Below are 288,358 nucleotides of genomic sequence, written 5' to 3'. Positions count from 1 at the left end.
TTTTTGGGTATAGAAATCGGAGTCTAGGAGCATTTTTTTTTCTTTTTTTTCAATTCTAATTGTTCTTTGAACGAGCACTTTTGTGTTATGTTACATGAACAGTTCAGAAAGTAGATTTTTTACTTGTTTGCCTTTGGAACCATAAGAAACATTAAGAACATTTCAACAACTTCAATATTCTATCGAGAAACATCAAAAATCATCATTTTCGTCTTTGTTTACATAATTTTAATGATCACCAGAACCGATCAGGACCGAAACACCAGCACAGAACGTTCTCTAGCAGGACTACCTTACCCGCCGTTTGATGTGTTGTTTTATACATTAGAAGAAGAAAACTGTTGATTAACACATGTATGAATGCAAGAGGTGTACATGTACCCGATTCAATATAAGATTATTTTCAATCTTTAATATTCTCTTTCAATCTGAACTTGTTTATCTGTTGATTTTTGAAGATATTTACAAACTAAGGGGACGACCATTTGATATTCTGGGGGGGGGAGGAGGATTTGTTTTTGATCGGTTATTTATTTTTGCAAACTAAGAGGACAGATTATTCATTTTCTGCACTATTGAAGCAAGATTTTTTATTTTCATTAAAGAAAGGGACTGATTATTCATTTCACAACTATATTTTTGATATTCGAAAACATACAATTTTTTAAATATTTTGTTTATAAATAATACATATAGTATAGTCAAGTCATTATGTACCATTTAATTAGATTAATCATCCTCCTCTGCAGAAATGAATCTTTTAAATTCCCAATTGCATATACATATAGTGTTTAAGTTTAGTTATAACTAGGCACTTTTAAATGTATTGGCAAAGCTAAAAAAATTTTTTGAAGGGTTTTGGAGCCACTGAAGGCTCAAGAAGCTATAGAACAAATGATGCAAAATCATGCTTTCTGGGTGTTCGGAAGACCCTTTCATAATCTGAAAATGAAGTTTTGTTTTAATAATTTTTTGACAATATTTTGGTCTCAAAGCAAAATGTATAAATTCAGTGTAAGACTGAAGTTTCTAGGGAAAACATCAATGTGCATGATAAAGCAAAAATGGAATTCACATAGTTAAGCCTGTGGCTGCTGTTTATGTTTTTAAATTCATGATCAAGTTCATAACAAAATTACTAGATTACAAAAGGAATGCAACACTAACAGAATACAGAAGGGCAATCAATGAACAAAAGACAAATAAATAAGAAACATTGATCACAAAAAATCAGGGCTATAAGTCTGAGGGAAAACAGAACTTTCTTCTTGCAAGGCCGTGAACACAATTTGATATGGAGACAAGCATTTGGTTTTGAAATTTCCTACATGGACTTACGGCCCTGTTAAAATAAAGGTGAGGTAAGGTTTCCTGAGACAATATACTTCAAGTTAAATGAAACCAATTTTCAGACATTTCAAGTATATTTAAATAATATTTATACTTTTGTTATTAAAAAATTTGGAAAGTGTTTCCCGATTTTTTTGGGGAAAAAAGATGAATTTATGAAGAATCTGGTGCCATCTCATACTTTCGATTAGACCTGCTGAGTTATTTATTTTCTATACATTGCAAGTCAGGTAATTTATTTTCAAACTACCACAGAACAAACAATTTATTTTTGTGATTATCAAGGCTGAATTATCTATTTTCAAAATCCTCCTGATCCCCCCCCCCCCTCTAGAATATCAAATGGTCGTCCCTTAATGCTTCAATTAAACATTTTGTACATGAAATTAGAAACTTACCTTGGAAAGTATATTAAATGTTTTTTTTCATTCCCTATCGTTAATTATCCGTTTTTAGATGGTGACGTTCCCTTGTCACCATCTTACGGTGTTTATATATCTCAACTTGTACGATTCGCTCGTGTATGTAACAATGTTTTAGATTTTAACGAGAGAAATTTATGTATTACTGAAAAATTATTACACCAGGGTTTTCGATATCACAAACTAGTCAAAACATTTACTAAATTTTATCATCGGTATAAAGACATCATTCGTAAATATAGCTCAACATGCAGACTTCTAATACGTTCAGGTATTTCACATCCAATTTTTTATGGTAATATTCTTTATAAAGCACAAAGGTGTCAGTATTCACCTCAGAAACTTACAAAACCTTTGAATAGACTTATTAAGAAGGGATATAATTACGATACTGTTGTCAAGTCATTAAAGTTTGCATATTTTGGCGTTAATATTGAGTCACTGATAAGGTCTTTGCATCGGAACTAAACACATTTATTCTAAAAACAGTTGTTGGCATGACACGGGTTATGTTCTTCTCATATATGTTATGATGGTATGATACTAAACCCCTAACGGGAAGGATTGTGCCTGATGTTCATATGATGAAATCATAATCTTTCAGTCAGTTTAGTTGAAGTCTGGAGCTGGCATGTCAGTTAACTGCTAGTAGTCTGTTGTTATTTATGTATTATTGTCATTTTGTTTATTTTCTTTGGTTACATCTTCTGACATCAGACTCGGATTTCTCTTGAACTGAATTTTAATGTGCGTATTGTTATGCGTTTACTTTACTACATTGGTTAGAGGTATAGGGGGAGGGTTGAGATCTCACAAACATGTTTAACCCCGCCGCATTTTTGCGCCTGTCCCAAGTCAGGAGCCTCTGGCCTTTGTTAGTCTTGTATTATTTTAATTCTAGTTTCTTGTGTACAATTTGGAAATTAGTATGGCGTTCATTATCACTGGACTAGTATATATTTGTTTAGGGGCCAGCTGAAGGACGCCTCCTGGTGCGGGAATTTCTCGCTACATTGAAGACCTGTTGGTGACCCTCTGCTGTTGTTTTTTATTTGGGCGGGTTGTTGTCTCTTTGACACATTCCCCATTTCCATTCTCAATTTTATTGATACCCACTGGTAAACTTAACATTCTACAACGTAAAAATGTTCAGACGATAAGACGATTGTATTGACCATTTTATTCAGACAACCAATCGTTGAGAGTTTGTGATTAAAATAGACTAGACTGATATCTCATACAAATCACGCAACACTTATACTAATAAAAATCTTATGCAAATAAAAACATATCAAGGAAGGTGTATTTTGATAACCAAATAATCATTACACAAGTATATGTTTTAATATCTTATTTCAATGTCACAATCCTACACTAATTACCGATGACAATTAATATTTCAACAAAAGGCAAAGAACTGGATCTTCCGTCATTGGATTGGATACCTAACCTAAATAAGTATCATTACAAATAACGGTATATGTCTTGGTGTTCCAAGTGAACAACTAAACCTCTTTCGGAATATAAACATAACTTTTATCTGCGATCAACGCTGCGCTTCAATATTTTTGTAAAACTGCCTATTCTTGAGGTGGCGTGAATCATATGTCGATACTAAAAATTCCAAAGATCTTTTAAATTTATTACAATCTAAGACTTTTTATCTTGCAATGGTATTGAAACATTTGACTTTTCTTTACTTTACACAAGTATTCCCCATTCCAAATATAAAGACAAATTGAAAGAGTAGGTATTAATTTGTTTCATTTAAAAGAACGTAGATACAATTATCTTGTCTAAAGGAGGGATAAATCCTACGTTGTTAACAATCACTCTGATTCAAACAAAACAATTCTCTGTAACTGACATTATTAAGATTCTTGATTTCATGATTCACAATATATCTGTTACGTTTGGAGAACGTGTTTTTCTACAAACTATCAACATTCCCATAGAAACCAATGGTGCTATTCTTCTTGCAAACTTAATCCTTCATTCTTTTGAAACTGAATTCATACAAAAAGTTATAATGAAATAAAGATAAAAAGTTAGCAATATCTTTCAACTTTCCTTTCCGCTATAAATATGATGTTCTCGCACTAAATAATTCAAAATTTGGTGACCATGATGAACGCATCTAACCCATCAAACTATAGATAAAGGATACAACAGATACAGTAAAGTCTGTCTTGTATCCTGACCTACATCTAGAAATTCACGACAAAAGAAATGATTTCAGTTCCCCAATTGTTAACATTCAATTTCTATGTATCAACAGTCCAGCAGTGCTATCAGTTTATTTTCGATCTACTGTGGATTCATTATTATTCGTTGGATACCAATGTTTGTGGTTTTCGTGGGTATATGTGAACCACGAATTCAAATATTCAACGAGGTACATAAAGGCAACAGTAGTATACCTCTGTTCAAAACTCGTAAATCTATGGACAAAAAACAAAATCGGGGTAACAAACTAAAACTGAGGGAAACGCATTAAATATTAGAGGAGAACAACGACACAACATTAAAATGTAACACACACAGCAACGGACTAAGTATTAGACAAAATCCGACATGAATAACCAATATAACATACAAATATATGAATTTGGGATAGAAAAGTACCGTGACACGTCTTATAGTAATGTGAATTCACACTCAAATATAGGAGAAAACAAACGACACAAAGGAAACACAGCGTAAAAATGTTACACATACAGAAACGAACTATGATATAACAATGGCCATTTTCCTGACTTGGTACAGGAATTTTTTAAAGAAAAAAATGGTGGGTTGAACCTTGTTTTGTGGCATGCCAAACCTTGCACTTTGATGGCATTGTTAAATATAACATTAAAATGACAACATAATACTACAGGACTACAATACAAATAAATAGGAGAACGTATTAGGCAAAGAAAAACATGAATAATAGATAACAAAAGGCATCAGGTTTAAATTTCATTACGTCAAAAACGCGCCTCGTCCAAACAAGACTTACCAGTGACGCCCAGATATAAAAGTTCGAAAGTCAAAAACAGGGGACAAAGTTGTGCAGCTCTGAGGATCAAAAGTTGAAAAAGGTTGTGCCAAATACGGCTAGGGTTTTCTGCTTGTGATAAGAGCATCCTTATTATATAGAACAATTTATGTTATTACAAACAGTAAATCTTAGCAAATTAATATAAAAGATTTACATGATAAAACTGACGTCTTAACTAATTACAGAAAACAAAACCCGAATACATAATACATTGAAGACCAACACAGAAAATAGACACACCCATATTATAATCAACATACAACCTACAGTATTTTCATTAAGATAGTAAACCATTTTGCTGTTTATTGAGATCAACCTATCTTACACTTAGCTTATATACTTTGTGTCATCCGTGCAGTAACAGGTACATCAACAAATATGAATTGATATATTGATTTATATTGCAAATAAGTAAACAAATGGGTCAATTTATATTGGCTTCTTAATAGTAACGACTGCTTTGCCGTACAAAATCTATCCGGAGAGAATGGAAATGAACTTCAGTAAATAAAGGTTAGATCCTGTAAAGGCCGATCATGTGAAGGATTTGAACTGATTTAGTCACTAAAGACGCTCAAATTCAAACTGAAATCTGAAAAATCTATAGAATTAGCTATATCATAGTTCGTTTCTGTATGTGTAACATTTTTACGTTGTGTTTCCGTTCTGTCGTTTGTTTTCTCCTATATTTGAGTGTGAATTCACATTACTATAAGATGTGTCACGGTACTTTTCTATCCCAAATTCGTGTATTTGGTTTTGATGTTATATTGGTTATTCTCATCGGATTTTGTCTTATGCTTAGTCCGTTGCTATGTGTGTTACATTTGAATGTTGTGTCGTTGTTCTCCTCCTATATTTAATGCGTTTCCCTCAGTTTTAGTTTGTTTTCCCCGATTTTGTTTTTTGTCCATAGATTTACAATTTTTGAACAGCGGTATACTACTGTTGCCTTTATTTATATATATGAGCAACTGTGGATTCATTAATATTCGTTGGATACCAATTTTCGTGGATTTCGTGGGTACAGGTTAACCACGAAATTAATGTTCAATAAATTGTGAATTTACCATTAGCTTGTATGCAGAATTTGGCAAAAACACGAAATTAAATATCTACGAAAGTGTCAGTTTTCCTCAATCCACGAAAATTGGCACCCACGAAAATAAATGAATTCACAGTATATAATGAAAAGGGTGGTCTTAATAGTCAGCAAGAACATTTTTCTTAGAATTTTTACAAAAAGTGATGTAGAGAATTAATTATTATTGAGTTTTCTTGAGTATATTTGAGTTAACCTGTTTTTACTATTCGATAGTATTATTAAGCAGATAATTGAATTTAAATAATGAATTTGAAATTGATAATGATGATCATGATAAAACTTATTTTTGGAAAATGATATTGACCTTTGAGACAAACACCATGCCACGTTCAAAAGAATTATACTTGAAGGTTAAACTAAATATAATTTGCTAATTTAGCAAATAGTTAGAATATACAAAACCCCTTTGTGTATGTAGATTTGAAGTGACCACCAAGTTCTCAGAGGAAATCGTTATGGTCAATTTTTTTTTAAAGCGCAAGAACTATTTTTTTATTTGCTTACATTTGCACACTGACAACGAATTCGAACCCATATCAATTTGTGAAACCAGACGGATACGAAACCACACCACAGTTGGCATATATAGCAAGTGAGATATGTTTACATGTTTATGTTATTTTTTATTAGTTTAAATTTAATATGCTGTTGTTTGTTTCAGAATATTGGACTTCATACTTTTCAAGTTTTGAAATGAAGAATACAAGTTTGGGTGCGTCATTTGTAGTGCTTGTTTTCGTGATTTTTCAGTTCAAATGTTGTTTTTTCTTTATGTCTAGTGTAAAATAGATGTTTAAATTTGTACGTTGTAATTTTGTTTACACAATTCAGCATCATATAATATCAATTATAACTTATAATCATTAACAACAGTTTGGATAATCCGGATATTGGTGATTTTGCCCCCCTTTTTATGAACATGTATGATTAGTGTAAGTGAAACTGTTGCTACTCTAGTAGTAGTCGGATATGTTTGTGGCATTTCTCTTTCAGCTAGTATTGTATTTTCTCGCTATTCTTAACTATCTGCAGATACTCAGGTTGATTATAACAAATAATTTCAATTGTAAATTCTATCTACGTCAAAAATAAAGATCCATATACCGAAATCCCTACCAAATTAATTCACACATTCATTTTATTTTTACCCTATTCGAATGAAAATAACATCAAACAAAAACAAATGTCAGCTCGTCTAAACTTAACAAGGTATATTTCGTAAGATCAACATTTAATGTCAATAAAATAGGCTAAACTTGAATCGCCCTCCTAACATAAAAATAATATCACTTTTGTGTAATGGATGCAACTTTCACAAAAGCGAAGACATGGCTTACCAGATAATTTATATTATATTAATTTACTCTAGCTAGGACGTGATTGTTTTAATAAAAAGACAAAGAATTACAGTTGGAACACTTAAATGAAATACTTATTGTAACTTGTTCAATGAAGCATCCGTCACACCTTAATGGATAGCTCGTACGGATGCTTAACGGATTATTTTTTTGCAATCCGTTCATGTCCGTAAGACGTCCGTTCTTATCCGTTAGACGTCTGTCCATATCCGTTTTATGTCCGTTTAGCGTCTGTTTTATCCGTCCACGTCCGTTCTGTCCGGTGGAAAATTTTGAGCATGTTCAAAACTTTGAACGGACGTCCAACAGATAAGGTGTCCGTTCAACTTCCAGTAGGCGTCCGTTTTGTCCGGTAGTCGTCTGTTTCGTTTCTGTTTTATATCAGTTACTTATCCGTTATACATCTATTGGAGGTCTGGCAGACAAATTCACCAAAGGACTTCTACCGGACGATTAACGGATAAAGCGGACGTTGAACGAATGTAAAACGGACTCCTATCGGACGTATAACGGATAAAACGGATGATGAACGGATCTGAAACGGATAAATGCCAATTGAAAATTTCGCGTCAGGAATGCCAATAATTGGTATTTCAGATTTCTTGAGGTTCAGGAATTCTTATTATTCGTAATCGATCTTAGAGTAAGGGCACGTCTTTACAATCAAACAGCTCTTATTTAGGCCAGACACTGCCCTTTGGCGGCATTTTGAAGAACAAACCAAAACCAGTTTCACAGAAACATTTTCAATATTTATGCGATTTACATGTATTAATATTGTCGCCTTTAATTTTTCCGTATAGCTTTTCCATCCGTTGTATCTGGTACACTTCCGTTAGATGTCCGTGTTACTCGGTACTCGTCCGTTGGATATACGTTGGACATCCGTTCTGTCCGGTATGTTTCCGTTTCTCGTACATTGCATATCGTTGCGCGTCCGTTTTATTTGGTCAGTACACCAACGGCCTCCCAACGGATAACAATTTTGTCAACGGACAACTTTTTTTTCATCCGTAAGGCGTCTGTTCGTGCTTTTTCGCGTCAGTAAGGTGTGACCGAGGCTTGAAAATCTTTTGTGTTTCACAGAGATCTAAGAAAAACAAAGGTCCTTCATAAAAATATAGATAATATGACTGTGACTGATGTAGTTTCCATTTTTAAGTTAGTAAACATTCTTTAACTTTCTGTGTGTTGTTTGAATATAAAAAAAAAAGATGTGGTATGATTGCCAATGAGACAACTGTCCACAAGATACCAAAATGACACAGACATTAACATCTAAACGGAGAGTCCTGAAGAAAATAAAAAAATCAAAAGTTCAAACACATTAAACGAATGAATAACAGCTGTAATATTCTTGACTTGATACAGGTATTGTCTGGTTAAATTTGGTTTTATAGCTAGATAAACCTCTCACTAGTATGACAGTCGCATGAATTCCCTTTTATTAACAATGAACAAAACCAACATACATAACAGGTAAAAATGTCAAATAGGGGTACAGCAGTAATCATTGTATTATAATCTTAATCACTATAAAACAAACAACTATGTCAACAAAGAAAAACAAAAAAGGCATAAAGACAAAGCACAAGAGAAAAAACGAAAAACAATAATACAAAGTTTGCCATTTAAGAAATGACTGTAATATTTTTTTTCTGTCTATGAAGCAATAACATAAAAAATGTGGTGCACACTAAATAACCCCCGTAGTGGGTTATTTAAAGTGTGAACAACATTTTTTATGTTATTTCGAAAAGACAGATAAAATATTACAGTTTTTTCTTATAAACTAATTCTAAATTCAAATTTAATTCGGAGAAAACCATGAACAAACGTTGATGACGTCACGGTCACATGACTTAACTATGTCTATGGGCTGATAATTTAAACAACGTCAGCCAACCAGAAGACAAGTTACAACTAAAATCAAATTATTGCACAATAACACAATAGGTACCGAGCCACGTCAAATGGATATTACCACAAATAAACGTAATAATTTACAAATGATACCATTGTCTTTTGTAGAACAAGATGACGTGTTCGACTAGTTATGTCTTCTGTAGTATCTGGTATTGTGGGATTTTGCCATTGAGTTTAGAAGGTATAATTTAATTCAGAGAGGTCAATGAGATCTCCATGATAATAGTTTGTGACAACTTCCTGGTACAAATGTCATTTACTCAGCAAAATATTATAAGTCTATGTTGATTGATTGACGACTCGTTCGTGGTGGTTGTTTACTTGGGACACTACCTTCAGTAGTTCATATTTAAGCAATTTCAATAATAGCTTTTTTCTATTCATTTTAACATGTATAATGACAAGTCCTTCTCTATTGTTTAGGATAAAACACCTTCTTAATTATGTTCTTACGCTGTACATTGTCTTCCTTATAGGTTGCATTTCTGTAAATATTGACAATGCAATTTCCCATAGGAACTCCTTTTACGGCTAAAACTGTACCACTTTTACTATGAAGTTTTGAAAAATCTTATCCTAGAATTGAAAGTTCATATGCGTTACAATTTTTTTCGAGGTCAAAATATAGGGCTGTGCGGCATGTTTTCAACGTTTATGTGCCCTGAACTTTTCAGAGTTTAAACTAACACTAATTTTCTTAACTACCCCTACCTCAAAAGAAGGGTTTCAACAGATTTCAATGTAAACAATATGCACATGTATATTTATTGGTAACATTCCCAAGTTATGTCTCTATGAGATGGAACACAGAGAGCATAACTGGGAACAAAATTAATTTTCTATGAATATTCTAAATCTCCCCAAAAGGGGCGTGGTTTGAGAAACAGCTGTATTTACAAAGTGCAACCTATAACGGAGCCGTAATTAAAGTTTATTTACTGAACATGCATTGTGATAATCCTTAGATGTTCGTAAAGCAGTTGGAAAATCGCGACTAAATATTAGAGGCGTCTGGTAACTAATTAAAGGAAATTCTGTTATTACATGTCTAAATGGGTACTCTTTTGTAAACTTAAATTGTCACAATTTTAAAGGAAATGATATGCATATTGACTTAATTTTGTTTTCCAATTAAGCAAATGAATGCATGCACAATATGGAGGGCCTAGATTATACTGGAACTGTGAATACAACACGCACTGGACTTAAATGAAAAGATTGGTCCAAAATATATGGTTATGAAAGTCGAACAGATCAACATAACTATTGTAGAAATCCTGATGGTGACTTACAGGGACCGTGGTGTTTTACATCATATTTGGATTTCGGATATTGCACTATTCTTTTTTTTGGTATGTTGCATATATACATTTTCATTTTGATTTTTGTTTGTTGCTTTCTCTCTCTGTGTTGTTGACTGTTGTCTGAATATGTTTGCACAATAATGAATAATAATTTACTACTTCTAGAATTACTTGAATTAATAATTACTAAACCGGTTTTCTTTACCTAGAAAAAATGAAAACAACACGATCAATGTCATGCGTCCGAATTCCTTTACTGGATCTACTTTCATCTGGATCGCTCAAATCAGATTTGTATTTTAGGAAAATAACAAAACAGTATATTGGAAATATATCGTAATCTATGAAAAAAGGCACTACTTTAGTTAATATAAAATTATAACCTGTCTATAAAAAAGCTTTTTAACCAGTTTAAAGTGGTGACATTCATCTCATCCCCTAATGACAACGGATGCCATCACGAATTGGTTTACTGGTATTGAATATCTGATTTATTAATGACGATGAATGTTTACCAAATTGACCCATCAGACTTAAAACCGAGTTCGGACAAACATGAGCAACACGACGAGTGCCAATTTTGGAGCAGGATCTGCTTAATATTCGAAGCAGCTAAGTAACATGTGACATATAATGACATGACTTAAAGGAAATCGCATCGGATAGTTCCGGAACTTATTAATTAGTCTGATTTATTGATGACAACGAATGTGTTCCAATTTTGACCCATTAGACTTAAAACCGAGTTCGGATAAACATAAGAAACACGACGAGTGCCAATTTTTGAGCAGGATCTGCTTACTATTTGGAGCAGATACGTCACATGTGTGACATATAATGCCATGAATAAAAGGAAATCGCATCGGATAGATAACTTATTAATTTGTCTTATTGCTTATTTTTTGAAACAGTTATCGATGTAAAGTGGTAAAATTTTCAGTATAACCTATCAAGTATATATACCCTTATATAAGTTTGACTTGTAGCTTTCTTCGGTTATACGATTATTAGGTGAACACAAAACGTCATTTAGATTTTTGACATTGACCTAATATTAATTTTATACTGCAACTTATTAAAAATGAATAAATTCATAGCTATTTAATTTGTCACAGAAGTTTATTTTCATCCCTTAATGAACCCCTAAAAAATTAATTGTGACATGAAAAAAATTCAATTTAATCGTGCCTGTCTTTAACTCCAACACAATGTTTCTCGTTGTAAATTGGGAAAGAGTATAAAAAAAAACAATTGCAAGTTTTACACTGTTGACACTTTATTCCGAACACCAAAGAACGACAACTGTGTGCTTGGAGCAAATACCTGCTTGCGCCAAAGAAAGTTACTTTGAAACAGTTGGTGCTAAATGAAAAATAGTCTAGATATATTCAATACAATTTTTTACCTTTGAGTACGGTTTGAAAAAATACAATTGAATCAAGGGAAATTAAGGGAATCTTAAAATTTAACGAACGTATCAATTCTTTTATTACTTTTTTAATGCCCGCGTCACACTGTCCCGATTTTTATATACGATGGACACCCGAATGCGAAAATTGAAAAAAAGTTCGTACGAAGTTGGTCCCGATCTCGTTAAAATACCCAAAAGTGACCGAAGCAAGTACGATGAATAACGAAGTCTATACGAGGGTGCCGAAAGTATATACGATAGCAAAAGATGGACATACGAAGGTTAACCGAAGACGATATTTAAGCTTCATATCTCAGCCGAAGCCTACAAGATGGATCACGAAGGCAACACGATGGATTACGATGATGGCGCGATGGCAATACGATGTCTAAAAGACGTCGTGTACAGCTTACGATGCATTTAAATTATATGCCGAAGGCATCACGCGTTTTAAATTGTTTGATCAATATTGAATATACATTATATTGTACATTTAATTTTTGATTTAATCATAAGACGGAAGACCGTGGGTATTTCCAGTTACTGAATAATTTGGTTGATTCCTAAAAAAAATAGTTTATGTATCATGTATCATTATGTAGTGTCCATATTTGTCCCCAATATGTTACATACGAGGGGATGCCACGCTCGGCATTGCCTTGTTTGAACTGTAAAATGTGTGCATTAGTCTGAATAATCACTCATAATTATGCCATGTTTACTGATCTATCTTAAAGGTAAGGTAATGGGTTCGTTGATCCCTTTTATCCAAAAAGAGCTCTTTCCAGGAGAATATCATAATAATATAGACTAAAGGAAGGATGTGGGGAAAGCAAAAAATGCGGCAAAATATGACATATAGAAAACAAAATGTTTATGGAGTAAACATTCGTGTAACAACAACTCAGACGATACATAAAAAATCAGAATAATGAAGAAAAAGTTGGTTTCCCTATATACGTGTACCTGCAGTGTTGGTATACGAGGCGCGTTTATGATTTTTATTATGTTATTTGATATGAAAAATTGACAAAAAATAATATTTCATTTGTAAAAGTAAATCCTGAGCCTGTAATACCTGCTCTTCTTGTTCCATTTGAATAAATAGAAACAACGCTGTCGCCTTTCTTGTTCTCATAGAATCATATGATATGAGGTCCATGTTTTGTGAACGTCTTTCTTAACTGTCGTATTAGACTGACCAGTGCATATCGTGCATGGCACTTTAAATGTATTTAAGCGCGAAAATTAACTTACATTTAGCTGGATTTATTGCCGTCGTAGTTCCATCTTGTCACCTTCGTACTTTTATTCGATGGCATCACGACGGGATTACGAGGTCTTCACGAAGTCGTCTTGCCATCGTAAGACCTTCGGTTAGCTTCGTGATTCATTCGTGTAGACATCGTAATGTCAAAACTGCCCTATGGAAACGATGGAAACACGAATGCAATACGATGTTCAAAGATGCATTCCCGGTGACATTGCGATGGTGAGGATGGTGATACGAACTCAATACGAACCCTAAACATCGGACGCACCTTCGGGGATTTTTTAACATGTTAAAAAATTTAGAACCCTTCCCGAAGTTGTCCCCGAAGGCTAGAAAAAGTGGCATATGGTTCTACGATGGTTAAAGATGGCACTACGAATAGCCCGATCTGGATACGATCAGTCCCGATTTTGAAAATTTCCATAATCGTGTTGCCATCGGCGTAAAAATCGGGACAGTGTGACGCGGGCATAACGCTTTACATCCGTAATTTATATGTATTCATGGACTATTTTAAAAGCTTGTAGATAAGTGTTGCCGATGCTTCTGATATTTCATTATTCTTAGAGCATATTTAAACACTTACAATAACCAATTGTCCAACTAAACATTTAAAACATTTATATATGATATAAGAAGTTGTGAATAATGATTACATGTATGACCTATAAAGCAATAGAATGTATACAGAATCAGCTGGGTATCGATTATACTAGAAATATGAGTACAACAGACACTGGCCGAATCTGTCAAGATTGGTCAGATTCGTATCCACATTCGCATCATTTAACAGAAAAGTTAGCAGATGATCATAACTATTGTCGAAATCCAGATAATCCACCATTCGGACCTTGGTGTTATACAACTGACCCTGATACCAGATGGGAATATTACACTGTTCCTTTTTGTGGTATGTTCCATACTTATACTTTGTTAGTTTAGTAGTTCATTATCTTGGTAATGTCTTTTACTCTCCAAACAGTTTTGCACAAATCATTTATAAAATACTACAATCGTTCTTGTTCAATGACATGCAAATACCATGTTGTTTACAAACCCCAATATGTGAAAGTATGTCAACTGACACAAATAGTCAATACTTTGCTTGCTGGTATCATTCAACAATGTATGAGAAATTTGTAGTAAATTTATACTTGCAAAAAGGTTTTTGAAAATAAACTAATACCATAACAAAAAAGACCAAAAGACTAACACCAGTACACTAAACAATAATAACATTCAGTCGGGATTCTACTTAATCAAAATCATCATTAATATCCATCCAACTTTTACTGAAAATGGAAGCCATTTCAGGGATAACGCATAACCAATTTAATTCTTGAAAACCGATAAATGTATCCAAATAGCACCATAACGAACTTTACATGCCGCTAACTAAATATTAAGTTTATATTTACTTAACTATAATTTAGAGAATATATTTACAAAATGTATTGACATGTTATAGCAGTGCAGATAAAAAAAAAACATGGTCGACATTTTTTTTTTCTTCTTGTAGATCTTTCATTAGTATGAAATAGTCAGGTAAAATAGCAAATTTACCGATTTTGTCATACCAAATAGATTGTTTTAATACATTTCAATATCTGTATTTAACAGACATAACCTATTTTTTATTTTGTCTTTTTTTTTCTAGATGGCTTTGAGATCTCATCAAAACCAGGTAGGACTTTCAAATGTGATTTGATAGATATGTTTATAATATTATTGGTATTAGTCTTCGTGTAACTCTTATGATAGTCCATGACAATATCTTATAATTAGTATCAAATATCAAAATACAGAGATGTTGTATAAGTATATAGATATATTTAGTGTATGGCAAGGGTTGATATTTAATATGATTTTGCAATTCTATAAGATGTAAATTACAATTGATTGAATTTTATAGATATATGTAATATTTTTATATTTCTAAATAGAAAAAAAAAATATTATTTATTTAGGACTTTAACTGTTTGTTTTTGTTTTTTTTTTTTTTTTTGTTTTTTTTTTTTTGTTGTTTGTTTGCTTGCTCTGTGTCGTGTTGTTGTCTATCTCAAACCTGACCCGATTCCATTTTGCATTCTAGAGACAACATGAATTGTGAGATGAAAAAAGCTTAATATTACAACATACCATATCAAATAAATAAAATTCTTAAAACAATGAAATCATTCAATGAAAAAAATATTTATAATCTCGTTTATTAAGAGAAAAAAAATGTGTTAAAGGGGCACTAGCTACGAGATATATAAAAAATCTAAAGTTTGATTTTTTTTGTTCAATCAATAATGAAAGTGAAATAGTGAAATAACAATTCGCTTTTTGCAGCCAAAAAGGTTCAATTTTGTCAAATTACGCTGAGAAACATTGATAATATAGGTTTTCACTTGCAAGTGAATGAGTCGAACTCTTTAAATCCGTATTCATGTGAACTTCAATTTAACCCCCAGCTAGAGATTGCCAACGCATGCATTGTACGTGTACTGGTTATTTAAAGAAAAATAATGTCAACAATGAAAGTGAAACTACGGTAAAGCATTTGATTACTAATTCGATGCACATAAAATCATTCTTATGTATACGGTTAAAAGCAATGAGAAACATCTATTTTTAATCTATAAAATAAAATCAAATAGACCTATAAAAATCCAATTGCACGTGTTGGTTTAATCTATTCATATCTTTATTTATGTTTACATCGCTTATATGATCATCTGAGGTCAAATCGATAGTTAATTAGATGGCGTCTGGACTAAAATACACACGAAACGAACCTATATATTATCTTACCCCATGCTCTGTAAACTGTTTATTTTAGACTTTTGATAGTTTGGATAAATGTTTTACATTGTTATAAATCAAATATGAGAATTTGAGTCATATCGGTGACCATGAATTTGACAGCTAGTGCCCTTTAACTAATTTATCTTCGGAAATAAGGTGAGAAATCACATTGGCCTCAGACTAGCAGTAGTTCGATTTTCATGAGGACAAACATTGTTAAACATGACGAAAGTCAAGAGTATGTATCCAATACAATTTTAAAATGGTTATTTTAGACCAAGATTGTCGAATGGATCAGCAGGGAATGAATTATACTGGAACAATCAGCAAAACAATATTGGGACAAAAATGTCAAGCATAGTCGTCATTAGTTCCAAACCAGCATCGTTACTCGATAAAAATAGCCTACCAGGAAAACTACTTCCGAAATCCAGACAATGAGGAGTATGGTCCATGGTGTTATACAGCTGATCCAGACAATGAGGAGTATGGTCCATGGTGTTATACAACTGATCCAGATACGAAATGGGAATTGTGTGATATACCTTATTGTAGTGTGTTATTTAATTGACTTTTTTACTATGCATTCATTTCAAATGTCTTGTATGTAGTGTTAGTTCCACAAAAAAAAACAGCTTCTTATAAAATTTATAATATTTTGTTATACTTATAACATACAGGAAGTTTTCAAACATTAATATAAATAAAAATACAAATTGAATCGTTTTTCCTACATGTGTTGTAGTATTTTATACATCCATTACTCTGTGTCATTAATCTCTTAAGTGACTTAAAATATTATAATTGATTGCACGTATGAGGTTTAAAAAAAGGCAATAAACCAATTGTAAGGACTATACTTTGTAATGACATAACTAAATCTCCAGATATACCAGACGATGATATAAAAAAAACGTAAAGAAAAAAGTCGTGATAAATTATATACGAGTGGTTATTTGTATTTCTCTTATTGTATCAATATCTTTACTTCATTGCATTAAGTTTATTTAGGGAAGGACCATTGGAAACATGGATGGCAATAATTTGAAGATTCGTGTTATTCAATCCAGTACACAGAAAACACTTGGGATGATGCTAAAGTATGTATTTGCTATAGTCTGTCTTAATTATTATAGAGTTATGTCTCCATTGTTTACCAAAGTGTGTCATTATCTCTTTCTGTTCATCCAGTTTTTTAGATTCTATTTAATTACCCTTATTGAATTTTTAGTTAAATACCGATACGATCATCTATCTATGCATAGTTTCTTAGGATTAATTCGGAACATATGTACATTGTTTTTCTACATTTTCAAATGAATATATATGGCGAAAAGAACCTGCTGATCAGTAGAAATTAAGGGTGTAAATAAAAAAATAAATAGTGTACCTTCAAAGTATTCCTGTGAAACTGGAACTATAAATACAGTCATGTATGTGCACGTGTTAGAAGTAATACAGGGGTCATTGTCTTAGGTACTTGAAATGATTCATTGATACACAGACATTGACAGTTTAAACAAATGTCCACCAAAAGAGCCTCTAATTTAAAATAAAAATAAAAAAGGCCCTCTAAAAGTGATTTTATTTTAAAGGTATTCTGTCAAGACAACCTAAATTCGTATTTGGCAGAAATTACAACAGCTGGAGAAAACGATTTCTTAATGAGTCTCTTTCCAAAAACTACAGTAAAAGGCGGTAAGTAATTTGATTGATATTAAATGATCATGATTAAGCAAAAATAAATTACTTTTCAAAACATAGACTGAAAATAAAATAAAATCTATATTTTACTGATACTGTCGGCACAATAATACAATTTGGAATCGACAATAGACGTTCTGAACAAACAATTTTCGCCTCTCAAAACTGTGACCGCTTTATCGCTTGTTTAAAGGGTTTATTGTTCATAGTAACGTAGCATTAAATCACATATATTTGATATCGACCGATTTGAAGAAATAAACCGTTTCGGCTCATCGAAGCTGCCCTCGCACAGGGTATCGCCTCCATGAAAGGATACTGCTGATGTCGTGTTTGTAAGTATATTTTCATTTCTGTTTTTGGTAATCATGTTAACACACCAGGTCTTATGATCTCGTGATTACATGAAGTTAATGTAATTTTCTCCACAATAATTAACCATATTTATTAAAACCTATTTACTTCAGAGGATATAGAGATTTTGATTGGTGCAAATAATTTTAAAGTCGAGGGACGTTTTATCTGAAACAATAGCTCCACCGAATTTGATTTTACCGATTGGGGACCTGGAGAACCAAACAGTAATTATGAGCGCTGTCTATCCACTCACCTGTATGGAGATTGTAAACTTTATTGGAACTCTAAGCCATTTTACATATGGAACTTCTTTGTCTGTAAGAAAAGATAATCCAATAATGTATCACTGTGAAGTTGGAATGAAAGAAAAGAAAATATTGACTTATTATTGACATAGTATGCTAATGTTCTAATTCATTTCTCAACTCTAAATAAAGGAACAGTATTATACCGTTATTCGAAATTCATATATCGATTGAGAAAAACATGTTTTAATAGTTTCTCTTGTGTTTGACGGTAATATTTATCATTGTCATAGAACAGGGAAGGAGAAGGTGCTCTTAATCATGATACACGCTGACATATTATGAATGTGTCTGTTGAAATACTTATCAAATGTACCAGAATTGTAATTGTGTACGCCAGGCGCGCGTTTCGTCTACATAAGACTCATCAGTGACGCTCATATCAAATATTTATAAAGCCAAACAAGTAAAAAGTTGAAGAGCATTGAGGATCCAAGATTCCAGAAAGATGTGCCAAATATCGCTAAGGTAATCTATGCCTTAGATAAGAAAGTAAGAAGCCTGTTATACAGTGATTGTCGTAGGTTATTGTCAGTCATATATGCTGTTCGTGTTTTAAAATAAATCAGGACGGTGGTTGTTATACGGAAATTAACAATGTGTCATGAACAGACCTTTTTTATCACTTCATTTGATAGATACAATATTGTGGCATGTGTTTTACCACCCTCCCCTAAACCAAACCGAACCTCTCCTGAATCTCACACCACCTGGTCTATCAGTTCGTCGGGGCCATGATTTTTTTTAAGAGAATTGATGGAAATTATAGCATTATCATGAGGAAAGTAAAACATAATGTACGAACGCGATCTCAATTCTAAATATTGTCTTCACACGATAGGTTGGTTGTACCATAATAACTTATTAAAGGCAAATATATTAAAAATGTGTGTTTTTTCATGTATTCTGCACTCGAGAACAGGGAAACTCTTAATGCCATAAACGTTGGAGTATTAGTAAGCTATGAAACCAGATTGCACCCACAATATTCTTTGAATATGTCTGTTCAAAATCAGAAATATGACACAAGTAAATGATTCAGACTCCAATTCGATAACTGGAGTGAAGGTGACGCTTTTTTAGTAAACCAAAAAGATAACATATTTATTCATTCTACAAAACATGAAAAGCCTTTTAACTGCAAGAAAATACGTAGTTGCTACGAAGTGATAGTCCCAATATTTGAGGACAATACCATAATTCGAAATGAATAAAGATAACAAACGGCTATGGAGGAGAGCACTACAGATAAGCCATTTTGAAATAATTTGGTTAAAACAAAAACAATAGCTAGAAAGACAATCATACTTACTTATGAACTTACCAATGATGACACATATCCATTCTAGGGGAGAAATCCGATATTACAGTAATGCAAACTAAACTATTAGAAACAATAGTTCATGCAACATAAAATTATAAGAGAAAATTTGTAGCGACTTTGAGTTACCATATACATAGCATTATGACAAATAAATCGGTAAAAAGCTGATCTTTATTAACATGTGAACGTTTACACTAGTGACACGTACAAAGGGTGACAATTCAACAAACATGAAAAATTTATTTTTCTAATTTCCTTAGGAAACAATAAACATCAGTCAAACAAAACACAATAAAAGAAAAATAGATTTGTTACAAAAAGTGGCGAAAGTAGCCATATGTTCCAAGTTAGGGAAGGGTTGGGCCGTCCACTTGGGAATCATACCACATCTTCTTTTTTTATATAGTTAACTGATGTTTAAATTTCGTAAATCAACAAGTAAATACCTACCTAACTAGTATTTGTTATGCCCAGCGGCACATGATACAAGGACTAGATCTTAACACTGATATCTGTGCTTTCTTTTCTACTTTGCCCCAGCTGATTCAGCTTGAACTGTTCTCCTAGATGTTCTATGGCGTCCTTTCTTTCTTCTCTACTTTGCCCCAGCTGATTCAGTTTAAACTGTTCTCCTAGATGTTCTGTGGCGTCCTTTCTTTCTTCTCTACTTTGCCCCAGCTGATTCAGCTTGAACTGTTCTCCTAGATTTTCTGTGGCGTCCTTTCTTTCTTCGCTACTTTGCCCCAGCTGATTCAGTTTAAACTGTTCTCCTAGATGTTCTGTGGCGTCCTTTCTTCTCTACTTTTCCCCAGCTGATTCAGCTTGAACTGTTCTCCTAGATGTTCTGTGTCGTCCTTTCTTTCTTCGCTACTTTGCCCCAGCTGATTCAGCTTGAACTGTTCTCCTAGATGTTCTGTGGTGTCCTTTCTTTCTTCTCTACTTTGCCCCAGCTGATTCAGCTTGAACTGTTCTCCTAGATGCTCTGTGGCGTCCTTTCTGAAGAATTCTGTTGTTTCATGGAGGTCTTTGTTTGTGATCTTACGTTGCAATAATATCCTTAAGATCTTTGTAAATGCCTATCAAGATTTTAAAAATCAATATATGAGGTATCAAATACACCTTCAATGAAAGTTACCGGTGTATCTACAGGATAAGCATCACTGAAATTCATGCATCACCCGTCAAGTTTAACCTCTCAAACAGTTACAAGAGAGAATATGACAAAATTGCTAAATGTTAAACACAGTTGAGTTGTCTCCTATTGTAAGATAAACATGTGTCCTCTGAGTTGAAACACAGACCCAGTGTATCATTCTCGTGCTTCTGATTGTAAAACATAGAAAAGGTAGATCTCTCTCAAAATTCATGCTAGAACTGATCGTGGATAAAAAAAAATATATGTAAACATGCAAACGAACTGACGTATTAATTGAGACATGAAAGCACCAATCGACTGATCCGAGAAATTGGAAGTAGACATTAATACAACAGAGATCGCTACATTTTTTTTTTAATCTTTAATCTATGTCAATATCAAGAAAATTATCAAATAAATCTGGAAGTGAAAGTAAAGTAAAAATAACGAAAAAAAGGTATGTTTACCAAATTGTAATAAAATTATATATATTGTGCAAACATACCTCGACAATTATTTTTATAAATCAAGTTGTATATTTGATTCGCCGAATGCCGTTTTTCATTTGTAAATCACTATTTCATGATAACCCTAATGTCTGAGATCACCCCCAGTTTTTGGTGGGGTTCGTGTTGCTTATTCTGTAGTTGTATATGTTGTGTCATTTCCGTTTGTCTTTTTCAGTTTTAGCCATGGTGGTGTCAGTTTATTTTCGATTTATGAGTTTGACTGTCCCTCTGGTATATTTCGTACCTCTTTTGTATTAGTTTTATGAAAAATTAGACTTAGGGAAAAAATCTCTTACTATTATTTAGATACAATAAGGATTAAAGAATGTATAAAAATAAAATTGAGAATGGAAATGGGGAATGTGTCAAAGAGACAACAACCCGACCAAATAAAAAACAACAGCAGAAGGTCACCAACAGGTCTTCAATGTAGCGAGAAATTCCCGCAACCGGAGGCGTCCTTCAGCTGGCCCCTAAACAAATATATACTAGTTCAGTGATAATGAACGCCATACTAATTTCCAAATTGTACACAAGAAACTAAAATTAAAATAATACAAGACTAACAAAGGTCAGAGGCTCCTGACTTGGGACAGGCGCAAAAATGCGGCGGGGTTAAACATGTTTGTGAGATCTCAACCCTCCCCCTATACCTCTAACCAATGTAGAAAAGTAAACGCATAACAATACGCACATTAAAATTCAGTTCAAGAGAAGTCCGAGTCTGATGTCAGAAGATGTAACCAAAGAAAATAAACAAAATGACAATAATACATAAATAACAACAGACTACTAGCAGTTAACTGACATGCCAGCTCCAGACTTCAATTAAACTGACTGAAAGATTATGATTTCATGTCTTGGTAGAGACATGATTACATAAGTACATTATTTGTTGACATTGGGTGAAAGCAAAAAAATTGGGCCTTTATGTTACAAAAACCAAACGGTTATATAAATTTGTTTCACCATGTTATGTTTTTTATATTTTTCTATCAATTGAAATGTGTTAAATTTATTTAATGATATATATTGACACTAATTATTTCAGCATGTACTGCACCAATGTAAAATTGATAACATGTTCTTATAAAATTGAGAATGGAAATGGGGAATATGTCAAAGAGACAACAACCCGACCATAGAACAGACAACAGGTCTTCAATGCAGCGAGAAACTTCATGTACTTTTTAGGCCCAGATAATACAAAACCATATATATTTTTAACATAGATTAAGATGTTCAAACAGCATATGGTAAGGTAGACTTTCCATATAAAATTTAAGTAAATCAATCTTATATCAAGTTTAATATTTATTTAAATAAAACAGCAATTTCATATAGAATGTATTCTGAATACTACATAATGCAAAAATAAAACAGGCTTTATGTAAAAAAGAGATGAAAAAAAATCTCAATTTCTAAAATAAAAAGGACAACGCTTACATGATCTGCATTTCGTGTGAATTGTCTTTGAAATCTAAACATACTGGTATATGTAAGGGCGCATCAATTATGAGATAAGATGTTATCTTAACTTATTACAATCATATGTTAAGTTTTAGGACAAGGTTTATAATCCTTGTGCTTTCGTTTAACTATCTCATTTCGGAATTTGCACTTTTTACGTAAGGTAAAAAAGATTTTTTCATCATTTATTTCGAATCATATGCTTAACAGAACATATTATTGTAGAGAGATTGATAGGTATTCGAGTAAATTGTCATACTGTAACAACATACTAATACAAATGCACATGTCTAGTTTTATACTAAGTTCCGTATCATGCTGTTTTTTTTTTTTGTCATAATAAACAGACAAAACAGTAAAGCATTGATTTCAACAAAATGTGAACAAGTACATGGAACCAACAAGCTTTTCTTTATTGCAACAACGTTAGTATATGTCCATATTACTATCATGTAATTTCAAAATAAAGTTCCAAGTGAATGAATTCTTCAAATATTTAATTTTGTTATTAAACTACATTTTGGGTACGGAATGACAGAATTTTAGTGTTATTGATAGAGACTCTATCAAGTATGTTTTGAAGGTGATGCCATTTTAAGCACCATTTTAATTTGTGCACATTTGAAACATGTTAAAGTGATCTCTGACTAAAATTGTCATAAATGTAAATCGGTAAATGTAAGCACGAGACAAATTTATAAAAAGATACGTGTAAGCACACGACAAATTTATTAAAAGATACCTGTAAGCACACGACAATTTTATTAAAAGATACCTGTAAGCACACGACAATTTTATTAAAAGATACCTGTAAGCACACGACAAATTTATCAAAAGATACGTGTAAGCACACGACAAATTTATCAAAAGATACGTGTAAGCACACGACAATTTTATCAAAAGATACGTGTAAGCACACGACAATTTTATTTAAAGATACGTGTAAGCACACGACAGTTTTATTAAAAGATACCTGTAAGCACACGACAAATTTATCAAAAGATACGTGTAAGCACACGACAATTTTATCAAGAGGAACAATAGTTCGGGTTTGTTTTCAATGAATGCATATACCCCTTGTTTCGGACACTATAATGTTTTTTTACTTTCGTTTAAGTACTTTGCAGTACCTATACTGTAGAGTGAAATACAATATGAACTTATTTTTGTTTTAAGTTTTTTGTAAGCTTTTCCCTAAACCGTCTGTTATTCCATTGAACATGGCAAAACAGGGTTTTTCTTTTTTTTTTCTCCTTCTTCAGAAAGTCCACCCTATTTAAAGGGCTTCTTCTTCTTCTTCTTCTTCTTCTTCTTCTTCTTCTTCTTCTTCTTCTTCTTCTTCTTCTTCTTCTTCTTCTTCAAGAAGTCCACCATATTTGGAGGGTCACTGCATTTAACAATTTGTCTTTTTTAAAAAATGCGTTATTAAAAATTTTATGTTCTAGTTAAAATTTTAATACTAATAGTAGAGTAAATATAGAGCAAAATTGAAAATTAGTAAACAAAACAGGAGCTTTGTATTTACACTATACATTTTAAAATGGATAAAAATACTAACTTAATAGTTGCAATTCTGTTAGCAAAAAGAAATCATTTTCCAACTTCGCTAATCTCAAGAAAGATATAAAAAAAAAAAGGAAAATCACAAAAAATACTGAACTCCGAGGAAAATTCAAAACGGAAATACCCTAATAAAACTACTATTCCGTATTAGAAATAGGTAAATTTGTGTAAACTTGTGTGGTTTCATATTTAGTTTAAATTTACTTTAAATCTAAAATGGTAAAAAAAACTCTGTAAAGATTAGTTTTAAAAACAGTCGTCAGCACAATTTAATATCTACAAGGTTATTTTCAAGGACCATTACTTTCATATTCTTTATTTATAGTTTTATCTTAGAAGTACGTTTCTATATTACTTAGTATTTAATTTAGTATATACACATAAGTAGTATAATACTTGTTACATGTTACATTCCCACGACTATCAGCCAGCTGCAAGTTAAGCACCGATAACTTTTACTGATTGTTCATTTGTTTTCCAGAAGTTGAGATCTTTACTTGAAAAAAACTACTTTAAAGCCTCCACAAGACAATGAACAGGTATCAAGAAATATCCAAAGGCTTTTTAGACTTTATTACTGACATAATTCATATGAGCAGAATTGTACCCTAATTGATATTTTGCACATCTTGACAGGTTCGTAAACTGCATTTCGTAGACAGATATCTTTTTTGGGAGTTAATGCTCATTTCTAAGAAGTTATGATAAGCCCACTTTCGGAGAATTTTGAATTAAAAAATCAAAATATTATGAATCCACCAAAGGTGACATATGACATAATTTTTAACATAATAGCTAACTAGACATTAAGGCATAGCAGGCACCTAGAAAAGAAGCATTTTGCACTGATTACAAAACTGACAGTACTTAAAGGAGGCATATTTGATTTTGAGTACCACTGACGAGTCGAAACGTATTAGAAGTATATATATAATGCTTTGAAATACAATTTGATATCGTGTAATTCAGTAATAGTTGTTTTTTTTTTTTTTTATTTTATTTTCAATGCTCTGTTCCCTCAAATTTGATTTGGGCCATCCAAAATTTTATTAACTACTGATGATTCTTTCGTAGACAAAATTGGAGTCTTGCAAACCGACTTTTATGCCTTGTATGTTTGATGAGATTGTAAATAGCAAATACAATATTAAAAAGCAGTATAGTCCATCAAATACATTTGTGAATCATATATTTTGACCGCTGAGTCGTAGAATGTCTGGTGGACCACAATTCCAAAATTTTACATTTGTACTGATATGCCTTTACTTTGAAGTTGATAGTTTTTAAACTGATAAAAATGAAACATTCGTTTTTCAAAGATAATATCCTAATTCACAAGTATCTATTGTCTGGCTTTGGTATCATCTGTAAGTTTTGATAATTTATTGATTTTTTTATATTAAAATAGATCATCATATTTTGCTTAGAACATAAGACGTGAATAGGATGATGAATGACATAATAATTATCCTCACTATTGCCGGTGTAATATCTGCCCACAGCACATATCGAGACAGGATACCAAACGGTCACTCCGTACCCAACTCGTGTGGAACATCGCAATATTGGAATGCAGTAGGACATCTCAATCCATTTCAACACACACAGTTAAAAAATATCTTTGGCAATGTAATTATCATTTACAATACCTTATGAATGTGTTCTTGTATTCCTAAAAGAAGTGATGTAAGTGTCTTCTTCAAATCATACAATACTTTCGTCATGAAACAATTTGTTGAATCTATAAGTACTAGACATTTTAAAGCTTAAAATTATTAATTATAAAAGTGATAACCATTCACAACTAAACAAGCATTACATACATCTCTACTCTTTTTCGGTAAAAAGATAAAAACACGTATAAAAGTACCCCAAAAACACTACTTGGTGATAAAAAAACGATCATGTTGGTCATATGAAAAACTATAGTTAAAACTGCTCATTTGTTCAATGCATCGAATTCAACCCTTATTCTTTTTAGTTATTGTAATGCTTTAACGTCATTTTTATTCCTGTATTTTAATTTTATGGTTTGTGTACAAATATATATTGCAAGCTATAAACACAGAACTGTGCTCAATATTTATGTTTGCGTTCTCTGTGCTAAGTGTTCTTTTGCTTATTTGAACCCTGTCGCGTAACGTTGTCGTTTTAACGAGATTTTTAACACTGCCATATAAGCCAGAGGTTAAGCTACCCACAAAACTAAGTTCAAGCCAATATTTTTTTTTTAAATGTACTGTACCAAGTCAGGAATATGGCAGTTAATATAAAAAATTATAGTATATTTAATTTTTATGTATATTTGCGTTTGCTTTTATTGAATTTCATGATCTCTGTTTCTGTTATTCCATTGTTTTCTCTTATAGTTGACGTTACACTCGTTTTTAATGTGTAACCCGGATTTTATTTTAAACGATTTAAAATTATAACTTTTGAAAAGGTTATACTTCTGTTATAATCAGGTATCGATGAATTATAAAAGAGGGACGAAGGATACCAAAGGGACAATCAAACTCATAAATCGAAAAAAAAACTGACTACGCCATGGATAAAGACAAACAGACTAACAATAGTACACATGACATACCATAGAAAACTAAAGAATAAACAACATGTTAACACGAACCCTACCAAAAACTAGGGGTAATCTCAGGTGCTCCGGAAGGGTAAGCAGATCCTGCTCCACATTTGGCACCCGTCGTGTTGCTTATGTGATAACAAATCCGGTAAATAGTCTTCTTCGGTAGGTCACATTCATGAAAGGGAAGGAGATTGTAGTTTGGACGTAAGAAACATATCCAATATCATTTGTGAAACATTTTGCATTTTACATTTTGACAGGCATTACACAAAAGAATTTCAATAAAACGCAGAAACTGATGATCATTAGTTCACCCTTAGGTGTAATTACTTGGTTTCTTGTGTCATATTTGTGGACCTGTGCTTGTCTTTGGTGTTATATCTCCCTCTCCAACTTTATAGCTGTACTGATTTACAATTTGCTAAGCAATAAAAATCAAAATCACAAAAATAATAAACCTATTCTGTTGTCGCTATTTTCTTCGTTGTATGTTTGACATCTTCAAGAAATATTTTCTTGTATGCCTTTTTGTAACACAAAGATGTATGACTGTTGCGATGAATATCACCAAAATAATTACACTTATCGATGTCACATATGCCAAAATTGTACCAAGCGTTATATCTGAAAACAAAAGTATTGAGAAGCATTACAGTGAAATATGGTTACGCCGTGTAATTTTTGCAAATATCGTAAGTCTTAGAAAACAAAATGTATTCCAGTTTTTTTTACCTAACCTCGTAGACAAGTAAGGAAAAAAACATATTGATATCAACACGTGGTAGTGTGATGTGGTATGGTCGCCAATGAAACGACTATCAACACACGGACTAACTATTATATGCCAGCGTATGTAACAATGAGTAAAAAGTAAAATCACAAAAATACTGAACTTAGAGGAAAATCAATTCGGAAAGTCCATAATCACATGGCAAAATCAAATAACAAAACGCATCAAAAACGAATAGACAAGAACTGTCATATTTCTAACTTGGTACAGGCATTTTAAACTGTACTGTAAGAAAATATATTTAATTCAGACACTTTACTAAATGTACAGTCAATCAATGACCATAAAGTGTCAAATATTGTGTTACGATTTTGATTACTTTTGGTTAGTTTTAACCTTCCAGAAATGAATTGTCAATTTGAGATTCTTCTGTAAAGTAAAATCAAATTTTCCACTTTACAAGTAACTTATTATCATGTGATCTAATCAAAATAATCATAAAAGCTTCGACCCGATGATATAAAGTTCCACCAAATAAGTGTCCGTAAAATATGAGGCGCTACATAAAAGTGTTTAAGAACAGCTTTTATTGAAGAAATAGGCAGGATCCTACATCATAAACGTATTTTACCGTAGGGGTTTAGAGCGAATGGACATGTATGGAATGAAGCGCTTTGCAAAATGGATTCTGATAAAGATGGAAAGTCAAATGGTGAAGAACTCGGGGATCCTAATTGTACTTGGCAACCTGGACAAACACCAGCAGGCCATGACATTGGTCATCCAGGTATTGTTTTCTTCTTTTATACATATTTCAGACACACACAAAAATCAGATTTAAACATGACAAATGTAATTACAAAAATAAACATGGCGTAATGCACATCATTTTAAAGGTCTATTAAAATACCAATATGTAAATTTGTTTGTTTGAATGTGGTCTTACATACATGTGTATCTTACTCAAATATCTTTTATCACACGGAAATTATGTCTTGTTGCATGGCAAAATTGATCTTATTATCAACATGCTGTCTCTTTCCAAATGGTTATTCAAATTTCCCGCGTTTCATCCCGGTTGTCATCCTTCTTTACAATACCTATCTACTGGTATTTTAATAGTTCATTATATTCTAAAACTAATGTATGGCACAGATGTGTTGTATGTTTTTGCAGCTATGGTTGATTAATTTATTTTATTAGTTTCATAGCTAGTCACTGCTGACAAAATTGTTTTGTATACCTCTGTTGTATGCAAAATAAAAATAAAATAATACGAAATCTACTTGCCGCAATGATTTACTGCTTAATCGGAGGTATATTGTATAAGGATACATCTGCAAAATGATAGTTATGAAAGGTATCAGGATTATAATTTAATACGCCAGACGCGCGTTTCGTATACATAAGACTCATCAGTGACGCTCAGATCAAAAAGTCGAAAAGCCAAACCTGTAAAAAATTGAAAAGCATTGAGGTCCCAAAATTCAAAAAAGTTAAGCCAAATACGGCTAAGGTAATCTATTCCTGGGATAAGAAAATCCTTAGTTTTTCGAAAAATTCAAAGTTTTGTAACAGGAAGTTTATAAAAATGACCATATAATTGATATGTATGTCAACACCTAAGTGCTGACTACTAAGCTTATGATACCCTCGGGGACGAAACGTCCACCAACAGTGGCATTGACCCAGTGGTGTAAATAGGTACCAAATGAACATTTCATTATTCACATGTGTATCATTGTTGTTTTCAATATGTGAACCTGTAGGTGATTCCAGATGTGTGTGGCAAAAGTTTGCATGCGACTGTTTGGAACATTGTAGTGGAGTAAACGGTTATCCATAAGACGGACAATAAAGAGTTAATACAAATATAACATATGGAGCTTACGATGAAATGACAATACTGTTTTCATTATAAATATTTATATGACTAACATGTGTGCTACAGAAGAAATCGTGCCTTGATTGGCTGACAACAATCGCTAGGTATTTCAATTTTTGTGCCCCACCTACGATAGTAGAGAGGCATAATGTTTGTTTGTTCTGTGCACCCGTTCGTCCGTCTGTTCGTCCGTCCGTTCGTTCGTCTGCCGTCTGCTTCTCATTACAACTTACAGTAATGCATAGTAAAACATACGTTACCAAACAAATGATTTTACTCGCAACTCTATGTTTATAGAAGATACATGTAAGAACGTATATTTGTCTCAGTCAATTTGAAATGGAAAAAATTGGATTACATTTTATAAATGTATATACACGTAAGATAACACTATCATTTATTAGTCAAAACTGACAAAAGAGAAACAAATTTATTTTGCTGAATACAAGCTATTCAAATTCACACGAATTTGTCGTTCTCTTAAATGAACAATACCTTGAAAGAATAACAGATATCGTCAAAAATAGACTCCAACTAACATATTGTTAGATAAAACATATCATATCTATCTGTAATACTAGGTAAACTCTGACGAGGAAACTGACCTTTTGCTTACCTGCATGATTTTAATAGTTATATAAGTTAAAATTTGTAAAAAGGATAAAAACCGTATAGTTAAATATATATAAAAAAAAACGAAAAATAAACAAATTAACAGCAAATTAAAAAGTTATCAAGATAATAAGAATGAATTTTTAAAAAGCCATTTTACCAGTAAAGCGCAAATTTTAGCAACTGAAGACACATGCTTATTTTTGTGTTCATTAACTAGACAATTTGTCCATTAAATGCTGATAAAATAATACAATTTAATCGAGATCATCAATAAAAGATTACATTTTTTAAATCACTATCAAAGATGCCATATCCTTTTAAAATGCATATGGTTGAAGATGATCTAATATAAACATACTTTATTTGGTATATTTTATTGATTTATACGAACCCACATCTTGCTAGTTAATAACACAGATCTCTTAAGCAATGTCTTGAGGACCCTTGAGCGTTTATTAATTACAATATGTTTATGTAAAGTATTGGATTTGATATCGCAACAAAATTTTCACATTTACAATATTCTTAAAGCGGGAATTAAGTTGGTTCCAGGAAACAAGATACCTGAGATTTATTACCTAAATAAAACGGACATAATCATAAACTCAACTATCAAAAGATGAAATATAATAAGCATGTGTGTATATGTATTTCGGGATAAATTGAATTCACGTTAAAGAAATAAAACACAGCCAACAATAGCAAATAAATGCGGAATGTTAACATGGGACACAGATGATAACTCTGTATACATATAATGTATAAAGGGTTATAACTAAAGGACGGTAAATGCTATGCTACCCATATTTGTATTTGGTCTGATTTTAGTTTTGTGATACAAACATTGTGCATAAGTTTTATTACATTTGGTTGAGAAAAACTCTATTACCAGAACAGTTTCGGGACGTACGAACTGACAAGGGATAAAATGTAATGCCGCCACCGCTACTTGAGGGGAGGGGGCATAATACTGATAAGAATATAAATCTAGCATATATTTTCAACGTCTATGCTGAATCTGCTTGAGATGAGGGCTGTCGAAAACCAGCTGACAGTAATAATTATAAAATCTGACTAGTTCATTTAAAAACACTCAAAATAAATATTAATATATAACATTATATAAACCTTCAAGAAAAAAACGTTTGTTCAGCTAAACTCAATTACATTAACATATCAATTTCTTATGATTATGTAAATAATGTATAATTAAATGCTACATGTTTTGAAATTTTACAATAAATCCAAATTCAAAACCTAAAAACATATTCCTTATTTTCTAATTATTTCCTAATTATTATAAAAAAATTGGAAATTTTGTTCATTAAAATATCGCTTGAATTCCAGTATAATACCAAATTACAAAGTCTGGTATTTTCAGACAAATAAAAACATATAAAAAACAATAAAATTCAGATATAATTAGTTCCTCAAAAATGTTTGGAATTTTTAATTGAAAATGAAACTAATATTCCCTGAACTATTCAAAGATACTAAAACCTTTCATAACCTACATTTTTTATTTGTATTTTTTATGTCATTAATGTGAAAATAACTTGCTATATTACAAAAAAGGAGACAATTGATTGATTGATTAAGTTGATTGATTGATTGATTGGTCAAATAAATAAATAATAGATCAATAACAAAATGCCTTTAAAATGCATTCAAAAAATCAAATATATAAAAATGTATGCCCAGCATTTCATTATAAACAAGAAGATGTAGTATGAGGACCAATACGACAACTCTCCATCAATGTTACAATGTATGAAAAGTCAACAATTATAGGTCCAGCATAAATCATACCCCAAATTTTGATTTTATCTCGTCCATTTAAAAGTCAATTATTCATGAAGCAGTACGAAAGTAGACGTACGAACATTAAAATAGTCTTATAATATTATAGTTTTGTATAGCTCAATAGCATAACGAAATCAGTGAAATACCAAAGTTATATATTAGGCACAGTAAAGTCTACTTAATGTGATTATTTACATATACAAAGGTTCAATATAACGTTGGAAGCACATGTATGTCCCAGAAATCATCCTGTGCATGTGTCTAGGATTTTACTTGAACACTTTGTGGTCTTCTTACAAACTGGCCAAGGCGATCAAATTAGTCGATGCTACGTTTCTGTTACCATTGGTTCATGTACAGCTACATCTTCAGTGAGTGGATCTTGAGAAAGAAAATAATAAAAAAAAAAAATTGAAATTATCATGAATGATAACACAAAAAATAAAAATAACTACTATTTATAGCCACTGTGCAACGTCTTTTTTTAATCATTCTATAACAACGATATTTACTGAGCAAGTTACATGTATGTAAAATAAAATATACGATTTACCAAGATTTACGTTCTCTATATAACGTAATGGGTCTGCATTCTTCAGTTTGGACACCCAAGATCAATATCAATAGAGGCACTACAAATTTTCAGTGTTATTTTAAAATGTGTTTGTTGATTATGAATTTCAAATAACTGTCAAACATAAATATAAACTCAGTAAAATGCAATTGGTAGGAATATGTTCAATTACCATCTATCTTGCTCTTTCGTCTACTTCTTTCGTGCCTTTTTCTTTTACAGATTTTCACGATTACAAGCAATACCAAAACTGAGCATAAAACTGTTCCAGTAGTTGCTATGATACCAGCAATCATTGTAACTTTGAATGGTCTACTCCTTTCAGCAGACTGGTCTGGAAAGTAAATAGTATATACTTGTCATAAATTGTTGTATATACGTTATAAAAAATCAACATCCTTACTAACTGATCAATTAAAACTGTTTATTCATGTTTACTGAACTAAAATAATTACTATACTAATATTACTAGTTTAACCATTTTCCTAGTATATAAACATGAAATGTAATATGAATATATTCATACCCTTTTAATGTTTCCATACAATGATATTTGATACAATGTGTTTATCTTTTGAATAGTGTGGACATCTATCTGATAAACCTATTTAAGTTAGCAATTTAATTTACCATTTTTCATAGGTACATGAACAAAAGTAAGATTCACTTCACAAGCATCAATTCCATACGACAATTTGTACGTCTTATTTACATCTGTATGTGTCAGATTGTGTATGGTGAGAGTGAAGGTATGTGATCCTATCAGCTCTGTGAATTTATGTTTAAACTCGCTCTTAAAAGGTAACCCATAGAACATCAAATTTTGATCTTCATTGTGACGTTCAGTGTTAAAGTCCCTTCTAGACCAACGAATTCCAATATTATGAGTGACTTCTGATACATATGCTGTTATATTCACATCTTCTCCAAATAACGGACTCGGAGTAATTTCTAGCCTGCAGGATAACGCATCTACAATGGAAAGAAATGTATCCTTATTCTGGCCTTTTATTTAATATATATAAAAAAAAGAAGATGTGGTATGATTGCCAAAGAGACAACTGTCCACAAGAGAGCAAAATGACACAGACATTAAAAACTATAGGTCACCGTATGGCCTTCAACACTGAGCAAAGCCCATACCGCATAGTCAGCCATAAAAGGCCCCGATATGATGTAAAACAATTCAAAACGAGAAAACTAACGGCCTTATTTATATAAAAAAAAATGAACGAAAAACAAATATGTCACACATAAACAAACGACAACCGCTGCTATCAAAATTTAATAGTTTGACGGAGGTAGTAGGGAGCATTTTTAATTAAAAAAGGGAAAGAAATAGCAATAGACCGCTCAGGAAAATTATAATCCATCTGCATTTGGGTGACACTGATATTATACGCAAGTTAGAATTATCACGTCTTGCGTAAAACAGGCGCATATGTAACATGTGTAACTCCTTTTTCTAAATATTTCAATTTTTACTCAGAATTTTTTTTTATTTCAACCTTTTTTCACGCATTTGATATTTTCTTGCTCTTATCCAAAAGATATTAGTTTATAAAGTAAAGTAAAGTGACTTGTCCCATTTGATTTAACTTTGATGAGATTATTTACAAGTTTTAGTATATTTTTGTATATATTTTGGTTATCAGTGTCTCATAAGTCATTTTTCGGCTGGATATTGATTGTTGTTTGTGTGTATATGAATATTGTGTGAATGCCTTGTTTCAATCAATATGTGACACTATAATAAACAATTTTATTCTTTATTCTTTATTCTTATACATGTACGTAGAAAATGAGAATAGATCGAGGGGCATTCTATATAAATACATAAACATAGGTTGGAATATTAAAGAGAATTAATTTAATAAAAATTAACAAACAAACAAACAGATTCAGAGTCAGAAATAGGGGTTACATTCCCCAAGCGTCTATGGTCCGTAATGAAATAATTCATGTACTCTGTATCAATGAGGAGATTTGCCTTTGAACTCTCATAAAGTACAAAACCGTGACCGTAATAGTCAAATGAGGGGGTGTATCAGAGTAAGTAAATTCACTCAAAACTAGGTTAGACATGCGCAGTAATGATGGATAGATGGTATAAAAATAGAAAATTTAATATTTTAACAGCAATTTTTGTTTCAAAATCCGTATCATACTAAAACGTCTGTGGAAAATACAACAACACTTACAACAGCCGATCTTCTGGATTGAAATCTGCCACCACAGCAAAATACTGTAAATCTCAAAGACAGCATGATACCTGTGAAACAGAAAAAGAAGCGTAATATTTAAATTTGATAAAATAAACGGTGCTTATTTTACTGCACTAGCTGAGCAGGTCGATAATTAATGTCTCTTCGGCGGTGTTTAAGACCTTATACAAACGTTGATCTGATGATCAAGCCAAAACTTAAATGTAGCCAAATTTGTATAAATATTAATAAAAATAACTTACTTAGCATTCGGTAATCAAGTACTTTGTTGAAATTTTAGCTCCTTTTCATGTCAACAACATGCATGTTAGCTAGGCCACCAACTACAGGAACAAGACAAGTGACTCATCTCGAGTAAGGTTGCTACGTCTAAAAGCAATTTCGAATTTAGGGTGCAAACATAACATAAAAATTTACTTTCATTTATGATAAACAATATTCTCTTGTGATATTATTTAACTTCCTTATTAGAGTCACGTGACAGTGACACGCTCACTTGACTATTGGAAAAAATAATTCCAGAAGTGCAATGTTAACATTTAAATAAAACTTAACATCGGTATTGTAAATGTTACAACATAAAATAGGATGAATTTGTTTTATAATTTGATTGTATCAACTTAAATCTGCAAATCAAACGTGGTTTTTATTTATTATATATAATATATCATGTTTCCAGAATGAGATTTTGTTTCGCGTTAATGCAATTATAAAATTGTCCCTACCTCAACGGAAGCAACCAATCGGTCTTAACCATCATGTTGATATTGAAGCACTTTAATGATTTCAAATAACATTCCCAGTGTATAGCAGCAATCAAACTATTATATGTAAATATTGTTATTGTGATTGGTTTACAAAAATACATGACGATCACGCCAGAGAGAAAATTCCCAGTCGGTTTGGTTTTTTTCGGACTTTATGTACTGGAAATTTTTCAAATCTAACAAAAAAAGTCGGTGCATAGTTACTAAATTCATTCAAGTAGCTTTACACAATATTAAAAAATTTCCATTGAAGTAACGAAATAAATAAATTAAAGACTTAAAATTGAGAAAGAAAATGGGGAATGTGTCAAAGCGCAACAACCCGACCAAAGAGCGGACAACAGCCGAAGTCCACCAATTGTGTACTGTCCCCATCATTTTTACGCATGTTAAATAATCTTTAATACTAAATTTTTGGAACAAATTCTTAAATGTGCATAGAAGTAATACAAGAAATTGACTTGATAACCTCATTGGTTTAACCATGGAGAGTATAGTGCATATCATTTGGGATGACGTGCAGTAAAACCTGTTTCATTGTAAACATTGGGAATTTCTAGCAAATTACAGATTATTTACATAATATTTGAAATTCCATTGATTTAAAAATGAGCAAATATATAATGGAATTTTAAGTTTAATTTATATTGAATCCTTCATTGAACCAATTTCAACAGACTTAGCCGTATGGCACAACTTTTTGGAATATTGGATACTCAATACTCTTCAACTTTGTAATTGTTTGGCTTTATAAATATTTTGATATGAGCGTCACCGATGAGTCTTATGTAGAAGAAACGTGCGTCTGGCGCAAATTATAATCCTGGTACCTTTGATATCTATTGACCAATATAATCGTCATTTGTTGCTACTATGTAATATGCTGATTAAACATTAAGAGTTCTTCCGTAAAAGTAGGTGGATTTTAATAGTTTACTTTTAATTTAAAAACCTAGCTGAGAAGATGTTGGGAGAAGACCCACGCTCCTTGCCTTGTTTGCTGCTGGTCTTATTTTCAGATGCCCTTGTCTTTATACATCTATCCATTATGGTGATATCTTGAGAAAGAAAAAAACACTTTAAAAAGACTTTGAGGTCCGAGCGAAAATTATATGGTAGTATGAAGGCCATGGATAAATCAGCTGCTACTCGTGAAATATTGCTGACTGGACCACCAGCTTTGTGTTGCCCAGTTATGAAATAGATGTGTTCAATTGCCACTAATAGATATAAAAAGATGTGGTACGAGTGCCAATGAGACAACTCTCCATCCAAGTCACAATTTTAAAAATAAACCATTATCGGTTAAAGTACGGCCTTCAACAGGGAGCCTTGGCTTACACTGATCATCAAACTATAAAGGGCCCGTAAACTGACCAGTGTAAAATCATTCAAACAGGAAAACCAACTGTCTAATCTATTTTTAAACAAGAAACCAGAAACGCTTATGAACAACATCCACAAACGACAACCACTGAAGGTATCAACAACAAAAAATAAACCATTTAAAATCAACTTTGTATTACAATTACATGATTTTATCCACTGGGAATGAAATTCACTGACATTGTATGAAGTATGCAAGATTAATACCAGAGCTTTAATGGTACCATGGATGATTTATAGTTCACCAGGAGCGTTACCAACCAAATTATAATATAACTACATGCTCTAAAGAAACTTGCGTGTGTTGCTCACCTTGGTATATTTGCATCTTCAACAGTGGACAAAATCCAACATCATAGACTGAAGTAGAATTCGTTAAAAATTTATTCGAGATTTTTAACTGCTCGTTGTAAAGTTTCTTTCTATCTTTAGTTTTTTGTCCAATAGAGTAAACAAGATCCTCATTTTAGGGCAATCATTCTCGAGGCATAAAGTTTTTCGAACGATTTGGAAAGATTCAACTTGGTTTTAGATAATTTTGCAATTCGAAAGAGTCTATCTATCCTGTATAGTTTTCAAGATAATATGCAAAAATACTCAAACTTAGAACTTGAAAAATCGCCATTAAAGGTCAATAACTATAAATCAAATCAAATAATTTTATATGTGTAAATTCCTATACAGAAATGATACCAGCCGACATTTACAAAATACAAATACAAATAAACAAACAAACAAACAAACAAAAAAAACATATTTTCTCAATGATAAGAGATACATATTTTATATTTACATTGCGTGGAGGTGCTATTCATACAATATTATTGATTTAAGCTATTAAAATCAGTTTTAATACTATAAAAGCTCTTAACAACATTATGTTTGCTTTAAATGAATGTTCAAATCATACATATCGCTTATTCCAGCTACACTTACAGTACTAATGTCCGTATCATTACTTTTGAAAATGAAACTAAACTTATCTTGTTCACACATATTTAACAAAAGATGGAACTATATCACTTACGTTACAAAAGAGTACATTTCTATTAAGCTCTAACGCTTTTTAATGATAAGGAGTTGCTGACTATTACGGTTAATTAACTCATTTGTAGATCTTGATTTGATGATGTTTTTTAAGGTAATAAGTTTCTATCTGCCTATTATAATATTTAGATATTTGTCAAAAATAACACCACATTGTTTTATTTTTTTCCCAATAAGTCCCCTTGCAACGCGTTTTTTTTTTTTTTTTTTTTGGGGGGGGGGGGGGTTAAAGAAACGCCGTCATTCCGTCTGTGCGTCCGTTTGTCCTGTTTTGTTAGCACTCTCACGTGTACAATTCTTGCAAGATTTTCATAAAACTTATAATATAGGTTTAAATCAACAATGTTTTGGACAAGTTCGAAAATCAGTGCTGATCAATTATCTTTAAAACAGTTATGTCCCTTCGAAATATTCAATATGTGGTAAATTGCATTGTTAGTGCTCTCATATGTTCAATTCTTGCCACAATTATATGAAACTTAAATTATGTTTTTTTTTAAGAAAGTCTTTAACAAGTTCGAAAATTTGTGACGATCAGTAATTTCTAAAATATTTATAAAAAAGAAGATGTGGCATGATTGCCAATGAGACAACTGTCCACAAGAGACCAAAATGACACAGACATTAACAACTATAGGTAACCGTACGGCCTTCAACAATGAGCAAAGCCCATACCGCATATTCAGCTATAAAAGGCCCCGATATGACAATGTAAAACAATTCAAACGAGAAAACTAACGGCCTTATTTATATATAAAAAAATGAACGAAAAACAAATATGTAACATACATAAATAATTTGGCGGGGTTAAACATGTTAGCGGGATTCCAACCGTCCCCCTAACCTGGGACAGTGGTATAACAGTACAACATAAGAACGAACTATAAAAATCAGTTGAAAAAGGCTTTACTCATCAGATGGACAAAAATATGTCTCTTGGAAATATTACGTATAAAGACATTTGCCTTATAAGCGATCTTATATTATTATATTATACTAATATTGGCAGGTTTTTTTTAATGAAATTTATATTATACATAGTAGGTTTATGTCCCTAATGTCTTAGACGAGTTCAAAAATTAGTCCGATCAATTATTTTTAAAGCGTAAGGCTCCTTGTAAATATTCATTTTATGGAAGATTTCATTATCAACGTTCTCATGTATACAAGTATTGCTAGAACAAACTATATCATAGGTTGATATCCTCAATGTCTTTGACGAGTTCAAAAATCAGTGCGATAACAAAATTTAAAAGACTAAGGCCACTTAGAAATATTTGATTATATGGAAAATTGCAATGTCTGCCTTCTCATGTAAACAATTATTGGAAGAATTTAATGCAAATAATATCAAAGGTTTAAAGAAATCACATTGAATTTTTTTTCTAAGATATTAATAAAAAAAGTTTTTAAAAAACAAAACGAAAGTGTTTTTTAGTAGTTATTGCCCTTGTACCTTGAATAGATCAAATATAAGAGGCTCGATATTACCACCTTATAAGAAGTCAACAAAGTCCCGTTCTGAAAGGAATAACCACAGACTGAAGGTATTTTTGGCCAAAGGGTCCGAGTCATTTGCAGAGATTGGAACTCCAGCTCTAAACTTAAAGTTAAACAACGACTCTTCAAAACCAGATGAGCTATAGGCATTACCGCTCAATCTAATTAAAGAGCCAGATTCAGCAACGGGTCACCGTCTGAGCAAGTTTCTAAGAAAAATTAATTGCCCCCACCACAAACAGTCACATCATCGTAACTAGGTCAGGCTTTCTCTAGGTGCCGAGGGTCAGAGGATGTCAGAGAAGCCGCGACCAGTGGTTAGATGTCAGAGATTAGAAGAACTTTCTCTTCTCAGAGCAATGAGTGAAAGATATAGAAAAGTTTTACATTTGTTTTGTTAAGGGGGCGACAAAAGTGTGCCCTACAAAAAAAGGACCTATAGATATTTGTTAAACGTAGACATTCCAGGAAGACACTGTTATCTGAACTCTAAATATACTTGAACTTTGTTTAGATTTCTGGATTTGTCTTTTATAGAAAATTGAGAATGGCAATGGAGAATGTGTCAAAGAGACAACAACCCGACCATATATGTTTATTTATTTAAAGCATCACAAGTGTTTCTGTTTTTATATGTGTCACTATTTGCTACAATAATGTGATGTACTTGATGCAATATTAAATATTTCCTTGACACGATTTTTATATTATTTATAGGAATATTTAGTAAAATTGGTACATACAATGTTATATTGTTCATTTTTATGGAAATGTACAAACTAGCTAATTTAACTGTATTGTTGTTTATGACATTATCTTCTCCAGGTAAGTAGTATACATGGCATATAAGGCTAGTATTTATAAATTTGATCATACCAGTTACACGTTAAAATCAAATACTTCCTTGAATTTATTTTGAACAAACTTTTTGGGAGATCGGTGAATTATTATTTTTTTGTTTTTTATTTTGTTTTTGGTTTTTTTAGAGGAGGGAGAGAGAGTCAAAATGTTTGAAATTATTTAATAAAATTCAAATAACACCATGCAGAACGCCATCAAGTTAGTGATATTTTTACTTTTCGAAAAAAAGAGTTCAAATTCTGTCAGTTTAATATAATAGATAAGCTTATTTGAAATGAATGTTCACTTTTGCTTCTTTTATTTACTTTATTAAATTCGACAAAGAAATTTATTTCGATTTTGATAACCATTCATACTTTTCAGCAATTCTTTGAACAGTCTCTTTCACGAAAAGTAAACGATCAGTAGGAAAATATAACAAAAGACGATTTGTTTTTAGCATTAAAGTTTAAAACTATTTCGTTTTAGTAAACTACAAAATAAGTTTAGAAGATCATATAATAATCAAAAAAGCTTTCATATTAGTTATGCAGTTATTTCCAAAGTCCGTATAAGTGATCGCAATTTAGAATAAGAATTAGGCAGATATTAAAAAAAATATTCAGAGGTCTAAAGAACGCGATGTAAACGTGGGAAATCTGAGAAAAAAGGTCACTTGATTCTTAATTACGTTTCGAAAATAGTTTAGAAATGAAAAAAAAAACAGTAATTAGTAGAACGCCCATCTCTGTAGAATTAAAAATGAAAGTACTTGCAAGTTAATCGTTTTGTGTTTATATCGGCCGACAAAACACTCACCATTGTGGTGGTGGTATGACATAAATACTTCTCGTAAGTCCTTAAGGATAAAATTACACTACAGGGCTGAAGTATGTGCACTATTCACTTTTCATTGTTGTAGTCTGTAGTCACGTTTTGGATTTCAATGAGCGTAATTTATCATAAGTTATCGCTGGTAAATTATTGAGTCAGGGATTTCGTTTCCAAACTTTTAACCTTTACAAATTCTTCCATAGATACAAAGATTAGGTTTGCAAGTTGTACATGTAAAAAAAATAATTTCAAATATAATAGCACTTTTTTAGTTTTACGTTGATGTTGTTTACGAGCCCGGAAATTTATAAACTATCTGGGTAAACTTATCTATCCTTTGAATACATTTATTCGAAAAGGTTACCAATTCGAATTAGATCTTTGAATATTGTCTTTAATGGTATAAGTATTGATTTTGTTATCAGTGAATAAAACCATATTAAATATAATTAGTATACACTTATACACTGCGACTCTTCACTCTGTCTATACCTTTATTTTTGCAGTGCACAAGGTGATATTTTTCTCTGACGGCAAATGACGTCTTTATGCTAAATCCATCGGATGTTGCGTTTCCTGATTAATATTTTAGTCCTAAATACATTATTTTCTGTATTATAAGGTATTGTCTTTGAACTAGCGGTAACTGCGAGTCATCTAATATATGTTCTTTATGTCTTATTGTTGTTGTTAGGGATGTAGATAAACCCTGCATCTATCGATCTGTGAATTTGTTTATTTTTTTTTTTTATGTTTTGCACCGATCTGATGAATTACGTCCTTTTCAACTGATTAATATCTTATACTGTGCTGTAAACTATTGTCTAAGGTTGGGGGAGGATTGAGCACTCACAAACATGTTTAACCCGGCAACCTTCTTTATGTGTCTGTCCCTAGTGAGTAGAATGTAGTTGCCTTTGGTTAATGTGGTTGTTTCATATCTGTTCTCTTTTTTTTTCCTGAACTGATTATTTTGTTATAAACTAGCTAGGCCGTATGCTTTCTCAATTGAGCTAATTCTCAATTTTATTATTCATATTTTTCATGTCGGAGCTTTATTTAGACAACTACACTAAATAGGTATTTCTAATTGTTGAAGGCCGTGCGAATGCTTATAATTGCTAACGTCCACTTCATTTGAACTTTGATGGATAATTGTCTCATTGGCAAGCATACTACATATCTTTATTTTCATATTGTTTAGTAACGTATTATAGATAATGAAATGCAAAAAGTCTCCCATTGATGGGTTAGGTCACTAACTCCTAAAGCTAAATACATTGATATGTAATAAGAATCAACCCCTTCAGAATTGTGGTTTATTTGTTAGAAAAAAAAAGGGAAGGAAATATCTGCGAAATTTGGTTTGAAATGTCATTTATAATATCAGAAACATACGGAAATTGTTATATATGACAAAAACGGCCTTTTTGCTTATTGTTTGGTATTCTTAGATATGAGTCAAGGTTTTACCCAATTGATAGTTTACTCCTATTGTCAACTCTTCCGCAGAATGCTTATGATATTAAAATCTCATTTATCTAAACTTTTGATATTAAAGACCAATACCTTATTTTTGTGGGTGCCAAATCGGCATATTCTGGTCGTGTATGACACGAGTTGTATATTTCAGTTTGCGACTGTCAAACAAGTGAGAGGCTTAGTGCTTTAAAACCAGGTTTAATCCACCATTTTCTACATAAGAAAATACCTGTACAAAGTTGGAAATATGACAGTTGTTGTCCATTCGTTTGATGTATTTGAGCTTTTGATTTTGCTATTTGATTTGGGACTTTCAGTCTTGAATATTCATCGGAGTTCAGTATTTTTGTGCTTTTACTTTTTTTCACACATTTTTGAAATTTTTCATTTTTCTTATTACTAGTGCATGCATTAACAGAAATCATAGGACGAATGGGAGAAACAGTTATCTTACAATGTCAAACGTCCGAGAACCGAAGTCAATGGATACGGGAGAATACAGTTTACGGTGATCGAGGGATTGTTAATATCAATTTACCTCACAAAGACAAGTTAAAGATAGTGGGGAACATACAAAGAGGAGAATACAATTTGCAGATAGAGAATGTTTCAAGGGCAGACGCAGGAGTATACAAGTGTATAAAAACTATAGATGGAAAAGTTAATACTACCGAAGTACTTTTGAACATCGTAGGTTTGTATATGCATACTCTGATTTGTTTTGATTGAAAATACTAATTCATTGTTTTATGTGAAACATATATACATATATGTGCATATGCATTGAACACAATTTCGTTGAACTTGAATTCACGTCAGTCTATTTCAGTGTATATGATAAATGAATGTCATAATTATTGATATGTTTTATTTGAAATGCAAAAAAAAAAACTGTTATCGACATAAGATATAAATAAACCAGTTATATATTACTGTTAAAATACTAAATTTCTTACCTTCAAAAAAATTGTCAACACCATACTATAAAAGATACATGTCTACTGATACAAATAAGTATAATTCCGCTAGTATTTCGGCTTTGTGCGATAATTACCATCTTGAATGTGAGCCTTAGTTTTGAAGAAAAAAATATTGCATGAGTTATTTCTCCATTTGGTTTAGTATTTGATGCTTCACTTTCTATTGCTGACCTTATTATTATAAAAACAACTCTGTCAACCTTTGAAGACTTTAGTTCGGGGTTCATTTTTCTTAAAGAAAATGGTAATTTTCAGACAAATTTGGGACATCAAGTTGCAACTTTAGTTCGTGTTCTATTTTTCTCTCAGAAACTGTTTAGTCTTCGGTATATTATGATGATAATTTAACGGGTCTTTTGGAATTATTGCATGACTGTCGATGGTTACGAATGATCATCGACCTTTATCATAATTTTTTATTCTGTATACTTAGAAACTGAGGCGTGACAGAAACAATAAAACAAAAGAAAAATCAAAAATGTTTCTGGCTCAAAGGTGTTACTCTAATTCTTAAATGGAGTGTCGTATTCACTTCATGGGAGAAATGACCTCGGTTATGTTGCTGCATTTGAAATGGTTTAAAAGTAAAACATTACAATAAAAAAATGAAATCAGATGTTTTCTCCTAGGTAGAGAGTGAAATGTAAAAAAAAGAGGGGATACAATTCGAACATTCCAAACACATTAGTCGAGAGAAACTGACAACGTTATGGCCAACATATAAGTTCGACTAAAAGATGTATATATATCGTCATTAGACTGTACATAGAACTAAAGAATTAGCAACACATCCACCAACAAAAACTTTGAGTTATATCATATGCTTTAGAATATTAAAATTATACTAATTTTATAATGATTATATTACCATTGTTTTAATAGATGGCATGGGTGGTGGGACAGACAAAACCACATTTAATACTGTCACAGAAACAACATCAACAGAAACCCATATTGATGCAGGTAATAATATTATTTAGGTTTTATACATAGGACGTGTTTTTCAAAACTAAATTATCTTTGATTGATTATGAATTCGAATCTGTCTCTAGAGACATAGCTGGGCAATTTTAAAAACATATCCATCAAATGTACAAGATTGTGATGAAATATTAAAAATTGAGTAAATCAGACTTAATCCATTAAAGCCTTTTATAGCTTCTTACTATACGGTTTTACTCATTGTTACGTACGCTGGCCTATAATAGTTAGTCCGTTTTGTTGATAGTCGTTTCATTGGCGACCTTGCCACATCACACTATCTCGTGTTGATATCAATATTTGTTATTCCTTACTTGTCTACGAAGTTAGGAAAAAAAATGGAATAATCTTTTTTTTTCTAAGACTTACAATATTTGCAAAAACTATACGGTGTAACCATATTTCACTCAATACTTTTGTTTTCAGATATAATGCTTGGTACAATTTTGGCATATGTGACATCGATAAGTCTAATTATTTTGGTGATATTTATCGCAACCGTCATACATCTTTGTGTTACAAAAAGGCATACAAGAAAATATTTCTTGAAGATGTCAAATAATTACAACGAAGAAAATAGCGACAACAGAATAGGTGCTTATGAGCTTATTGAAAGAAATGTTTCAAACTATACAAACCAAGACGTGGACAACAGAGTTGAAAAGACAATAAATGACACCACTGTTGACACTACAATGATTGCTGACAATACCAAGGTTAAAGAATATTTAGAAATGACACCAGACAATGTAATGTTACCAGTGAGAAGTGTAAATATAAATCAGGACGGTACCGGGAATTCTTACCTACTTTTACAAGACAACCGACTGGCGGAACCAAATCATTATAGTATGTGTACATAATCTACATACACTTTTAAACTGTTTGTACTCAAAAATGTTTTCATTGTTGTTTGGTATATTTATTTCTTCCTTTTAGTTGATTAAAAATATTAAAGGTACATGTTTTTCAAGTACTTGTTACAATTGTTAGTGTTTATTGTTTTATTCATGACCTCTCAATATCAAGGATCAAGGACGAATAACGTTCAACAATGTCATCTTCTTTTTTTTAAGATATTGAATTGAATGTTTATACTTGAATTTATTGTATCCCGACTTCGAATCCCCTTGTCCGTCAAACAAGTAGTGTCTTCACACTTTTCCAATCTGATTAGTTTAGACAGATCTTTAGTAACTTGTATTTCTACTAGTATATGACGGCATGATTTCATATCATAACTGTGATCATCCTGTATATATGGTAATCTATTAAACGGATTTTTATAAAACCAGGTTTAATCCATCATTTTCCACATAAGAAAATGTCTGAACCAATTCAGAAATATGACAGTTGTTGGCAATTCGTTTGATGTGATTGTGCTTTTGATTTTGCCATTTGATTAGGGACTTTCCGTTATGGATTTTCCTCGGTGTTCGTTTTTTTTTTTGTGATTTTACTTTTTTTACTGTTTGACTAACAGGTCGAACAACTGATGTTCTTTAACCCTGCTGACTACCAGTGGCGATTGCCAAATAAAATTGATCACAAGATGTAACAAAATGGATCTTTATAAATCTAATACTAAACCAGAAAACAATAAACTTGTGGCCAAGATGTTATGCCACAAACATAAGGTGTCAATATTTTTTTGTACACCAGATCGAGATTTCGACAATAAATGTCTCTTCAGTGATGTTAGGGATCGAAACGGTATTTGAAGGCCATATAATTTACCCTCAATTTAAGATAGACTCATGAATTTTAAGAGTCAATATAGGATGAACGGTTCATATAAACCGGAAGTAAAATATGATACAAGCCCAAACGAAAAAATATAAACAAGTCTAAATTGAAAACTACGTTCAAACCTATGATTGCGTTGGATAAAAACCGCAATTTTTATTCGTGTGCATGTAAAACAAATTTTGTTGTAGAAGGGTCTAAATACAGCACAAACAACATTTTCCCGAACATTTTATTGTATATTCTTTTGTGTGAACCGTTTTTTAGTGCACAGATAAAGTTAAAGGCGAAAGTTTGAGATCTAAATTAAGTTAAACACCGTCACATGAAAATTGGCTTGTACCAAGTCAGGAATATCGTCAGAGGTTGTCTTTCGACATTTCTGTTTAATTATTGCTATTTTGGGTATTTGGTATTGATAATAAATATTTTACAATTTGTGTAAATTTGTTCACTTCTAATTTCTTGGCAATTTAGAGTTTGCTGTATAATATAGTCACATGTTTTTTGTGGAAAACTGAATGTTGACCTGTTAAGATGTGCGTGTTGGTGTGTTTCTGTCATATTGACCCAACTATGATTTTATTCATATAACTAAATTTACCATTGTTAAATGTTCGGATTTCATTCATTATTCAGGATAAACGCATAGGTCGCATGAAATTTAATTAACGGTGTTGTTATCATTTATGTTTTTAGATCCGCTTAATTATAAGCAAAAAAAACTATGTCCATTTCGAACAGTTTGTTTTATTCAAATGCATCATACAAAAACGTGTTATTTAAGAACGACAGACAATTTGTTCAAAGGAATAGGATAAATTTCTTCTTGTAAGTCAACAGAAGTGTTATACAATTATTGGTTATTCTTATCTATCGTGACCTATATCTATTGAACTTCATTTAGACAAAATGTTGAAGTTTTTCTTCATTCTAACGTCTTGTTGTATAATTCTTGGACTATTTGTGAATGCTAAACCACAAACTGACGGATGTTATAAGGATGGAAAATATTACCAAGAAGGATCCAATTTTCAACCCAGACCATGTGAACACTGTAGCTGTAACCAAGGAAACGTTAGTTGTACCATAGCTGAGTGTTTGGTGACACTTTGTGTTGATCCAATTAATGACCCGAACATGTGCTGTCCTGTATGTCCGAACGGTAAGTGTATTCCAACGTATATATGGTTAAAAAGTGCCTTGGTAGTTACAAAATTATTATTAAAATTTAGTACATGGTACATGTTTTTTTTTAATTACGGAAGAAGGAAAGATATATGAATACATGTAGCACCCGAAGGTATACAAGACATTGTCTCGTTGATTATAGAGTATAAAGCGAACCTACATGGACTGTTTTCTTCCTTCAAGAATTTTCCAACAAGTCCAACAAACTGACAACGTCATTGCAAAAGTCAACACTATACAACCATAAGACAAACTTCATTCTGTAAAACACAACCTAGAAAACCAAACACTGAGCCAGAAGAAACCCGGCAAAACCGGGGATAATGTCATGTGCTTCGGAAGTGTTGGAAGAACCTATAAGTACACACTTGGTAATAGGTTAAAATAACGTACTACAACGCGGTTCAATACAGTAACATTTAGGGATTGAAGTTGGTACCTACATTTTTGAATATATAGTAAGATTCTGTAAAAATATCAGAAAAAATATTTCATATGAGCAGTTTTATCAACAAACTCGTAAGGATTCTATAAACTATTAAGTTGTTTACTGATGTGTATATTTTATTTCAGGACGTAATTGTTTGGCACGAGATAGAATCATACCAGCTGGTAGGAAGGTTTACCTGGATGAGCATACAATATGTCAGTGTCCAGACAGAATATCTCTCGACATGACAGTTTTGGTGGCAACCTGTTATCAAACAGTTGACAGTCTTCCTATTCACAAGATTGTGGGGAAATAAAAATAAAAACTTATTTATATGTCTTCGTAAATTCGTTTAATCAGTCATTATCACGACAGTTTTTCTTTAAATTGGTTGCATATTTTATATTTTGGTCATATTTTAATGTCAGGGTCGTGTTGCCGCTCATCGGCTTTTTTTTTTTAATTATAGCAATACATATCCATCATTGTCTCGAATCTATTGTAAAAATTCTAGCCTTTCTGTTTTTAACATGATCAGAGGAAAAGCAAAGTGTTCTTAAAAGTACGTTCGTTAAAAATTAGTCTAGATAAGCACTGTACTCTTTTATTATATGACTATAAATTTTATGTTTTCTCATTGGCTAAAAGCATAGGAAATCCTCTTTGATAAAACATTATATTCACCGCGTCAAAAATCACGAGAGGTTAATATAAGATTTGGAACAGCGTCCGTGTACCTAAATATAGAAACAGGGAATTCTTGTTAGCTATTTAAGGGATGTATAAATAAAATGGTTTTTAATTGGACGACCGAATAAATATCAACCAATCAGCGCTCTCGACATAAAATCGTTTCGATCTAACAGACGACAGTTACATGTTTCCGGCAACAAAGTATGGCTGTAGCAGCAGAAGTAGCTACTGAAAAACGCTTTCCATCGTTAAATAATGAGGAAATTAAGAAGATTTTGATAGAAAAGGATTCTAAAAATACTCGCCGATCAACAGATTCTAGCGTACAAGCATAAAATAAAAACAGTCTAGGCAAAATACCATCTAACCAAGGATATATTTCACAATCTAAAAATATGAAAATGACACTGAGAACTAAAGAGTCATATAATAAAGCAATTGTTGACTTTTGATATCAGTTGATACAATGATTTATCAACCCCAGATGTGATATTCACCTCGGCCGTTGGCCTTGGTGAATATCACATCTCTGGGGTTGATAAATCATTGTATCAACCTCATCAAAAGTCAATAATTGTATAATATCGGTATGAAGGACGACAAACCGAGAGTACAGCTAAAACAATGATATATGTAACCGTATTACACAAACGTAGATCAAAGAGATAGAACCAGCTTCTCCAAAATTTAAATCACGTTTGAGCAAAATCAAATCGAAAGTACCCAAAACATACTTGAATTTGAATATAAACGACTATACATAATTAATATTGGTCCTACCTCTTTTGCTGTTTCATGATATAAAGGTTTATTGGTATTTTATTTGTCATTTTATTTATTCATAATTTTTTTCTCAAACGCTCAAAATGCTGTAATAAGTTATAGAGTATATACAATTATCATGATCATAGTATTTAGACAAGATTATATTTATATCATAGTGTTGACAAAGCACGACATCTAGCAAAGAATTCAACTCCAATTGATGCTAGAAATCGTCTTAAACAAGCTTTGATCACTGTGAATTTTAGATGGAGGACAGCAATAACAGCGTGTTTGTATTTGTTTCGTCAAGTAGTTATAAGGTTTTTGTATATTGAATGACCATATATCTTCTATCAAATGCACATTCTGATTGAAATACCACTAGTCACTATAAAAATAAAAACAACACTTTACAAATTGTATGCGTCCGAGGCGCTTTTCTGAATGAATGCCCAAAGCCGAATGTTAGAAATCCGAAGGTTTTTTTACGAACCGAAACAGTTGAAAAGCTATATGAGATCTAAAAATAACAATCAACAAAGTAACTTTTCCCGAGGGAGTTGGCACAGTTTATGAACGATTTCATGTAAATAATTTCAAAATCGAAGCGCTGACTTCTGAGCTGATGAAACTATATGGGTTAAAATTCTAACAGCAACGGTATCGACCTAGTGCTTTAAAACAAAATACACACTTAGCATCCAAATCTCTTTTCTTTAGTTACCTTCATCAGGAACGCTCAAACTTAACTTACTATAATATTGAAAAATAAACTCTTTTCATCAATTTGACATTAGGCAAAACAAAAGATAGTTATGATTAAAATGCTGACATACGGAAAGCGGGTATGTCAAAGAAATAAAATGATATACCACTGTCTAAATTTCTGACATTTTACACCATGGTAATCGTATTGGTAAACAAAAGTTTCTTCTAGCGAACAAAGAGGTGATAGCATATATACACTGAAGTATATTTCGTGTATAAACAGTTTGAAACATGAAACTTTAAAAAAAAAAAAAAGTGAAAACTTCCTACTTGGTTGACGTTTAATATTGGCATTGCTGTTACGATCATGGCACTCTATAGTGAAGACTATACTTGGTAAACATAAATTCACACTTTGGGTGCATGTTTGTGCATATAGCATCTGACAGTGCTGTTTGAATCATGATATTATATAGCAAAGATCCTATACATGATTGGGGTAAATGATATTAGTTATTATTTGTAATTTGTATGTCTCATTTTTATAATTTAAAAAATTCAACGAAAAATAATCATTTTACAATTAAGATAATGTATCCTTTCTACCTGGTGAATCACGTGTTCGATGCAGTTCTGGTTTGGAGGGAGATAATTGACATTTTCCGCTATATATAGATTTCTGTAATTTAAAAAATCCCTCGGAAATTTGCGATACCTGATCCGATCATTTGCGACAACGTGGTCATACGATAATCACTTTTCTTTTGTGGTATCAGACATTTTCTGTTGTGACATCAGTATTTACGGGAACGGCTGTAAAGTAAAGTAGTTGCGGATAAATAGTTAAGGTCTAAGCATTGTTCTTACACTTTTCTGTATTTCAAAACCCGCGTTTGTAGCATTAGCGAAATTATTTCAAATTTCTTATAAACTTATCGCACTTTATCCCGCGATGGACTCTTAAAAATTAGCCATTTCAGCCAATTTATAGTTTAAAATAAATATCTAAATCTGATGTAACTGTGATAGATAATATAAAATATTTACTGTGGATCACGTTTAACTGATAAGACTATACGTACTCCACGAATACATAGACGAACATCTATCGGAAACATGATGAACTTTCTATTAATCAGTGTTTTTATTCTTCCACTTGTTTATTGTGTCGATCCTTTACCGTCTATATCCGTAGTGTCTGGTTGTAGTAAGGATGGTAAATTATACAAAGAAGGCGAATCTTTCAAGCCAACCCCGTGCGAGCATTGTTTTTGTAATGGAGGCAGAGTATTATGTGCAATACAAGACTGTGCTATGCCATCGTGTGTAGATGCTGTTCGTGATCCTACAAAGTGTTGTTCCGTTTGTCCAAATGGTAAGTTACAAACATTATATTACATCTAGTACATATTATCATTTTGTTCTTTCGTTATAACCCTAAGCTTGTACACAAATAATCGTTCTACAGTATAACCCTAAGTTTGTATACAAATAATCGTTCTACAGTATAACCTTAAGCTTGTATACAAATAATCTTTCTACAGTATAACCCTAAGCTTGTATACAAACAATTCAAACATTCGAAATAAATATTATAAAGGAGACTGGAGATATCAAGGCGACATTCAAAACTCACAAATAAAAAAAAACAACGCAATGGCAAAAATAAAAAAACGCCAAAAAGAAAGACAAATCTAAAAACCACGACATAGAGTGGGGGCAACATGAACACCATTAAACACCGGGTTGAACTCGAGCTCATTGTTATTGAATGATGAGCAGTTCATGTGTCACATGTGGAAACCGTTGTGTTACTCGTGCAAGAAAAAATCTGGGAAATCGGTTTAAAAAATATAAAAAGATTGAAATTTTTGTTCCAGCTTTCCTTTGATGCAAAAGACAAGATAATTCTTCTAAACACTTAAATGCCTTTTCAATGTTAACAATGTTAATATCTTAATCAATTAACAATTTGAATGCTGAATTCAAGTACACAACAGTTTTTAGAAGTGGTATACTACATTTTTAAAGTAATTTGTACATTTTATGAAAATAATTATATTGATTTGATGACTTTGAGGCTGAATTTGAGTAAAGTCAGATATTTCGTATATATAGAATGAGTATGAGGGGTTGGCATTTATGCGACAGTAGCATGACGATGATACTATATAGATGTCCACCGGTTAAGTTATAAGGTCTCAGTCTCATTAGGGTACGGTTTACGCTTCTTTTTATTAATTTCTCTCATTTGATTCTTTTCAAATCACGTTAAAGACTGCTTTTTCATGGTATGCATGCTTTTTGCAAAATAAAACCTAACAGTTGCTTTTGTGTATCCCTTAGTGCGTTCCTCGGCGCACTCTTCTATTTACAGCTGTATCGTTTCTTGTGTGCAAGGTGCTCTGTAAACCTGTTTGTGTATGTTATGTTTTCTTCGATGGCTGTATCATTGAGGTTAATGCAATGTCTTTCCTCAAGCTTCATTCTTGTGATTACAGGTAGAAACTGCTACGCAGGAAACACAATTATCCAGGCAGGAAAATCTGTAAAAATAGATGACCACACTACATGCCACTGCCCAACCAGATTTGGATTTGGAATGACCGCACAGAGAGCCGTGTGTGCAATCAGGGTCGATAGTGTAACTGTTAAAAGTGTAAACTGATTAAAATAGTTGTGATTTATCAATAGTTATTATGTTTCATTTATTTGCCTAGTAATTAAACAACACAGCTGTATCTAACTATAGAGTGCATCAAGAAACGTTCGTCGACTATCCAATCTTTTCCGAAATTGTGCGTTACAGCCCTTGCTACCAGCTGCACTCACAATGCAATTAAAAAGAGCAACAGTACTATACCGCAGTTCAAAATTCATAAGCGATGTAGAGAAAACAAATCCGGGTTACAAACTAAAACCGAAAAACTAATCAACTATAATAGGAAGACAACGGAACAACAGAAACACTGAAGTGCAACAAAAAAATCGCTATTATATATAGAAATGGTATATTTGATATTCTAATATGACGTGCTTCTTTCGCTTTGTAAACAACACCGTGATAAAATTCTCGATATATCTATACTTAGCGCAGACTCCAAGATGTACACAAATGGCTGTTTAAATATGCCTCCCACATAAATCCACATGTATCGTAACCTATATGTAAACGGTTGTGGATTTCGCTGTGTTAACAATTACAATTGAATAAAACCCTACAGAACATTTATTCTGATTCTGATGCACAACAAAAATAATTTACACATTAGAGAACGGAAAAATGGACAAAAACAAAACAAATTAAAATTCCGCGAAATTCCAGTAATGATTTTTGCGCATTAACGTCATTTCAAAACATGACGTCATACGAATGAAAACGTCAAAGCTGAAGGTTTTTCTATTGCGTTTACCTTCTACACTCGGATACAATTGCATTAAAATAAAGTATTGAGGTAGGTGTTGCTTGTTTTCTGTTCTATTGCAATATTCGCACATTTACTGATTTCAGCAAGTCAACATGGCGGCTCCTTGGTTACAATATGTCAACAGTGAATTTGACGGTAGCTTACGATAAAAAATGCAAATCTAAAATTGCAAATGTTGGGTTTACTGGAGTAAAAAAAGTAATCACATTTTTTTCTAGCGGTTAGTTAAGAAATCATTCATGCAGGTTTATTAGATTTGTTTTACATTTATCGAACAGTGGGTAAACTGATAGAACAGCCACACACACGGTCTACCGGCCCATCATCGCTTCAGTTCTTAAATGATCGTATTTGTCCTATTAGAATCGAAATAATTCATGGAAGCCATAGATTTGTTGTAAATTTACACATGGCCTGGGCCGTGATATTCGTTAATTTTATCCCTCGCTAACGCTCAGGATAAAATTCGAATATCACGGCCCAGGCCATGTGTAAATTTCCAACAAATCTATGGCTTCCATGAATTATTTCTTAAACCACTGCCATATTCCTGACAAATCTCCCGCATATATAGCAAAGTTAAAAAATACCGATAAAATAGCAATACTACATGACAGGATTACAGTATTAAACACAAACTCATGAAAACTCAGCACAAAAACACGCATGAATAAATAATATATTAGTACATTACAACATGTAAACGGCAAAATAACAACTAACGTCCTTCATTAACGACAGCACTGGGCATCACAAACATTGACGTATGTTGTGAAGTATATGTAATCTTGAAATTTATATGAAACGAGATTCAGAAATTCACAATTATTTTCATTATACTAGTCTAATTGATTATCATAAATATGAAGGTATTGAAAGGTTATATTAATTTTATGATGTGGCCACGATATACTTATTTGGACTAGCACGATACTTTATCCTGGGAAAATGTAAATTAGCTCGACCATACTAACAATAATGACATATGTGAAATGAACCACACATACAGAATTCAAACCACAAACAATAATACTTACAACACGTTATTTAGCCGAACCTTGAAAAAAAAAAACATCATAACTAAATACATGTTAAAGAGGGGCGAAAGATACCAAAGGGACAGTCAAACTCAAATCGAAAATAAACTGACAACGCCATGGCTAAAAATGAAAAAGACAAACATACAAATAATAGTACACATGACACAACATAGAAAACTAAAGACTAAGCAACACGAACCCCACCAAAAACTGGGGGTTATATCAGATGCTCCGGAAGGGTAAGCAAATCCTGCTTCACATGTGGCACCCGTCGTGTTGCTCATGTTATTACAAACCCGGTAAATAGTCTTATTCGGTAGGTCACATTCATGAGAGGGAAGAGGATTGTAGTTAAAACGTTAGGAACATATTCGATATCATATATGAAACGGTTGTTCGATAACGGTCAACCAACTCGTGATGGAGTCCGTAAAAAATACGAAAGGATGATTTCAACTTCAAAATAAATGTTACTTAGTCAACCGTTACGACCCCATACATTGTGATGCTTTGAGGTTGGAAGACTCATTGATTGTACCAATAACACGTCAGTTAAATAGATATGGGATACACGTTAATCGGACATTCACAGGCACAATAACACAATTCCGTCATGGTGTTATTGTGGCAATAGATATAAGAATGAGATATGAGTGCCAATGTGACAACTCTCATTCCAAGTCAAAATTAATAAAAGTTAATCATTAAAGGTCAAAGTACGGTCTTCAACACGAAGCCTTAGCTCATACCGAACAGCAAGCTATAAAGGGCCAAAACAATTAGTAGTGTCATACCATCCAAACGGGAAAACCAACGGTCTTATCTATATGAATAACGAAAAACGAGAAACACTTATGAAACACATCAACAAACAACAACTTCTGAACATCAAATTCCTGACTTAGGACAGGTGCAAAAAATTACAGCGGGTTTAAACGTGTTAATGGTACGAATATGCGAAACATGATCCGATAATTTGCAACACTTGATCTCTTGTTTTCATACAACGCTAGCTTTTCTTTTGTGTTGTCTTCCATATGTTTGTTGTGATTCATATTATCGTGTAATGGACATGATTTGAGGGAGTTAATGGAAAGAAAGAAATGAAAAACAGCGTCGGGTGTATGTTGGGAAGATGGTGAGGGGGGCATTTTGACCCGGATACTTACAGGGGTAGATTCATAAAACAGCAAAAACATAAAGATATGACGAAAAGTAACCCCCTTATAGATATTGACAGTAAAAATATATAAAATATTTATATAAGGTGGAGTAGTTAATAGGCATATAATTTTCATATCACAATTGCAACATATATCAATTATTACAATATAAATGTTATAACATTTGATAAAAATGATTTCCGAATTCTGAATGCCGAATTCTCAATTCTGAATTTTGAATTATAGGTGAGACTTCTCGGCTTTCGTTGATATCAGTATTCAAAGGAAAGGCTGTGGTGACCAGTTACTTCAGACAACTAATAGGGGAAAGGTCTATCTACCAGTTGTCGTCGTAACTACACTTTTCTGCATATCAAAAAGCCCCTCCAATTATTTCTCTTAAATTTTTCAAATTTCTAACAAAAAATAATCGAACTTTAAACAGCACGAACTCTTTGTTTTAAAAATAAGCTATTAAGCAAATTTGTAGATTACAATTAATATTTATATCCGATAAAACAAATAAATCACTGAGATATTATCAGGAGAACTCACGTTACTGTGGATCACGTTCAACTGATAAAACTTTTCGTACTTCACAAGCGCATTACATTGAAACCTTTCGGGTACATGGCGAACTTCCTGTTAATCAGTGTCCTTATTCTTCAACTTGTTTATTGTGTCGATCCTTTACCGTCTATATCCGTAGTGTCTGGGTGCAGAAAGTATTGTTAATTATATAAAGAAGGCGAATCTTTCCAGCCAACCCCGTGCGAGCATTGCTTTTGTAATGAAGGCAAAGTGATATGCGCGATTGCAGACTGTTTCATGCCAACGTGTGTGGACGCTGTGCATGATCCTACTAAATTTTGCTTCGTTTGTTCAAATGTTAAGTTACAAGCATTATATTACATCTGACATACAACAGTTTAAGTAATCAGTGCAGAACATACATGCTCATTTATTATTTGATTATAAATTTCGATGGTTCGAGAGTATAAAATACAGTACCATTCAAGGCTATATTCAAACCGTAATTGTATATTATTCTAGAAGGGTAATTGGTTCTAGCTTTCCATCAAAGCAAAAGCTTTTAGGGATAAATAAAATTTTAGATATATTTAGAAATGTAAAGGAAAAAAAGAAGCATACCGTTGAATACTGAAACTTAATTTCAAACATTTGGTTTTTACGACTTCGTGATATAGACTTTGTTTTTTCGGATCTTAAACATATCAGTAAGATTTTGATTATTGACGTCAAACAACAGTTTTACGACAATGATAATGTTTAAAGTGATGCGCACTTGAAAATGATTTATATACTCTGTTCTAAGGTTTCCAATTACATTGTACTGGGGATTACCAACAAATTATCATATGAGATAGTTAAGCTTCAATGTAGTGAAAGTTATTTAATATGAATTCATTAGAATGTTTAAAAAGAACTGATACCTACCTTTAAAAAATGTTTTTCATTACTAGCCTAGATTGTGTGCGATTTTACTTCTGATTTGGTGTCAAGACGTGTATCACTGATGAGTTTCACAAAAATAATCTTGCGACGAAATGTTTGCATAATTCAGTATACTTATTTGTGATTTTTGTGAATCTCATTTCTGTGTTTTTGTGTGATAACGTATTGGTTCAAATGTGCGCAATCTAAATAAAATATCACGGAATCGTAACTTACAACGAGGCTCATACAAGTATAACGAAAGATCTATGATATATTGAGTCATCAGAATGATACACAACAAAATGTTAGCTTCCGCTTTGTTTTCACCTTACCTAGGGTGCTGTCTTAATTCCTGACAATTTTCGTTGAACTCTTTTCATTTGACTATATTTTATTTTAATTTTAAATACTGTAGGACTTTTGATAAATTTACATAATGTTATTACAGTAACGTAATTAATGTGTCGCATTAATGTATATATGACATATTGTGTTCAAATATAAGAGATTTTGTTATAATACCAATGGATTAGCACCTTACTAAATGCATTTGACTGTGCTTTTTATAAAGGTTCAGTTACTCGTGGTGAGCTCTTTTAACGTTACATGTTTTGTTGCGTGAGCTGATTACATTTGTAGGGACTTCACAAATTAATTGTCGCTTGAGAATATAGAAATTCACACTTTATGTGTATTCTATTCCTTGTTCAATTGATTTTACATTTACGTTTATTCACTGTCTTTACTCAAGCTTGATTCTTGTTATTGCAGTTAGAAATTGTTACGCAGGAAACACAATTATCCAGGCAGGAAAGTCTGTACAAATTGATGACCACACTACATGCCACTGTCCGACCTGATTTGGATTTGGAATGACCGCACTGAGAGCTGTGTGTGAAATCAGGGTCAATACAGTTACAGCTGAAGTTGTCAATGTAAACTGATCAACAATTATTATGTTTTAATCATGTTTGATAGAAATTAAACCACGCTGCTGTATATAGCCACCGAGTGCATAAAAAACGAACAACATTTATGAGCAGAAGACTCCCAACTGTCTGAGCAAGTTTTTTAGGCCTTCTTATTTTCTCTTGCGTTTATGACTTTTTGGTCCTTGCTTAGAATTTGAAACATTCTGTGATTGAACAACGTACACGTCATTATATGTTACATGTGAATACAAGTATATGGGAATCACTTCAATCAGGCAGACACCACACAACATATTCTTGTCAATTAGGCAGGTTTTCTGCAATTTGATTGCCAAGAGACAATTTAAGTGTCAATTATTTGATTTGGGACTTTCCTTTTTTAATTTTCCTCGGAGTTTAGTATTTTTATGATTTTACTTTTTAAAGGTTAACGTAGTGTTGGCAAAATCGTTACTTTAATTTACTGACTATTTGTTATTGGCATCTCCTTATTTCCTCGTTGCTTTACTTGCATTACTCTTCTTTTTTGTTTACATATGAAATCTACTTTTAGTTGATTATGATTATGATACTCAGTATGCATCAATCCCTGTCTTGTGTTACGTCATACATGTCCTATTGTTTCGTGTTACGTCATACATTTCCTATTGTTTCATGTTACGTCATACATTTTCTATTGTTTCGTGTTACGTCATACATTTTCTATTGTTTCGTGTTACGTCATACATTTTCTATTGTTTCATGAATAGGACTACTGTGATGTCCTATAATAAGGACAAATAGCGATCAGATTTATATACCAGATATTGTTCATAATTACATTTTAACTTATCCGATGGTGTGTATTACAGTGCAAAATGCGATCACTGACTTTCATCAACTGGACTACCCCACTACTAAAAGCACACATTCACACAAAAACACCAAATGCATCAATATTACAAAAAAATTGAAAGATATTTGAAAAGTAATATTGCCACCTTAGTAGCAATATACCAACCTCATCTGCATATGCGATATACATTTCCCCAACTCGTTCGGTATTCAAGACCTGCAGCTGTTATTCAGACTTTGTAAAACGTCACCAGAATCTGACATGATATTTGATGAACTCAAAAGTCCATCGGACGATATTAAGACCTTATTGATAAATATTCCATATCAACTTCAACTTAATACACGATGACCTTTGGGTATAGATTCTATGTATGTACGTCGTTTATCATCTTAATCGGGTGTTATAGTGTTAATGTTTTAGGGTCTTTGTAAACTATTACTTTAACTGTTTAGTCTATTTTTGATAATTCCATTTGACTTGGCTCGGTACGTATACATCTCGTCGTTGTGTTATTGTGCTATCGTAATTCTGTTTGTATTCTTGTCCTTCGTTATTCTTTTTGGCTTTGACTTTATGCCCTTTTTGTTTGTTTGGGATTTTTTTGCTGACAGAGTTCAGTGTTTTATTATTTTGCGTTTTGCATAATTGATTGCTTGAAGTTTTCCTAACGTTTACTTGATAATATTTCATTCAAACATTTCAAATGGGGATCGAACACAAACTCAAAAATTCTCATTATGTTTTTACAAAGTGATGGCAGTTTCAACTAAGTTTTTGGAGAAAAAAACTATTCATTAAAACAACTGTTTAAGCCATTTCATGAGAAAATGCAAGCAACAAAATAACCTGTTCTTTTTTTTACCTTTAAATGTTTAGATGATGCGGTGCAGGTGTTTATAATTTCAAAATTGAAAAAAAAAAATCTATAATATTTCGTTAAACAAAGGCAACAATCGTTTACCGCTGTTCAAAAGTCATAAAATAATTCAGAGAAAACAAATCCAGATTACAAACTAAAATCGAGGGAAACACATCAACTATAAAGGGAAAACAATCAAACAACAAAACACTGAAGTGCAACAAAAAAACCTCTTGTGTTTCTTTGATATATATGACGTGGCTCTGTACTTTAAACATCCCGCCTTTATGTTATTGTTCTATTATGATTTTTACATACTTTGAACGACAATATTATTTTATATCTACCTGTGACGTTTACATTCTGACGTCAAACGCGTGATTCTACACCAGAGTTGATGTTAGTCTATCCATTCGGTAACAGGACTTAAAATATTTCAATCTTTTATATGTTGATATTAACATACTGAAATGAAATATAAAAATAAGTAAGCAGTAAACGTGGATATTTAATTTGATAAATGCTTCGTTGTGCTTCTTTGTTACATATTTGTTTGTGTTTGTTCTGATTGAGATTCTGGCAAGATGATGACTGATGTACCCCTGTTGTGACAACTTTATCTTTTATGTCTGTTTTGTTCACGCATCGTTTTCAATATAGTGAAATTTGATGCGACTGTCGTGCAAGTAAAAGATTTTATCTCTATGAAACCAGGTCTAATCCACCATTTTCTACATAAGAAAATGCCTGTACCAAGTCAGGAATATGACAGATGTTGTCCATTCATTTCAAAATGTGTTTTATCTTTTGATTTTCCCATAAGATTAGGGACTTTCCGTTCTGAATTTTCAGCGGAGTTCAGTATTTTTGTGATTTCATTTTTTTACCTGACTTGGTATGCTTGCTGTAACTAAAATTATTGAAAATTAAGCCTGCTACACACTTCAATATTGAATGATTCACTTCGGATGAGATTTCATACAGCAAGGTATATATTGAATAGGACAAGGCGACACGATGGTGTACACTGTAAATTTCAAAAGATGCTAATACAAAAACAAAAACGTGTTATATAGTTTTAATAAAAAAAACTACTATTTGTATAAATACAAGGAATTCTCACTATTTATAGTTGTTTACTTATTGAAAATGATAAAAATACGAATTTTTCATAAGTCCTTTACATCGCTTTCAGATTCATTTTCTACCAAAATTGTAGTCATGGTATATATCTTTGATCTATTTTAACCTGGAAGTACATGTATGCCGCTGTAATACTGTACAAATTCAAAAAAAGTTTAAAGAACGATTTTAAAATGAATTTAGCACTAGTTTTCTTTACTTTTACAGATACATGTATTTGTATATAAAATCCGTTTAGTTTACACACACAAGGATCATACACTAGTACGATCATTTCTGTAACACCTGACCTGACGACGTGCTGATAAGAACTCTATAAGTTTTCTTTTTCACAATATTGTTCTATAATGTATACACGGGCATTAGTTCGGAGTGTAATCATAATCGTATTAGTTACGGTAGTTAACTCTTTCACCTTTCCTCATCCACCGACTCCACCATCCGGGTGTTTCAGGGATGGACAAATGCATCCAGAAGGTAGCCACTGGAAGGTATCTCCTTGTGAATGGTGTGATTGTGTGAATGGACAACCACAGTGTCTTATCGCAGACTGCTTTATAGTGGAATGTGTAGATTCTGTACAACACCCTGACAGGTGTTGTCCAGTCTGTCCAAATGGTAAGATAAAATTGAGAAAGGAAATGGTGAATATGTCAAAGCGACAACCACCCGACCATAGAGCAAACAACAGCCGAAAGCAACCAATGGGTCTTCAATGTAGCGAGAATTCCCGCACCCGTAGGTGTCCTTCGGCTGGCCCCTAAAATATGCATAATAGTACAGTGATAATGGACGTCATACTAAACTACTTATATACGACAGCATGTATTATATTATGACGGGACGGGTGACTTGTCTATGACAAGAAGTTAAATGATGTCGAAGTGGCAAATTCGTTTTAATTATATGATACTGGTCCAATGTTTGTAGACTAGGATTGTCACTTGTCCTAACGAAGCCTGGTTGTTTTGACAGTACAAAGTCATCACTACTCCGCCTTCTTTCAGATGCAAGTGCTTGCGACTTACACCAGAGCTAAAAGAGGCGTTAAACATCAAGCATTCAATCAGTATCTGATGGTTAAGTAAATGGCAAACATTTTAAGACACACACACACACACACACACACACACTACATGCATGTCTTTAATTGCGTCCTTTGTACCTTTCCAACTTCTTTATGCTCAGTTGTAGTTTCTAGTTGATTAGTCATTCTATTTGTGTAGCCTTGAGACGTATATATTCGACATTTTGATTTTGATTCCTTTCACGGATTTGGCTATACTTTTTGGACCTTTTGGATTATAGCTCTTCATCTTTTATATAAGCTTTGGATTTCAAATATTTTGGTCACGAGCATCACTGAAGAGACATGTATTGTCGAAATGCGCATCTGGTGCAAGAAAATTGGTACCGTTAATTTTATTTGCTTATTCCTAATATCGAATGAACTTCGCCGTTTGCGCTGTTAGTGTAATGCACAGTAATGAAACTATGGAGTTATTAGAACCATACTTCTCGTGTGCACGATATCAGTTTTGTACGTCAGACGAGCGTCAAAAGTTTATTGATCAGTAACGCTCATAACAAAACACTTAAAAGGCAAAACATATTTCGACGTTTAAGATATGGACGAAGGAAATCAATAAAATATATCGATTACCCCTTCCTGAAATATTCATATCTGCTGACTGGTGTGAAACATTCTTGCAGATATCCAAGTTTGCATCATATACAGAGATTGTTTTAAATAAAATCATCATAGATACCAGGATTCAAATTTTATATATACGCCAGACGTGCGTTTCGTCTACAAAAGACTCAACAGAGACGCTTGAATCAAAAAATGTTAAACGGCCAAATAGAGTACGAGGTTGAAGAGAATTGAGGACCAAAAATTCCTAAAAGTTTTGCCAAATACAGCTAAGGTTATCTATTCCTGAGGTAGAAAAGCCTTAGTATTTTGAAAATTCAGTTAATTTAAAAGTGTTTATATACATTAACGGGGACCACTTGTGGTTGAGTGGTAAATTATGGATTACATTTATGCAAACTTTTGATGGACAATATATCAAGTTTATTCTGCGAAAAATGAATTGCTCATCTAGCTGCTAAATATGTGCAACCCATACTCACAGGCACATAATAAATATACATCTTTACAGAAAACAAGATAACAATATCATATTTATTTTAGAAATAACTCGATCGGGATCTTTCACTATATTACGATTTTTCGATCGTTTATCCCTCTTAAACGTGTTATTTGTAAGTCTGCATTATATTATTGACAAAATGATGCATGGTGAATAAATTCTTCGACATGGCAATGTTCAGGCGTCAGTGTTCCCAAACAAAATGACATAGTAAAGCTTTGTGTAATTGAAAGGTACAATGTATAATATTTTATAAGACGGTTGCGTGTGTCATAATTGTAATAAATTTGCCCAATAGGATAGTTATTAACTCATATTTAAAAGTAAAATGCAAACATTTAATGAAAGAAAGAAGATAAATATTCAAATGTTTGATGTGCAAGTCTTCATGCTTCGAAATGCACTTAGGAAGATTTGTTATGGTCTTTTTATATTATGGTGATGAAAGATGAACATAGAAATAAGGCTTCTTATTTGATTTGTATTGCAGGTAAAAACTGTTACTTTGGCAACCAAATTATTGCCGCCGGTAAAGATGTTCAGGTAGATAGCCATACTACGTGTAGATGTCCAGAACAAGTTGGATTCGGGATGACAGCACATAAAGCAGTGTGCAATTATACCTTGTCAACTGTAAAACCATAAATTATGGAAATGGACTGACAGTTTTTAATAAATGTTTTAACGAATATGTTTTACATGAATTATATTTACCGTCTTTAGAAACTAATGGATCTTAATATATCTAACATGTCTAAGAATATCACAATGGTGTGCTTATCATAATATAACATATGAGTTGTCCTTCTCAGAAAAGGCGTAAAACAAATTTTCAAAATTGTATCTTTTTTTGTGAATACACCAAAAAAAATAACACAACTGATAACATCTTGCCGCAAAAATCGGCTTGAAAGAAAGTATAAAAAAAATCCCCAAAAATTGTTAAATAATAGAATAGGGTAAACAAATCATTATGATCTTGTCATTACAATGGCTGTTTGATGATGTGTTCAACTTGCTAATTTTGCTGTATTAATTGGTTGTCAGTGTACCTCTTTTTCATTTTTATTTTATTACAATCAGGGGTTCCCAAACTTAAAATAAATATAGCACAAATGTTCCCTCTATAAGAGATATTTGTATACTATACCACTGTTCGAAAGTCATAAATCGATTAAGAAAAAAACAAATCCGGTCTACAAACCAAAATCGAAAGGAAACACATCAACCACAAGAGGAAAACAACAAAACAACAGACATACTGAACTGCACAAAAAAAACAAACGACAATGCAACACTAACAGAAACGAACTAAAAGATAACAACTGCCATTTTTCTGATAGGAATAGGACATTTTAAGAAAAAATGGTGGGTTGATCCTGGTAGTGTGGCAAGCCAAACCTCGAACGTTTGTTGCATTGTTAAATATAACAATAAATTGACACTATTACATGATAGAAATACAGCTCAATTAAAATCTAGAATATTCAGGACAGAGAAATATAAAAATAAGCAATACAATAGAACATATCGAAATGCTAACCACAGAATAAAAACGGACACGTAAAACAGAATAGGACAGCACACAAAACAGCACAATAATCTGTCTTTCACACGACTGGAACAACACCAAAAAAAATCGATAAAGTTTACAAATACAAGGGTCATACACTAGTTAGATCATTTCTGTAACACCTGACCTAACAACGTGCTGATAAGAACTCTATAAGTTTATTTTTTTCACAATATTGTTCTATAATGTATACACGGAAAATATTTAGGAGTGTAATCATAATCATATTAGTTACGGTAGTTAACTCTTTCACTTTTCCTCATTTTCCTACTCGACCATCCGGGTGTTCCATATATGGAAAGCTGCATCCAGAAGGTAGTCACTGGAAGGAGTCTCCTTGTGAATGGTGTGATTGTGTGAATGGTCAATCACAGTGTCTTATCGCTGACTGCTTTAAAATGGAATGTGTAGATTATGTACCACACCCTGATAAATGTTGTCCTGTTTGTCCAAATTGTAATATACTTATGTACAACACCCTGACAAATGTTGTCCCGTTTGTCCAAATGGTAAGATACTTATGTGCAACACCCTAAAAAATGTTGTCCAGTCTGTCCAAATGGTAAGATACTTACGTACAACACCCTTACAAATGTTGTCCTGTCTGTACAAATGGTAAGATACTTTTGTACAACACCCTGACAAATGTTTTCCTGTCTGTCCAAATGGTAAGATACTTTTAAAAATATTCATGTACTATATAATGACGGGTGACTTGTCTGTTCACATGACGAAAAGTTAACTGTCATATATTATATTATAATGTGTCACTTGTCTGTTCGCATGCAGACAATTAAATGGTGGAAAAATGGCATTTTGTTTTATTATGAAATACTTTTCTGTTCGATGGTTTAGTATAGGACAAAAAATGTGAAAAAAAATATAACAAAAATACAGAATGCCTAGATAAATTCAAAAAGAGGAGTCCAATAAAAAATAACAAAATCAAATGTTGTTTTTTACAAACCAATGGAGAGATCGGAAAACAGCTGTCACACTCTTGTCTTATAAGACACACACATGCACTACAGACAGGTCTGTACAAGTGGTTAGCTACAGGAGGTTGCACTTTGTAAATACATCTATGATCTTTATATTTCGTCTCATAGAGAAATAGCTTAGTAATGTTACCAGCATCAATACTCATAATGAATTCTGTGGAAGACCCACACCGAATTGAGGGGTAGTACAGAATTTTAGTATAAGTTTAAACTCTTAGAAGTTCGGTGCATATAAATGTTAAAATATTCCGCATAGTCCTATGTTTCGAACTTTAAATATCTAATTTTCGAAAATTCAAAGTAGAAGTTTTAGCCGTTAAGGGAATTCCTGTGGGAAATTGCATTACCTATATTTATAGAAGTACCACTTAAATGTTATGTATGATACACAAAAAACGCACTTAAGATACTTTGAATTTGTAAAATTAGTCCCACTAACTTAGTAATTTTATATTCATTATCTGGGCAAAAATCTCAATATCAATCATGTTGGGGTTTTGTTTGTATTAGAAAACACATTATTTGAATATTTATCTTCCATGAAATCTTATTTTCTTAAGTTTCAAACTCTTGTGTATTTAGTCCAGTCAATCTAGCATAAATTTGACCCTAACCCATAAGTAATTGCAACAGAAGATTTTAACGTTTTAATCTTTAGCATTATACCCCAAATATACACAGAAAAAGTCCCATAAAATCTAACTTTAGGAAGACTAAAAAAATCACCATTTAAGATTCCTATGGAGATTTGCATTGAAAAGGGAGATAACTCTTGCAAAAAAGGCAGAAATATCAATAAAAATTGATGCACATTTATAACTTTACCGCTTCTATTCATCAGAATGTATTGATTCTTGATTTTTAACGCGGTCTTCTAAAAAAAGTATTCGTTTTTGTAGACAATTATTGGTGTGCGTATCAGTCTCTTAATAATTTCAAATACACGTAAGAAGATATGCTATGGTCTATCTATGGTATGTGCAATGGTCTATCATGAATTTTAAAGAGATAAAATTTAAACACGGAAAATCATAGGTTGATAATTTGTTTTGCAGGTAAAAATTGTTACTTTGGCAACACAGTTATTGCAGCCGGCAAGGATGTCCAAGTAGATAGCCATACGATGTGTAGATGTCCAGAACAATTTGGATTCGGGATGACAGCACAGAAAGCAGTGTGTAAATATATCATGCCAACAGTTAAATCGTAGATTATGGAAATGGACTGCAATTTCTCGAATAAATGAATTTTACTTATCACTTTGTTTAGCATTCGGTTATACTTCATTCATTTTAAAAGGTACACACATTGATAGTTCCTCTCGGTTTTAGTTTGTTATCCCGATTTTGTTTTTTGTCCATGGATTTATGAGTTTTGAACAGCGGTATACTACTGTTGCCTTTATTTATTCATCTTTCATAAAGCTTTGGATATTGTGATCGGTAGAAAAATAAATATCACAATTTGAATGTGATCGGTAGAAAAATAAATATCACAATTTGAATGATATATATTTTGATTATCTTATTTCTATGACATTTAAACGACAATCTAAATAATTTTATTTCTTGAGTCTCACATTCACGTTATACAGTTTCTCTTTTGAAAGACACTTTATTCGAGTCTCTTTGAGGGAGTTCATAATGACATAAACTCGGGATAATGGTGATGTCCTAAACAGTATCTACATACTATAATACGTTCCATTGATAATGAAACCAATGTCTGCATGTAGAGAGCCAATCAGACAACGCTACAATGAAGTCACAAAGTATAAAAAGTTAAAAAAAAATTATAAATCAAAGTTTGGCCGTCAACATGAAGCATTGACTCACAACGAACAGCAAGTCATTAAGGGCCCAAACAAAACTGTCTACAACAACTCAAACAGGAAACCAACGGTCTTATCTACATAAAAAAAGATAAAAGAAACATATTTGAACCACATCAACAATGAGAACCACTGAACAACACTCTTTTGACTAGGGACATGTGCTTAAAAATGCAGCAGTTTTATACGTTTATACATGCACCATCCTTCGCCCTTGTGTTTTTTACAAGATATGAAAAAATCATTAAAATACACATTGCTTGTTTACAAAATAGGGGAAAATCATTTAAGACCCATTTAACCTTCTTATAGACATAGATATGAATTTCGAAATTGTTATTCAACAAGTGCGATGGGTTTGGGTTTTTTTTTTTGCCCATTCACAAATCATGCCGTCCTTGGACTTAACTCGTCTGGTGCCTTTAAAACAAAATATATTTGTATACTAGTGTTCCGAAAGCATTCTAAAAAATTTACGGAGGGAATCAACCCATGACATCATACACTGTTCTATTGCCGAATATAGACAATAGTAGAACTTAGCAGTTAAACACGAAGTTGTGAAATTGAACCGAATATATAACGATAGAGTAAATATATTAAATGGAATATTCAAAAGTAATTAAATTAGTACTAGTTATACATCAAAAGTCATTTAATTAGTACTAGTTATACATTAAAAGAATAAAAATCACTATGAATAATTAATGAATGGTCTTTGTTTTGATATTAAAAACAAAAAGTGGTTTAGTTAATAGAATTATATTCAATGAATAAACATATCATAAATACCAGGATTGAAATTTTGTAGTTGCGCTAGACGCGCGTTTCGTCTCGAAATACTCATCCGTTTCACTTAAATGAAAAACGTTAATAAGGCCAAATAAATTATGGTGACCAACAATTCCAAAAATTCTTACCAAATACAGCTAGGGGGACAAAAGCCTTAGTATTTCAAAAATTCTCAGTGTTTTAAACAGTTTGATTTATGACCATATCAATGATAAGGCATGTCAATATAAAAATGCTGAATACTTGGCTGGTGATATCCTCGGGATGTAAAAACTCCACCCATAGACCCAGTGGGTGTGAATACACTCATCATAGAGACCAGAGTTGAAATTTTGTATTAAAGTTAGTTCAGTATTTTTTTTTATATCTTATGAAATTAGACACCTGTGGAATTTAGAACTTTATCAAAGTACATATAAGGTTTTACATTGAGGTTTTGAAAAAAGAAATCACCAATTCACCAACATTCCAACTGACTCCATTTTCAGAAAACAACATAACACTGTAACAAACATAAAAATTTTAGCTACCGCTTTACAAGCAGAACCAAATACAATGAAAGTCCCAACTATGTACTGGCTTCCGAAGCTACACAAAACACCTTACAAATATAGATTTATTTCGTCTTAAAGCCATTGTTCCACTACTAAATTGTATATTCTTCTTACCAGCACACTTGGTACAATTAAAAACCTAATAATAAATTGTTCAAATAAGGGCTTCGAAAATAGTGGAATAAATTACTTTTGGAGTGTCAAGAACTCGTTGGAAGTACTTGATAAATTGCATGCTTATATTGGTGATTTTGAATCTGTTCAAAGTTTTGATTTTTCTACCCTGTATACCACATTGCCTCACATTCTCATTAAGAAAAAAATCACACACCTAATTAAATGGGCATTTAAAAAGTCAGAATGTGAATATATATGTTCAAACTCTTGTAGGTCATTTTTTAGTAGCAATAAACAAAAAAACTATGTCAATGCTTTGGACATGCTTTGATACTATATATGCCCTTGAATTTTTACTAGATTACATTTTTGTTCACTTTGGGGATTCCGTATATCGTCAGATTATCGGAATTCCAATGGGGACTAACTGTGCACCACTTATTGCGGACCTGTTTTTGTATTGCTATGAGTTACAATTTATGACAAAAATAAGCAAAGACCCATCGAAACAACATCTGATAAACAAATTGAATAATACTTTTAGATATTTGGATGATATTTTGGCTCTCAATAATGACGACTTCAGTATGTATATTAAAGAAATTTATCCTGTTGAACTTACTTTAAATAAAGCTTATACTAACAATGACCACTGCCCTTTCCTCGATCTTGATATCTATATCACTAACGGAAAGCTGAATACTAAATTTTATGATAAAAGAGATGATTTTTTTAGATGGTGACGTTCCCTTGTCACATCTTACGGTGTTTATATATCTCAACTTGTACGATTCGCTCGTGTATGTAACAATGTTTAAGATTTTAACGAGAGAAATTTATGTATTACTGAAAAATTATTACACCAGGGTTTTCGATATCACAAAATAGTCAAAACATTTACTAAATTGTATCATCGGTATAAGGACATCATTCGTAAATATAGCTCAACATGCAGACTTCTTATACGTTCAGGTATTTCACATCCAATTTTTTATGGAAATATTCTTTATAAAGCACAAAGGTGTCAGTATTCACCTGAAAAACTAATCAAACCTTTGAATAGACTTATTAAGAAGGGATATAGTTACGATACTGTTGTCAGGTCATTAAAGATTGCATATTTTGCGTTAATATTGATTCATTTATAGGATCTTTGCATCGGAACTAAACACATTTATTCAAAAACCAGTTGTTGGCATGACACGGGTTATGTTCTTCTCATATATGTTATGATGGTATGATACTGAACCCCTAACGGAAAGGATTGTGCCTGATGTTCATATGATGAAATCATAATCTTTCAGTCAGTTTAATTGAAGTCTGGAGCTGGCATGTCAGTTAACTGCTAGTAGTCTGTTGTTATTTATGTATTATTGTCATTTTGTTTATTTTCTTTGGTTACATCTTCTGACATCAGACTCGGACTTCTCTTGAACTGAATTTTAATGTGCGTATTGTTATGCGTTTACTTTACTACATTGGCTAGAGGTATAGGGGGAGGGTTGAGATCTCACAAACATGTTTACCCCGCCGCCTGTCCCAAGTCAGGAGCCTCTGGCCTTTGTTAGTCTTGTGTTATTTTAGTTTTAGTGTCTTGTGTACAATTTGGAAATTAGTATGGCGTTCATTATCACTGAACTAGTATATATTTGTTTAGGGGCCAGCTGAAGGACGCCTCCGGGTGCGGGAATTTCTCGCTACATTGAAGACCTGTTGGTGACCTTCTGCTGTTGTTTTTTTCTTTTCTTCTATGGTCGGGTTGTTGTCTCTTTGGCACATTCCCCATTTCCATTCTCAATTTTATGGTATTCTAAAATATTCATATTGATCACAAACGTTCTTGTAACCTTTCTCGACACTTGATCTTTACGACAAGCCTTCTGATAAGGACTCTTCCTGTTTTCATTTTCTCATAAATCTAGTACAATGTATACACGTAGTATTCTTCCATTTGGAATACTAATGGTTGTTGTTGGGACTGTTAATTCTTTTATACTTCCATTTCCCACGCCTCCTACAGGATCTCCACCAAGAACAGGATGTCTCGTGGTGAAAATTTACATCCAAATGGTTGTAGCTGGGCTACGTCTCCATGTGAACGTTGTTATTGTTGGAATGGATTGTTGGATTGTGTGACTGCTGACTGTTTCCTTACTCCACTGTCACGATTATGTGTAGATTTTGTGACACGTCCTGGAGAATGTTGTCCTGTCTGTATAAATTATGTGGTAAGACACATAAAATGTAAACGTAGGTGGAAAAAAAATCAATTAAAATACATGTAGGTTCATTTTGGGTAACATTATGTTACCTCTGTCTTTTATGAAATATAATGTTTGCAGTCTTGATACTTATCTATATTTGCCTTATGGCAACGTTTGACGAATGCCTGTCGGGCTGTATTACAACGTTCAGTAATATGCCATGATATTTGATAAGTTGCTTATTTAAAATATTGAGTGAAAGTCACTTAATATGTTTGTATAGTGTAGATAACCAAAGCATAATGATATTAGATATATGGAGATACTAAAAGTTTACAAAGAACAAAAATTTCTTAGCATTCTCTAGAAACGTTAACTCTGTGAAAATGGCATTTCTTGGTTTGTTTGATAGTGAGGAATTTGATCTCATGTTGAACCCTTCCAAAACTTACTGTTAAATTCACACTGCTGCATACCAAATATACTTACGCTATGTGAGTCCAGAGTGAAACTTTTTTCTATGAATGCAATAATATGTTGACTAATGTGTAAAACTATGCAAATATAAAAGTTTTGGTATATATAACTATCGAGGGGGACAAGTTTCGTCAGGTTGAGATTGAACTCTGAAAGCCGTAAGCACATGCTTTCGTCGCTAGAACAATACACATGTATCTTTAATTTTGTAAAACACAATTTACCTACTTCGTATTTTTAAGAAACGACAAATTGTCAAAAATTCGAAATGGATATTTGAAATAAAGATAAGTGCCAATTTTCGTAGTTAAATTTCTAGTTAAATAAAACTACAATGACAATTTATCAACTCACATTCATAAATAATGGTAACCATTCAATTAGAAATAATAAATTAATTCGTTTTTGTAGAAAATTATTGGTTTGCTTTCAAATGCACGTAAGAAGATATGCTACGGTGTATCCTGGATTTTAAAAGCGATAAAATTTTAACACGGAAAATCTCATGTTGATAATTTGTAGTGCAGGTAAAATCTGTTACTTTGGCTACCAAATTATTGTAGCCGGCAATAATGTCCAAGTAGAAAGCCATACTACGTGCAGATGTCCAGAACAAGTTGGATTCGGGATGACATCAGATTTAGCAGTGTGTAATTATGCCATGGCAACAGTAAAATCTTAGATTATGGAAATGGACTGGCATTTTTCAATTAAATGTTTTATCAAAAATGTTATACTTGTTTCAATCATGCATCAAAGTAATTTGATATTATTAGTTACATAGTGTGCTAGTGACCTAGTACGGTATATATGGGGTCAGTAAATTCCATATATTACGTATTACGGCACTAGCACACTGTAACGAATTTATCTTACCGACTATCTTAACGTGTTAAATTTATAGACTAGTGACCTATCAAAATGAACAAGTATTCAATACAGTAAGCAATAACATGATCAAGAAACTACTTCCAGTGATCCTACAAAAACAGATGCCAACAATGACAACTTGTTGGATTTAAATGCGTATTGTGAATTTATTTCAATCTTAATCATCAATTTCTTTGTCTGTTGAAACCTTAGATTTTTTCTCAGTACTGTTTTGTTTTTCTAAAAGGACGAAACACCACTACTAACCGTGTATGAAATAAGCCCCGCCTCCCTACTTCCTTATATGGAATATAAATGGACGTAACTCCACTGCTAACCGTGTATTGAATAAGCCTCTCCTCCCTACTAACCTAATATTAAATATACACGGTTTCCATGAGGACGGTTTTAACCAATCACATTCCTAGAAATGTATAGGATGTAAATCAATACTGAATGAATGAAAATCAACTGTTTCACACTGGAATAAACAAATATAGCGATAGTTCACCATTTTGCTATTTGATTAGGGACTTTTCGAGTTCAGTATTTCAGCAGGTTGAAATCATACCCGACCAGTAAGCACACATTATTAAGTGAAGATTATTCAAATTCATAGAGGCTCCCTTATTCGCCAAATGTTTTTTTTGGATTATAGTCCTGGTATATACAGAGATCTTCCAGTCATTTATTGTTGGATTTCTGCCGAATTTATTTCGGAGTTTGTGGCCAGCCATGGTTTGTTTAATGATAAATATGTGCACCTGGACAAATTTGAAGTACATAATTGCTTTACCTAGATAGATATATTTAGTTGAAAGATGATTTTTTTAATTTACCATTCACACTTCTTCAAAAATCTTTTGTTGGGCTGATATCTATTGTTACAATACTATTTCAGTCAATACCATACAATTACAATTATTATATGAGGCAGCATATTAATGATGTTTGGGCCTTGTGTAGCAATAAAAACAAAGCACATCATATATTGAAAGGAATTGCTTATTACAACTGTTAACACAGAGATATATCTCACCTATTTGTTATTTTGAAAATGCAAATGTTGAAATTAAAGTAGCAATGCTTTAACATGTATTAGTTATGAAAATTAATTTGTAAATTATGTAAAAGTAAATGAACCATAATGAGGGTTTGGGGTAATATAATCTCCATGGAATGAAACTTGCAAATACCAATACATTTGCATACTAAATACCAATGACTTAACATTAGTGGTTCATCTTGAACCCACCTAATCACAAACTAATACATGAAAACTTAAGCAAGAGTTTCAAAGTCAACAGACCATGACTGAGGGGGCTGGGCTAAATAATATCCATGGAAATAAGATGTGCTAATGCTTACACAACTGTATCATTGACCTACCACCATTGGTTCACCTTAAACTGGCCTAATCACAAACTAATTAAAAAAGAAAAGTTTCAAAGTCAATAGACCATGATTGAGGGGGTGGGCCAAATAATCTCCCTAGTAATGAGATGTACCAATGCTTATATAACTGCATACCAAATATCCTTGATCTACTACTAGTGGTTCATTATGAACTATATCTAATCACAAACAAATACATTGGTGATGCTGCGGCAGGAAAGCATACATCTCTTGCTTTTTTACTCCATCAAGGCAAGACAAAAATAACAACATATAAAATAAAGTATGAAAAATTTTATGTAACAATTTATGACATGTATGTATAAACAAATGGACATGATAAAAATATATCAAATATACAAACAGTTTAGAACATGTCACATTCATTCTGCTCTACTGTACTTTAGAAAGGAACAGGAATAGAAAAAACATACCTAGGAAAGGCGGAGTGTTGTCATTACCAGCCCACCTAAAAATCATGAAAAATACAATTTATCAGTGGAAAGCCTAAACATTTTATATTTTCAACATTTTGTCTTCCCAGAATTTCTACTTTTACCCATGGTCATGGCAGATATAAATTATATGAAATGTAATATGGTATGTCTGAATGAATAGCTATAGAAATCTACAGTTAATAATGTAGTGTGTTTCATGTAAATTTTCTCTCATGATCAGACAGTATGGCATTTTTCCTCTTATTTTCAAAATTTCATAGCATTTTACCTTCATACTTTTCTTTTAATTTCAAAGCATTTTCCATTGTATTTTTAAACATTAACAATTGCAGATCAATAATTGTTTCTCATGATCATGTTTTTAATCCACTAAAACAAACCAGGATATTGGTTTTTCTATACTACACTCCAAGAAATGGCAGTAAAACTGATGCCAAGGAATGGAATGGACTTAAAAAGTAAACAAACAATAGAAAAGTGTTTTATACATCAATGACATAACAGTACATAACAAAGGTAATATTCTACATGATACACCCTCTTAAAAGTTGAAAGAAAAGATTATCATTGTAATGTAAATGGCATTATTATATTGTTCAATGTATGACAAAATGATTCTTACATTCATTCATAATTCACACTGTTGTCTGGACAATTATTCATCTCTTATCAAACATTCTTTCAATCTGATAATCCAACTTACATTCAAATGAATGGTTTAATTATATATTGTCTTTCCCGGCAATTCTTTTAATTTTTACTTTCTATACTAACATTACAAATCCTTGTACACTTGTCTATATCAAGTGTAATTTATGCACACATAAGAAACAAATAGTTATGTAAGTCTTAACAAAGCATTTTTAACCTGCTGGTAACAGAACAAAGTTGAAATATACCATTGCTTTTAATCCTATTAACTTCAAATGGACTCTTGTTACGATAAAAAAAAAAGGGGGGAGGCTGAATGAAATTATTCATATAACCACCACTTTACCAGTATATGTCACAGCAACAATATTACAAGGGAAAAACCAGTAAGAAAAGGAAAATAAAAATTGAGGCTATATTCATTTCCAATACATCCAAGCATATTTTCATGACATCAAAAAGAGCAACTTGTCTGATTGCAACATTAATTTCTTAACAAATGAAACTGCACAAATTTTAAGCTTTATGAGAGTTTCCATATCACACAATAGAAAGTTACAAGTTTATCTTAAAAAATCTCAGCTGTACTTATATATAGAAATATCTGAATCGTGGTTCGTTTGATGTCAGTTCTTCATTGTTCAAAATTCGATTATGACGTCCAATTTTCTTGCTTTCCTCTGAATTTCCTATTGTGACGGCATGAAAAAAAGGCGACCATGCCTGATGACGTCACAAAGAAAGAACACATGTTTTTGCAGATCATTTGAAAAGAAGGAATAAGTTTCCCTGCATATTGTTTAAAAATCATTAGAGAAACAGATTCCACCACCAAATCTCGTGTAATACGATATTTATCCACTCTCGACAGTTAAAGTTTAAATATTTAAAACGCTCTGCGAGCCTCACGTTTTAAATTTGAAAATTTAACTGTCTCGAGTGGATAAATATGTATTACACTTGATACAGTGGCAGAACCTATATATATACGCCACTGCCATTTATATCCAGTAAATAAACAAATAGACAAAAAAGTGGGACTTAAACATAATAAATCTAAATTCACTCTCAAATTTACATTTTCATTTGAAATATTACAATTTCTTTCACAAAACCTGTTCAAGGTTATATGTTTGAATTCTTCTTGCCCTTGATTAATATTCATAAGAGATCAAAGGTACAGTTGATAGTTTTATGCAATATTAAACTCCTCGTAATTTTTTTTCTTTACAATTTCAAGTAGTAATCTACATATTCATATGTATGCAAAAATAAACTCCTCAAAAAATGTCTCACTGTCTGGTAGTAATCTACATGTTTGTATATAACAGTAGTAGATCGACTGCAGTGTTTCTTAAATCTCTGTAAAAACTACATCTGTGGTATTGTATGTATTTCCATATAACTTTGTTTCTTTGTTTACATGGCTCCATCTTTACATCATTGGAAATAACACATAACAACTAAATACAGCAAAAAACAAGACTTTCCATGCTGCAATGTTTAAACAAGTTTCTTCACTTTTTGTTTGCACCACTTAACAAAAACAACTAAATACGACAGACTCAGACATATTCTTCAGAAATATCTCTTAATATGTTCATAAATCTGCAGCACTAATATGCTTTCTGTAACTTCTGTCGTAAAATCTATATTTAAACTGACAAAACTTTTGTTCAATCACTGTCATCTTCTACTGGTAAAGCCTTCTTTCTTTTCTTCGGTTTTGGTTTTATTTCTTCCTCCTGTAAAAAAATGTTATAAAAATCAAACTACTCCTTCTTGGATGAAAATTGTAAGAGAACTTAAACAAGCTCACACTAGGATTCTACAGTATTTTGCTTTTAAACATTTCTTCTAATAAATATTTGCAACTTTACTTCTAGAATTTGTAAATAATTAGTTTTATTCATGCAAACTCTACTTTCAACTAAAATATACACAGCTAGCCCATATTTTGTAATGATGTAACAACTTACTGAACTACTCTCAGTTTCACTCCCACTGCTTTCCTGGACTTTCTTTGACTTTGACCTTGGGGGTCGAATGTCTAGTCCCATAGCAGCACTAGCACTAGCTGCCTTTCTGACAGGAAGACCCCTAAGCACTCGAGTGCTCTTTATATCATCAATGTCTTCAGCTAAAGCCAGAAGATCACTAAATCTGTAATGGAAAACATACATGGATTTGTTAATTCAACCCAAGATTCAGAATTCTTTCCTGCTTTTCTAAATTATATACATGTAAGACAAATAGTTGACTTAGAAGAAAAGGAATGTTTGTTTGTATAATTTACAAAACACAATCCCTGAAAATACTAGAAAACCTGATATATTTAAGAAATTGTGCTGTTATTGCTGTTCCTCAGCTTATCTGTTACTAGATGGTCCTCATTGATAAACTTGCAACTCAAAACAAGCCATCACAAAGTGTTCATTTGAAGGGTACTTTATATGTATATTCATCATCAACTGTCATGTATGTCTTTGGTAGAACATTCTCATTAAGTATTTTTGTCAACTAATCAATTGCTATATTGATTGATTGATAGACTGATTTGTGTTTAACACCACATTTAGCACTATTGTGCTATTTCATGGTAGTCAGGGTTTTTTTTTGGTGGAGGAGGTCGGACTGCTCAGAGAACAAAAGACCTTTGGTAGAACAACTAATATTCACAGACCTTCAGAAGTAAAACTCACATTTCTATTCAATCTACTTTAAACTACTTACTTAGTTTTAAGAGATTCACTTGCTGTTTGCTGCACCTGCTGTAGGGCATGCTGTATATTTTCATTGTTTAAAACTAAAATGGAGAAATAAAAATATAATGCTATAGGCCAAACAAACACAAGTTTTGTATGGGTATATGTCTCAATCTTTTAAGTATCTGTCAATTCAAAGTGAAAAGGCATCAAATAAGCATAGTAAAATTAATCAGTAAAGGAACAGATTTGATAATAGATGTTTTGTTATGTATCAATTATTATCTATTATTCCATGATTTTAGTCGTATATAAATCAGACCGACGCTTAAACATACATGCACAGCAATTTTCCACATAATTTAAATAGCCAAGAGACATATCTCATTTTAAAATAAGCGTTTGGTACTGATTTTCAAAATTATCCGAGAAATTGCTGTCAGATATAAATCTTTGATTATGAATTTCACAAAAATCTGGCAATGTGAGACCTCTTACAAAACATGGCAGATAGAAGGAGGCCCAGTATTTCTATGTCACCAACACCTTGTTGTGCAGTGGCAAAACGGAGTCATTTACCAACATGAGGGTTATAATACAAGGAAGAATACATTATACAGTCATACTACAGTAGACTCCGGCCAATCGGATACCCAAAATGTCAGCTAAAAATATCTGATTGTCCGATATATTCAATTAGCCGATGAACGTATATTCCTCCAAGTTTTTTTTTCAAAATTGACAGACACACCCTAAGATACCAATAGCTATTATAGCTGCTTTATTAATGGAAATTTGTAACTAATCTCATTGTAGTTTTTTCAGGTACAAGTTCGGATAATTCAGTTGATTGAGTAACAGATCGATCAGTTGATAATAATGTATTTAAATTAGGAAAATGGTGTACGTGTGTACAAGTTACATAATGCTATTTCACCTGGGACATGCTATTTTTTACACGGGACTTCTATATATATTTTAATAAATTGTTGAGAAAGAGATACATTTCATTCATATTTAATAAACATTGATGAACATCACGCACAGTTTATCATTTCTGTCGTGTCATTGTTTGTAAAGTAAATGATAACGATCACATTTGGATAAACACATAACAAACACATCTTGGGCAGAATATAATATCAAATTCAAAAAATAAACAAGACAATAAGAAAAAATATGTTTTATTTGACTATGAAAGATCGTTTTTATTAATAAAATGAAACATTTCTGTACTGAAGTTTTCTTAAACTTCGTAATGGTGTAACTTCCGGCTTCATTTCGTGTAAAAAAAAATATGAAATTATTTCAAAATATTCGATTGTACATGGTTTTCACACATTTTCCATGAATATTCGTATCCAATTAGCCGATATATATTCTAATAACCGATATTCGATTATCCGATGTATTTTGACTGAAATGTATAGGGAATGGTTCGGTGTTTTGAAATAATATTACAATAGCTGATATATTCGATTAACCGATATCCGATTAGTGGAGTCTACTGTATTTATACTCACATGATATATTTTTACAGACTTGTCGAACATGGTCTAGGTGTAACAAAACCTGTTCAATGCTAGGACTGTCTTTCTTAGAAGACGACCCGGACCTGAAAAATGGAATATTTTTTTTTTATATAGATCATTTTCTCCCTTTTCTGCTGCTTAAACATAAACTAGCCAACTATAAAATGTTTAAATTCAATTTATTTTGAAGTAACCAAATGGTCAGCTATTGTCTCCCTTTCCCTATAAGCCTCCATTAAAATACTGTGAATTCGTGTGCCTCTATTATTCGTAATATTTTTGAATGTACAGTATCAGACTTAATTCAAATGTTATGATACATTGGTTAATATCGAAATAGGAAAAAATTCAGTCCTCTCTTCTCATACTGTACTTGGCTGACTACAATATTTATAAAATAGAAATGGAGGAATCAAACATACAAACCTTTGTCTTTTCTTTGGCGTACCATTAAACTTTGACACTTGTTGATTTATATGCTCTGCTAACTTATCTTCAAATTCCTGAGCCCAGTATTTTAGAATTGACACAACAAAATAGTCTGTTTTCTTACAGTCTCTACACATAATAATTCTTAACAGATCTGATGAGGGACTGAAAAATAAAACATTTATAAAAATCTTTTTGATATGCATAAAATTATAATAAAATGTGTTATTTAGCTGAATAAGATTAAATAAATGTTCATGAGTGTATAGTATCGTTGTTATAAAGTCAAATTCCCAAATTATCAACTTCTTGAAAAACAAAGTTGAAAATTTAGAATAGTATTACCAAAAATTGTCTTCAGATGCATTTACTTGTTTTACATAAACATGGTCTTGTTGCTCATATCAAAATACAGTCAATAAATCGGGCCTAAAGCTCAATATCATGTCATTATTCTGCCCTTTTAAGAAACAATTTGTCTTAAATACAATGTAATCAATCTAATTTTATAAATATATATATCTATGAAAGAAAATAAATATTCTTTGTGAAATGTTTTATATACATGATAGAACTGTCAGTCAAGTTGATAATTATTTTAAAGAACTAAAAGTAAAGTTTGATATACTCACCATTCTTGTTTCAATAAGACAAGTATACTGGACAAAGCTTCTGCGTGTTCTGAAAAATAAAACAGATGGTTCATTACATAAGTATTACTCTTTTTTTTTTTTATTTCTAAGAGACTTCTTTGCACTAATATGGTTTTTCCCCAAGAACCATACAAACAAGCTTGAACCAATTTCCTTACAAGTATTGATTTCTTTAATAATTATATTTGAAGGCTTTTAAAATAAATAAAATTGGTTATTGGATTGAAATTTGTTTATTTGGATCTAAGGTAAATAGAAGGTTAAGTTATTTGAAGAAAAACACGAGTTATTATATCTAGATTTTAAACAATGTCTGGCTTGCTCTAATAAAGGCCTTTTTTAACTCTCAAACTCAGGTTTAACTGGCTGATTCAATGAAATATGTAAGGTGTATATGTTTACCTACATGTAATCTAAAATTAAACACAAAAAATTCTTACATTCAAAAATGTATTGTTTTCTAAGCTACACACTTAATCCACAACCTTAAATGACCTCTTGAAAAGGCCTTAAGACATATGTGTTGACCGACATATACTTCCACTACTTTCGTCACAGGCAAGACATCAAACATGCAAGATTGCATGACATTTTTTTTGTTTCCAGTGTTCTTTTCCATATAAATAATATTGATTGTACATGTATAAATAATATGTGAACGTTATCTAACAGAACTTACGTGTGAAATCTAGTTTTGGTAAAATGGGCATAACATGTTCTACCGGTATATTGTGTGCAGATATTAACTGCCATAAGAAATACTGTTCTAAAGTTTCCCAATCTAAACTGGCATCTGAAATAGTGAAAATATGTTATTATTTATTAAAAGTATCTGAAAATAAAACCTTTTGTTCATGATAAAAAGTTTGTGAGATACATTATTGCCAGCATGTTTGTTAATACCGGTATTCACTTTTTGCTTATTGGTGATAGATTATATTTTATTAGACTTTAAATAGTAATTGGCTGATTTTTTTATTCTTGGTTTGCTTTTAAAAATACTTAGTCTACCATCATAATGAAAATTCAATTAAAATGAACTGAAACAATTATTTGACTGTATGAATAACTAGTAAATGGAATGTGAAGTAACCATAAATAAAACAACAAGGAAATAGAAAAAATATGAAAGTCAGCTCAAAGGTATATGTTATAGCCTATATATATATATATAAAACAATGTGCTTGTGAGCACTTGCAACGATTGCATTCATTTTGCTTTGGAAATTAAAAATTAAACATTGCATTGTATTAAGCATAGATATGCAAAAAAATTGAAGTCTATCATTGTAGTTGGTTCAATTTAAATTATGGACAAAGGAAGATAACTCAAATTTTGAATATTTCTTAGAAATGGACATCATAGATTTTCTTTGTAGAAATTTTTAGGGAAAGGATAAATAATAGTATTTTATGAGTTAGGATTGTTTCAAGATAAAAGGTATGGGAGGATTGGACACCATATGATAAACTTTTTCTTGTGGGTAAACAGGGTTGAAGCAAATACAAATGGTAGTAAAAATAATGAATGGTAGGATAGACAAAAAAAGTTTTCTCCAAACCCCCTCATACTTTTCAATATTTACTACTTACTTAAGACAGATAGAAATGAATCTTTTCTGAACATAATCAGGTGGCCTTGCAGTATCTGACATATAAGCTCTTGAAGCTGAAACATTTAACTTAAATTAACAATATGATATAGTTCTTAAATAAATAATGTAATAAAAAGAAATTAGAAAATCTAATCTTGTTACAATACTTTAAAACATTACATATATATGGTATTAATAAAGATTATATTCATTATCACCCAAAATTTTATGCCTTAATAACTTCATCTAGCAAATATAGATTTTAACATAGTAAAATACATTTTTGTCCTCTGTGTAATTGGACCACCATCAAAACAATACTTGAATTTTGTTTTTGATATTGAATTATCATCAAGAATTTCGAGCGTACCTGTAAGGGTGGGCTGATATTCAAGCTGATGGAGTCAATATCAAAAAGTAAAATGCTATTATTCTTTTAATCACCAATTTGTCTTAAAAATATTTTCTAGTCTAGAATGTGAAATAAAATATAAGTTAAACTATTTTCATGCATATAAATGTGATAATTGATAATAACATGGATGAAGTCCTGTGCATTTTATTGATGACTAGACAAGCTGCTGTTGCTGCACCGACAACATTGCCAAATAAGTTTGAGTTTCAGATCCTGTCTATAGTCTAAATAAAATATGCAGTTGAATTTCAATTGCTGTTTTTCAAATGTTCAGTTCATCTGAAAACTTAATAAAAAGTTTATTTGAACATAAATACATTGAACTTTTTTATGAAAAAAATATTTACCTGTGCACCATCAATGGCTGACACTATCATGTGTAACAACTCTGAATTACCTAGAGATTGGCTCTGGAACTGTTTAAAAAGAACAATAAATATAAAACCCACATTCAATATATGGTTTCCTTTTAAATTTCAGTAGACAAACAAAAATAATCAACATGAATTGTCTATATTTTATTTTTTATATCATAGTCAGAATTTCTCTTGCTACAACATTGTGTGCATGTGTCAATTAACTATTAACCAATCAATCATCCATTTTGTATGACTTCTATCTACTAAAATTCATGACAGTGATGCAGAATACACTTTCTAGACTAGCAAATTCATCATTGGGATTCAATTTTTGCTTCAAACAAGTTAAACTGTGAGCTACTGCTCACTGATGATACCCCCACCACAAATGGATGATATTAAATAGTGTAAAAATATGCAAGTGTTTGGTAAACAGGAAGTTGTTGAGTGATGAATCTGTAAATGCATCACACAGTATAGCTGACTTATATAAACCCTGAAACCAGATTTCAGAAATCCTTGTATTGTAGTTCCTAAGAAAAATGTGACGAAAATTTACAACTTGGCTATCATGTGCAAAATCATACAAGTTTTTAATAAACAGGAAGTTGTCGAGTGATGGATCTGAAAACGCATCACAAGGTATAGCTGACTTATATAAACCCTGAAACCAAATTTCAGAAATCCTTGTATTGTAGTTCCTGAGAAAAATGTGACGAAAATTTTCAACTTAGCTATCATGTTTACAATTATACAAGTGTTTGATAAACAGTAAGTTGTCAAATGATGAATCTGAAAACGCATCACACGGTAAAGCAGACTTATATAAACCCTGAAACCAAATTTCAGAAATCCTTGTATGGTAGTTCCTGAGAAAAATGTGACGAAAATTTACAACTTAGCTATCATGTGCTAAATCATACAAGTGGTTAATAAACAGGAAGTTGTTGAGTGATGAATCGGAAAACGCATCACACAGTATTGCTGACATATATAAACTCTGAAACCAAATTCAAGAAATCCTTGTATTGTAGTTCCTAAGAAAAATGTGACAATAAATATTCATGGGATGGACGGACTGACAGACTGATGGAATCTTGCAGTTATGACTATAAAGAGTGAACAATATTTTCAGTGTGGTTTACAGTTTAACTTTAAAAATATTTACATCATGTTGACTATCTGTTTTACCTGAACTTACATTATTATAAATATCTGGCATCAAAAAAGTAAAAAGTCTAACATCATCTTCTTGACATAACTGGAAAATAAAATTGTATAAATCAATCAACTGTCGTGGATGAAGTATGAAACATTTAAAGCAAAATATGGAAAACTTGTGTTAAATCCCAAGACAAGTCACAATAAAGACATGAATAATGAATAATATAGAAAGACTTCCATCTGAAAACTCTTACTTTATGAACAAGCATAGTAAAAACTTAACTGTAGAATCTAATTACGTTTAATGGTGGCTACCCTAGAGAGTATTTGGTCAATATAAAAGAAGCTAGTGCAAAGATACAACATTATCAGATTATAACCTGTCAGAATATTCATTATGTCTAGACGATCAGTCAATCAAACATTTTGGAATCTTACTGGGGCCTTGTAAAGCATGCCATATGTTTCTATGTAATAAGGGCAGTGATGTTAGAGTTTTTTCTGCTCATTGTTGAAGATCTGGTTGTGACTAAGATAAAGAGCAGCAATAAAAGTGCTTTGGTTATTGTGTGTTTATACTGTACTGATTATGTGTCATGGGTTGATGTTCCATAACTTTTGTTTTTCTATGATTTTGGTCATTGTTGAGGGCTGTTCAATGATATTTAGTTGCTTCAATCAATTTCATTTGGATTCTGTGTTCCCATTAGCAATCATAACAACTCTCCTTGTTTTATATATATCCTATTCAACCCATTTTTCTTAAGATTTGGAAATAAATTTGGAAATTTCCAGTCCAAAGTAATGGCTTTTATAAAAAAAACAAAAAAAAAACAACATTTACCTTGAGATCAGACATCAAACAAGATTTTAAATCTTTATTATCCATACTTTTACAAAAATCTTTATACGTCAACATTTTTTCATCATTTGCTTTGCTGAAATTAACAAAATTTCAATGAACATAAAAAAAAACAAGAATTTAAGTACAAATAAAACTGTTATATACAGATATATTGAGATTTTAAAGCTCTGACCTTAAGGAGGCTCGAGGGTATAAAAATTTCAGAAAAAAATTAAACATTTGTTTTTCATTACAAATTTTATTTATTACCTTATGTAGTTGATACTTTATCATATGGTACAAAAATCATTCAAAACAATCAATTCGTGTTGGCCCTAGATGACTTTTAAAACGTAAACATCATTGAAAAAGTTCCAAATTATCTCCCTTTGGTGGAAAAATGCCATTTTTTGGCTTTAAAATTGAAATATCTCTTTTAACTCATCGGTGACCTATATTTTTTAATATAATTTCGATATATGCTGTACTTAAACTAAATTATTGTAAAATTTGAGCGATTTCTGTAATGAATTTCTTTTTTTTTATTTTGATATTACCTTTATTTCTCCTATTAGTTCAACAGAAAAAAAAACACTTTTACAAAGATGTATGCTTCTTTCGAAGGCAGATTGTGAGTGCAAATGAACGGTGACCCCATTTTTTTATTTTATTTTTCTATTAACTATAATATAAAGTTCATTTATAGAAAAAAATAGAGAAATCCTATATAAATAATTTGACCCGCGAACCCCCTTAAGTAACATTTATATCATTTTTAAATTAAAAACGTTAACAGAAACTTTCAATTTGAGAAATGTAAATAATCTAATAACTAATCTAATATCTTTGGCGCCAAATGATGGCATAAGCTCACATGGGGCCAAAGGGCCCCAATGAGCTAAAAATTATGAGCATGAACACTCATTGATTAAATACTTCTATATTCACAACCACATCTATTTTTTAAGATTGAAGTTATTAATCAGACTTACCCAACTTTAAGAAAATATAACATATGGTATCCGATACGAGGTTGTTTTGCATACATCTCTGTTAACAATTGTAATATAGGCTGCCGATTTGGGTCTTCTTCTGCCATAGACGCTAAGAATCTGTAAAATGTATTAAAGTTTTGATTAAATTTCTGACAATTTATGTTAATTTTGAAAAAAAGATTTAGAGATTTCATGCATGTGAACCTTAATATAATTTTGCTGTATTTAATAACGATAACATCTCAAACATATCTTACTTTTTCATAGTTAAATTGCTCAAATGTGCATTTAGCTAAAGTTCAAACGTAAAACTCTATAAAGAATCAGTGCTCTTTATGTGTAAATGAAGCCGTGAGATATGGGACTATGTATTTTCATGTCAAACAATTGAGTGTATAACAGTCTGTTCATTTATAAATGGAATTAACACACTACTACAAAGAGTCTTCAAAAATAAGTTGATTTCATTAATACTGAAAATTATGCTAAACTTACCTAAAAATTACAAATAATGGGGATCCTATAGAATCTTCTATAGACCTATAAAAGAAAAATAACAATACAGTTAGTAACATTAAAATTCAACTATACACTAAGAGAAAAATAATAATATTTTGGAGAAACATTACCATTCAAACTTAATAAAAAAAAAACCTTATCTACATATATATAAGTAATATCTTCAGTTAAACTAAAACAAAAACAAAAACTGTCAAACTCCACAATTAACCACAAGACCACAAGCCCATGCTTGAAAATTGCTTTTGAGCTTGTAATTAGCTTCTCTACAAGCCAACAGAAACTTGTGGATTCAAAAGTGTATTGTGAAGTCTGAACTGTATACATGGGCCAATATTGCTAATTTTAGAAGAGGAATAACATTCATTATTTTTCAATTAATGAGATATGAAGTTAATGTCAATGTGACAACAAATTACAAGATAAAATCACTTATAACATGCAGATATCTTGTCTAAAATAAACATTGTATGGCAGGCTAGTTTAACTATATATGTACACTTTATTCTTGGAATGAAATGAAAATTGAATTAAATTAAGTCTTTGCTGTTACAGAATTACATACTCATCATCAAGTTCCATAGGAAATAAATTACTACTAAAATGGTTGACTAATATCTGACATAAACAGTGTGACAATGAGTAAGCCATCTCATCAAACTCTTCCTGAAATTAGAAAAAAACATGTTGTTAAATAAAATATGTCTCAGTGTTCCAGTGGAAGTCTAAAACTAGACCAGCAATTTTATAAATTGTTAACTATTCTTCTGTCTACTGCATAAATTTTATAAAAAAACAAAAAGTGAAAAATTGTGATTGATATGATTTTCATTGTCACATGTAGAAATTATAAGAAAGGGTTCTCTTGAAGCTGCTCCAGACATCAAATTAAGCTACACTTATTCAATGTTAAAGATGAAATATGTTATTTAGGTGTGTGTTATGTTGCATTTTCTTGTTGTTAAGTGATAATTAAGTTTTCTTCAATAATAAAACCACAATGTTAATGTGAAACTAAATTCTATGAAAAGAATTCTTCCAAATAAATATAATTGAACAATCAAAATTAAATCTATTCTCCAGAAAAAGCAATATATAATTATCCAGAATGAATGCTTACATAAAATTGGTTATTTAAAGTGTTAGTGGAGGTACACTAAACACTGGTGAATCATTTACTGGGACATTTTAAACAGCATACATCATAAATGAACATGCAATTCTGAGCATCAATTTTCACATTTCATTGTATTTTACTGTTTCAATGATATATGAACAAACACTACAGGTTTTTTTTTTCTCTTCTTCAAATTAATATTGAAATACATCCTCTTCCTCAAAAAAAATCACTGAAAATATTGATGAAACTCTTCATCTTTTGACCAGGGAATTGTTAAATCTGAATATCTTCAGTGAAGTTATTAATATAATCAAACAAGAGATAAAATAAATGTGTGGGTCCTCTGGTAAAATAATGAAATGCTTTTCTTCAACTATCTACTTATTAGAAGCTTACATCTTTTACAACCATCTGCATCAGTCTGTCCATACTCTCACACTGTATTTCTTGATCTCTGAAATATAAATAATTTGTATAAGAGTTAAACTTAAAATTGCTGGTAAAGAAGGTTCCTTTAAATTTAAATTCAGGCAAGTATGATGTCCCTGCTTGTAAATAAAATTCAATGAGCTAATGTGGAAATGAAACATTTGGTAAGACAAAACTATTTCTTCAAGTTCTAAAGAGGCTACACTCAAGAACATAAAAGTGGTAAAGAGTGCAAAACTGCAAAATTGACAATTACTATTTAAGAAAGGGCATAACACAAAAATATTCAAATTGACGCAATCCAAATTCTAACTTGAGCATTTTGTTGTGGCCAAGTAAAGTAAAAGTGTGGAAACAACAAATTTAAAAAGTTTCCAATTTATACTCTGATTTTGAAAGTGACTACTAGCCACCAACATTCAAACTTGATCTATGAATGGTGGTAAAAAGCATTGTGTACACGTTTCATTTACTTCATTAAGGCAAACTAGATAGAGAATGGAAACCAATTTTGGGGAAGTACCTTTGTACAGACAGACAAATCTATACCTTTATGCCCATCATCCCAGGGACATAAAAAATAAGAAATTCCTTGTATGAGTTAGTTTTTTGTATGTTAACATATGTTCATATTTTTTTAGAAAATACAAGTAAATACATGAACTGTTGACTTTGTGAATCGACGCTTTTAATAAACAAAAAAATGTTTATCTTATCCACTATCCTCATTCAAAAGTGAGAATGATTTTAGCATGACCTTCTGAGCAGGTGTAATGGGAAGAATAATAAGTAAACTATTGTTGGATATTTTAGCTACCTACTTTTCATTCATCAATTGTTCGACATATTCCACCAATTCACCATTAAGTTGAGGTAGAAAATCGTTAATGTCAACAGGTTGATATCTTGTGTCCTGAATTGGCTGGAACTTGGTTTCTTCTTTTATCTTTCCTACAAGTAACATCATTTCATGTGTTTTTAAAATAACATTTCATGATCAGCTTTCAATCATAAACAAATTGTTAGAAAACACAAAACGAAAGATGACATATAGCATTAACAACTGCTGTTATATGTATTACTGGGTTGCTGTCTGGATGAAGTATACCATGGGTAATTTTTAAACATAATTATTCATAATTTCAGATTCAGTTTGTTTAAGCGAACATTACTGTTAAAATCAATTCCTTTTTTCACAAAGTAATGTTGATTACATAGAATATATGATAGGTTTCTGTCTTTTTCAATATTTTAATTTAGGTTTTTATTATAAACTAACTCTCTACAGTTTATTTGTCTTATATGAGATTGATCGGCTATTTGTATAAAAACAATAAACACGGGAATAAACATTACAGGAGTATCTCCTTCAACACTAAAGGTAGGCTTACATGTATGTTATGTTCTCCATATAAATGTACTATTGATTGTTTGAGAACATGATCTTTAAAGGTAAAAATGACAAAACATAAGAAATCTGTGTCAAATCTCATGGCAATGAAATAGGGGGAGGGGGATGAAAGAAATAAACAAACCTAATGGAATATCATCTTCTTCGTCACTAAAGGCAGCCCCATCTGACATGTTGTTATCTATATGATTATCTGTGTCCATCATTGAGTCCAGCATTGAGGCCATAGAAACCATTGGCTCTTTGTTATTTGAAGGTTCATCTTTAGCTACTGCTAATAGACATTTAATAAAAATATCATAATTAATTTTCAAACTATGTATTAAAATAAGTTTATTTTATAATAGCATCTTTTTTAGGTTAATCAAAAAAAGATTATGTTCTAATAGAAAGAAAATAGAATGGATTCTACTTCTTTCCTTGATAAAGCAATAGATGATGTTTGAAGATGATTGTATTCAAGACGAGAACTCTAGAAGCCTTTATGCTTTAACCTAAGAACTCTATATAGTTAATTGATTTTTGGAAACAGGACTAGGTCAGTAGTGCCCATAAAAGTGTAAAAACTGACGGACAGACACATTTTTTATAACATCCCTATGTAAACATCTTTCAGTTACAGTGCAGTCTGGTGTATCCGCGCACCTAAGACTTATGACTTCATTTAATTCAACTGATAAAACCAATAATTGGATAACATTGTGTTTACACATTCTTACATACTTTTACTTCATAAAATCTTCTGTTTGAAATATTTTGATTAAAGGAAAGATTTTCTGCTACAGAATCTATCTGAATTTGAACCAAGCACACTGCCAAGGATGCAGAGCAAAAATTATTTCAATCTGATATAAATTTAACTTAAATAAAACAAATTTTATCTGATGATGTAATTTTTTAATGGAAATTGGCCAAATATTGTAAATCACACGATTGCGGTTATTATTAAACTCTTGGACTTATCAATTTTATTCTTTTTTATCCCTTCGGAAGGCTATAACAATCACAACAACGATTTTATTTGTGTTACTTTGTTGAGAAAACCAGCTTATGTGCGGTATCACCAGCCGCGAGGACACCGGGGACTGTACAGAAAGAAGACTTCAAATTTTTTTTCATCCTTGATTGTTCAGTTTCTTTCTCCACTCTAACCATGTACTAAATCAGGTTGTGTAATGTTAAAGAGGAAAAGAGGTAACAATAATTAGAAAAAACAACTTAACTTGGTTTTTATGTTTTTTTTTATATCATTGTAATCTTGAATAGATTTTTGAAATTTTTCTTTTTTTTCAAACGAAATTTCTAGTTATATTAATTACTATATAAACTTTAACTTATTATGTTATACCTTCTTGTGAACAGAACTCTGTAAAATTTTCACGAATCAATATCCGCAAATCCCTGTCTAGCTTACTGTTTTCTAATAAAGGTTCAAGAGCTCTGCAAAAATAAAAACATTAATCCCTCAAAAAATTTAATCATATCTCTATTATCAGATTTTAGGGAAAAGAAACAACATCTAAAAAGATGGGTATATATTAATAAACAAAATAAATGGAAAAGACTTGAAGGTATAAAGCTTTAAACAAAAAAATTTAGGAGATCCAGCTCTACCAGTTATAATGTATAATATTTTTTTTCATTAAAAATATAGCAAAACATGGAAGTGTCATCTAAATCTATGTTATGCATTTCAACTCTTATGATTAGGATACACAAGATAATACATTTATATAAAGCAAAATAAGTACATATATCTATTTAGTTTAGTTAGTTTAAACATATTTATTTATAGTGGATTCAGAAACATGTTTTTGCAACTTATATTAATCCGTTTCCACGTAGTAGAGAGTGCTGCCTTTTTTACCTCTATTTACAAATACAATACTTACGGTAAAACTCTTTTATCCAGAATAACTCTGAAAGCTGTGTAGATTCCTAATTTAACTTGAGCACTTAATGGGAGACTAAAATTGGTTAAAATCTGAAGAAAAAAAACAACAAATATTATTCATTACTAGATATAAAAAAGTATAAATTAGATGTATTTTGACTGTTTGATTTGTTGGTGTGCTGTTTCATTGACCTAAATCATATCTTTGCATTATGATTATCCAAAATGCATTGCTGTCTATTCAGTATTACTGAAAGGAAGTCATTCCACAATGTCAAAACTTTTCTTCAAAATAAGCAAAACTTGTGAAATTAAAATTGGAAATGCTACATTAATCATGTTAATTCAGCACAAGAAACATATAATTATTCAAATATAATTTTTCATAGACTATTTATCAGTATCTGGATATTCATATGATGGTTTTAACGAGTGGAAACCTTCTTTCAAATGTCAACAGGACTTAGTTGTGTGGTGTATTTTATTAATATGTCTCTTACCCTACACAGAAAATCTAATAATGTTGCTGTAATTGCAGGATGGGGTCGAATGGAATGGTACATCACTAAAATGGCAGGTTCTAAGAACATAAAATAAAATCATGTATGATGCATTAAAGAAAACAAAACAAAAAACATTACTGCTTAGAAAAACAAATATCCACTCATATTTGTACTTAAACTGCTGCACAAAACGTATGTATCAATTTCTACTGCTAACTTTTTTTAGAATATAGAACTTTAACCAAAAACAAAGTTTTATACTTTTTATAATGTTTCTGTTCTACTGATTTAACAATTTAATTTTTCCATGTATTCTATAAAACACATAACTTTTATGACTACTGTTCAAAACTATAATTCAAATCACTGTGTTTTCTAAAGGAATATCTTTCTATTTTTTTCATTAATAGAAAGATATTTTAAGAGATGGTGTTATATTACTTACCAATATTCATAATACTGTCCCTTTCAGGATCAAAGAATAACCAATCATAAAAAAGAGCCAGTTTAGCATTAGTGGCAGCTACATTGGACTGAAAAATAAAAATGTAAAAAACATTTTTAAAATCATGGATTTTCAGTTCTGCAACTATGAAAGTTTGCTGAAATAAACATATGTATCTGTGTATTAATCTGCCCATGTAAAAATTAAATTCAGGATCAAAGAACACCAATCATAAAACAAAGCCAGTTTAACATTAGTGGCAGCTATATTAGACTGTCAAAATAAAAATATAAAAATCATTTATCAATTTTCAGTTCTGTAACTATGATAGCTTGCTGAAATAAACATATTTTATGTAAATTAATCTGTAAATATATAAATTAAAATTTGAATGCAGTTCTTTGGGAAAAATGATATCCTATAAAGTATAAATCTACTACATCTACTAGATACATACCGTGCAGGTTGTTAGTAACCAGCCAATCACAGCCCATCGTGGGATAATATCTGAACACAGTAATTCATTTGGTGGGTGAAATACAGCACAGATATAGCGTATTAAATCACAGCGTAGTGACTGGCTCTCTGGTGTCGACAGGTACTGTTCAATTATAAAGAATAAATCAATTAAATCTTAAAGATTTGTTGTAATCTCACACATTATAAAAACATTTACTGTAATTACATGAAACATTAATGTACATTTCTAATTTGGGATTTCATAGTAAAAACGGAAGGTGACCACTAACTGTATTGGAGAGGAAAATGTTTAAAAGAGTCAAAATAGTTAAAGAAAATATTTTAACAGGTAATTTTCAACTTTATTAAGAATTGTTGTAATATTCCAGTAGAAACACAAATAGTATAGCATACAGAGTTCAATCAATAGTTTACTAATTATTTATATTTCTAAATATCTATCATGAAGAACACAGACAGAAAAATCACAAACATTGGAGTTTGTGTTTAAGTTAACTTTCTAATGTTTATAAAACTTAATCAAACATCTGAATAACCTAGAATAACATGAATTGCATCCAATACACCATACAAGTTTGTCTTAATAATTGGGTTTTTTTTTAAATAGAAAACAAATTACCTGTCTCTGAAACCAGTCTTGATATCTTTTCTGTTGGCCAAATTTGACCTACAAATAAAGATGGTGTTTACTATTAATATGTACTATATATACCCAAAGACCAAAGACAATGCAAATACAAGAGGCTGTCACAACGACAGCAAACCGGATTTATTAACATTTATTTGTGTCCTGGCAATATCACAAGAACCATTACTGATGAATGGTGAAAGTGAAAATCGTCAATATCAAATTTGACCTCCATTTTGTCATCAGTATCAACATATTAAAATTTGAAAAGCTTAGATTGAATGGTTCATGAGTAAATGCAACAACCTGAATGGAAACGCCATTTTACGATCTTTCAAGAACCATAACTCCTGAACGGTAAAAGTCAAAATCGTCATTATTGAACTTGACCTCTATTTTGTCATCAGTAACAACATATTAAAATTTCAAAAGCTTTGGTTGAATGGTTCATGAGAAAATGCACGGACACGACGGGAAAAACCATTTTTCAATCTTTCAAGAACCACAACTCCTGAACGGTAAAAGTCAAAATCGTCATTATTGAACTTGACCTCCATTTTGTCATCAGTAACAGCATATTAAAATTTCAGAAGCTTTGGTAGAACAGTTCATGCATAAATGCACGGACACGACTGGAAACTCCATTTTTCAATCTTTCAAGAACCATAACTCCTGAACGGTAAAAGTCAAATTCGTCATTATTGAACTTGACCTCCATTCTTTCATTAGTAACAACATATTAAAATTTGGGAAGCTTTGGTAGAACAGTTCATGCGTAAATGCACGGACAACTCCATTTTTCAATCTTTCAAGAACCATAACTCCTGAACGGTAAAAGTCAAAATCGCCATTATTGAACTTGACCTTCGTATAGTTGTCAGGAATAACATATTAAAATTTTAAAAGCTTTGGTTGAACGGTTCATGAGTTAATGCACGGACAACATTTGATTGCCGCCCGCCCGCCCGCCCGACCGCCCGGCCGCCCGACCGCCCGGCCGCCCGCCGTACATCCCCAAATCAATAACCGACATTTTTGTCACAAAAATCCGGTTAATAAAACAGATATCAACACATAACATAAAATGACCTTGAACTTTCTAATGTGAATGTCATGATACTTGTTTTAGTAATGGACACTGGTTGTTAAGAATTCTAAAAAGTAGTGCAAAGATGTAGCCATGAAAAGTTTTCAATGAATTTACTGACAGAACTTAAAATATATTCAGTCAAGATAATCACATGCCCTTCGGAAATGACCAAAATAACATACTTGGCTTGGAAGAATGATATAGTTAGAATTGTTTACATGTATACTGGTACCTTCTGCTTACATCTGTTCAATGTCCTGACACACCTTAAAGTCCAGGTATTTGAATGACGTAAAATGTGTGAGACATCAAATCTATACTAAACTAACATTGTGTACCAGGGTTTGAAAATATATATATCATCTTTTACCTTTTGGTAATTGTGTTATTTTTCTTACTGTAACAAGTAGAAAATGTCGATAAAATGATGAACAAACCTTGGTTATGAGAAAGACTAGTTTGTTTTCCATGTCAGGGGTCAGACGACTTATTAAAAACTTCTTTGAAGTTCGCATCATCATCAACTGTGTTAATCCTGTAAAAAAAATAGATACTATTATGATGACATATATCTTTTTAAGAAATTTTATTAAACCTGCTTTGTTTTTATGAAAAGGATAACATTGAGGTGTTGTACATCAATGTCATATTTTTCTGCCATTAAAATACTATGTTTTCTCAGAAAATATCAGGGTTATAAGAATGGCATTTGATATTCTAGGTGATAACTATTGTCATCATTTCCTACGATGTCCTAAATAAGCATGAATATCTTGCTTGCAACACACATTTATAAGTCCCATGACAACATTCAGTAATTTAGAAAAAAAATCTATCAAATGAAAAAAGTCAACTTGTGTATAATAAGTGTATGAAGAAACCAACAATCGGAGCAGAAAACAAAGTGCATGAATCATCTTATTTGTAGTGTATTTGTATATGTAAGATGGATAGTTGTCTTATTGGCAATCATACAATACTTCATTTTATATTTATATTGTAGGTAACTTTACATATTTGCATGGCATTATAAACGTCTTCCAATCAAGAGTTAATATTTGATTTGAATTTTGAACCCCAAAGTAACGCTAGCTGTTCCTACTTCCTAATTTAGCTGATATTTATTCTTTAATAAACTGACCTGTAAAATGTGGACTTATTGATGTTGGATTACTTAACATATCCTTCCACAGGCTCTCAACCTCTGGTATCCTAGCAACATACTGTAGTAATCTCACTAAATCTCGACCAATCACAGCACAGTCTGTCCACTATACAATAGAAACATTCATTTAAAATTCATAAAGATTATTTAACTATTGGACAGAGAAGACATTTCTAACTTGTCAAATGTGTTTCAATCCAATTGCCAATTCATTGAATATCTTTACAATAACATTAAAACACATACGAGCATAAAACCCTTAAATGTGTTATCTTATTCTCTTTGTTTAAACATTCTATTTTTTCATTCATTGTAATCACTGAAGTATGTGAATTAATAGAAAGAAAACATTTCACATAGAAAAGTTATTTCCCCCTGAAAATCATAAGGCTGTAATAAAATTATAAACCCTTTATGTTGTAACAATTTACTATTATTTACTTATTTCTACAAGTGTGCATACAGGTTAGTATGGATAGTATGTTTGGCTGTTTGAGTGTTTTCTGACAAAAAGAGTTCTCTGGTTTTCCCCCCAAAGGATTCTTTGTTTTAAACTGTGTGTACAGTGACAGTCAACCGGTACCAAACACTGAAAAAAGTTTACACATTTGTATTACCTTTTCCCTGAGTAATGATACACACAGATCCACTTCTCTCTTCCTTAGATTGACCAACATGTGTGCTGTATGATCCATCGTCAGTCTCAGATAGGTATAGACCACCATGGAACACAACTGGGGAAATTTATCTAACCACGTTCTATAAATAGATGTACACACATAAAGGTAAATATCAGTCTTATCTACACTTTATTGATTACTTTGTTTCTTGAAATGTGCTCAGGTTATTGCTTTAAAAGATGTGCATGCTTTAATAATTTAAATATCAGTCTTATATACACTTATTAATAACTTCATCATAAGTCTGTTCAAATGTTCTGCGGTTATTGCTAAAAGGTCTTGCTAGGGGATGTACAGATCTTACTATAAGGTAATAGTACAATAGATCAATTGGTGCCTGCTTTACATTGAGAAGCAATTATGTCATCCATACAGAAGAAGAGAAAATATTAAATACAATACTATTTGTAGGTTCTGCAAGGTGGGACAACAGCGATGAAGGTTGGAAACCTCAATGGACAGAACTTTAGGAGATAATGATATGTTGAATAGGAACAGAAAGTTTGCCTTGCAACAGGCCTTTACTGTTTAATGGTTATTCTGACAAGAGGTTAAACATTTTGCTCCAGCAGTGTTAAGTCAATATTGTAATACAACTAACCTGTGTTCTGAGAGGATATCCAACACTGCTTCTATCAACCAGATATTCTTCGGAGACACATCACCTCCTAGAATGTATTAACATGTATCAAATGATTTATTTTCAAACGATATATTCTTTCAGAAACTTTACTTTAAAAAAAACTACTGATAAAGATATGGCTTTAAACAGTACTAGTCTATTCAAATTCTTGTTGAATTACTAATAAAAGCTTCTCCTATTGCTTGAATACTGTACTGTATTCCAAACAAGCAATCAGTACACAAAAGCATATAACATTGTGAGGCTATGTCTGGAAAATGATTATAGATTATTGTTGGTTATCTAAACGTGGTTGATTTCCTCGTTTAATCAGCTATGGCGAAAGTGAGAAAGGAATCGAGTTGAGACGACCTATGATAATCTGTTTATCAATATTTTATATATGATGACGATGTTAATTTCATTGACAACGGCATGTGCACCTTTAGTTTCTAGCAATCAATTTTCATATCACTCTTCTGCGCTTAGAAAGAAAGTTATCAGTCAGAAATATCAAAGGATGTCGTAAAATAGCGATAAAATGGAATATCTACTGTTATTGGTTAATTGTCTGATTGACATGTATCTCATATCTCTTATTATTAATACAACTGTAGTGTTAATTGATGCTTTCTGTAGTATACTCAACCATTATTTTCTGATAGTTCATTTCCAACTTAATTTGTCTATGATTTCATGAACCATTTATTAGAGAAGATAAAACATACATTCTTATGGGCAAAGTCAAAAAAAATGGTCCAAATTTATTTTTTTTGGTCAAATTTCAACATTATTTTAGTCCATTTTCTTTTATAGTAGCTCGATACATATACATTTAAGTTAATAAATCCAAAAGGATATAAAAAAGTATAAAGAAACAAAAAAGTTCTGAAACTTTATTGACATAAACCAACTGAAAAAAAATAAATCAAGTATACCTTTTGGGAATATGATTTCAAACAAATACTATCAAATATTAATATTTTTTTTCACCCCATTTGATTGCAGAAATCCAAACATTACTTTTAATGCAAAAATTAATAATCTCATCTTTGATTATAATTTTTTTTAATGTTTTTTGCTATTTTTTGTATCAATTCATTTAAAGTTGATAGAAAAAGTTTTAATTAAAAAATAATTCATCAATAAGTTGATAAAAAACCTTCTCCTTATCAAAATCAACCCTTTTTTAAATTCACTGAAGAAAACAAATGATAGATAAATCTTTTAATAAAAAAGATATATCAAATAGAAAATACATCCAATTTCCCCTGTTTTTGTTGCACTCCTGACATATTATACACCAGACTAAAATACAGAAACTAGAACAAAATGCTAATGATTTTTTAATTTTTTTTAATCATTGCTGGTTTATAAAGACCTAAATCTGTCATTTGAATGTAATTTCTGTTTTACCTTATGCACTTCAGACCATATTTAAATTGATTTTTTTGACATATTCTTATACAATTGAGGGTAAGATACCAAACTATGAACTAAATTCCATTAAATGTCCATCAGAATTGTTGTTTAACAGCTTAAAAAGAGATCTGCGATCTTCAAAATTTTTCTGAACTCTTATTTATTTAAAAATTATTACCTATATAAGGTACTTTATTTCCTGTATCTTGTTGCACTCCTGACATTCAATATATATCATAACAAAATAGTTTATACATCATCAAAACATACCATGATTTCTAGATTAAGTGTTTATATACATTTATGCCTTTCAGATTTGACATTTTATTCTCATTTAAACAATATTTTTTTGAGCTATATCATACATATCACTTTTTGTATACATAAATTCGCATCTCATCACATTTCGCTACTATTTTTTTTTAAATGGCAGTGATTGCAATGTTAAAATGGGCTGAATGTTGTGGCTTAATGTGTAGAATAATCCTGCTAAATATCTTTGGAAAATTTCAAGCATTAGAAAAATTACATTAAAAAAGATGCCAAAATTGTCAGGAGTGCAGTGCAACACTTTTTCTTGACATTTTGAAAAAAAAAAGTTTTATTTGAAAGACACAGCAACTTGTAATATGATGACATGTGCCATAGATTCTTATGTATATTACAACTAGTATGTCTTAGGGATGATTTCAACTCAGAATAAAGCTTATCCATTGAACCGTTTTGATACAGATGTGTTTTGAAAAAAAGTTGTGCCATGTCAGGAGTGCAACACAAAAAATAATATTACTGAGGAATAGAATGATTTTTGCTTAAATGGCTCACACCTAAATATAAACAAAAGTCAATCCTGTATAACAAACATATTCTTTTAGAATTTCAAAGCATAGGACTTATAAATTTATTTATTCAAATATATTTGTCCCAATCAAAAAATTCTTGAATGATAAATTTTTATATAATTTTAGAATTTAGGAAGCTGATTCTCATAAACTGTGAATTTTTATGAGAAATAACCATATTTCAGTTTCAAAAGTTTTACAATGGTTTCATGAAATACTAATTAAATTATTATAACTGTAATACTAAACGGTTAATTTGGTTGAGCTCCTGACATGAATTTACCACAACAAAAAGTTTTGCACATACGGTATTCAATATTTTTTATCTTAGAAAGTTTCGCAAACTTTGAGTTCATCTTGCTTACCCAACCTTAAAATATAAATAAAAGATGGGAAAGATATTTGATGAAACTAAACTTACTAAACTTACTTGAGAATAAAATCAGACAGACTAATAAGGGACCAAAACACACCATCAAAGTCAACATCGACTATAACTTTGATGAGCAGAAAATTGAGAAAAATCCTGAAAGAAGATCTACCTCAAGGACACACTAGACATTATATAACTAAAGAAAGAACAAGAAATGCAAAGACTTAAACATGAAAAACAAAAACATAGATATAAAAAATGGGGAAAAAAACAGAGCGATTGGCAACAGAAGAGAAAAATAAATTTACACAAGCCAAAAAAAAAAATCCAAACCCACAGAAGAATATCCAGTCGTTAGGAAAGTACAGGTACAGATACACCATATAGAGAAATCAGAAAGAGAAGACTAATTCATCCTTACAAACCCAAATATTACCCTAAAACAATTGAATACATCATACCCACAGCTAAACCAAGGTAGTTGTAAGAACTAATCAGTACTGGTGGAAGTGTGCTAGCAATTGATGAGTGCTGAAGTGGAAACAAAGTTGAGAGACCCTTAATAGATCTGGAAACTTGAAAAGAAACTGGCATTTTCAAAAAGAATAGAGGCTACCTAAAATACTTAGACTTAGAACTAAGGAACTCTTTGAAAATGTCATTTTCTTTTCAACAGTTTTTAGATCTTTATGGGGTTCCTCATCTTTGTTTATACTTCAACATATTTAAGACTCATCTATTTCTGGTACACAGCTGCCATCAGTTCTCATTCACTCTGACAACCACCTTGGTGTAGCTGTGGATATGATGTGCTCAATTGTTTTACCACAAGATTTGGAATGGTCAGGCAGATAATGTCTTTTTCTTTGACTTCTCTTTCTGATTTCTCTAGGTATTGTTAGTGCATCTGTACGTTTGCTACATGACTGGACAATTTTCTGCTGGTTTGCAACTTTTTCAGCTTGTGTCAATTTTCTTCTTCTCTTTTGTTGACACTTTCTCTGTTTTGTTTTCCTTTTCTCATATGTGTTTTAATTCTGGTCAAAGTCTTTTGAATTAAGTGTTACATTGTTTTGTTTTCTTTATTCTTTCTTTGTTTATATTTGTCTAGATTGTCCTTCAGATTAGGATCTTATTTCATTGTTTTTCTCAATTTTCTACTCCTCAAAGTTGAAGTTGTTGTTGACTTTGTATGCACTTAGACTGTCTGATATTACTCTAAAGCTTAAATTTCACAACCATCTTTCCCATCTTTCATTCATTGAAAGGTTGGGTCTTAAAATTGAACTCAAAATGTGATAAATGGTTTGTTATGGTAAATCCATGTCAGGAGTGCAACACAATTAATAGTTTGTTATGACAATTATAATAATTTAATAAGTGTTACATGAAATCATTCTAAAACTTGTAAAATGAAATATGGTTATTTCCTAATCAAATGACAAAGTTTAAGACAATTACCTTCCATAATTTGAAAATTATATGAATATTTAGCATTAAAATATGTTTGCCTGTAACAAAAAACAATTGTTGGGTCTAAGTCCTGCTTTGAAACCTACCTTTAAGAATTTATTATACCTCATACATGTAACCTAAATAGTTAGAAAACATGTTTAGATGCAAATAAGTCACTAGGAGGTGAGATTATCTTAAAATGTAAGTCCAAGAAAACGTCATTTTAAAAGTGTTGCACTCCTGACATCAAAGAAATGGTTCTAAAAGAAAAGTTCCTTGTCTATCAGACTACTCTTTGAATGCAATCTTGTATCTAGTATAGTATCTTTTGAAAAATAAAACAGAACCATATATTTGCTTTTGTATTTTTTAATTGTGAGACTTTAAACTTCAAAGTTGCACTCCTGACACTCATAGGGAGGCCTTATTTACTTGACTCTCGCACATTATTTATATCAATAATCAGGTAAATAAACTATTTATTCTAGAAAGGACATATTTGTTTAACAGTATTGACTTTTGTTTATGTTTAGGTATGAGTCATTTGAGCAAAATTCATTCTATTCCTCAGTAATACTAATTTTTGTGTTGAACTCCTGACATGGCACAACTTTTTTTTAAAACACATCTGTATCAAAACGGTTCAATGAAAAAGCTTCATTTTGAGAAAAAATCATCACTAAGATATAACAATTTTCAAAGAAATAAGAATTTATGGCATATCACTCCATAAAACAATTTGCTGTGTCTTGAAAAAAAAGTATTTTTTCAAAATGTCACAAAAAAGTGTTGCACTCCTGACAATTTTGGCATCTTTTTTTAACATAATTTTTTTAATACTTGAGATTTTCCAAAGAAATTTTGCAGGAATATTCTACACATGAAGGCACATCATTTGAAATTGAACAAGTGAAACTGCGAGCTACTGCTCACTGATGATACCCCCGCCGCAAGTGGATAATATTAATAGTGTAAAAATATGCAAGTGTTTCGGTAAACAGGAAGTTGTTGAGTGATGAATCTGAAAACGCATCACACGGTATAGCTGACTTATATAAATCCTGAAACCAAATTTCAGAAATCCTTGTATTGTAGTTCCTGAGAAAAATGTGACGAAAATTTTCAACTTGGCTATCATGTGTAAAATCAGACAAGTGTTCGGTAAACAGGAAGTTGTCAAGTGATGAATCTGAAAACACATCACACGGTATGGCTGACATATATAAATGTTGATACCAAATTACAGAAAGGGTGGATGTGTAGTTCCTGAGAAAAATGTGACGAAAGTTTCATGGGACGGACTGACTGACGGACGGACTGACGGACGGACTGACGGACTGATGGACGGACTGATGGACGGACTGACGGACGGACGGACAGACAGAGGTAAAACAGTATACCCCCCTTTTTTAAAGCGGGGGTATAATTATCCAATCACATTATCAGCATGGTTGATAAATATTGCTATATATGCAAGGAACCATTTATTTTGACTTTGCCCTTATGCTAATTTTAAAAGATATGACTTGATCACACTGTCATAGTTTATAAGCCATCAATATGATACAACATGAACAACCAATGATACTATCCAGTTACATTTCTGATAGATTTGAACACACAATGATAAGTTTCAACTATCATCTGCCTGATAAAACTTTAATATATAAGAGATTTTCTCCTGGCGTTCTATCCACAAAGAGTTAAATATATATGCTATACCTGCCATCTGTCTTATGAGACTTGTACACACACTGTCTGCTCCGGTGACTGTATTCTTCACCAATTCTTTGCAAAACCATACAATCTGTTCAATCAAAAACTATGTCAATTGTTTGTGATGTTTATATACTACTAGTATTTAACAAGTAAAGATAATCAGGTTTATAATATGGTAAATATCAGCCGTGAGCCAAAATGTGAACTTTTATGCGAGTGAGCACAGCAAACGAGCCAAAAAGTTTCACATTGTGTCAAGCTGTTGATATTTTACGATATCTATATAAAGAAAATAGGATTATGTGTTTATCATTCTTAAAGAAATCTTAATCGTCTTCTTAAGACAGTTTTAAGCTTGACTAAAGCAAGCTTGATAATGTCTCCTCATACATTATGACATTGCTGATAACTTCTCCTCAGACATTGTGATGTCGTTGAAAATGCCTGCTCTTGTCTCAAAAACTGTGAATTGAGAATTATGATGCAGCTGAGCAGGGTGTTATAAGTGTAGGGAATATGATATGATAATGTATAGACTTTTATACAGATATCACTCCTAACATAGGCACATGTTCCTTTTGTAATGGAGGCAATTGAGCCATTCAAATTTGACCTTTCCTGATCACCAACAGAAAACACAAACCAGGTTTTTACTCCTTATTCAAATATTAACCTTTGAATGGTGTTAAATAAAGGGTATACCTGTTGCCTTGTCGAGTCTAGTAACTTTAACCATCTTTCAAAGATGAGCTGATTTGTTTTTGTTAAAGCTATGGTCATACCATCTCTGCTAAGTAAGGTTAAATCTCTGTAGCTCTACAAAATCAATTGTACCATTGTAAAAGAATGATATATTTGTGTGAAGATGATTAATAAAGTTTGTTAAGACTTTGTATTAGTTAATTTTTATGAAAGTTTGTATAGCAATGCTGATGTGCTGTGTATCAAAACAATATGCTTTAACAAAATAGCCCTTTTTCATAACAAAAAAAAATCCAGGAAAAACATTAACTCTATTTCCAATCCATTTTCATATATGAAACATTACATTTGTAAGGTATGGAAATACAGTTCTATAATAAATATTTACAAAGAGACAGTTAAAATTTTATCTCCTTGGTCATTTAGTCATACTCGAAAACGATGAGCTCTTTAAATATCTTGTCATGACAATGATGTATTGTAGTAGTAATGTCTCTTATAGTTTTCTCTTTGTGACTTTTATTTCTCTTTATAACTTTAATAAAGCATAACATGAAAATGATCTTAATTGAAATAGATGAAATTTAATTTTTGAATACATACATGACTGTAGTGTCATATTGTATCTTTTTTAACAAATGGAACAAAAATGCAGTTATTTCTATCAATAAATAAACGTACCCTTGCTGCAGATTTAGGGTCTACTAATATGGAACACCATAATCCAACTTGGACTTCTTCATACTGGAATGATCCTTTGCTGACCTAATAAAATATCATTTACATGTAGCATTGTAATTCCCATGGAAAAAAATAAAAATCTCATCAACATGATTTATAAAAACACTTGAAATATCTTCCGTTATCATGGTAATAAAACAATGTCATATATTCCATTTTCAACTGTTCTAGAAAATAAACAAATAAAAATAAACACTTGTTTACTGGCTGTCATCAATGTGGATTATTGGTTTTTAAGGTGTTGTACGGACCAATATTTAAGGTATTGCTTGCTATTTATTAATTTTATACATTGATATAATCATGCTGACATCAGGATCAATTTTGAAAAGAATATCATATATCCATTTTTGTTGAAATTAAGCCCAACAGGATGTTTCTCAAAATTTACAACAAAATACTTAAGTTTTTTTACCACAATTTTGGTGGGCCTTAATAACAATCTCACTGTGTACAATGTATTAACTCCAATAGAATAATTGTCATTGATTTAGCTGACAATCACTTTTGACAATGTAAAATCACTATGACACAGACGAGGGAAATTGCTGGTATTGTAAAGTGACAAAACTAATTACAACCTGCCATAGTATACCTATGACTTTCAACAAGAGAATAGTTTCTGTATACCCCTCCCCTCCATATTAACAAAAAATCAACACTTACAAAAAGTTGAGCTGATTTTTTACTAAAGCATGCAGTGTGTACTGTACAAACTTACATAAGTATTCAGGGCATCATTTGCTTCTCTTTCAGATAATCCATTAGTTAGATTAAATATTGTGTTGTAATTTCTTTCAATTTTCTACAAAAAAAAACAACGGAATAATCATTAGCATTGTATAGAGTTGAGAATTGTTTTGCTGTTTTATTTAATTTACTTACAGAAATAAGATGTGCCAATACTTTAATATACAACTGCATACCAAATACCAAATATCATTTATGTAGGTTTGAATTTACCCTTAAACTTACCTAATCAAATACTAATACTAATACATTGTATCCACTGCTAGATCAGTACACCAAAGTCTGTTTTTTAAACTTTGTCAAAATCACAGAGATTTTATAACAATTGGTTTGTTGTGAGGCCTAAATAAAATTAAATCTTATTTGTAAGAATTTCTGCTCCAAATTTTCTTATTTAATTTTGACTGGTAATATTTTTTGCATGTCAGATTTCCTAATATGTTTTTGATACCAGAACATTTCTATTGTGTATTGTTTTGAAATTTGTAGATAAAAGCACACAAGCTTGACTCTTACAAATGTTGAAGTATAAACTTTATCAACATTATCACTTTTGGTTTGCAAAATAATTCAGAAGTACTGAAATAAAACACCACATTTTATATAGCTAGATATATTTGGTGAAATTGTTGTACTAATTCAGAGGGCAATCAGAAACATTGTTAATTGTAGCATACATTGTACATGTACATGGATTCCACTGTTAAACTTCTAGATACAAACATAAAATACACCCAGATTCAATGAATAAGTTTTTTTTTAATTCTTGCTGCCCCTTAATTTGCAACCATAGGTCACCTGGAAAATCTAAAGAAATTTTTCTTGGTATGCCTTTATCAGGTTGTGATGGTAGGATGGGATGTATATCACAAATTTTGTTTGTAAGAAAATAGCAAAAATACATTCATGACATTGTAAGCTATATAAAAACTTTCTCCATTTCTGGAAGGAAAATAGAAATAAAGTATTACTAAGACATGTAAGAGATCAAGGTAAATTTAAAACCTATGTTTCCTTTAAAACTTTATATCTTCACAAAATTTGTCAGACGACTTTATAAAATTGAGAATGGAAATGGGGAATGTGTCAAAGAGACAACAACCGGACCATAGAGAAGGCTATTTGTGATTCTGTGACATCTGCACTATTGACATCATACAACAATCACTTTCCTATGTGGAACCAGACAATTTTAATTGTGATGTTAAAATTTTACAGGAACTTTTTGAATGTCCACTATTGTTGGAGAAAGAGCGATAAGGTGAGAAAGCGCGATAAGGTGTATCATTGTATGGATAAATCTGCAACAGATCAATTTATAACAGTTCTTTGAAATGAATCAGTTCCGCCGGTTGACCTGAACAATCAACTCTTTCTATGAAATTATAACATAAAAATTCTGACATTGGAATTGCTGGAAAGTAAATGAATGTGAAAGTAGTCTATTCTAATTGGTGAAATTCTCCCAAACATACCTCAGACAACTCATCTTTTGGTTCTATCACTGAAGACTGAACAATTCTTGGAGGTTGTTGCTTATTTAGTGATTCCATTTGCTATAATGTGTCTTATATGACAAAAAGAAAATAACATCTTATTCACAAGTTCATGTGTAAAGGCTCCTATGAAAATAATTGACAGGGGAGATAACTCAAATAGTTTCTTTCAATCACACCGCCATTTTTCGTGCTTCAATTCTTAAATGGTAAATTTACAGCTATGCAGCAAGAGAGGCTGTATTCGTTTAAATTGTAATTTAAAAAGCAATAAACCAATTTATAAAGCATAAAATGACACCATATTATGCTCTTGAACACCGAAAACAAAGCAAAATTGTTCTGCAAGTTTTCCCTGTGTGATAACCGGAAGTAATCAAGCACTTCATTTCTTACAAGAAAAATAGGTACGTCAATCCCGAAAATAAACGGTGTTGTTTCGTCACTCTGAATTTCTTTATTTATTTTAACTGTATATCGGATCCTTGTAGTGCTTTGGACAGTTTTCGCGACTTTTAGTTTACTCTTGATTATAATTTAGGCACCCATCATTCATATTTGGGGAAGATGGAGCAGTATATCCCAAAAAAATAGTATATGTTCTATTTATGTCTCTGATATATATCTAAGATCTAAGAACATATATGTTTCAGTGACTGAGACAAAAATAATCTGTCTGTTTGTCTTTAAATTTTCTTTCTAGCTATGGTTAAACTGTTGCTAATAATCCAACTTATGTGGTATAAGTTATCTGGTTATTTCGAGTTTAGCTTTGTTGGTCGGATTGTTGTCACTTTGACATATTCCCTATTTTCATTCTCAATTTTGTCTATCAAAATTACAACTCAGATATATCAATTAATAAAGGTGTGAAATTTACTGTGACGAGACAAAAAAAAATAACAACACCAGGGTGTCCCTCCCTTGAATCCTTCCCTTTTCAAATAATTCAGTGATTCATTCAATTCACCTGGTCATGTTCTTTGCGAGTAAATAAACCATATCTGCTATGGTCTAAGAAAATAACGGCTTGAGAATCACAAGGTACAAATCATTGAGTAACTGTTATTTTTAAAACACCCAGTGGCAAATATTTCATGCATGTAACAGTGAACATGGGGACTTATTTGACAAAAAGAAAGGTTCTCTACGTTGTCACTGTGGATGAACAATTTAGACACACGTCAGAAAGAGTTATATTTGCTTTTGGCAAATTTTGGTTAATAAAGAATTGAATTGAAATAGGCGCCACATAATTGACATTCAAAACGTTCATTTTACTTCAAAGAAAATGACCCTCTCTCATCCTAAGGTTTCACAAATGAATAAAATTCATGGCAGAATAGTTTCGAACTTGCATGTATACAGACTTATCATTCGTATATGGGTTTAAAATTTTTTTGTGTCTACTCGAATAGTTCAAAAGTTTAAAGACTTAGGAATTCTTACTTTTCGCATTATGATTTTCTTGATCACTCATTCGATCAAATTTATTCGACATTTGTCAAGACGACATGTGGTCTTAATAAAACAGGTTATATATTTGTGCTACCGGTATAAGTAATTAATTACGGTTAAGCAGTTATTATGAAAGACACCAACAACAATATAATTGATTGATTAATTGATTAATGGAGTTTTAACACCACTTTCAGCTCTATTGTGTTATGTCGTGGCGGTCAGGGTTTTTTTTTTTTAGAGTGGAGGAAGACGTTTCCCGAAGAGAACCAACGACCTTCGGTAGGAGAACCAACAATCCTAAGATTGGAGCCTAGCGCAAGTGCCACATACTGGATTCAAACTTAAAACCTCGGTGTTGAAAAAACTTAAAACTTTCACTTGGACATTGTTACAAATAAACATTATTTCGAAAATATATCAGTGATTTCATATAAGAATAAAAATATATGAACACAAAAATTTTTGATTTGAAAAATTGTTTGTCTATCAAGATACCATGGGAACTTTTCCCAACTTTCTATGATTATGTTTTGTCACTGGACGTTAAGTAACCAACAATCAATCAATCTATACATGCATATGTGTATTCAGTGTGTCAACCTAGTAATAATATCAATAACAGTGGTTTAGTTTACACACTAAACACTGCATTTCATAGAAATATATAGATATTACGGAAGGAAATAATAGATAAAAAAAATAATATTATTAACTTAAAGTTATATTCTAACTTATGTGTACTATTTTATATTCTTTAATCAATAAAATATTTGTAATGTTCAGAGCACATTGATAACATTATTTGTTCACATACAACTGTTCTAACAACGTGAAATCCCTTCCGCGCGGTTGCCATTCGGTATTCGAGAATGAAAACTTGAAAGAATATCTAAACAGGCGGAAACCCATTTAAGATTAAACAAAAGGTAAAAAAGAAAAAGTTGTATATTTGAATTGTTAACATCTGTTTTTATGGGCTTGAACAGTTTAATAAAGATGCATTATTTAGGATTTTATGCATCTCATATAAGTGTATATACTTGAATTATAGTATGAAGCTTCGAGACTTTTTCAAAATTTTAAATTTAAGACAAATTTTCATAATACAGTCGATTGTGGCTGGTTTAAATCAAAGTGGATCTTTTTTGTTCATAGCTGAGACTACTATAACATGTGTTATAGTAGTCTCAGTTCATAGGCATAAATTTCGTCGAAAAAAAAAGGATTACATAGATATAAGAAGATGTGGTATGAGTGCCAATGAGACAACTATACATCTAAGTCACAATTTGTAAAAGTTAACCATTATAGGTCAAAGTGCGATCTACAACAATGTATACATGTCAACTTTTATATATATAGGTAAAAACGCAAATGTCTTGTCTTGTCAAATTTGTTCAGATGTATCAAAAGTATAGCACAAATGTCAGGATTATCTTTAACTGAGTTTTACTGTGCGTATTGTTGTGCGTTTTTTTTTTCTACATTGGCAAGCAGTATAAGGGGAGGGTTTGGATCTTAAATCATGTTGACATTTTTTACGTCTATCTCAAGTCAGGAGCCTCTGGCCTCTGTTAGTCTTGTATGATTTTCAATTTAAGTTTTTTTTTTGTGTATAATTCGGAGTTTAGTATGACGTCCATTATCATTTTATGTTGGAATGTGTTCATTTTAGGTACAAAATATGTTCTTTTTTGATAAATCCCATAGACTTGTGTTGCGACTTTTGTGTTTTCTCATAAATTACTGCATATTGTACCGGTATGTATATGTTATTACAAAACAAGACAAGACAATATTTTATTTGAGTCTCACCTCTTATAAAACATTTACATAATATTATAATTTCACATATATATTGAATTGAATTGAATAATAAACAAGAGCCACTCTAAAAAGAGTTATTAGAGACTTTAAAATGGCATATACAGTTGTTACAGTGAATTTGTATAATCAGGGATTATGTAGAATCCCTGAAATAATTAGTAATTAAATATAATCCCTGAAAATGACCAGTGATTTTACATAATTCTAACTATTCTAAAAATCTTTTTTCGTCTCTCTCATTGAGTCCATCAGGTTCAAGAGTTCGTAATTGGTGCATCCAAAATCTCTCTCTTTTTTTTTTTTTTTTTTTTTTTTTTTCTTTTTGGATGCACCAGTTACGAACTCTTGAACCTGATGGACTCAATGAGAGAGACGAAAAAAGATTTAAAAGCAAATCAAAACCATAATTATTTTAAAATCATACAAATTAATTTATAGAAATTCATACAATTAATCGAACATCTATAAATGTGTTAAACTTTTATTCCAACTTCATGTAGTTGTAGCTACAAACATATTTTTGCAACATCAATCAATATGTTACACTTTTCCTCAAATCTTGTATAGACTAAGCTACAAAAATATTTTTTTGTCATGCATTAGATTTCACCTTGAGAGATGCACACGCCTGATGAAGCTAATTTGTTTAGCGAAATATTGCGTATTTCTATTTAAAATCTAATAGAACTTTTAATGTATAAATTAGCGTGTTTAAGTTATATTCTTAGACATTTATATAATTTTAATTCAGTAACTGTATCGGTTTATTTTCACAAACTGATCCACGCTTAAATAGATTGAATGTTGATTGTTGCTATTTTTAGACATTATATATATATATATATATATGTACACACATAAAAATTACAGTGTTATTGAAATACTTAAATCACTTGGACGGACATAATTCTTTTTCGAATTTGTTCCATGTTTTGAAATTACAACAGATTGTTCACAGATTTTGAAGTAGACTTACAATTAATTACATTCACGATCCGATATCTGACCTTTCACGATCCGATCGCAATGTATGACCAATAACAACCTTTTAAAGGCATACGATACAGTTTTTATCCCATATTGACAGTTTGCTGACAATTTGCATGTAGGCTATTTTTTGCCAGATTAAATCAAATGTGTAATAAAAAATATACCTTCAAGTGCTACTTTTTGAGTAAAAAGAAGTTGAAATTTTATATATTTGCTCAAAATTCGGATTTGTGGACGTTTTTTTTTTCCTTTCGACAGAAATACATAACTTGTTTGTTTTAAAAGATAAACACAAGCTGTATTTTTGTTAAATTATTTGTTTATTTGCAAATTCTATTTTATATAAATGTAGTTTAAATTTGTGCAATTTGTTTTTTTTAAATAACTCATATTTATGAAATGTTCACGAATGTAGAACAAAAACATTATTTTTTGCTGTATATTTAATTATTTTTTTTAATTTAAAAAAATTGCACTATTTACGATTTCTTGAAAATTTGAACACAATATCGTCTTATCGGCCATGAACTCGTTTTAAATTAAATAAGTTTGAATGATAAAAATCAGTTGAAAACTGAATCTTTTCCTGATAAGTCATAGTTTGACGTCGCGAAAATAACAATTTACGTTAGTAACGTCAATACCTCCCCTGTAACTAACGTATGCCGTTAATATACTATTCTTCAATAATAAACTGTACACCCTTGGCAATGGTGATTCGGGCGACCCTCCTTTTTTTTTTTTAACCCGGAATATAAATGACTATTAAAGACTTCTCAAGTTGATATTCAAATGAAGTCACGGTTGAATATTAAAGTCAGAGCGATCTGATCCTTCCAGAGGTATCCATGCTGGCTTTGGACCTGTCTCTCTTGTGTCTGAAAAAAGTTGTTATTTTGTTTTAAAAATCTGCAATCAACACAATTCTTTAAAAAGTAAAACCAAGAACGTTATTTTTTTTGCATGAGACACCCGCTGAAGATGGTCCTGACTTTAAGCAGGCACACGAATTTGTGTCATTGTTAAAATATTTTGGCTCGCCTGGCATAAAACGTGTGATGTGATTGCCAATGACCGACTCTCCACCATAGACTGAATGACACAGAAGTTTACAACTATAGGTTCCCGTCACGGACTTCAACAATGTCCACCATAGACGGAATGACACAGACGTTTACAACTATAGGTTCCCGTCACGGACTTCAACAATGTCCACCATAGACTGAATGACACAGAAGTTTACAACTATAGGTTCCCGTCACGGACTTCAACAATGTCCACCATAGACTGAATGACACAGAAGTTTACAACTATAGGTTCCCGTCACGGACTTCAACAATGTCCACCATAGACTGAATGACACAGAAGTTTACAACTATAGGTTCCCGTCACGGACTTCAACAATGTCCACCATAGACTGAATGACACAGAAGTTTACAACTATAGGTTCCCGTCACGGACTTCAACAATGTCCACCATAGACTGAATGACACAGAAGTTTACAACTATAGGTTCCCGTCACGGACTTCAACAATGCGCAAATGAAGCTATAAATGGCACAAAATAACAAATGAACAAAAAAATAAAATGAGAAAACTGATGACATGATTTATGTACTAAACAATAAACAAAATCAAATATGATATACAGCAACACACTGAATAATGACAAAAAATAATGACACTCAAAAATAAGAGACAAGAGCATTTTGATACCATCTGGGACTTGTCCCGGATACAATGTGGAATGCATTCAGTAAAGAATTATTTTTATAATTCAATTTGTCATTTATTTTTTACAGATCCTTATGGCAAAACTAACATAATACATTGTTGTATCTAATAGCACAATTCATTATGTACTGAAAATCTTACCGGATATTTTCAACCTCTTCCTTTTTCCAGGGACGTTCTATACTAAAGTTAGTATACAAAGTCTGCTTTTTCACTAAATACTTAACAATTATCATGTGCCACACAGTGGTACATAAACATTCAACTCAAATTATAATCTTTTCTTCCGTATTTTTGTTCTCTTTTCATGTAAATATAAAAAATGAATTTTCAACAATGTCTTTTGTCATAAATAAATATAAATTCAAATGTATTGCTAATACACTTGTATGTAGGTTTCAAAATTGATGTGTTGTATTTCAACGATTGTAATTCTTGAAAACTAAAAAAAATAAAAATAAAAAATAATGTTGGTTTGAATGATCCTTATGGTGTCTTGCATAAAATGAGTGTTTTTTTTTTGTTTTTGTTTAATTCCTTTACAGTTAACACAATGGGTAAATCACCACACAAACATTTGTTGCGTTATATGATGAAAACTACTATGACTACTATACTGTAGTAGCTTGAGAAATCATGACAGTCAGGTAAAAGTTCACAAAATGCCTCGCTTCATATTTTCATCGAACTATCACCAACTGACCATTACGGGCTATCGCGCTTAAATATGTAAATGACGATTATTTCACTCAAGTTATTCTATAATATCTCAAAAAACTTATATAAAAAAATGTTGAGTGGTATAAGGGAAGTAATCTCTTTTTTGTTCAGACCGGAAGTGATTTGCATGTGGTTTCATCATCATACGGGACCGGTTAAAAAGGTAGTCACTGTCATACGTGCTCTACAGTAATAACAAACGTCAAGGAAAGCGATCATGGCTTCAACAGGCGGTAAGTGATAAAAGCAATAGTTTAAGACAACAAATTATTTGTTTATTTATATGAAGTTAAGAATAAAAATCACTCGTATCACTTATAAACAAGTCCATATTTTCGGCCCAAAATAATAAGTCCAAATAATTATGACGTCTTCGAAGGCTATTATAATTGTTTTCTTTGACGCCTTACTTCGACGTAAGCCGTCAAAGAAAAAAAAACATAATAGCCTTTCAAGACGTCATAATTATTTGGACTACAAAATAATATAATTCAGATATGTCAGATATCTATGTCAGTTGAATATTAATGAATTGAAATTTAAATATTCACTATAAAAAAAAAAATAATGCATAAATTTAATCACTAGATTTACAGGTTGGTAACATATGAGTAACTATTCCTCAAAAATGAGTCAAACATAATGTTATCATAATAAAAAGAAGATGTGGTATAATCTGATAATTGCTAATGACTGAATGAGACAACTCTCCACAAAAGATTAAATAACTAGGAAATTTGAAGAAACTCAAAGAATTATCAACTTTTTTTTTACTGGAAACAATATGATGATCCTAACAATGTTTTACAAGTCATGTGAAAACGGACAGAAAAGAAAAAAAATAATTTTGTGCAAATGCAGGAAAATATAAAAAAAAGTTAGAAAATAAAGAGTTAACGATTTTGAGTTCATTAGTACAAAATGTAGTAGTTTGATTGATTTATTGTCTGTAGTTTTTATTTTCTTGTTTTTTCTACTGTAATATTACCTTTTCAAAAGAAGGGTCCAATTAAAAGATGTCCCCAATGGACATATTTTTAATAATTGGACCCTTCTTTTAGAAAAGTTGTTTCAAATATAATGAATTTTTTAACATTTCCATCAAACCACATAACATTACAGCAAAAAGGTGAAAATTATGCTCTAGACAAAAAAAAACACCTCTGTCCATAAACATGATAAACGATGTATAAATTTGTTGACCCAGAACATGATTATTTTATATTTTTAAATTTTAGAGGCAATTTATACATCTGAGACATTAGGTAATGATGAATCTGGTGATGGAACAGAGAGTAAGCCATACAAGACAGTTATACAGGTAATAATCTGGTGATGGAACAGAGAGTAAGCCATACAAGACAGTAATACAGGTAATAATCTGGTGATGGAACAGAGAGTAAGCCATACAAGACAGTAATACAGGTAATAATCTGGTGATGGAACAGAGAGTAAGCCATACAAGACAGTAATACAGGTAATAATCTGGTGATGGAACAGAAAGTAAGCCATACAAGACAGTAATACAGGTAATAATCTGGTGATGGAACAGAGAGTAGGGCCAAAATTAAAAATATGTTTGTTTCCCCTCCCCCCACCCGGGTCAAAAATAAGCCCCCGGCTCAAAAAATTATTTTCCACAAAAAAATCGAAATTATTTTTTTCCTGAAAATAATTTGTTTCCATTTTTGGAAAGTGCTTGAAAGCAGAAGGATTGATAATCTAAATAAATACACTCAAATTGAGCACAAACAACTGATAAGTGGCCTGGACTGGACAAGTCAAACCATTCATGCGACCATGCTATGACAATCACATCCAGTTAAAAAAAAAAAAAAAAAAAAAAAAAGAACCTGCCTTCCTAGTCTGTTTACAAAGGGTAGACCCGGGGAAGGGGAAACACATTCTTTTAAATGTGGCCTAAGCCATACAAGATAGTAATACAGGTAATAATCTGGTGATGGAACAGAGAGTAAGCCATACAAGACAGTAATACAGGTAATAATCTGGTGATGGAACAGAGAGTAAGCCATACAAGACAGTAATACAGGTAATAATCTGGTGATGGAACAGAGAGTAATCAATACAAGACCGTAATACAGGTAATAATCTGGTGATGGAACAGAGAGTAAGCCATACAAGACAGTAATACAGGTAATAATCTGGTGATGGAACAGAGAGTAAGCCATACAAGACAGTAATACAGGTAATAATGATTAATAATTTAAAAAATGGAAATGAAAGAAAGTCTTTGTTTTAAATTGTGTGTTTATATCTATGTTCTGGAGGTCTAAGGGATATTAGTATTTTTCACAAACTATAAGTTTAGTCATTCCTTCACCAACATCTACAAGAGCTTATTACTTTATTCAATGATAGTCTAAAAATTGTTTGTTTATTTTCAGGCAATGAGACATGCTGGAAAGGAACCATTTCCAACAATTATGGCAGATTGTGTGAAAGCAGAGGGAAAGGCAAGTTCATTGTCAGTTACAATATTATATTTCAATTAAATTCTTACTTACTGTGGATAAACAAAAAAGTTTTCATTTTTAGCTGAAGCAAAATAGATGTATATATTTATTAAAACCAAATACATGTAGTCATTCATTTTGAGTCTTATCTTTACTATTAAACTTCAAAATAAAATTAACTCGTCTATATCAAACATTATGAAGTATGATAGACCTGAATTTAAGACATGTCCAGGTATGATGCACATAACTCCAGTATGTTTTTCTTAATCAGTCTTGTTTTACATACATGTACATTACATTTTGTCCATTTTGTACAGGCAAAAAAATATCATTTCAGTTGGACAATATTTGTCAGTTTGTTGAAATTATTGTCAGATAACACAGTAGTATTTTGAAATGTTTGTTTACTAATAGTAATAAATGAGTACACAGAGGTATTATGTAAATGTTTACAAGACAGCAAGCCTGTAACAAATAAATTAATCATCACTGTTATAAAAGTTTTCTCAACAAAAGGTTGTGTGCTTACATGTAAGCTGCAAACTTTGCTTGGTTTAAAGTTAGGTCAAACATAATAATTTCTTTGGTGCTTTAAGTCAATGAGGCACATGGATATACCACTGATTTCAAGTATACTATAGGATAAATTTCTTCATGTTCTTTTCATTATTCTAACAGCAATTTGAGCCAGTATCAAAATCCCAGTTGAAGAAAGTAACGAAGATATGGCAAAGAGAACAAAACAAGTCTTCAGACAAAGAAAAAAGAGAGGTTTGTAAGAATGGTTTATTATCTAGTTGTAATTTATCACAGTTCATGCTGTCCATAAATGGAATTAAGCTAACATTATATGTAAACTTTATGACAATTATAAACAGCAATGGTCTTAACAGGTAACTAGTATAATCTTTTACATTATTAGATATTATTAAATAATACGATTAAAACAGCCCTATACTACCACAACGGCATGTGTCATACTGGTGACATCGTCCTGGTTATATAAATAACGTAAACTATATTGTTTTTTGGCCTTGTCCAATTTTTCCAATACAGACTGGCAATGAATCCTGAATTACATGTAAACATATATTGTGCATGTAATTCAGGATTCATTTCTAGTCTGTATTGGAAATATTGGCCCGATATTCACATCATTGCAAGTCCGTATTGGAAAAATTGGCCCTATATTCACATTTGATGTATGTAATACAGCATTTAGAACAAGTCTGTATTGAAAAAGTTGGATTATTTCATAAAAGTGTTATGAACTGGCTGTTTCTGTGTTGGCACTGGTATAGATTCTCTGTCAGCTTTATTGACCCTCGACCCTATCAACATAATCAATAAACAACTCAAGACGGAAAAAAGAGGTAGCAATTAAGACAAACAACATCAGACATCTCATGGTACTAATAGATGGAGAGTTGTCTCATTGGCACTCAAACAACATCAGACAACTCATGGTACTCATGGATGGCAAGTTGTCTCATTGGCACTCAAACAACATCAGACAACTCATGGTACTCATGGATGGCGAGTTGTCTCATTGGCACTCAAACAACATCAGACAACTCATGGTACTCATGGATGGCGAGTTGTCTCATTGGCACTCAAACAACATCAGACAACTCATGGTACTCATGGATGGCGAGTTGTCTCATTGGCACTCAATCAACATCAGACAACTCATGGTACTCATGGATGGCGAGTTGTCTCATTGTCACTCAAACAACATCAGACAACTCATGGTACTCATGGATGGAGAGTCGTCTCATTGGCACTCAAACAACATCAGACAACTCATGGTACTCATGGATGGAGAGTCGTCTCATTGGCTCTCAAACAACATCAAACAACTCATGGTACTCGTAGATGGAGAGTCGTCTCATTGGCACTCAAACAACATCAGACAACTCATGGTACTCATGGATGGCGAGTTGTCTCATTGGCACTCAAACAACATCAGACAACTCATGGTACTCATGGATGGCGAGTTGTCTCATTGGCACTCAAACAACATCAGACAACTCATGGTACTCGTGGATGGAGAGTCGTCTCATTGGCACTCAAACAACATCAGACAACTCATGGTACTCGTGGATGGAGAGTCGTCTCATTGGCTCTCAAACAACATCAGACAACTCATGGTACTCGTGGATGGAGAGTCGTCTCATTGGCACTCAAACAACATCAGACAACTCATGGTACTCGTGGATGGAGAATCGTCTCATTGGCTCTCAAACAACATCAGACAACTCATGGTACTCATGGATGGAAAGTTGTCTCATGGGCTCTCAAACAACATCAGACAACTCATGGTACTCGTGGATGGAGAGTCGTCTCATTGGCTCTCAAACAACATCAGACAACTCATGGTACTCGTGGATGGAGAGTCGTCTCATTGGCACTCAAACAACATGGTACTCATGGATGGAGAGTCGTCTCATTGGCACTCAAACAACATCAGACAACTCATGGTACTCATGGATGGAGAGTCGTCTCATTGGCTCTCAAACAACATCAGACAACTCATGGTACTCATGGATGGAGAGTCGTCTCATTGGCACTCAAATAACATCAGACAACTCATGGTTCTCATGGATGGAGTGTCGTCTCATTGGCACTCAAATAACATCAGACAACTCATGGTACTCATGCATGGAGAGTCGTCTCATTGGCACTCAAATAACATCAGACAACTCATGGTACTCATGGATGGAGAGTCGTCTCATTGGCACTCAAACCACATCTTCCTAAAGCTTGGTTCAGACACGAAATGTAGTAGACATTCCTTAGTTTTACCTTTACCCAAGCCTCTCTTTCCTTATCTAAGACTGTCACACATGTTTGTAACTTGACTTTTTCTATTATAAGTGAAAAAGATATATGTTATGTATTTAATGGTTGCTTCTTTATAGTATGAAATCAACACTGTTGCTTCTTTTTGTCAGATTGACTTATTTTATTTGTCCAAAATTGTCATACTGCATGTATATATACATATTTTTTTAGAAAGAAGATATGGAAAAAAGAATGAAGAATTTAGAGGAAGCTAAAGACATTAAAATTGCTCAAGATGCAAGTTTGCCAGCCCCCAAAAAGGTACTTTTTATTTCAGTTTTTAAGCTATTGTAGTCATGTCTGTTTTTATGTTTTTGTTGGTAATTTTTTAACACAAATTTGTAAATGAGATTTTTTCATTTGATCAGAAATAGATTAATTTAGAAGTATTTCATTAAAAATAGAATTTTTGGGAGTTCTTTGATATGCCAATTCTAACAATGCATTTAGATTTTAGATATTAGACAATAAAAGGTAAATGTCAAATTTCAAATCTTTCAGATAAAGATTAGAGATACAGTTACAAACAGAAATACAAGAGTAAAAATTAGTGGCTGGGTACATCGATGTAGAAGACAAGGTAAAAAAAGTTTGTGGTGGTGATCTTTAATTTCAGTAAATCACATCTTGTTGTCTGAGCACAGTCATATTATATATTTTGATAAGACTTCTTTTTAGCTTGAAATATATAGGTCAGATGTCATCATAAATGAGTAGTCATATAAATACCTCTTTTTTATTTTTATTTATAATAAATAAAAAATTAGTTGGGTTTGTGTCTAATTAATTTTCTGTCTCAAGGTATTAAATGATGCTCATCCTTTATTTTGGCTGATCATAGTCCATTATTTCTTCAATTTGGCTGAGAAATTCTTATACTAAATGGTCTTTCTGGCGCAAATAGGATACTATGAATTCTTATGACATAACCAGAAAAAAGTAAACTGTAGTTATGATCCGTGAATTCAATGCTTTTTATTGGACTTTTGATGTTTACTTTAAAAAGAGAATATATTAGATTTTATGTTGATTTATTTGTTTATAGAATTGTTTTAAAAATTATTGTAAAACATAGAAGGAACAGCAAGTTTGTGGTAAATGATAATCACCTGTGGATATTACCAATGTTATTTCAACTGATCGGGCAGAGTTTACGTTTTAATTTGCATACGGACAATCTATTTGAAGATGTGTGTGATAAGCATGATTGCCATTATAACTATTACTGATTTCTAATCACCTATCAGTGTCATCAAAGGAATTTATAAAAGAATGACTGGACACTTCATTAATTAGTTTATCCTAAAACACCTATCTATAGATGGACTGGTTTATTATGAGCGAACTGGTTAAACTCCGCCCAGTCAAGTGAAATAAATCGAGTAATGATATACCTTAATATAAGTTCTATAACTCTGTAGAGAATAGGATAAATGTTTATCTGATATTTACTGTTTTGTTATTTTAAGGAAAAAATCTGATGTTTATAGTTTTAAGAGATGGAACAGGGTTTCTACAGTGTGTTTTATCTGATACATTGGTAAGAATAATTGTACATATACTTTATAAAATTGTTTCAACTGCTTTTCCTATTGCCTTTTAAAAATTGTTAGGCTTAAATTGAAATATTGTTTGTTTGCAGTTTACCGACCGACCCTTGAAAATCCTCCCGACTGTGAAAATTTTATTGTTTTAAATTTGAAGAAATTTTTTTTAATACTTCTATTGACGCGATCCGGAACTTTGGGTCCTTTCGGAAATGATTTAAAGTCTGGGTCAATTACGCATTTCAAGTTCAGTTTTTCTTAGCTTCCCGTCAAGCGTTCATGTGACCATTTAATGATAAAGCACATGGAAATTGTTTACAGGTATCCATGAAGTCACGGAGGAGTACTTTACGCTGTCGTCTCGTGTCAATTTTAAGACAAATAACAAACAAAAAAGTTTATTGGTAAACTGTTTATACAGATTCAGGCACATGTAATGATGTGTGATGATATCATTGACGATGATGCAGCGGATATTCATAACTGACACGATAACCATTCTGTCTCAAACAAATCGGGTACAGAATCTGTGGAGCCTGACTTTATTGGACAAATTTCAGTGGTTAAATAATTCGACAGCAGCTTGAAGTATGGCATATTTTCTACAAATCGTTGTGAAGACGACAAAGATGAAACCACTCCTCCGTGACTTAAATCTTCATGGATATCTGTAAACACGCCTGTACGGAGGAAGGGCTCATTTGAAATGTTAATGGATATAGATCATGCCAAATCAATAAGAAGCAACCGAGTGGGTCTTTTCACCACCGAACACCGCCGAACACCTGAAAAACCACCAACCACTAAGAAAAACTTTGATATTATACAATAAAATGATAAAATAAATTAAATTACATATAATTTAATCAATTTTTCGATTTTTATGGGCATCATTTTTATGTTAAAATCGAAAATCAATACAAGAAAAAACGTCTCCGGATTCATCACTTTCCGGATTACATTGTGTGTGTTATAAAATTCAAATATATTCATAATCAGTAATCAGTTCAAGTATCCTGGATCTCTATTCATTGGTTAGATTTTTATATTTTTCTCTTTTATTATTATTGGTACAACTATTTTATAGAAGAGTTAGAAGAAGAAAAAATGGAAAAAGTATATTTGAGGTGTCCATGAGGGTCAGCGGAGTTCAAAAAGTGGGGTGTTATAAGACTCTTCCTTTCTGTTTTCTGTAGATATTCGGACTTTAAATCTTCTTATTTGTTGAATTAATAACTTGAATATCATATTTAATTCACATTGATAACGATAAAAGACAAAATAATAAACTTTTGGGGTGTTCGGTGGTGTTCGGTGGTGAAAAGACCTACCGAGAAGCAACCCTAACTACACAAAGCTGTAGAGAAAATGAATGGTTAGCTTGAAAAATAAATATACTCTCTCTATATTAAATCTATCTTCGATTGCAATGAGTATGCTCCTTTAGGATAAGGGGGGCTGCCCCACTCATTGCAATTATTCTTTTTCTTACAATATTAAATGTACCCAAACTGTGTGGCCTGTGTGAATTCAATTAAAACATGTCCTTGGGAGCTATGCTGCCATTTTTTTTTTTATGCATTAAAAACATTTCAGTACAGACCATTTACTTTTAATGGGGTGCTATGGATTTCACCCCAAACTTTAGATTTCTTTGGTTTTCATTAAAGCCTGGCAAAAATATAACCTTATCACATATAATTAAATATTGTTAGAAATATGAAAACAGTCGAATGTCTTAATACTTTTTTTTCAAGTTGCCTTTTTTTCAATTGAGGAAGATTCAATGGTTATTTTTTTTTTTTATTAAAAATACACTCTTTAATACATTGTCTTATAAATCTTTAATATCTACATTTTTCTGATGAAAATACTCTACTCATGAAAACATTCTAGTCAAGAAGCATACATGTCTGAATATATTTCTTTAAAACAGTTCTAGTCATAATGACATTCCTTGTTTATAAGTGTTCCAGTATTTAATAATTATACCATATTTTATGTCATAAATTGGATAATGACACTATGTTAAAGTTTCAGTTTTGGTTAAAAAGTTTTTTATCTGAAAATGCCTGTTCATTTGATGTTGGTTTTCAGCATGTCCAGTGTTTGTTGTTTTAAAATGTTTTTTTTTTCTTCACAAGAAACTTGGTTTAGTGTAACTGCTTGTTTAAACTGTATTTTGGCTGATAAAATAAAATATTTTTCCTACCTACTGACCCTTCAGTCTGAAGGTACAGTCGGAAAACTGCAAACAAACATATTTTTAAGGTTGGCCTTAGTAGCAATGTTATTTATGATAATTTTTTAAAAAGAAAAAAAATTTCAGAAACACCAAATAGACGAAGCAGACACATGACAAAAGGCTTAAAAGATATTACATAATGATCAAGGAAAACCTTTAATTATTTGTGTTCAGGCCTAAAATAAAATTTCATTTGTTTGGCATTGCCGCCCGACCCACTGAAAAACTTGACGCCCAAATAATTTTATTTGCGTTTCAGAAATTTATTTTTTTTTATTTAAAAAAAATCGAAATTGTGCCGGAAATTGATCGTATCCGCCGAGTTTGTTCCTGGCTTTACTTATTTCAAATCATGATCTTAAAAGCGCTTGCCTTACACTGTATTGGGAGCAAACATTTAAATGACATGGAATGAAAAAGTCTGCCAAAAGTAATGTCAAAGAGGCCGGCAGGGGAAGGCATCTCCCTATGCTGCAATGCATTGGTTAAGGGAGATGTATTTTATCAAAAATCAAATTTCAGCTATTCTTTGAAAGAAACGTTCTGAGAGACCTTGTAGAGGACTCAATTTTATCTTATGTAAAGCAGAAACAGATGATTTCTGCTTGACTTTGTCGCTTCATGAGATAGAAGTTTTTCACTGGGACATCACAGAACAAATATGCGTGGCTCTTACATTTGTTGAACTTATCAAATATTTGAAATTTATCATTGACAAATTTTCCCTTGAACCAGAGAACAAAGTATCTACTATAGTCAGAACCACAATGATGCATTCAAGATAATTATGGCTGTAAGCACCAAAGCTTAAAGACCATAATGATTTACAGGTTTATAGTAGTTTTGTACCAGTAGATGCTAGCCTGGAACAAAACATGCATATTTTAAAGACTAGCATCTTGTGTCAATTGAAGTACTTTCCCCTTTTCTTGCCTTTCTTCTTAACATGAATAAGATAATTCTTAAAACACTAAAGATACTGACAGAAACATATTTATAAATGTATCCAGTGTACTAGTGATGAATAAAATCCCCTCCTTTTCCACAATTCTAAGGGCTCATTAATTTATCTGTATTCATGTAATGCATGTCCAGATTTCTGTTAATCAAACAAGCATTACAACCCATAATTTATTTATCTGCAAAAATTGTCTGTCCTGCTGCATATTTCCATTTTGAATTTATCATACGTTTTCAACCTGAAAAACCTTGCACTTGGATAATATTAGTATAAACACCATGTCTATTTGTGCCAACCTTCCAAATTTTTAATATTTTGCTATCCTAATTTGCAACAGATCCTTTATCCTCAAAACTTATCAGGGGAAGTAGGCGTGTTTGTATGGTAGTTCGTCACACCTTACATGTATGATTACTAACCTCCAGGTATTGGTTTGAGCCCTAGTTGGGCAGTTGCAAAATTAAGGGTTGATTTTCATGTCAGATGTGATAAGGTTAGTCAGTTTCCTCCCACAGGTTGGCACTTTCCTTCAAGTACTACATTTTAGTACGGCACTAAAACTGACTGCCATGAAATTACCCATATGGTGTAGAAAGTGATGTTTATAAAACCAAAGCAAACAATCAAAGTTTTAAATCTTTGTCCATTTGTACAAGGAGACGTAGTGGTTGAGCCATTTAACTTGTGGTAATTTTACCAAACTGTGACCACAACTTCAAGATGTGACATCAGGCCTCTGTTCAATGGGCAGTCCCACAATAAAAGTTTCAATTTTCACGTCATACATTTTATATGGTTAATTTGTCAGTTTCCTGCCTCAGTTCTGTGTTTTTTTCTGGGTACTTTGGTTAACTTTGCCAATAAAACTGACTGTCTTACGTGAAATTATCCATATGATGTAGAATGTGACATTGATGGTTGACCCCTTTCAAAGAAACCACCAGCATGTACACACAACAATGCTGCAATGCTTTAGACAACATTGATCTAGAGACTTCATGATTTACATGTATAAGGCTTTTAAATGTAAAAAAAAAAAAAAAAATCCCTACCTACCTACCCACCTGCTAATAGTGTGGGTCGGCAATGCCAAACAAACAATTTTTTAAGGGTGGCCTCAGATTGTTTAAAGCAAACTGATTTGTTTACAAAATGCTTCAACACTTCTACGACATAAAATAATGTCAAACGTTTTTTACTAAGAATCAACAACAATTTTTGGTGAGAAAATATAAATGTGATTATTGTGTCATTGTTTGTAAGCTAATATCTTTTTTCTTTTTCTTAGATAAATACCATGTACATAACACTGTGGTGTAGACTGACAAGTAGAGAGTTTTAATCTGAACTCAAAAGACTTCTCATTAAGCATCAAAGATTACTTTGTTAAAGATAGTCTGTTAAATATAATAAATGTTATACTTGTATTACAGTGTCAGACATATGATGCTTTACTCCTTGCCACAGAGGCAGCTATTACTGTTAAATATAATAAATGTTATACTTTTATTACAGTGTCAGACATATGATGCTTTACTCCTTGCCACAGAGGCAGCTATTACTGTTAAATATAATAAATGTTATACTTTTATTACAGTGTCAGACATATGATGCTTTACTCCTTGCCACAGAGGCAGCTATTACTGTTAAATATAATAAATGTTATACTTTTATTACAGTGTCAGACATATGATGCTTTACTCCTTGCCACAGAGGCAGCTATTACTGTTAAATATAATAAATGTTATACTTGTATTACAGTGTCAGACATATGATGCTTTACTCCTTGCCACAGAGGCACCTATTACTGTTAAATATAATAAATGTTATACTTGTATTACAGTGTCAGACATATGATGCTTTACTCCTTGCCACAGAGGCAGCTATTACTGTTAAATATAATAAATGTTATACTTTTATTACAGTGTCAGACATATGATGCTTTACTCCTTGCCACAGAGGCAGCTATTACTGTTAAATATAATAAATCTTATACTTGTATTACAGTGTCAGACATATGATGCTTTACTCCTTGCCAGAGAGGCAGCTATTACTGTTAAATATAATAAATCTTATACTTGTATTACAGTGTCAGACATATGATGCTTTACTCCTTGCCACAGAGGCAGCTATTACTGTTAAATATAATAAATGTTATACTTGTATTACAGTGTCAGACATATGATGCTTTACTCCTTGCCACAGAGGCACCTATTACTGTTAAATATAATAAATCTTATACTTGTATTACAGTGTCAGACATATGATGCTTTACTCCTTGCCACAGAGGCACCTATTACTGTTAAATATGATAAATCTTATACTTGTATTACAGTGTCAGACATATGATGCTTTACTCCTTGCCACAGAGGCAGCTATTACTGTTATATATAATAAATGTTATACTTGTATTACAGTGTCAGACATATGATGCTTTACTCCTTGCCACAGAGGCAGCTATTACTGTTAAATATAATAAATGTTATACTTGTATTACAGTGTCAGACATATGATGCTTTACTCCTTGCCACAGAGGCAGCTATTACTGTTAAATATAATAAATGTTATACTTGTATTACAGTGTCAGACATATGATGCTTTACTCCTTGCCAGAGAGGCAGCTATTACTGTTAAATATAATAAATGTTATACTTGTATTACAGTGTCAGACATATGATGCTTTACTCCTTGCCACAGAGGCAGCTATTACTGTTAAATATAATAAATGTTATACTTGTATTACAGTGTCAGACATATGATGCTTTACTCCTTGCCACAGAGGCAGCTATTACTGTTAAATATTATAAATGTTATACTTGTATTACAGTGTCAGACATATGATGCTTTACTCCTTGCCACAGAGGCAGCTATTACTGTTAAATATAATAAATGTTATACTTGTATTACAGTGTCAGACATATGATGCTTTACTCCTTGCCAGAGAGGCAGCTATTACTGTTAAATATAATAAATGTTATACTTGTATTACAGTGTCAGACATATGATGCTTTACTCCTTGCCACAGAGGCAGCTATTACTGTTTGGGGTGTTATTCAAGAAGTTCCAGAAGGAAAGAATGTGAGTTTGCATCATAATGGAAATGTAATAAAGGTTCAATTTCAATAGATAAATGACAAAATTTGTTTTAAGTGTTTTGTCTTGATGTGATATAGCCTTTTCGTCTAACTGCAATGTAAAACAAATACTTATCAAGTTGTGCAAAGTATATATTCATTATCACATGCGTTTGAGTTAATATATTAAGTTAGAATAAGCAAACTTATTTTTAGATTGCCTTTGCTATAATGAAATGTGTTTCTATTCATCAAATCATTTTTGAATGGTGATAATACATATTTGTCCAAAATATTTTGGTGTTCATTCTGAAATAAGACACTATTTATTTTAGGCTCCAGATGGACATGAATTGACAGCAGACTATTGGGAATTAGTTGGACCTTCTCCACCAGGTGGCGCTGATAACATACTCAATGAGGTAGCCATCTTTCTCTGTTCTCATTAAAGTAAAACCACAATAATCAGTAGTATAAGTATGTAAGAAGGATTGTATCAGTAAAAGTATGGCTGAAAATCTTAAATTGAAATAGTTAAAGTGCATTAAGTGAATAAGACTCAAGAAATGATACAAAATTTGATATATTTGTGCTACTGGATGTAATTTATTTCCATGGGAAAAAAAATTTCAGTAAAGGGTTCAAAGTTGACTTAATAAGGTTTTGAATACAGCAGAGATGCAACTAATCGTCAGACCTAAGGTACAGAATTTATGCAGGTCCGGCAAACTTCTTGTTGTGCAGGACCTGATGACCGGCAATATTTTAGTCTGCTTGGATCAGCAAAAACTTGATTCCCCGTCAGTCCCTGCAGAGTATTTTGTTCATAAAATTGTGATTTTACAACCATGTTGCATGATTAGATAGAACAACATTCAAGGCTTCGATTACATAATAGAAATCAGGAGTTCTAACTGTTTTAATGATAAATATTATAGCCTGACACAACTTCCAAATATCCTTCCTTAAAAAATCAAAAGTAAACCCTTGGCAGTATAAATTTCAGTTTTGAAATCGTGTATGTTTGACATTGTTAATTTATTGAAATTTTTATATCAAACACAGTTGATTAATTGTAACAGATAATACACACCATTGGTTTGAAAAATGATGTAACTTTGACCTCTGTAGCAGAGTTAAAAAATATATGGAGCACTGAATATTCACATTTCAGATCGTCTGTTGTTTTGATGTCAATTAAAGATTGTTTTATTTTTTAAACTTTTCTTTCAAATTTATTATTAGTTTTAATCAAGAAAAAAGTAAAAACATTGCTTGACTGTACCTTAAGTTGAATATCTATATCCAAATTAAATTAATTAAGGCTGTAATCCATGATCACAAATTGAATGCTTTGTTTTCAATTGTTGAAAGCCATATGCTTTTTGGCGGGAAAATTCAGGAAACCCCTTAACAGGAAACAGTTACATTTCATTGTTATTTATAGACAGTAAGAATTTCATTTTGATGAACTGCTAAGAATTATTCATGAAAAATTAACAATTTCTTAGGGTGAAACTGATAAAACATTAATACTCTACATCTAGGGATGTGTAAAATTGAAAAACAGATTATTTTGAGTAAAAATATAGGTCTGGCAGAAATGTGATGTGTCTGGCAAAACTTTGTACCCTGTAGGCCCCACTGTCTGAGAGAAAAAAAATGTTTGCATCTCTGATACAGTTTGATGAACTAGTATCTTTAATTATAGGAAGCCCATGTAGATGTACAGTTAGACAACAGGCATATGATGATTAGGGGAGAAAACGTAAGTATTTCATATTCTCTGCGCCATATAAATGTATATTACAGTTTTGATTTTCAAGTTAGTGTTCATTTAAAGATATTAAATTGTCATCAATTGAAATGAATGTGTATAGATACTAATATGAAACATGAAATTGCAAACGAGACCCTACTAACAGAGTTCTTTCTGCCATATAATTTTAGTTAATAAGACAAGCACATGTTTTTCTTTGCAATTGATGTATTTTATAAGCAGCTATATAAAGATATAACCATAGTTTGTCTCATAAGGAAAATAGATCATGTTTATAATAATGAAATAGGTCATGTATATTAAAATCATTCTAACAAAGGCCATTTTAATTATGTTTACAGACATCAAGAGTGCTAAGAATGAGATCTGTGATAATGCATTGTTTTAGAGAATTTTATTTTGAGAAAGGATTTGTTGAGGTAAGTCATGGTACCCTGATAACATTTTGGTACATGCATTTTCGTATGAAGAAAATGATGGATTAAACCTGGTTTTAAAGCTAGCTAAACCTCTCACTTGTATGAAAGTCACATCAAATTCCATTTTGTTGACAACGATGTGTGAACAAAACAAATAGAAGTAATACTGTGTATTCATTTATTTTCGTGGATTCAGTAAACTTTGCAATTTCGTGGATATTTAATTTCATGGTTCAAAGTCTGCATAAAAGCCTTATAGAACATTTGTATTTCGTTGTTCATTTTAATCAATAAATCGACAAATGTTGATATCCCACGATCGTTGTTCATTTTAACCTCTAAATCAACAAATGTTGATATCCCATGATTGTTGTTCATTTTAACCTCTAAATCAACAAATGTTGATATCCCACGATCGTTAATCATTTTAACCACTAAATCAACAAATGTTGATATCCCACGATTGTTGTTCATTTTAACCACTAAATCAACAAATGTTGATATCCCACGATCGTTGTTCATTTTAACCACTAAATCGACAAATGTTGATATCCCACGAATAATAATGAATCCACAGTAGGTAAAAATGTCAAAAAATATTGTGTACAGCAGCAAACACTGCATTATAATCTATAATGTTGAAGCACAAAATGGCATATAGACCAAGCATACTAACAACATTTATGTAAAAAAATTTGTAAGAAAACAAGAAATAATGCTGTGAAAACTATTTCATCTAAAACAAAACACAAACTTGATATAAAGTAACTCACCATTATGCACTTTGAAAAAATATCAGCTAAATACCTACAGATACATGTATAAAAAAAATAGTCCCACAGTGTCATAAAATGCTATGAAATCTCATTTCCAAACAAGTACAAAATCAAATTTATATATATCACTTTTGCAATATGTGCTAGTAGTCACATAAAAGGGGATATGTATTCTTGATGAGTTCACACACAGTTGTAGCTATATAAAGAGTTCACTATTATATATTTTTAGGTAACACCTCCATCCCTTGTACAGACACAAGTAGAAGGAGGATCCACATTGTTTAAACTGGATTATTTTGGTGAAGAGGTAATTTAGATAACGGAGAAATCATTTTTGTTTACATCACTGAATTCTGGCCATGCGATGATAAGAATATATATTGAGCATGGTTATCATACTTCAGACTCAGATATCAACAAAATATCAGATTTAGTTTTTTGAGGCACAAATTTTGTACTCCAAGTAATGAGGAACATTTTATGACGGAGAGCATATGTCATGATAATTTGAGAACTGTGTATGATAGATATAAGACGATGCGGTATGAGTACCAATTTGTAAATAAAACCTTTATAGTTCAAAGTAAGGATGAACATGATAGCATGGGTAGATCTGATTAAGCTTGTTGGAATTGTCTGTTAGTTCCTATATGTAGCTTCTAAAGATGTTACCAGATTAATACCTATATAACTGAGGAGTTCAAATTTTAGTTCTAATAAATTTTGTCCATTTGTGAAACTTTTTTTTATCTGAAAAGGTATCATATAGTAATTGAAGGATAGCTATAGACAGTGTTTTTACTTTTAGGCGTATCTGACACAGTCATCACAGTTATATTTAGAAACAGCTATACCAGCACTGGGTGATTGTTTCTGTATCATGTGTGTTTTTACTTTTAGGCGTATCTGACACAGTCATCACAGTTATATTTAGAAACAGCTATACCAGCACTGGGTGATTGTTTCTGTATCATGTGTGTTTTTACTTTTAGGCGTATCTGACACAGTCATCACAGTTATATTTAGAAACAGCTATACCAGCACTGGGTGATTGTTTCTGTATCATGTGTGTTTTTACTTTTAGGCGTATCTGACACAGTCATCACAGTTATATTTAGAAACAGCTATACCAGCACTGGGTGATTGTTTCTGTATCATGTGTGTTTTTACTTTTAGGCGTATCTGACACAGTCATCACAGTTATATTTAGAAACAGCTATACCAACACTGGGTGATTGTTTCTGTTTTATGTGTGTTTTTACTTTTAGGCGTATCTGACACAGTCATCACAGTTATATTTAGAAACAGCTATACCAGCACTGGGTGATTGTTTCTGTTTCATGTGTGTTTTTACTTTTAGGCGTATCTGACACAGTCATCACAGTTATATTTAGAAACAGCTATACCAGCACTGGGTGATTGTTTCTGTATCATGTGTGTTTTTACTTTTAGGTGTATCTGACACAGTCATCACAGTTATATTTAGAAACAGCTATACCAGCACTGGGTGATTGTTTCTGTATCATGTGTGTTTATACTTTTAGGCGTATATGACACAGTCATCACAGTTATATTTAGAAACAGCTATACCAGCACTGGGTGATTGTTTCTGTATCATGTGTGTTTTTACTTTTAGGCGTATCTGACACAGTCATCACAGTTATATTTAGAAACAGCTATACCAGCATTGGGTGATTGTTTCTGTATCATTTGTGTTTTTACTTTTAGGCGTATCTGACACAGTCATCACAGTTATATTTAGAAACAGCTATACCAGCATTGGGTGATTGTTTCTGTTTCATGTGTGTTTTTACTTTTAGGCGTATCTGACACAGTCATCACAGTTATATTTAGAAACAGCTATACCAGCATTGGGTGATTGTTTCTGTTTCATGTGTGTTTTTACTTTTAGGCGTATCTGACACAGTCATCACAGTTATATTTAGAAACAGCTATACCAGCACTGGGTGATTGTTTCTGTATCATGTGTGTTTTTACTTTTAGGCGTATCTGACACAGTCATCACAGTTATATTTAGAAACAGCTATACCAGCACTGGGTGATTGTTTCTGTATCATGTGTGTTTTTACTTTTAGGCGTATCTGACACAGTCATCACAGTTATATTTAGAAACAGCTATACCAGCACTGGGTGATTGTTTCTGTATCATGTGTGTTTTTACTTTTAGGCGTATCTGACACAGTCATCACAGTTATATTTAGAAACAGCTATACCAGCACTGGGTGATTGTTTCTGTATCATGTGTGTTTTTACTTTTAGGCGTATCTGACACAGTCATCACAGTTATATTTAGAAACAGCTATACCAGCACTGGGTGATTGTTTCTGTATCATGTGTGTTTTTACTTTTAGGCGTATCTGACACAGTCATCACAGTTATATTTAGAAACAGCTATACCAGCACTGGGTGATTGTTTCTGTATCATGTGTGTTTTTACTTTTAGGCGTATCTGACACAGTCATCACAGTTATATTTAGAAACAGCTATACCAACACTGGGTGATTGTTTCTGTTTTATGTGTGTTTTTACTTTTAGGCGTATCTGACACAGTCATCACAGTTATATTTAGAAACAGCTATACCAGCACTGGGTGATTGTTTCTGTTTCATGTGTGTTTTTACTTTTAGGCGTATCTGACACAGTCATCACAGTTATATTTAGAAACAGCTATACCAGCACTGGGTGATTGTTTCTGTATCATGTGTGTTTTTACTTTTAGGTGTATCTGACACAGTCATCACAGTTATATTTAGAAACAGCTATACCAGCACTGGGTGATTGTTTCTGTATCATGTGTGTTTTTACTTTTAGGCGTATCTGACACAGTCATCACAGTTATATTTAGAAACAGCTATACCAGCACTGGGTGATTGTTTCTGTATCATGTGTGTTTTTACTTTTAGGCGTATCTGACACAGTCATCACAGTTATATTTAGAAACAGCTATACCAGCACTGGGTGATTGTTTCTGTATCATGTGTGTTTTTACTTTTAGGCGTATCTGACACAGTCATCACAGTTATATTTAGAAACAGCTATACCAGCACTGGGTGATTGTTTCTGTATCATGTGTGTTTTTACTTTTAGGCGTATCTGACACAGTCATCACAGTTATATTTAGAAACAGCTATACCAGCACTGGGTGATTGTTTCTGTATCATGTGTGTTTTTACTTTTAGGCGTATCTGACACAGTCATCACAGTTATATTTAGAAACAGCTATACCAGCACTGGGTGATTGTTTCTGTATCATGTGTGTTTATACTTTTAGGCGTATATGACACAGTCATCACAGTTATATTTAGAAACAGCTATACCAGCACTGGGTGATTGTTTCTGTATCATGTGTGTTTTTACTTTTAGGCGTATCTGACACAGTCATCACAGTTATATTTAGAAACAGCTATACCAGCATTGGGTGATTGTTTCTGTATCATTTGTGTTTTTACTTTTAGGCGTATCTGACACAGTCATCACAGTTATATTTAGAAACAGCTATACCAGCATTGGGTGATTGTTTCTGTTTCATGTGTGTTTTTACTTTTAGGCGTATCTGACACAGTCATCACAGTTATATTTAGAAACAGCTATACCAGCATTGGGTGATTGTTTCTGTTTCATGTGTGTTTTTACTTTTAGGCATATCTGACACAGTCATCACAGTTATATTTAGAAACAGCTATACCAGCACTGGGTGATTGTTTCTGTATCATGTGTGTTTTTACTTTTAGGCGTATCTGACACAGTCATCACAGTTATATTTAGAAACAGCTATACCAGCACTGGGTGATTGTTTCTGTATCATGTGTGTTTTTACTTTTAGGCGTATCTGACACAGTCATCACAGTTATATTTAGAAACAGCTATACCAGCACTGGGTGATTGTTTCTGTTTCATGTGTGTTTTTACTTTTAGGCGTATCTGACACAGTCATCACAGTTATATTTAGAAACAGCTATACCAGCACTGGGTGATTGTTTCTGTATCATGTGTGTTTTTACTTTTAGGCGTATCTGACACAGTCATCACAGTTATATTTAGAAACAGCTATACCAGCACTGGGTGATTGTTTCTGTATCATGTGTGTTTTTACTTTTAGGCGTATCTGACACAGTCATCACAGTTATATTTAGAAACAGCTATACCAGCACTGGGTGATTGTTTCTGTATCATGTGTGTTTTTACTTTTAGGCATATCTGACACAGTCATCACAGTTATATTTAGAAACAGCTATACCAGCACTGGGTGATTGTTTCTGTATCATGTGTGTTTTTACTTTTAGGCGTATCTGACACAGTCATCACAGTTATATTTAGAAACAGCTATACCAGCACTGGGTGATTGTTTCTGTATCATGTGTGTTTTTACTTTTAGGCGTATCTGACACAGTCATCACAGTTATATTTAGAAACAGCTATACCAGCACTGGGTGATTGTTTCTGTATCATGTGTGTTTTTACTTTTAGGCGTATCTGACACAGTCATCACAGTTATATTTAGAAACAGCTATACCAGCACTGGGTGATTGTTTCTGTATCATGTGTGTTTTTACTTTTAGGCGTATCTGACACAGTCATCACAGTTATATTTAGAAACAGCTATACCAGCACTGGGTGATTGTTTCTGTATCATGTGTGTTTTTACTTTTAGGCGTATCTGACACAGTCATCACAGTTATATTTAGAAACAGCTATACCAGCACTGGGTGATTGTTTCTGTATCATGTGTGTTTTTACTTTTAGGCGTATCTGACACAGTCATCACAGTTATATTTAGAAACAGCTATACCAGCACTGGGTGATTGTTTCTGTATCATGTGTGTTTTTACTTTTAGGCGTATCTGACACAGTCATCACAGTTATATTTAGAAACAGCTATACCAGCATTGGGTGATTGTTTCTGTATCATTTGTGTTTTTACTTTTAGGCGTATCTGACACAGTCATCACAGTTATATTTAGAAACAGCTATACCAGCACTGGGTGATTGTTTCTGTATTATGTCATCATTTAGAGCGGAACATTCTAGAACCAGAAGACATTTATCAGAGTAAGTGATTAAATTCTTTGTTAATTGATGTATGGAAAGGCTCATTTTTATACAACTGCAAAAATTGAAAATTTTTTGGTCGTATATTGGTATGACGTTGGAGTCATCGTCGTCCGAAGACATTTGGTTTTCGCACTATAACTTAAGTGAAAGTAAATAGAAATCTATGAAATTTAAACAGAAGATTTATGACCATTAAAGGAAGGTTGGGATTGATTTTGGGAGTTTTGGTCCCAACAGTTTAGGAATTGGGGGCCAAAAAAAGGTCTCAAATAAGCATTTTTCTTGGATTTTGCACAGTAACTTTAGTATAAGTAAATAAAAATCTATGAAAAATTGAATATATGGGGTTCTTCAAATATGCTGAATTTAACCATGTATTTAGATTTTTAATATTTGGGCCCCGGTCATCAAATTGGTCCACATTGAGGTCTAAAGGGTCTAAAATTGAACATTATTTGATTTCATCCAGAATTGAATTCTTGGGGTTCTATGATATGCTGAATCTAACCATGTATTTAGATTTTGGGTATTGGACCATAATAGGTAAATGTCCAATTTAAAATATTTAAGTTTTTTAAGTTTAAGTTCTTAGACCACATTTATTCTGTGTCAGAAACCCATGTTTTGTCAACTATTTAATCACAATCTAAATTCAGAGCTGTATCAAGCTTAAATGTTGTGTCCATTCTTGCCCAACTGTTCAGGGTTCGACCTCTGTGGTTGTATAAAGCTGTGCCCTGCGGAGCATCTGGTTGTCCGTGAGAATTGACCGAAATAAATCTTTTATATCAGATCTTGCAGGCACCCAAGGAGACCAGATTTTAGGCTAGGTGATTATATTATGTCCTCCTCATTGCCCAGCTGGCAACTATCAAAAATTTTGCAGTTATTCCCATTTCCATCCTTTCCTTTCATCTTCAATAAAAAAAAATAAAACTCAAAATCTCATAGATAATAATCAAAATATCTAGTGTGTTGTCTTATTTTCAAATAAAAAGTAAGTGAAGAATATCTTGATCAACACTATTAGATTGGCTAGATTGATGTAAAATTTTCAAAGTGCTTAAATGTTCAAAAAAGATATGATGGTAATATGAGACTCCATGGGTATAACTTATTTTTAAATAACCCTTTAGAATGCTTTCTTGGAAAATAAAGTTTTTCATGTGAAATGTTTTGTTACAGGTACACTCATATAGAAGGTGAATTACCTTTTATAGATTTTGAGGATTTATTACAACATGTAGAAGACTTGATCTGTGGTGTGGTTGACAGAGTTATGGCGTCACCATATGGGAAGATAGTGAGAGAACTTAACCCTGTAAGTCGCATTTCATAAGATAGTGAGAGAACTTAACTCTGTAAGTCGCATTGCATAAGATAGTGAGAGAACTTAACCCTGTAAGTCGCATTTTATAAGATAGTGAGAGAACTTAATCCTGTAAGTCACATTTCATAAGATAGCGAGAGAACTTAACCCTGTAAGTCGCATTTCATAAGATAGCGAGATAACTTAACCCTGTAAGTCACATTATATATTTGTTGATGATGTATAGATATAAGAAGATGTGTTGTGAGTGCCAATGAGACACCTCTCTATCCAAGTCACAATTTGTAAAAAGTAAACCATTATAGCACAAAGTATGGTCTTCAACAAAGAGCCTTGGCTTACACTGAACAGCAAGCGAGTAAAACCATTCAAACAGGAAAACAAATGGTCTAATCTAAATCTAAACAAGAAATACTTATGAGGCACATCAACAAATGACAACTATTGAATATCAGATTCCTGACTTAGGAAAGATGCAATCAAATGCAGTAGGTTTAAACGTTTTAATAGGTACCTACTTTCTTGTATGTTCTGTCATTATAATTGTGTGGTGAAATTGATGTATACACAAAGATATTAGTGAAATGAACAAATTTAAACTTGATGCAAAGAATCTCAAGTGTAGTCAAAGTGATCATATTGTTATAGACATGTACTGTAACGTAGGATAAAATATAATTGTTATAATAGATTTTATATAAATGGACCTAAAACTTAATTATATTTTCCTAGCATGAAATGTAGGGCAAAATGACTCAAACAGAGATTATGAGATGATTCTTAGACAGAATAATAAAGAATTTCTATGGTCATGGGTGTCTGATCATTTTACAAACAAGAACTTAATGTGGTACCAAACACTTTCATTGAAGTTCATTTGGCTTGTTTAATTTTCATAAAATTTTGACAAAACATTTACTTTGTTCCTTCGACAAAAATATAAGTATTTCAAAAAACTTGAACCACACGCTTCATGGGAATATTTTCATTGTGTATATAGCAGTTTACTAATACCAACTTTGATCATTGAAAAGCTTGATATTTGCTTACTAATTTAATGTGATTAAAACATTCAGCTGATTTTTAGTGCTTTCTCCTGTAGTGTTATGAACCACCTTAAACAAATCCAAATGATGAAACACAAATGTATTTACATGCAAAAATAAGTGTGATATCCTAGCTACCTTTGTTGCAGGTCATAGATGTTTTTATGTGAAGTAAATCTATAGTATCGAACAATATATTTTTCAGGACTTTCAACCACCCAAGAGACCATTTCTGAGAATGAAATATGTTGATGCTATAGAATACTTGAGGAACAACAACATCAAGAAGGAGGATGACACATTTTATGAATTTGGAGATGTAAGAATTTAATCTTTAAAACTTTTGTTTTAGTAATGACAGACTTTAGATTCAAGAAAAGATTAGAATTACAGAAAAAATACAGCTTACCATCAGCATGATTTAATTAGGGTCCCGCCAAAGGCGGTCCCCTATAGTGATCAGTCTGTCCGTCCGTCCGTCCGTCCGTCAGTCCGTAACACTTTGTGTCAGCTCCATATCTAGAGAACCATTATGATTTCATACTTTATACTTTACATGTTTATTAACCACCACCAGAGGGCGTGTCATGATGTATGTACAACTTCCTAGGTCAAAGGTCAAGGTCAAAAAACTTTGGTTTCAGTTGACAACCCTGTGTCCTGTGGTGAAGATCGTGTCCGCTCTATATCTTGAGAACCGTTATGATTTCAAAGTTTATACTTGACATGTATATGAACCAACACCAGAGGGTGTGTCATAATTTATGAACGACTGCCTAGGGCAAAGTTCAAGGTCAAAAACTTTGGTTTCAGTTGACAACCCCATGTCCTATGGTAAAGATTGTGTCCGCTCTATATCTTGAGAACCGTTATCATTTCAAAGTTTATATTGAGTTAAGTCTGCCAATTGATATTTTATCGTATGTTTTTCTTTGTTGTGATGTTATGCTATTGTTTCAGAAAAAGGGAGAAGGTTTGGATCCATTAAAACGTTTAATCCCGCTGCAAATGTTTGCACCTGTCCTAAGTCAGGAATCTGATGTACAGTAGTTGTCGTTTGTTTATGTAATATATACGTGTTTCTCGTTTCTCGTTTTGTTTATATAGATTAGACCGTTGGTTTTCCTGTTTGAATGGTTTTACACTAGTAATTTTGGGGCCCTTTATAGCTTGTTGTTCGGTGTGAGCCAAGGCTCTGTGTTGAAGGCCGTACTTTAACCTATAATGGTTTACTTTTTAAATTGTTATTTGTATGGAGAGTTGTCTCATTGGCACTCACACCACATCTTCCTATATCTATGTATATAAACCAACACCAAAGGGTGTGTCATAATTTATGTGCAACTTCCTAGGTCAAAGGTCAAGGTCAAAAAACTTTGGTTTCAGTTGACAACCCCATGTCCTATGGTAAAGATCGTGACCGCTCTATATCTTGAGAACCTTTATCATTTCAAAGTTTATACTTGACATGTTTATAAACCAACACCAAAGGGTGTGTCATAATTTATTTACAACTTCATAGGTCAAAGGTCAAGGTCAAAAACTTTGATTTCAGTTGACAAACCCATGTCCTATGGTAAAGATACAAGTTTTTAATGCACATTATTCACAGCGGGGCCCACAGAGATGGCTCCCATCTCAATGATATCTAGTTGATTTTGAGACACAACAAAACTTAATAGAAATAGTATAAACACTGTAATGATAATTTAAGATTAACCTGTGTTAGTGACCACAGTTGATGACACTTTAATGAGTCTCATTGATGAATACTGTAAATAATGCACTGATCAACACCCAAAGGACAAAGAAAATTTAACAAAAATTTAAATAGCAAGGGAAAATGTGATATGATTGCCAGTAAGAAAACTTTCCACTAACAACTAAATAATGTAATCAGCTTCATATATGCTTTAAATATATAAATATGAGATTTTCATCTTATTTATCTGAAATGGTAGAAAGGTTTTTTTTGGGAGTGTAATTTATAAATATCTTTCAAAATAAAATACAATTTACAAAACTTCCCCTTGTTAACATTTACAGTCAAGATTTCAGTGCCTAAAACAGGTATTAATGCCCATACTCCTTTACGTAAGACTGTTAAATATACCAATATCCAATAAAACTTCCTACAGACCACAGAACTGTACATATAAGTGTATATTTTCCAGGATATTCCAGAAGCACCTGAGAGAAAGATGACAGACAAGATCAATCTACCTATCTTCCTGACACATTTCCCAACAGAAATTAAATCATTTTATATGCAGCGCTGTAAAGATGACCCTAGAGTTACTGAATCTGTAAGTAATTTATTACTATTATTTTAATGGAAAAGGCTATTCAGCCTCTTTTTATACGACCCCAAAAACTTTTGCGGTTGTATATTGGTATCACGTTGTCGTCAGCGTTGTCTGAAGATGGATGGTTTCCGGATAATAACTTCAGAATAAGTCAATAGAAATCAATAAAATTTTAACACAATGTTTATAACCACAAAAGGAAGGTTGGATTGATTTTGGGGATTATTGTCACATCGGTTTAGGAAAAACATACATTTATCTAGTTTCAGGACAATAAGTTGTGTATAAATATTTCAATTACTCTGAAATTCTACCGCAATGTTTATACCATTAAGTAGAAAGTTGGGATTTATTTAAAGGGTTATGGGGCAAACAGTCTAGGAATTGAGGGCCAAAGGGGCCAAAAACGAGCATTTTTGAAGTTTTGGGACAATAACTTATGTTTAACTGTATGGATCTCTCTGACATTGTACCACAAGGTTCCATATAATGAAGGGAAGGCTTGGTGTCAGTTTGGGGTTAATATCCCTGAACATTTAGGAACAGGGGCCAAAAAAGGGCCAAAAAGAAGCATTTTTGTAGTTTACAGACAATAACTTATGTTTAAGTGTATGGATCTCTCTGAAATTATACTACAAAGTTTCTTACTACAAAGGAAAGGCTGGAATTGAGTTTTGGGGTTCTTGCTCCAAGGGGGGTTTCAATAAGTGAGGGGCCCAAATAAGCATTTTTGTAGTTGTCAGTCAATAATAACTTGTGTTTAAGTGTATAAATCTCTCTAAAATTATACCACAAGTTTGCATACTACAAAGGGATGGTTATAGGGGGTAATGGATCAAATCATTAAGCAATTAGGGATAACAAAAAAGGGGGAGAAACAAGGGTTTTTCTGGTTAAAGAACAATTTAGACAATTTAAAAGCAATTTAAGGGAGGTAATCCAATTCCAATTAAAATTTAAAGAATACTGTTATATGTATGTTTGATAACTTGATTTCCTCCCTTACACTGCTTGAAAATTATGTTAACTCTTACTTTAGTAAAAGTGAATAGAAATCTATGAAATTTTAACACAAGGTTTATGACCACAAACGGAAGGTTGGGATTGATTTTGGGAGTTTTGGTCCCAACATTTTAGGAATTACGGGCCAAAAAAGGGCCCAAATAAGCATTTTCTTGGTTTTCGCACTATAACTTTAGTTTAAGTAAATTGAAATCTATGAAATTTTGACACAATGTTTATGACTACAAAAGGAAGGTTGGGATTGATTTTGGGAGTTTTGGTTCCAACAGTTTAGGAATTAGGGGCCAAAAAAGGGCCCAAATAAGCATTATTCTTGGTTTTCGCACCATAACTTTAGTATAAGTAAATAGAAATCAATGAAATTTAAACACAAGGTTTATTATTATTTTTATTATACAGGTAGATGTATTAATGCCTGGAGTAGGGGAGATAACAGGAGGTTCTATGAGGATTTGGCATGAACAAGAACTCCAGGAAGGTTTCAAACGAGAAGGAATAGATCCTAAACCTTATTATTGGTATCTAGACCAGGTAATAACTTTAATAGTACTGATTTTATAATTTTGAGATAATTGCATTGAAGGCAGAACATGACATATTTTTTTTAACAAAGAAATATTTGAAGGAAGCAAAGAGTATGATGGTTGAATTTCTTTATTTTCCCGTTATTTCATAACAGAAAAACTCTCTACATCAAGAATTTCATATAATAAAAGGACACCATTTATCATTTGTAAACAAAGGCCTCATGTGAGCTTATGCCATCAATTGGTGTTCTTTGTTGTCGTAAACTAGGTCAAGAATCTTTTCTGAGTTCTTTGTTGTCGTAAACTATGTCAATAATCTTTTCTGAAACTACTGGCCCATATACCTTCACATTTTTCACACATTTTCAGACCTTTCTCTCACCTAAATGCATTTATATCTATAGATATACCTTTTTCAATTCAATTAAAGTTTTATTTAGAGTCAATATTCAATATACTACATGAACACAAGCTCTAGTGAGCTTTTCAAATCAACTGAATAAAAAAATATATACACACAAAATAAAGTCATGAAAACAACACAATTTTACCTATTATGTCTGTTTGTTTTGTTCACGCATCGGTGACTATGTAATGGAATTTGATGCGACTGTCATACAAGTGAGAGGTTTAGCTAGCTATAAAACCAGGTTCAATCCACCATTTTCTACATTTGAAAATGCCTGTACCAAGTCAGGAATATGACAGTTCTTGTCCATTCGTTTTTGATGCGTTTTGTTATTTGATTTTGCCATGTGATTATGGACTTTCCGAATTGATTTTTCTCTGAGTTCAGTATTTTTGTGATTTTACTTTTTAAACATACATTTGTAGTGCATGGTAAGATACCATAGAAGACATATAAAAGTTAAAAGCATATTAAAATGATTAAGCACTTAAAACATAGCACAAGTTGATAACTTTGCACAAATCTGTTTACAATTGTGTCTGGTTTTATTTCAACAGCTTCTAAAGTACAGGATTTGTTTTATTTCAGAGAAAGTATGGAACCTGTCCTCATGGTGGTTATGGACTAGGATTGGAGAGATTTATTTGTTGGTTGCTCAAAATAGACCATATAAGAGATGTGGTACTATACCCTAGGTTTACAGAGAGATGTAAACCCTGAAGAAACTTTGATAAAATATTAGACTTCAGAATAAACTTATTTATTTGTCAAAATGGTGCAATTTTTTTTAAACCACTTACATACTTTTTAAATATTGATCTGTTTTATCTTTAGTAATAATTATAGTCTTAAACTTACAAATGCCAATGTCTGGTTTTTACTTCTAATTATTTTCAGTAGCGGAAATAAAATTGGCATTTAGATTGAGTCTCAAAGAATCTGTCAAGATCATGCAAATAAAAATATAAATTTAGATATTGATGTTCTACAATTAGAAAAAGTAATTTAGGACTTGTATGCCATTTTCTTTTCATTATACCCCATGAAATGTATATTGGTTTTGACCCATCCCTCTGTCTGTCCGTCAGTCCTGTTTTTGTCATCATAACAGAATTTCATGAATCTTTGTAGATAATAAGTAGTATTATGAAGATGTGCATGTCAACAGGAAATTATGATTTAAAATTTTTTCTAGGAGATATGCCCTTTGGACTTTAATTTTTTGCCTTAATGTACTTGTGCAAGTTTTTCATAGCAACTCCTTTGAATCTACACAACAGAATTTCATGAAACTTTGTCATAACAAGAGTGCATATTCTGAAATGTCTCTCCTGTTTTTAACTTATCATTGAATTTATGTTAGAAGTCGAACATGAAGGTTTACTATAAGTATCACATAAACTAAACATCATTAATGTTCTATGATAATGAGGTCAATATCGGAAGAAACCGTCCCAATAGACATGTACACCTTACAATCATCCCATACACCCAATATAGTTAAACCTGCTACTTATAGTATCAGATATACTGAGAAAATAAGAAAAAACAAGAACGTGTCCCCAGTACACAGATGCCCCACTCACACTATCATTTTCTATGTTCAGTGGACATTGAAATTGGTGTAAAAGCTCTAATTTGACATTAAAATGAGAAATATCATATCACAGGGAACATGTTTACTAGGTTTCAAGTTGATTGGACTTAACTTCATCAAAAACTTTAAGCAAAACTTTAACTTGAAGCAGGACAGACAGACGGACGACCGATCGACCGAACAGACGAAGAGACACACAGACCAGAAAACATAAGGCCCTTCTATTGTAGGTGTCAACTGCCCACGGGGGGGTAACTTCAATATTTTTTTGGTAGGGGTGTGCCATTTTTGCCTTAAAAAACGTACCCATTTTAATATAACATTCACTGAAATTCAGTACCTATAGTTATATAAATATTTAAGAAAGAATGACCTATACTTATATACAATATTTAAAATATGACCCATGCTTATATAAGCACTAACTCATCATCACTCATAATTCATAAATATACCAGCTACCCTTAAGTTTTTATATATGAATTGACATCGTTTGGTGCACATATATTTTATCGTTATATATACGCATGGATTCTCAATAGCATATTTATATATGATATGTAGATCATACCCCAAATCAATATACAGTTATCAAACGTAAATGCATTTTAATATAGGATGTCATTAAAAAGGAGGGTCATTTTTGTCGAGCCTTCGACTTTAGTCGAAAAAGCAAACTAAGCGATCCTACATTCCGTCGTCGTCGGCGTCGTCGTCGTCGTCGGCGGCGTCCACAAATATTCACTCTGTGGTTAAAGTTTTTGAAATTTTAATAACTTTCTTAAACTATACTGAATTTCTACCAAACTTGGACAGAAGCTTGTTTATGATCATAAGAAAGTATCCAGAAGTAAATTTTGAAAAAATAAAATTCCATTTTTTCCGTATTTTACTTATAAATGGACTTAGTTTTTCTGCGAGGAAACATTACATTCACTCTGTGGTTAAAGTTTTTAAAATTTTAATAACTTTCATAAACTATCCTTGATATGTACCAAACTAGGACAGAAGCTTGTTTATGATCATAAGATAGTATCAAGAAGAAAATGTTGTGAAAATAAATTTCCACTTTTCCATATTCTACTTATAAATGGACTTATTTTTTTTGCCAGAAACAAAACATTCACTCTGTGGTTTAAGTTTTTAAAATTTTTATAATGTTCTTAAACTATCCTGGATTTCTACCAAACTTAGACAACAGCTTACAGGCCCGTAGCCAGGATTTTCCAAAGGGGGGTTCGTTTGACTCACAAACTCGACTTTAACAGTCACAATTCGAACAGAACATCGACTTTAACAGTGCTTATTAGTTTTCAAGGGGGGGGTTCGTCCGAACCCCTCGAACCCCCCCTGGCTACGGGTATGGCTTATTTCTGATCATAAGATATTATTCAGAAGTAAATTTTGTAAAAAAAAATTGACTTTTTCCGTATTTTACTTATAAATGGACTTAGTTTTTCTTCCAGTTAACATTACATACAGTCTGCAGTTAAAGTTTATAAAACATTTATTAGATTCATAAACTATCCTGGATTTTTTTACCAAACTTGGAAGCTTCTTTCAATCAAAAGACAGTATCGTGAGGGAAATTTTTATTGATGTTTTTCCTCATTTTTGTTGAGTTTGCGATTAACAGAAAAAGTAGGCGAGACACCGGGTTCCGTGGAACCCTTACGAATTTTTATATAAAATCTCGCAAAATTATGACCCATATTTTTGGCACATCCCCGTATACCAAATAATAGGAACTTACCCCCCCGTGCAACTGCCAGACCAACTTGTACACCTTACAATTATTCTATACATCAAATAAAGCTGACCACCATAAATTTAGGTCATGGTCAGATGATATTGGCTAGACAGACATTATTGAACACACCTTACAACCATTTCATACACCAAATATAGTTGTCCCATTGCTTACAATACTTGAAACAATTATCAAAACACAAAAACATAATTGACCAATAAGCCATGAAAATGAGGTCAAGGTCAGATGAAACCTACCAGACTAAATTGCTCCACTTACAATCAGTCTATTCACCACATTTAATTGACCTACTGCTTATAGTATATGAGAAATGGACCTAAGGCCAACCTTAAAAATATGTTTGTTTGCAGTTTTCCGACTGTACCTTCAGACTGAAGGGTCGGTAGGTAGGAAAAATATTTTATTTTATCAGCCAAAATACAGTTTAAACAAGCAGTTACACTAAACCAAGTTTCTTGTGAAGAAAAAAAACATTTTAAAACAACAAACACTGGACATGCTGAAAACCAACATCAAATGAACAGGCATTTTCAGATAAAAAACGTTTTAACCAAAACTGAAACTTTAACATAGTGTCATTATCCAAGTTATGACATAAAATATGGTATAATTATTAAATACTGGAACACTTATAAACAAGGAATGTCATTATGACTAGAACTGTTTTAAAGAAATATATTCAGACATGTATGCTTCTTGACTAGAATGTTTTCATGAGTAGAGTATTTTCATCAGAAAAATGTAGATGTTAAAGATTTATAAGACAATGTATGATCATGTATTAAAGAGTATATTTTTAATAAAAAAAAAAATAACCATTGAATCTTCCTCAATTGAAAAAAAGGCAACTTGAAAAAAAAAGTATTAAGACATTCGACTGTTTTCATATTTCTAACAATATTTAATTATGTGATAAGGTTATATTTTTGCCAGGCTTTAATGAAAACCAAAGAAATCTAAAGTTTGGGGTGAAATCCATAGCACCCCATTAAAAGTAAATGGTCTGTACTGAAATGTTTTTAATGCATAAAAAAAATTGGCAGCATAGCTCCTAAGGACATGTTTTAATTGAATTCACACAGGCCACACAGTTTGGGTATATTTAATATTGTAAGAAAGAGAATAATTGCATTGAGTGGGGCAGCCCCCTTATCCTAAAGGAGCATACTCATTGCAATCGAAGATAGATTTAATATAGAGAGAGTATATTTATTTTTCAAGCTAACCATTCATTTTCTCTACATCTTTGTGTAGTTACGGTTGCTTCTTATTGATTTGGCATGATCTATATCCATTAACATTTCAAATGATCCCATTTCTCCGTACAGGCGTGTTTACAGATATCCATGAAGATTTAAGTCACGGAGGAGTGGTTCATCTTTGTCGTCTTCACAACGATTTGTAGAAAATATGCCATACTTCGAGCTGCTGTCGAATTATTTAACCACTGAAATTGGTTCCATAAAGTCAGGCTCCACAGATTCTGTACCCGATTTGTTTGAGACAGAATGGTTATCGTGTCAGTTATGAATATCCGCTGCATCATCGTCAATGATATCATCACACATCATTACATATGCCTGAATCTGTATAAACAGTTTACTACTAAACTTTTTTGTTTGTTATTTGTCTTAAAATTGACACGAGACGACAGCGTAAAGTACTCCTCCGTGACTTCATGGATACCTGTAAACAATTTCCATGTGCTTTATCATTAAATGGTCACATGAACGCTTGACGGGAAGCCAAGAAAAACCGAACTTGAAATGCGTAATTGACCCAGACTTTAAATCATTTCCGGAAAGGACCCAAAGTTCCGGATCGCGTCAATAGAAGTAATAAAAAAAAAATTTCTTCAAATTTAAAGCAATAAAATTTTCACAGTCGGGAGGATTTTCAAGGGTCGGTCGGTAAACTGCAAACAAACAATATTTTAATTTAAGCCTAATCACTTAACTTAAACCTTCATCACTGATCCATCAAATGAGGTTGAGGTCAGATGAAACCAGTCTGAAGTAAACAGTGTTTATATATCAACTCCTTTGCTATGCCTGTGTCTGTTGTGATGTTTTAGATTTAAATGAACTCTCAGATCTTTACTTGGTGTCTTTATGTTGTTGGGATGTACAAGTACTTGGCCACGTCCACTCTTGTGTTTTTGTTAGGTGTATTTCATTTTGTTACAATCTGATGAGTAAAGCCTTTTTCAACATATTTTTATGTCCCATTTATAGACATTATGTTTTCTGGTCTGCATCCGTTCGTACGTTTGTTCGGCTTCAGGGTAAAGTTTTTAGTCTAGGTAGTTTTTGATGAAGTTGAAGTCCAATCAACTTGAAATTTAGTTATCATGTTCCCTATATGGTATGATCTTTCTAATTTTAATGCCAAATTAGAGATTTTATCCGATTTTCATGGTCCACTGAACATAGAAAATGATAGTGCAGATTGGGCATCCGTGTACTGGGGACACATTCTTGTTTAAAGTTTGTTCTTATGTTGCATTGTTACACCACTGTCCGAGGTTAGGTTTAGGATAGGATGTCCACTTACATGTTTAACCCAGACACATTCTGAATGTGCCTGTCCCAAGTCCTGAGCCTGTTATTCAGTGGTTGTCGTTTCATGCTGTGTTACATATCTTTTTGTTCATCATTTTGTACAAACAAGAGTGCACATGCTGAAATGTCTCACCTTCTTTACTAATCATTGATATTATGTTGATAGTCCTAAATATGAAGTTTTATTACAACTGTCACATAAACTTAACATTAACCAAAAAAACTAAACATTACTCAATGAACCATGAGGTCAAGGTCAGATGAACCATGCCAGACAGACATGTACAGCTAACAATTCTTCCATACAACAAATATAGTTGACCTATTGCTTATAGTGTTAGAAAAACAGACAAAATCACAAAAACTTAACACTGAGCAATGAACCATGAAAATGAGGTCAAGGTCAAAAAAATCTGCGCGACTGTCATATAGATCATAAAATATTTACATACACCAAATATAGATGACCTATTGCATATAGTATCAGAAAAAAAGGCCAAAATTCAAAAACGTAACTTTGACCACTGAACCATGAAAATGAGGTCAAGGTCAGATGACACCTGCCAGCTAGACATGTACACCTTACAATCTTTCCTTACACCAAATATAGTAGACCTATTGCATACAGTATAAGAAAAACAGACCAAAACACAAAAACTTAACTCTAACCACTGAACCATGAAAATGAGATCAAGGTCAGATGACACCTGCCAGTTGGACATGTACACCTTACAGTCCTTCCAAACACCAAATATACTAGCCTGTAATTCAGTGGTTGTCGTTTGTTTATGTGTTACATATTTGTTTTTCGATAAATTCTTTTTTACATAAATAAGGCCTTTTATAGCTGACTATGCGGTATGGGCTTTGCTCATTGTTTAAGGCCGTAAGGTGACCTATAGTTGTTAATGTCTGTGTCATTTTGGTCTTTTGTGGATAGTTGTCTCATTGGCAATCATACCACATCTTCTTTTTGGAAAATGACGCAGTCATTGTTCCATTACTGGCGACCTGAACTTCATTACATTTCTCTGCCTACCGCGCTTGGTTTCGTATTTACTATTTTCTGTACAAACTGGAATCTGCTTGTGTTATCATTAATTATGCATGAGAGGTCATTGTGTAGTAATCAGCCAGGAACCAGTTTACAAACTAACTGGTTTCTGCTTGTATTCCACTACACTCGGACAAAGTGTTGTAGTTTGACGGGAACCAGTTTAGAATTTGTAAACTACAAAACGTAATCGGTTATTGTTCATTCCGTTTTGGTGTTTCATACCGACTTTTATGGTTTGAATAAGCTTAAGACCCTTCAAACATTATAGTCAAATCGGCATCCAATAATATTTGTTATAATATTTTCTATTCAATTAATTAATAACTGTTACCAAGTACATAGTGAATATGTTGTTGTGTATTTAGGTAAACAACGAAACCAAAGTGAAATTATGTTGTTGTGTATAAAGGTAAACAACGAAGCCCTTACCCAAGCTGTTGTTTTAACAATGGCAGTGTCTGCGCGTACCCGCATGCGGGTACGAATAGTCAAATTGCCGTTCTAGGCTGCGCGTACCCACATCCGGTTTTCTAATAAAATGCCGTCGAATCGGGAATGAAACGTGAAATATGTACGAAAATTATCGATAATATGGGGATTTCGGGTAGAACGAGTGAAGAATATGAAAAATAATATTTTCAAATTGTATTTATTAATTTTAAAATAAAGATACATAATAAACCTTGCAAAATTAAATGCACAATGATAGAAAATGAAACTGTACAGTCCCTGAAAAGAAAAAAAGTAAAAGAAAACTACTAAAATTAAAGCGTGAGTTTCTGAAAATTAAAAAAAGCAAGTAATAATATCAATGTAAACCAATAACAAAAGATTCATGTAACTTATTAAGATTTGCACAGATTTCAACCCGGCGGGCTGCACATTTCAAATGTTGCCAGCCTACGTTCACGTTTCATTGTTCATTATTACTTGCTTCTTTAAATTTATATTTTTATAAACTCAAGCTTCAATTTTAGTAGTTTTATATATTTTAAAATTTTAGTTTCTGTTTTACATTTTACTAAAAGATTATTTTAAAATATCATCATATGGGTATATTTTTAATTTATAAAAATTTTATTCTTTAAATTTGCATTAAAATTTTATAATAGTATTAATTTCTATCATGTTTTTCTTTTACAGGGACTGTACAGTTTCATTTTCTATCATTGTGCATTAATTTTGCAATGTTTATTATGTATCATTATTTAATAAATACATCTTGAAAAATTTTTTTACATACTCTTCCACTGTGTACTCTTCACTCGTTCACACGATATCCCCATATTATCGATAATTTCCGTAGATATTTCACGTTTTATACCCGATCCGATCGCATTTTATTAGAAAACCGGATGTGGGTACGCGCAGCCTAGAACGGCAATTTGACTATTCGTACCCGCATGCGGGTACGCGCAGACACTGCCTTTAACAATTAGACAATTATTAAAAAAAAATGGAAAACTATGAGTCCCTTTCAATAAATCAAACTTTCATGCCAAATAATAAGCAAATTTAAGGTGTTTTTTTCAGTAAAGTTTAAAAAGCATTAAACAAACAATCCTGTAAAATGCTCAACTGGTTTAAATAAGGCATAAAAATATCCAATATCTCATGTATTAGTCCAAATTTATGACGTCTGGCAAGGCTGTTTAATTTTTTTTCCTGTAACGTCTACCTACGAAGTTCGTAGGAAGGCGTCCCAGAAAAAAATTAACATAGCCTTGCGGTCATAGAAAGGTGTCCCAGAATAAAATTAAAAAAGCCTTGCCAGACGTAATAATTATTTTGACTACTCATATATATATCATTAAAAATACACCAAAAATGTCATTTAGTTGAGAAAAATAAATATATACAAAATGTACAATGAACACCCAAAAATGTGAAAGTCGGTATTTAACTCTTTTTGCTTAAATACTGAAAAAAATTCTGGCAACCCCTTACTTATTTTTACTCTTTTTGCTTAAAATACTGTTAAAATATATATTTAACATGCATGACATGGGTGACGAATTGACTATATCAGGTGTCGATTTAACCAGGTGCTGATTTGTCCAGGTCATGAGGTGCTAATTTAACCAGGTGCCGGTTTGACTAGAATTCTTTGACAAATGTTTGAAATTACCTGAGTTTCATTAGACCTTTGATAACAGTAACAAAAAGATTATTTACTTAATATTTTGTGGTATCAGGTCTGTTCGCGCCCAATACACTTTCGCACCTTGCAGGTTCGCACCTCGCACGTTCGCACCCAAGGTCCGTTCGCACTCTACTCATTCATGCTCAATTTTAATTCAAATTCAAGTTGAATAATTGGAAAATCATGATTGTTGTTTTAAATTGCTTTGGTGTAAATACTGAATGTATTTATAGCTTGGTATGAGTAAAACATTGAAGATTTTAAAGGAAAAACACAAAAGATAATTGTTTTTAACAGCTTGGTCCCTTTGATCTGAAACAACGAAACAATAAAATATAGGAACCAAAATATAGCAATCCACTATTATAACCAAAACATGATAAAATCTATTCAACACACAGAAAAAAACATAGTCAGAATCTCACTTCATTTTGAAAGAAGTCAATGAAACAAAGTTATGGCAATACACTAACCAAAACATGATTAAGAGTTATTCAACACAAAATAAAACGTTGACAAAATACCACTTTAATTAGAAAGGATTATTATTATTTTTAACAATACGCTATCCAAAACATGATTAAGATTTATTCAACACAAATAAAAATGCTGTCTCACTTTATTTTGAGACAATGACAACAATTATACTTATAAGAAAACACTTGCTTACAGAGTTATTAAACACAAAACCAATTAAGATTGGGTGCGAACATTTAGGGTGTGAAAGTGAAAGGGGGCGAACATGAGTGGGCGCGAACGGACCCGGATTCAGACTATGTACCAGTGAGAAATATACAAGCCTTTCTACGGTATTTATTTGTACAATTCAGGTAGTCTTGACCTATTCATTTGTCTTAAAAAAACAGCCAGTTGTCATCTTCACTTCACACACAAATATATACGAATATCAATTATATGCTTACGAGACATGTTGCATTGTTAAACTAATTACGGTATGTGAAAATCAAGACTTGCATAAAAACTATCCCAATATTAGAGACAGTGGCGTCATTTTTCTTCAGAGCTTTCAGCTCTTTGATTTATATAGACCTATTGCTATAGTATTCGAGGTATGGACTTGACCACCAAAACTTAACCTTGTTCACTGATCCATGAAATGAGGTTGAGGTCAAGTGAAAACTGTCTGACGGGCATGAGGACATTGCAAGGTATGCACATACCAAATATAGTTATCCTATTACTTATAATAAGAGAGAATTTAACATTAGGCCAACTAAAATTAATTAGTAGATTTTCATTCAAGTTTTTTAAAAAAATGGGGCGGGTGGGAGGATTTTATTTTTTAAATTTTATTCATATGAAACCATTTTCCGAGAGTAAAGATTGATAACGAGAATGACGCGAAATATTCGTGCTACAATGTACGAGAAAAACGGTGTGTCCTTGACCACAAATCGCGGTATTTCACAAATTTCTGTGTCGAAGATGATGTTGTCATCATAGAGCAGCAGAATATGTCGACAATCATTTTGGTTAAATTTACTCGAGGTACAAAACCGAAATTTGAAACAGGAAATCATAAATGAAACGAAATTTTAACGTTTTTCGGTAATGGAAACGAAAAAAATCCGTAAATCGTAAATTTGATAAAATAAAAAAAATCGGGGCGGGACGATTTCAGAGGGGCGGGCGGGGATGAAAATCTATCAATTAATTTTAATTGGCCTTACAAAAAATCTTAACTTTTTTTTCAAGTATTCACTGAACCATGAAAACGAGGTTAAGGACCTTGGACATGTAACTGACAAACATGAGGCATCCATATACAAAGTATGAAGCATCCAGGTCTTCCACCTTCTAAAATATAAAGCTTTTAAGAAGTTAGCTAACCCCGCCGCCGTTGGGTTACTATCCCTATGTCTAGCCTAAGTCGCAGGCTCAACAAAATTAGGCCGTTAGATTTCTTGTCTGAATAATTACAATTCTCATTGCAAGGTCTTAAAAGCTGATAATGAGGTATGAACATTGCTCATTGTTGAAGGCTGAACAGTGACCTGTAGTTGTTAAATTCTGTAACATTTGGTTTCTTGTCTCATTGACAATCATACCTAATCTTTTTTATATGAAGGCGTTGCAAGGAATTCATATACCAAATAAAGTAATCTTAATCCTAAATAATTGTAAGAAGCCGCTGAACAGAAACTTTATAACATAAGGTATCTGCATACAAGGTATGAAACATTCAGGTCTTGTACTTTCAAAAATATAAAGCTTTATACAAATAGTTTTCTAGGCTGCCTTAATGAGCTAGTAATACCTATATAAAATTGAGAGTGGAAATGAGGAATGTGTCGAAGAGACAACAACCTGACCATAGAAAAAAGAACAGCAGAAGGTCTTCAATGCAGCTAGAAACTCCGCACCCGGAGGCGTCGTTCAGCTGGCCCCTAAACAAATATATGTATGTCTCCCATACTGTGACTTATTGTAGGTGATAATAAATATAGTAAATATACAGATCTTTAGATTAGAAGTGTGTTAAGCTTTAAGCAATAGTCATTAATGGTTTTAAAGATACGATGCAACATGTGAAAACCCCCCTCTTTTTAACAAATAAACAGCTGCGCCATGAGCGCATGATACGCCCAACGTCTTGTGTGGAAGTTTTATGCAATAATCATAAATAGTTTCTGAGAAAGTTTTAAGCAATTACCATTTATTGCTTTTGAGACACGGCGGGACATGTGAAACCCCCCCACCCTGTTTATTTTTTAACAAATATCACTAAAATAAAATTTTGAATCAAACCAAAAAGTATACAGATCTTTAGATTAATATAATAAAGAAGTGTGTACAGTTTCAAGCAATAATCATAAATTGTTTTTGAGATACGGCGCGACATGTAAAAAAAACCCTGCCCTTTTTTACAAAATACTCAAAAACTCAAAAATAAAATTTTGAGTCATCACCAAAAAGTATACAGATCTTTAGATTAATATAACAAAGAAGTGTGTAAAGTTTTAAGCAATAATCATAAATCGTTTTTGAGATACGGCACGACATGTAAAAACCCCCTCCCCCTTTTTTACAAAATACTCAATAACACAAAAATGAAATTTTGAATCATCACCAAAAAGTATACAGATATTAAGTTACGGTGCGACATGTCTACGCTGGACGGACAGACGGACGGACAGACACCGGACATTTGTATTAAGTTTCATGAAATTTGGATAAGGGGTTCTCGAGTTACGGTGCGACATGTTGACGCCGGACAGATGGACAGACGGATGCCAGACATTTGTATACCATAATATGGTCCGTTAAAATTTTAACGGGCATATAAAAATAGGCAAATGCATCTCCTTTTTTCAAGCAATGCACATGGCAGACTGTAGTGAAAGTTGTTATTGTTTGATTTTGAAATTAAAATTTTATTATTCAGTGAGAATATATAGTTTATGCGTCTAGTTTTTCACAAAATTTAGGTAAAATATTTCTAATAAATATACAGAATAAGAAAAACAAATAACATATTTCACATAATTTATAATGTGTTTATGTGTTTCACTGGTCTATGACAAAATATTTAAGATTCTAGAAACAAGTTGAAACATTTAATAAATAAAATAACCAACAAGAATTACAAAACTTCCATGAAACCAATTCATTTTTACAGCTGACAACAGCTAAAAATATCAAAGTAGTACGTTATCTTGATGACACCCTTTCTCAAACTACCATAAAGTACTGTAAACAAAATTGGCATTCATGAAGTAATCAGAAAATCCATATTTTTTCAATGTTCCCTGCACACATACTTTTTATCTCTTTCTATAAAAAATTTCTCATATGTCTTAGTTGATGTCTAGTAAATAAAGATCCTGTCTGATAGTGATGGAGTTCTGGCTTGATAGAGTAGCTATCTGACAGGTGCTTGTTTTAATTCACATAAAGCTGTATGGAGCACCTCCTAAGAAGGACCGTTTTGGGGCAGGTATAGGCATCATACCAGGCATTCCTCCTCCTTTGTTTACTGTCCCTCCTCTTGTTGATGAAGCAGCACCTGAAGACTTCTTTTTAGCAGATTTATTACCTCCCTTGAACTTCCATTGACTAAAGCCATCCCCACTAGATTTACCTGCTGAGGAAGCACCTGTTGCTTTACCTCTCCCCCTTCCACTAGCTCCTCCTCTCTTCTTTCCATATTTACCCTGAAAATATTAGTCTTATATAATTTAAACACATGTATATCAATATTAATGCTCATAAAACAATTAGCATGCTAATTATCAAGAGTTCAAATTTCATATCAGACATAAAAATGAATAAATATTTGATGTAAATTAACTTTGAAATTCTAGTTTCATTCCAAGAAGTTTAAGAATAAAATGGGAGAATTCAAATATTTCTTTAATAAATAAGTGATTTTGAATTTGAATCATTTGTCATGCATCTTAAATAGGCCCCAAAATGTATCATTTATCATTCTTCTCATTATATAGTGGATGGACATTTATTGAATAATTCAAAGTATTGGATAGATAGTAGCTGCTGATAGATCCTTACAGTTCATCACTGTAAAACCTGCAAACCAAATATTAAGTCATTCTGTTCAGTGCATACCCATTAGTTCCTTGGGGAAAAAAATGCTTAATTCAACATATTGAAAAATTCAAAGTATGGGAATATCAATTTTATGTTTTACAATTAAAAGCAATTTACATCTCTCCATTTTATTAGTGTCAGGTTAATACAAGTGTGATATTGAAAAATTCATATGATCTCTATATACATATCCAGCAATAACCAGTTTATGCGAAAAATAAATATGCACGGCTTTGTATTAGATTTACTAGGCAAAGTCACATTTTAATCATTATAGCTCAGAAAATAATACTTTTATTTCAATATTAAAGAAGTGAATACCTGGCAAATTCAAAGGATGCAGATTAAAGTAAAATCAAGTTCATGGCCATGTGATAATACCATATGAAGCTATACTAGTTACAATGTAGGTAGGAACCAACAGAATCATCATAACATGAAAAATGAAGTCAGGGTCAGATGACCATTGCTGGCCAACTTGGTCTCAGCATAAAATAATCTTAAAACTGATTAAATTTAAGCAGTGACAAGATATAAAGTGTTGTTTTAATTATTGCTCCAGCCACAAGAAAATTTATAAGACAAAAATACTTTACATTATTTACCTTTTTGAAACCTCCTTTCTTTTTTGTTGATGATTGTGAACTTGATTCATCAACAAAATAAGGGGAAGACCACTCTGGTGGTAACGCCTCCTCCTCTTTTCTGGCTGAATATATTGTTTCTTCAATACCTGAAAAATGATGTATATCTTTTTCAAATTTGAACATTGAATACAAGTATTAAAAACATTTTCTGTTTCATGGTTCCTAAAATAAATAAACAGCTTTATCAGGAAAGCAAGATATGGCTATCCATAGTTAATTGTTTCAACAATAAAATAGAATATTGAAGAAGGCTTCAAATAATGTTATATATACATGTATTATTAGAATATTAGACTATTTTTATTTCCCAAATTACAGGGCCCATAAAGGGCATATAATCAGGTGCAATTGATTTACATAATTGGTAACAACAACAATAATAGTTCCATGTAAATATAAATTGAGTATATTTGCATTGGTCAGAATCAGAGTCAAAAACCACATATATATTGTGAATAAAAGAATAAAATTACATTATATGCATAAATTATGATAATTGTTAGAAATGTATTGAAATTGTGTTTGTTTGTTTGTTCAAAAAATGCCCTCTTGAACAACTTGCAGGAAAAGGTCAAAAGATCATTATTTGACTGTCGATTTATTATCATTTAAAAGGGATTTTTTTATTATTAGCCCATTTTATGACAGGCATATAAAAATTGGGTTTTTTTTATGCTGCAAGTTCCAAGACCAACCTATATCTTACCCACTTAACCAATTGAGGAATGCAAAACAAGCACTCTTGGTTTAGGACATATTATTTTGTTGTGATTCTAAAAGCATATACTGTGGATTCATTTTTATTCGTGGTATACCAATTTTCGTGGGTTTCGTGGGTCACAGCGAACCACGAATTTAAGAATTCAACGAAGAATAATCCCAAGAAATGTGTATGGAGTCGGATGTTTATTTCCGTTTATGTTATGCAGTTCTAGTATAGTGTTGACTAGCGATAAACATTGTAACATAACTCGTGTTCTTTATTGAAAGAAGATACAAGTATTTTGATTAAATCTATAATAAATATATCGAATATCAGTGATAATTTACTTTTTAAAATTGATTAAAACTGTTCATGGAATATAGCTGCAAGTTGTTAATTACCGTGTCATAGTTTGGTTTACCAGTGATTAAAAATCAATAGGATTAAGTACGGGGATATTGCCCGTAGGTAATATTGTTTATGACAGGAACATTTATTTTCACACTTATACTTATATCACTGTTTATTATATCGTGATTAGGGAAATGAGCTTTCAATCATAAAGTTTTGAATGCCTTATAGAATTCAGACAAGAATTTATAAATTGTAAAACAAATAAATAATTAGTTGTCTCTGTCCATTATTGTAATCGAAGTTATCAATGAACACTTTAACCTAGAATGACCAAGCGAGGATTTTGACAATTCAAAATTTTCAATGAATTCCTTCTTTTTTGTTTTGTTTTATTATTGATCAAACCAAGGAGGTTATATGATCTCCTAAATCAAAAAGAAATCCACGAATTACGTATCCTATTTTTATTTTTGTAATCAGCGATCCACGAATTTACGTATACCACGAAACGTCTTTTTTTTTCTATCCACGAAAATTGATACCCACGAAAATAAATGAATCCACAGTAGTAGACTCTTATAATCTCAAGTCAGCTGGACCATAGGATATTTCAACTCAAAAGAATACTGGAAGTTTGACAGACCAAGGGACACACCTCTTGCATGGCTTGGTCCAGCTTAATAGAATCCAGATGAATATGGGAAGGTGATCGATATTCTGGTCTGAGATCATTGTATTTGCATGTAATCCATCTAAATCCCAGACGTCATGTTATGATATGTGTACTGTATTGTTTGGAGATAAATAAGGCAATTAAAATGCTTTTGTTAACCGTAAGACCGTAAATTGGTTCAGGTCAAACAGCGTAATCTATACACCTTATCGCTATTTGGAAATCTGTCCCACTTGACCTGAGAATCTATCCTGCTTGAACTTTTGACATCATTGTCAAAATTTGACTGGAACTTTTGTGATGTCCAGTAATGGCAGACAAATAGCAATAAGGTGTATTGAATCATCACCAAATCAATCAAACTATTGAAATAAGAGACATTATTTCTTATTCAAAGATAATTGAACAATAAACTTACTGTCAATCATGCACTTATAATTCCTTGTAATATCTAAGAATCTCTCTGCTTTGTATTTGGTGACCTTTGCCCTTGGCATATTGTCTATTCCTGTCACCATTTCATCGACTGTTGTGGGTGTTCTCTCAGCCATTTGTCGTAAACAATTAGTTGGAAATATCATCACAAAGTTTCTAACAGCATATTCAGCAGCTGAAAAACAAATCAAATAATGTTACCACATTTTTTGGATAGACTGCAACATTGTAAAGGAGGGCACATGTAGTCATAGATGATGCATTTAAAATGATTGATTAATTGATGTTTAATGCCACTTTCTACACTGTTGTGCTATTTCGTTGCAGCCAGTTTTTATAGGTGGAGGGCATTTAAAATGGAAATAAAATAAAACTTTTAGATTGCCTCAGCTAATCAATATAACAGAACAATATGAAACTTCTATGCAATGTCATTATGTAGAAATGAAGGTGTATAGTTCACATCATGGTTAAGAATAACAAATTCTTGTCCATTCCTAAATCAAAAACTTGTTGATTCATGCACACAGAAAGTTTGTACATGTATTTAAAAACTCTGACAGCATAAAAAGATAGTCTTTTTAAGTATAAGTATTTATTGCCAACATGTGTATTTCTACAATAAACATAATCTATTGTTTTGCACTATTTTTAATGTACATCTTGTTGTTTTGATCTCAATTTTAAGTGATATTCCTTATTAGTTATGATAAACTTTCATATCTTGCAAAACTCGCAACATTTGACTTTACATGTATGATCTGTTTAGTTTTAACCATACAAAGTAAATCCATTTAATTGGACCATTTGAAAATCACATATAATATATTCTGCACATGTATTGTCCAAATATTTATATGGCGATTAAATAATTAATATTAAAAACCCATTCTCTATAAGCTTCAAAATGAATTGGTCACAACTATCCTCAAAAGTTTGATATTTCTGTTGATAATATATTGTACCTTTTTAACATAAGTCTAGTTATGTATAACACAGATTTTCATACTAACAAAGAAATTTCTTTTAGCTGAAGTATAACAATAGACATACCAATTTCCTTTGCCATTTCCACCAATTCATCATAGCACTTGTCAATCAAGTTCTGTTTCTCACTGACTGGTTCTCTGCCAATCTTAGCCACCTCAGTTCTTCTACCGCCTCCCTGGATAGGAAGCTCTACCTGGAAATAGGAAAGCATCATTGTACATTTAATAAGTCAGCGTCGTCCGAAGACAAATTGTTTCCAGATAATAACTTTTGAATAAGTAAAAAGAAATCAATAAAATTTTAACACAATGTTTATAACCACAAAAGGAAGTTTGGGATTGATTTTGGGGTTTATGGTCTCAAAGGTTTAGGAATTAGGGGCCCAAAGGGGCCAAAAACAGCATTTATCAAGTTTCAGGACAAAAAGTTGTGTATTAGTATTTCAATTGTTCTGAAATTGTACCACAATGTTTAATACCATAAGTAGAAGGTTGGGATTTATTTTAAGGGGTTATTGGGCAAATAGTCTAGGAATTAAGGGCCAAAAAGTGGCCAAAACAAGCATTTTTCTAGTTTCAAGACAATAACTTGTATGTAACTGTATGGATCTCTATAAATTTTTACAAGTTTTCAAATACCCCTAAAGGAAGGTTGGGATTGATTTTGGGGTATATTGTCCCAATAGTTTAGGAATAAGGGGCCAAAAAGGGGGCCCAAAATTATCATTTTTGTAGTTTTCAAACAATAACTTATGTTTAAGTGTATGAATCTCTCTGAAATTAAACCACAAGTTTCCATACCATGAAGGGATGGTTAGTATTGACTTTGGGGGGTTGTGGCTCAAAATGATTCAGAATTAGGGGCAAAAAGGGGGAAAAACTAGGTATTTCTGGTCAATGGAAAATTAAGACAATTTAAAAGCAGGGTAAGGGAGGTAATTTTAAAACATTTAGCATACAATGTTGGGTATGTTCGGATTTACCTCCCTTACACTAATTGTATATTATGTATAAAGAAATATCAGGTTTTGGACTAATTGCAAAAAAATTCCAAATTTTTGAAAAGTTAAAAGAAGAAATCGTAAATTGCACAAAATTGCACAATTGATTTATAAGATCTTGACATTTGTTTTGTGTCAGAAACTCATATTATGTCAAAAATTTGATCGCAATCTAAATTCAGACCTGTATCAAGCTTGAATGTTATGTCTATATTTGCCCCAACTGTTCAGGGGTCGACCTCTGCGGTCGTATAAAGCTGCAACCTGCGGAGCACCTGGAGTTATAATACTCAAAACGCATGATTAACATTGCCTAGTGACTGATTTATCTCCTCCAAAAGAAATATAATGAATTATATAGTGTCTGGAAGTTATCAGATACAATATAATCATGTTATCTGTTTAGGGATAAACATAAGCAGATCCAGGGGGGGGGGGGGGAGCTGGGGCTTTCGTGGGTAAAATTTGGTTGATTATATAGGGAATCACTGAAGCGTGACTGGATACCATTAATGCATACCAACCAACAGTTCAAACACCATAAGTCATTTGTCTGCTCCATTTTGACAATGTTCTGTTTTATAAAATCAACAATTAATTAAAAAAATATAGCCAAATTTATTTTTTTTTAAATCAAATAATTAAAAAGCAGATGCAAAATGCCATGAAAAGTATAAGGTTGTATGAAACTTTCATGAAAATACACTATACTATGCACCCTGAAAAATAAAAGTATTTTTTCTTCTATTTAAATGATTGTACCTTTATCTTATTATACATGACATCATTAGCTTTCTTTCCCATCCTGATATAACAGGCCGCCGTGTCAGCGGCAGTGATCTGTAGGTCCTCGGCCAGTATAGATTCTATCACTAGTTTCCTCAATAATCTCTCTGCATCACCTCGGCTGTAACTTTTACCACGGCCATGTAAACTTATCTTGTCGTGTCCAGCATCACAAATTCTTGATGTCTTTGCTCCTGTAATTTCAACAAATAGTTTATTTTATTACATGTATATTTTATTTTAATACCAGATGTAAAATTCAGTAAGTTGACCAATTATCTATGAAAAGATAATTTATTGTATCATTGTTTACCAGTTATATAAACTTTGTTCCTGAATCTTCATTATCATGTTTTTGTGCTGTTGAACTATAGCTATACAGTATCGCTCTTTTTAATGTTGGGACCAAGGACTAATATGCAGTTTTTCAACAAAATACTACTTGGACCAAATTTTTAGACGTTGATTAACAATTTACAACAGACCTCTGTGCATTAAGGTTTGAGAATAAAGTTTATGTTGGGGTTTTTTAAGCAGCACTTTTCTGTGGTTGACATTGGTTGTTTTAATTGTTTAGTTTAAATAAGGCCATTGTTTTTTTCTCCTCATCTACAAGGAGTTTTGAGCACGAAGTGAAGACATATGAACCAAACAATGCAGTTATAACTGTAACAACATGACATCAACCTCACTAAGAGGTTGCTACAAGAATGAAGCAATCCCTACCTCTAAATATCTCCACAAAATGTAACAATGTATAATTATTAGATCTCCTGTTACCCCAACAATTCATACCTCTAAATATCTCTACAAAATGTAACAATGTATAATTATTAGATCTCCTGTTACCCCAACAATCCATACCTCTAAATATCTCCACAAAATGTAACAATGTATAATTATTAGATCTCCTGTTTCCACCACTGGTCAGGTCTTTCACAGCTTTAATGATTTCTTTCACATCTTCTGTTACATCTCTTATTGTAAATGAACCCTGTTACAGCAGAATACATAAAGTGTGTAGGTAAAGGTAATATATTTGGTTAGCCTGCTTGCTAGCTGAACTGTGAAGTCATGAATAGGTTATGTAAGATAGATCAGTTATCTGTCGGACTAGTCTACTCTTAAAAAGGAGGGTAATATACATAATTTAATAATGACTTCTTGTATTAAACCAAACTCCATTACTGTAAGTCAGTTTTGTACCATAAATGTCAAGACTTCAAAGGAAACTCAAGTACATGTACAAGGGTCATAGACAAATAAGTTTCATGATTGTGACAGCTTGATACATATTTCCACTGTTTATGATTTTGTTTTTCATTCTATGTGGATTAAATGTGAATACTGTGGATTCATTTAGTTTTTGATGGGGAATCAATTTTCACTGGATTGAAGAATCTTGCATTTTGTGGATATTTTATTTCGTCGTTTTAACAATCTGTGCATGCAAATCCTATGAAAAATATGTAATTCGTTAAATATTTGAATTATAGTTCACTTGTTCCCACCAAGGTATAATCGTCAATGAGACAATTCTCCACAAGAGACCAAAATGACACAGAAATTAACAACTATAGGTCACTGTACAGCCTTCAACAATGAGCAACGCCCATACCGCATAATCAGCTATAACACTGAACACACTGAAATGACAATGTAAAACAATTCAAACAAGAAAACTAACGGCCTTATTTATGTACAAAAAATGAACGAAAAACAAATATTTAACACATAAACAAACAACAACCACTGAATTACAGGCTCCTGACTTGGGACAGGCATATACACATCTTACTTTAGATACACAGTTATCACAGATGGATCCTCTAAAGCTGTCACAAGTCTCCCTGTCAAAGTCGTGTTCTCCAAAGTAATGTAGAAGCTGAGCTCTCCTACAATCAGCCACGTTCTCACAATACTGAACCATCCTGAACAAGTTATCTATATGGACCTTCTTAGAATCCCAGTTAGCATTTTTATCCACTAAAATAAAGGAGTCATTATCATGTATATACTGCATTAATATTAAATCTTGTAATACTATAAGAAACATCTGATTACTTAATATGTGGAACAAATGGCGTAGAATTTGTAAAGGGTTCCACAAACACCTGGGTTTAACATGTGATTGCTGTTGTCAGCATAAAAGTGCAATGTTGACTGTAAATAGTGAGATGATTTAACAGTAGAATACAGATTTTTTTTTAAATCAATCTCTTTCTTAAGGCGAAGCAATTTTCTGATCTTGACAATTTATATAAATCTATGAAGGTTTGTAAAGTAATTGATGTGTAAAAAATCTTGAACCCCTGACTGTAGCTACTTGTTAACCATATACAACTTAGTCTCATAATATTGGTAAAATAATCCTAAATAAGTTTTTAAAAGGAGACTATACTTACTGTCCATAATCCTCCTAAGTCTTTTAACATCCTGGTAATTATAGTACAATATACAATGAGCCATCAGTCCATCTCTACCTGCTCTTCCTGCTTCTTGATAGTACCCCTCTACTGACTTGGGGAGGGAGTAGTGGATGACAAATCTAACATCTGATTTATCTATACCCATACCAAAGGCAATGGTGGCACAAATAACCTATAAAATCAAACCATTGCAGTGTAGAATCTGTTAAAATATAGCATTGAGTCAGATGAGCTAAAATCAGCATTTCTCAACTGAAACTTGCATTACCTTTTAACACGTCAATAGATCACATTATCTTCTCAGTAAGATAAGCAACAGTCCTTCATTTATAAAACATTGAGAGTCTAAGATATTTCAAAATATAATAACAGCGAATATGTGATTAGCATTTGTTTTAGTACAAGGATTTGCTGCTTTTATTTTCCAAAACAGAAACTGAATATTAAATACCTTGCATCTGTACCCTTTCAGCCAGGACTCCTGTACTGTAATACGTTCTCCATCACTCAAACCAGCATGATAAGAAACAGCCTGTATCCCTGCTTTCATTAAGTTACCAGCTACTGTATCACACTCATTTCTGAAATAATGGGTCACAACAAACATTCAAAATTAGCATCTAAGAACATCAACTTAATAAGTACTGTCAAATAACAAGAGGCTCTCAAGAGCCTGAATCGCTCACCTGGTAAACAATGCCTTATTGAACATATTGAACCATGCCAGGCAAACATGTACAGCTAACAATTCTTCAATATTACAAATATATATGACTTACTGTTTATAAATAAAGAAAATGAGACCAAAACACAAACACTTAAAACTTAGCAATGGACTGTGAAAATGAGGTCAAGTTCAAATAAAACCTGCGTAACCGACATATAGATCATAAAATATTTTCATACACCAAATATAGTTGACCTAATGCATAAAGTATTAAAAAAATAGACCAAAACTAAAAAAGTTAACTTTGACCACTGAATTATGAAAATGAGGTCAAGGTTAGATGACACCTGTCAGCTAGACATGTACACCTTACAATCATTCTATACACCAATTTTAGTAGACCTATTGCATATAGTATAAGAAAAACAGACCAAAACACAAAAACTTACCCCTATGTTCTATTTAAAGTAATGGCGGCCATGTTTTTTGACGGATCAAAAATTGAAACACACACTTTGTGCAGGATAATCTAAGGAACTATCATGCTAAGTTTCATCCAAATCCATTCAGCAGTTTCAGAGGAGAAGATTTTTTAAAGTTAGCAAATATGATGAACAAATTGTGAAAAATTGTCATTAAAGGACATTTACCCCTTAAGGGGTCAATTGACAATTTTGGTCAAATTAACCTATTTGTAGATCTTACTTTGCTGATCATTTTTACTGTTTACAGTTTATCTTCATCTATAATAATATTCAAGATAATGACCAAAAACTGCAAAATTTCCTTAAAATTACCAATTAAGTGGCAGCAACCCAACAATGGTTTGTTTGATTCATCTGAAAATTTCTGGGCTGATAGATCTTGACCTAATGAACATTTTTACCCCCATGTCAGATTTGCTCTAAATGCTTCCGTTTTTGAGATATAAGCCAAAAACTGCATTTGACCCCTATGTTCTATTTTAAGTATGGCGGCCATGTTTTTTGACGGATCAAAAATCGAAGCACACACTTTGTGCAGGATAATCTAAGGAACAATCATTTTAAGTTTCATTCAAATCCATTCAGTAGTTTCAGAGGAGAAGATGTTTGAAAAATTGTTAACGACGACAGACGACGACGACGACGACGACGTCGACGGACGCCAAGTGATGAGAAAAGCTCACATGGCCTTTTAGGCCAGGTGAGCTAATAATAGCTAAGGAAATCACCTGTTTTACTAGCAACACACAATCAACTGCATTTCAATTCAAATATTTACAAGTGTATTTAAAAAACCAACACAAACTTGAACTAAAAGTGTTACCTTAGAGACATCCAGGCTGATTCAATAAGTTTCAAAAATGCAATGAAAATAAAGTTTTCACACACCAAGAACAGTTTTATAGCGTCTAAAGTATCTATCAAAACATTTTTATGAAATATATCGCAAATTTAACTTTAATGTAATTACCTTGATAAACAATAAACAATTCCACATTTTCCAGGAAACCTTTCTTTGATATTTTTAATTATATCAGCAGTTAATGTGGATGGTTTCTTTGGCATCACAGAGAACTTTAAGTTAGGTCTGTTAAAACTCTGAACAAACCTTTATAAATGATAACTACATATAAATAAATACAGCAACAGATTTTTTTTTAGGAGGGATATTAGTTTTTCATTCAAAGATATTTCTGTCCCTTTCTTGAGATTATTTCAATTGTTAGTGTTCATTTTCATTGCATTTTTAATAGCTTGTGTTCCTCGTCATAACATTTCAAATAGTGTGTGTTCCTTGTCATAACATTTGTTATAGTTTGTGTTCATTGTCATTACATTTGTAATAGTTTGTGTTCCTTGTCATTACATTTGTTATAGTTTGTGCTCATTGTCATTACATTTGTTATAGTTTGTGTTTCTTGTCATTAGGTCTTTCAACCTTTCAGGTGAAAGACCTATAGGGTTTGTTCTGATTATTATTATTATTATTATTATTATTATTATTATTATTATTATTTTTTTTTTTTTTTTTCTTCCGCCAACTTTTTTTTCCTTCGCTGTTTTTTTGTTTCACAAGATGTCGCTTAGATATTTGGTATATGATATCGAACAGTTAATGCGCTTCTGAAACTGACACCGCGTAACAAAAACCTTTACCTCGTAAGAGTTATCTCCCCAAACACTGTTTTTCTTGTGGCCACTACTTCTTCGCAACCGTATAAGAAACCGACAAATTTATTTTTCCAAATTGCTCGTTATATCCTTAGGATGTTCTGTTTCATTTCAACGGAAGCTATCCGGAGACTCCATATGAGAGTTATCCCCCCTTTTATATATGATATCAGTGATATGCATTTCTAACTGGTAAACTATAAGTGATAGAGACCTAACACTGGTAGACCTATTTGGCAAATGACCGCGATTTTTGGCAAATCTCCGCGGAACGGATAATAAATAGCGGTTCATCGTAAATTTTCTGTTTTACAGAATATTTTGCGGTTCTCCGGAGATTTTCCGTGTCTCAGGGAATTATCCGCGTGTCTCAGGGAATTATCCGTTTGTCCGATTAAACTGGTGTGTATTGAGTCAGTGATAGAACCAGTGATGCGTGAGCGACGGTTATTAATAGATCGTTGTTTAATCCGTTATCTGTGAGCAACGGTTATTAATAGATCGTTGTGATTATATACAATGTTTACAGTCAGATAAAAATAACCGTCTTATTACCCTTTTCAGTCGAGAAATAAAAAGCGGTGGTTTTGATATTTAAGTTACTTGCAATTTAAATATCGAATTTAGTTCAATAAAGAATAATCTATTTAAATGTGACCAATGAACAGGAAAAGTGCACGTGGTAACTTTGCAATACTACAAATATGTTCACCTTACAAAATTCTTCTTTATTGTCATGTTAAAATAAATCAGTTCCTGTAAAAACAGTATAAACAGAGTCTTTAAAATTACTGCAGATTCCGTAATCCGACATAATGTCATACTGATTTGACACTTGTCTAGTGTGAGTAACACCTGCTGTGATATTTTTGCAATACAACATGGACAAGCGGAAGGTCGTAAATCAATCTGTTGATCCGAATTTAACTTTACCTGTACAGATATTTATTTATGGAGGATATCATAGATACATTTAATAAACTGTATTGTATTCAATGGAGATAATTTAAATACACAATATAATTTATTAAGACATATTTGCAGGTATACATTGAATATGTTTTCTCCAACCAAGAAGGTTTGATATTGAATGCTTTTTTTTTTTTTTTTTTTTTTTTATCAAACTTCGATCTGATCAGTCTCGTAGATTATAAACGAGTAATTCGTTTATAGTTACACATTGTTACTCTTCTAACGTCTTTTTCTTTGTGCTATTAAAAAAAAACTCACAATTTTCCACATCAGATCGACATATATATATATATGAATACTGGAAATCTTTTTTCCGTCCGACACCACGCTCCCCACAAGAGCCCCAAGATATAATCATACCTGTCAATCACTAGCCGCAAGTTGAACATTTTGGTCAGCCTTCCTCGTGCTTTCAATTATGACATCGTTGCGAATTTTTTTTTTTTAAATTGACATGTGAAAAGAATAAAGTGATGGGAAGTTTATTTTACGACCTATCAGAACTTCTTGTGATTCTAATAAGATTTTTCTTAGGCCGCATTTCTTTCTAACAAGAATTTTGTAAACGTTGTGTCGCGTGTGTTACTGTTTTCTAAACGATACACGAGAAGAAACAAATACATCGTTTGATAAACCTTTAATGACCCTGTTTGAATTTTCAATAATGCAAGCACATGTTGTTGGTAATCAGACATTTTTACAAACGTAGAAACAAATACTTCGTTTAATCAGGTTGAAGTTAGAAACAAATGCAGCGTTTGTACTAACAAACGACAAACTGCAGACGCAATTTTAGCGTTTGCATAGTTTGTCAAAGTTTATTTTAACTTTGCAAACGTATGTGTTTGAAAGAAATAATCAAAACATGTGCGAGCTTAGCCGTTTGAATCGTTTGTGTTAGAAAGAAATGCATCTTTAATGAGTCTGAATCCGTAACCGTCAAAATAGCATGCTTTACAAAAAGATCAGCCAATTCAAACGTTTCTTTACACAAAGATGATTTTAAGTACGTCATACATTACATGTAAATTAAACATTTATTTAAGTAATTTTTTTTCGTATCTATCTTTTTCGTATCTATCAATTTGGTTACAGGGTTTATGCAAGTAAGTTGTACCGTGTGGTGCGTTTTCAAATTCATTTCTCAACAACTTCCTGTGAACCGAAATATTTCGGCGGGGGTATCAACGGCGGCAAGCTTACAGTTTAACTTGCTTAAATTTTATTTAAGTCAGTTTATTGAAATAAAATTGAAAATGGAAATGGGGAATGTGTCAAAGAGATAGCAACCCGACCATAGAAAAACAGCAGCAGAAACAGGTCTTCAATAGACCAACAGGTCTTCAATGTAGCGAGAAACTCCCGCACCCGAAGGCGTCCTTCAGCTGGCCCCTAAACAAATATATACTAGTTCAGTGATAATGAACGCCATACTAATTTCCAAATTGTACACAAGAGACTAAAATTAAAATAATACAAGACTAACAAAGGCCAGAGGCTCCTGACTTGGGACAGGCGGAAAAATGCGGCGGGGTTAACATGTTTATGAGATCTCAACCCTCCCCCTATACCTCTAGCCAATGTAGAAAAGTAAATGCATAACAATACGCACATTTAAAATTCAGTTCTAAAGAAGTCCGAGTCTGATGTCAGAAGATTTAACCAGATAAAATAAACAAAATGACATTGTTTTTGCAGAAGATTAATCCAGACATAAACGTACTTTGGCTTCCCATTTGTTCCACTGTGTAGGATAACTTATTTACGCATTACATCATTAATAATTACCAATATTAAAATGCTGGAATGCAAGTTGTATACTTATTATTTTACTAATTTGCGTTTTGGTTCCGTTCAAATTTGCTGTTATAGCATGTATAGATTCCTTGATTTTCATAACTTATCTAGTTTCAGTTGTTAAATACTAGTCAGTAAAGAGCTAAATATTTTGCCTTCCAGCAGAGCCAACAATTAAGCATCAGACGTATACGTGATACATTAATCATATATATATGTAATATCAGTAATGGACTCCTAGACTTTTTCTCCTTTTATAGCCGACTATGCAGTATAGGCTGTGCTCATTGTTGAAGGCTGTACGGTGACCTACATGTATAGTTGTTAATTTCTGTGGCATATGGTCTCTTAACGAGAGTTTTCTCATTGGCAATCACACCACATCTTTTTTTTAAACGGACTCATTTAGCATTTGTTATATTCTCAACGGTTGAGAAAAACTCCATGAATGACAAGTCAACTAGGGTTTTGAGTTGAACCTTTTGATTGTGTATGTTTATTTGGGTTTGAATAGGATTTATATAGAAGAAGAGAGAATATATATGGACAAAAAGTGCACAACAAAGGGCCAAAAAAGTAAATAAAATAGACACCAAGAAAACAAAGAAATAGAATAATGGGGGAAAATATGAAGACTACAGAAAAATTACTAACAACTATAAGACAATATTCAAGACCCTCGTATGTGTTCAAATACAATCTGTATACACTATAGTATATATCTTGCTATAAAGTTCCGTTCTCAATGTTATTTGCTCGAGCATGACTGTCTAATTCTATTTAATTTTTAAATTGATGTCCAGTGGCAAACATTTCTAGAGTCGTGTCATTCAGGAAGTAAATACAAGAAAAATGAATCTGTTCATGCGCGGGTTGGTTAAAAATAGAGCTCCCTACATATATCTTGTTTAAAAAAATATTTATTTTACTCAGCTATCTTCAAGGCACCATCTTCTTCTGTTACATGAAATTGTGATACCGTGAAATTGACTGATTAGATTTCATTTTAGGGTGCCAAAGTTTGAAGTAGTAGAGACCATTTCCGTGACCTGTGTTTGTTGCACTCTGTGGGTAAAATCCAGTAGTTTTTTTTTTAGCCTACTGAGATTTTAATAACTTATTTTCGAATGATGGAACCATATCAAAATAATAAATTGAACACGGGTTTGACATTCAGTAAACTGTCACACAAGAAATAGATTGAATGTTGCATATGTACACTAGTCCAATTTGTAATGTTGTCTTTACGTCCTTCCACCTTCTTTTTTTCAAAATCCGGGATCCGCTTTCGAATATATTATGGGAGTCTGTCAATGGAGCTAGAGATACATTTAACGACCTTGACTGGCTACACAACCCTTGCACGGTAGATAAATACATCATACACAGATACACTGGCTGGTTAAAGGGACAATAAACCAGAAGTGTAAATTGCCCCAGGTATTTTAAGTATATTGTGTGTAATGTGTCAACAGCCACGTGTTAGTGAATTCACAGTCGCTTGAATTTTAGAGATATATGTATGAAAAAAAAATTAAAAAAATACTGTTATATATATTATACATATAACAGTATTTTTTAAATTTTTTTTTCATACATATATCACTAAAATTCAAGCGACTGTGGTGAATTCAAAGATAATCAAAATGATCTAATTCACGTGGTAATCTACCATGCAGCTACGCATCATCGCACACAACTAGCTTTGCATTGCAAAATATTTAATTATACCCCCGCTTTGAAAAAAAGGGGGGTATACTGTTTTACCTCTGTCTGTCCTTCCGTCAGTCCGTCAGTCCATCCGTCCGTCAGTCTGTCAGTCAGTCCGTCCGTCCCATGAATATTTTTCGTCACATTTTTTGTCAGGAACTACACTACCAGGATTTCTGAAATTTGGTTTCAGGCTTGATATAAGTCAGCTATACTTGGAACTTGATGCGTTTTCAGATTCATCACTCAACAGCTTCCTGTTTACCGAACACTTGTTTGATTTTACACATGATAGCCAAGTTGAAAATTTTTCGTCACATTTTTCTAAGGAACTACAATACAAGGATTTCTGAAATTTGGTTTAAGGGTTAATATAAGTCAGCTGATGCGTTTTCAGATTCATCACTCAACAACTTCCTGTTTACCGAACACTTGTTTGATTTTACACATGACAGCCAAGTTGAAAATTTTTCGTCACATTTTTCTCAGGAACTACAATACAAGGATTTCTGAAATTTGGTTTAAGGGTTAATATAAGTCAGCTATACCGTGGTAACCAAGGTCTGTCGTTTTTAACTGTTTATATGGGAATTGGTGAAAAAGTCATAGTTCAAAGTCATAAATGGGCGTAAATAAGTGTTCCGTGAAAATTATTTTCGAAAGTCTAATTTGTTCATAATTCTTTTATGTAATAAACTTATTTAAATAAATTTGTACCTTCCCTTGTCTGATCACCAGCATGGCTAAAGGTATTACTCCCAAATGTATTGTGAGGTGACCCGTTCAGGTATTCAAGCGATTTCCTGTCGGACTTGCAAGTTCATGCATCGCTTCACTTCTAAGGGTATTGATCAGTGTATACGACCGATAACTTGAAACTTTCCATTTTGAACTATCAGGTGTATAGTATAAATCTCTGTCTTGCGTGTCCGATATACTAGTCATTACTAAACGCATAAGCTTGTTTATAAATTACATTTCTGTTGTAAAGAATATTATTTATAAAAATCTAAATAATTCCCAAAAAAAAGATTTGATAAAATAAAAATTGTTTTCACATTTTTTCCAAGGGTAAATTTGGGGAAATGTAAGTACTCGTTCTCAAAAGTGAAGGACAGTTTGAAACGTACAAGAAATATTGATTTAACAAAAATATACGCACTTATCGACCATTGTTTTATACGCCTTGATAGAAAGTTACGGAACTAATAAATAGTTGCAATTCAAAATTATATACATTTTTACATTGAACATAAGAAAGAAACATACATTTTGTTTATTTGGGTTAAAAGTTTTGTAAATAAACTAGTCCTCGTATGACAACAGTATGTTATCATGGGATGTCGATGGACGAAGAAGAAGAAGAGAACTTATTTGAATTAAATACAGGTCGATATTTAACTTATGTGAATATTTTGCTGGAAAACTATTGAGTATCAAAGTTTCAAATTAATTTCGGGATTTATTTTCCTTCTTGGTATTCAATATTCAATAACAGAAAAAAGAATAAACTGCTTGTCCGCTAAATAGGGGTATTCTTGTTATAGTTATATTACAAAATAGGGATATATGACATTAAATTGGTTCTGTCTTTTTTTTTTAAACATCGTTAAAAAGATGTGTGTCTAAGGTGAACGACACAAGAACCCTGTAATACTAGTACGAGAGCATGTAAACATTCCTTCTCAATAATATGGTTGTATTGGAAATCTTTTCATACAGATTGACAACTCATGGTCCGATATGCATGTAATATTTGCCACATGACGCCCATAGTTCTTTCTACCATCATCATCTTATTCTTTGATATTGCTGTAAACATCGATGGTTCACACCCAAACAAAATGGGAGTAATGTACCTTCTGATAGCTTCTCCGTGTTATACACTTGTGAAACTTAATATATAGACGAAATTTCGGTATTGAAATGAATCTGCATCTCACAAACAGGATTTTTAAATAACGATTTTGAGCAATCGTTGTAGGTTCATGAATATTCATATGGCGCTTTTCTTTAGCGCCAATTGGAAAAAAACGTATCTTTAAATAAAGTTTACACTATTAATTAAACATATTCCTCAGAAATCAGTTATCATAAAACCATACGAGTCATGATAAACCTTGATAAAACACAGTTCTGTTATCATAAAACATAAAATAATGCACTATGTAAACTGGAGTAAAATTATGAGAGTTCTAAGCACTGTACATGTACTATAGTAAAGTTGTAAGCCTGTTCTGTCACAAAACTTGTAAGCGATGGTCCATGCAGTTATATTCATGTCTGGAAATGTCCTTGGCTGTTTATCCAAAAGATATAGTCTGGTTTTTTTCTGTTTCCCATCGTTTTTTGATAAATGCATTTAAGAGTGAATCGTTAACTGGGTAAAGACCAGTGGCAAATATCTCTCTGTTTGGGAAGATATTTTCTAATTCTTTTGAAAATATCTATATGTGTTTGCAATGTTCAATGCTTGGACTTTGAAAAGGCGCTAATAAAGCTAACTAAATATTATTTTGATAAAAGAGGTAATACAACAAATTTAATTTTTCAAACAAATAATTCTGTAAACATCGCGTGTGAGGGTTTACACGGAGTTAAAAGAAAAGAAAACAGGGCAAATCTGATGAAAAAAAAATCCCGAAAATTCGTAGTAACAGGAAATTAAACAGTAATTGAAACCCCCTCCTCAAACAAATGTACCTCATGACCTGTATTATGCTCAGGTACAATTTTTTTGGTGAAAAAAAATGTAGAATGCTGGAAGTGTTTCGATGTGCTATTGGAAAATCCTTTGAAAAAAATGGGTAGGGTTCACCAGGACACGGCTTAGGTAGCACTTCACAGAAAATATAGTTACAATTGAGCCACAGAATGTTGAATAACCTTCCAACCCTGGCCTTCTAATACGTTAGGCCAACTGTTAGTGTCATACATGCAAAACTACAGACCTATCTACGAAGTGCTACCATACTCACATGCTCCCGATACTAGTATGTTGAAGAAGTAATGAAATTAATAGAACCAGAGCCGGATTTAGTGGGGAATGGCGTTGATGGGAGTTTTTGATAGTCTTGATTTGATTGATTGATATACATGAAAGTTTTTAACGACACTGACTCAATGACTGGCTATACAACACATAGAAGTTATTGACGACATTGACTGCCTAAACAGCCCTTTGAGTTTCTCAGTCGGCTATAAAAGGGGAATGACACGGTGTCCGCCCCCTTTTGTTGAAAAATAAATATTGATTATATAGGGAATCACTTGAGAATGACTGGAGCTGGTCCTCTCATGACATTATCAGTTACTCTCCCCTCTCCTTATACATAAAAAAAATCTGGATCTGCCACTGAGAACAAGTTTAATAAATTAAAAAAAAAGAATGTGTCACTAGTATACACGGATGCCCAATCCGCACTATCATTTTCTATGTTTAACAGACCAGGGACTTTCTTTACTTAGTATAGAAAGTCCCTGAGTGGACTGAGGAAATGAGGTAATTCTAATTTGGCATTAAATTTAGAAAGATCATATCATTGTGAACATGTGTACTAAATTTAAAATTGATTGGATATCAACTTCATCAAACACTACCTCGACCAAAAACTTCAACCGGAAGCGGGACAGACGGACGAACGAACAAACGAACAGACAGACCAGAAACAATGCTGAGAATGGAACATCCAAAGTATATATTTTTAATCTTTATTGCAAAATTACACCCATAAGGGTCAAGCAATATAAACAAACATTGTAATATAAGGTAATCTTATACGCTCCCACTCCAGTAACACAAACAAAATTAAAAGTCATCTGATTGCAATCTTATAACTGTTAATACTGATGAAGTCGCTTTATCATTGATTTATAAGATTACAAGTTGTGGCCTTCGAAATTGTTTTATATTATTTTATTTGTATATTTTCCTATAGATTTTTAAGGTACCTCCGTTGTCCTTAAAAAAAATCCCTTCCATAATATCCAAAACTTCATCGTTGATTTGAAAAAAAAATGATTTTAGATTATCGATTATCAATTGAAATGAACCTACTAGAGCCTCAACTTTCAAGCGCACAATCATTACACATCACTTTAACCCCGAGTTGACATTCCACAATCGGTCAGTAACATCACCTGTGTTTATAGTTACAGGGTATTTCCCGCCGTTGGACAATCCCGTGCAGTCGACACAATTGATTTTTAACATTCTCTATTATGAGCGAGGTCAAGTTTTAGATCAAGTTAATTACATATATTTTTAACGTTAATTATTTAGTTATTAAAAAAAAACGTATCATCATTTCTTCTCTTTTCTTTTTTTTTTGCTAGTATAATAAATAAATCTCAATCCCGGGATGTAGATACACTTAACATTAGACCTGGAAGTGCCTTCTTATAAATGGAGAAACTGTCTTTCACATTAAAATTTAAAAGAATATTATCGCTCAGGCATATTTTAAATTTTGTAATAAGATGATTGATTGTTGGTTGTTTAACTTCCAGTGGCAAATATTCCATAAATGTCAGGACGAACTTAGTTTTAAGATCGAACTCTCAAATAATTGAAAAACAGTAATGATGACAGAAGAACTTTGATACGTGTGAAATAACCATCCAATCTTTTAAATATAACTTATTTATATTTCAAAAAGTAACAGATTAGTTTACAAGACGTGCATTGACGTACTTTCATATCTTTAAAATGGAACTTCTTTGTCTAAAAGACAACCCACGAGTTGTCGAAATCCAGTTGCATGCATACTATATACATACATGCATATTATGCATCGACGATCGTTGTATTACGTAACATACTGCTATACCAATTAACCCCTGATATCAACTAAGGTTAGAACTTCCTCCAGGCCGTTCATTTTATTTTTGTTCCAATAAACGGTTCTGGAATCAATTATAATTTCTGAAGTATTAACGATGAAAGCATTATTCTCAAATCGTCTTACACAATGATAAAATTGTATTTATACCACAATTGAAAAGTAATTTAATAAAACAAATGACAGATGAACTAATTAATTATAAAGATGAATGTATGTCCATATGCTCATATATATACACATTCGGACTAAAATTCGCAACTTGTTATTATCTCATCGTAGCATATTGTTAATTTTGCTAATATATGCCTTCAACCCCAAGAGGTATAAATGTGCATTTCATTCTGAAAGATTAATGGATCAGCAGGTGATCAAGACCGTTTTAAAAATTCCTATTTGCCAATGAAGTTTAAATGATCTGCGGCCTCAGAAATACACATGTATTTTTCCATCATAAAAGTAAACCTTTCACCCCGAGAAATATATAATCTGTTTCTCTCTAAATTTACAGAAACATTATGTGATAAATTTTTGAAAATTCCTTATATCTCAATCGATTAATGATACTAGTAGTTCTGTAAACTTCTACATATATCACAATCTGTACCTCAATACAACCGTCCCTCACACTTAACGGATTATACAACGATCAATTAATGATTGAACGTCGCTCACGCATAACGGATTATACAACCGACCTTTTAATAACCGTCGCTCACGCATCACTGGTTCTATCAATGACTCAATACACACCCGTTTTATCGGACAAACGGATAATTCCCTGAGACACGGAAAATCTCCGGAGAACCGCAAAATATTCTGTAAAACGGAAAATTTACGATGAACCTCTATTTATTATCCGTTCCGCGCAGATTGTCCAAAAAACACCGATTTTTTTACAAAAATCACGGTGATTTTCCAAATAGGTCTGCCAGTGTAAGGTCTTTTGATTTAAGATCCTTGGTCCAAAAAAATGAAAATTAGGTCAAGGTCAAAGGTCAAGGTCAAATTCTTAATTTTGATTTTGGCTTATTTTCACCTTTTTTCATTAACCTTATAAGATATCGACAATTTTTTTTTACTAAATTGTTAGTTGCGACATGTCGTAACTTATAAATTTTGGTTGCGAGGGTGCGTAAACAATAAAAGGGAGTTTTCGCCCCTCTTATATTAAGAATTATGCGTAAAGTGATTTTACTCATGAACCATACATATTAAGGAACTAGTGTCTTTTTATTTGAGATGTTTAGTCTATGACCTTGAAATTGAGGTCAAGGTCATAGGTTAATTGGACGTTCTAGATTTTGACCTTTGCTTAAAATTCATATTTATACATCATTAAGCCATAGGAACTGACATTTTCAACTGAATTTTAATATTTTCATATCTAAATAGATCCTTATTGGTTGAAAGACCTTCAATTGTTCTTTGAACAATTGGTTTTTAATTTCATTTGTAATAGTTTGTGTTCCTTGTCATTTCATCTGTAATAGTTTGTGTTCCTTGTCATTTCATTTCAAATAGTGTGTGTTCCTTGGCATTACATTTGTAAAAGTATATGTTCCTTGTCATTTCATTTGTAATAGTTTGTCATTTGTAATAGTTTCTGCTCATTGTCATTAAATTTGTCATTTAATGTTCCTTGTCATTACATTAGCAAAAGTATATGTTCCTTGTCATTACATTTGTCATTTTATGTTCCTTGTCATTACATTTGTAATAGTTTCTGCTCATTGTCATTACATTTGTAATAGTTTCTGTTCATTGTCATTACATTTTTTATAGTTTGTGTTCCTTGTCATTACATTTTTTATAGTTTGTGTTCCTTGTCATTACATTTGTTATAGTTTGTGCTCATTGTCATTACATTTGTTATAGTTTGTGTTCCTTGTCATTTCATTTGTAATAGTTTGTGTTCCTTGTCATTTCATTTGTAATAGTTTGTGTTCCTTGTCATTTCATCTGTAATAGTTTGTGTTCCTTGTCATTACATTTGTAATAGTTTGTGTTCCTTGTCATTACAATGCAAAAGTATATGTTCATTGTCATTACATTTGTTATAGTTTCTGTTTATTGTCATTACATTTTTTATAGTTTGTGTTCCTTGTCATTACATTTTATATAGTTTGTGCTCATTGTCATTACATTTGTTATAGTTTGTGTTCCTTGTCATTTCATTTGTAATAGTGTATGTTCCTTGGCATTACATTTGTAAAAGTATATGTTCCTTGTCATTTCATTTGTAATAGTTTGTGTTCCTTGTCATTACATTTGTAATAGTTTCTGCTCATTGTCATTACATTTGTCAGTTTGTGTTCCTTGTCATTACATTTGTAATAATTTCTGTTCCTTTTCATTACATTTGTCAGTTTGTGATCCTTGTCATAACATTTGTAATAGTTTCTGTTTATTGTCATTACATTTGTTATAGTTTGTGTTCCTTGTCATTACATTTGTTAGTTTGTGTTCATTGTCAATACATTTGTAATAGTTTCTGTTCCTTTATACTACATTAATATTACTTTGTGTTCCATATCATTAAATTTGTAATTGTTTCTGTTCCTTTTAATTACATTTTGAATATATACAAGTTTTCTATCTGGAGTAAAATTTTCCTCACCATTTAGGATTTCTCATTCCCAGTTGATGTATGATATCCTTTCTAACTCTAGGGGTAGCTGTGGCTGTCAACGCCATCACAGGAACTCCAGGAAATCTCAGTTTTAACATATTCAGTTTCTTGTAATCAGGGCGGAAGTCATGACCCCACTGTCAACAAGAATGTTCATATTATAGCACTTGATCAAAAACATTTTGATATTTAAATCTAAGACTCGTATTTCTTTGTCTATTTTGTACACATAAATTTCATAACAGTTATTGTAATACAAAATTTTGAAGCTAAAGTATCAAAGATGATCTTGAGGAGAATTAGAACTCTTTGATCTAACTTGAACTCTTTGATCTTATTGGAACTCTTTGATCTAATTAGAACTGACTGTCTAACACTGAGGAATCATAAGGAAGTTCACTCCTCTTGTTATTGAAGGAAGTTCACTCCTCTTGTTATTGAAGGAAGTTCACTCCTCTTGTTATTGAAGGAAGTTCACTTCTCTTGTTATTGAATTTTTGCCAGATATTCAGAATCCTCTGATTTTATCCATTCACTAACCCCTATTTTTTACCCTATTTTTTCCCTATTTTTTAAACCCTATTTTTTTCCATATTTTTTTTAAATATAGTTTCAAAAGCCATATTGGAAAATCTTATAAAATCCTTGTTATATTTTTGTTTTTGAAAAGAAAATGGTGCCAATGTGAAATGTATGAAAAATCTAGAGAGAATTATTTCTTGCCAAATTTTAAATGGCTTATATCTTGAAATTAAGCACATGAACCCTTCATTTTTTTCTGCTTAATTAGTGTCTTTATTTATATACTATTAATTTAAAAAAATCTTTTAAAGCAACTTGTTATTTTGAAACAGAGTAGTAAACATCCTTAATTGAAATATAATCATAGAATTTGATAACCCTGTTTATATTGTATATCTATATATAGAGAATAAAGGCCCTTGGGCTGATATTGGTGTCTCGGGATGATACGGCATGTGATACAGATTTTGCCATGTTTTATACGCTTTATCATATATTTCAACAGGAGAGTTATATTATATGAACTGTTTTCTGATCCATAGCACTGGGTTATCTTCATTTCTACTTTTGTCTTGTTTCAAAAGCCTTAAAAGAACTGCTCAATTACTTATCGGAAGCACCTGGGTTACCTTACAATTTGCGTGCTGTTGTTTTAAAAATATTTTGTGTGTTTTGTATTTGTTTATAGTTGCATTTAGTGTGCCAAAAAATATGAAAACTATAGGGTATGCGATAAAGGGTAGGGGTGTGATAAAGGGAATGCGATAAAGGGTGCGCATCAAAGTTGAGCGATATGAATTAAACAGCAGGCCATTTATCAAATATGCAAAACTACTGCATTTACTACTAAACTTATGATAAATGTATATATATATCATACATTTGTATTAATCATTCTGCTCTGTATGAGTGTCAAGATTGACCGTAAACTTTTCTTATTCTTATTGAATCAAAGTGCAAAACAAGATTTGTTAGTTTGCACTTGAAATATTCTTCCTAAATAACAACTTAATAATCTTTCTTGACTGATAAATAACAATTTGTATATTAAACCTTCAAATTTAAATCAACTTAATTAATTATTTCAGTATACCTGACTGACACAGTGAGCCTCATCAATTACAAATCTGGACAATTGTCCTCTCTGGTGAAGATTCTCAAAACAACTCAAAAGTTTATTGCTGGCAGATATCTGTGGGAAAAAAAACCCTGATCTAAACATTTGTAACAGTGTACATAAATAATTTTAACATTCATCACAAATATCAAAAGAATTTGAACTTTAATTTATCTGGTTATGACAGATAATTTTATGCCAAGTATATATGAACCTTTTGATTCTTAAATAAAGAATGTCCTATCTTATCTAATCTTATAGGAACCAACCATTTTTTACAGCAATAAAAACAATAAAATCCATTTAACAGCAAGCAGCAATACAGAATATAATTTGAACCTCATATGAGAGCATAGTGTAGTGGTTAGCCCATCGGACTACTAACACAAAGGTTCCTGGTTCAATCACGTTCAAGGGAGAAAATTTCAGGGACTGAAATTTCGGCTCTCTCTTGACACCATTTGTGAGTATGGTCTTGAAACGATGATAATCCCTCAGAAAGGGGCAATAAATGGCTGACCTGTATTAAGAAAGAGCAATATCTCTTGCTCATAAAACACACCCTTTTAGATTTCAAAAAGAGCAGGCTAATGCCGTTACAAGGCAGCACTCACAACCGCAAAGTTGAAGGGGATTAATTTAAGTTGCTATAACTTGTTTCCCAATCCACTAAAAATAAATGTTTTTTAAACTAACCTCACTGACAACAGTTACAATAAAAATATATCCTTCATTACTTAACAGAAGTTGATCTAACCTTCTCAGGAGTAACATACAACAATGTAAGTTCTGGTTTTCTACAATGGAGTTTCTTGTACATGAAGGCTGTTTGTTGTTCGTCTAAGTCTGATGATAACTGTCCAGCAGGAATCTGTAATGTTTGAACAAATATAAATTAAGTCTTTATGAATCAATTGATACCTGTTTTGTAGCGAAAAAAAAGTTATTCAACACCATATTTTAGGTTAATAATAATAACTACATGTATTTGACTCTACAACATGAAATGTAGTAAATTCTCAGTACTTGTATCAACCCTTCCTAGTGTTATTTTCCTTGTACATATGAGTAAATCTCGAGGAAAAAAATATCTTTATACGAGAACTGTACTCACACTTGAAAATATTCAAAACTGACAGTTGAAGACATTATACCGAATAAAATCAATATGCACTGACACAGATTGCTGACTATTATTACTCAGCAAATTAAGTATTTGGTAAACATAAAATTGAAGAGTAAAGAATCAGAAACACATTAAATGGTACATCATGTTCAAATGAAGCAGGATAAAATATTTCAAGAAGCTTTTATTTGTAGTACCCATAAATAATCATAATCTTATCTACTTGTTTTTCAAAATCCATTACCTGTATGTTTTCAAGAATCTACAAATATACTTTGGACTTATTTTACAAACCTCCATTGAGTTGAGACGTGTGACCTGATCCTGTATCAATGCTTTAAGTGGTGATATGATTATGGACACACCACCAGTGACAAGAGCAGGTAACTGGTAACATAAACTTTTACCACCACCCGTAGGCATGAGTATAAAACAATCATTTCCCAGTAACGCAGCATTGATGGCCGCCAGCTGATTCTGTCTGAAGGATCTGAGACCAAACACAGTAGTGAAGATCTTCATCATATCCTTACAATGAGGGAAGTTACAGTTATCAAACACTTTGTTTTCATCATCTCTTTTCTTCTGAGCACTCTTCTGAGCTGGAACTGGTGGTGCTGAGGAGAGATAAAGAAAGTCAATACGGTACTCACAAACTTCTGAGCTGGAACTGGTGGAGCTGAGGAGAGATAAAAGAATGTCAATACGGTACTCACAAACTTCTGAGCTGGAACTGGTGGAGCTGAGGAGAGATAAAAGAATGTCAATACCGTACTCACAAACTTCTGAGCTGGAACTGGTGGAGCTGAGGAGAGATAAAAGAATGTCAATACCGTACTCACAAACTTCTGAGCTGGAACTGGTGGTGCTGAGGAGAGATAAAAGAAAGTCAATACCGTACTCACAAACTTCTGAGCTGGAACTGGTGGAGCTGAGGAGAAATAAAAGAAAGTCAATACCGTACTCACAAACTTCTGAGCTGGAACTGGTGGAGCTGAGGAGAGATAAAAGAATGTCAATACGGTACTCACAAACTTCTGAGCTGAAACTGGTGGAGCTGAGGAGAGATAAAAGAATGTCAATACCGTACTCACAAACTTCTGAGCTGGAACTGGTGGAGCTGAGGAGAGATAAAAGAAAGTCAATACCGTACTCACAAACTTCTGAGCTGGAACTGGCGGTGCTGAGGAGAGATAAAAGAAATTCAATACTATACTCACAAACTTCTGAGCTGGAACTGGTGGAGCTGAGGAGAGATAAAAGAATGTCAATACCGTACTCACAAACTTCTGAGCTGGAACTGGTGGAGCTGAGGGGAGATAAAAGAATGTCAATACGGTACTCACAAACTTCTGAGTTGGAACTGGCGGAGGTAAGGAGAGATAAAAGAAAGTCAATACGGTACTCACAAACTTCTGAGCTGGAACTGGTGGAGCTGAGGAGAAATAAAAGAAAGTCAATACAGTACTCACAAACTTCTGAGCTGGAACTGGCGGAGCTGAGGAGAGATAAAAGAAAGTCAATACGGTACTCACAAACTTCTGAGCTGGAACTGGCGGAGCTGAGGAGAGATAAAAGAAAGTCAATACGGTACTCAGAAACAATTAAAACTGAGGCCGTGTAGAAAAAAATACCATATGGGTGGATTAGTTCAGCTCATAAATTTCTACCAAACTAAGTCTAAGCCAAGGTAATGCAAGACTAATATAGTAATTCTTTGTGGCTCAAATACAATTCTATTTTAGTCTGTGTAGAAAAAAAACATATGGTTGGAACTCTTCAGTCCATACATTTATACACAACTAAGTCTAAACCAAAGTGATCCAAGACTTATATAGGACAGTGCAACATTCTGTTTTAACCAACACATTTTCATGGTTCCAAAATATGCCTATTATTGCAGAAATAAACCTGAGTATTCCGACACCCTGCTTAATCAGACGTTTTTTTCTGGTCCCTCAGTGTGTCTGATAACACAGATTACACTGTACTTCTTTGTGGCACATAGAATTCTTTGTGTCTGTGTAGAAAAAAATATATAATTGGAACTCTTCAGTCCATAAATTTATACAAAACAAGTCTTTGCAAAAGTAATGCAAGATTAATATAATAGTTTTGTGTGGCTATTGCACAAGTAATAATAGGTGAATCAAATATGAATAACTAAAAAGAACCCATCTTACCATATAAAAAAAGGTTACACATTCATTAAAATATTTGTATCACATTAAGCTGATATAAACTTACTTTCGTATTTTGATGTCGAAGAGGTATTAGGTGAAATTCTATTTGGAAAGTTTGGGGTTACATCCAATAAACCTGAAAGTGGAAAAGACAAAAGATTGACAATCAAAATAAATAACTTGTATATTGTGTATCATCATGACCATAGGCAGATTTAGAGGGGCAGGGCCCTCCTTTCGTGGGAAAAATTTGGTTGATCTGGAGTGGGTCCCCTCTAAGACAGTCAGTGGGCCACCACTTACGAAAATTTCTTGATACGCTACTGTGTACAACATTCATAACTTTCTTTATTTACATTGAAGCTGATATATATGTACTTTTCTTTGTAATCTCACTTAGCAAGCTTCAATTCTTGAGTCTATTTCAAAAAATAGTAAAAAATGTAACGAACATTAATTTTGAAAAAAAGATAGAAAAGGTGAATAATATTTAGTCCCAAATGCTAGAGTTGTACATGTAATCTGAAGACACAAATACTGATGAAATAGATTAGGTGGTTCTTTAAAAAGGTCTGACTGTATCACATACTGATGAAATAGACAGGGTGGTTCTTTAAAAAGGTCTGACTGTATCACATACCAGGTTTGTTTAATAAGGTCTGACTGTATCACATACCAGGTTTGTTTAAAAAGGTCTGACTGTATCACATACCAGGTTTGTTTAAAAAGGTCTGACTGTATCACATACCAGGTTTGTTTAATAAGGTCTGACTGTATCACATACCAGGTTTGTTTAATAAGGTCTGACTGTATCACATACCAGGTTTGTTTAATAAGGTCTGACTGTATCACATACCAGGTTTGTTTAAAAAGGTCTGACTGTATCACATACCAGGTTTGTTTTGTCTGTTAGGTGTTACTATCCTTGGTAAATCCATTTCTTCTGTGAATTCATCATCAAAGTCTTCTACAGCAAACAAATCATCATCAGAGAAATTAGTATCAAAGTCATTATTGTTCTTTATCATTGGTCCAACTGAACAATTCTTTTTATCTGGCACATGTTCTGATATCCTGTACCCAAAGTCTATGTCATCATCCATTGGCTGAGGTTGAGAAGAATTAAACGAAGCATAACTTTCAAAGTCTGAGGTATTTGATTTCAAAACACTAGCAGCATTTTTGTTAAAATTGAACACAGGACTAGCAAAGTTACTTCCCTTTGTGTGGTTTTCTGTTAGATGTGAGAAGCTTGTCATAGGTGAGTTCTTACTGACAGAGGAAATATAACTTGCATGGGATTGTGTCATTGGAGCATCCGCCTCAAAGAAACTCTCACCACAAGTAAAAGGTGAAGTTATCACAGACGAGGAAATACCAGACACCTTTTTGGACTGAATTGATCTTGTAGATGATGGATTCAATGAGTTATATGGAGTAGAGGTAGATGATATATTTCTAGGTGAAAGCAATGATGGACTAGTTGATCTTGGAAAAGATGGACTCTTCTTGGAATCTCTATTTCCAGGCAGACTAGACTTCTGGGTAACAAATTTACAAGTTTCCTCCACAGATGACTGGTCTGTTATCTTCTTTCTACAAAATTAATGTTGGTACTACAAATCTTCTGTTACAGATGGCATCATGTCGAGGGATATTTATTCATGATGGGAGATACTGTGAATTCATTTAGTTTTGTGGGTACCAATTTCGGTGGATTAAAAAAAAATGGTCTTTTCATGGATATTTTGATTTCATGGTTTTACAAAAGCTATAGAAAACTTATACATCTGACATTGAACATATTATTTAATGGACAACCTCTATCCGTGAAAAATGGTATACAAAAACAATAATAAATCCAAAAAAGTTTTTTTTTCCTTTTTTCACATCTAAGCACAAAACAATTCAAACAATCATTATACAAACTGTACTTCAAAAATAAATTGATGTTTTCACTTGGAAGTTTGATATCAAAATGCTTTTGTTCATCTACTATACCATAGCGATATCAAAGAATGTTAAAGGTCTTTGTATTAAATGATTAGAGTTCCTACCTTAATGCTAACAAGGTTTGGAGCCTGGAATAATCCTGCCATACAACAGACATTAGGTCGTTGGTACTAACTTTTCCTATTATACTACAGATCTCATCCATCGTTTTTAATAGTACTGTTACCCTTTCAACTTTTTCTTCTTCTGATGACTAAAAGATAGGAAATCAGACACTAAAGTTTAACATGTGTTTCAGCATATTATTAAAAAAAAACCTCATTTCTTTGTAGATATTATGTCTGTAAGATATTTCTAAAAATGTCAATAAGACTGATTTTTTAACTTTTGTATCTATAACTGGCTATTATTTGAACTTGGAATTATTTTTAATAATGGAATTTGCAAAATTTCTTGTGCTTGAAATTTTTAATAAATTCCAGGTTTATTTGGTATTACAATGTTTTGAGAGTTCATAACAGTTTCCATACAATGCATTTTGTATAGATAGTGTTGTGCGCGGCACAGTATATTCTATTGAAAATGTACTATCTTTTTTGTAATAGAATGTGTTGTGTTCAGTACAGAACATTAAAGTACAGAATAAACATGGAGTTTAATAAAATTTTCAAGCACAAGTAATAATAATTCCAAGTTTAAATAATAGCCTGTTCTATGTTGACACAAATTTGTAATTTTATTACAAAAAGTGCCATTAAAAAGTGTTTTTATTAAGATGACCTTTATTTCATTTGTTTGACATGATGTTTTTCCCCATTGCATTCATGCTAAAAGAGGGGCATTGCATTTGCGCCAATTTTTGAAAATTACAATCTTTCATTTGTGCCATTTTACAGGCAATTCAGGCAAGATATAACGGAAAAGTATTCATTGCTCTAAAAGGTTTGTCTCTACAGTATTCCCCCCTGGATAATTGAGGGAGTTCAATGCCATACTCATTTCTGAAGCTGAGAGTCACTAAGGTTTATAAATAGGGCCCCGCCTTTAGGAGGGTCGCCCTATAGTGATCAGTCTATCCATCCGTCCGTCCGTCCGTCCGAATCTAGAGAACCATTATGATTTCATACTTTATACTTTACATGTTTATTAACCACCACCAGAGGGCGTGTCATGATGTATGTACAACTTCCTAGGTCAAAGGCGGGTTGCCCTATAGTGATCAGTCTGTCCGTCCGTCCGAATCTAGAGAACCATTATGATTTCATACTTTATACTTTACATGTTTATTAACCACCACCAGAGGGCGTGTCATGATGTATGTACAACTTCCTAGGTCAAAGGCGGGTTGCCCTATAGTGATCAGTCTGTCCGTCCGTCCGTCCGTCCGTAACACTTTAACTTTGTGTCCGCTCCATATCTAGAGAACCATTATGATTTCATACTTTATACTTTACATGTTTATTAACCACCACCAGAGGGCGTGTCATGATGTATGTACAACTTCCTAGGTCAAAGGTCAAGGTAAAAAAACTTTGGTTTCAGTTGACAACCCTGTGTCCTGTGGTGAAGATCGTGTCCGCTCTATATCTTAGGAACCGTTATGATTTCAAAGTTTATACTTGACATGTATATGAACCAACACCAGAGGGTGTGTCATAATTTATGAACGACTGCCTAGGGCAAAGTTAAAGGTCAAAAACTTTGGTTTCAGTTGACAACCCCATGTCCTATGGTAAAGATCGTGTCCGCTCTATATCTTGAGAACCGTTATCATTTCAAAGTTTATACTTGACATGTATATAAACCAACACCAAAGGGTGTGTCATAATTTATTTACAACTTCCTAGGTCAAAGGTCAAGGTCAAAAACTTTGATTTCAGTTGACAAACCCATGTCCTATGGTAAAGATACAATTTTTTAATGCACATTATTCACAGCGGGGCCCACAGAGATGGCTCCCATCTCAATGATATCTAGTTATATATAGTGTTCACATGTTCGAAGGGTCAAGATGGACATTTTCACTTTAGACATAAACCATTGTGTAAACAGAAGAATTAAGTCTGTAATTTTTTATGAGCACACATTTAGATCATTAGATCATATCTTCAGAATCAAAGAGTAGATTGCTCTGAGGGATATGATTGCCATTGTTTTCATTGACACATGTATACACTGTCAGATAATATTATTTTCAAAACTAATTCAACTGCACATGTAAAATGTAATTAACGTAATCTGAATAGTTACAAAATAGCCAATCCCGGATACAAGTGTAACAGTATGAACAATGTACTTATTGTGTTTTATTTTTGTAATATCAACTCCAAGTTCACTTTCCACAGCAGTCACTGAGACTCAGAGTGAGAGAAGGTATTTCACTTTGTTTCTTATCACCTATAATTTTTCCTACGTTAATTCTAGGAGGAACACCATTCCTAACTCTTTAAATGTTTAATTTCCTTTGGGTCAGTGATCATGACTCCTTTCCCTACACATTCCTCGGTTTAAATTACAATTGTTTTTAATATAATATGACGTTTATCGACAGAATGAGTTAATTTTTCTCAACATGTTGTATCGTATTTAGATTCAGAATTGACGGAAGTTACTTCTGGATGGAAGACAACTCAAAACCATAATATGGAAGGCTTCATTTCGCCTGAAGGGGTGTTGTAGTTACACCTTTACGATGTGGACTACATTTATTTTAATTTAAATGATGCATATGATTTAAAATTATGCAACAACAATAACCCTCAATAGCAGACATACATAGGAAGGATCCCACGAGTTTTAAATTAATCAATTGAGTGGGGAATCCAGAGCAACCATACAATCTTATACCTCTTGAAGTCAAGAAAAATATACGCATGCGCATAATTACATAAAAAAAAACCTGAAGCAAGAACGTATATTAAATGTTAATTAATTTAACGACCTAGATGGTTCTCTATTTCTTTATGGAAGTACAATATCAAAGGAGGATTTTGAAAATAAATAACTCAGCCTTGATAATCACAAAAATAAATGGTTTATTCTGTGGTAGTTTGAAAATAAATTACCTGACTTGCAATGTATTGAAAATAAATAACTCAGCAGGTCTAATTGAAAGTATGAGATGGCACCAGATTCTTCATAAATTCATCTTTTTTCCCCCAAAAAATCGGGAAACACTTCCCAATTTTTTTAATAATAAAAGTATAAATATTATTCAAATATACTTGAAATGTCTGAAAATTGGTTTCATTTAAGGTGGTACCTAACACTACAGGGAGATAACTCTGTAAAGTCAGCTGAACGTTTTAATAACGTTGTATTGTAAAAGGAATATTAAGCTTCTCAATGATCAAAATTGGTGTTTGTCAAACTGCAATATAACCAGTGTATTTTTTCTGATAAAACGGCTGGTTCAAAATTTTTGAATTTTTTAGATTTTTGTTAAAGGGTCAAAGTAAATAATTTGACAAAATTTTATGAAAATCAAATGAGCCAAATTAATTTTGATGAAAGTGTTGGGTACCACCTTAACTTAAGGTATATTGTCTCAGGAAACCTTACCTCACTTTTATTTTAACAGGGCCGTAACTACATTGAGGTATATGCCTCATGTAGGAAATTTCAAAACCAAACGCTTGTCTCCATATCAAATTGTGTTCACGGCAAGTGCCTTGCAAGAAGCAAGTTCAGTTTTCTCTCAGATGTAGCCCTGCTTTTTCGGGATCAATGATTCTTATTTAATTGTCTTTTGTTCATTGTATTCTGTTAGTGTTGCATTCCTTTTGTAATCTAGTAATTTTGTTATGAACTTGATCATGAGTTTAAAAAAAAACAGCAGCCACAGACTTAACTATGTGAATTCCATTTTTGCTTTATCATGCACATTGGTCTTTTGATCTTGTCCCTAGAAACTTAAGTCTTACACTGAATTTATTCATTTTGCTTTGAGACCAAAATATTGTCAATCAAAGAGCAGAATGCTCTGAGGGATACAATTGCCATAGTTTTCATTGACACATGTATAGCAGTTCTGCCAACTTTTCATTAAGCAAATGCGTGAGATTTGGCCAAAATTGAAAAGATCAAAGAGGGGAAAAAAATAGATCCAAGGATACTGCCGCAAAAAAGCATGAACATGCGTGAGTCTCACGCATTTTTGGCAGCCCTGGTACAGCTGGATAGTATTATTTTCAAAACTAATTTAATTGCACATGCAAAATGTAATAATCTGAATAGTCACTCAACTTTAAAAATAGCCAATCCCGGATACAAGTGTATGAGCAATGTACTTATTGTGTTATTTTTGTACTATCAATTCCAAGTTTACTTTCCACAGCAGTCACTGAGAGTGGGAGAAGGTATATCACTTCGTATCTTATACTGTTGTTGTGCCGAGAGCATACCTGTCAAATAGTGTACTGTATATACTCGTATAATGTTGAAATTATTTTAAACATTGCTAATTCAGTGATGCATGGAGGATAATATGAAACATCGATATCTCCGTACTCAAGTGTATTACATAATTACCGATAATGTGTGTAAAATAGTGTAAATAGATGTGGTGGTGGAAATTGACTACTCAAATGAGGTTGTCCCGAAGTGGACGGAGAAAGATTTCCTGGTAAGGTAAGGTATCACCGTCCATTCTAGGAGAAACCCCAATTCTAACTCTTTAAATATTAATTTCCTTTGGGTCAGTGGGCATGACTCCTTTCCGTACACACTCCTCTGTTTAAATTGAGATTGTTCTGAATATAATACGAAGTTTATCGACATCTAACGAGTTAATTTTTCTTGACGAGTCGTATTGGCTATTGTATTTCGATTGACGGAAAATACTTCCGGAAGGGAGACAACTCGAACGATAATATGGAAGACTCCATTTCGGCTGAAGGGGTGTTAGGTAAACTATGGACTACATTTATTTTAATTTAAATGATGCATATGATTTAAAATTATGCAACAACAATAACCCTCAATAGCAGACAGACATAGAAAGAATCCCATGAGTTTCAAATTAATCAATGAAGCGGGGAATCCAGAGCAACCACTCAATCTGATACCCCTTCAAATCAAGAAAACTATACGCATGCGCATTAATATATAAACAAACCCGCAACTTGCAATTTGGAACAAGAACGTTTATTAAATGATATGATGAATGGTTCTCCATTTCTTTATCGGAGAGTACAGTATCAAATATTAGTTTCATAACGGTAAAATCTGGAAAAACTCCACTTCAGTTCTTATATGACAGAAATAGAATTATCGGAATTCAGAGAACTCTCGCATTTATCAAAACTGGGGAATTCCCTCTGACGTGTTTCTAAATTTATAAAAACACTAAATATAAATACTGCTTAATTCTGATTTTCCGTGTTGTTAAAAACACGCATATAGGTCAAGGGAAATATCAAACATGAAGATTATGAGAAGAACATTACAGGAAAGTTGTTTATGTTCAATCCTTTTGCCTGTTTTTACCTTTTAAAGCAATACAATCATAAGAATCTGAGATGTTGCTGAATGTTTAGAATAAAACAGTTGAAGTGAGGGAATGCAGCCCTGAGTCAGCGGTAAAAGTTTACAGATTGCTTGAAAGCAATCGTATCCCAAAAAATTATTAAAACAAAACTTGCATTTTCAGATTAAGAAAAGGTCTTCTGAACACCCAGAAAGCATGATTTTGCATCATTTGTTCTATAGGTTCTTGGGCCTTCAGTGGCTACAAAACGCTTCAAAAATTTTTTTTGCCTCGCTCCGCTCACCGAAATATGTTTGCCAATACTTTTAAAAAGAGGCTAGTTACAACCAAATTTAATACTATGTATGTATGCAATACATGTATATGCAGTTGGGAATATAAATGATTCATTTCTGCAATGGATGATGATTAATTCTGATTAAATGGCACATAATGACTTGACTATACATGTCATATATAATAAACAAATCATTTAAAAATTGTATGTTTTCCAATATCATAAATATATAGTGGTGAAAATGAATAATCAGTCCATTGCTTTAATGAAAAACCTTGCTTCAATAGTGCAGAAAATGAATAATCTGTCCTCTTAGTTTACAAAAATAAATAACCGATCAAAAACAAATCCTCCTGCCCCCCCCCCCCTCTTTTTAATACTTTTTAGTATAAAAACACTAAATATAAATACTGCTTAATTCTGATTTTCTTTGTTTTTAAAAACACGCATATAAGTCAAGGGAAATATCAAAGATGTTCCTTAATGTTTAGAATAAAACTGTTGACGTCAGGGCATTGCCCTTAGCCAATGGTATAAGCAATTGTATCCCAAAAATGGAGACAAGTCGTTTAGTGGTACCACAAATGAAATAAAACCTTGCAAAGCCAGTATAACAATTGACATGGACTGCGGGACTATCTTTTGGATCAATATGGTATGCACATTAGAGGGGGGATTTTCCAGACATGAATACATCAGGATCGTTGCTTACAAGTTTTGTGCCAGGATAGACTTATAACTTTACTATTGTGCATCATGCTTAGAACTGTCCCAATGTTTTACTCCAGTATAAAGTGCATTCTTCTATGTTTTATATTAGGTTTTATGATCACATTGATTTATAACAGTTTATGTTTAAGCAAGGTTTCAACATTACTTGTATGGTTTAATGTTGACTGATTTCTGAGGAATATGTTTAATGATGCAAACCAAATACGGCCTTTATTATCAAAATTCTTTTCTAAATATATATTTTATACTATTTACCTGTGACATTGGCGCAAACGACAGGTTTTATTTTGGCGCAAATGAAAGATTTTTTTGGCGCAAATGAAATGCCAATTGGAGCCAAAGCAAAGCACTGGCAAAAAGGTATTAATTCACCATTCAAAGCTTACACACTACTTTCTTAGTTACTTCAAACTTTTATTGTCATTCTTCCATTTTAATATCCCTGTAAACAACATTCACTACTGTTTACTTGTTTTTTCAATAAATTACACCCAATGAATCTACTTACATTTGAATTATTCTGATACTGGATAGAATAGTTTGATGTAATTTCAATTCTTGGTTTATCTGGTTCTACAATCAAATTCTAATTAATTATTCTTTCACATTCATATGCATTAATAAATATATAAACATAATTATAATCTTCAGTTTTCAACATATTTGATAACTACCACGAATGACCTTTACCTTTGTCAAAAGTTACATGTGACCTGCTAACTGATCTTACTCCCCTCAGAATCTATTATCTATTAAATAAAACAGTCTTTAAATAGCTGACTATGCGGTATGGGCTTTGCTCATTGTTGAAGGCTGTACGGTGACCTATAGCTGTTAATTTCTGTGTCATTTAGTCTGGCTTAAATTAAAATATTGTTTGTTTGCCCTTTACCGACCGACCCTATATATTTGTTCCGCCTGAAAATCTTTTATTTGTATTTACCAGCAAGATTTTATTTTATTTTATTTGTTCATTCCTACCAAAAATCTTTTATTTGTATTTCGCGCTCAAAACTTTTTTACCGGAATCCTCAGGTTTTTATTTTCCCGTATAAGGTCTAGTCCGTTTGGTATCATGTGAGGGTTTGACATGAACACTTGCATTTGGAGTTTCAAAGCATTTGTTTGAAACTGATGTTGAAAGCTTTGAAATCATGATATGACGAACGTTACTCTGTGTCTTTATACTTGAAGAGCAGGGTTCGTTCAAAAAAAGTTCATCCAATACAAAATTATCCATGTGTGTACAAATTATTTTGTAAACGGATGTTGTATCCTATGTAGGGATGGCCTTTGCCTTTGGTGATCTGTAGATCAGGATGATTATGTTAACGATGCCTTCGGCCAGCATTGCTATATTATCTATATATCTGACATGAACCAAAAGTCTGTAAAGTAGAGAATATTTGGCAGTAAAATCGCCAAGTTTTTCCATACAATAAACAGATCATTTATAAATGCGATGTAAAATACATGACAATTGAGTTTCAGGTCTTGTAGCATTTTTATAGGAAACACAGGCACACTTGAAAATTCAAACACTCTAGGGACTTTTTTTACTAGTAATGCATGTCTCCCCGGACATATTTTACCAGGACAAATTTATCTCTTACAGAAACTTTTAGGTCGAGGTAAGCGTACAAGGTACGTAGTACAGAATATTAGTGTAAGATAAAACACTTAAAAGTTCTAGGCATATAAACGTTGAAAATATGCCACACAGCCCTATATTTTGATATTTTAAACAAAATAGTCTTGCATATGAATTAACTTCACATTCTTCATGATAATTTTTCAAAACTTCCTGGGACTATTATACTAATAGTCCCAGAAACTTATTAGCAAAAGCATAATTAAAAACAAAAACAATACAGACAAAATGATATCATGCAGATTTTGTATCTTTAAAATAAAATATTTTACATACCTGCCTACCCTGTTTCAAAACATAAGGTCGGAAAAGGGCAAACAAACAATATTTTAATTTAGGCCTCTCTTGTGGAGAGTTGTCTCATTGGCAATCATACCACTTCTTCTTATATCTATTATAATTTTATAGATACAATAAGTTTCCTAAATACCATTTATCACATGATGGTCATTGATTCCTGAGGTAAATTCATCCATCTGTGTTTCTTCGTCACTATCTGTAATTGGTAGTGTCCGTCTTCTCTTTGTCTGTTGTTCAACACTATTTGTTCTCTTTTCTGTGGAGGGTCTCTAAACAATAGAAGACTTCAAAATACATATAAGGTCAAAGTGTTCTCCTCTGAAATATCTTGAATCATCTTGGCTAACAGGGAATTACAAAATACCATCTTGTTTCTAGAAATTAGAGCATCTGTTTAGCTGAAGAAATGCATATTACAATACTGAATTGTGCTCTTGTGTTAAAGAATAAGCTTGTTATATTTTATAATCCTTTCCAAAACCAAATCATACAATACAAATTTATGGTAATTTAATGAACATATGTATAATTAGTCTAGATAGCGAATGGTCCCTAAACCAAACATTAGAATTTTTAAAACAATTTGTGAATCCAGTTTCAACAATTATGAACAAGACTAAATGAGTATAATTTTTACATTATAACCCATCATTAGAAATGATTTTACCTTTAATTCATCATGAAACATAAAAAAAAAAATGTAATGTATATATAATTTTAGATTAACCATAATAAAAAAATCTTCAAATTTTAATTGATTCCTCCATACTATTCTGATTAAAACAATGCCTTACCTGTGACAACAATAATCCATCACTTTTCCTCATCAAAGTTGGAGATACTGAAAAATAACATCACAGCAAATAAGTTTTCCAGTACATACAATATATATGTGTTTTCTAAGTGTTCAGAATTTTAACTATGAGCCTGAATTGCTAGCTGAAATATTTAACCCAGAATTTCCAAAGAAATGACTTTAGCTTGACTTTCTTTGTTTTTTAAAGGGCAGTCAGGATTAATATATAAAAACTTGCATAAATATACTACTACTTTTAATTTGATATAGCATGGGCCAAGCAGTGTATGACAAGATGCATAAATTAAGACTTCCTTTTAGTTGTGACTGGTAACTATTGTCATAATCCTTTAATCTTAATAGACATTGATGATAACAATTAGTGTCTTCCAAGTGTTAATGCAGTAAAGTTTCAAAAAGGTTAGAAAATTAGTTAATCCTGAGAATGCCCCTTCAGCCATGCTTTCTATTAAGTTAGAAAGAAATAAAGAGGCTTGTAGAAGACCTTTTATATAAAATTCCTTCTTATTTTGGTTTTTGAGCAAGTAGTTTTAACTCAAGAGACAAAATGGTTCCCATTTCAGCCAATTGGAAGACTTTTTCCCAGAATCTCATGTTATATGGGAGTTAACAAGAAAATAAGAAATTTTAACTGTCAGACAATTTTTAAATTTTAATATGACATGTAAAAATTTTAAAGAAAAAATACAAAGACCGATAGAAACTCTCTCCAAAATTATAATTTCTGTACAATTCTTATCACTAATCCCGGCTGACCCGGTCGCTTGAACTTTTGACGCATACAACAATCACTTTTCCATTGTAGCGTCAGATATTTTGTTTTATGACGTCAAAATTTTACGGGAACCTGTGTGATATCCAGTAATGGCGGACAAATAGCGATAAGGTGTATTCCCCTGTACAAACCTGGCATATCAAAGTCTGTGAGGTCATCATCATCATCGTCATCTGATTCTCCAAACATACTTATGACTGTATTGTCATGTGCCACATTCTGATTGGTCATTAACAGAGGAGAAATCTCTTTCCTTTTAGTTCCCATGCATGGAGCAATAGGGGCAACCTTTACAGGAGCACTGAAAAATTATTAATACAAGAGTTAAAATTGAGAATGGAAATGGTGAATATGTCAAAGAGACAACAACCAGATTAAAGAGCAGACAAAAGCTGAAGGCCAACAATGGGTCTTCAACGCAGATCTGACACCTGTAAGCCTTCACAGTTCCTCAGCTGGCCCCTAAATAAAATATTGTACTAGTTCAGTGAAAATAGACATCACACTAAACTGCACAGTTGTCTGCATAATTACATACCATTCAAGTAGGAAAATAACCAAGAGTGTGTAAGATCAAAGTCAACAAATTGCATTCATGGCCATGACAATTCATACACTTATCATTTAATTCAAAAGTAACACAATTGTCCTAGTGATAAATCTTAATGAACAACACCATGAAATACAGTGAAATAATCTCCATGGAAATTAGATGTCACAATGCTTTTTTATCTGCATAACAAAAATTCTCGACTTGAAATGTGATTTCCCTTTATCTGACATAATCACAATTTTAACAAAGAGTCCAGCAACAAGTATATGATGAATCTTATGGCATAAATAGGTATGAGTTATGATTATTCCCTGTTTATACCATACTGACAACTGGAGTGGAATTTCTAATGGCCAAGCTCACATGTCAAAAACATGTCACCCTACCCATACACATAACAAATTATCCCAACTCAGAACCAACATATGACCAACCAGTCTAAGCTCTTACATGACATGAGCTACATGGAGAAGCAGCAATGATCTGGTTTAACACAGATGCTGTTGAAACACAGGACCTCTAACACCGTAGACTGTGGTACATGTATTTCTTATTGTTGATGGCCATATGGTTACCTATAGTTATTAACTTCTGTCATTTGATCTCCCGTGGAGAGTTTCCGCAATCAAACAATGTCTTCTTAGTTTCATATTACAAGACCACTGAGGCACAATGATAATTAAATTTCAAAGTTCGTTTTGAATTGGTTGCATCAATTATTATTGACTCTAATTTCAACTATATTCATTGACTTATAAAGTGTTTATGATGTCAGATACAAATAAAATTTTCGTGATCCGTATTACTTTTTTCCATCTTCGGTATAGTCGCTGTCACGTAAAATTGGCACAATGTTTTTGGTTGAAAATTTTAAACTAACAACCGTGTTCATTCAAGATGACGTTTTTCATTTAGCAGAATCAAATATCATTCAAAAAATCAACTACTGTCCTACCATTTATTGTGTTTGCACTATATAATCCTGACCTTCACATAATCCCAGATTATTTTGTATGGTGGAATCCGACATTGTTATTACCGGGAGTGTTGCCGTGGGGTTCCACGTGCTGTCTATTTTCTAGTGTCTCTCAGAGCTTTTCATCATGTTTATTTAAATAAGGGATCCTCATAGAAACCAAGATGCCGGTTTTACAATGTAAATAATCTTGAAAAATGTGAAGGTCAGGATTATACAGTGCAAACACAATAAAAGGTAGGACAGGTAGGACAGTAGTGGATATTTGGACTGGATTTTTCTTCCGCTAATTAAAAAACATCATCTCAAGTGAACACGGTTGATATTTAACAAAATTTTGACAAATCATGGTGCTAATTTTACGTGACGGTGACTATACCTTATTAACAATGTTATCATATAAATTAAGCATTTTTCTGCTTTTAATTCTGTCACATTATTATGCAAGGCCCTTTCATAGCCTACGTATACTATTTATATGGGTTTTTTTCTATTAACTGTTGAAAGCCTTAAGCTTACAGTTGCCAATAATTGCTTACATTCACATCATTTGAACATATTTGAATAATTGTCATATTGGCAAACTGACCCCAAGTGACATCTACTTTAATTCATATATAAATTAACACAGTAACAGCTCAAAATAAATTAGAAAAGAATACCTGTGAGGGGCTACTGTTGCTACAGGTTTATCTGGCTTACTCTTGGCAAAACTTGTTATAGATGTCTGTAATTTATTTTTCTGAAAAATAATATCAATATTTAAACTTTAAATCAAAGCATTGAAGTACATGAAGTACAGGAGAGGTAGTTTCTGTCTAAACTCAATCAAATTTTGACTTCTTTTTTTCCATCCTTATTTAATGGAATCAAACAAGACAGGAGACTATAAGCATGATAAGTCAAAGTCAGACAACTTTTTTTCCAATTTACCAAATTTCAGGCTTTTATTTTCTATGCAATACAATGATACACAAGCATGCAAGTGTCTTTTTATTTTTAACAAGTGCAAGACAAGACCATTACGATAGCAAATCGCGAAATAATTTCCAAATAACTGAGAACCGAGTGAATTCCCAAGGGATACCCCTGCCCAGCAATACTATGTATTATTGAATAAGATAAATTCAATTATTCCATATTGGTATTATTTTAGTAGGCTTTTCTATATGAATTGGATTTTGAATAAAAAAGCATATTCACCTGTGAAAGTGTTATTCACCGCGCTAAACGTCACGCGCTTTTACATGCAAGGTTATGGTAAAATGTTTCATGTAAAAAAAAAATTGGTATATGTTTGTCATTAGATACATTTTCTTCTCTCGGACTATAGAATAAAACAGTTACTGTCTTTTGTTTCGGTAAATATGGGGTTTTATTGACTTTTGAAAAACTGATATTCACTTCGGCCGTCGGCCTCAGTGAATATCATTTTTTCAAAAGTCAATAAAACCGCATATTTACCTCATCAAAAGACACTAATTGTATATTATCTTTTCTTTAACATATAGGACCAGGACTACTGCTGATTAATTTATTTTAGTTGATAATATTGGTCTTGCTAAAATCTGCAAATATGCCTATGGTATTTGTGTGACAATATGATGGGCTTAAAAAAATATATAAATAAATATTTATATTTATATTTATGATTATATATTGCATACGTTGCATATAACATGTTTACATGCAGACCAGGTGGTGACATGTAGCAATAACAATTAGTTAAGACACTGGACATATGTGTATTCTTCAAACATCAATTTCCAGGTTGGTCAAAACATGTCAATTATAGTCAACTTTAGATATTCATCCCAGTATCTTTAGAATTAAAACTATAATGGTCAAATTAATAGAAACCTTGACACTGTTTATATTCTGTATATATACTTGTGTATTTTACGGTATGGGACACATCGGCCTATGCAGCGTTAATTAAACTGATAGCAAACGTAACCTTGTCTTGTTATATTTGTATAATCATTGAACATTTGAATTCGTGATTCAACTTAATCCACGAAATACACAAAAATTGGTATACCAGGAAAAGTAAAGAATCGACAGTATATTTCTTTGGGGACATCATCAGGTAGTGTTTATTGATAACAACCTACCAAGGATTTGCTTTGAACAGCTGTATTATAAACTCCTTCGTTCTGCTTGGATGATCTAAAGGTGGATGAAGCTATATCAAAGTCATCATCAATATCATTAACTGTGATTGGATAATTCTTGAGTGCCTGTGGTGGTGCACTGTAGAAACTTTTTGATTGGTTGTTAGAAGCCACTGGTGGTACTCTTGTAGATATATCTGATTCCCCATGACTGGTGGTTTTAGAGAAAGTTGTTGAATCAGTTCTCTTGTTCAAACTCAAAGAAGTACCTGGCTTTTTAAACTTGAAACTTCTGTAAATAAAAGTATCAAATATTAAAATTTAGAGCAAATCTTTTGACACATAGTCCATAGAATTGAAGAAAATTTGTATCAATATCATATGTTTCTTTAAATTGATTAAAAGAGAGAAATACATTGTTCTCATTCAGTAAATCATTGACAAAAAAATTCCTGCCTCACACCATTTTTGTATCATGTAGTAAGCTATTATTGAATTTCCAAGTACCCCTCCCCTTTCTTGGTTACAAAATTTTAAACTGAGAGAAACAGGAGAATGGTCAGAACGATAACTAATATCTATATCAGATTTATTTACTAAGGATTCAAAATCAGTGGATATCAAAAAATAGTCTAAACGACTTTGTTTATGTTCTGGGCCTCTCCATGTATATCTTTTCTTGTCTTGGTTATTTGCTCTCCAAACATCTACAAAGTCAAAGGAATCCTATATTTCTATCAGTTTAGTGTGCGCTTTCACATTATTTTTTGTTTTATAATTAAGTGTATCAATTTCATAATCTTGAACTATATTCCAGTCATCTGCCATAATTATTGAAGAATTTTGAATATTTGAGTTCTGAGAAAAAACCTGGATTATCATTATTTTGGCCCTATATACCAGCTAAAGTTATTCGATACTCATGAATGGTCATATCCAAAATTAAATAGTTTCCCTCTTTATGTTTGTATTCTTTATGAACTATAACTTTGAATTTATTATTTAGAAGTATAGCAACTCCCTTGCTGTGTCCAGTGAACAAGCAAAAATAGGCTTGATATCCCCATTCATTTCTCCATTTATTTTCTCTTTCTTTTGTACAATGTGTATTACATAAAATAGTTTATTACATCTATCAAAAATATCTCTGCGTTTTACTTCTTCTGACAGTCCCCTGCAATTATGAGCCCCTATAGTAACTGCCATAGTACTAAAATATTGAACTAAGTTGTATATATGCTTATACATGTATATCATGTATATGTAATCAAATAAATCAATTGCTTTAACAAATAATAATTGTCAATAAAAGATATGAAGACAAATTTAATCAATATATCAAATTCATAGGCATATATTCAAGTTGTGCAGCATGAAAACAAATAGTTTTCTTATCCCTATTCCCTGACACTGACAAGTTCAACCTAAACACAACAAATCTTATGCATACAAAAATGTAATAAGTGAAAAAAAATATTTTTGAAATAAATAAACCCCCTAAGTTGAACCCCACAGAGGTGATTCCCTGTGCTGCCATTCCATATCAAGGACAACAAAGTCATACTATGCTCTCCTGTTCTTTTCTTTTTAGCTTGAGAATTTTAGAATCTACAGTTTATGTAATTTTGTCTCATGTAAGAGAATGAAAGTTAAGGGAAAAATGATTGAACAAAATAACAAAACACACCCTGAGCTTGGATGTAAATGCGTTCCCGGATTACCTTTATCATTCACTGTAAAGATGTTATTATTGAAATATTTCAAATGAGCCTACTGCTGGATTTGTATATACATGTGAGTATGATGCATGGTTTGCAAAATAGAAATTGTTTGCAATATTTATAAATTTTGCCAAATTGCGGTCAAACAAAAAGTTGTTGTTGGAATGTTGCCAAGTTTTTCTTACCGAGCGCCCATATTTATTGAGTCTAGTACATGCCTGTTACTATTGTAGAATGTGGTAATTACACCTTAAACTATTTGGGGTTACAAGAAATTTTCAGACACATGGGGGTCGCCATCTTTGTTATTGTTTCTTGAATGCGGACATCTATGAGAGCACTTGTATATTTCAATTGTACAAACAAACCATGTGATTAAAACAGCTGATTTTTAAAAACGCGGACCTCGACGAGGACACCCAGGCAATACATAATGACAATAAATGTCATGAATGTAAATAACACATAATTCAAACATAGCTGAAAAAACAAACTTTTATTATGCACATTGTAAATAATTGTTGTAATCTATGAACGCTTGGTGACAAGCTTCAAAAATGGAGCATCTCGTAGGTATACCAATTTCGTTTTCCTTCTGGATTCTTGTGACAAATCCTGTCGTTCCTTCAAGAGTTCACCTCAGCGAACGGAGAGACTGGGCCGTAGATCTGGCACGACACTATATCCTGAGCGAGGCGGTAATTTTATGGCTGCCTTTAGAATGTCATCTCGGTCGATCTGACTCGATAGTCTTAGCATAATAAAACGTCTGTCCTTATCACCAGACATTCTGGTGGGATGTTAAGTGTATTCTTCAGAAAGACTCTAGTGAATGCCTCTGTAACCTTTGGCAGTTCTCGATGGTTGGGATTTCCTTGTACACCTCTGATAACAACATTCCACTTACGCCCCATATTTCTAGCTTCAATCGTTCAGTTTGTTCCTTTTCAATCAAACTCTTCTTTCCATCTCAGTTTGTTTTGTCTTCAACATTTCAACTTCATTATTGATGTGCAAAACACTTTGCAATGTCCTCAAAGTCCACATTTATACGATGGGGTGTATCACTTGAGTTGCTCATTGTGCTCGTGTGGCGGGAAGGAGTTCAAATAGAATCAATTTTCAAACACTAAATTAAATGAAAGTCACCAAATAAACAACAGTTGTTGGTACACCGATGAATAAAGAAGTGTTCTTACTTATCAGTTTTCAAATTCTCAATGTAGTTGATAGAGGGTAATATATATATATATATACACTAGCTACATAAATGTATTTTCTTTGCCTTAACATACATGTACCTTTTTGTAGCTTCAGCACTCATCTTCTAATATTTTGTTTCTTCATTTGTTTCTCTGTATAAAAAAAATTAAAAAGTTACTCATTCATTCCTTTCTTTTTTCGAAGGAAATTTAAAAGGGAACATTAGAATCTATGACTGCTTTAAAAGTTCTTCATTTCAGGCAGTACTTATCAGTGGTTTAAATGTACTGAGCACTACCTCTAAACGAGAGACCAGTCTGATTCTCAAACAAAATACCCAAAATTGTATATTTTTCAGAAATGAAATATATTTAACTTTTTAATATGTTTCTAGTTCCTGCCACGCCTACATGTATATGTAGCTTTCCCAGCTGCACAGGTTTGTCTTAATACATGTTCATTGAATGTTGTACTCAGGATTAAACTGTGTGGTGTTAACTTGCAATATTGGCAAAAAAAGGATGTGATGATGAACTGTCATTTGACTGTAAATTATACATGAAGTAACACAATCATTATCAGATACATGCATGTAGATTTTTTTATGGCAGAATTGCTGTTAAATACTTATGGCATATTACACTTACCAAAACTCGATTACAAAATTATTGAACACAAAAGCAATAAAAAGGGTTTGAACATGTAGGAGCGAATGGACTTTGAGTGTGAATGGGCTTTGGGTGCAAATGTGTAGGGTGCGAAAGTGAAAGGGGAGAACTGACCGAGATTCAAACTGACAAAATCACTGTGTAGAATGGTAAAGGACTTATCAGGTTTTGTCAGCGTCTCCGCACTAATTGAGTTCGGCAACGGACTTATCACGCTTTGTTTCCAGACAGTGTGACAGAAAATGAGCCAAATAGATGAAAAGAAGTCGTAAGTGTTTATGTTTATATGATCACGGATGGCACCCATGATCTAAGTTTGCAAAATTTTTCATTTTGCTTCGGTACCACTCATGGCTTTTTCCACACTTAACAGGACAACCGGCCGAACAAAGCAAATAATGGTGCGGTTTCTGTTTAAATACACAGTATATTAGAATGTGGACTTTTAGTGCTCCTTTATTTCATGCAAAATACATATAAGAACCACTTGTGTGCATTCAAAAACAAAAAATATTATATATAAAAGCTTTTTAAAATTGCTTGGCAGCGGACTAATCAGGTTTCCCTAAATTGACGTGTTTTTTGGCATCAAACTGTTGGGGTATATTGAGCACATGTACAGGACTTATTGCATTTTTATTTTTTTACCAGGGTAAAAAGGAAAAAGATCCTGTCCAGCCTATGGCTAAACAAACCAAACCGGAGGCGATCTTGTGAAACTTTGTTTTTTTCTGGTACGCTCATAGAGAATAATTAAGTGCAAAATACATAAAAACATTAAAACATTTCATCTGATAACCTCAAGATGAGTTGATTCTTCTAATGACATCATATTCGAAATGAGCAACACTCAATAAGGGACCATTATAGAAGCGTCACTGTCAGTATTTATTTTTAATTGGGGAGCATTAGGACCACAATTAGCATCACAATTTTGGGGGTTGAAACCCAATATTCGCATCAACCCAGCTTTAGTCGTAGGAATGTAGGTGTCGAACAAATCAATAACAATACAAAACAATCTACAATACCTCTTTATAGTACCATCAATTACTAGCACATCTTTAACATGTTTAAAGAAAAGTAAAACTTTTATTAAAATGGAAAAGGGGACTTCCGACTACGAAAGTGAGTTGGAAGTTCCAACTATACTGAGCCAAAAAAGTTTAGCAACAAAAATGTGAAATTTTATTTTATTACAAAATCATAACAACATATAGGTTTAATAATAACAAAATGGAATTACGACATGGCAGAAGCAACATGAATGTTTATCACTAACATTCATTAGGATTTTCTTTGTATGGAGCGCGGGAGGGTCAAAATGCGGAAATGAGTATAGTGTTATTCAAAATCAATTTCTCAGCCATGCCCTAAGTGCACCATTGCAGGATTTGCAGTCACACCAGCAGCTGCCCTTATTCAATGCACTACTTTTGTGGCCGGAAAAAACTTCTCACGTGTTGACGTAATGCGAAAGTAGCGCTCCTCCCTTGACGATATTTTTTTTTGGTCTACGAGATATCGACCTATCCTGTGCAGTTGCAATTCGTCGAAATCTGTTTGTTAATCTCTAAACTGTTGCTTTATGCACATTGAATTGAGCCACGATGTCAGCAACATTCATTCCGGCATCAATAATTCCAAGAGCTTTCTGACGGTCATTTTTGGGGAGGCCTAGTTGATGCCCTATGCATTTTTTTCAAAAGTGTATGTGTTTTTCTTACCAATGGTGTGTTTCTGAACGTTAGTGAAAAAGATTTTTTTAATATCGTTTTTAAAGTACAGGAACAGAAGGTAAAACATCAATTACACATGCAAAGCTGAAATGGCGCGAAATCGATCACCAGGAAAAAAGTTCGCCAGTTTCGAATTACAGGTAAAACTAAGGATTATATCAATGATGTTTAAATAATTTTTTTCCAAAAACAACAACAAAAAAAACCAAAAAAAAAAAGTGTTGCTAAACTTTTTTGGCTCAGTATATTTTTGTGGATTAATAAATTATATTATTGTGTGATGTGTGATTAATGTATAAAGAAAGAAGTGTTGAACATGACCCAGGTGGAGTAAACACATGGACTGACTGAGAAGATATGAGTCTTCGTATTCATTTGGCACAAAAAGTCCAGTGCCAATAACACAAAAAGTCTGGTGCCATACATTTTCCAAATTAACCATCATTTACATGTAAGACCTTAATAGTGAATGGAACAGTTCTGAAAGGGAAAATGTCTACATTTAATGAATAATTACCAAAAATTTACTTGGAAAAGAAAACAGCATGCTTAAAACACGCTTCAATTTGACATCTTTCCATGAAAAATGTTTGTTTCCAAGTTCGGGTACCACGTAGGTGGAAACAATTTGAAATAAATCGTATCTTCCCATGAATATATGATTAGATATCCAGCAAAATAAATAATTTCCCCATTCCGTGACATTAAGCTTATTTGGAAATGTCAATTCTGCTTTAATACAAGTCAAAAGAAATAACTACTTCGACCAAATGTTGTCATTTCAAATCGTGATAAGTCCATTGCAAAACTTTATTACTGCGGAAACGCTGAAAAAAACCCAATAAGTCTGTTACCATTCTACACCATGAAGATATTATGTCGAAACATATGAAATCAGTTTATTCAGAGACTGACTCAGGTCATTCAGAGACTAGTTTCAGGTAATTTATACATGTACCATGATGTCCCAAATCCAAGTTGTATACATTAGCGACATAAAATCACCAGAGTGATCTAAATACAAAGAGATTATAGTGTCAAGTTGACACTCACTAAATCACTAAAGACTAAAGAGACACTTGAAGAGTGTAAAACTACTGTTATAATTTTTAAAACTTATGAATAAAAAGAAATGACACATTGAGTTAATTTAAAGGTTAAACAAAAAAAATTGTCAAAAAAAAAAAAAAATCTAACACAAAAAAATATTTAGAAAAAAGGGGGATACACTCCCCAAGGCTAAGACACTCATCTTCTTAAAATGTAGAATTATCGAAACCATAATATATTTCTTAGTCATTAATGGAAAGTTTTACCCTCTACAATCAAACAGAATAATTATACAAGCATTTACTTGACTTCTCTTTGCTGTTCTGTTGTTTATTTCTCGCGCCGTTCATTTGTGCAAAATATAATGCTCTAGTCAGATTGTTTCTTTTGAGGCTGGTTATGATAAATTATCAACAACAACGCACAAATAAGAATAATAAAGTAAAAGTAAACTTAAAATATAACTTGCCGTGGAATAGTACACTATCAATATATATTTTAAAAGACTTGTTTATAATAATTAGACCTATATAAGATTTTTTTTCATAAATTATAATTTATAAATTTGGCATTTTTGTAGATCTTGTCCTACCTGAGACTACTATAACTATGTGTTATAGTAGTCTCAGGTCCTACTAATCATTCTTGCTGTTCCAAGTTTCTCTTTGCATGTCTATAATATATTTGTAAGATAATAAACAAAAGTTTAAAACATAAAAATAATTTTAAAACTTTGTTATTGTAATAACACCTATAAAGAGTCGACTGAGAATTTACTGGTTTACAAAGTAATAAGTAGATATTGACATTCTAATTATTTTGCGCTGTGACGTGTCAGATGTACTTTTTCCTTGATAGTTATTTTTGTTTTAATAAAATGGGATTCATTCATTATTGAACTTGAAATGAATGGCCCTTTAGTCTATAGCATTGTAATAAAATGTTAATTTCTGTCGCCATTTTATTGGCGGTAGCGGGCCTATAAAAAATTGTATTCACTCTGAGACTACTATATGGGTCATTTTCAAAAAATGTCGAATTTTGAAATTGAAAAATATATTAAAAGTTACTTATTCAAACAACCCTCTACACAAGGACGTATATTGTATGTTAGTTAGTTATACGTCTTTGCTCTACATAAGCCAATCAAAACAAACAGTACTCAGTTTAAGAACAACATATTAAAAGATGCAATCTTTATAATGTCATACAAGAATATCTTGAAACATTTTTTGATCGGTGGTACAATATTTTGTCTATCCTGTTACCATTTTCAAAAGAAATTTTGGGTTATCAAGAAAAGGTTTAGATAAAATGTATAGCTTGTTTTACGTAGCCAATTAGATTGTTTTCAAGAGAATAAACTTCTATATATATATTCATTATGTAAAATAATGGATTATTTGCCAATTTTCCAGGTTGTACTGAAAAATGCCTCTAAAAATTGGTTTTCAAAGGTTCGGTAAAAATTACCACCAGTAATGCAAGTCTAAGATAGCAATTTATATTGTTCGTTTTTTTTTTTTTTTCTCACCCTTTCAAATAAACTCAACATCAAGTAAAACCCTCATAAGTTAGTTTACTTTTCTCTTTATTTCATTGGTAACATATATATCACTATATTTAAAAGTCTATCCTGTTACCGATTTCAGTATTGCACCTGAAAATGCTTAATTGGGAAGATTAAGACGTTATAACCTTAAGATGAGTTCAAACAACGAAATATTTCATTCGTTTTGCACCTTTATGTTAAGATAAAAAAAATAACGACGTTTTTGTCTACAATTGTCTATCCTGTTACTGTAACCATAGCAACCATAGTAACAGGATAGACATAACAGGATAGACACATTTCTTCGTTTTTGATTGCTGTTGTGAAATAACTACTCCCTTTGGTGAAGTGATTATGGTTTTCTATTGTGAATTTGGTTTCCTACACGTTATTGCACTTTTCACAAGCATACTGTTGGTGTAATTAATCAAAATTGTTGGTAACAGCATAGACATGAAAAAAAGTACACTCTATTTTTTTCACCAAATGACTTGAAATTTCTTTTCTCTACACTGTCGTTCAAGAAACGAGGGGTTTTACAATGTAAAGATTACTTTGCACTTTTGAAATCAACACTGACTGATTCAATATTCATAGGGAGAATAATTTAGCGGCTGATTTAAGTAGCGGTAACAGGATGGACATGAACCTCCCGTACGCTGATTGAATTTAGTTTGTAGATAATATGTTACATACAATGATAAAGAAGCTACGATTTTTCGTTAGAGTAAAAATTCTCGTTCTTAAAAGTCCCTTTTGCAGATATCAAGGCGATCAGAAAATCGGGAAAAAATTATTTGAAATGTGTTTTTCTGACACTGTAGGCACACAAATACCCCCAAAATCGGACTTAAATGCAGTTTAATCTTATCGAAATAGATGTAAGGTGTGTTTATTATTAATGTTCTGAATCACAAATCCGACAAGCTTTCATTTAAACCATTACATCTGAAATTTCCATTAAAAATAAAAAAATTAGCATGAGTGTACTGAAAATTCGACATTTTTTGAAAATGACCCATTATATACGTCATATACACATATATGTCTCTGCATAAAGTAAGCCGTGGCTTTTGTTATAAATTGTTATGAACATGGCTGAGTCTTTTAAAATTGTTTAAACTCTATTTTCTACATTCAAGAAACCAAGGATTTGTTTAGCCTTAGTATACAAATCCTTGAAGAAACCAATGCTATTTAATACATTAAAATTTACAGAAGTTCTATTTCCCATATCTGTAATAAATCTAACAGATTTATTTTGAAATATTTGTAACTTTTTACACAAAAAAGTATGGCTCAATTATACATAAAGTTTTTCTAGAGTTTTCAGAGTGTTAACATTGGTTTGTTCGACATAATTTGTGTGAATTATAGTTATTGTGGCATGGAGTATTGGTTATTGATTATAGAATTTACAATCTTGACTTATTGTAATTATGATACTCAAGGATTTGAATACAAATCCTTGTGATACTATAGTGACTGTGTGGTGGTTATGTAGTTACTAGTTGTATTTTAACATTTTTTAATTGAAATTTTCGGTTTTTGACATTTATTAAGTAAGTTGGGCTAGGCCGTAGTTTTTTTATTTTTAGTTTTACGAACCCTCCTACCCTAATTTTTGCCAAATAGGAAAAAAAATAAAATCAAAAATGTTGATTTTTATTTTTTTTTTCTCCTCCGACCCAGTGTTTTACATGCAAAAAAAAATAATTTTTAGTTCATAACTGCATGAAAGAATCTAAATTTATGCTCTTGGTGATTTAGTAAGTTGTTGCACATTGATTTTCAATTCAAACCTTGTCAAGAAAAAAAAAATAGTTGTTACACTAGTAGAAAATCTCCTGGTGAAATAAAAAAAAAAAAAATTTTGATATTGACAGTTGGTATTAAAAAAAAAAATCAGCAGCAGCAGTTTTTTTTTTTTTTTTTTCGTCCTCCTACCCATTGGTTTTGTCAAAAAATTTCGTAAAACTAAAAATATAATAACTATGGCCCTACTACATTCTTTCAATCAGTACGACCTTAGTGTGTCACTTCGTTATTTTCCAATGAATTGGTTTCTTGTTGTATTATAATTAGTTCTCTGAAAGAACAAGCGGTTGACAGCTTTATTCATCCCAAATGGTTCAACTTCCTTTTCCGGTTTAGAATCCATCGGTTCGTAATGTTTTTATGCCTATATTTTTAAATCTAAAGTAATCCTCTCTAAATAAGCATACTTATTAAATTATCTTTTTTAAACGAAACAACAATTAGTAAGTGAAAGAGTTCATAAAATGTAACAACGTTTGCATAGACAATTTTACAGTAGGAAGGGCAAATAACGCAATAAGCTTTCACTTTCATGTTGAGAGTTCCATTTGGGGACTGAAATTCCTGTAGTTATTATGCATGTCTGAAAATGATGCCATATGCTAGTCTGTTTAAAGTTTACTAGACAGTACATAATCTATATGACATTGAACATGGGGATTCCTATATATTTATTATGAGAACTATAAATGTACACTAAAATGCCCATTTCATTTGTATTTTTTTTGTTTTCTGAAAAAAACTGTTCATACTAATTTTGTAAATTAGGCAACAATGCATAACACCTTGTTCAGGTGAATTGGTTTTAAGTAAATTTTGTGGTGCTAAATGCATTATTCATTCACTGAAAAGGGGAGCATGTTCTAATCTCATTGATCTATAAATGTCTCTCAAGTAAAATGTATAAGTCTGTCATTTGTAAGAAAAGGCTCCAAGTTTATTGATTGATAAAGTATATGTAACTCTTTTATATGTGCCCATGCCATTACCAGATGGAACATTTAGTGTCACCCTTGGCTTAATCACTACAGTCTTCACACTTAACTTTTACAGGTACAAGTCATGTGGACTTGTGGTTTTAAAATTTTACAAGTTCCCACAATACACTATCACAGGTGAGCTGCACAGCAAATTTGTTAGGGGGGTCTGGGGGCATCCCCCCCCCCCCCCGAAATTTTTGAGAAATTAGATGTAAAATCCTGCATACCGGTAATAAAAGCATTACGTATAATTCAAGAGAAAAAGCGCACATTTTTTCATGGATTAAACATACTGATTTTAATGAGCTATCATCACCAAAGACAAAGAGCGCACCAACTTCCTAAAAATCTACAAGCCCCGTCAGGCCTCCAAGGAACAACATTTAACAAGTCCGTGGCCGATTTTACTGGCCAGAACCGTCAGACTTGTGTCTAAAATCGAAGACTGCTAGTAGTCTCAGATTACTCTGATGCCCAACGGCAATTTGCCAGACAAGCAGAGTTATCTTTGACAGTCCGTGTTTACATGCCTCTTTGGAACTTTTTGTTTCCCTCAACCAAATGTTATGAAACTTGTACTCAAGCTTGTTACCTGAAAACACCTTTTACTGTTCTCAAGTTGTGCCCCTTTATAAAGTTGTATGGAAGTGGAGACATCATGTTGGTTCCATTGACTTCATTTATTTTACATACACTACTGCAGTTGTTGAATTGTGACCATTGAGACTGTGAATGATTTAATAGAAACATTCCTGAATTTATTAATTCATTGCTTTTGGTAATTATACTGCAATAATATATTTCAGAAATGGCTGTTCGATACCAGATGGCCATTGGCCTTAACAAAGGCCATAAAGTAACAAAAGTTGACAGCAACCCAAGAAAGGCTAAACCTTCATACAGAAAAGGTGTAAGTACATTCTAAACATGATTTTATTTGAGGCAATAATAAGTACATTGTATATTTAATAAAATGTTATCAAATCTTCATCATTTATGGAAAAAAGGCAATTTAAAAGAAGGAAGATTGAACTGCTATATATTAATGTCTTTAAAATTTTATATTTTACGATTGTCAAACATGCCACGATGATGTAAATGACCTATCTAACTTAGGCAAAAATAAGGGTGTTCAACTGTTACTGGTCTACCAACACTTACATTTTGTATTTAATGACAGATGAAAACACAAAATAATTTGTAATTTTCAGTGTGATGGTAAATAGCTCTATTTGTTAATATCATATTCCAAAATTGATGATGTGAAATAAGCTTTTCCTGAGTTGCCAATATTTGACTTCATGATAATCCTGTAACCTAATAAATGTTGAGCTTGTCCATTTTGGGAGCCTGTTGTTAGACAGCTTCTGAGTTATCTGGTGAATATATATACATTTTTTTAATCTTTATTTCAGAGAGCCACAAAGCATGCCAAATTTGTAAGAGATTTAGTCAGAGAAATTGCTGGTTTTGCCCCATATGAAAAAAGAATGCAGGAATTGTTGAGAATTTCAAAAGATAAAAGGGCATTGAAATTCGCAAAAAGGAGGGTAGGTTTTATATTTTGATATATATTTGTTAGTTCATAATTTTACACTGTATTAAAAATATAATATCATATTGGTGCATGTTTAAAATCTCTTGGGCTGGGTTTGAGTTATTTGACCTTTTACAACATTGTAATTGACAGGAAATACAAGGATTGCTGGTGATCAAATATGAAAATGTTGATTTAATCTGGTCATACCCAACATGAGAAATATACTAAAATATGTCCGGAGTTAATCTCCCACAATGAATAGTTTAAATTCTAAATTTCTTAAAAGCAAATGATTGGTTTCAAAAGAAAAGTAAAAAAAGTAAATTAAAAATCAGTGTTGTTTTAAATTAAATACTACACTGAGTTTTATAATTAAAAAAAAATGTTTGTAACTGTAAGTAATATATTAAATGAAAAAGAAGTTTTTAAAAATATATACATTTTAGAAGTAGGAAATACCCCCTCATCAAAAATGAATTGTCGTAGAATATTTAGTTGTAGTAGTTGATGTGGATTTGTCAGTCTTTTTCAGGTGTATTTTTAATTTAACATTGTAATCGTAATTTTTCAAAACATTTACTAGTTCTGTTTGGAGGAGTTTTTACCCTTGTCGTGCGGGGGCCGTAATATTACGACCGTACCCAGATCACAGTTATTTGGCATTAATGGCTCTCCATACATTTGGAGGTCATTATAATGCCATTTAATTCTTAGTGTGTGCATGTTTCCTCAATCTGACACTATTGATTGTCATGTTTCTCACTTTGAATATTCATTTTGAGCTCAAATACGAACTTCAAAATTTGAAATCGGACAAAATTGTGTTTTTTGGAGGGGTGGGCTTACCTTTGAGGTCTAAAACAAGGAGTTATGAGACTTAAATTTATACTGTTAACACAAAGGCATATAACGACTGATTGTGTTTATAATCAAAATACATGTACGCCAAGGAAACGACTACTTCCGGTTGCAAGTTCAAAATCTGAAAAAAATCGGATTTTTTTTTAATTTTGAAGCACATGACCTTCTTTTAACTGATGAATCTAGTAGATCAGTTTCACACCAACCTTACAACTGTTGTGATAAATGGGTTCACTGGGGTCCAATCTACATGTAAATTACAGTTGGATGCATTTATTAGCATCTCTCAGACTTCAAGGTCGAGAAAAAGAACAGAAAAATGTCAAAATTGAGGCTTTTTGCACCTGAGGACCAACTTTGGGGAAAATTCCTGCCCATCCATGCCAGCCTCCTTACCCCGATCTCCCCATTCCGTGATCCCCTATCTTAGATTTAATGCAATCAGTATGCATCAGCATCAGGGTACAGCTTATTTGCATATTTTTGCAAATACTCAAATTTTAGACAATTTCTGAAAACAATTCAGCATGACAAGGGTTAAGACATCACTACTCTCATAAAAACCTTTATTATTAATAATTTCAATAAAATGCACTACAAATTGTGTCAATATATAGATACAAACATTTCAGTCTCTGTGAATACAAATGTAGATGCTAGGTATACATGTATGATGATTAAAAAAATGACAAGCAAAGATTTTAGAATATCAACCATATTGAAGTTTACTGCTGACTAATACAGATTTAAGTCAAGGATTTAATTTTGCAATCTTGAAATAATGAACAGTTTATTTGATGGCTTGAATAAAGCCAAAGAAATATGAGGGACCAAAAGTACCAGAGAAAGTATTTTATTTAAATAAAAGGTTCTTTGTACATGTATAATATGCTATAAGCTATCTTATTTACAGAAGGTTAATTGGTCCAAGCAAATCTACCTAAGGGGTTGCTTCTTTCCTATTTGTTCCACTAAGCTAATAAACCTGAGCAAACTATAAAGATCTGATTCTTAGTAAGAGAAAAATAAAAGTGACATATAGTTCAATTATATGCTTTATTTTTACAGTTAGGAACTCACTTCAGAGGAAAGAAGAAGAGGGAAGAAATGCAATCAGTCTTACAGAAGATGAGGAAAGCTCAACAACATAAATAAACTGCAAATAAAGGAATAAAAAAATCTGATGGTTTTGTTGCCAATACTGAAAGCATCCCTTTTATTCTTTATTTGGCTTATCAGGATAATTGTTTATAGTCCCTCCTATACTCTTTAAATTGTCAAAGTTCAGTGAAAGTTTGGGTTAAAATTTGCTAGTCACAGCAATTGTTTTATGATTTTATTTGTCAATTATTGGAAAAGTTACTTTTGAAACAATGTTCATGTCTGAAGTCGGCACTCATTTTATGATCCACCTTAGTTCTAACACTCATTGTACAACCAATCTGTGTCATCTTTTCAAAACCATAGAGACCAGCAATGTCCAGCATTCAACTTTTGCTTTTAAAGAGCTAGTAAAGATAAGGAAGTTAGTGTGTCTTTGATTCTATAGGTCCCCTACAGATGAGGTTGAAGGGGACTTTAGGTTTGCACTGTCCATCTGTCTTTCAATCAAACAGTTTGGCAAATCAGTTTTCCATACTTTTTATACGACCGCAAAAATTTGAATTTTTCGTCGTATATTGCTATCACGTTGGCGTCGTCATCGTCGTCCGAATACTTTTAGTTTTTGCACTCTAACTTTAGTAAAAGTGAATATAGAAATCTATGAAATTTTAACACAAGGTTTATGACCAAAAAAGGAAGGTTGGGATTGATTTTGGGAGTTTTGATCCCAACATTTAGGAATTAGGGGCCAAAAAGGGCCCAAATAAGCATTTTCTTGGTTTTTCGCAAAATAACTTAAGTTTAAGTAAATAGAAATCTATTAAATTTTGACACAAGGTTTATTACCACAAAAGGAAGGTTGGGATTGATTTTGGGAGTTTTGGTTCTAACAGTTTAGGAATTAGGGCCCAAATAAGCATTATTCTTGGTTTTCGCACAATAACTTTAGTTTAAGTAAATAGAAATCAATGAAATTTAAACACAAGGTTTATGACCCCTAAAGGAAGGTTGGTATTGATTTTGGGAGTTGAGGTCTGAACAGTTTAGGAATTAGGGGCTAAAAAGGGGCCCAAGTAAGCATTATTCTTGGTTTTCGCACCATAACTTTAGTTTAAGTAAATAGAAATCTTTGAAATTTAAATACAAGCTTTATGACCACTAAAGGAAGGTAGGGTTTGATTTTGGGAGTTTTGGTCCCAACAGTTCAGGAATAACGGGCCCAAAGGGTCCAAAATTGAACTTAGTTTGATTTCATCAAAAATTGAATAATTGGGGTTCTTTGATATGCCGAATCTAACTGTATGTAGATTCTTAATTTTTGGTCCCGTTTTCAAATTGGTCTACATTAAGGTCCGAAGGGTCCAAAATTAAACTTAGTTTGATTTTGACAAAAATTGAATCCTTGGGTTCTTTGATATGCTGAATCTAAAAATGTACTTAGATTTTTTATTATTGGCCCAGTTTTCAAGTTGGTCCAAATCGGGTCCAAATTAAACTTTGTTTGATTTCATCAAAAATTGAATAATTGGGGTTCTTTGATATGCCAAGTCTTACTGTGTATGTAAAGTCCATTAGACCACATTCATTCTGTGTCCGAAACCTATGCTGTGTCAACTATTTAATCACAATCCAAATTTAGAGCTGAATCCAGCTTGAATGTTGTGTCCATACTTGCCCCAACCGTTCAGGGTTCAACCTCTGCGGTCGTATAAAGCTGCGCCCTGCGAAGCATCTGGTTTCACATGTCGCGCCGTATCTCCAAAACGATTTATGATCATTGCTTAAAACTTTACACACTTCTTTGTTATATTAATCTAAAGATCTGTATACTTTTTGGTGATGATTCAAAATTTTATTTTTGAATTATTGAATATTTTGTAAAAAAGGGGAGTTTTTGGGGAAAGACGGCTTCAAGCCGTCAATCCCCTATGGGGTTGACCAGAGTGACATTCCCTGACATCATTCATTTTGTTTTTATAGTGTGGAAAACCCCCCAACAAAACTTACTTAGATTGAAGAGAAGGAGACCTAGAAATGAATAGTTTGACTTTAAACACTTTTTTACACATTTCCCGTCTGTTTCTGACGAAATTATCGTATCTTGAGCTCTCCTTTACACTATTTACGTTTCTTTTACAATCCGGAAAAATCAGTATGACGAGATATTCTAAATATATCCAACCTACATTGTATTTTATAGTGACGTCATTCTTGGAATGCCACACTATGCAGAAGCAGGGATATCCTTCACTGGTTATTTAAATCAATCCCAGAGATTGTGCACTAATTACAAATTGGTATTTGCTAAATCTAAACATAATATTGTTTGCTGTAGATGATTCAAACATCAACATGCAATACTTTAATTTGTAGGTCAGCAACTTTCAAAGTAAACAAAGATCGTGGGGTTACATGAGATAGGGGAGAGAAACGATTTTATTGATTTTTTTCTGTAAAAATTCTGTTTTGAGAATCTTCCTCCAATTCAGGAGCACCTCAACTGATGAGTAATTATCCACTAAAATAAAAGTTAATGTATTTAAACAGTTAAAATGTGACATTTCATTGGATTAGTAGTCTTCCATTAAAACTAAATTTTTGTGTACCAACATAATCATTGTAATGGTAAACAAAAAATTAAAAATGTTGCATTTTGTAGTTTCAACCTATTTATTCATGAAATTTTACAAATATTTCAAATTTAGGATTTGAAAACAAGCTTCACACAGTTTACATCAATCATATTGTTTTTTATTAGTACCTGTTTCCCTGTGATGAGAGTTGTAACTGGGAACTTTATCAATGGAAATTTAAAACTGAATAGATTTTTCAGTCCACACTTTCTTAAGAAAAAAATTAAAAATCCAAGAGTACTGTCACAAAAAATGGAAAATGGCCCTAGCCTGCAGTTAAGTGGTAAACAATCAAGATTTCAAAAAATATTGTAGTTGTTGTGAAATGACAGAATTCAGTTGAATTTTAGATAATTAACTATCAACTTTAATCAAATATTTAGATTTAGAAGATGCAGATCTCCTCCATTGGTCCAAATTGAATCCTAAACTAAGGAAATGAAATTACATAAACAACAATTGATTTCAATATTGTCAACCTTTCTGCATGTTCTAGCTGTTCTCTTTTATCATTCTTTATATGAAGACTATCAAAAGATACCCCCCCCCCCCTTTCCAAAAAAAAAAATTTAAATAGAAACAAGGGCCGTCTTTCACCTCAGAGCTATTCAGCTCTTTGATTTTTTTTACATGTTGCGCTGTATCTCAAAAGCGACTTATGATAATTGCTTAAAACTTTACACACTTCTTTGTTATAATAATCTAAAGATCTGTATACTTTTTGGTTTTGATTCGAAATTTTATTTTAGTAATATTTAGTTTTTTGTATAAAAAAAAAGAAGGGGGAGGGGGAGTTCACATGTCCCTCCGTATCTCAAAAACAATATATGATTATTGCTTAAAACTTTTCATTCTTCTTAGTTAAATAAATCTTAAGATCTGTTTACTTTTTGGTGATGATTCAAAATTTGATTTTAGAGATATTGAGTTGTTTTGTTAAAAAATTCGTAAGGGTTCCACGGAACCCAGTGTCTCGCCTACGTTTGCTGTTAATCGCAGACTCAACAAAAATGAGGAAAAACTTCAATAAAAATTTCCCTCTCGATACTGTCTTTTGATTGAAAGAAGCTTCCAAGTTTGGTAAAAAATCCAGGATAGTTTATGAATCTAATAAATGTTTTATAAACTTTAACTGCAGACTGTATGTAATGTTAACTGGAAGAAAAACTAAGTCCATTTATAAGTAAAATACGGAAAAAGTGAATTTTTTTTTTGCAAAATTTACTTCTAAATAATATCTTATGATCAGAAACAAGCTTCTGTCCAAGTTTGGTACAAATCAAGGATAGTTTATGAAAGTTATTAAAATTTTAAAAACTTTAACCACAGAGTGAATGTAATGTTTCCTCGCAGAAAAACTAAGTCCATTTATAAGTAAAATACGGAAAAGTGGAAATTTATTTTTACAAAATTTACTTCTTGATACTATCTTATGATCATAAACAAGCTTCTGTCCAAGTTTGGTACAAATCAAGGATAGTTTATGAAAGTTATTAAAATTTTAAAAACTTTAACCACAGAGTGAATGTAATGTTTCCTCGCAGAAAAACTAAGTCCATTTATAAGTAAAATACGGAAAAGTGGAAATTTATTTTTTTACAAAATTTTCTTCTTGATACTATCTTATGATCATAAACAAGCTTCTGTCCAAGTTTGGTACAAATCAAGGATAGTTTATGAAAGTTATTAAAATTTTAAAAACTTTAACCACAGAGTGAATGTAATGTTTCCTCGCAGAAAAACTAAGTCCATTTATAAGTAAAATACGGAAAAAATGGAATTTTATTTTTACAAAATTTACTTCTGGATACTTTCTTATGATCATAAACAAGCTTCTGTCCAAGTTTGGTAGAAATTCAGTATAGTTTAAGAAAGTTATTAAAATTTCAAAAACTTTAACCACAGAGTGAATATTTGTGGACGCCGCCGACGACGACGACGCCGACGACGACGGAATGTAGGATCGCTTAGTCTCGCTTTTTCGACTAAAGTCGAAGGCTCGACAAAAAGGGGGTTTTCACATGTCGCACTGTATCTCGGAAACTTTAGGATTATTGCATAAAACTTCCACACAAGACGACGGGTGTATCATGAGCTCATGGCGCAGCTGTTTATTTGCAATAATGAAAACATCGCAATAATTTCTGAATTCACAGTAATATTTTTATACGACCGCAAAAATTTTAATTTTTTGGTCGTATATTGCTATCACGTTGGCGTCGTCGTCCGAATACATTTAGTTTTCGCACTCTAACTTTAGTAAAAGTGAATAGAAATCAATGAAATTTTAACACAAGGTTTATGACCACAAAAGGAAGGTTGGGATTGATTTTGGGAGTTTTGGTCCCAACATTTTAGGAATTAGGGGCCAAAAAGGGCCCAAAATAAGCATTTTCTTGGTTTTCGCACTATAACTTTAGTTTAAGTGAATAGAAATCTATGAAATTTTGACACAAGGTTTATGACCACAAAAGGAAGGTTGGGATTGATTTTGGGAGTTTTGGTTCCAACAGTTTAGGAATTGAGGGCCAAAAAAGGGCCCAAATAAGCATTATTCTTGGTTTTCACACAAGTACTTTAGTATAAGTAAATAGAAATCATTGAAATTTTAACACAAGGTTTATGACCACAAAAGGAAGGTTGGGATTGATTTTTGGAGTTGAGGTCACAACAGTTTATGAATTGGGGGCCAAAAAGGGGCCCAAATAAGCATTATTTTTGGTTTTTGCACCATAACTTTAGTATAAGTAAATAGAAATCTATGAAATTTAAACACAAAGTTTATGACAATAAAAGGAAGGTTGGGTTTGGTTTTGGTCCTAACAGTTTAGGAATAAGGGGCCCAAAGGGTCCAAAATTGAACTTTGTGTGATTTCATCAAAAATTGAATAATTGGGGTTCTTTGATATGCCGAATCTAGCTATGTATGTAGATTCTTAATTTTTGGTCCCGTTTTCAAATTGGTCTACATTAAGGTCCAAAGGGTCCAAAATTAAACTTAGTTTGATTTTAACAAAAATTGAATCCTTGGGGTTCTTTGATATGCTGAATTTAAAAATGTACTTAGATTTTTAATTATTGGCCTAGTTTTCAAGTTGGTCCAAATGGGGGTCCAAAATTAAACTTTGTTTGATTTCATCAAAAATTGAATAAATGGGTTCTTTGATATGCCAAATCTAACTGTGTATGTAGATTCTTAATTTTTGGTCCAGTTTTCAAATTGGTCTACATTAAGGTCCAAAGGGTCCAAAATTAAACTAAGTTTGATTTTAACAAAAATTAAATTCTTGGGCTTATTTGATATGCTTTATCTAAATATGTACTTTGATTTTTGATTATGGGCCCAGTTTTCAAGTTGGTCCAAATCAGGATTCCATATCAAGTATTGTGCAATAACAAGAAATTTTCAATTGCACAGTATTGCACAATAGCAAGAAATATCTAATTGCACAATATTGTGCAATAGCAATTAATTTTCAATTGGAGTTATCTTTCTTTGTGTAGAATAGTAGTTGATAAAATATGTTGGAAATTCGCCAGACATGACTATGATGTCATTTTCTATTTTTATTTGCCAATAACTTTATGTAAATAACTTCATTGGAAATTTGCCAATATAAAATGTTGCTGATGAAGCTTTTTTTCCTTATCTTATCTAAAATGTTTTTAGATAATGTATGTTGGACATTTGCCAGACATGACTATGATGTCATTTTCTATTTTTATTTGCCAATAACTTTATGTAAATAACTTCATTGGAAATTTGCCAATATAAAATGTTGCTGATGAAGTTTTTTTTTATTGTTTTATACAATAAACAAGGTATATTCACTTTTACTACCAACCAATCTTTACCATTCAGTGATAACAAGCACTTTATTTTACATTTTAATATTTTATGATGTATTTAAAAGAGTAGTTATTGTTGCAAACTCCATTAGAAATTTGAATTGATATCAGTTTTGGAAAAAGGGAAACAGGGATGTGAAAAAAAAGGAGGGGTTAAATTTTTTTCATTTCAGATTTCATAAATAAAAAGAAAATTTCTTTAAACATTTTTTTGAGAGGATTAATATTCAACAGCATAGTGAATTGCTCAAAGGCAAAAAAAACCTTTTAAGTTCATTAGACCACATTCATTCTGTGTCAGAAACCTATGCTGTGTCAACTATTTAATTTAAGATTTAAAAAGTTTGAAGAAGAAATCTTTAATTGATTTGTAAAATCTTGACATTTGTTTTGTGTAAAAAAAAACCCATGTAATGTCAAAAATTTGATCACAATCCAAATTCAGAGCTGTATCACGCTTGAATGTTTTGTTCATACTTGCCCCAACTGTTCAAGGTTCGTTCGACCTCTGCGGTCGTATAAAGCTGCGCCCTGCGGAGCACCTGGTTAGAAATTGAAAAGTCGAGAGACAAACTAGACGACAAAAGAAAGTTTTAAGCTTTCCAATTGTGAATTTTACATGATTCCATAGTTTTGTTTTAAAAAGAGTATTGTATTGTCTCGGTTAACAATGTTCTTTGTTCCTTTTAGTTTTGCAATGTCTGCTTTACTTCCAATCACTGTTTTAAGTTTGGACATTTCTATGTTCTGGAAAAATTATCTCTATTTAATTTCACATGTCATGTTTTAGGGTAAGAGAATAGCGTGGAGACCAATGGTTAACGGATTTGGAAGATGATTTGGCACTGAGTCCATCTTCTTTAATACAAACTAGTGTTATCATGTGATTCTTTTCACATGATACAAAGTATTGCATTCAGAATTGTAGTCACCATTATTTAACGAAATCAAATACAACTTCTAAATGTATTTTATATGAGGAACATGATTTGATGGACGTTGACACAGGCACTGAGACAAGTGCCTGTGGACGTTGAGCAGGATCTTGCCTTTCCAGAAAACACGAGATCACCAACGACTGATGTTTTGGTTCGATCTGCGTAATCTAGTTTTCTATGTAGTGAGTAGATTTGTCTTCCGTTTAATATGGGACGTATTGCCAGGGGCATAGCTAGACCAAAATGATGTGTACGCAATGCCGGGGAAAGAAGTCATACGGCGAGGGTTCTGGCGGCCGCTAAAGGCCCCCAGAAGCTCTAGAGTAAATGGTGCAAAATCCTGCATTCTCGCGATTTCCTGGGACTGAAAATGACCTCAGAAATCTTGTTTTCATGAAAAACAAGTCAACTTTTGAAAATAATTTTGAAGAAAAAAAAACTTCTAATGTGTAGTGGGTAGAGCTGATTTATATATTAGGTAACAATTAAAATATATAGTGCCACCACCATATATTTTAATTGCTACCTAATTAGTCTCAACCCACTATACATTCACTGAGAAAATCCAAATTTCTAAGCCTTAAAGGGTATGTTTTTATTGAGCAAATGCATAAATATATCGAATCACATTTCTCTGTTTTATTTTATAAGAGAACAAGCAGTCTTTCTTTTAGGTTTTAATTCTCAAAGTTAGTTCTGAAAGAGTGAAAGTAAATGACCATTTCCTTTTTAATCTCGAGACACGTAAAATTAAATGAACGAGGCACCCATCTTGCACGACCGAACATAAAATAAAAAAGTAAAAAACATGTTGATCGTCAAAAAAAAACGGCGAATAGGTTGCAAAAATATTACCCTTATATTAATAGAACATCACGTTTTATTTCATCAGTCATTTTGAAATCTTCAGAAAAGATGTCAGGGTAAGGAGGCATAGTAGACGCACTTATTGTATTCTGAAACCCCGAGGACTCAGCTATTTTAATTATTTACATCAGCAGCACAATCACGATGCTGGTCCTGAAAATGTAAAGAGAATTTTGAAAACTAGTTTCCGGAACGGAATATAGCTACAAGGTGACTATTAACATATTTTTATAACACTTTATGATTAATTCTATTACTTAAGTTTTATTCTAACTAGATTTACCATGTTTTTATTTTTGTCAAATTTTCGATGTGTACGCAACTGCGTTTTTGCGTACGGGTTGCTACGCGCCTGATTGCAGTAACTCTAGAACGTCTTAACCTTTTTGCTTGAAACATTGTGGAATTCTCTATATCTATTAAGCTCGTCTTCTATTTTAAGGAATTTTAAAGTGTTTGTTTTCTAGTTATTGTGTTTTATTAGTAGAATAAGGGGGGTTCAGTTTTCGGACAATAAATCGAAAAAAACACTTTGACCAATTTGCAAGAAACTTTAGTGAATTCTTTATATCTATTGATGTGGGCTCCCTTTTCAGATGGAAACTTATATGATGGTGGCAGACTGTTGTAGTGTTGGTTCGATGAGATGTTCAAACATAGCTATTACACTACTTTGATCAGCTGTTTTGATTTTCGACTGACGGTGCTAATACAACCACAGGAGGAAGAGTGTTCCAATCTTTGATAGTATGTGGAAAGAAGGAATATTTCCGGTGATCACTTGATGCAGCAGGAATTTGGAAGCTCCTGTCATGCATGTTTCTTGAGACGTAATGTGGCATCAGACGACCTTTCTTTGTCACTGCAACTTTCTCACTAACAGTTTTTCATCTGTTCGCCTTTTTTCCAGAGATCTCCATCCTAAGTATTTATCATCTTACTTACACTCGGGTGATTATGGTGTGTGTTCATTAATTATCTTGCTGCTCGTCTTTGGACCATCTCAAGTCTGTCAATCTCTTGATTTGTTGTATTGATCCTATACCGGACTGGCGTATTCTGTTGTAGGTTTAACAGGTGTCTTATATGCATTTTTCCTTAAAGAAGTTGATATAAAACAGAAGATGTGGTATGATTACCAATGAAATAACTATAGATCACCGTACGGCCTTCAACAATGAGCAAAGCATATACCGCATAGTCAGCTATGAAAGGTCCCGAAATGACAAATGTTAAACAAATCAAACGAGAAAACTAACGGCCTACTTTATAAACGAAAAAATATGTAACTCATCAACAAACGACAACTACTGCATTACAGGCTCCTGACTTGGGACAGAGACATACATACAGAATGTGGATAAACATGATAGCGAGATCCCCCTAACCTGGGAAAGCCTTTATTCAGGTTTCGTTTTAGGAAGTCAATTGTTCTATTTGCTTGATGCAGACGTTGTTAACATGGTCATTCCATTTCAGTGTGGATGCGAAGCCTAGATATTTGGCACTTTTGACCGATTCTTAAGTGTAACCATGTAGCTTGTACGATGTTGCAATGGTATTGTTATTCCGACTGGTGGTAAGTACATTGCAATTGGCTTTATTGAAGGCCATTTCCGTTTGGTTTCCCATGTTGCTTATTTATCTAGAACTTTTTGTACGTTGTTCGAATTTTTGTCGTTTAATCTTGTAAGGCATTCTATGTTGTCATCTGCGAAAAGACGGATAGTGGATTTATACTATCAGGCATGACGTTGTTGCATAACAGGAATAACGAAGGCACAAGGACTGAGCATTTTGGTACCCCAGATTCTACATCAATATGTGATGAGCTCTCTCCATCTACTACTACTGCTCGTGTTTGATGTGATAGGAAGCTAGCACTCCACCTATTGACCTTTCCTCTGATTCCGTAGTGTTCGAGTTTATGAACGAGACTGACTGACCTTGTCGATCGAATGTTTTTTGAGAAATCCATTATTAGTACGTATGTCTGTTTACCGGCACTCATGTTTTAAGTGATGTCGTCCACAAATTCAAGAAGTTGAGTTTCACAAGATCGTTTAGAGGAAATGCCGTGTTGTAATGGGTAGATAAATTGATGGTGATCTGCATGGTTCATGATATGGCTTGTGATTATGTACTTTATGAGTTTGCTGCATATACAAGTTAGAGATATTGGTCGGTAGTTCTCTGCTGAAAATCTCTCTCCTTTCTTGTAGAATGGGCTAAAATTGGCATTCCTCCAGTCAGATGGTACGTCCCCTGTTTCAATTGATGTTTGAAAGATGATTGTAAATATAGGGGCTATTTCCGTCGCCGGTTCTTAAGTTAATCTATGTCTTTTATAGTCTAGAATTTAATTTGATGCGTGGATGTTAGTTGTGTTTATAAGTGATACAATTATGTGTTCTGATGTTTTTTTTCTGAGGATACAGGTTAGGGAGGCTGGCCTACAGTTTTCAGGTTTAGATTTTTCCTCCCTTTTTGAATACAGGTGTGAAGGTCCATTGCCTCTCTCCGGTGGTCGTTTAGTACTGTGTCTGTATTTCCTGATGAATTAAGCAAGTCGGACATTTTACTAACTACGTGAAATTTCAAGGTGTACTTCCGATTTAATAAATAGGGTGATATCTTAAATGTCTGTTTCTATTGCTTAGTTGAGTTTTTTTTTGTAATTTGGATGTCCCTTCTGGATTGATATTGATTTCCTTCATTTCAAATTATTATTTTTTTGGCGGATGTTAGGAAATTTCACTTATGACACCAATGTGTAGTATTTTTACAAGTTTAAGTGGAACTTCCGGGTGAAACTGGTTGTTAAGAGATTCACTTACGTTTTCACTTTTTTTTAATGAATGTCCAAAACTTCTAGCTCGTCTTGCTATCTTCTAGTTTACTGAACACAGACTAATAACAGACTAAAGAATACAGAAAAATGGCTTAACAAATAAGAGAATTTACAGAAAAAATACCCCATGCGGACCCTCATACATGCAAAACTTACAGAAAAAAACGCACACCTTATAAATTATTCAAAATTCCCTTAGTCTGACTCTGTTATATGTAACCGAGAGATAAACAACAGGGTCCATGAGAAAAGGACCATACCAAATTCATGATTAAGAAGTTATGTATATCTTATATGTATGATACTACAATATCCTTTCAAATATTTAATAAACAATTAAAACAACAAAATGTTTAAGAATCAGTGTTTAATTCCTTGTTTATTTTGAATAACCTTGTTTATAAGTTCCCACCAACTAACGAGATATTCCTCTTTGTGAAACTTCAGATGAGCTGCATGTATAGATTCCTCCCACGACTTGACCGTCACATCGAACTGTGGAAACTTATTATTCCAGTCTGATACCATCTCCGTCATAGTCGGCACGTGACACATAGGGTCATTGTGAGAGAAGTACATCAGTGTTGGTACAACCACTGGATCTTCTTTAAAATTTTGAACCAGTTTGTCGTAAACTTCTTTAGTCTTTTTATTAGTAGTTTTGTAATAAGCATCCATTATCGCAATTATTGGTTTTGTCAGAACGCCACTGTCATGAAGGGCAGCAGCTATTCCCGTAGACATATTTTCATAGGTGCCGATGACAATGCTATCAAAAACTTGACCTATGACCTTATCTCTAAAGGATCCGAATTGTGTATAACTTTCTAGTGCTAGAGTTTCACATATAGTATAATTGTAAGCTCCTACTGAAAATGCATGAATAAATATCTGTTCGTCTCGTGGCCTTTCATTTAAAAGATAGTTAAGTAGTGTCCTCGCAAATATCTCTCCTCTGGGTGGCCATAGAAAATGAACTAGCTTTCCACGCACTGTTAACACATCAAGTCCAATATCGTGATAAAGTTCACAATATTTATTTAAAGCATTCTGATTTGCATACAACCATTCGAAAACTATAACGAGAGGTTTATGTTTAGGTATGAACTTCGCAGAATTCTGAGTAAAACTTCCTTGGTCGACTTCTCTAAGAGTCAGCAGTGGAGCGAGTTTTGTTCTTTTAACTGGAACCTTAGAGCAATGTCTAACACTAAGACCAAACAAAGTAGAACATGTTTTTGTCAACGTTGCTTGCTTTGCCAAGAAGGACATGACCATTAAACTCTCCTTTCAAGAAGCCTTTCTACAACATAAAACAAATCACTTAATTATCTGGAATATAATCCAAAACAAAATTGAAATTATTATAATGTTTAAAATCAGACGGAAATTATTATCATGTTTGAAATCAGCGTTAAATCGGTAGACAATGGAAGTAAAATGAAATATACTTCCATGGGTATACATAACATTCTGAAGTCTTTGGAAGAATTGCATTGGTCTACATGAAGAGGATATATATATACAAGTAATGAAGTATACTGTCTATATAATAACTAGTTATGAATATTTGGAAAAAGGAATGAGGGGTTTCAAAAAATTCTACACGTTATCATCATACAAACAACAAAAATCCTGATAATCTCTATGCTACAATTTCATGCCGCACTTCTAACAGATAGAATACCGATATCAACTTGCTGTTGTCTCGCTTTAACTTCCTCATGTTCAGATCGAAAAACAAATTCGTGTATTTCCAAAGTCGTCCATGCAACATAATGTTTTACATTAAAAGTTGTTATGAGTAAACTCAAATTCAAGAATGTTACTGTTTCCTTTAAAATTGTACTACGTACAGTGCATTATAAAGCATACTTGTATAAAATGAACACACAATTTGTTTATAGACTGTCATCAGAATCGACAGCATTTATTTCCAAAAAGTATTATTATTAAAAAGGCTCGCGAATATCTGATTTTTTCAGAAGTCCTCCTTTAATGAGCTTCGGTCCGTGTTTGGGAGTTGTTTACATGTGTCCTTTATTATGAACTTGAAAAAGTTATTTGAAAATATCACCATCAGCATATATATATTAGAAAGGGGAAAGGGGGGGGGGTCGCATAACATACAGATTTCCAAAAGCCAATTCAATAGCCGTAGTGGAACATGTTAAATGACTATTCTTAAACCATATATAAGGCTGCCCGAGACCTTTGCCCCGCCCCTTAAACATGTTAAGTGGTCCGCATACAAGTGTCGAAAATTTTAATTGTGTTGCGTTCAGAATTCATTACAGTATATATGGTATAATGAGTATGCTAAGGGAAGTAACCCTAATTTATCTTAAATGTCTGAATCATTATTCATACTGACAAACAAACCTACCTTAATGTTAACTTTCCGAGATAATACCAAAGTTGTTGAATGTTAGTGTAAATCTATAGTATTCTGTTTTGTCATTTATAGTTGACAATGTCGGATCTGTCCATAAATCATAAATTGGTTTTTGTCAATAGTGATTGTAATACTAAAATTAAAATCGTCATGGGCTGTCAGTAGGTTTAAAAAGCCGGAAAAAGATTTTCTTGTGATCCAATATTTTTTATTTTGGGCAATGGCCTTCTTAGAAAACGCAATTTGGCGCATGAAGTATAGAAGAAGAAGAAGAAAAAGATGCTTTATTTCCATAAAATGGGCTCACAAGGAGCATGATATGAATATCATTACAATATATATTATTTTACAAATATAATAAACAATACAGTATACATAGTCACAAACACAAATAAGAGACAACAGTCTTCATGTATTATTCAGTACTTTTAAAGTGACACAACTGCAAGAGGCACCAAGGGACAATGCTAATTGACATTCCAAAGTGCACATATTACGAAAAGGATAAAATATTAGCAGTTTGATAAAAAAATATCACAAACAGAAAGGTAATAGAACTTATACGATGTGTCCTATACCCCGCCATGCCAACCTCGTGCCTAGTGCAGACAGCCTGATTTAAATATTTATCTTTCAAGTTATATTTTGTGTTCATCAACTAACTCACAGACAGATATTAAGATATCAAGATTCTCTACATTAAGAAGTCATATCAGTTTTTGGCTAGGAATCAAATGCATAAAGTTATGGCATATAGTGAGTTAATAGTGGAATTTAAACAATTTCTCTTATCTTGAGATGATGTGCACGAGAATAAAAAATGTTTTTCATCATCAACTTCATTTCAGGTGCACCTGAGACATATCCTGTCTTGTCGGAGAGTACCCTGATAGCGACCTTGTTCGATTCTTAGTCTGTGAGAAGAAATACGCAATCGAGTGAAATTTCTCCTCTGCTCAGGCGATTGTAATATAGTAAGATATCTTTCAAGACCAAAATGAGTCTTAAAAGTGCTATAGCTACAAAGTTTCCCATCAGCACAATTGTGCATTTCGTATCCCCACTGTATTTCATAGTGCTGATACAAAAACTTTTAATTAAAATTTTGAATCTAAAGTTGCTTGCAAAGGCTAGACTGTCAAGCCCATTAATTTTTTTTTGCAAATAGTTTAATGATCCATACCAAGAGGGAATTTTTGATTCAAATAATAGCTTTGACTCTAAATATGCATCTTTTAGTAAGGGAAAGGACAAACCCAAATTTCAAGCCTGTGCCAGTATCTGATCATAGATTTGGTGATATCAAAATGTAAAGGAAATCTCCCAAGTTCTGAAAGAGTGGCAAGGTTAGTTGCTCTTTTCCCCACATCTAATAACAATTTACAAAATTTCATATGTAATCTTTCTGAAAGAAGTTTAGGATAGGCTTCATCATCTGTAGAAGTCTGAGAATTTAATTTTTTTTAAAGGGATTAAAAAAGCCCCAAATTTCCGAACTATACAAAAGAATGGGTTTACTTGTATGATCAAATACGTGGAGGCTGTTTTTAATGTTTGGATTCAGTGATAAGAAGTCCTTTCGTAGCTTGTAGTATGCTTTCAATGCCTTATTGTACAATTCCTTCTGAGCAAGGGAAAAAGATCCTGATGCACTAAATGTTATACCTAAATATTTACAATGTTGAACACAATCTATCAACATGTCATCAAAATAAAAATTATGTTTTATATGCCTGCCTGCTTTGTTGAATACTATCACCTTAGTTTTTTTTTAAATTAATTTCCATACACCAATCTTTACAATACTTTAATATTTAATTGATCAAGTTTACACTGAAGCCCCTTTTCCGAGGTAGAAAAAATGACAATATCGTCAGCATATAATAAACAATGAACTGGCTTGGAGTTTACCAAGACTGGATCAGGTGACTTTTCTAGATAATCAGGGAGATCGTTTATGAAAACTTTAAACAAATTTGGACTCAAATGATCTCCCTGTTTCACTCCCACCTTAGTTGCAAAAAGGTCTGTTACTCTATTCTTTAATCGAATACACGATTTACTCTGGGCATACTCTTAATTATATTATAAAAATTTGTACCTAGCCCAAATGTTTAATAACTTGAGTTTTATACCTGGGTGAATGACCGTGTCAAAGGCCTTTTGGAAATCAACAAAACAGGCAAACACTCTACCTTCTTTAGTATGACAGTACTTATCAATAATGGTCTTAAGTATGAACATATGGTCAGATGGTCGTGCTTTTCTTGTGAAACCAATTTGGCTATCTTTAATAATCTGATATTTATCTAAAAATTTGCAAAGACGGGTGTCAAGAATTTTATTAAAAAGCTTCCCCAAAGCATCAGTGATAGTTATTCCTCTATAATTATTAGGGTCAGATGCATCATTCCCTTTATGAATTAGGAATATGTAACCAGTAGTACAGGGTTCTGGGTAATGTCCATAAGAGAGGTAATTATTAAAATTTTTTAGTAAACAAGGTAACAAAGAGGTTTGACCATATTTTAGCATACTGTTTGAGATGTTATCCAACCCTGCTGTTTTACTAATTTTTAAAGATGACAAAGCAGTAGATATTTCGGTTTCAGAGATCCTACTATAAAGCACTTTTTTTCAAGAATGTTAAGCTTTTCCTCCAAAAATTGCAGTCGTTCTTTAAACTCATCTTTTGGTTCGGTCAAATTTTTAAAATGATTCAAACAATCAAATGGTGCAACTAATGCACTCTTATCATCCTTTTCCTTACCCTGCAGTTCATCAATCAATGCCAGTACTGCTTAGGGTTTTCCTCATGCAGTGTTTCTATTTGCTTCAACAAAGACTGCTTGTACTCCCTGTATTTGTGTTTCCGTGTCTTAGTATATAAGCGCTGTAGTTTATAAAAGTGACCTTTAATAACAGTAGGATCTCTGGGAAATCGAGAATAAATTGTCCCATAACTAAATAGTTTTTTTTTCGCAAATATGCAAGATTACAGTCAAACCACTCTTGGTGTTTAACCCCCTTACCCGTCTGGGCTTTACGCCTTTTAAGAGAAATATTGGCAGCAGTTATGATAATGTCTGTCAATTATAGAGATGCGTTATCAATTGCATTTTGGGAATGTATGGGCTCTAGTTTAAGGAATTTGTCAATTCGCTGCTGAATTTCTGCAGTAAAAAGGGCATCTTGAAAAAGAGCTGGTGAGTCATCTGACCATATGAAACCTGGTGACATTTTACGAGTTTTAACACTATCACAATCAGTTTTTAAACAATATTTAGCAGACAATGACCATTCCAACAAACAATGGCAGTCTGATAGTGTTGGTATAAAATTATATATTCTCATGTACAAAATTTGATTTAGGATACTCTCCAACACTAAAACATAATCAACTGTACTAGCTCCATTAGGAGTATAACATGTTAACCCACCAAAGGTGTCACCAAGAACTCGACCATTTAGAATCCTTATTTGGTTACTAATACACAAGTCAAGCAGGTCCCTGCCCCTTGAGTCAAGTTTATCATCTTTGCTCCTTCTTTCAAGAATTTGTTTATCGCTGAAATAGGACTGATATAATGGAGAAAGATTATTACTGTCATCTATGATAAAATCTGTATCAGAAGCCACTCTGGCATTAAAGTCCCCACACAATAATATATTACCCTGTTTTTGGTAGAAAGCAATATCCTTTTCTAAACATGTAAGAATATCATGGTCAAGTCCTTTAGAGTATGACGACCCTTCTGGTGGGTTATATACAACACATATAAAAAGATCTTTGTCAAATCCAAAGAATTGTTTTTCTAATTTCACCCACTGAAAATCTGGGATAGATGATTTTAGAATTTTGACATGTTGTTTTAGTGAGGGCTTGCGTAGTATTGCAAGTCCTCCAAAATGCCTGTTGTTATATTTAGTTAGAGGTCTACAAATTAGATGACAATGGAACGACCCTATATTAGTTATATTAGAATCATACCCCAAGTGGGTTTCAGCGAGAAACACTAGATCTAGATTTTCTATATGTTTCAAAAAAAGGGGGTCTTGAATCTTGTTGTTTTGTCTTTTTTTTTTTTAGACCACCCACGTTCCAGAAGCCCATTTTAATGGAAGATAAATTATCACAAGTCATTTACAAAATAAAAGAGTGTCTTTAATTCTATCTTTTAATTTTTTTGAATAGTATATTATTGAATAATTTCTTTTAATGAATTTAGATATTAATTAAAGAAATTAAATACGAGATACTGGCTATCCTAACTCAATATCTTTATATAACAAAATTTTAGGGTTTTAGCTACAATGATATGAGAGTAATAATACTGTAAATATTTTCACAACTGATAAAACAATGTTTCGTCATAAACACACAGATATTTATGCATATAATATAATATATATATATATATATATATATATATGAGTTGTAGCTGGCATACTACATACACACACAAATGTATCCATAGCTAATTGTTACATAGTTGCAGCAAGGTAAAATGTAAGATAACGACAAAACAAAATAAATACAAAATTAAATAGTAAAAAAAAAAAAAAAAAACAAAAAAAAAAAACAACATTACCGACATTACCCTGTCACCCTGATATATAGTTCAATATTTAGAATTTATGTGCATGTGAGCTTGCTGTTGTGCATGTATATGTAAATGCACCCTCAAATAAACAAGAGACAAGAAGAAACAAACTCTGATAGTTCCCCTGTGAATATTTTTATATTAAAATAATACGAGAGAGAGAGAGAGAAAAAAAGCAAACAAACTTACTGACTGATATTTGAAACACAGCTTATTCCCAGTCTAACGTCTTCTTGTGCCCCTACCATAACCTTTTGGCCCCTTGGATTGGGACCGCCCTCTTTGCTGGGTAGGCATAGGAATATCACAGGCCCAATGTATTTATTTTTTAATATTACTGGCCAAAATAGACACCCTTTTGTAGATAAGTGGAATTTATCATCAGTTAATAAATCATTGATGGGATTTCCCTGTAACAGCATATTACTTACTATGTTCACAATATGTCACACTCGTGACTTCATTTCCAATAATTAACTGCTTGACTAAGGCATTTATGATTTGACCATTTGTAAAAAACCCAATATCATCTTTTCTTGGGGTAGTTAAAGAAATGATAATTTTAGCAAGTGACCATTTATCATGAATTAAAGATATTAATTGATCAAGTTCATCAATACATCGCTGTGGAGTAAGGTGTTTCAGGTCATTTGTTAACGAGTGAAGTACAACCAAATCTGGTCTGTCTTCATGTGAAGTGACATAAGCTACTGTTTCTTTCAATGTATATTTCACCACCTTTTCCACAGTAGCTGCAGTAGTCAGCTTAGCCTCGTTAATGGCTTTAATGTTCGATGTTCCTAGAAAAAGAACTTTCGGTTTGCTCTGTGTGTCATTCCTATGTTGCTGTTGATTTGTTGCTGCCTTATTAGTAGAAGTCTCCTTGGCCATGTTAGCATCAAGCTGGGCAGCAATATGATTTTTAAGTTGGATTACTTCATCCTGGGCTGTGTCCAGATTTGTTTTCAGTTTTCTGATATTTTGTGTTAATTGCTGTATTTCCTCATCTTTCGCCTTTATTTTTTTTCGGTGTACTGATTGAGTTCATATTGGGAAGTTTCACAAGATTGCTTTATTTGCTTAATTGTTTCATCAAGCAGTGATTGTAAGCTTTTGATGTTTACTTCATTATTTGATCTTTCTATTTGAATGTTACCATCCTGAATTTTTAGTTGGTTCTCTACATGTAAAAGCCTATCTCGAAGTGTTGATATTGTCTTTTGAAGGGAGGTAACCTCAGATTGGTCTTTACCGCTCTCGGGTTAGCTTTTATTATGGTAGTTAGAGTTTCACAAGAAGTGGTGATTGCCGTGATCAATTTGGTATAATCATTAGATTGTTGGCTTGCTGTTTGCATGATAGCCTCAGTTATTGTTTTTTCAATACGAGAAAAGTGGTCCACTAAATTTGTGTTTTCCGACGTGCTACATGTAATGGTAGGTGTATTTGTACGCTCATGCACATTCTGGTGTATGGTGGATTTGCTGGATGTTAGGGAATCATCAAGCTTAGATGAAATTGTGTTGTCGTTGACATCTTTTAAGGTTTGATCTAGGTCAAACTGTTCCTCAACTGTAGCATTATCAATCACCTTGGCTATGATTTGTGTCAGGACAGGAAAGTGAGAATGAACAAAGGTCATGACAAATTGCATTCATTTAAAGTCATATTAAGCATACTCTATACTAATATTAAAACATAAAAGACATAGAACATATACATGATATATTTCATGCACATTTAGGCAAGGCTGAACTAATTTATATAATAAATGTCATATAAATGCATGAGCACTAAGCTAATAGCAACATTGCAGTAGATAGCCTACATAAAACACAAAAGCAATCGGGGGCCAAATTATAAAAAGCTAAGCAAATAAAGTAATAAGCAGCACTATTATGTTTCAAAACTGTAACATAAAACATAAAAAAAAAATACTAAGCACATGCATTGCAATGGTATGAGTTGGCATCCCATGAGTTTATTATACTCTTGAATTGGTTAAAAGATATTTCAGGTCTAAAGTGGTTTGGCAACTTAATTCCATAGTTTGGCTGCAAAATATCTGAAGCCATACCTTGTAGTTCTTACTGCAGGCATTTATTAAGTTTTTATATCTAAAAGAATGTTTTGTTTCTTTAATGTTTATAAGATCATGAAGTTATGTGATGGTATTTTTGTGTTTTGAAGTAAGTCTTCATATGTGCCATTATAATACTGATAAATAAAGCCAAGTGCTCTTTCTTGTACTTTTTAAATTTCAGTTGTTATTGTTCCACTGCAGACTTGCACGGACAATGAGCAGAAATTTAAAAATTTTGCATATATAAATCTCAGGTCAAGTGTCGCAGATTTCCATGCTGAGTTCACACGTAATTCGAATTCGATTCGCATTAACTAATTCGAATTAGTTTAATTCGCATTCGAAAGTTTTACGCCCTAACGTCAATTCTCATTCGAATTGCAATGCGCGTCAAATTCGCATCAAAAACTGTTCAAACGACGTTGACTTTCAATTCGAATTAACAAAAGCGTATTTCTAATGCGAATTGGATACTTCGAATTAGCTAATTCGAATCAATTCGAATTAAAAATGAAGAGTGTGTGAAGGCGAAGAGCGAATTCGATTCTCATTCGATTCGAATTCAATTCGAATTAAATGTACGTGTGAACGAGGCACCAAATAGCGATAAGCGATAAGGTTTTTCAAATATATCAAGAAAGACCAAACAACACGTAAGAAGTAGGTTGCAAATGCAACTTTTAGTAATACTTTCATGAAATAGATTCCTCAGTTTATTGATCTATATACACTTATATACTGTTTAAGCTATCGAACACATAGACGTACAAAGAATATGTCTTGTGATCATACAATTTCGAACTCGTTTGTTGATGTTGTTCATAAGTGTTTCTCGTTTCTCTTTTTTTTTTATATAAATTAGACCATCGGTTTTCCTGTTTGAATGGTTTTACACTAGTATTGTTTTGGGGCCATTTATAGCTTACTAATCGGTGTGAGCCAAAGCTCCGTGTTGAAGATCGTACCTTGACCTATATAATGGGTTGCTTTTATAAATTGTGACATGGATGGAGAGTTGTCTCATAGGCAACCATACCACATCTTCCTATAACTAACAACATATAAACCAATTTAAATTTTTAAATTGATGATTCGAGTACCAAGTAAATGAGTTTATATATAATACTCGGAGTATACTGAGGAAAGTTAAAATACCGTATGCCTTGCGTCTCCCTACTCCGCTCACTTCAATATCATTCCACTGAAAGTATGTGATTCAGTTGAATATTAAAAAGAAGTATTCGAATGTCAATCAAGGAACATTTTCAAATTTCTTAATAATTAAACCGTTAAATATTCAAGACTTCATGCAGACCAACTAAACAGAAATAGTTAATAATTTCCTGATTTTTTTTCTTCTGGTTTTACAATAAATCCTTTCAAAAAAAATATATCCAATAAATAAAATAAGTTTTGATGATTATATATATCACATTTTGATAAATAAAAAAACACACTTTTCTTTTAAATGATATTTAAACATCCTAATATTTTATCTGCAGTCTTCCTTCCGACTATAATTGAAAATATTTGAAGACCGAAAATTTCGAAATTTCTACAATACAATGTCTGTCCTTTTTGCTAGAGCTTTCTGAAAATAATAATTTTTCAAAGACAAAATTAACCAAAGAATGACGAGCAGTAATTTAATAAATAAGCACGTGCAGGACGACATCACAATTGATTAAGATGCGTTTTTGATTCATTCGCTCGACACTTAGATATGTCTGCCACGACACAAAGTGCTAAGAATACACTCTAGCCAATAAAATATTATTAGTAAAGTTATTATCGCAATAATGGTCCAGGAATCGACTTTTAAGAGCTTCTAAGATTAATTACGACAGCAACTTATAGCTCACATAAAACAGTTAATATCATTTCACGATCTAAAATATTTAAATGGAGATTTGTCAGAGACTATTAAAGTTTGATGAATTGCACCGGAAATCAGGGATTTATCGCATTTAGAATTCCGGTTTTAATTATCGAACCGAGAACGATTTCAACTTGTGCATGCCGTACCTTACAACGGATGAACCATTGCAAATAATGTTCAAAAGAGACATGTAGATTTGGATTTACAAAGCTGCTCAAACAAAGGGATACACTTGAGAATAACATATAATTTCGGAAGAACGAACGTTTTTCTTGATGGTTTTCGCAGTTCTGAAATTTATGCTTCAAATCTATCTTACTACTGAATGTATCATGAGACACTATATTCCTGGTTCTATTTTTACTTTTTGTTTCCGTATTAATAAACTTTATATCATATTCTTTTAATATTAAATCGACCTCATTGCACTCAATGCCTCTTACCTTAAATATATCCTACATTGCTCATATCATCAATTTATTATTTGTGTATTACTTATAATATTGTGTATTTCACTAATGTTTATATAATCATTGTATGATGTTTTTGTATCTTGCCCGACAAGGGCCCATGATTGGTTTAATAAAAATAATGTCTAATGTCTATCATTTTTGTCGAGCCTTCGATTTAGTCGAAAAAGCGAGACATAGCGATCCTACATTCCGTCGTCGTCGGCGGCGGCGGCATCCACCAATATTCACTCTGTGGTTAAAGTTTTTGGAATTTTAATAACTTTCTTAAACTATACTGGATTTCAAACAAACTTGGACAGAAGCTTGTTTATAAACATAACATAGTATCTAGAAGTAAATTTTGTAAAAATAAAATTACATCTTTTCCGTATTTTACTTTTAAATGGACTTAGTTTTTCTGCCAGGAACCATTACATTCACTCTGTGGTTAATGTTTTTAAAATTTTAATAACTTTCTTAAAATATCCTGGGTTTGTACCAAACTTGGACGGAAGCTTGTTAATGGTAATAAGATAGTATCCAGATGGAAATTTTCAAAAAATAAAATCCATCTTTTCCGTATTTTACTTTTAAATTGACTTAGATTTTCTGCCAGGAAACAACACATTCACTCTGTGGTGAAAGTTTTTTTTAAATTTTAGTAACTTTCCTATACGATCTTGGATTTGTACCGAACTTGGACAGAAGCTTGTTTATGATAAAAAGCTAATATCGAGAAGGAGTTTTTTTTTTTTAAATTTTGTACCTGTGTATCCGTATTTTACTTATAAATGGACTTAGTTTTTTTTCAGTTAACATTACAAAGTCTGCAGTTAAATTTTTAAAAACATTTATAAGATTCATAAACTATCCTGGATTTTTACCAAACTTGGACAGAAGCCTCTTACAATCATGACAATCAAAAGATAGTATCAAGAGGAATACTTTGGGCCTGCGATTAACAGCAAAAGTAGGCGAGACACTGGATTCCGCGGAACCCTTATACATTTTTATACTTATTGAAATTGAATGTTAAATTATGTCGAGATGACAACAATTTTTGTAACCGATATTGTCAGGGTGTTTCAGTACTTAAGAGTATAATTTCATGGATATCATATCCTCCGTTACAGAGAGTAACAGTAAACATTACGACAGACTGCACCCACTGAGTCTGGACTAATGGTTCTTGGCTGTGTGCAAACCAAATATATGACAAGAACTGTTTACATGTGAATGCTGCTATAATACAATGTTACAAACTGTGAACTGATGTAATATCAAACCACAGTTGTTTCATTGATGTAAAAAACAAACTATAGATTGTCCATTGATTAAAAAAAAAGGATATTGTGTACTGAAGTATATATCAAGTATATATACCATTCTGATACTTGTACTCAATATATAACGCAGGTGTTTGGTTTGTAGGTTAGGTTTTTTGTATGACAGGTGTAAAGAGAGTTTTTTTTTAAACAAAAAAAAAAAAATCATTAGAATATGAACAGAAGCGTGTCAATGATACGACAATAGCATAGGCACTTATCTCAGAAAAAAATCCTATTTCTTATATAGGATTTTTTTCGTAGACAAGTGCCTGTTGCACAACCCAACGACAAAACATATCCAAATGGATATTCTAGAGGGAAAAATCTGTAGTCTTCAGCGATAGACAGAGGCACGTTCCTTACAATAAGAGAAGACCAAAATCGTCCCATTGGGGTCAATGCCATTTGTGAATAAAATTAAACAAAAAACACCAAAGACTTGACATCATCAAAGACCGCAGTCAAACAATTCTCAATGAGGTATAGATAATGGTTTTTGACATGAATTTTTGTCGGCTTATTGAAAAAAACAAATAGTATGCATGGGGTGTGATTGCCAATGAGTAATCTGACAACTAAAAGCCAACGGACACTGGTGTAAATGTCTTCTTCAAATGTGAAATGTACAGCGAGCTGCGTCATATAGTCGTAATTGAAAGAGGTGTTGAGTACATACATTAACATCCGTGATTTACACCATAAAAAAGTGACTATATAAAGTTTGGGCATAGAAATTTCACTGACTTTTAACCATCAACAACCTTAACGAAATACAACAAAAAGCACACTGAAACATTGCTATAGCAAAGGTATATATCCGACGTTGAAATGGTCATGAACATGATGACTGGTCTAGCAAACTATTTATGAAGCAATATTTTAAAACTAAGCATGCACTTTGTGTCTTATTCAATAAATGTTAAAACCTTTTTCAATAAAATCAATGAAAGTGAAAAAATTGCATTAAACTATGTTTGATTTTAAGTAAGGCAATGTTTTGTAACTGTATTCTTGGAGTACCCTGGAAAATTACTCATTCAACTATCTTTTCGTTGCTTATATTAAATTCATTTGAAATGGTTTATTACTCTTTTTTTGAAACTCTAGTCTTTTGTCTGATACTTATTATATTGTATACATAAATCTATATGTTTTGTAAGATGGATAAAGTGATATATACTTTCAATGATTCTTTTAAGGTTCCATCATTATCACTATACAATATGTTTTTTTGCTCATTGACTAAATCCGTGCAGTCATATCTGTATAATGTACTCAGTTATATGTAAAACTGGCAGAGTAAAACTGGCAGAGTAAAACTGGTAAGAGTAAAACTGGCAGAGTAAAACTGGCATAGTAAAACTGGCAGAGTAAAACTGGTAAGAGTAAAACTGGTAGAGTAAAACTGGCAGAGTAAAACTGGCAGAGTAAAACTGGTAGAGTAAAACTGGTAAGAGTAAAACTGGCAGAGTAAAACTGGTAGAGTAAAACTGGCAGAGTAAAACTGGCAGAGCAACACTGATAAGAAATGTCTTCTTACTGAATTATAGAAGTTTTATTTTAGAAAAACTATAACATTTAATCATCGCTTACGTCCCAGAAAATGACAAAGTTAAAACTGTAGGAGGAGTTATCTGGAAACGCTCCTCTTATGAAAGTAAATACTCCCAAAAATTGAAAAGTTCAACTATCTCCCAAAAAGAAAAAATATTAATAAAAACCAAACCCCTTCACATATGCACAACTTCACTATATGTAAATACAGATGACAAATTGAAAACTTCCTGGGAATCAAACTGTAGGCGGAGTTATGCTTAAGGGGGCTCGCGGGTCTAAATGAATTTGTTTATTTAATATAAGATTTCTCTATATTTTTCTATAAATGAACTTTATCTTATACTTAATAGAAAAATGAAATAAAAAAATGGGGTCACCGTTCATTTACGCTCACAATCTGCCTTCGAAAGAAGCATACATTTTTGTTAATGTCCTTTTTTTTCTGTTGAACTAATAAGAGAAATAGCGGTAATATCGATATAAAAAAGAACTAAATTACAGAAATCGCTAAAATTTTACAATTATTTAATTTATGTACAGCTTATTCGAAAACAACAATAAAAAATATAGGTCACCGATGAGTTAAAAAATATATTTCAATTTTAATGCCAAAAATGGCATTTTTGCACCAAAGGGAGATAATTTGGAGCTTTTTCAATGATAACTACATTTCAAAAATTCGCTGGAGCCAACACGAATTGATTTTTTTGAATTATTTTTGTACCATATGATAAAGTAACAACTACTTAAGGTAATAAGTGAAATTTGTAATGAAAAATTAATGTTTAATTTTTTTCTGAAAATCTTATACCTGCGAGCCTCCTTAATAACTATATATACCCATAATGGGACGGACGGACGGAAGGACAGACGGACAGATGAACGGTACAATGGACATGGGTATAATAATATGCCCCAACTTTGAGTTGCGGGGGGCATACAAATATATAATGTAACTTCCGAATAATCCAGGAAAAGAACCTTCCCCCGGAGAACTGGTGGTCGCTTTAGCAAGCGAACACACGTCATAGCCATCAAAACGTTTACCCAATACGCAACTAGTCAGCTTTAGATTGAAACTTTTCCCCTTGTCATTTTAGCACGTATATAGTGTGTAACATAGACGGCAGGGTATAAGTAGCACGTATATTGTGTGTAACGTAGACGGCAGGGTATAAGTAGCACGTATATAGTGTGTAACGTAGAGGGCAGGGTATAAGTAAGACATTTTTTTGTTAATGGTGTAAACAAAAGTTGTAGCTTTTTTTTTAATTTTACGACATGTAACAGGTTTATAGGTTTGTGGGCACATAAAACTGGTTTAACCAGTTTACAGTCTGTTACAGTTCAGGCTATCAGCGAGAAAGGTGTACAAGCAGCTTTCTGTAGGTTTCTACACGCATGATTTGTTGTAGGCTTTGAATTAGCTGGCAGAAACTGCAAGTACTATCAGATCTTTACTTTTTGTCTGTTTTTGTAGGAATGTATGGATACCCTGCCACATCCAGTCTGTGTTGTTCCACCTTTGTATCGATATGAACAATATAGTCCTCTTAAACTGATTTTTATAGTTTGTTCATATGTTGTACTGTTATATACCACTGTTCCAGGTTAGGGGCAGGGTTTGGCACCTGCTAACATGTTTAACCCCTGCAAATTTTGTATATGCCTGTCGTAAGACTGGAATAAACAAAGGCAACAGTTAAATACTCGATTAAGCAAAAAACAAATCCGGGAGGCTAGGTTTTTTGTTGTTCGTTCATTGTTTTTTTATACACAAATGCAGGCCGTAAGTTATATCATTTGAATTGTTTTACGTTTGTCATTTCGGGGCCTTTTATAGCTGACTTTGCGGTATGTGTTTTGCTCATTGTTAAAGGCAGCACACTAACAGACGTTATTCTTCTAGCTTAATATATATACATCTATATATTACGTCCTAGAAGGTATCATAATAACAACAGTATTATTAAAGATATTATTTACGATATATGGTTTGAAAAATAAATTGTGTAAATAGTACTTGATATATATGGTCATTATAATACTGCAACGGTTCTCCGTACGTATCAATTATATAGTAAATAAAAACTTTCATTCCTATTAATGCACAGGCTATTATATCAGACACAGAACACGTTTTTTTCTATAGTTAATTATTTATTACAGTTTTACACAGTAGAAAACAATTATTAAAACAATGATCCTACTGAATAAATCACAAATACCGTATTAAACAAGATATACACAAATCTTCATGGCACAGATATAAACAGGAATATATATTGGAAATGCGAAAATATTCTAAGAGATTTGAAGTTCTCTAAAATGTATCATACATGCCTTTAGTATTTACTTTTTTTCGACTGTTAGCCCTAAACAGCTTTCTTATGGGCAAACTGTGAATATTGCAAAACAATATATCCTTACAACAAGAAAGAGACAATTGTGTAAGTTTCATTAACCTTAGTGATGGTAAAAATGGTATTTGCTCAAATCCACAATGTTTATAACACTTCTTTTTGTCTGTTAGTGTATTTTCTCAATTAGGTTTTTAAATGAAGAAATCACCTGTTCATGCTTTTATCATTTATCATGAAATATCTCTATTCTAAGAGCAGCTAAATATTTATTGCATTCAATAATTAATTAATTTATGCATGAATAAATAGATAAATACTAATGGCAATACGTATCCTGACTCAAAATGTATGCAGATATATTTCCTGCTCATTTGACTGTCATTGATGAAGAATTTTACAATACTTTTAGCACATACATTGAACAACAAACATATTAATAGCACTACAATTCATTAGTAAGGGTAATCTCAGAGATGTTCCCTTTAAATTAAATCACAAAAAATATTCTATGTCGGCAAGATCGCTTAAAATTGCACCATTATTTCTAATATTAATCTTAACTATGTTTTACAATAGGTGAAGTCAAATATAATAAATATATACACAAAACAATCAGACACCTCTTGTTCTTTTAAGTTTTTGTCTGTAAATAACAAATGGCAGGGAATTTGCGAACAGAAATATAAACCACAACTACTGAGTAATTTCGACTCAAGTTCCACAGTTATATTCCTTAGAAATACGATAGAAGTCAATTGAATCTATGTATATAGACAGAAATAAAATGTTACCGTTATATTTACGGATAGTTGAGATTTCACCGAAACCCCGACAAGGTAACCGTGTGTTCTAGTGCTTTCCGACGTAATGACGCTATACTTGAACCTCGCCAAGCCTCGCCTATTTCTTGCATTCCACACGTCATCTGGGTATTTGACATCGCCGGTGGCGAATTTGAATTTGACTGTAGGGGAGAAGAACAACTAGCAACTTGGACTCCATAGTTGGAATTATAAATAGAACTTGCATTAGGCATAAGGTTATTACCCAGTGACACATTAACGGCATCAGCCAGGCCTGCTATTGATACTTGTGAACCAAATCCTTGTCCAAGTCCTTGTCTCTGTAAAGATGACGGAAATGTTAGTGGATTACCGTTGATAGATCCTCCTAAATTTGTCATTCCGGACATACTTGACATTCCAGACCAGCGAGTATCTGATGGATGAAAACCACAGAGACCATCATTCATAGAACCAAAGTGAGGTAATCCGGGTGATGGTAGTAGAGCTCCAGGTGTTCGGAACACGTTGGTGGTCTTCTTCCTTTTCTTCCATTTAGCTCTTCGGTTTTGAAACCAAACCTGAAAAGATCCAAGATTTAGTATAATGTTGTTTTACGTCTATTTTGTTAATGTACTTGTACTAACTTGACAATCAATAAGCTTTTATTTAAAACTGTTATAAAATTAAATGAAGTGTATCTCAATTTAATACATATCTTTATAATTTTTGGATTTTGAATTACTTCTTTTAGCACCTCATCATGAAATATTTCTTTGAATGCATAAATAAATATAATTGTCTTCCTACGCAATGTAATCCTACTATTTAGAACAAGTTAACAGACGTCACATTATAATAATGTCATTGGAATGTTTAATGTGCTAATGACGCCCTCGTCTTCTACAAAATGGCACAAACGCCAAACCCCAAAACAAACAAAAAATCACGGAAGTTACATTATCTAAATGTCGTGGGATCTCTTGTGTTAATGACTCCATCGTTTTCCGCCAGAAAAAAATAGCAAAAAAAAAATCAACATGTGAGTTATCTTATCCTTCGAAAATTGTTGTTGTTAACTTTCTAGTAGAATGTTTAATGTGCTAATGACACCCTCGTCTTCTACAAAATGACAAAAACGCCAAACCCCAAAACAAACAAAAAAATCATGGAAATTACATTATCTTAATGTCGTGGGATCTCTTGTGTTAATGACTCCCTCGTTTTCCGACAGAAAAAAATAGTAAAAAAAAACCAACAACACGTGAGTTAACTTATCCTTCGAAAATTGTTGTTGTTAACTATCTAGTGACGCCATATTGTTTTATAAACATCATTTGTGGCCTTTTTCCCTTTCGTGTCACGATGTAGTCTCGGACAGACATAAAGTTGTCTAAAATTGATAACAATGGAGACACGTTATGATTCTGTCTCCATGGTATTGTTTTTATTTCCAATCTGCACATGGTCTGAAAACACGCAAAAGAATTCTAATTAGACTCATATAGAGTGTATAATGACGCTTAAGACGGTTGTGATTTTGACTGACTTTTGGGACGTTTATCCTCTACTATTGTAAATTTATGCAAATTTTCGTTCTCGTTTGGAATTTCCTGTTTCCATTATTCATTTTGTTACATTTTTCGGATAATACGTTTCGTGTATTTTTTCAGAATGCAATTTTCATCGCCATTCTTTTATTGTTTATGTATGCATGCATGCATACTTTAAATCGTAAAACTTTTGAAACAGAAAAATTATTATTAACCATGGAAGTAAAATGAATCGTTTTTACATACGGAATCGCAGTTGATAAGAATTTTATAGTTGATGTATTAAGTTTCCTTTACAATTAAATGCTATTACACATTTGTTTATGTACAGATATACTGTAAGACCACTAGGGTCAGTACTGCTGCTGTTGGACTATTAAAAAATTGTGTGATTTCATCACTCTAAGATTGCAGGTTCATAACGGGAATTTGATTTTACTTTTCGTTGTCCTTTTGGTTCTAACATACTTTATTTTATCCTTCAATGCATAGAAACAGCTGTTATGTGTACTGGAAATACATCATACATTTTAAAAAAAAATTAAGTGTATCATAATCAAAATATAAGGGACAACTACATGTATATCTCTTTCTCTCGTTTAAAATATCAAATGAAGCAGGAAAAAGTTCACAAGGCTTACCATAAAAAAGACTGTTTTATTTTTTTAATGCCTTTTTTTTATTTTATTTAGCCCTATGTGTAACAATTTATTTATACGCATGTGCTTTAACTCTTCGTTTTCTTTATGTAGAGAATTATTTCGAACGAATTAAAGTCGGCAATTTAGACCATATAAATGTATAAAATGTTATCTTCATAAAAAAAAGGTCAGTTCGGTTTATTTTCATCCGTTAACCTACGCATTTAAGGAACACAAAAATTATTTGTCCAATGTCGGCATTTTAAAAGACTATCGTTTTCTGTAACATTTTCCTGAATGTGGCCATGTTTGTTTTGTTCATTCCATTAGTTAATAGATGGTCAATAAACGGCTTTTAATATTGGTTAGTAAGTGTTGAAATCAAAAATCAAATATAACACACCTACAATAGATTTAAATGCTAATACAATTAATTGTAATTTGTGTCAATAGGCAATATCAATACAAATGCTTTGAAGTTTAAAGTCTCATTGAGATAAATGTCATAATTTTTTGCTAAAAGTTGGACACGATCCCTTAAAGCGAAAATTACCAAAAAAAAAAAAAAGGTTACAAAATATCTTCTTGTTATTCATGGAACTCTTTAAATTCCATTGTTAAAAATAACCAATTACTGTTCCTTCATTTTTGTTTTAAAAATATGTAAGTTTAATCGCTGAGTTCTCGTGTCATATCATTCAAACATGTAAAGTCATCAATATCTGTACTGTGCGACCACCGAGGGACAGGCGCTGACGTACCCGCATTGCATTTTTCACTGACAATCGAATATACTCGCACGCAATGCTACAACCTAGAGGATTCAAGCTAATATTTCAGTCCACACGCGGATGAAATTGGAGATCCTCGTGTGTATTTCGTTATGGAAAGAAGCTGAGAAAAGTTAATAGTGTAATTATCTGGGTGTCAATTGTAAATGAAGTCCGCTTCTTTTAAGGATATAATATAATCTGTATGTTAATTATGGTGTCTAATTTGCGTGTGACGGTTATATATCAAAACCCTATTTAGACAAACGGGAGACAAATGATAGTGTTATACAGATCAATTTTAACAGGTGTGTTATAATTAAAATAATAATGTTATTACATTCATTACAAAAAAAGATATCGGTCAAAATAGTTCGAGATCATGAAAATACAAAAAAAACCCAACATATATCTTATTTTATTAGACTTTTCCCAGAGGTATATCTTCAATAAACATAAATTAGAATGGTAAAATATAAGGTTATATATACACTACAAGCACGGGACAGATTTTACGAACGAGCAACAAACTCTGAAGTCTATATAAATAAAAGTCTGTTTTGACTCAGATAAAAGTTTCTGACTGAAGATACTTAATATCGGCATAAACAGATAAGTATATATAAGTAATTCTACAACTTTCAGCTTCTGACAAGTCTACAAACTTCTTTTGAACCAATGGTTCGAGTTACAGTAGATATTTTTTAATCTATTTTATAATTATGGATAATGCACTTATATAAAACCTTTTATAAGGTCCGAATCGGTTAATGTCAAATAAAATGAAACGGACAAAGTCTCAAACATAATAAAAGATACTGTTGGCATGTTTAAATATTGATGTACTTTTATTTGTGGTCATTTTTGTTTAAAACGATACGAAATGTGTCGGTCTATTTCAAAGAAATGTTTTCTATATTGTTTAACTGAAATAAACAAGGCTTTAGTCCAGAAATATTCACAATAAAGTGCAATAGACAGACAGTACATAATGATTTTTTTATGAAACGTCGAAGTATTTAAAATAGTATATTTGCTTAAATATATTTCATTGTAAAAACCACTCGAGCCAAAGATAACAGAGTACACGGTACAAACCCCACATGCACTTAGACTATCAAACTTTTAAGTTTACATGTAGGGTTGGTTTACTAGGCTCTTGACAAGAACACTAGACGTTATTATGAATTTACATGTAGGGTTGGTTTACTAGGCTCTTGACAAGAACGCTAGACTTTATTACGCGTATCATAGCAGTTATAGTTTAATGATAAATTTAAATAATAAATAACAAATAAACAAATTAAAAACAAATGATAGGAAAATGAAGTTATACCATGATTTAAAAGACTCATCTGCAGCAAGTTTGTAATTTAATTATCTAAAAATGATAAATATTATATAACCATTTTGTCATTTTCATCAGAAATTATGATTTCTATATGTGAAGGATAGCATTTATGTAAATAGTATATACTACAAATATATATATATATATATTTTATGTTAAAATGTTTCACAATTTTTGTTTGATTTTTTGTTCCTTTATTAAAATGATATGTTTTGCCTTGTTAATCATATTTTGTTATATTTTATGTTATTTACACGAAGCGTAATTCATTTTAGTATTTAGTTCCATAAGACTTTAATATTTGATTCTATGAACTTACATGAATAGATAAATATTATATATTGAAACAAAAATGCGTTCATCAAGTTTATGGAAATAAATAAATTTGATCGGGCCATTAATATATGAAGTATTTAATTTGCCGCTAAGAAAAACAACGAAATGAAAGTGACCATTCTTTTGATCAAAATAATGTTTATCATTAAAAAAAAAAACCATATTATTTTCCTGTTAAAAACAATTTGTTTATCTAAAAAAAACCATGCCGCTCACTTATAAGATTAACTGCAGATTAACTAAGATAGCATTATAAAAAAGTGACGTTTATAAAAAAAATATGGAACTATGAAATAGGTTTTTTTCCCTTCAGTTCTTACTTTTTCAAAACGGGTGCATTGATATACAAATGAAATATATACATATTAAAAAAATATGTCAATTGAAATTTAGATGAAAATCTTGAATAAATAATAAATATAATTATTGCTTTGACATACCTGGACACGTGATTCTGTTAAACCAATTCTTAAAGCAAGTTCTTCTCTCATGAAGATATCAGGGTAGTGTGTTTTAGCAAAGTTTCTCTCTAGTTCATTCAGCTGGGCTGGTGTAAACCTTGTCCTGTGTCGTTTCTGTTTTGCTCTTTCACTGTCTATTTCTGAACCACTGTCCGGTTCTTTGGAGGATCCGCTGTCACTATCCCCTCGGTTCATCATCTGGGAATTAGTCATTGCTTGCTTCAAGTCTGGAAAAGAAGGCGTAAAAGTTTACTTTTAAAAGTTCAGATCCAATAAAATATTTTAATCCAAACGCTGCTTCGAAAAATTGGAAATGACGAACTAACAAAATTCATACAATTCCGTCACATTCATTTTTCACGGATAAAACAAAAAATTCGTCTTTATTTTTTTTTTATTATGACCGTTATAAATAATTATATCTTTCCTTATATTCTTTTGTAATTTTTTAAATGCAATCTTAGCAGAAAAGAATAAAGTAAAATAAATGTATATACGCAAAATACCAGTATGTTCAAGTTGTCTTCTGTGATGAGTGTAAACGTTACATATTTAATGCATTTTCATGCTGAAAAAGCCCAATTTAGTTACTATAAAATATGCCAATATTATCATGTTGTTTTTGCTATATAAGTATAACAACTTGCACTTTAAACATGAAATTAAACACTGATTTTTTTCTTAGTTAACATATCAATTTGAATTTCACTGGTTTACATGCATATGCAGCATATAACGGGATATCAATCAACATAAACTTATATAAGTTTCAATACATAAAAAGATAAAGTATGCAAGTTAATAAATCAGTACTGTTTTTCAAATTTTAAACATTTTTAGCAATCGTTTATACCGAAATCAAGAGCAAGGAAGTTTTTTTCAATATTTAAAAACAAAAGCAAAACTATCAAGAACTTTACTTAATAGAACCAAGGAATTGTATATTTAAATATACAATTCCTTGATAGAAAATGACTTCTTTTGTAAATTATATTTTTTTGTATCCATAATACTTACTGTATTATAAAACAAAGAACGGAACTCAAAGAAAAGGAAAGAAAAAATATTAAATATAAAACCTCTAAATCTTTTTTAGTAGAAGAATATAGTAATATAATAGTGCCACTGTCTGTCCTTAAAACAATGTGTAAATTTACTCCACTGGAAATTAACAAGACATATAGATCATGATTGAAAATCAATATAGGCACTAACGAGTAATAATTAATTATATTAGTTAGCTAAATCAGAATAATATATTGGCACAGCGCGCCTGAAATTTAATCAAATTTGGATGATTTAGTTCTAAACAATCTGGAAGAGAGAACCAAAGATTTAATTTTCTTGCAAATAAATTGAATAAAAGCTGAACCAACCAAGTTTCTGGGTCTAATTCTCCAATTAAACCTTTGAGGTTTTACTGGTCACTTGCTATTGTACAGAAATATTAACCTGAAATCCGATTCCTATCAATAAATAAAAGTAAAAAAAGAAAAGCTTACCTGTTTTTGGTGGCTTGGCAAGTGGCTCTTGAAAATATAAAGAGGAGTTGTTAACACCATCCATATCAGTTGAATCAAGAAATACGAGTTGCGCTTGATTTTTGGTTCCAATTGCTTTTTAACACTCTCAGTCAAGTGTCTTGAATGTGGCAAAACTCGTCATTTGATTGGCTAAAACCCTTCTTTGAAAATGAGTGGACAACGCTATCAGTTTCACGCTGGTTTTCCGATACTGTGAAAATTCTGTCGTTTTAAGGTAAATAACGACTTTATATTGCATTAAAGGAACAATATTTTCATATGAAATGAAATATGACAAGAAAAACTTACAGTTTTGTATTCATTTGTTTATTCAAGTACACAATAAATGTTGACAATAATACCAAACCGAGAAAAGTCCTTTCAATTTTCGTTCAATATCAATAGTAATGAAATATTGGAAAGTCAATCGACTTCACTTAATGAAGATAAATGTCATAAATTATCGTTAACTATATGTTAATGCGACCTTTTTTAAATTGTGTTGCGTGCTAATGATACGCTTTATGCATACCATTTTTAACTATAACAGTTTACTCCAAAAGAAATTCGTTTATTACTATAGTCCACCCTTTTGGATTAGTTTTAGACATTCTTTTTAAAACCTTACTTTGTTATAGGATAGTATTAAATAGACTTAATTCAATAAATGTACGTATATTTATAATTTATAGAAAATTCAGACTCGTACAACATTTCAAATACAATAAATTTTCTGTTAAAATAAAGGAATACAAATATATTTTAAAATTAATGCATTAGCTAAACGATAGATGCTTTGTATAGAAATCTGTTTTAATTGTAAAGTTCCATCTTAGGCAAATTGTATACTCGAAGTTCTTTCAATAGTTTTCATATAAATGATTAAGACATTGTAATTATTCCTTTATAATTTCATTTATGACATATTTGAAATTATAAAGGGATAATTACAAAATCAAAGCAGCTTTTGGGTAACATTATTTTCTAGTTCGAAACAAGATTTATATAGTACTATACGTATCATTGTTTGAAAGCAATGTATTTTTTATGTTCTTAATTAATAAAAAAAAACCGGAAGCATCAACAATAAATATATGAAATAAAAAAACAATGATTTTTTTTATAGAAAAGTTTCATATTAAATATTTATTTTCACATTTATTCCCTTTCCAAATTAATGTTTGAAAAGTTTTGGTTTAAAAACATATTTATGTGATTTTTTTTAAAAGAAAAAAAAAACACTATAGATGTCGGTTAAGGTTTAAAAGTCGGATTTATAAATCTTTTTAATTAAAACTGAAATTATTAATTATTCATTAATATTTGTTAAAAATTGTATATTAAATTTTGTTAAGTTTAATGCTCAATTACTTCATTAAAGTGAATACACTGATATCATAATTTTTGCAATGATATAAAATCGTTAATCTAACAATGTGAATGGCAGGTTTTTCTCACTTTTCGGTCGTGTGCGGCACCTTGCTTTTCGACAGGTGTTAATATCAAGCGGTTTTATGATTGTTAAAGAAAGGGATTAGATCGATAAGAATGTAACTCTCACCGCACATTTTATGATGGTATACAACAGTTTTGATGAACTAATAAAAGTATATTATTGGCATGCCGTACAAACTATCGTGGCATCCATGTTTCTCTCGCCATTGTACGAGAAATGTTCAAAGACACAGGTGCGTGTGTCACTATTGTGTTACATCTGTTTTCGGTTTTTCAAACATTCCGAAGGCAAGATTATGTAAAGAAGAAACTTGAGAAATACAAACACTCACCTGCTTGTATATAGCAGACAGATTAAAATAATAAATAATAAATAAAAATTATTATTATTATTATTATTATTATTATTATTATTATTATTATTATTATTATTATTATTTAAAAATGAATATGATAATAAAAATTACATTCTAGAAAGTATGATAAAATGATATTACAACGGAATGAATATATTTCCCCCCTGCTTTATTAATTCCCTAAAGAAAATATAGATTCAGATTATGAAAAAGGGATAAAAAGAGTATGTTAAACAATGAAAAAACTACGTTATTTAGCTCAAATTATCACTTGTTCAATTATTTATTACCAAAACATCTTGATAATATTCATAGTATCTGGATTAATATGTAGCACAGGTCAGAGGAAAGTGGCCCTAACCACTCGCAATAGCTGGCCTAAGGATTTACGACGAGAAAGGCCGAAGTCCAGTCGTATTATCACCGAACTATACTATAGACTTTGAGGTTACAATTTGAGTTCATAACCACCACTGGCAGCGTTTCCTAATCAAAATATAGCATAACTTACATCTACGGAAATGAACTTGGTTTATCTCTTGAAACTATAAACTTTACTATAAGATTATTATTATAAACTGTAACGACAACATCCACATCATACATAATACCAACGGCAAACACTAGACATCGATACCAACCTTTAATTACCTTAGTATTAATTAATTTAATTTATTTATTATAACAAGACAAAATAAACCGGTATTATTATATCTGGCTTGTTCATTGTATGTGACATTCATGCTTAAGGAAGAAAAAAATGTAATTTCAGGAGCGAAGGCAAGGATCTCCAATTTCTTCGTTTCCCACTGTGTCTTAACATCAGCAATGAATGGCTGTTAAATATTTTATTTCTTTCATTAGATTCTCTGTGTGTTGATGACAAAATCTCCCGCCATTTTCATTATAAGATTAATATCCGGATCGGTGAGTCCGTACAATCACTTTCCCCAGAAAAGGATAGCGATTGCAACGGGGGGTCGACGTACAGAACAAATATATTATACTAAAATTCCGTTTTCTTATAAACCCCCAATGAGTGAAAACGATGATTAAATAAAACACACGGCAGTACATATTTTATGTGACTGCAAATTGGAGGGGCGTACAGTTAAATGGTTCATTAGTGAAACAAAATTGCTTAAATGAATAAAGATATTGGACTTAAATTTACTTTTTACGACCAAAACGATCCACTGATTGCATACTTAAGCTTTGATAAAGTATCCTATAGTATCTTTCCTATACATTGGAATCAACTGCGATTATACATCAACATGATGAAAGACTAATTATAGTTCTCTGAAAAAAATCATCATTGCTAATATAAGCACTGGTACCAACAAGTTATTATCTTTTCACTCAGTCTTTTCACTTCTAAATAGAAAGTTTATTTTTGTTTCAAATAAAATAAGCATTGGTACCAACAAGTTATTATTTTTTTCACCCTTATATATATATATAAAGTTTTTTTTTCCAATAAAACAATCTTTGATGCCTTATACTTATTTACATTTACTGAATTTGTAGTCTCAAAGCAGCTGAAAAATACTTTTTAATTAGCATTCTGATCTTGAAATCACCAAAAAAACATTAATCTTTATAATGAATAATTAGAATATGTGAATATGGTGTATAAAATACTCGTTGTTCAGTCAGTATTCAACGTTCCATATTTTTATCTTAAACCCGAAAGTTTTATGTGGTCAAATATTATCCGTTTATCTTACGAGATTAAAAAAACTTAAGATGAACAGGATTAATTCTGTCAGAGCAAGGACAGACAAACAATTGTTAATTTGCAAATCCTTGCTATATTTTTCTTAGATGAAACATTTTCTTTGTGGACAAATTCCCATAGTATTTCTTTCAATGTAATGAGCTTCAAAATGAATTTCTTCAATGTATTTAGTAGCTGGCACACACGTCAAAGTAACTGCATTAGTAGCTGGCACACGTTAAAGTAACTGCATTAGTAGCTGGCACACGTTAAAGTAACTGCATTAGTAGCTGGCTCATTTTACACGTTAAAGTAACTGCATTAGTAGCTGGCATATTTTACACGTTAAAGTATTACTGCATTAGTAGCTGGCACATTTTACACGTTAAAGTAACTGCATTAGTAGCTGGCACACGTTAAAGTAACTGCATTAGTAGCTGGCACATTTTACACGTTAAAGTAACTGCATTAGTAGCTGGCACACGTTAAAGTAACTGCATTAGTAGCTGGCACATTTTACACGGTAAAGTAACTGCATTTTTGCGTCGATGGTAACTATTTAAGCCACTAGGAATGTGTTGGTAGCAATGGTCAACAATTAGGTCCGAGTACACAGTTATCGTCCCGAATATAGTCCCTACTGTGGACAGTGTGTTACTTGTCAATTTTTTTTATACCCCTTCCAAATTTATTTATTTATGTTTTATGCCTCAAGTAGCAAGAAGGGGGATAAAATTACACTGTAAAAAAAATTGATTCATGAATTATAATGTAAAGTAGTGATTTGGTCCAGTTGAAAAAGGTCAAAAATTAGCATTTCGGAAGCTGTCAAAAGATTTCAAGCCCCCCTTCACATAAAATTGTCCATATTTTGAGTTAGAGCTGATGAAGTTTTCTATAATTTTGATATAATTTGTCCCAAAAGTAGTACAACACACTGTAAAAATATTATGGAGAAAGCGCAGGTGGGATTTTTTTTATTTCCATTTATTGTCTAAAGGAAATGCACTACGAAATAATTGTGTACTCGGACACCCAAAACAACAGAGGACTTGCCTTCAATATACTAACGGTTAAGAAGATTGGCCTTATAATTATGGTGCTGGTCAAAAAGGGAAGCAGACATTCATGTTTACAAAAAGTTCATGATAAAATAAATTGGATTACTATATCTGCAAAAATTTCAGCTACGAACCTGGAAAAAAGAAGTCGTCTTTTTCATTTTTCTTTCCGTAGAAATGAGTCAACTGTTTTACTTTTATATTCTATAAATATATAATTAATGTATAACTTCTAGTAAATATTAAGCGAACAACGTTCATTTATAGTTATGAGATATAATATTGTGTTAATATTTGAAGCATTCTAAGAATATTCATACTTTTTGTCTGAGATAAGCATTTGAAGCATCATTCCAGTCAGTTATGAGGAATTTTGAAAAATTAATACTAAGTTGCCATTGTGTTTGTGTTGCTTTGTTTGAATGTAATACATTGTACCTTGTTTTGTGGAGAGGGCTTACATAGGATATGCCTGTTGTCCAACCCTATTCAATTTATTCGAATGACATATTGTTTAAAATAAATTGTATTAATAAAAAAGAAGAAGATGTGATACGAAAGTGGCGATGGGACAACTATGTAACGGAGTTCAAATGATGAAAATGATATAGTTGTTTAAAACGCAGCCATTCTAGGTCGAGAACAAGCTTTCCCTGAACTAGAGTATTAGTTGTGTTAGGTTAGCACTGAGAGGTCTTTGTATTATACCATTCTTGACAAGTGAAAAAACGAGAAATTTCAAATATATTTTTGATCCAGCAAAATATTTTAAAAACTTTTTAAGAAACTTACTATCATTTTATATATCTAAAATGCTTATTTGCACTCATTTAAGACACATTGCTGCATACAATGGAAGAATCATCGAACATTTGCAAAACGTGCACATATTTGACGGACTGGGAACCTAAATTTGATTCGAAGAACAAAATAGATTACTAGTAATTAATTGATTGAATGATTGATTTTTGTTTGAAGAACGCCAGTTTCAACATTATTGTTCTATTTCGTGGTGGTAAGATTTTATTGGTGAAGAAAGCCGGCCTGCCCTGAGAGAACCATTTTGATGATATTCTTGAGCAAATATATATTATAAATAATATGTACAATATTGAATTGTTTTCTTTTAATATTGCGTGACCAGTTTCTCAAAAAGCTTTTAAGATTGGCACATACAAAGTTAATTTAAATTTTGTTGTTATGCATGTATGTTTTATGTACCTGTATGAATATTTTATTGTGTAAATATATGTAATTTTATGGTGAGACTTTAATAAAATATTAATTCTCTGTTTAGTCGAGAAAGAGGGGTAATCTAACTAGATGATTGTCAAACGAGAGTTTTTCTGATATAATAACTTCATAAAAGACGGATGCCACATGTGGAGCAGGATCTGCCTACTCTTCCTGAGCAACTGAGATCATCCCCAGTTTTTGGTGGGGTTCCAGTTGCTTAGATTCCTATGTTGTGTCTTCTGTACTTTAGTATTTGACTTTTTAGCCATGGCGTGGTCAGTTTGTTTTCGATCTATGAGTTTGAATGTCCCTTTGGTATCTTTCATAAAAAATATATAATGATCCGGGAGTAAAAATGCCAAATTTGAGATCTGTATGAACAAAAAAAAAATGTTATTTTCAGATTTTCTGTTTCGTAATTAAAATTATTTTGCTTCATTCTGATTGAAATCTGTGATTGAATCGTGGTTGAACAATGGTAAAGGAAAAGGAGAAAAGGATATAACAAAAAATAATTACACCCAGGTACAAATGTGAAGGAAAGCAAAATAAAACAGTAATTTTTAAGATATTTTTCTTAAAAAAATGGTTTAAAAAAACAGTTTTTCATGTATTACATCAACAAAATGATAAACCGCATGCACTCTTATTATTTCGTTGTTCAACTTTTCGAATTCGTCTATTATTCCTGTCTTTTCAAATGACTAGTTCTATATATTTTCATTGTAGAAAAGTTTTACAATATGTCCTTTACTGTTGATACAAAGAATATACATTATTCACATATAAATAAATGTGTATTTTTCGCGATTTATCTATTGTTTTTCTATCATTTATCAAACATGACATTATATAAAACTTTGCGAAACCCTTGGTGACATTTATATCTTCAAGAAATTGTCAATTAATCCTTACATTACTTTTTTACCAAAATCTTTCGATTTGCCCGTCATAAAATTAATCCTTTTGTGAAATTGAAGAATTAACAAGATGGGTCATAAAGCATTGTGACTAGGATTTACTGCATATTGGAAACAACAGAGAAAGCTATGCATAATCTGGTAAAAGTTGTAGGGAACATGAATAAGGATGTCAAACTTTATGGTGGATTCTCATTGTCAGTTGTTAATGCGGCTCAATCAAAGTAAAACACAAATTTATTGGATCACAGATTCACATTTGATTTTCATCCGCTGCCATTAAATTAGTCGCTCGATTTGTTTGGTAATCAAACAAGATCAGCCATGGGATAATGATCCTGACTGGTGATCGTCCCATCCAAACGGAAATCGTTTTCTCTAATGCGCCACCATTAACTTCGCATTAATTAACTCAATAACGGCACTGCTTTGTATACACCTGTGACTTTTGTTGTCATAAGCCAACATAGTCGAGCTATTTACGTCGAGATAATGACCGACACTGTAAATATTAGACCATTTAGTCCAGCACGTGTGACTACCTGTCTATCCAGAGCTAATAAGTTTACTGTAATTAAATAGTACGGGTCGGTATAACATTTCAAGTCGATACTTTTTATTTCCTTGAGAGAAAAGTAACTTCCGGAGACCAGGGTTCATATTTAAAAACGTGGTTGGTTGATGAAATATGATCTGTTAATGGAAAATTGGAATCTGTAAACATGTAATCATAATTAAAGATGTGTCCAGTGTCCACGTTCTCTCTTAGTGTCATGACAAAGGTTCGTCAAACCATGTTTTACCGTAATTATAAAAGTGCCCCTATATATTTTAAAAATATTATCCTATATTTCTAAAGAACTGAAATCTTTTGGTTCTACTTAATCCGTTTAATCTATATCAAGTGAAAAACCCGACTTTATAAAATAGTCTTTCAAACTGGGAACAGAGGACTCTTAATTATATAAATTTAAAAAATGATTTTGTGTTATTAACTTACATTTCAGGCAAATACAGACTCAAGAGACGCAGCATTAGAGCTGTATTGCAGAACTAAATGTTTTGGAAAAAATGAGTCCTGCAAAATTTGCATCCTTAGTGAAAAGCGCGAAAAACTATTTCCGTGCAGCTGTTATGTCCTATCCATGTAGCATTACTAATGAATGGAAAGTTATTTAATACCATGAATTCAATTTCAAAACATAAACGGATAAAAAGTATGTGGTAAAACCCAAATTATACACATTCGATCATGTCATTTTTCATTGTTCTCAATGGAAGTGTTGCACTACTTTTTTCCAGGTGTGTATATACTAATTGTATAAAAAATTATTTTAAAACAGATAATAAAAGTTTTTAATTCACGCTTTCGCTCCTTTCACAAATCTCCAGCTGCTACAATGTGCTATTTTTTTGTCTTTATTTAATGTCTAATACATTACCAGCATACTGATTCTCCTGAACTTTATCTTATATGTATGTATTAAAATCGGAAGAAGAATTTTAACTCCACTGAAAGGAAAACAAGGGGTAATATTTTCGTAAAACAGCAGGCCAACTGCGGAACAAACTCGGTGAGTGTTTTTCGTGGTCGGCACGACTGGCACGGCACACTAATACTAAAATTAGTAACACACCAAGCTATCATGTATAGGGAAAACGGTACTATTTATTCTACCATAGGCGACAATACCAATATCTTCTAAATTTACCACTTTTTATAATAAAAACCTGGATGTGTGGTGTTAGTACTTTATCAATCTATTTTAAAAAGTGAAGCCAAATATTATCATGACCAATTTTCAAACGAAGCTTGTTTATGTTATCCATGCCCACAGTAAATTTACACCAAATTCATAAAATTTTGGAAGCCTTTCGAATAATTCTCTAGAAAATATTTTAATAGGTTTTAAAATTCATATTGTAAATTTACACACTGCAGTCATTCATAGATAAATAAAAAAAAATATTGTACCCTTACATCCAATCACAGCGCTCCTAAGTTGACTTCCTTCACCTGTCTTGGGGACAACAAAAGGCCAACCTAATGCTGGGAAAATGCAATAGTACCGTTTTCCCTATATGATCCTAACTATCGTTTTGTACATTAACAAACTGCTTTTCTTTTTACATGGACAATATGAATTAACATCGAGGCGGTAAGAACATGTGGTATTAATGCATATGATATATTTCTATAAATGAGACCAATCTGTCGTAAAAGGTTGCCAGCACTATACGTCTATAGGTCAGCATACGGTCTTCAACAATGAACAAAACAAATTCTGCATAGCAAGCTCTAAAATGTTTGAAATGACAAATATTATACAATTCAAACGAGAAATAGTTTATAGATAACCAGTTAAAATGTTGATCATCAGTCTGAAAAATGCGGAGTTGAAGATATATAATGAGTAAATATATGGAGCTTGGTGTGTCGCACAGGGGCAGAATCAGATCCTGGATCCTGGATCCACCACTGTCACGGATATTTCCTCTAGAAAGAAACACTACCATAGTTGTGCAGAAACTTGACCGTGACGGTCATCATTAACTAATCATTCATCAGCACAGGAATAATTGACGAAACAACATGAACCAAATTAAAACAATTACTATTATATAAAATGAAAACATTTTCGTACATCCTAGATTACTTTCAACGAGAATAATCACCGCAAAAATAATAGTTCGCAAATGCATATTTTTCAAAAAACCCAATTACACACAAACATGCAGATTGATCTTCTGGTCATGTAACCAAAACAAATCTAATCAGAAACTCCTCTTACTGTCTCCCAACAACAGGACATGCATAAAGGATTTGCTGATGACCATCCTGACCAGAATACGAAGTTACCGGTCCTTGGTATGGTGACATGAAAAATTGAACGAGACGTCACGTCAATAAAATTTGCGCAATTTAATATGCGAGACAAGTTTACGGCTGCAACGTCGAATGTAATGGCAAACAGATTTTACGCAATAAATGTTTCCCATATACTGAAATGCCAAAGAATCGACTGTAGAAAAACTTTTCAAGTACTAAAAAGTAAACCGCATGCATAATTACCAAAACACACTGTAATTGGTGCGACAGAGGCCAGATTAGAAAGTGTAACAGGGGAAGGGTAAACGAGGGATTCAGTTTATACTATCCAAATTTAACATTAAACATGACGTAATCAATTCAACTTTTGAACTGCAAACATTTTCAGACAAAAATTGAAATCAAGATCGTACATTTATTTTACACTGTTGCATATCTGAAAATGTGAACAAAAAGAAAACATGGTGCTGCGTTTTTGAAGTCCGTCAATAGAGTCATGATTGAAGAATCAGTTTTGGTGATGACATTGTCTTTAAAAGACCTCAAACAAAAACCATACAAAACAATTACCACCAGTCCATATAAAGACAAACATTGAATACCAAGACCAACATTGAATACAAAGACCAACAATTGATACCAAGACCAACATTGAATACAAAGACCAACAATTGATACCAAGACCAACATTGAATACAAAGACCAACAATTGATACCAAGACCAACATTGAATACCAAAAAAGGTTATCATTCACGAAGTCGTCTCACACCTTATAGAAACACCAAGACAGTTATTCTAATTATCTCTACATTTATCAACAGTTTCCAAAGATACAGCTGTCAAATAATGTTACATTATTTAAACTTTGTATCTTAGACTAATGTATATATATTGGTCACAGTTTGTAAACAGTTTGTACACAATACTTGCATAAAAACTATTTTAGTTTTAACTTGATTACTAAACATCTAAGATTGTTAATTTAGTCTTAGATGCATGATTTTTTCCATTAGTTGTTAGTGGCTTTGATCCAGCTGTTAGTGGCTCTTGTCCAGTTGTTAGTAACTGCGACGGTACTCTAAGATCATGTAGGTAAATTGAAAAAGATTCCAAAAATTTTGGCCTTCTACCGTTTCTGTTAATAACTAGGAAGATGAAGGATATGGGTTAACCCTATCCTGTCCACGGACCTGTATTAAGTAAATTTAAAAAGAATCATCGTATTACAACAAATAACATGTAGGAAGAACCATTATACAACTATTGATACTGAACCCAAAAAAATTTGTACCAAACAAGAACGTTCGGTAAATGCGTCGACTGCGAATACCTATAAACAAATAAAGGCAAACTAGGAAACCAAGTGGACAAGATAGTCTCGCCTAGTTCTGGCAGAAGAGTGATGGATACAGTTTTCATTGCTGATTTCTTACTTTGTAAAACTGTATGCTAGTATTTACATTTGATTACAATATCATGGATATGTTGAATTTGCATGTATAAAAACATAATTAAGGAATCTGTAATACAAATTTCTTAGCATGTCTGAAAACGAGATAATTGCACGGTACGATACCAACATAATTTTACAATGTCATAATATTGAACAGGAACAAGCGATCGTAAATAAATCAATTCCAAACCGAAGACGGAAAGCACATTTATACGGGGCTTTTAACCAATTAGTACTATTGACATTGACACAAGTTTCTATGAAAATAAAATGTATTTTCCAGGATAATGCAGGCCAATTATCACGCCATCTTTATCCGTAGAAATTCAATTAGAAATTGTCAGCAAAACACGCAAACAATTTCTAATTGTAATTCAACCACAGAGTCACGATTGATGATTGCTGTGTCTGGAAACGTCAAATGTAAGAAGGAATTCAAATGATAATTTCAAGATAAACAAAATGAACGAAAATCTAGTTTCTTTGTCTTACGAGTACAATTGTATAACGAAAATAGGCATTTTTAAATGACCGTCCATATCGAGTACGCTTGAAATATTGGTCACTGAACTTTTAGCATATAACTAAGTCTGGTATCATTTGTACGTAACTGGACCAACACGGAAACATGTAATTGCAAATGACTTGGACTAAGCCAAAATAATAAATTTCAGATGCTTGCATATTGAGTTTATCAATAAGTCAATTTGACGAATGTTAAAAGTTTCAAATATCATATTTTAAATTATTTTTTTTTATCATGTTTAAGCTTATATGCTTTACTTCTTCTTAACAATATAGATTATTTATTTATTTAATTATGAGTATTATTATTCTGTTTCCGGAGTCAAACTTCACTCGTATCAGGATTGTTACTTTTTTTGGAGGAACACAATCAGTGTACATAATGCAGCTCTTATGATGATGCTTTATACACACCCATCACCATATCTAAAGAAAATATACACTATTTTTTTTCCTAAAAAAGTTACAAAAAAAAATCTACGAGTCAGGTATAAATATCTGGTGAAATTTCTAGTAATATATTGGAGTCTATGGAACCGTGGGGTAAATGTCAACCAGAATGTCTATAAACGGAATTAAACCATAGTACATCTAGAGGTGAAAAAGGTACATCTGTATCATGTTTGTAGCCGGTCTGAAAGGTACATCTGTATCATCTTTGTAGCCGGTCTGAAAGGTACATTTGTGCCATGTTTGTAGGCGGTCTAAAAGGTACATTTTATACCATGTTTGTAGCCGGTCTGAAAGGTAAATTTGTACCGTATTTGTAGCCGGTCTGAAAGGTAAATTTGTACCGTATTTGTAGGCGGTATGAAAGGTACATTTTTTACCATGTTTATAGCCGGTCTGAAAGGTAAATTTGTACCGTATTTGTAGGCGGTATGAAAGGTACATTTTTTACCATGTTTGTAGCCGGTCTGATCAATTTTGGAGGGTTGTGCTATGGACTATTGGCTATTGACTGGTACCAAAATTTTTTTAGCTATTATTTTTAATGGGAAAACAAAAAAAGTTAATAAAAACGCAAGATAAAAATAAATTTTCATACTTTTTTTTCAATCCAAAACTAGGCCGAATTTTTCTTTTTATAACACTGTTGCTAAAAATTACAGAAACATTGATAAATTTGTAACATGACTGGTAGAATACTTGCAGATAACACTGGTTGGTAATTGAAATAATTGTATTCATACAACAATAATATAAAACCCATTAGCTCAGACGTTGATGATAAATTCCTGATTTTAAACACGTTCATCTTTTCTGAGAAGCATCACCTTCAAGTTATTAGACTTAATAGCATCAACACGACCTTTTGATCTCTTTACAAGTTATTCATAAACGTTAAAATAAAATATTGATAACAATTTACAGTACCGAGCTCAGTAATAATTCAATTCTAAATTATATTTATGCCAGACAGCAAGAGATAGCTTAGAAAGAATGAATTGTAATTATGCAATATATTGTTTTTTGTCATTCAAGGTATATGTAATTACATGTTTTAGTTGAAATAGTTTTAAATGAATAAATTACAAATATATTGTAAAAGACAACTGTGTACAAACTGTGACCTATATATACTATTGCATAAGCATATACTTGTATATAAACATGATTTAAAAGTGTTAGCCTATTGTGTGTCCAGTACGAACATGCTTTTTGAGTGGGTATTCTATTAATTACTTAATTACTATGTTGAACTGAGATGTAGAGTTAGATGCTTCCATGGACAAACATATCTTGTTAATAACGGTAACTTACGAATATTATAGACAATATTCATATACTTCTAATCCGGAAAATTACAAGTTGGTGGTTCTTTGTGATTAAGGGATATTGTGTAGTCATTCTACGCATGTGCTACGAAAGGGTAGGCAAAATATCTAACACTTACTTAAAAATCACTTAATTATATAAAAAAAATCCCACCTTAATTGTAAATTAAGTATTTAGCTTATATACACTGAAAGTTTGAAATCAAAAAGGGGTATTCTAGGACAAAAAACACAATTACAATTAGACACAACACAGACATTTAGAAATAATAAAGAGGATGAAATAAACACTGAAAACTAAAGCAATAGTAACACGTGTCTCTATAGAACAACACGAGGTGTGAACTCATGACACAATTAATTTGAAATCACCAATTGTTATATCTTGTGTTACAAGTGATCAATGCATTTTAATAAACTTTAGTTTGAATTTACATCTAATTTTTTTCTCGAAATACATATCATTTGCCACTAGTTTTATCATTTTTTTTCTCAAAATACATTCCATGTGCCACTAGTTTTATCATTTTTTTTCTCTAAATACATATCATGTGCCACTAGATTTATCATATATTTTTTTAGAAAATCATTGAACACCTATGCCACAATACAAAAACACTCGTTTTGCAACTTTGTTAGATCGGAATGCATTATTACTAACATATCGTTGTAATTCAATAATAACTTAAATCAGTTGATATTTTTCTCACTAAAATGGAAATGTTTTTATGCTATACAATTTATTAATACAAACAAGAAGGCATCTTAAATAAAGAAAACGATTTTTTTTCAGAAATGAAATTGACGAGAACATAACTTTTACAAAATGTTTAATCACAGACAGAATGAGATTAAATAAACAATTTTATTAAGCGGAAGCGTGCAAATGTATCACCGTGATAGACGACTAAATTTATCGGCAAGTTCAATGCAATTTTACAGTGTTTAGTCAGACGGAATATCGAAGTCTTTCTCGGGTAAATTAACACTTAATTGTATAAAAGCTGGTATTTTCAGTTTATTAACTCCATTAATATGTAGAAAATCAAAATTGCAACACAGAAAACGCAGTATTTATAATACTTCCGGTCTTAAGCTTAAATTGATCGGTTTCTATTGAAGATGGATATTATTGATAAATCAGTGTCTTTATATCAAAAACCGAAGACTTTTTATTGAAAATAAAAATTGTTTTGTACAAAACACGTGCAAGATTTTTCGCACGTGCACGTATTATAACAAGCGAAGTGGAAGTCAATTACTATTGAATTTTTCTGACGACTCAAGTTGAACTTCTCGGTTATTAAAAGCAATAATATTATTCTATTTTATCACAAAAGAAACCACATAACAATTTCGAGGCAAGCTCTTTAAAAAATAAATAGATATAGGTGAAAAGACGTAAAGCAGTTAAACATAATCTGGTAATTTCTTAAAAATACATAATTTAAAATACATTTCCTTATTCAAGAAAATTGATGAAAATAAAAAGACACGGGATCCGTTAAACGATCAGAAATCTTCCCCATTTATTATTAATCAGTCGAATATCAGAATGTAGATAAGAAAGTACAATGATAATCAGTTTCGAAATAGCACATACATATATTTTCCTTAGAAAGGTTATTGTAAAAATCAACATTTAATTACAAAATTATAAGATTATAAATAGCAAATTTTGTTAAATCTTAAATAAAATGTATTCCGGTAAAAACATATTTTTACGACAGTCTAGCTGTCTTTGCTTCACAGTCATGCTTCAATACAATAAACCTAAATACGTTCATATCTATAGGTTGGTAAAGTCGTATTGGATATTTTTTTATAAACAAAAATATACATATACAAGTGATACAAATGTAAACGACAAGGTGTCGAAGAAAGATCGAAGTTACTCATGATACGAGTAAGTTGAAAGTACTAGTTTGGTGATAAAAAACGCATTCCGGCCTTCACACTCTGTATATCAATGGAAAAGCGGCTGGATATTCGTAACTCTGCAGATGGGAAACGCTAAAATTGATGAACAGAATATTTGATTTATACACAAATAAAGATTTTATCCGATAAAAAACCCAAAACAAACATCTTCTAACTCCAAATCAAATTGCGAATCTCCTTAATTTATTGGTGTGGCTTTGTACTTATACATCACGTCATTGTGTTATTGAGCAATGGTAAATGCTTGTTTTTATATTTGTTATTTTTTTTTAGACTGATTCGGATAATAACACAATGTTGACTACTCTACCCATATTTTTGACATCCTACCTATTATGTCTTTTTGTTTTGTTCACACACCGTTGTTGATATAGTGGAATTTCATACGACTGTCAGAGGTTTAGCTAGCTATAAAATCAGGCTTAATCCACCATTTTATACTTATCATGGGGCTAGAAACAATTTGTTCAGCTTCGGTACCAAATTTCACAGTAAAGTGTTCACAATCCTGGATCATTGACATCAGATCTTTCAAAAGTAAAACTTTAGTTACACTTAGTATGAGGGTCTGGATGGGGGAAGGGGGGGGGGGGTCTGTTATTCTGTAAACATTTAATTTTCACCCCTTTTTCCTCTAATCTTCAAAAAATAAGTCTATTCTTTAAAAGTGATTTTTTACGCATTATTCTCTAATTTTTCCACCAGTTTTCTTTAATCTTTAAAAAACAAAAGTAAAAAGCATTCCTTTAAATGAATGAGAACGGTGATTTCCAAACAACAGCAAGGTTTTCATTTGTTTCTCAACAATGACGTGTTGATGTGTATTGTTCTGCATGCTTTAAATGCTAGTTCCTTGAAGTAACAAGTCCAAGTTCTCATCAGTTCTTTCCAGTGATTTTGACTATATATAAAAAAGAAGATGTGGTGTAATTGCCAATGAGACAACTCTTTAAAAGAGACAAAATGACATAGAAATTAACAACTATAGGTCACTGTACGGCATTCAACAATGAGCGAAGCCAATACCACATAGTCAGCTATAAAAGGCTACCAAATGACAAATGTAAAACAATTCAAACCAGAAAACTAACAATACAGTTTCATTGTGCCTTTTTTGAGTTAACATATATGAACAATTATACAACAATAAAATGTCCTTAACGTCTCTTACAAGTCTAATCTCACAGTGGCCCTTACAACACGACCTGACCTACTGATATGACCAATGTTTTCATTTTCAGTTTGTTCCTGTGTATCATGGCTATCATCACTACTGCTGGATGAGTCATATTCATCTGAATTATCGGAGTCATCAAAAATTTCGTCAACCAAAATTTCGTTTGGTTTATTCATTGTCTCTTCTGTAACACGCACTTCATTGCTTATTCTGAATTCAATATGTCCCCTGTTTTGAATGTCCTGATTACAGTATAAAGAATCTCTGACGCTTCTTTGTCTAATGGGTCGGTAATTTTCTATCCATGATTTCATTGCAACTACATCAGTTTTAGATACCTTCTTTATTTCCAAGTCAAATTTAATGTCGAAAACGTCTGATAAAGGCATGTTGCTTTTAGGAACGGGATAGTAGGAGTTTGGGTGTGTGAAATACTTTAGAGACCAAACAGATACTCTTTTAAGAGATTTTCCAGTGATAGTGCTGAAACCCATGGCATATTCCAGCATTGAAAATGTTTGGTGTTGGAGGTGTGATACGGCATGGAGGTTTTCGACAATAGAAATAAGCAAAGTAGAGGCTTCTGTGCGATACTGACCGGAAAACAACACGTGAACATTTCTAGTTAACTCGCTTATTTCGGAGTCGAGTATCTATATGGATCTACAGGTTTTGTTAGACACGGTTCCTTGTGGGCCATTTGTCACGTTAACATGAAGCTGTTGGAGGTTTTTCGCATTTTGGAAATGCTCTTGTACAAATAATTTTGATAATTTTCTTTAAATTTTAAGAAGGGAAAATTCTGTAAACACTTAATTTTTAGAGTTTTCTTTTATTGATTATTCAATATTCATTATATTTTTAGACCACGCATTTCTCTAATCTTTATTTTTTTGGCCCGTTATTCTCTAATCTTCATTTTAAGGGCATTATTCTCTAATCATTTAACCCCATCCAAACCCTCTAGTATTGGACATGTTGGTTTGATTGCAATCGAGATAACTCTCCGCGAGAGACATTACCATGACGTAAAAGTTTACAACTATAGGTCATTGTACGTCAATCCACCGGTATTTGTTTGTCACTCGTATGATTGAAATCAAATAGTTGTAAACAATGACTGAGAGCTTAAACAATACACGTAAAAGATTTAACAACAATTAATGTTCGCATAACCAGCTATGATGCTGCGAAGGGATGTATAGATTGAAATTTGTTTTTCCAGTGCAGGTGTGTGTAGGCGTGGTAAAAAGCATTACCATATAGAAAAAGATGTGTTATGATTGCCAATGAAACAACTCTCAACAAGAGAACAAAGGACACAGAAATGAACAACTACAGGTCACCGTATGGCCTTCAACAATGACCAAAGCCCATACCACATATTCAGCCATAAAAGGTCCCGAAATGACAATGTAAAACGAGTAAACTAACGGCCTAATTTATGTACAAAAAAACGAACGAAAAATAAATGTGCAACACATAAACAAACGACAACCACATAATTACATGCTCCTGACTTGGGACAGGCACATACAGATAGAATATGCCTACATCGAATAAGACTTATTAAAGTCCGTTTGACTTCTATAAATCTTCAAAAAATAATTCTTAAAATTTCATTTTTAAAGATAAATATTTTTTTTCTTCATGTATGTTAATGTATGATATATACGAACTCTGACTATGAATATCATAATTTTAAACCTATAATCAAAAAAGTTACTCATTAGGTCTCTATGTTACTTCAATTTATTTTAATATAAAATACTCAATGGAGTATGTATGAGTAGTGTAACAGCCTTCCATTCAAAACAAAAACATTAGACATGTGCTCTAAACCTGTTTTATTGTACCATGTGACTTTACTCATTTAAATAACTCTGGTCATGTGATTACTGAGCTTTCTGTATTCAATGAGAAATACAAAAGCATTCACACATGACCAGAGTTATTTAAATGAGTAAAGTCACATGGTACAATGAAACAGGTTAAGAGCACATGTCTAATGTTTTTGTTTTGAATGGAAGGCTGTTACACTACTCATACGTACTCCATTGAGTATTTTATATTAAAATAAATTGAAGTAACATAGAGACCTAATGAGTAACTTTCTTGATTATAGGTTTAAAATTATGATATTCATAGTCAGAGTTCGTATATATCATACATTAACATACATGAAGAAAAAAAATATTTATCTTTAAAAATGAAATTTTAAGAATTATTTTTTGAAGATTTATAGAAGTCAAACGGACTATACTGGGTTTGTACAACACGAGCAACACGACGTGTCCCATATGTAAAGCGGATAAATAAATAAGATAATATTACAATTCAACATATAATAAGTGTTGCTCAGTCTTAAGTTTTCTATGTTGTGTTTTGTGTGCTATTGTGTGTCTGTTGTTTTTTTTTTTTTAGCCAAGGCGTTTTCAGTTTATTTTTAGCCAAGGCGTTTTCAGTTTATTTTTAGCCATGGCGTTTTCAGTTTATTTTTAGCCATGGCGTTTTCAGTTTATTTTCGACTTATGAGTCTGAATGTCCCTCTTGTATCTTTCGCCTCTCTTTTACACAAAATCATAAAAAATACTGAACTCTGAGGAAAATTCCAAAACGGAAAGTCTGTTATCAAATCAAAGAAGGTATAACAACTGTCTGATTCCTGACTTGATACAAACATTTTTCTATGTAGAAAATGGTGGATTGAACCTGGTTTTATAGCTAGCTAAACCGACAACGATGTTTGAACAAAACAATCAGACATAATAGGTCAAAATGTCGAAAATAGGGATAGAGAAGTAAAAACCGTGTATTGATTCTAATCACTATAAAAACAAAATAACTTTAAACTACAGAATAACAACGGACATTTTCCTTTAATAACAGCCCAGCACACCACAAACCACAAGAAGTGACGTATTTTTGTAACGTATATATAATCTTGACATTAAATCTTTGTTTTATAGCTAGCTAAACCCCTCACTTATATGACCGTCGCATACAATTCCATTATATTGACAATAATTTGTGAGCAAAACAAGCAGACATAATAGAATCCCTGTAAAAATAAGGGATGCAGCAGTGAACATTGTAATACAATCTTAATCACTATAAAAACAACAACGAAACACGAAATGACATGTATACAAAGTACATAAGCAAAAATTAAAACAAAAACTAAGAACTGGCCATAGCGAGATGGCGGGATGTTGAAGTACCGATCCACGTCTTTAGTATATAATCAAAATGGATAAACATTTAATGTTGAAAATATACAAGGACAAAACAGGGTGGACTTTAACACGTTATTGAACAATAAACAACGGCAGTCCCTATAATGTATACTTCAAGACCATCATGTACTATTTGCGAAGTTGATACTGTTTCGGGATTTTTTATGTGCTCAAGTGCTTCGTTTCACCCACCACATTCTTAATGCGCACATCCTCAGCCACACAAAGTAGTAATCTTACTACTTCTCTTTTACAAAGTATCATACCACAGATCATGTAATCTGTTATGCATGCTTACAGTCTAAAATTAGTAATATTGGGTCAGGTTAAACTTAAGTGTTGAAGATATTAAATCCATTAAAAATGTTTCAACTATTGAACTTTTTTTTATTTTGCAGATTTGAGGTTGTGACCATGCATACATTGCACTTGGTAATTAATATCAAAATAAGGAGATTGACTATGAGACAACTAACCACCAAAGTTGTAATGACGTGGATGTCAGCAATTATAAGCAACCTGATGGCCTTCAATAATATGAAAAACTGTTAAACCCATACAGCATAGTCGGCTTTAAAAGGCTCCGAAAAACTAAGGATTTTCTTATCCCAGGCATAGATCAACTTAGCCGTATTGGATTTGAATTTCGGATCCTCAATGCTCTTTAAATTTGTCCTTTCATGAATTTATAACTATTTTGATCTGAACGTCACTGATGAGTCATGGGGTTCGTGTTGCTTATTCTTTAGTTTTCTACGTTGTGTCATGTGTGCTGTTGTTTGTTTGTCTTTTTCATTTTTAGCCAGGCGTTGTCAGTTTATTTTCGATTTACGAGTTTGACTGTCCCTCTGGTATCTTTCGTCCCTCTTTTATGGAGACGAACCGCGCGTCTGGTGTATTAACTTATTATCCGGGTACCTTTGATTACTATTACACTACTGCTGGTGGACGTTTCGTCCCCGAGGGTATCACCAGCCCAGTAGTCAGCACTCGAGGATGACATGAATATCTATTATATGGTAATTTTTATAAATTTCCTGTTTACAAAACGTTGAATTTTTCGAAAAAAAAACTAAGAATTTTCTTATCCAAGGCTTAGATTACCTGAGCCGTATTTTGCCCTTTCGTTGATAACTATCCGACATGAACATGTGAAACAATTCAATTGAGAAATCTAACGGCCTAATTCATAACAAAACAATTAACGAAAAACAGAGGTGAAAGACATTAACCTACGACAACCACAGAACTACAGGCTTCTGACTTGGACTATAACATATCAATGTATAAGGGTTAAACATTTTTGTGAGGGCTCCTAACCTGGGACAATAGTATTTTGTCATTTTAATATTATAATTAACACTGCCATTAAAGCGGGAGGTTTGGCATGCCACAAAACCAGGTTCAACCCACCATTTTTTCATAAAATGCCCTGTCCCAAGTCAGGAAAATGGCCATTGTTACATTATAGTCGTTTCTGTGTGGCTTACATTTCGGTGTTGTGTCTCTGTTGAGTCGTAGTTCTCTTATATTTGATATGTTTCCCTCAGTTTTAGTTTGTAACCCGGATTTGTTTTTTTATCTATCGATTTATAAATTTTGAACAGCGGTATACTACTGTTGTCTTTATGTATAGCTATACAACATAAGAACAAACTATAAAAATCAATTGAAAAGTTTTCACTCATCAGGTTAATACAAATAGAAATACATCTCACGAAAAAAGAGAGTTGATGTGCACGGGTACTTATACATCCCCACAATAAAAGGACACTAAGCACAGATCTGCGTTTACTTGTAGTTACTGACACCTAGTTCAAAGCCAATAACAACTAATACAAAAAATCAAATACAAAAGATCAATCAACACACATCCAAAATCCAATGAATTTAGAGAAACAATTTCTGGGCTTGGTTTACACTCTTTAATTTCAAACACTCCATATAGATGCAATATATACATTTAATGACCTTTCAACTGTTTTTTCAACGTTTTGCAATTGCAAAAATAGGGCGAGGGGTTCCGTTTTCGTTGAGATACAACTCTGGTGTCCTTATTTCATGCGTATTTTAGTTTAGACGCCATCTAATAAACCATCGAGGTGACCTCCGAAGTTTGCCCATGCTCATATAACCCGATATAAACATACATAAAGATATTAATAAATAGTTAACCTGTTGAAATGAATTGTCCTAGGTCTGTTTGATTTCGTATTATAGATAAAAAATATATTTTTATCGTAGTTTTTACCTGTATAAGAATGAGCTTTTGTGAATCGAATCAGTCAATCAGATTTGTAGGGGTTCGTGTTGCTTTGTCTTTGATTTTCTATATTGTGACTTTTGTATACTATTATTTGCCTGTTTATCTTTTTCTTTTTGATCCATGGCGTTGTCAGTTTATTTTCGATCAGTGAGTTTGAATGTTCCTCTGGTATTTTTCTCTTTTTCATCCAAAATTGTGTACCCTCGATTCACTTTCAATGTTGACCTTCATTTTCTTTTACTAAATAAACACTCATTATTCATGGATAACCCAACTCTAGCTAGAGGGTTAAATTGAAGGTTGTCGAATAATTTCGGATTCAATGAAGTCGAATTATTCCCTTGCAAACGGGTAATTCACAATCGATTGTTTTTTTGGTTTTTTTTTGACAAAATTGAACCAAAATGGCTGCTAAAACGAAGTTTTATTTAACTATTTCACTTTCATTAACATTAAACAAACATAATTACATAATACATATACATTTTGTTTATCTCGTAGCTAAAGTCACTTTAAGCGCTGTAGTTTAAATCTTTTCATTTGGACTGTACCTCTTTTGAACTGAAAACTTCATGTTAAAACAGGGCCCTTAAACGCACATAGTATATCTTACTGAAGCATATTTATATACAAGAAATAAGTAATTCCGTTATCAAATGTTTTATTAAAAAGTTTACACAAAAAAGACTTTAAGAAATATCAATGCACTTGTCAAGAAGTTTAGAGATAAACGAAAATGAGTTTATCAACTTACTCATCTTTCGGTTTTGTTTGTGATGTTATAAATATGAGGAATGTCGTTAAAACCTGCTATATGGCATATTTTTGCAACTTTCTATGACATTATTCTAAGAAATAAAATTAGCGCCAGCCCTTGTCCTTAATTATTTATAACAAATATATTTAGCCAGAGGTTGTGACAAATTTGATATTATGAAATACGGTCGAAAAAGTTGACACATTTTTAGAAAATAGACTGAATCAAACTTACTTCTAGTTCAGGCTAATATATTTACAATAATTAATATCATTTAGCAATACATACACTTTAAATATACCTAGAATATCAAGGTTAAAGAATACACATTTAAAGGGCAGTTTTTATTGGAGTTACTTGGTCTTCTCCTTTGGCGGTCTAAAGTAGTTTAGGTAGCTAATATATTATAAGGACATTGAATTTTTAGAGGAGGCCTTTTGATCGAAACGTGGTAATGATAATACATTATGATCGCCCACATTTTCACTCCATGAACAGAGTACAGCCTTAAAAGTATCAACATTTAAATGCCTTTCTCAATATTATACATGTATTTAAAATGTTAACGTAATAAAAAAATTGATAGCTTTTCAGAGGAGGTCTTTTGTAAAATAACAGAGCCCGCGCCACAATCAATAAAATGGTTAAATTATAACGACACCTGTATTTGTTGTCCTTATAGAATTGAGTGACTGAGATGTTCTTATATATGATTGCACATTCGTTGAGATCATAGCATGTCTTACTTCAAAAATATCTTCTATGGTTGTTTGCTTCTTTTCAGGTATTTCTCATCTGAGCATGAACACATGTTTCTTCAAAATATCACTCTTCTACAATGATGAACAAGTGTGTGTGTGTGTGTGTGTGTGTGTGTGTGTGTGTGCATATTGCTGTGTTTTCTATGTTGTATCGTGTGTTCTTTTATTTGTCTGTTTGTCCTATTCTGTTTTAATCCATGGCATTGTCAGTTAATTTTTTTATCTATGAGTTTGAATGACCCTCTGGTATCTTTCGCCCCTCTTTTATTCAATGTTTATAAAAATAATAGTTGCTCTAGGTTTAAATGTTAATTGCTATAGTGGTTATACAATACTAGATGTGTATTTTTATCCAGAATTATTATTTTTATAGTTGCATATACATTTCTATCACTGGAGAATACATTTTATCAAGGACAATTAAACACACATACTATATCTAAATACAAACGTATTTACACACCATACATAGTTAAATCCATTGTCATATGTTTTTTTAAAATACAATTGTAATAGCTAGGAACTTGTCAAGAGGTTCATAAAAAAGAAAAAAAATCTTTTCTTGTTTAAATTGTTTTATATTTGTCATTTTGGGGCCTTTTATAGCTGACTATGCGGTATGGGGTTTGATCATTGTCGAAGGCCGTACGGTGACCTATAGTTGGTAATTTCTGTGTCATATGGTCTTTTTGGAGAGTTGTCTCATTGGAAATCATACCACATTTTTTATATAACATAAGAGGTAATTGCATTTAACAATTTTTTGGTTATTTTTGACGGCATAAATATTTGGAAATCTCGTGAAGATTTATATGACAGATTTTATGAAAAAAATTAAAGTGGTACTAGCCCTTGTCCTTAAGTATTTATTGCTGCATTATCTTTATTATATCATATTCTTTACACACCACATATAAAAACATGGAGTACTGTAAAAAAAAAAGTGACATTTCTAGATAAATTGACCAAAATGAAACCATTTCTAGTTCAGGCTTATATATTTATAACATTAATTTAACGCAAACATATATACTAATATGTTTCAAATTCCAACTTGAAAGGGCAGTCTTGTTCGGATAACTGGCTTTACTACTTTAACGGTTTAAAGTAGTCCAGGTAGCCAATACTTTATAGGGACATTTGAATGGTCAGAGGAGGTATTTGAAATGAAATGTGGTAAATGAAATGATCTGATTGTCAAGTTTTCTCCTTGAACAGTGAACTTCTTTAGAGGAGGTCTTTGGCTAAGATGTTGTAATGTATGATTTGACTGTTCATGGAGAGATGTTGTCATGCTTTGATTATTGTATTTTTACCTACCACTTGCAGCCTACGGCCTTTGACGACAGATGATTTATTAAGTTGAGTTATAATTTACCTCTTACTACCTTGCATTATTGTCAAATTTGTTGGTCAGTTGAACACAACACGTTTCCGAGTACTTGCAGTTAGCCTTTTTGTTAAGATGTTGGGCGATAAATTAAACCTTTTTCTAAAATGCATTTCGTTAAAATCTGATGTTTTGTAAAATTTGTCAAGTTTTATGACAGTTGCTAAAAATTTAAATTGGCGCTAGCCCTTTTTGACAAATGTCTATTACTAAAATATCTGAATTATTCATAAAGGCACCAGTAGTATTCCGCTGGTGAATAGTCACAAATCGATTTAACTGAAACAAATCCGTGTCACAAATCAAACCAAAGGAAACACATAAATTATAAGTGGAAAACAATTGAAAAGCAAAACCAAACCACGACCACATACATAGAAACAGATTATTTGAGAACTACTGCCGTCTTAATGACTTCGAACAGGTATTTTCGTATGAGGAAGATAGTGGATTTAACCTGGTTTTATGGTCAGCTTAACCTCTCTTTGTATGACAACCTAATAATTATCTATTATAGTCACAAGAATGTGTGAGCAAAATAAATATATAATAGGTAAACATGTGAAAAATTTAGGAGAGCAGTCAGCATTGTTATATATAATCCGAATCGCTATAAAAACTATGCCAAAAAGAAAAAAAAGTCACTTGGAAACTCCATAGACAAGGGACATAAGAAAAAAGTAAGGACAATCATACACAAATGACAAAAGCATACTAACAGGTTGTATAAATGTATAAATACCGCGCCTAGCCAGCAATAGATTACCAACACAATAGAATACTAGTAGTAGTAAAATTTTAAAATATACAAATGCAATACAAAGAATACTTAAACTCGTAATTAAGATGATAACCAACGCCAGTACCTAGAGTCTCTACTCTAAAACCATCATGTATTATTTGTGTTGATACGAAATATTTATCAACAAGATCTTTGTATATTCCGGTGAATAGAAAAACACCGAGATTTTCGTTGGCATAACCATGATTTTCATCATAATTTTTCTTCAGTTCATACTGGTGATGTTTTATAAAGTTTGAATATCAGCTGCAATCTCTACCGAATAAATTTGGAAACGTATATCCCATATGCAGGACAAGATAGTATATTGCTGCTAAGAGGGGATGCATAATTTAATATCTAAAATAATCTCGTTTGTCATAGATTCTAGTATTGAGATGACCGCTAAGTCAAGCACAAGGTATAAAAAAGGAAGAGGAGGAAGATGTGTTGTTTCTTTAGTTTCGAGTTCCGAAGGATATACTAATGGAACCCAATTTGAACATTTGGATTTACAATAGAGAGAATATTATACATATCTTAATGTGTTTGTATTTACAATAGAGAGAATATTATCCATATCTTAATGTGTTTGTATTTACAATAGAGAGAATATTATCCATATCTTAAGTGTTTGGATTTACAATAGAGAGAATATTATCCATATCTTAAAGTGTTTAGATTTACAATAGAGAGAATATTATCCATATCTTAATGTGTTTAGATTTACAATAGAGAGAATATTATCCATATCTTAATGTGTTTGGATTTACAATAGAGAGAATATTATCCATATCTTAATGTGAAGTTAAATGATCGGACTTCTTTGATTTTCTTGTTACTGGCAAGTAAATAAAGGAATACCGACTCATAGGAGGTCGACAAGGAGAGGCGCACAGTTCGTTTCCAAAGGAATGCCGAACATTTATTGAACATTTTACCTCGATATTCTACAAATATGTCGTCAAAAAGAAACTCCAGCATACTGATCTCTCGCGGTGTACAAATATAGCATGTTCACCATAAACAAATTACGATCTATGGTATCCTAAAGCAATAAATGTATTGCGTTTTACCATTTTTATATCGAAAAGCATTATGGATTATTATTTTTCAACTGGATATGTGGAATGTTAGTATTAAGGGTTGAAAAATAAAACATAATTTATTTCACAGAAAGATCCAGATTTTAAATTATCAAGACGATCTTTAAAGGTTTTAGAATCCACATATGGTTTATTCCTATACACGAGTATACACTATCACATTTTTTTTTTATTTCGGACAGAATTTATACATTCATATCAAATTATCTTAATTTATGAAAGTTAACAAACTCATATCTATAGCGCAGTTAATTGGAGTTACAGGCTTTAATCATTTGACGGTTTAAAAAAGCTTATGTCGCCAATAAATTGTAAGGACATTTGAATTTTCAGATGACCTCTTTTGACGACATGTTGTGGTGATATATTTGTTGACTATTTCACTCTTCGAACAGAGTACAGCCTTTAGAGTATTAGCACTTAATATTATACATATATTTAAAATGTTAACGTAATTACAGATAAGATGGCTTTTCAGAGGAGGTCTTTTACTGATATGTGCTAATGTATGATATGACCATTCGTGGAGAGCATTTCTTACTTTCAAAACAATCTTGCATCCATTTCAGTTATGTATCTCTCTATTCGGAAAGGAAGAACCCGATTTTATTAAAAATATAACTCTTCTCCAATCTTACAATGACTTGATTGTGCATGTTATTCTATGTTTATAAAAAAACAGTTGCCCTAGTTTTCTGAGTGTATTTTTTCAGCTGTAGTTAAAAATTAAAAATAGATACCTCTTGACTACAGGAGACTACATTTGTGTTTAGATAAAAAAAGAAGATGTGGTATGATTGCCAATGAGACAACTTTCCACAATATCCCAAAATGACACAGAAATTAACATTGAAGACCTGTTGGTCTGTTGCTGTTGTCTGCTCTATGGTCGGGTTGTTGTCTCTTTGGCACATTCCCCATTTCCATTCTCAATTTTATTTTAACAACAGTCCGTACGGACTTCAACAATGAGCAAAGCCCATATCGCATAGTCAGCTAAAAAAGGCCCCGAAATGACAATGTAAAATAATTCAAACGAGAAAACTAACGGCCTTATCTATAATACTAAAATAACGAGGTCCAATTTGTCAGCCGTCATCACGTAAAAACGACGAATCAAAGAATTCAACTTTATATATATATAACTATATATTACAAAGGTGTATAGTAAAAATTACACCACTCCAGGCCCTTTTGTTTTCCACGTAATTAATATTGCCAATAATTAAGAAGTTTGCGGGTCGAGTCCGATACCGATACCAATAGTATATTTACCTGTTACCTATTACCTTATCTGTACGTTCCGCATCTGACAGGTGCACCACCAAACGGTGTATTCAGGATTAATATGCTGACAATATCGAATATAGGTGTTTAGTCGGATCTTAACACGTACTAAAACGAAAAACAAATATGTAACACATAAACAAAAGTAAAATCACAAAAATACTGAATTCCAAGGAAAATTCAAAAAGGAAAGTCCACAATCAAATGTCAAAATCAAAAGTTCAAACACATCAAACAAATGGATGACACCTGTCATATTCCTGACTTTGTACATGCATTTTGTAATGTAGAAAATGGTGGATTGAACCTGGTTTTATACCTAGCTAAACCTCTCACTTGTATGACAGTCGCATCAAATTACATTATATTGTCACCGATGCGTGAACAAAACAAACAGACACAATAGGTAAAAATGTCAAAAATATAGGTACAGCAGTCAACATTGTGTTATCATCTTAATCACTATAAAAACAACAAATGTAACAAAGAAGCACAAAAAGGCATACGTCAAATTTAACATTCTCATTTTGCTTATATTATACGATTTTATTTATCTATGTAAAATTCACCCATCAAAGATGGAGGGTTTTAAGTACTGGTGTAAAATTGCGCGTTTGAAATTCGCACAGGTAGACATGAAATAATTTTGTCGTTTAAAGTATGACGGGATACATAAATACAGTCACGTAAAATAAACGACAACCACTGAATTACAGGCTCCAGTTAAACACACATATTATATCTAACTAAAACGTGTTTACTAACCAAAATAGGTAATTCCATTATTATATCGGTTTTTTTTGTTGCAAATTATTATAATAAAGTCTTTGATAAATAGCATGGAACTTGTCAAGAAGTCTAGAAAAAAGCATAGTTTAACAAATGGAGATGGAGCATCGACTCATAAAGTTGGCATGATTTGTGACGTTATAAATATGTGTGAATTTTGTTAAAACCTGATATTTTGAATAATTAAGCAAATGATCAAAGTTTTATGAACAAGTATTAGAAGCACCAGCCCTTTCCTACAAATAGTTATAGATAAAATATATTTAACATATCGTATTCTTTACCTTTCAATAAAATTTCCGTGTGTGAGGTTTGGCACCACTTATCAAGTCATGAATGATTTAAAAAAAAAGGGTGACACATTTATAGATAAATGAAAAAAAAATACAAACATTTCTAGTTCAAGTAATATTTATAATGCTAAATTGAACCAAATTGATATACATATTTACTGGCTTAACTTATTTGGCGGTTTAAAGTGGTAAAGTGATCCAATACATTATAAGGACAATTTGAATGGCCAGAGGAGGTCATTAATTAGATGAAATGTGGTAAACTAAATGATCTGATTGTCAGAAGCAGGTGATTTTATATACTGAGTTGATTTTCCCTGCTTTTTCGAACATTTTGAATTCTTGGACTATCATTTTTTATCAGATTGCAAATTATTAATTTTATAAGGATATCAATTAACCCGATGAACAGAACAACGATTTTGACATATACATTTAATCTATTCTAAGATTCATACAATCTTAGAATATTGTTATTAAACAGTTATCAAACGTACCAGTATTATAATTTAGTACGTCAGACGCGCGTTTCGTCTACATAAGACTCATCCATACAAGCACAAAGTTGAAGAGCATTGAGGATATGCTTATACTTATGCTATTGATACATTGAGACAAGATCATCTGCACTTTGTCCAGCGCTCTGGACCACTCGTCCACCTACTTTTCGGTGACCTAGTGTTACCTTTTCTTGTCAGTAGAATCTTGGGTTGTAGGAATTACATCACTAATTCATGGCCCCATTGCTTTCTATGTTAAATTCCTCCATTTCAAGCAGGCACACCTCTTTTATTTTAAGTTCAAATAAAGTGACAATCATTGCATGTCAAAGCAACACTTTAGGCAGCAACCATTTGATTTTCTGGGGGGGGGCTATGGTTTTTTTTGGAAAAAAAAGTTTGTTTCCAGTTTTTGGAGAAAAAAATAATTTGTTTTTGATTCTGAGAAAAAAAATTGTTTGTTTCACCCTCAGCTGCCACTAAATGCAATGCTAAAATTGAAAGAAAAAAATTGTTTTCGACTTGTCGCGAAAAAAATAGATTGTTTTTCGCCGCAGGCGAAAAAAAAAGTTTTTACAGAAAAAAAAACCATAGCCCCCCCAGAAAATCAAATGGTTGCTGCCTTATGGTTTCTTGTACTGAAAAAACCAGCATACTTTTAATGGCATATCAGAAATAACTGGTCCCCAGAACTTCGGATGTACCAAAACAGGTACTTCAGATCTGACAAACAGACAAAATGTAGCATCTTTTTAAAATTTGGTGCAGTTATTTTAATATTAAAAATTATCAGTAAATAAGTGTTCTACAAGGATGAACAGGCCTTCAGCTTTCATTTGATACCCAAAATACCTAAATAGATTCTGAAAAAGCTTTTGATTCTGTATCATGGAATTTCATTGAAGACGTTTTAGACTTTTTCAATTTCGGCCCCTCTATAAAGTAAGAACCTTTTACAAAAATATAAGTTCTGCAGTTTCTCAAAATTGTTTTTTATCTAATTTCTTTGAAATTCAAAGAGGTTGTCGACAAGGGGATCCTTTATCACCTTATATATTTCTGTTATGTGGAGAAATACTTGGAATATTAATTAGAAAAAATAAAGAAATAAAGGGAAGTAAAATAGATGATACTGAATATTTAATCTCTCAATACGCTGATGACACGTAACTTATTCTTGACGGTGCACCAGAGTCCCTTGACGCATCTCTCCGCTTATTACATAAATATGCTAAAATATCTGGTCTCCGTATGAACTTAGACAAGACAAAGGTGGTGTGGATAGGAAAGAAAAAATATAGTTAAGACACCATGTGTGTAAAGTGGGGATTGGAATGGGGTTCCAGTAGGTTTACACTATTAGGAATAAACTTTTCTGTCAATTTGCAAGAAATGGAATCTTTGAACTATTATCCTAAAATAAAAGAAATTGAAAATATAATCAATATTTGGTCTAGACAAACACTTATTCCAGTGGGAAAGATAACAATTATCAAGACACTAATTATTTCAAAATTAAATCATCTGTTTTTAACATTACCAATACCATGCAATACTACTCTTAAACAACTTATTCGTACAATATATTCATTTATTTGGGAAAACAAGCCTGACAAGATTAAAAGAGAAATATTTTGTCTGGAACATAAATTTGGGGGGGGGGGGGGGGGGGGGGGGGTGCTGAAAATGTTAGATATTGAAAAATATATAAAAGGGTTAAAATTAACGTGGGTTCGACGGTTGCAAAAAAACAATACAAAACTCAAAAAGCTTATAGAAAACACAGAAAATATTGATATGGAAAATCTAGTATATCTAGGCCCACCAAACAAATGTAAAAACCCCTTTTGGAAAGAGGTTTTTAAAGCATGGACAGAAATGCAAAATAAACTTAAACCAAAAAATGAAGAGGAATTTTTAACAGATCCACTTTGGAATAATGGAAATATTAAAATAGGTAGCAGATCTGTGTTCTATAAAGACAAGGCTAATAACGGTATTTTGTTGATTAATGATCTGGTAGATAATGAGGGTAAATTAATGTCGTTTGAGCAATGCAAAAATATTTTTGAAATTAAATCTAACTTTCTAGTTTATAACGGTGTTATATCAGCAATAAAATCATATCAAAATTCTCTTAAACATATTATCTCTATAGAAAATCTTTATAAAAGAGGGACGAAAGATACCAAAGGGACAGTCAAACTCATAAATCTAAAACAAACTGACAACGCCATGGCTAAAAATGAAAAAGACAAACAGAAAAACAATAGTACACATGACACACCATAGAAAACTAAAGAATAAACAACACGAACCCCACCAAAAACTAGGGGTGATCTCAGGTGCTCCGGAAGGGTAAGCAGATCCTGCTCCACATGTGGCACCCGTCGTGTTGCTTATGTGATTACAAATCCGGTAAATAGTCTAATTCGGTAGGTCACATTCATGAAAGGGAAGGGGATTGTAGTTACGACGTAAGGAACATATCCGATATCATTTGTGAAATGGTTATTCCATAACGGTCAACCAACTCGTGATGGCGTCCGTATAAAGTTCATGGACCAATTCTACCAAATAATATTAGAACATTTTTGTAGTCAAATAAAGGGTCAAAAGATATGTATAATGTTTTCTTAGAAAAAAAGTAGTACTAGGCCTAGTTGTGAAGAAAAATGGTCTCTAAGATTAAACAAAAAAAATTGATTGGAAAAAAGTGCATAATATGTCGTTCTACACAACAAAAAGCTCTAAACTTCATTGGTTGCAGTACAGAATAGTGCACAGAATCATAGGCACAAATGAATTTTTATTTAAAATTAAGATAAAACAATCAGACTGTAATGAAGCTATTGAAGATATTGAGCACATATTTTGGACATGCCATAAAATTTCAGATTTATGGATTGAACTTGGTGATTGGATTTATAACCAAACACAAATATTGATTCCCTTTAATATAGATATTATTTTATTTGGAAATTTAGGTAACAACGGAAATAATATGATAAAAAACTTAATAATACTCCTGACAAAATTCTATATTTACAGAACAAAACTTTGTGAAAATAAGGTAAATTTTACAGGACTTAAAAACTACCTCAAATATTCTCTGACACTAGAAAAAAAATTATTTTTTAAAAGAAAACCTTTTCATATGGCCAATATCTGCTGAAACCCCTGGCTTCCAATTTTAGACTAGGTTGATTATCAAAAAATTGGTACATTATGTACCGGAATTATTATTATGTACATTTCTTTCCTTATCCACATCACCACCTATGTTATGACTTGATACTGTTATATATGTTGGTTTATATATATATATGCTTGATGTTTTGCCTTTGTTTATAACTACATGTATGTTCCTCTAAGTAATTGCCTGTACGCAATATTTATATAAATAAATCCTGCAAACTATATTATGACTGCTGTATGAAAAATATATATTTATTATTAAGGTCTTTCCTTTTTCTAAAGGGAAAGACCTTACTGTATTTCTTCTGTTTATTATTATTATTATTATTATTATTATTCTTCCGCCAAACTTTGACAAATTTATCCGCGTTATAGTCCAGCAGCTAAGTCCAATATTTTGGGACAATTGATCACTTTATGGTTAAAGCATGAAACTTTGCACAGTGTTAGTTATGATGCTTATAAACATTTTTGGATATGGAGCCATCAAAAAAAAAATCCACAATGGCCGCCAATTTCAAAATGGCTGGCAACAGTCATGAAGCAGAGTCCAAAAATATAGTATAATTTAACATTTGAAAATAAAAGCACAAAACTTTGCATATTGCTAGTTATGATGATTATTAATCTTTTCTGAATATGGGACAATAAAAAAAAAATTCCATTATGGCCGCCAATTTCAAAATGGCCGCCAACAGACATGAGGTAGAGTCCAAAAGTATGGTATAATTTCTCATTTGAAAATAAAAGCACAACACTTTGCATATTGCTAGTTATGGTGCTTATTAATATTTAATGAATATGGAACAATCAAAATAATTCCATAATGGCCGACAAATTCAAAATGGCCGCCAAAAGTCATGAGGCAGAGTCCAAAAAAAAAAATGGTATAAATGATCATTTGATAATAAAAGCACAAAACTTTTCATATTGCTAGTTATGATGATAATTAATCTTTTCTGAATATGGAACAATCAAACATAATTCCTTAATGGCTGACAAATTCAAAATGGCCGTCAAAAGTCTTATTATCAGAAACTATATCGTGTATATCTAGAAAGCTATTAATAATCAACAAATATTTGTGCTTTGCAAAACTTTCAGGATTTCAGGTCATCAAATATTGAATTACATACTTTTGTTTTCTTTTTAACTTTTTCGATTCAAGCGTCACTGATACGTCATTTGTCGACGAAACACGCGTTTGGTATACAGAAGTTATCCACAAGGAATATATAAACTAATTTACGATCATATTTCTTACAACATGGCTACTGAAAAGACGTTCAGGGTATCAAGTGAAGAATATGACAAACCGACTAAATTAAATAATATTGATTGGGCAAATTGCATCCTATGCCAAGAAATAATGGATGAAAAACGTTTATGCCCATTTGATTCTAACTGTCTCAATGTTAGTGCTGGTTATCAATCTTTAGCTGACAATATTAAGAAGTTTCATGAATTACGATTGATGGCTGAAGGCATTAATGTGTGCATTGAAAACTTAGATGAGGGATCTGGAATAGCACAGTCTTTCATTGACCAAAAGGCATGTTGGCACAAATCTTGCAACTTAAAACTGAACAGGACAAAGTTGGGTAGAGCAGAAAAACCAACCTCACATGAGAGAATAGATAATAAAGCAACCACATCTAAAAAGAAAACTAGACATAGCTTTTCCGTTGTCCACCAGTAACCCGTCTGTGTGCTTTTTCTGTAATGAAAATGGCCAAGAAGCCCTTCATGAGTCCTCAACGTTTGGACAAGATACACATGTGAGAGAATGTGCAGTAAAATTAAATGACACGTTGTTACTTGCAAAGTTAAGTACTGGTGATCTAATTGCACAGGAAGCAAAGTACCACTCTGATTTGTTTCCTTATGTATATAATCGTGCATCTCGAATTGAAATAAAAAATGATAATGTCGAATCTAACAAGGAAATTCAAATCCATGGTATTGCATTTTCAGAACTAGTCTCTTATATAAATGAAACAAGGTCATGCGATGAGACCATAAGTGTTTACAAGTTGTCAGATCTATGTAAACTTTATACGGAAAGAATAACATCTCTAGGTGCAGATGTTTCATCTCGAGTTAATAGTACACGACTAAAACACAAAATTGTAATTTCCCTAACTTAGATGCTTACAAACAACGTCTTGAAAACATTCTTGCTTTCAAATATGACATTGGTCCTGCATTGAAGAGAGTCTGCTTAGAAGACTTTGATAATGAGTTTGTCAACATATCAAAAGCAGCTACGTTTTTTCGTAAAGATATTTTCGCATCAAATTCAGAATTTAAAGGAACCTTCCCAAAGAGATATCAGGAAGCTTCTGTACCTAAGTCATTGCTTACTTTGGTCAGCATGATTCAGTTTGGACCCAACATTCAGGATCGTTCATATTCTCAGTCGACACAAATTATAACAATAGCACATCTTCTGATGTATAGTTGTACAAAGAAACTATCCAACCGTCACATGAAAGATCATGAACCTCCAGTTTGTGCTTATTTTGGAATCATGATCCATGTAAGACTAGCAAACGTGATCTAGTAGATACTTTCTTCAAACTTGGATTGTCTGTCTCCTACGACCGAGTGTTAGAAATTTCTACTTCCATGGCCAATAATGCTTGTCGTCGTTATGTCCAAGAAGATATTGTTTGCCCTACCTATCCACTACAAAATGTATTTACTTCATCTGCTGTAGACAACATTGATCACAATTCAAGCAGTATCTCGTTAAAAGATTTATTCCATGGTACAGGTATATCTTTATTCCAACATATTTCAGAGGATGTTCAAGGCGTTGTTCAAACATTTGACCAATCTGAACCAATGTTGAAATGCCAGTCAAACAGAGTGTCTCTTTTACCAGAGAGTTATTCAAATCTTCAACCAGATGTACTAAGATTCAGGGAACCAGATATCCCATTAGTTGAAGGAGAACTTTCAATTGATATGTCCTCATTCCCAGCTGCATTAAAAGGGGAATTCAAATGGCTGAACAGCTGTGGATAGGTTTTGGCACTGGAAAGAACTTCCTATATATTTCAATTCATGGATTGTGCCTTGCTCTAGGACCATTGAAATTGAAAGTCTTTCCACTGTTCCTCTCTTTAACCGGTTGTGACACAGTCTCAGCTTTTTCTGGGAAAGGTACGAAATCAGCTTGGGACACATGGTCCGTATATGAGGAGTTGTCAGAAGCATTTCTGCAGGTTATTGAAAATCCAAATGAAGTGGAAATTTTAAAAGTGTTAAAAGTAATAGAACGCTTCTGTATGATCGGTCTAGTACTGCTAATATGGTGAATGAGTTAAGAAAACAGTTAATCACGCAGAAGACAAGAACAATTGACAATATTCCTCCAACACGAGATGAACTTCTTCATTGAACATACGAAACGTGCAGCTTACCAAGGTAGTGTTATTTGGGACAATTGTTTAGTTGCAAATTCAAGTATGCCATCCACTGTGGATGTAAGAAAGGATGTCGAGGAGCATGTAAATTCTTGAAAGCAGCATTAAAATGCACAGCATCATGCAACTGCTCACCGGACTGTGAAAGAGAAACTGATTGTGACTGTGCTTTCTTTTGATTTTCCTGCATTTGTATCATATTTTAATTATAATTTTAATCTGTTATGTTGAATAGTTACTTGTGAGGTTTTTTTCAATTTCTTATCTCATTTCTAAAAAAGAAATACTCTTTGCACTGATTCAATACTGCATATGTTGGTTTTTTTTTATTTCAGGAAAATTGTGAAATTTTCTAAGATCATTTACCTGTAACTGTGAAAAATAAGAACTCGTCAAAGACACCATTTTGAACTGTATCGGCCATTTTTATTTCATAGTTAATGTCACCTGTTACATTAAATAATAATATGTTTGTATATACGTGCTTGTATTGAAATAAATGATGAATTATTTTTTAATCATTTTTATACCATATTTAAAAACAAACCGTAAGACGTGTCGCTTTCATGTTCACACTTTGTATCGGTGTCATGAATACCTATCCGGAACTCACCCTGTGAGTCGAAATATTTTGTCGGTTCGGAGTAATCCCTCCGAAACCAAAAAACCTTGTTATCGTTCAAACACCGTCACCGTAAGAGGTAGAAAAAAAGCATAGGGTGAAATTTGTTCAGGACCAGACCCCGGTTCTTCGTTACATTTGGATCGAAAGGTTTCAACGACTCATTGGTAGGGTTATGCCCCTATGAAAATTAACCGGTGTCGGTTGACCACCAAAACTCAGAAACTGTAAGTCGTAGACACCTAGGATCTTCACCATTCATCATCAATTCATGTGACTTTGAAAAATACCTCAAGGTCAAATGTGTATGTTGACCTTGACCTTTGACCTTACACCTTGTTATGGGATAATCTCAGAAACCATTATACTTATAGAAGTTTTGAATAGTGGAAAATGTTTGGATATTTAAGGCGCAACTTTGTTACATTTTGACCGAAGAGATTTGACCTTTCTGTAAGGAGCATAACCCCTGATTTAGGTTTCTGAAAAGACAAAATCAGCTTTTACCATATAACCAAAGGTCCTAGACCCATGGGGTCTTCAGCAATGACATTGTAGACTAATGACCTTGACAAAGGTCACAAGGTCAAGTCCCAGATAGCGAGTTATGTGTGTTTGATCTTATTTTAAGTATTTTTAGTGTGTTTTAAATGTTTTTAAGGTTGACTTTGACCTTTGACCTTTCAACTTTTTAGTCGATATCTCAAAAGCAGTTAATCTTACAGAAATAGTAAACAGTGAAAAATGTTAAGGTGACTGAGGCACAACTTTTTTACATTTTGACCGAAAGGATTTGACATATTCTTAAGGGGCATAACCGCCGTTAACGGTTTCTGAGTCCTAGACCCATGGAGTCTTTTACAATGACATTGTGGACCAATGACCTTCACAAAGGTTACAAGGTCAAAAGTCAAGGTCATGTCCAAATTATCGAATTTATTGTTTTTGTCATTTTTTAACGGTTTTATGTGTGTTTGAGAGCTTTTCAATGCTTTCTACGCCTATTGGAACATTTACTTTACATTTCGAAAAGGAAAGACCTCTCAATTGTTCAAGAACAATTGACATTTTAAATTTCTGTGATTTTTATTTATTTTTTTATTTTTTTATTTTTTTTTTTTATCTATTCAGATTTATTGATTATTCTATATTCATAATATTTTAGTTGGATATACTATAATTTACTATGATTATAAATTTTATATATTACAGTTAAATAAACTAACAAAGACTAACAAAATTAATTATATGCTACTAACAGTTAACGAGGCCGGGATAAGGTACTGGTATTTGATGTATCCACTAACAAATGTCAAACTATCAATAAAGTATGATAACTTTTTTTTTTACTCTACATATTTTGAGAGTTACATTCATGCGTAGGAACTATTTTGTGTTAAATATGTACTACTTTCTGATATGTGCTTTCTGGTCGGGCCCGAATTTGTGGTGTTAGACCTGTAACACAGTACATGGTATATTAAGCATTAAGTTGGAATTTATTGCAGATTAGTTAAATATCTATCATAAATTTAAGATAGTGAGATATAGTTACAAAAATAATTATTTGATAGGAACGTCTAAATAAGTGACAAGCCAATTTCACTGGTGATCGAATGGATAGATTTGTTGTTGAGAGGTATATCAATATGTACGTAAAAAAAACGTTCAACAACACCTTAATCAGAATTAGTTTAGAAACTCAAGAACCAACACACAAACATTGGTAAATAAAGGCAACAGTAGTATACTGCTGTTCAAAAATCCATAACTCGATAGAGAAAAAACAAATCCGGGTTACAAACTAAAACTGAGGGAAATGTATCAAATATAAGAGAACTATGACATAACAGAGACACAAAACCGAAATGTAACATACACAGAAACGAACCATAATGTAACAATGGCCATTTTCCTAATTTGTTACAGGGCATTTTCTGAAAAAACTTGGTGGGTTGAACCTGGTTTTGTGGCATGTCAAACCTCCCGCTTTAATGGCAGTTTTGATTATAACATTATAATGACAACATTACACGACAGGGTTACAATAAATAAACAGATAAATGGGAGAAAATATAGGACATAGAAACAAATCAATAATAGCCATCAAAATGTAACAGGTTAAAGAATATTTTTATACGCCAGACGCACGCGCGCTACGTCCATATAAAATAATGCTTAGATGTAAAAAGTTTGAAAAGCCATAACAACTACAAAGTTGAAGATCGCCGAGGACCAAAAGTTCCAAAAAGTTGACGGGACAGGGTTATCCGCCTGGGACAAAAACATCATTATTATCAAGAATAATATATAGTTTTGCAAACAATTAATTTTATAAAATGACTATATAATAAAAATACATGATTAAACTGAAGTGGTGACTAGTTATAGAATAAAAACGAATACATTACAAAATCACAGCCCTGTAAGCCATAGTCAATGCAACGCCCAACTTGACGTCACAGTAAATTTCTAAAACGTGTTCCGAAAAGTAAAAAAGAATTAGGATGAAATTCAAAATTAGATTTGTATGACTTATCTAAAATTGTGAAAGGAAATGGGGAATGTGTTAAAGCGACAACAACCCGACCATAGAGTAGACAATACGCTGACTATGCGGTATGGGCTTTGCTCATTGTTGAAGGCCGTACGGTGATCTATAGTTGTTAATGTCGGTGTCATTTTGGTATTTTGTGTATAGTTGTCTCATTGGCAATCATACCACATCTTCTTTTTTATAATAACTTATTTTAATAACAGTGAAAATTATAATACTAATTATTATTTAATTGTAGTAGTAATTAGATAATTAATTGTATTATCTACCTTTGTGGGTGTTTCTACTGATCAAACTGCAAACCAAATATATTGTAAATTTCGTTGATCCAAAATTAAATCTACCAAATGAACTGGATGAGTAGTTATCCCCAACACAGCACACGAATACAACAGAAAAAAATACGACTACAACTACAAACGTTAAGACATTTGACAAAATCCGATAACAAACACCACATCAAAACCCAACAAATTAATTTGGGATAGAAAAGTACCGTGCCACGTCTTAAAGCAATACGAATGCACACAGTCACATTCGGGAATAAGTCATGTTCGGTAATAAAAAAGATTAGACGACGTAATAACAAACCACAATCTAACATGTGGTAAAAATATCCATAGTCAGTTTGGACAAAGATACATCGTATGGATCAACCAATTCGTGATGGTGTCCGTAAAATTTACGGAGTGTCATTTTTAATCTGTCCTCCTCATAACTTTGTTGGAGCAGTTTCTGCGTTAGGAGAACACTTCTGTATATGAAGTCCGTATAGGGTGAACATGAACGGGAATAACGTTTTAATTGAGATATGTAAACACCATACGAAGGGGCAGAGGGTATGTAACTGCTGAGAAATGAAAAATTGATAATTGGGAAGTTGAAATCGTTCCGTTTATCTTATATTTTCGTGTGAAGTCGTCCATCTGTGTCAATATTGAGGAAAAGATCAAGGTATGAAGCAGTCCTTCTAGTATCAGTGTATCCTTAATTTCAAGTTCACTTGGATATATGAGATGCAAGTATTGGCTGAAATATGGGTTATTCAGTGATAGGACATCTTCAATATATCGGAAAGAACTTCTTTTATAGGAAGTGGACTTGCAATTTAGTTCGTTGCCAATCTTGTTGATTGTGTCTTGGTGATCATTTTTACTGTTGAATACGGTTTCTCTCCATCTTCTACAATTTTGCCTAAACGCAAAAAGAACACCTGTAATAATCGTATAAAATAAATCGTAAACCTTTGGATTCTTAAAGTTGTCTATTTCTTAATTTGGAAATTGTTAAAAAGCAAGCTGTCAACTCTCTCAGGCAAAATTGACACTAGATGTATTTGGTTATTATTTTATGTTTCTTTTTGGTTTGTTGGTCTTCCAACTGTTTCGGTTCTCTTATGCATATCCGTTAGATTCAAACATGTGACTTTGATCTTTCGTGATGAAGGGTAATCAAGGTAAACGTTTCGGACGCACTAAACTAAAAACTGATATTGTTCATATTACAGAGTCGGTACCACTGCTGTTGGATTAGCAGTTCCCACGTATATCATCAACTGTACCTCGGTACTGACATAGCAAACCTTTCTTAAAATATTGTTTA

The 288,358-nt window shown here is 32.3% G+C and overlaps 10 protein-coding genes and 1 long non-coding RNA gene across 16 annotated transcripts; 6 read left to right on the top strand and 5 right to left on the bottom strand.

Annotated features, from left to right (window-relative positions):
- Positions 1 to 22,855: 22,855 nt before the first annotated feature.
- Positions 22,856 to 29,600, top strand: LOC143071160 (temptin-like). The gene is made up of 3 exons (XM_076245301.1): positions 22,856 to 22,949; positions 28,300 to 28,454; positions 29,419 to 29,600. The coding sequence occupies exons 2-3, from the start codon at positions 28,345 to 28,347 to the stop codon at positions 29,507 to 29,509; spliced, it is 201 nt and encodes a 66-aa protein (XP_076101416.1). The 5' UTR covers positions 22,856 to 22,949; positions 28,300 to 28,344; the 3' UTR covers positions 29,510 to 29,600.
- A 328-nt stretch (positions 29,601 to 29,928) lies between these two features.
- LOC143071159 (uncharacterized) lies at positions 29,929 to 35,576 on the bottom strand. Its single transcript, XM_076245298.1, has 5 exons — positions 35,491 to 35,576; positions 34,742 to 34,812; positions 33,171 to 33,512; positions 32,713 to 32,874; positions 29,929 to 32,347 (listed from the first exon to the last, which is right to left on the bottom strand). Exons 1-5 carry the CDS (start codon positions 35,523 to 35,525, stop codon positions 32,295 to 32,297), a joined length of 663 nt encoding a protein of 220 aa, XP_076101413.1. The 5' UTR covers positions 35,526 to 35,576; the 3' UTR covers positions 29,929 to 32,294.
- Positions 35,577 to 40,132: 4,556 nt separating this feature from the next.
- LOC143070463 (uncharacterized) lies at positions 40,133 to 45,565 on the top strand. Its single transcript, XM_076244745.1, has 4 exons — positions 40,133 to 40,290; positions 43,025 to 43,315; positions 44,484 to 44,564; positions 45,009 to 45,565. The coding sequence occupies exons 1-4, from the start codon at positions 40,230 to 40,232 to the stop codon at positions 45,443 to 45,445; spliced, it is 870 nt and encodes a 289-aa protein (XP_076100860.1). The 5' UTR covers positions 40,133 to 40,229; the 3' UTR covers positions 45,446 to 45,565.
- Positions 45,566 to 47,109: 1,544 nt separating this feature from the next.
- On the top strand, positions 47,110 to 48,284 carry LOC143070461 (uncharacterized). Its single transcript, XR_012976529.1, has 2 exons — positions 47,110 to 47,493; positions 48,093 to 48,284. It is a non-coding gene; the product is annotated as an uncharacterized LOC143070461 (long non-coding RNA).
- An 8,197-nt stretch (positions 48,285 to 56,481) lies between these two features.
- On the top strand, positions 56,482 to 63,821 carry LOC143070949 (brorin-like; the record flags this gene model as incomplete). Its single annotated transcript, XM_076245051.1, has 4 exons — positions 56,482 to 56,634; positions 56,800 to 56,803; positions 61,286 to 61,594; positions 63,623 to 63,821. Coding segments are annotated over 4 exons (621 nt in total), but the record flags the coding sequence as incomplete, so codon positions are not given.
- Positions 63,822 to 76,089: 12,268 nt separating this feature from the next.
- LOC143071158 (integrator complex subunit 3-like) lies at positions 76,090 to 106,625 on the bottom strand. Of its 2 annotated transcripts, none has more exons than XM_076245296.1 (32): positions 106,212 to 106,625; positions 104,708 to 104,791; positions 103,927 to 104,010; positions 103,246 to 103,359; positions 102,547 to 102,631; positions 96,712 to 96,778; positions 96,048 to 96,189; positions 95,407 to 95,536; positions 94,703 to 94,800; positions 93,167 to 93,214; positions 92,525 to 92,668; positions 92,068 to 92,155; positions 91,620 to 91,699; positions 91,118 to 91,209; positions 90,574 to 90,665; positions 89,350 to 89,499; positions 88,636 to 88,765; positions 87,782 to 87,839; positions 86,831 to 86,931; positions 86,242 to 86,286; positions 85,744 to 85,863; positions 84,752 to 84,845; positions 83,945 to 84,004; positions 82,732 to 82,800; positions 81,968 to 82,043; positions 81,054 to 81,167; positions 80,354 to 80,402; positions 79,719 to 79,886; positions 79,284 to 79,375; positions 77,789 to 77,861; positions 77,035 to 77,218; positions 76,090 to 76,800 (listed from the first exon to the last, which is right to left on the bottom strand). In XM_076245296.1, exons 1-32 carry the CDS (start codon positions 106,287 to 106,289, stop codon positions 76,732 to 76,734), a joined length of 3,078 nt encoding a protein of 1,025 aa, XP_076101411.1. In that variant the 5' UTR covers positions 106,290 to 106,625; the 3' UTR covers positions 76,090 to 76,731. The 2 variants fall into 2 exon arrangements, with proteins under 2 accessions (XP_076101411.1, XP_076101412.1); XM_076245297.1 differs by having other exon boundaries at positions 89,350 to 89,496.
- A 6,431-nt stretch (positions 106,626 to 113,056) lies between these two features.
- Positions 113,057 to 141,776, top strand: LOC143071157 (asparagine--tRNA ligase, cytoplasmic-like). 2 transcript variants are annotated; one of them, XM_076245294.1, is made up of 18 exons: positions 113,057 to 113,196; positions 114,202 to 114,284; positions 115,369 to 115,437; positions 116,119 to 116,211; positions 118,456 to 118,545; positions 118,786 to 118,864; positions 119,754 to 119,824; positions 126,029 to 126,115; positions 126,447 to 126,533; positions 127,823 to 127,879; positions 128,233 to 128,310; positions 129,319 to 129,396; positions 134,038 to 134,159; positions 135,348 to 135,483; positions 136,744 to 136,857; positions 138,713 to 138,844; positions 140,267 to 140,398; positions 141,392 to 141,776. In XM_076245294.1, the coding sequence occupies exons 1-18, from the start codon at positions 113,181 to 113,183 to the stop codon at positions 141,521 to 141,523; spliced, it is 1,656 nt and encodes a 551-aa protein (XP_076101409.1). In that variant the 5' UTR covers positions 113,057 to 113,180; the 3' UTR covers positions 141,524 to 141,776. The 2 variants fall into 2 exon arrangements, with proteins under 2 accessions (XP_076101409.1, XP_076101410.1); XM_076245295.1 differs by lacking the exons at positions 113,057 to 113,196; positions 114,202 to 114,284 and adding an exon at positions 115,085 to 115,169.
- Positions 141,777 to 153,495: 11,719 nt separating this feature from the next.
- On the bottom strand, positions 153,496 to 204,648 carry LOC143071156 (uncharacterized). 2 transcript variants are annotated; one of them, XM_076245292.1, is made up of 25 exons: positions 204,563 to 204,648; positions 200,900 to 200,953; positions 197,878 to 198,169; positions 196,426 to 196,505; positions 194,366 to 194,535; positions 193,437 to 193,483; positions 192,773 to 192,911; positions 191,200 to 191,264; positions 184,299 to 184,447; positions 183,134 to 183,837; positions 182,306 to 182,377; positions 180,353 to 180,675; positions 179,690 to 179,803; positions 178,909 to 179,007; positions 177,282 to 177,430; positions 164,641 to 164,778; positions 162,970 to 163,099; positions 162,495 to 162,690; positions 161,888 to 162,075; positions 160,954 to 161,083; positions 160,066 to 160,283; positions 158,367 to 158,496; positions 157,297 to 157,488; positions 155,107 to 155,234; positions 153,496 to 154,107 (listed from the first exon to the last, which is right to left on the bottom strand). In XM_076245292.1, the coding sequence occupies exons 2-25, from the start codon at positions 200,920 to 200,922 to the stop codon at positions 153,841 to 153,843; spliced, it is 4,143 nt and encodes a 1,380-aa protein (XP_076101407.1). In that variant the 5' UTR covers positions 200,923 to 200,953; positions 204,563 to 204,648; the 3' UTR covers positions 153,496 to 153,840. The 2 variants fall into 2 exon arrangements, with proteins under 2 accessions (XP_076101407.1, XP_076101408.1); XM_076245293.1 differs by having other exon boundaries at positions 204,525 to 204,573.
- Positions 204,649 to 207,949: 3,301 nt separating this feature from the next.
- LOC143071155 (large ribosomal subunit protein eL36-like) lies at positions 207,950 to 212,190 on the top strand. 2 transcript variants are annotated; one of them, XM_076245291.1, is made up of 4 exons: positions 207,950 to 207,973; positions 209,415 to 209,518; positions 210,024 to 210,158; positions 212,078 to 212,190. In XM_076245291.1, exons 2-4 carry the CDS (start codon positions 209,417 to 209,419, stop codon positions 212,162 to 212,164), a joined length of 324 nt encoding a protein of 107 aa, XP_076101406.1. In that variant the 5' UTR covers positions 207,950 to 207,973; positions 209,415 to 209,416; the 3' UTR covers positions 212,165 to 212,190. The 2 variants fall into 2 exon arrangements, with proteins under 2 accessions (XP_076101406.1, XP_076101404.1); XM_076245289.1 differs by lacking the exon at positions 207,950 to 207,973 and adding an exon at positions 208,593 to 208,743.
- An 11,411-nt stretch (positions 212,191 to 223,601) lies between these two features.
- Positions 223,602 to 225,796, bottom strand: LOC143071154 (uncharacterized). 2 transcript variants are annotated; one of them, XM_076245287.1, is made up of 2 exons: positions 225,638 to 225,796; positions 223,602 to 224,554 (listed from the first exon to the last, which is right to left on the bottom strand). In XM_076245287.1, exon 2 carries the CDS (start codon positions 224,527 to 224,529, stop codon positions 223,612 to 223,614), a length of 918 nt encoding a protein of 305 aa, XP_076101402.1. In that variant the 5' UTR covers positions 224,530 to 224,554; positions 225,638 to 225,796; the 3' UTR covers positions 223,602 to 223,611. The 2 variants fall into 2 exon arrangements, with proteins under 2 accessions (XP_076101402.1, XP_076101403.1); XM_076245288.1 differs by having other exon boundaries at positions 223,602 to 224,550; positions 225,638 to 225,790.
- A 13,892-nt stretch (positions 225,797 to 239,688) lies between these two features.
- LOC143071153 (homeobox protein orthopedia-like) lies at positions 239,689 to 247,550 on the bottom strand. Its single transcript, XM_076245286.1, has 3 exons — positions 247,309 to 247,550; positions 245,786 to 246,033; positions 239,689 to 241,275 (listed from the first exon to the last, which is right to left on the bottom strand). Exons 1-3 carry the CDS (start codon positions 247,370 to 247,372, stop codon positions 240,730 to 240,732), a joined length of 858 nt encoding a protein of 285 aa, XP_076101401.1. The 5' UTR covers positions 247,373 to 247,550; the 3' UTR covers positions 239,689 to 240,729.
- Between the last annotated feature and the right edge of the window lie 40,808 nt (positions 247,551 to 288,358).

The sequence above is a fragment of the Mytilus galloprovincialis genome, chromosome 4, assembly GCF_965363235.1.
Source record: "Mytilus galloprovincialis chromosome 4, xbMytGall1.hap1.1, whole genome shotgun sequence".
NCBI classification, from domain to species: domain Eukaryota; kingdom Metazoa; phylum Mollusca; class Bivalvia; order Mytilida; family Mytilidae; genus Mytilus; species Mytilus galloprovincialis.
This window is presented reverse-complemented; position numbering and strand designations above follow the sequence as displayed.

Coding starts and splice junctions, on each gene's coding strand:
- LOC143071159 (XM_076245298.1), bottom strand. CDS start 35,525: ATGATGGTTAAGACCGATTGGTTGCTTCCGTTGAG. Junction 34,813..35,490: donor GATTGGTTGCTTCCGTTGAG/GTAGGGACAATT, acceptor TCTGTTTCACAG/GTATCATGCTGTCTTTGAGA. Junction 32,348..32,712: donor ACGAAAGAGCAAGATAGATG/GTAATTGAACAT, acceptor TTCTTTCTCAAG/ATCCACTCACTGAAGATGTA.
- LOC143071154 (XM_076245287.1), bottom strand. CDS start 224,529: ATGGTCATGTCCTTCTTGGCAAAGCAAGCAACGTTGACAAAAACATGT.
- LOC143071160 (XM_076245301.1), top strand. CDS start 28,345: ATGGATTCTGATAAAGATGGAAAGTCAAATGGTGAAGAACTCGGGGAT. Junction 28,455..29,418: donor GACATTGGTCATCCAGGTAT/TGTTTTCTTCTT, acceptor GTTGTTTTCAAT/ATGTGAACCTGTAGGTGATT.
- LOC143071158 (XM_076245296.1), bottom strand. CDS start 106,289: ATGGAATCACTAAATAAGCAACAACCTCCAAGAATTGTTCAGTCTTCA. Junction 94,801..95,406: donor AATAAGTCCACATTTTACAG/GTCAGTTTATTA, acceptor TTTTTTTTACAG/GATTAACACAGTTGATGATG. Junction 84,846..85,743: donor TTATATTTTCTTAAAGTTGG/GTAAGTCTGATT, acceptor TGTTAATTTCAG/CAAAGCAAATGATGAAAAAA.
- LOC143071156 (XM_076245292.1), bottom strand. CDS start 200,922: ATGAGTGCTGAAGCTACAAAAAG. Junction 194,536..196,425: donor GCAACAGTAGCCCCTCACAG/GTATTCTTTTCT, acceptor ATAATTTTTCAG/TGCTCCTGTAAAGGTTGCCC. Junction 164,779..177,281: donor GGAATGAGAAATCCTAAATG/GTGAGGAAAATT, acceptor TCATTTATAAAG/GTTTGTTCAGAGTTTTAACA.
- LOC143071153 (XM_076245286.1), bottom strand. CDS start 247,372: ATGGATGGTGTTAACAACTCCTCTTTATATTTTCAAGAGCCACTTGCC. Junction 246,034..247,308: donor TGCCAAGCCACCAAAAACAG/GTAAGCTTTTCT, acceptor CTTCTTTTCCAG/ACTTGAAGCAAGCAATGACT. Junction 241,276..245,785: donor TAACAGAATCACGTGTCCAG/GTATGTCAAAGC, acceptor GGATCTTTTCAG/GTTTGGTTTCAAAACCGAAG.
- LOC143071157 (XM_076245294.1), top strand. Junction 114,285..115,368: donor CATACAAGACAGTTATACAG/GTAATAATCTGG, acceptor GTTTATTTTCAG/GCAATGAGACATGCTGGAAA. Junction 138,845..140,266: donor ACCCTAGAGTTACTGAATCT/GTAAGTAATTTA, acceptor TTTATTATACAG/GTAGATGTATTAATGCCTGG.
- LOC143070463 (XM_076244745.1), top strand. CDS start 40,230: ATGGAAATGTACAAACTAGCTAATTTAACTGTATTGTTGTTTATGACA. Junction 43,316..44,483: donor AGTACTTTTGAACATCGTAG/GTTTGTATATGC, acceptor TTGTTTTAATAG/ATGGCATGGGTGGTGGGACA. Junction 44,565..45,008: donor AGAAACCCATATTGATGCAG/GTAATAATATTA, acceptor TTTTGTTTTCAG/ATATAATGCTTGGTACAATT.
- LOC143071155 (XM_076245289.1), top strand. CDS start 208,608: ATGCCATTACCAGATGGAACATTTAGTGTCACCCTTGGCTTAATCACT. Junction 208,744..209,414: donor CCCACAATACACTATCACAG/GTGAGCTGCACA, acceptor AATATATTTCAG/AAATGGCTGTTCGATACCAG. Junction 209,519..210,023: donor AACCTTCATACAGAAAAGGT/GTAAGTACATTC, acceptor TCTTTATTTCAG/AGAGCCACAAAGCATGCCAA.